At 41.8% G+C, this 266561-nt stretch overlaps 1 protein-coding gene and 1 pseudogene across 12 annotated transcripts; one reads left to right on the top strand and one right to left on the bottom strand.

The window, feature by feature from the left end:
• The first annotated feature begins 24360 nt into the window (after positions 1-24360).
• Positions 24361-262367, top strand: KIF13A (kinesin family member 13A). Of its 12 annotated transcripts, XM_033216326.1 has the most exons (41): positions 24362-24603; positions 24855-24945; positions 118041-118053; positions 144107-144167; positions 162853-162945; positions 163358-163538; positions 167244-167331; positions 168819-168953; positions 169775-169887; positions 182342-182453; positions 182835-183047; positions 185953-186063; positions 188749-188883; positions 191648-191778; positions 193881-193967; positions 194071-194237; positions 198099-198218; positions 202827-203040; positions 210778-210940; positions 214050-214190; positions 215121-215270; positions 218850-219011; positions 219665-219838; positions 222249-222400; positions 224317-224449; positions 224626-224772; positions 229902-229940; positions 231957-232056; positions 234134-234260; positions 236351-236406; positions 239364-239488; positions 239761-239937; positions 240675-240767; positions 241264-241416; positions 243323-243400; positions 245527-245574; positions 247324-247435; positions 248816-248967; positions 249657-249761; positions 255998-256789; positions 260678-262367. In XM_033216326.1, exons 1-41 carry the CDS (start codon positions 24549-24551, stop codon positions 260696-260698), a joined length of 5520 nt encoding a protein of 1839 aa, XP_033072217.1. In that variant the 5' UTR covers positions 24362-24548; the 3' UTR covers positions 260699-262367. The 12 variants fall into 12 exon arrangements, with proteins under 12 accessions (XP_033072216.1, XP_033072218.1, XP_033072217.1 ...); XM_033216325.1 differs by lacking the exon at positions 260678-262367 and having other exon boundaries at positions 24361-24603; positions 255998-257249; XM_033216331.1 differs by lacking the exon at positions 249657-249761 and having other exon boundaries at positions 24363-24603.
• On the bottom strand, positions 57470-57846 carry LOC117086770 (annotated as a pseudogene).
• Positions 262368-266561: the final 4194 nt, after the last annotated feature.

Genomic DNA, 266561 nt, shown 5'->3' with positions numbered 1-266561 from the left:
TTGAATAGATTTGTGCCAGAGTCCTGGATATATGCCTATTTTTTTTTTTTTTTAATAATACCAGACTAATAAAATACAGGCCAAAGTATCTGGCTGAGGCAGATCAGGAGAAACACCTAAAACACCTAAGACCCAAGTCCAAATGGAAATTTACTACCTGATAAAGGTGGCATTTCTAATTAGTAGGAAAAAGATTGTTTAATAAATTGTGTTGGGACAACTGGTAGCCATCTAGAAAACAATGTTTGGATTCTTACCTCATATACTAGAATAAATTCAGAAAGGATTAAGGGTTTAAATGTTAAAATAAAAGTGCTAATGGGAGAATTTCAAAATCCTTTCTGCATGGTAAGGGACTTTCAAAATGTTAAACACACTTTGGGAGGCCAAGATGGGCGGATCACTTGAGCTCAGGAGTTTGAGACCACTCTGGGCAACATGGCAAAACTCTGTCTCTAACAAAAAATACAAAAATTAGCCAGGCATGGTGATGGTGCGTGCCTGTAGTCTCAGCAACTTGACTGAGGTGGGAGGATGGATTGAGTCTGGGAGTTCAATGCAGTGAAACATGATCGCACCACTAGACTCCAGCCTGGGCAACAGAATGAGACACTGTCGTTCACTTTGGCATTGTTTGTAATATCAAAATATTGTTAACTATCTAAATGTACATTCAATAAAGAACTAATTAAATAAACCTTAAAATATTATGTAGCCTGGCTGGGCATGGCGGCTCACGCCTGTAATCCCAGCACCTTGGGAGGCCAAGACCAGTGGATTGCTTAAGCCCAGGAATTTGAGACCAGCCTGGGCAAAGAGTGAGACCCCCATCTTTACTAGAAATACCAAAATTTAGCCAGGTGTGGTAGCACACTCCTGTAGTCCCAGCTACTCTGGAGACTGAGGTAGGAGAATCCACTGAGCCTGGAAAGTCGAGGCTGCAGTGATCACGCCATTGCACTCCAGCATGGGCAACAGGAGTGAAACCTTGTCTAAAAAAACAAAAATGTATGCAGCTATAAACAAAGAATAAAGAAGCTCTTCATGTACTAACACAAAACAATCTTTAAGGTTTAATGCAGTGGCTCATGCCTGTAATCCCAAGGCTATGAGTGGCCAAGACAGGAGGATCCCTTGAGGTCAGAATTTTGAGGCAAGTCTGGGCAACATAGCATGATCCCATCTCTACAAAAAATTTAAGAATTAGCCAGTTGTGGTGGCATGCACCTGTAGTCCTAGCTACTCAGGAAGCTGAGGCAGAAGGATTGCTTGAGCCCAGGAGTTTGAGGCTGCAGTGAGCTATGATCGTGCCACTGCACTCCTGCCTGGGTGACAGAGCAAGACTCTGTCTCTTAAAAAAAAAAAAAAAAAAAACTTTAAGATATCTTACTAAGTGACAAAGCAAGGTGAAGAACAATACAAATAATATGCTAAAATTTGGGTTAAAATAGTGTAAAGGGGGATATAAAGGTACAAATTTGTTTATATACGTAGAGAATCTCTCTCAAAGGGAACATAAGAAACAGGTAGTATTTCTTGTCCACATTTTTCACTGAACATCATTTTTTCCTTTTGAATTTTGAATCACCTGAATTCAAAAAATAAAAATCTAAAAATCTAAAAAGTACGAGTCTTTCTGACTTGGTGCATGCTACTGCACCAAGTCAGTGAAAAGTGGATAGTGCACACCTAGGGAATATTCACTCAACATAAATTACCTTGGGTTGGCCACCCAGCTACTGACACAGACACTCTGCCCTCACTAAGCCTAAATATTTAAAATTTGTAAATAAAGAAAACTGTCAGATATGTTGTATCTATCATCCTGGACAAACATACCTTCATAGTGATTTGCAATGTTCATTTATTTTTTATTTACTTTATTATTATTATTATTATTTGAGATGGAGTCTTGCTCTGCCACCCAAGCTGGAGTACAATGGCGTGATCTCAGCTCACTGCAACCTCCGCCTCCTGGGTTCAGGTGATTCTCCTGTCTCGGCCTCCCGAGTAGCTGGGATTACAGGCATCTGCCATCATGCCCAGCTAATTTGTGTATTTTTAGTAGAGACGGGGTTTCGCCATGTTGGCCCAGCTGATCTCGAAGTCCTGACCTCAGGTGATCCGCCCGCTTCGGCCTCCCAAAGTGCTGGGATTACATGCGTGAGCCACCATGCCCAGCTTCATTTTATTTTTTTAGAGACAGGGTCTTGCTCTGTTGCCCAGGCAGGTCTCCAAAGGCATAATCATAGTTCACCACAGCCTCAAACTCTTGGACTAAAGCAACCCCCAAACTCAGCCTCCAGAGTAGTTAGGATCACAGGTGTGCACAACCACGACAGTTAATTAAAAAAAAATTTTAGGCCAGGTGCAGTGGCTCATGCCTGTAATACCAGCACTTCGGGAGGCTGATGCAGGCAGGTCACCTGAGGTCAGGAGTTGGAGACCAGCCTGGCAAATATGGTGAAACCCCAGCTCTACTAAAAATACAAAAATTAGCCAGGTGTGGTGGCATGCACCTGTAATCTAGCTACTGGGGAGGCTGAGGCAGGAGAATCGCTTGAACCCAGGAGGTGGAGGTTGCAGTGAGCTGAGATTGCAACACTGCACTCCAGCCTTGGTGACAGAGTGAGACTCCATCTCAAAAATAAATAAATAAATACATACATAAATAAAAATTTTAAAGGAGAGAATGGCAGTTGGGGGCCGGGGGAGCTGAGGAGGTCTCACTGTTTCCCAGTCTAATCTCAAACTCCTGGCCTCAAGCATTCCTCCCACCTCAGCCTTCCAAAGCGCTGGATTTACAGGCATTTTATTTTTATTTTTATTTTCTGGAGACAGAGTCTTGCTCTGTCACCCAGGCTGGAGTGCAATGGCACAATCTCGGCTCACTGCAACCTCCATTTCCCGGGTTCAAGCGATTCTCCCACCTTAGCCTCCCAAGTAGCTGGGACCACAGGTATGTGGCACCGCACCCGGCTAATTTTTGTATTTTTGGTAGAGACGGGGTTTCGCCATATTGGCTAGGCTGGTTTCGAACTCCCGACCTAAGGTGATCTGCCCACCTCAGCCTCCCAAAGTGCTGGGATTACAGGCGTGAGTCACTGCGCCCGACGGCAGCAGCAGCTGTTTTTAAAGTCCCATGTATGGTTGCTAGTCTGCAGGCTCTCCTCATGGCCATGAGGCAGCAGCCTGCAACTGCTCCTCTTCCAGCTCTTTTGCCTCCTAGGCCAGGTGTGTGTGTTTAGCTCTGGGCAAGAGGCCCTGACTTCTGCAGGATACCCACACCAGGAAGGTCAGAGTCAATAAGAATGGACGTGGATTTTAGTCTCTCCTCATGGGGCTCCAGCTCACGCCAGTGGGTCCCAGCCGGCTCTTGCTCCCCAGCACCCCACATCCATCTTCTTTCCCAGCCCTTCGCTCCCTGAACGTCAAGTTCCAGCACCACACACAAAAACAAGTCTTACAGAGCCTGCTTAATCACGTCCACAACTGTTGGAGGTCAAATCCCTGCAACAAATCTCTCTCTCTCTCTCACAGACACACACACACACACACACACACAGGCATATACACAGTATGGCAAAAATCTCCCCTGGCTTTAACTGTCCCTGAGGTTCCCCCTCTACCACCTTTGTAAAACATCCCCAAACTTTCCTCAAGTTATCCTGACTTCAGGGGATCCTTGGTTTCATCTTTGAGATCCCCTGACTGATATAAAATGAGAGCAAAACCCACTCTATTCTATTCAGAATCCTCACCATCTTCCAATGATCAAGTCTTTATGTCTGGTCTCTTCTCTCCTTAGAGTGAGTTCTGGCCCAGGAGGCTCTTGAGTTTCACTTTCAAATACATGTTTTTAAGGCTGGTCCTAATAGACTCTCAGAAAACATTTTAGATGTGCCTGTTCTCCAATGGTGGCCAGAGTAATGCTGTGACTAAATTCAAATCTGCACTACAGTTAAACCTATGCAAAGTGCCTGCTGCTGAAGTCGGTCATGAGAAAGCATTCTTCCGTTAGCAGCATCCTCAGAGACAACATGACTGAGACACATCAAACCCAAATAGTAACATACAGCTCTGTATGGGATCCTCTCGTTACCGTGAGAGCCACAAATGAAGCAACCTCGATCCTGATTTGTAGGATTCATGCAATTCCTACAATTTGTAGGAATTATTCATTCATGTAAATAATTTGTAAATTTAACTCATATTTTTTTTAAATCAACTGGTAAAGACATTCAGATTACAGTTAATTTAAATGGATAAGATCAATTTTTATTACAATTTTTAAAGAAACACTAAGAAACAAACTTACTTTTTTAAAATCTAAAAGTACATTTTGAGATTAAGTGCATTTTAAATCTAAAAGTACATTTTGAGATTAAGAATAAATGTAAGTAAAACATTTTGTATTATTTTAACTTGGTTTCTTTATCGTGCTCATGCTCATGTGTTAAATACCAACATTGTGTCTGATTATGAATTATTGTCAACATTCACCGAAAAACTTAATTTGCTTTTCACTAGGCTTACAAACAATCTACTTCAGGTTCATTGAGTATTATTTTCCCTTGCAACATGCATCTGTTTCTTTTGTGAGAAATTACTTATTGGTATGCAGCATTAGAGTTTCTCTTTAAAAAATTTGTTTGTACAATGAGAACACTTGGACACAGGGTGGGGAACATCACAAACTGGGGTCTGTCGTAGGGTGCGGGGGGGCAGGGATAGCATTAGGAGATATACCTAATGTAAATAACGAGTCAATGGGTGCAGCACAGCAACATGGCACATATATACATATGTAACAAATCTACACGTTGTGCACATGTACCCTAGAACTTAAAGTATAATTTTTAAAAATTGTTTTTAAATTGTCCAGACTGGAGTGTAGCGGTATGATCACGGCTCACTGCAGCCTCAACCTCCTGGGCTCAAGCAATCCTCCAACTTCAGCCTCCTGAGTAGCTGAAAACACAGGCATGCACCACCACACATTTTTACATTTTTTTGTAGAGACAGGGTCTCACTATGTTGCCCAGGATAGTCTCAAACTCCTGGGCTCAAGCAGGAGCCCCACTTTGCCCCCAAAGTGCTGGGATTACAGACACGAGCCACCACGCCCAGCCAAGTTTTTATTAAAAGCTCTTCCAGGGCCAGGTGTGGTGGTCCACGCCTGTAATCCCAGCACTTTGGGAGGCCCAGGTGGGAGGATCCCTTGAGTGGGAGTTCAAGACCAGCCCAGGCAAGATAGTGAGCCCTTGTCTCTATTTAAAAACACTTTTTTTAGTATTAAAATAACATATTCAAAAAGCTCTTACAGGAAAATTTGTTGTCATTCTTCTCTCTTCAAATATATTAAGATATTTTGACCTTTTATAATAATGATTGTATGGACTGTGGAGGATAAAAACACACACACAGGCACATACATAGCTAAGGCTTTTTTAAGGTCAATTAAGTGGCTGAACTTTTTTTAGGTCTTTTTGAGAAAGCATTCACATAACAACCAAGGTTCTCAATAGCCTTATAAACGCTGCCTTACAATCTATTTTTGGAAACACATCTGTTTGCTGCCATTACAGAACATTCCTCCCTTTACAAAAATGTAGGATTTCCTTGTTCAAAATGGAACAGTCATTTTTAGAGGGATATTTCTTCCACTTGTCTCAGAATTTTGCCAAGGTCTTCAGGAAATGCTTTTTAAAATTACAAAGCGATACCTGCAGTGCTACCTGGAAAGCAGAGCCAGTGAGCAGGGAAATAAACTGTCTATCAGCAAGTGCTTCATGTGGAAACTGGACCTCCTCCTAGCTCACATGAAGGCGCTTTCCCTGGAGATAGATTTTGCAGGTTATTGTTTTCCTTTCATTTTGAAGACTTTCTGGGAGACAACTGTACTCGGTGCAGGCAAAGATCTGTAAGAAGTATTTAATGAGGGCCTAGGAGGTCAGGAATTATAGTTCAAAAGAGAAGACTTACATGCTGAACCTTGAATCATGAAGTTTGAATCCTGAATCCTGAAGCAAAAAGGGCCTTTTCATTTCCAGGAATTGAGGCTTTAATTAGTCACAGCTGCCTTAAACTCCAAACAAGATTAATTTGTTACTTTCCCTAGTTATCTGTCTTCATATTAATGTGACTAAAAGAAAAACATTTTTTTTTTCAGCCAGGCGCAGTGGCTCACACCCGTAATCCCAACACTTTGGGAGGCCGAGGCAGGGGGGATCACTTGAGGTCAGGAGTTTGAGACCAGCCCGGCCAACATGGCAAAACCCCATCTCTAATTAAACTACAAAAATCAGCTGGACATGGTGGCGGGCGCCTGTAATTCCAGCTAATTGGGAGGCTGAGGCAGGACAATCACTTGAACCTGGGAGGCAGAGGTTGCAGTGAGCTGAGATTGTGCCACTGCATTCCAGCCTGGGCGACAGAGTGAAACTGTGTCTCAAAAAAGAAAAAGAAAAGAAAAACATTTTTAAAAAACTCCTTTACTGATAAGAGCATTGCCCCACCCGCATATCCCCAGTGAGGCTGGAGGGAGGCAGGAGTCGGGACTGAGCAGTGTGCACTTATATCCTCAGTGGCATGGAGCAAAGACACACTAGAGTCTGACAGATTGGGAACCACAGGAAGAATCCACTGGGGCCTTTCTCCACCAGGTTCCACAAGAGAATTAAGCCCTGATGCCCCATGGCACCCATTGTTCTAACGAATTAACTTCTCTCCTGTGCATTCAGAGTGGTGCTCATTACGTACCAACCTTAGAAAAAATGAAAAGAGTCGCTCACATCATTTTCAGTGTTCTGGAATTCAGAAGAGGAGCCTGAGCTGTGGAAGTCTTCAGAGCATCACGTTGGAAGGGGTGGGTAGAAGCCTGGCAGAGACTCAGAAGCAAAATGTTGAGAGTTGATGCTGAGTCAATTGCTTTGGTTCTCTAGGTCTGCAACCTCATGGGAAAGGAGTCTTTAAAGAAACACCTTGGCCGGGTGCGGTGGCTCAAGCCTGTAATCCCAGCACTTTGGGAGGCCGAGGCGGGCGGATCACGAGGTCAGGAGATCGAGACCATCCTGGCTAACATGGTGAAACCCCGTCTCTACTAAAAAAAAAAAAAATACAAAAAACTAGCCGGGCGAGGTGGCGGGCGCCTGTAGTCCCAGCTACTCGGGAGGCTGAGGCAGGAGAATGGCGTGAACCCGGGAGGTGGAGCTTGCAGTGAGCTGAGATCCGGCCAGTGCACTCCAGCTTGGGTGACAGAGCGAGACTCCGTCTCAAAAAAAAAAAAAAAAAGAAAAAAAAAAGAAACACCTTGACATCCATGAGCCCATTGCCCACAACCCCTCCACTCCACCTTGGTCACCCTAACCTCAGGCTCTGAGCCCTATTCTGACCGAATCAAGCCCAGCTAATTTTTTTTTTTTTTTTTTTTGGTAGAGACGAGGTTTCGGCCTGTTGCCCAAGCTGGTCTCAAACTCCTGAGCTCAAGCCATCCGCCTGCTGAAGCCTCCCAAAGTGTGGAGATTACAGGCCTAAACCACCGTCCCTGGCCACCATGGTGAGTATTTGGGGGTGTGTGGGTAAGAAGGGGAGTGAGAGGGGATAGAACCAACTTTTTCTGTTTTTTTGTTTTGTTTGAGATGGAGTCTCACTCTGTAGTGGCACGATCTTGGCTCACTGCAACCTCCACCTCCCAGGTTCAAGCCATTCTCCTGCCTCAGCCTCCTGAGTAGCTGGGACTACAGGTGTGTGCCACCACACACTGCTAATTTTTATATATTATATTATACTATTTTATTTTTTTGAGATGGAGTTTTGCTCTTGTCACCTAGACTGGAGTGCAGTGGCACAATCTTGGCTCACTGCAACCTCTGCCTCCCGGGTTCAAGCAATTCTTCTGCCTCAGCCTCCCAAGTAGCTGGGATTACAGGTGCCCACCACCACACCTGGCTAATTTTTTTTTTTTTTTTTTTTTGAGACGGAGTCTTGCTCTGCCACCCAGGCTGGAGTGCAGTGGCCGGATCTCAGCTCACTGCAAGCTCCGCCTCCCGGGTTTACGCCATTCTCCTGCCTCAGCCTCCCGAGTAGCTGGGACTACAGGCGCCCGCCTCGTCGCCCGGCTAGTTTTTTGTATTTTTAAGTAGAGACAGGGTTTCACCGTATTAGCCAGGATGGTCTCGATCTCCTGACCTCGTGATCCGCCCGTCTCGGCCTCCCAAAGTGCTGGGATTACAGGCTTGAGCCACCGCGCCCGGCCACCTGGCTAATTTTTGTATTTTTAGTAGAGACGGGGTCTCACCGTGTTGGCCAGGCTGGTCTCAAACTCCTGACCTCAGGTAATCCACCCGCCTTGGCCTCCCAAAGTGCTGGGATTATAGGCATGAGCCACCGAGCCCAGCGTATATTTTTAGTAGAGACGGGGTTTCACCGTGTTAGCCAGGCTGGTCTTAAAACTCGTGACCTCACGTGATCTGCCCACCTGCGCCTCCCAAAGTGCTGGGATTACAGGTATAAGTCACCGTGCCTGGCCTGTATTTTGTATTATATGTTTTCTTCAACATGTAACCAATCAGTATCTTGTCAATGTAGTCAGCTAATCAACTGACAAAAAAAGAAAAAAGAAAAAACTTGTGACCATGCTGGGGAGCGGGTGAAGCCTGTTTAGATACTCTCCTTCAAAGCAGCCACCTTGGGAGGCAACTCACATAGCAGTGATGGCATCTCCGCACTGGGGGGGCTCTTCTTTTAGATCACCTTCACTGCCCTGAGAGCAAGGCAGTGTGGTTTATTTTCACGCATACCTTGATTTTGGACCAACCCATATTTCCCAGCTGATTCACTCATCTTACTGCCAGACTTAACTGCAAATGACTTTAAATTACTTATGCAGGCCAGGCCTGGTGGCTCACACTTGTAATTCCACCACTTTGGGAGGCTGAACCAGGTGGATCACTTGAGGCCAGGAGTTTGAGACCAGCCTGGTCAACATGGTGAAACCCTGTCTGTACTAACAGTACAAAAATTAGTCAGGCATGGTGGTGCACACCTGTAACCCCAGCTGAGGCTGAGGCAGGAGAATCACTTGAAACTGGGAGGCGGAGGTTGCAATGAGCCAAGATCAAACCACTGCACTCCAGCCTGGGTGACAGAGTGACAAAGTGAGACTCTCTCAAAAAAAAAAGAAAAAAATTACTTATGCAATGAATCCAGTCTTTCTTGATTTGTTACTGACCAGCTATGTGACTTTAGTGATGCCTTATCATTTATCTGTCTAAGGCAAAACAATTGGATTAAATAATCTCTAAGATTCCCTCCAGCTTGAAAATACCAGAACTAGGTGATGGATGAAGACCTGCCAGTGCTGAGAATGCTTACCAGAATGTGTCATAGGCTCTGAAGGAAAAAAAATAGTGAACATCACAGTAATCCATGCATATACTTCCCTGCTGAGTATTTTGACAAGAACAGAGACCCAATTATTCAATTAATTCATTCTGTGAAACTTGAGAAGGTACTAGATGTCAAGTTCTGTGCCATGGATTGGAGATATTCAGATGAGCAAAGGAAGTTTCCTACCATCTTCAACAACAGTAATAATAAAATGAGTACTTTTTACTGGGTTCCTTCCATGTGCCTGCCACTTTTTACACAATTGAATTCTTTTTCCCCCAGCTTTATTGAGGTATAATTCACAAATTAAAATTCAAGATATATTGTAAATATTATGTAATGATTACCATAATCAGATTAACACACCCATTACCACATGTAATTACCATTGTGTGTGAATATATGTGTGTGTGGTGAGTACACTTTAAGATCTGCTTGCTTAGAAAATTTCAGGTAAACACTACAGCATTATTAACCATAGCGACCATGCTATTCATCAGGCCCTCAGAAATTATTCATCTTTATAACTGAAAGTTTGTACCCTTTGATTGAATATGGAAACCTAAGTGTCCATTAATGGATGAATGGATCCATCTATTTCTCCTAGCCTCAGGCCCCTGGCAACCACCATTTGACTCTGCTTTTATGAATTTGACTTTTTAATTTTGTAGTTTTTATTTATGTATTTTTTGAGACAGGATCTGGCTCTGTCGCCCAGGATGGAGTGCAGTGACTTAATCATGGCTCACTAAAACCTCTACCTCCTGGGCTCAAGTCATCCTCCCACCTCAGCCTCACAAGTAGCTAGGACTACAGGCACATGCCACCAGGCCAGACTAGTTTTGTTTTGTTATGTTTTGCTTTTTTCTATTTTTGGGTGTTTCACCATGTTGCCCAGGCTGGTCTTGAACTCCTGAGCTCAAGTGATCCACCCACCTTGGCCTCCCAAATTGATGAGATTATAGATGTGAGCTACCACACCCAATACAGTTCAACTTTTTTAGATTCCACATGTAAGACAGTATTTCTTTCTGTGTCTGGCTTATTTCACTTAGCATAATGTCCTCCAGGTTCACCCATGTTGTCACAAATGGCCGGATTTTCTTCTTTGTTATGGCCGAATGTGATTAAACTATGTGTGTGTGTGTGTGTGTGTGTGTGTGTTTATCCATTCATCCATCAATGGACACTTACATTTCTGCATTTTGGTTACTGTGAACAATGCCATAATGAACACGGGAGTGAAGATATCTCTTCAACATACTGATTTTATTTTTTTATTTTTAAAATTTTTTTGAAGAGTCTAGCTCTGTCACCCAGGCTGGAATGCAGTGGTGCAATCTTGGCTCACTCTTACTGCAGCCTCCGCCTCCTGGGTTCAAGTGATTCTTAAGCCTCAGCCTCCCAAGTAGCTGGGATTATAGGTGTGCACCACCACACCCAGCTAATTTTTGTATTTTTTGTAGAGACAGGGTTTCACCATGTTGCCCAGGCTGGTCTCAAACTCCTGACCTCAGGTGATCTGCCCAAAGTGACCTCCCAAAGTGCTGAGATTACAGGCAAGAGCCACTGTGCCTGACCAACATACTGATTTTATTTTCTTTGGATATATACCCAAAAGTGAGATTGCTGGATCATGTGGTAGCTCCATTATTAATTTTTTGAGGAGCCTCCCTACTACTGTTTTCCATAATGGCTGCACCAATATACCTTCCCACCAACAGTATACAAGGGTTTCCTTTTCTCTACATCTTCACCAACATTTATCTCTCTCTTTTTTTTTTTTTGATAATAGCCATCCTAACAAGTGTAAGGTGATATGTCACTGTGGCTGTGGTTTGCATTTCTCTGATGATTAGTAATGTTGAACATCTTTTCATATTCATACATCTAATCCTTTGTATGTCTTTTTTTGGAAAGTGTCTATTCATATTCAGGTCCTTTGCCCCCACCTTTTTTTTTTTAGATGGGGTCTCTGTCACACAGCAAGCTGGAGTGCAGTAGTGTGATCATTAACTCACTGCAGCCTCAAATTCCTGGGCTTAAGGGATCCTCCTGCCTCAGCCTCCCAAGTAGCTGGGACTACAAGTGCGTATTACCGTGCCTGGCTAATCTTTGTCCATTTTTTAAATCAGATTATTTTGTTTTTTGCTATTGAGTTGTGTCACTCGCTAATTCCTTAAGAAACAGTCCAATGGAGGAACAAACAGTCAAACGAATGGATGAAGACATACTGTGATAATGAAAGCTAACATTAATGCTTACTGTATGAAGGCACAATGCTGGTCACTTTACACGGTGTGATGGCGTGATCATTAATTTTATGTGTCAACTTGACTGTGTCATGGGGTGCCAAATATTTGGTTAAACATCATTTCTGGGTGTGTCTGTGAGAGTGTGTTTGGATGAGATTAGCATTTGGGAGACTGAGTAATGCAGATGGCCCTCCCCAAAGTGTGTGGGCACTACCCAATCTGTTCAGGGTCTGATTAGAACAAAAAAGGCAGAGGAAGACTGAATCCACTCTCTGCCTGGTTGCTTGAGCTGGGACATCAGTCCTCTCCTGCCCTTGGACTGGGACTCACACCATTAGTGCTACTGGTTCTCAGACCTTCAGACTTGGACTGTATTTAAACCACTAGTTTTCCAGGGTCTCCAGCTTGCAGATGGCAGATCGTGGCATTTCTCAGCCTCCATATTTGTGTGAACCAATTCCTTATAATAAATCTCTTTATAGCCTATTGTTTTTGTTTCTCTGGAGAACGCTAACTAGGAGATTATCTCATTTCATAAATGAGATAATAATAAACTGCAAAGGAGTTGTATTATTAGTGACATTTTGTGGATGAGGAATCTGAAGCATAGAGAATGTGTCTAACTTGCCCAGGGTCATGCACCGTGCAGGTATGTAAGGTTAAAAGTGGTTGCTCCAGACCAGGAATGGTGGTTTATGCTTGAAAATAAATAAATAAAGTTAAATAAACTTTTTTAAAAAGTGCTTGCTCCGGAGGGCTAGGACAGGAGGGAGAAAAGGATGGGCAATGGCTGATAATTTTACAAATCTTTCTACACTATTTGATACTTGAACTGTGTGAGGGTGTCATGGCATATGTTATTCACAAGTCTATTCACAAGTCTAGAAGCAGACAAAAGTCCCTGAAGAAGGAAGGGACAGGGCAGCAGGGTGTCCAAAGTGGCCTGGGAACAGCATCAAAGAAAGGCTTTTCCAGCCCAAGACTTTCCCTGGGGTCATTTGTCCTTTCCTTCCATTTCATTAAGGTGCTGCGACTTTCATTAATGTCCTGACCTGGGGACAGGACATTTTGTTTATGATTCATAGGTGACAAGATAGTTCAAAAGAATCTCCATTCCCTGCCCCCATGTTTTCCACATCATGTCTTTATGTGTCATTGACTGTGCTTACTCCACACAGTCTCACAGTTGTGTAAACCAGTTTGGTGGGAAGTGGCAATTCCCATCCTGAGAGAAACTTCATGTTGGAGAGGACATTTGAGCTGGATCCAAAAGGTTCACGGGGTAGTTTGCCAAGCAGGGAAAGAGAATGCCTTAATCAGGTATCACTGGGTTGCAAGAAATGGAGATGAATTCAAACTAGCTGAAGAGAAAAGAAGGCAGGAAAAGAAGACAGTAACTTGAATTCCCAACTTTCCAGACCCAGGCTACAGCCCTGCAGCAACCAACACTTACAAAGTGTTCTAAAGGTGTGGAACAGCAGTTCAGTCTTTGTCTCCTCCACACTGGACCCACAAACTCCTGCTTCCTCCTTTGGCCACTTCTATGGTTGATTAGACATGGTTCCCATCTGGGAGGGAAACAGAAGGTAGGATCATAGGAGCAGGAGTCTGAATGATCTCATGCTTGGAGATCATGTGGAGATGCAGTCCGTATCTATTTTTCTGCCAAATGAAAGAAAATATCCTTTCTGAATGAACCACAGCAGTGGAGAAAGTGTGGTGGATCTGAGGAAGTCAACTACCAACTCCCACGACACACAGGACCTAAAAATACCAAATTCCCTCCTTCTTTTCTCAGTGTCCCACCACCCGTGACTCTCTCCCTCCTCTCCCTCCTCCACGCTGCTGGTCACTGTCTCTCCCCTGTATGCTCATCCCATGTACTCAGTTGACCCAGCATTTTCTAAAGTCTGTCAATACTTTTTTTTTGTTTTTGAGACAGAGTCTTGCTCTGTCACCCAAGTTGGAGTGCGATGGCTCAAGCTCAGCTCACTGCAACCTCTGCTTCCTGGGTTCAAGCAATTCTCTTGCCTCAGCCTCCTAAGTAGCTGGGATTATAGGAACCCACCACCATGCCTGGCTAATTTTTTGTATTTTTAGTAGAGACGGGGTTTCACCATGTTGGTCAGGCTGGTCTCGAACACCTGACCTCAGGTGATCCATCCACCTCCGCTTCCCAAAGTGCTGGGATTACAGGCGTGAGCCACTGCGCCTGGCCAGACTCTCAACACTTCTGACTTCTCTGTTTCTTCTCTCTTTATCAGGTACCCCTTCTCCACCCCCAACAAATTCTGACTTTTAACGGAACCTGTATTCACTTAGAAGACAAGACAATGATCGCTAACCTCTGCTTGGTTGGCTATCATTGGGACATGAACAAGGACATATGCAAAGGGGTCTGAGGTGGTCATTTTTCATTATGTGTACAGAGAAAGACAACAAAACTCATGTAGAGAGAGAGAAGAAGAAGAAATTAAATACACAGAATGGGATGAAAGACCACAGAGCTGAAAAGAAAGAAGGTAGTAAACTCAATTCCCAACTTTCTAGACCCTGGCTACAGCCCTTCATGAGATGTGGTAACTTTTCAAGGATGTGTTCTTCCAATGTATTTCTCTTTTCGCTTCAGCTAGTTTGAATTTGTCTGTGTCTTCCAACTCAGTGATACCTGATTAAGGCATTCTCTTTCTCTGCTTGGCAAACTACCCCTTCAACCTTTAAGATCCAGCTCGAATGACCTCTCCAATGTGAAGTCTCCCTCAAATGGGAATTGTCACTTCCCACCAAACTGGTTCACACAACTGTCAGAGTGTGTTCCACTTTAGATTGCATCTGGCTGTCCTCCCTTGCCGGGGAACCCCTTGAGGACTGAGAAAGTGCTGTTCCTGAATTCCCAGCAATTCTCACAGTATCTCAGATGCTGCCACGCAGGACACATTTGATAAAAGAATGGATTCGCTGGCAGATGGGTAGAGAGAGCTCTTCTACTTTCTACCCGTGATGTGTAGAATAAAAGCTAAAGTTCACTGGGTCCCCTGCACTCCTTAGGAGCAGCTGAGTTCTTACAATTTCCAATCTGAAGTCTTCACATATGGATAAATCCCTCAGGAAAGGCCTATGTTTCGTTTTGGCCTTCTTCTTTCTTCTCACTTTTTTAGTTTTGGCTAGTTCCAAATGATTCCAAGCTTATACAACAGCCAGGGACAATCCCTCTCCCATCACAATGTGGGCTGGAGCCTAGTCAAGCTATTTCTAAATGCCAGGCCAGGCCTGGGCTACTTCAGAATCAGGCCAGCCCAGACCTCCAAACCTCTGCCTAAGGGAAGATTCTGGCATCTGTGCTTTAGCTGGTTCCAAATGATGGTCAGCCAGGTGTGGGATCCTGGAGAGGTTATCGTGCTTATGAGGCTGGCTTATGGGTCTGTGTATTGTTAGAGACCACAGACCCTATTCTGATCAGCTGCCTTTCTTGCTCAGAAGAGGGCAAGGGAAGAGGGCTCTGCCAACCTGGGGCACAGACGGGTATCTCCATCAAGAGATGTGTCCTGAACCTTCTCTTCCTCACCATTGTCCCTGCTGTTATCCTGCTTCTGACCCTCCTCACTTCTAGCTAGGACACTCCATTCCCAAATAATTTTCAGTGTGTGATTTCTCTGGGGTCAACTCTTTTCTATACAATACTTGATTAGATTCCTAAAGCACAGCATTTCATTGTTTTCCTGCCCACGTGCTTAGTTCCTGCTAGTCTCTGCTCTTCCACAGCTATTCATATTGAAATTCCATTGCCTGTAATCCCAGCGCTTTGGGAGGCCGAGGCTGGCAGATCACTTGAGGTTGGGAGTTCGAGACTAACCTGGCCAACATGGTGAAACCCTGTCTCTACTAAAAGTACAAAAATTAGCCGGGCGTGGTAGTGTGTGCCTGTAGTCCCAGTTACTCAGCAGGCTGAGGCAGGAGAATCGCTTGAACTTGGGAGGCGGAGGTTGCAGTGAGCTGAGATCGCACCACTGCACTCTAGCCTGGGTGACAGAGTGAGACTCCACATTAAAAAAAAAAAAAAAAAAAAAAATATATATATATATATACACACACACACACACACACACACACACACATATATATATATATCCTTTCCTCAATAACAAGAGCTACAACAATACCAATAACAACTACCATTTGTTGAATATCTGTTACCTATGTGCCAGTCACCACACCAGGCATTCTACATATATTATCTCATTTAATCCTCACAAGAACCCTGTAAAATGGGTACTATGATACCCATTTGACATGCAAGAGAACCAAAGGCTTGCATGTCCAAGGTAAACACAAAAAGTAACTAACAGAGGCTGAGCTGGGTGCCATGGCTCATGTCTGTAATCCCAGCACGTTGGAAGGGTGAGGTGAGTGGATTACTTGAGTTCAGGAGTTCAAGACCAGCCAACATGGCAAAACTCTGTCTCTACAAAAAAAATACAAAAATTAGATGGGTGTAGTGGCATGCACCTGTAGTCTCAGGTACTCGGGAGGCTGAAGTGGGAAGATCACTTGAGCCTGGGAGGTTGAGGTTGCAGTGAGCCGAGACTGTGCCAGGGCACTCCAGTCTAGGCAACAGAGTGAGACCCTTCTTTAAAAAAAAAAAAAAAAGTTACAGAGGCTGGAAAACAAACCACAGTTCGGGTCTGACATCAAAGTCTGCTTTTCCTACTCTGAGTCCAGTTTCCTTTACCCCTTACTTTTTTTTTTTTTTTTTTTTTTAGACAGAGTCTCGCTCTGTTGCCCAGGCTTGAATGCAGTGGTATAATCTCAGCTCACTGCAACCTCTGCCTCCTGGGTTCAAGCAATTCTCCTGCCTCAGCCTCCCGTGTAGCTGAGACTACAGGTGTGTACCACCACACCTGGCTAATTTTTGTATTTTTAGTAGAGACAGAGTTTCACCATGTTGGCCAGGCTGGTCTTGAACTCCTGACCTCAGGTGATCCACCCACCTTGACTTCCCAATGTGCTGGGATTACAGGCATGAGCCACCGTGCCTGGCCTACCCTCACTTCTGTCAAAAGAATTATCATCTTTTCTATCTCCCATTAATTTTGTAACTCTTTTGTGGAGACTACATATTGCATTGAACTATAAAGCATAATATTTTCTTTTTTTTTTTTTTTGAGACGGAGTCTTGCTCTGTCACCCAGGCTGGAGTGCAGTGGCCGGATCTCAGCTCACTGCAAGCTCCGCCTCCCGGGTTCACGCCATTCTCCCGCCTCAGCCTCCGGAGTAGCTGGGACTACAGGCGCCCGCCACCTCGCCCGGCTAGTTTTTTTTTTGTATTTTTTGTAGAGACGGGGTTTCACCGTGTTAGCCAGGATGGTCTCGATCTCCTGACCTCGTGATCCACCCGTCTCGGCCTCCCAAAGTGCTGGGATTACAGGCTGGAGCCACCGCGCCCGGCCTAAAGCATAATATTAACTCAGTATTGTTTATATTGCTTATATTTTTTGTGCCAGAAATATAGAGATGAGTCAAGGCAAATCCATGATCACCCTTAGAAAAACCACTCATATGCACGTTCCAATTATGTAGGTCGGCAGCTTTATTTCAGAAAACACATCTGAAGCAGTCACACTGTAGAAGTGAGAGCTGTGGTTTTTGAAGACCTGCATTTAAATCCCAAGGCCATCACTTCCCAGGTATGTGACCTTGGGCAAGTTGCTTAAATTGTCTCTTTACTTTTCACCGGTCAGTTATAATGAAGGATGACAACAATAGTTTGTGTTTCATAGGGTTATTGTGAGGATTAAATAATGCAACTATGCTTGGTAAGTAGTCAGTGTTTAATAAATGTTATCTACTGTTAACTGTTGTGAAATATAAATGTTCTTGTGATAAATGGTTCAGAGTCCCCCCCGGGGGAGAATTCTTTTTCCCTGTTCCATTGCTGCTTGGCTTGACTGTGTGACCTGCTTTGTCCAGTGAAAATTAAGAAGGGATGTGTACCATTTCTTTTTCTTTCTTTCTTTTTTTGAGACAGAGTCTTGCTGTGTTGTCCAAGCTGGAGTGCAGTGGCATGATCTCAGCTCACTGCAACAGCCACTTCCCGGGTTCAAGCAATTCTCCTGCCTCAGCCTCCCAAATACCTGGGATCACAGGCATCTGCTACCACGCTTGGCTAATTTTTTGTATTTTTAGTAGAGATGAGGTTTCACCATGTTAGCCAGGCTGGTCTCAAAGTCCTGATCTGCCCGCCTCGGCCTCCCAAAGTGCTGGGATTATAGGCATGAGCCACTGTGCCCAGCCAATGTGTACCATTTCTGAGCAAAACTTGAGGAGCTATTGTGTGGTCTGCCACCTTCTCCTTTCCTTCTGTTACAAAACCAGCGTTGTCTCAGCTAGGGGCTGTTTCGTCAGCCTAGGACTCAGAAAGAAAATGATAGAAGCAAAACCACAAGCAGGCTGTGATGGACAAGTCATGCGTGTAGGGCATAAAGCTTTCTGTAAGCCACTGAGATTCAAGAGTTGTTGGTCACCATAACTTAGCCTAGGCTGACTCATGGTTGTTAAACTAGGTTTATAGAAAGCCTCTTATTTAAAAGTATTTGCCTGTTCTATGATTATTCTTTGATTCTCTGCAGACTTAAGACATTAGCAATTTTTAGATCAGCCTGGCAGGCTGATCTGCTACTTCTGACTGAAATAGCTTTGGAACTTAGTCTTACATCTGAAATGGGATGATTCCAGAGTCCTTGGGATGTTTGTTATCTATCAGTTGTCTGCCAGTTCCTCAGAACCCATGGTGTTTCCGGTTTCTAAAGTAAAGCTATACTAACAAGCTCTTCCTGACAAAGGAGCATAGACCAGGGCCCTCTTAGTGACTAGTACGCATGGCTGTATTCACTGGCATATGGTGGTCTGTGGGCATTGTAGGGATGGCTGACGGCTGGGCCAGAGTGCTCTGTCAAGGAAGCCTCACTGGTCTTTCCATACCTCAGCCCCAGTCCAGGGCCTCTAGCCAGGCTGGGCCAGCCTTCTGATGGGCCTTTACCTATATGCAGTGGGCCCACACTCTGAGCTTCTTCTCCTTGCTGACTCCAGAATGGGACATTGTCTGTCCAGCATCCCAAACTTTCCTGTCGTCATGATAGAAAAGTCCTTGCATCCCTCCTGAGTAGCTGGGACTACAGGCACACACTACTAGACTGTTGTTTTAAGACACTAAATTTTGGTGGGATTTACTACAACAGTAACCAAAACAACTCTAGGGGAACGTAAACAGTTCTAGGGGAACGGAAGGCTTCAGAAGGATGTGAAAGCCAGTCTCAAGTATCTGAGGGGCTTCAGGTATAGCAGGAGTTAGATTTGGAGGCTGGGCATGGTGGCTCACGCCTGTAATCCCAGCACTTTGGGAGGCTGAGGCAGGTGGATCACTTGAGGTCAGGAGTTTGAGACCAGCCTGGCCAACATGGCGAAACCCCTTCCCTGCTAAAAATACAAAAAATTAACCATGTGTGGTGGTGTGTGCCTGTAATCTCAGTTACTCGGGAGGCTGAGGCAGGAGAATCACTTGAACCTGGGAGGCGGAGGTTGCAGTGAGCTGAGGTTGCGCCACTGCACTCCAGCCTGGGTGATACAGCAAGACTCTGTCTCAAAAAAAATTTGGCGTGGGAAGCACGAGGAGGCAGCACTTCTGTCACTGGGTGGAATGCCCAGGGATGCAAATCTGATTCTTCACTGAGGCCTTTCCTAGGCGAAGAACTTGACTGAATTCAGCTTCTCTTCAAATTTGAGCACTCTGTCACCAGAATTCAATCACAGAATGGGTGGCCACTTTGGGGGCTGTTGTAAAAAGGTCCACAGGACTCCCAAAGGTACCTTCCAACTCTAAAAAGGCATAATTCCTAATGATGTAAGGCTAAACTGATTTGAAAAAGAAATGTTTAGTAAACACTTTTTTTTTTTTGAGAGAGTCTTAGTCTGTCACCCAGGCTGGAGTGAAGTGGCATGATCTTGGCTCACTGCAACCTCTTGTCTCCTGGGTTCAAACAATTCTTATACTTCAGCTTCCCAAGTAGCTGGGATTACAATCATATGCCACCATGTCCAGATAATTTTTTTGTATTTTTAGTAGAGACAGAGATTCACTGGATTGGCCAGGCTGGTCTTGAACTCCTGGACTCAAGTGATCCGCCCACCTCAATCTCCCAAGATGCTGGGATTACAGGTATGGGCCACCATGCCCAGACTAGTAAACTCTTCATAGAAGAGGTGAGGACTAATCTGGTCTTTAAAGTAGGAAAGGGTCGGGAAAGCAGAAAGAAGAGTCATTCTGCAAAGAAGCAGTGGGAACTGTTTTTTTTTTTTTTTTTGAGATGGAGTCTTGCTCTGTCGCCCAGGCTGGAGTGCAGTGGCCGGATCTCAGCTCACTGCAAGCTCCGCCTCCCGGGTTCACGCCATTCTCCTGCCCCAGCCTCCCAAGTAGCTGGCACTACAGGCACCTGCCACTGCGCCCGGCTAATTTTTTGTATTTTTAGTAGAGACAGGGTTTCACTGTGGTCTCGATCTCCTGACCTCGTGATCTGCCTGCCTTGGCTTCCCAAAGTGCTGGGGTTACAGGCGTGAGCCACCGCGCCCAGCCGGAAACTGTTTTTTTAACCTGTAACACCAAATGAATCATGCCCCTCTCACCTTAAGACCTATTCTTCTCATCCATTCATGGTGTTATGGGCCATCATCCTCCCAATCCCTTTCTCAGTCACTTGCAATCCTTCGTCTCCCTCAATCCTCACATCCCATTGGTTGCTAAATTGTTCCACTTTTCTCGCTGCAGTAAGTTCTGCATCTGTTCCTTCTGCTCCATTTGTGCTATCATTGGCTTTGTTCACGCTATCATCATCACCTCTCATCTGGATGACTACAATAACCCTCTGGATGGATACAGTGTTGCCAAATTAATTACCCTGAATCAATGCTCTGAATATGTCAATCCCTGGCTCCAAATTCAAATGCTTCATTCAGTTTCTATTGCCTTTGCAATAAACATGAAATTTCTCAGGCACTCAAGGCTTTCATAATCTGGCAGAGAATGAGGGAGAAGGAGAAAATGAGACAGAGAGGGGATTGATTAAATTTTGTATAACCTACCTTCCTTACTTCCTTCCTTCCCTCCCTCCCTCCTCCCTTTTCTTTCTTTCTTCCTTCCTCTCTTTCTTTCTTTTTTTGAGACTGAGTCTACCCTGTTGCCCAGGCTGGAGTGCAGTGGTACAATCATGGCTCACTGCAGCCTTGACCTAGGCTTTCTAGCAATCCCCCTGCTTCAGCCTCCCAAGTAGCTGGAACCACAGGCACATGCCATCACGCCTGGCTAATTTTTTATTTTTTGTAGAGATAAGAGTCTCCCTATGTTGCCCAGGCTGGTCTCAAACTCCTGGATTCAAATGATCCTCCCACCTTGGCCTCCCAAAGTGCTGAGACTTCAGGCATAAGCCACTGCACCTGGCCTCTGTATTAGTTTCTTAAGACTGCTGTAACAAATGCCCATGAACTGGGTGGCATAAGACAACAGAAATTTAGTGTCTCACAGTTCTGGTGGCTAGAAGTCTCAAATCAAGGTGTCAGCAGAGCCATGTTTCCTCTGGAGGCTTCCGTTCCTCTTCCTAGCTTTTGCTGGCTCCTGGCAAACCTTGGCTTGTGGCTGTATCACTCCAATCTCCGCCTCTGTCTTCACATGGTCTTCCTCCCTGTGTATCCAAATCCCCCTCTCCTTTCTCTAATAAAGACACTAGTCAGGCCAGGCGCGGTGGCTCATACCTGTAATCCCAACACTTTGGGAGGCCGAGGTGGGTGGATCACCTGAGGTCAGAAGTTCGAGAGCAGCCTGGGCAACATGGCAAAACCCTATCTCTACTAAAAATACAAACATTAGCTAGGCATGATGGCACATGCCTGTAGTTCCAACTACTTGGGAGGCTGAGGCAGGAGAATTGCTTGAACCTGGAAGTGGAGGTTGCAGTCAGTTGAGATCATGCCACTGAACTCCAGCCTGGGTGACAGAGCAAGACTCTGTCTCAAAAAAAAAAAAAAAAAAAAGACACTAGTCATTGGATTTAGGGTCCATCCTAACCCAGTATGGCCTCATCCTAACTTAATTATTTCTCCCAAGACCCTGTTTCCAAATAAGGTCACATTCACAGGTACTGGAGGTTATGGCTTGTACATACCTTTTTGGGAGATACAAATTCAACCTTCTACAATTCCCATTGACAGAAACTGCCAGAGCAATGGCTTAGCATAGGGATGGCATCTTGCTTGTGAAAAGGTCCTGGACAAAGTGAAGAATTTCAGGAATGGTGGGAGGTAATATTAAATAGGGTAGACCAGAGTGGTTTTTTGTTTGTTTACTTGTTTGTTTTTGAGACGGAGTTTGGCTCTTGTTGCCCAGGCTGGAGTGCAATGGCATGATCTCAGCTCACCACAACCTCTGCCTCCTGGGTTCAAGTGATTCTCCTGCCTCAGCCTCCCTAGTAGCCGGGATTACAGGCATGTGCCACCATGCCTGGCTAATTTTGTATTTTTAGTAGAGATAGGGTTTCTCCATGTTGGTCAGGCGGGTCTGGGACTCCCGACGTCAGGTGATCTGCCCGCTTCGGCCTCCCAAAGTGCTGGGATTACAGGCATGAGCCACTGCGCCCAGCCTGAGAGTTTTTTGAACAACAGACTAGCATGCATGATTAACGGATAAAGTTTTAATTTTGTGAAAAATCAGTCTGGAAGCTGGATTTAGGAGTGCTTAGAGGAAGGCAAAGCTAGGAAGGTTAAGAAGATGTCTCAGTAGCCCAAAAGTGAAGAGGTACGCACAGACCTAGATTCTTAGCCCCAGAGAGCGGGAAATTTCACCTCTTTCAGAGCAGCAGCCGAAAGTCTGTAGGCAAAAGCCTGCAACAGTGTTTGTAACATAGTAGGGCGCTCAGAACACATTTGTTGAACAAGTGAATGGACAGGCAAAGTGAGATTGCAGCAGTAGGAATGGAGAGGAGGAAAGATGAAACAGGCCCTTCAGAGGTGGACTGAGATGGCTGGCTCTACAATAAGGTGGGGCTGAAGTAGTTATCCTCCAGTGTACACAGGGGACTGGTTCCAGGATCATCCAAAACCATTCACACTGAAATCTGACGATCAGCTCTGCAGAACCCACAAATAGGAAAAGTTGGATCTCCCATTTGTAACCTGCCAAATACTGTCTTTTCTTGTCTCTTTTTTTTTTTTTGAGACAGGGTCTTGCTTTGTTGCCTAGGCTGGAGTGCAGTGGTGTGAATATGGCTCATGGCAGCCTCAACCTTCCAGGTTCAAGTGATCCTCCCACCTCAGCCGCTCCAGTAACTGAGACTACAGGCACGTGCCGCCATGCCCGGCTATTTTTTAAAAATTTTTTTGGCGAGATGGGGTTTCTTAACATTGCCCAGGCTGGTCTTGAACTCCTGGCCTCAAGTGATCCTCCTGCCTCAGCCTCCCAAAGTGTTGGGATTACAGGTGTAAGCCACTGTGCCAGAGCACGAATATTGTATTTTCAATTAGACTTTGGTTGAAAAAAAGCTACGTGTAAATGGACTCGTGCAGTTCAAACCCGTGTTGAGAGTCAAGGGTAGCGTCTTAACATCAGGCCCATAGCTTGGCACCTGGTGGAGGCGGACGAGGCCTCTCCTAGCACTTGCCCCACACTTTCTAGCATAATAGGTCTCCACGCCCTCTCTTCCACCTTAACGTGTGCTTCTGCATCATGCTATGCATGTTTCTGTGTGTCCTCAACAGCACCCTGCACACAGTAAAACCTCAGTACATCTTCCAGTAAGTGGATTTCTAGATTTAAGCAAAATCGAAAGATTCCTGGATCTAAACTCTGGATTTTTGACTTCTGTACGCTTCAAAATGCCTGGCACTCGGTGAGCGCATCTTAAGCACTTGTTGAACCAAACAGAATAAATCAGATTCGCCCAGTTCCGTCCTGGCAGCGAGGTCTGCATTTGGCAGGATGACAGAAACCATTGCTATTAAATTCTTATGTAAGAGTTAATGGCCCTTCCAGCCCACTTGACATCCCTCCCACGACAAGAGAGGCCGGGAAGGGAAGAGAGCACTATTTACAAACATACAGTTTCGGTGGTGGATTCACAGATTCATTTCTAGTCTCGGTTCACCACAGAGATCTTAAAATACCGCTGCAGGCTCCGTGTGGGACAGAGGGGGCGGCGTGCCGGGGCTCGTAGGGGAAGGCCTGCCCACCCAGCGCGGCGGGCCGTGGTCCTGGCTGCCGTCCTGGGGCTCTGGGTGGCAGCGGCCCCAGAAGGCGGCTCGAGTTCACGGTGTCCGGGGGGGCCCCGCGGGCGCCGGTGCAGGCTTGGCCTGGGAGGTCCCCTGGGGAAACAATGCGTTCCGCCCCGGACTGCAGCCTCCCCTGAGCGCCGCGCCGCTCGCCGCTCCCCTCACTGCGGTCCCGCCGCTCCAGGGGGCGCCGCGCGTGGCCGTGTCCGGCCTCTCCCGAGCCCCGGCGGGTGGCGGGAGCGGAACATGGCGGCGCGGGGCCCCGTGCAGCCGCGAGGGGCCGCGGCACTGCGGTCTGCGCTGGGGCGGCGCGGCTAGAGCTGCGCCTGGGCCCGGCGGCGAGGCCTCCTCCCCGCCCGCCGCCGCCGCCGCGCCCCGCCCCGCCCCGCGCGCCTGCCCCTCCCCGGGCCGCGGCCGTGCCCCGCGTCGCGCTCCCCCGGGATGGCCCGCGCGCCTCGGCGCTGCCTCTCGGAGCTCAAGGCGGAGCGGCGGCAGCCGCGCTCGGGGGGCGCGCGGCTGCAGCGGCGGCGGCGCCGCGCGTGAGGGGCCTCCTCAGGCTGAGCGGGCGCGGCTAGCGGCCGGGCTAGCATAGCCAACATGTCGGATACCAAGGTAAAAGTTGCCGTCCGGGTCCGGCCCATGAACCGACGAGGTGAGGAGCTTTTCGCTGTTTTTTATTTCTGCTCGGGCTGAGGGCGGGGGCAACTTTGGAACTGCGGGGCCGGGACGGCGAGAGCGCGGCCGGGGCAGAGGCGGCGTCCGCGCTGGCGGTGGTGCCCGGGGCGCCGTCTTCAGGCTCGGCAGCCTCCAGGGACCGAGCCCCGCGCGGCGCGGCTGGAGGGCGGGCGGGCTGCAGGCGCGGATGCTGGACTTTGCAACGTCCCTTTCTCTCTGTGCTTTCAGAACTGGAACTGAACACCAAGTGCGTGGTGGAGATGGAAGGGAATCAAACGGTCCTGCACCCTCCTCCTGCTAACACCAAACAGGGAGAAAGGTAAAGCGGATTCCGAGAGGGCGGCTGGGAGGATCCAGCCTCGCGGGGTCCTGCAAGTTTGAGCCAGGAAAATGGGAGTGCTCTTTTCTATTGTTAGGAGGACAGCTTCAAGTTTGTCGCCCGCTCCTGTTTGAAGCTGTTGCAAGTCCAAGTTCCTCTCCTCCCTCGCCCCCCTTCCCCTCCATCTAGAGCGGCGGCAGGCAGGGCACCCTGGCCACAGCCAGCACCAGTCAGCTGAGTCCGGGCGGGCTGCGAGGCACCCGGGAGGGAGAGGGCCGGATGGGACCCTATAGGTGAATCGCCCAGCCGTCACATTTTACAGACAGGAAAACTGAGGCCCGAGGCCCGCAGGTGACCAGCCCACGTCCTCATTGTTCGTGGAACCCAGTGCCCGAGATTCTTTTCGTCACTGCAGCGTTTGTTTCCTTTGGCAGAATTGTTTAGGGATAGTGTGTGTAAAATGGGAGGAAAAAATAGAGCAAGAGTCTTGTACGATGCAGACTCAGGCTGGGCTAGTTAACACCTATTTTAGTAGTTGTTGCTGAATTGAGATAATCCCTCAATGTAATGCGCGAATTTTGATTTTCAAAGAAACAAAGTAGGGCCCTGAACTGTATAGACACTGAGGGATGTTTAAAAAGGGGCTGTATTTACTAGATGGCAACATATTTGCATTTGAAAAGTGGTAACTGTTGGATCCTTATTATGTTCCATGCAGCAGTATGGGATAATGCCCCAAAATAATTTGAATATTTGGCATTTTTCTAGTAAGCCTCTGAGAAGAAATCGGTTGGAATTCATTCAATATAATAATGCAGTAGGTTGTGAATATATACGTGTGAAAAAACGGGATAGTTTACAAAATTAATTTTCATTGGAAATGAATATGAGTTTTTGTTTCCAAGAATCACCTGTTGATCGATGGAATACAATTTAGCAAATTTCGTTCTTCAGAGATTTTCACTGAAGAGAGACTCTGAAGCAGGGTTTGTTACATTATTGCTTAGAGAAGCGATGCCTCCATTCTATAATGTGTGGTGTTCAAGCTCAGTTTTGCCAAATTTGGGGAAAGAAATCATGAGGAGATAAGATTGGAGATTCTTTGCTTTTCGTGTTGAGCATAGCAGTTTTTATTCAGTTTGCAAACATTCTGCTACCTTTAGCAGATTCTGGTGGTGATACTAAATAGCTAAGCTATATTTAAAATGTTGTGTTTAACACTGGATGTAGTGTTTATTGTACATTGTACTGAATGTTGTTTAGTAATGGATGTATTTTTAGATGCATTTATAGCAGTGTAGAGAGTATAGTATATTTCATGGTGATAGTAAGTCAACTCATTGAGTACATTAAATATTTACAGATTAAATTAGATGCCCAAATCACCAACGAATGTACCGCCCCAGCCCCCCGCAAACTGGATATCGTTATATTGTTTTGGGAAAAAATTCTATTGGGTCAGATTCCTGAAGGCAGTCTGGGGGAACAGGTAGAATATTTTTTAGCTCCTGTTGTGTAGCTGCTGCTTGTTTTCCTTGCTGGCTTGGCACCTGCTCCTTGTCACTCTTAACCATAAGGAGTGCGACTGTTAGCTACTGTTTAATGACATGAAGTGTTGTCATTTGTGAAGAGAAACAGATTTGATTTTGTGGAATTTGGATACAATCTATAACTGTGGACAGTTGGTTCCAAATGCTAAGTAATCAGTTGATCATTTTTCGGGCTGAACCACGTTAGTTACTAATCAGGATCTTTTAGGTAAAGATTTGAAGGGTGATTTTGGGATCTATTCATCTGCTTACTTACTGTGATAGTCCCTTATCTGGAGTTATAAAAATAGCATTGAAATATGGGTACTCTCGTGTTTTGTCCTTCTGACAGATCTAATTCTTTGAGTAGCAGATGAGCTTTCCATGGGATTCTGTCTGAGTACCGGTCATTTCGTTTACAGACAAACTGAGGAGTCAACACAACAGTGCTCCTTGTACATTAGGATTACTGTCTTTGCACAGATGAAGACACCAAATGCATTTTTATTTTCATTATGCAGCTTGGTTTCATATTTCTCCACAGACTTTTCCCTTAAAGTAACAGTGCATTTAAAAATAGAAACAGTTCCTCCCTTGGGTTCTGTGTTGATTAATTGCAGCAATGCTTCATGCTATGTTTGCAATTCATTTCTGTCATTGGTTTTTAGATAGTGCTCAGGGCCGGGCAAAGGTGAAGAGTAGAATACTGAGAATGTTATTATTTTTCATACCTATAAGTCCAAGGTTTGAAGTGTAAGAGGTCTTTAAATGCATATTGGCAAACCTGTGTGAAATTGAGAGGTACTGTTTTTCTGAAAGTTGCAAGAAATTACCAATGAATTAACCAGGGATAGAAATTCAAGGTTAGTGGGTGAAAGTTTTCAATCTTACCAGTAAAAGCAAGTGAGAGTGCACTGATGTCCAGGGAAAACAAACAAACAAACAGACAAACAGGTGGGGTCCACTTTCATGATTTCCCCATTTACAAAACCAAAGCCAACACTGTGTAGCTAGGACTAAAAGATCAGAGGATCTCTGAGGTTAAAGATGTTTGTTTTGTTGCTGAAATTCTAGTATTGTAATACATTGCATAGGTCCAGGTTAGTCGTTGCTATGTATACTGATCACCATTCTGAAACATTAAGACATATGGATTTGTTTCTTAAAATACCATTGCATTGCTCTCCAGGAGACATGAAGTTCAGATCATTTCAATACCATCCCCTCAGCGTAGGGGATTCTAAGATACTTGTGGATCTAGTACCTACACCAGAGTCACTCACCTTGGCGAGATAGGTGAGAGAGAGGAAAAAAATAGTTAAAATACAACGTGGTAAATTACACTGGTGTATACTTTTGCCATTTCCTGAACCACATAATTTCGAAATTCTCTGTTTCCTCTTCTTTCTCTCCCTTGAGGCTGTGAACTCCCTGAAGGCAGGTACCTTGCCCTACTTCTTTTTATGCCTCATGCTCCCGCATACTTAGCAAGGGCTTAGCAAATGTGATGGGAACATTGAAGAGGGGCTGTGGATGCTACCCAAGGTCCTGGCAACTTGCCAAGACAGGTGGTGTTTGTGTGGTCTTAATGGATGCTGAGAGTACAGGTTCACTTTTACAAGATGAGGAGAGAGTCCTTTGCCAAGGAAAGTGAAAGCATACAGCATACCTGCCACACGTTGCTTCTGCGTGATTGTACGTGTGTGAGTGAGGGTGTGGAGTACGATTCAGAAGCAAGGCAGTTCTGGACTGGGTGAGGTGGCTCACACCTGTAATCCCAGCACTTTGGGAGGCTAGGGTGGGTGGATCACTTGAGGCCAGGAGTTGGAGACGACCATGGCCAACATGGTGAAACCCTGTCTCTCCTAAAAATATGAAAATTAGCCGAGTGTGATGGAGCATACCTGTAATCCCAGCTGCCTGGGAGCCTAAGGTGGGAGAATTGCCTGAACCTTGGAGGTGGAGGTTGCCATGAGCCGAGATCGTGCTACTGCACTCTCACCTGGGCAACTGAGTGAGACTGCATCTCAAAAAACAAAACAAAACAAAACAGCAAGACAGTTCTGGGGGTGGGGTGGGTGTGGGTGAAGGGATGGAGTAGGATGAAGGGAACAATGGAATGAGAATCCCTAACTTGCTATAAAGGGTGACATACACAGTGAAACTTCTTCCTCTTCACCCCTGCCGTCATCCCTACTTTGCCCATTTCTTCACCTCTCTGAAAATGGGTAGCCACTGTCATTTAGTTCTCATGCCTTTTTTCCAGATATATATGTGCCTTTTTAATACATACAACTATGTACACAAATAAGTATCTTATTTATATATATTTTAAGCAGTATCTTTGGTATCTTTCTTTTTTTTTTTTGAGACGGAGTCTTGCACTGTTGTCTGGACTGGAGTGCAGTGGCGCAATCTCAGCTTACTGCAACCTCTGCCTCCCAGGTTCAAGCGATTCTCCTGCCTCAGCCTCCCAAGCAGCTGGGATTACAGGTGTGTACCACCAGACCCAGCCAATTTTTTTTGTATTTTTAGTAGAGACGGGGTTTCACTATGTTGGCCAGGTTGGTCTCAAACTCTTGACCTCGTGATCCGCCTGCCTGGGCCTCCCAAAGTGCTGGGATTACAGGCGTGAACCACTGCACCCGGCCCCCTTTGGAATCTTTCAATACCGGCATATTAAGACTTACTCATTCTTTTTTACATTCAGTGTGAATGGTAGTGGTGGTTTTTTAAAATATAGGTGGTTGGCTTATGGGTCTGATCCCCATGACTTTTAGGAAGTGATGCTATGCTGTGAAAAGAATATAGTGGAACTTGCTTTGTACAGAAGTTTTGTTCTTAATTATTTTATGTAAGTGAATTGTAAGGTGAGACTCCAAAATAAAGTACGTAATAACCTACTGCGTAAAAATAAAATATTGGGCTAAATATGGGCTCTCAGTAGAAGAGCATGAAAGTTTTTAGCTTCCTGTTCATATTTTCTGTATGGCAGGATGAACAATACACCTTGCAAATCGTGTGAGGGAGGGTCAGTGGAAGAAAGCTTCCTCTTAATCAACTTTGTATGTATTTTCTAGTTTATTCACCAGCGGTATCCCTATCTGAACATCTGAAATCCAAAATGCTCCAGATACCTGGGGGCCAGGCGCAGTGGCTCATACCTGTAATTCCAGCACTTTGGGAGGCCAAGGCAGGCAGATCCCCTGAGGTCAGGAGTTTGAGACCAGCCTGGCCAACATGGTGAAACCCCGTCTCTACTAAAAAAACAGAAAAGTTAGCTGGGTGTGGTGGTACACACCTGTAATCCCAGCTACTTGGGAGGCTAAGGCAGGAGAACTGCTTGAACCCGGGAGGCGGAGGTTGCGGTGAGCCGAGATCGAGCTGTTGCACTCCATCCTGAGCAGCAACAGGAGCAAAACTCTGTCTCAAAAAAAAAAAAAAAAAGAAAAAAGAAAAAAAAAATGCTCAATTGGTAGGTATATAATGCATATATTCCAAATTCAAGAAAAATTCAAAATCCAAAACACTTCTGGTCCCAAGCATTTTGGATAAGGGCTATTCAGTCTGTAAATGTTGCAAGTTTTTATTTCTAAGCTGGCTTTCTCCGCCATTCTGAAGGCTTCTAGGGTGGTTCCTTGGCTCCTGTGTCTCTGTAGACCAGAAATTTAAATATTAGTGAAAGTCATACATAATTAGAAAGATAAGTCACCTAAGAAGCAGTAATACTCCACATTATCAAATCACCTGTGGTACTTCGAATTATGTTTTCTGTGTTGTTATTCTTATCTCTGCCCATATTACAGAGTTAATTGTAAGAAAGCAAAGAATAAGGCCGGTGCGATGACTCACCACTGTAATCCCAGCACTTTGGGGGGCTGAGGCAGGCAGATCACAAGGTCAGGAGATGGAAATCATCCTGGCCAACATAGTGAAACCCCATCTCTACTAAAATACAAAAAATTAGCCTGGTGTGTTGGCGTGTGCCTGTAGTCCCAGCTACTTGGGAGGCTGAAGCAGGGGAATGCTTGAACCCGGGAGGCGGAGGTTGCAGTGAGCCAAGATTGCGCCAGTGCACTGCAGCCTGGTGACAGAGCAAGACTCCGTCTCAAAAAAATAAAAATTAAAAAAAATTTAGGTTTCACTAATATAGGAGTGACCATTCTTCAGGCATGACATGAGTGGGAGTTTAAGGAGCGTTATAATGGACTATTTTTGTTAGCTATTAACATTTTCAATTTGTTTTAAAATAAAGGTACATGAAATCTTACTTTAAAAAACAAGACATTAGAGCTGGGCATAGTGGCTCATGCCTGTAATCCCAGCACTTTGGGAGGCCAAAGTGGGTAAGTTGCCTGAGCTCAGGAGTCCAAGACCAGCCTGGGCAACATGGTGAAACCCTGTCTGTACAAAAAAAATACAAAAATTAGCTGGGCATGCACCTGTAGTCCCAGCTACTTGGGAGGCTGAGGTGGGAGTATCGCTTGAGCCTGTGAGGTCGAGGCTGCAGGGAGCTGAGATCACACCACTGCGCTCTAGCCTGAGTTACAAAGTAAGACCCTGACTCAAAAAAACAAAAACAGAAACAAACCAAAACAAAACAAAAATGAAAGTGTTGGGAATGATAGTAAGAAGTGTTAAGAAAAATAAACAGGCCAGGTGCGGTGGCTCACGCCTGTAATCCCAGCACCTTGGGAGGCCGAGGCGGGTGGATCACTAGGTCAGGAGATTGAGACCATCCTGGCCAACATGGTGAAACCTTGTCTCTACTGAAAATACAAAAGTTAACTGGGCGTGGTGGTGGGCGCCTGTAGTCCCAGCTATTCCGGAGGCTGAGGCAGGAGTATCACTTGAACCCGGGAGGCATAGGTGGCAGTGAGCCGAGAACATGTCACTGCACTCCAGCCTGGCGACATAGGGAGACTCCGTCTCAAAAAAATAAATAAATAAATAAATAAAAAGAAAAGAAAAAAGAAAAAGAAACAAAACTAAAAGTAATTATAATGCAGTATAGTTTAGAGTTGTTAGTTAATATTTTGTTGACAGTCAACAGTTAAAAATACATTTTAAATTATGAACCTGTATATGTATATTTCAAAGTTTCATTAAAAGATACTCTTAACTGCATGTTATGTTTTTCTGTCCCCTTCTGTTAGAATTCATTAAAAAAATGATGGCTATGTCTTACTGAATTATTTCTCAACTAACTAATGAGTCACAAACTTATATTTTGAAAACCATAGGTTTAGTGAGTAAGAACTTGGGCCCTGGGTTTTTTGTTTTTTTTTTTCAAACCTGTGTACACAGGTTTAAAGTGTGAAGTAGTTATATAATTTATAAAGGCTGTGTTTAAAAAAAAAAAAGGTCCCCCTCTTCATTTCTTTCCCCAGAGGCAACCACTTTTAGTGGTTTTAGTTCATTGTTTTGGAATTTCCCGCCATACTTCTGAATAACATTCTGGTAGTGCTAGTTTTTTATTTGCTCTCTTTGTTCTCTTTCTGTGCTTTATTCTCACCTCACCCCCAAATTCTTCCCACCTGCTCCCTGTTTTCCCAAAATAGTAATTTTGGTTGGATCAATATTTAGTGTTGACATTATTTATATGACTATACCGAACATTGCTGACATTGAGCTATGAGTTGTTCAATGAACTCTTGTTATACAAAACTTTTTGTTTTGCCTGGCGTTAATAATTGTTGCTTTTTTCCCTCTTTTTTTCTTTATTTTGCTTCTTTTTCTATGTACTTATTACGTCAACATCCAAACTCTCTGCTGCTTGCCTAAATCTTTTTTCAAGACTTTCAAATATATCAGGTACTCTTGGGAGTTCCTCCTCTTAGAGACATTTCTCCTTGGCCCTTCTTATGTGTTCTATTGTGATCTGGTAGCCCTCTCAGCTTGGAGCAGTTGCCTCCCTGGGGTTTCCCGCACCATCATTCAGGGGATTCCCTTGACCTTTCTTCTGTGTGGAATCTCCTATTTTTCTATTTTCTTTCCCTTCTTCTTGGTTTCCTGCTTCCATTTTGTAGAGCACATCCTTCAGTAGTTTCCTAAGAAAGCATGATTGGAAGGTGAAGTTTTTTGAAACTGAAAAGTATCTTAATTCCATCTACTCACCTTATTGATAGTGTGGCTGTGTATCATATTCTGCTTTAAAGACATTATTCCACTGTCTTTTTATCTTTCATTGCTTTTGTTGAGAAGTTATTTGGGTTTCTAATCCTTTGGGTGTGACCTAGTTTGTTCCCCTCTGGAATCGGTTAGAATTTTTTTTCCCTGTTTTTGTTAAATCACAATAGTGGGCCTTTTTGACCTGGAAACTCATATCTTTCAGTTCTGAAAAAAATATTATTGAATTAGTTCATTAATAAGACTTTCTCTTTGTATTCTCTGTTTTTTTCTGAACACCTAATAGGACATGGGGTTTCCTGAACTGGTCTTCTGATGGTTTTATTTTTTCTTTTTACTTTTCACCTCTTGTCTTTTTGTCCTACCTTTTGAGAGATTTCCTACGCTATATCTTACAAGCCTTATGTTAAATCCTTATGATTAATTTTTCTTTTCTGCTATCACATTTTTAATTTTCAAGAGCTCTTTTTTTGGCCTCCTTTTTTTTTTTTAAGCATTTTATTCTTGTTTCTTTCGTGGTGTCTTCTCTATCTGAGGATGTTAATGATAATTTTCTCCATATAGTTTGCTTTTTGTTTTCTCCCTAAAGCACATTGTTTTGTTTGTTTGTTTTGGTGTATTTTATGTTAAGGACATTTCTCAGATGTAACTGTATCTCAGCTAAACTCTGGGGTTTCTCCAGAGCAAGAACTAGACATGATTTATCGTTGTGTTCTCAGTGCTTAGATTCAAGAATGCCCCACACCAAAAGCATTTTGTAAATTCTCTTTGCAGTTACTATTATTATTAAAAGTTTTTGTCAAATCCCTTTTCTGTTGAACTTCCAACAATAAAAGCAATAATTTTCTTTTTCTTAAGAACTTCGATAAATGCTAGAATTGAAGGTAGTAGCTACTGTAGACAACTCAGTTACCCACATTCATAAAGACAGTTTGTTAGTACAAAAAGCTGGAATTTTTTTTTTTTTAGATGGAGTCTCGTTCTATCATCTAGGCTGGAGTCCAGTGGCATAATCTTGGCTCACTGCAACCTCTGCCCCTCAGGTTCAATCGATTCTTGTGCCTCAGCCTCCCGAGTAGCTGGGACTATAGGTGTACACCACCATGCCTGGCTGAAGTTTTGTATTTTTAGTAGACAGGGGGTTTCGCTGCATTGGTCAGGCTGTTTTCGAACTCCTGGCCTCAAGTGGCCTCCTGGTCCGCCCTCCTTGGCCTCCCAAAGTGCTGGGATTACAGGCGTGAGCCACCATACCCGGCTGGAAAATTTTTAAAAATCATACTTTTTGCATCACTGTTGCAAAAATTTTAGTTAAGAAATTGTTTTGTCCTTTTTAAAAAGGTGTATGCCTATTGGGCTGGAGAAAAATGCCATATTATATCTTTTGTCTTACATCTTTTCAGAATAGTACCAAAATGGCTAGTTTATCATCCCACTACTTAACTCAGCTTCCTGTAGTGAAATCCAGCTAGAAATAGTGGAAAACTTGAACTGTCTTCAATTTTCAATAAAATTGCACATGCCGTGTACTCATATTTTTAAGAAAATTTACAGGAATAAGTTTCCCTCAAATAGTAAACATTCTCCAGATATCAGTTTATTGGAGTAATCCAACTAAAGTTACCCTTTCTCAAATCTTCCCTGGAACAAGAGCAGAGAAAATGTTTATATGTTTAGAATTTAAAGAAATGTTCAGAATATTACCTGCAAAGGAAACAGAATAGCAGAGAAATAAACAAGACATTCAGAAGCACTTAGTGAGATTACTTTGTACCTTGGCATATGAGAAATTTTTATTAATGTCAGAGCTATCAACAAAGGATGTAATGGAAATGCTAAAATTTAGATGAAAACATGTATTAAAACAACAATTGATTTATGTGAGATCCAGTAGCTATTTTTTCAAAAAAGACCACTCTACAAAATATTTCTGGATATTTAGACATGCAAATGTAAGAAGAAATTCCTCCTTGGAAATTAGTTTATTTGATATTTTACCACTGAGCAACTAGGTGAAAACTAAATAAAAACAAAATAAAGTTTTCACAGCTCTCTGTAAAATTTTATTTGTGAAAAAATGTGTAATTCTTATATTCGATTGTAGATCTAAGGTTAAACTCTGTAAAATTTTATTTGTGAAAAATGTGTAATTCTTATATTCAATTGTAGATCTAAGGTTAAAAAGGAAAAGTAGGGAGGAGAATCCTCCTAGACTCACAGAACTAGAAAGACATGATAGTTCACCAGTCCAAGCCCCCTCATTTGATTGAATCCAGTGTTAATTTCATGTTACTGTGAGATTAACAATTCGGTGAGTCATTGATCAGGTAGGACTATTTTATCAAATTATCCTTGCAATGTACTTTTCATGTCAAAGCACAATCGTATCTTTTTTAAAAGTTGCATTGTTAGACACTCTAAAATGTTTCTGCATAGGTGACTTTATAAGAAGCATGACAGAAACAAAAAAGGGATATGAGAATCGTTGTCCTACCAAGCTTAACAAATCAGTTATTTTTCCTCAACCTTTATTTTGTCCTTGCCCATGTAATACAAATATTTGCTGTTATATAATTTTGTGTTTTGCTTTTCTTCCGCTTATATTTTGTCATGCTACATATAGTCATAGTCATAGTTTTCGCATTTATAATTTTAATAATCGAATATATTCTCTGGAATTTTTAACCATTTCTATATTTTTAGGCCTTACAATTGTTTCTATTAGAGATTACAAATAAGGGCATCTTCATGAAACATTTTAGTGTCCTTTGCTTGCTAGTTGAAAGGCATTTCTTCGCATGATTGCCAGCACAAAAATACATCTTTGCAATTGTGTGATAACATGAACTATTCTTTTACATTAAAGTGAAGCTAAAAGTTGATAATTTCCGTATTTAAGTACGAGAGACGACATGGCAAAAATGATTTTGTGTGGGCAGTAGTAACAAGATAGGTGGTATTCAAACCTGAGTGTACATCAGAAGCACCTGGAGGGCCCCACCCTGACAGGTTCTGATTTGGTAGGTCTAGGGTGGAGCCTGGGAATGTGCATTTCTTTTTTTTTTTTTTTGAAGTGGAGTCTCACTCTGTTGCCCAGGCTGGAGTGCAGTGGCACCATCTCAGCTCACTGCAAGCTCTGCCTCCTGGGTTTACGCCATTCTCCTGCCTCAGCCTCCCGAGTAGCTGGGACTACAGGCGCCTGCTACTGTGCCCGGCTAGTTTTTTTAATTTTTAGTAGAGACAGAGTTTCACCATGTTAGCCAGGATGATCTCTATCTCCTGACCTCATGATCCACCCACCTTAGCCTCCCAAAGTGCTGGGATTACAGGTGTGAGCCACTGCACCTGGCCTTTTTTTTTTTTTTTTTTTTTTTGCTGTTTTTTGCTGTTTTTTGAGCTGGAGTCTCGCTCTGTTGCCAAGGCTAAAGTGCAGCTCACTGCAGCCTCCACCTCCCAGATTCAAGCAATTCTTCTGCCTCAGCCTCCTGAGTAGCTGGGATTACAGGTACCCGCCACCACACCTGCTAACTTTTTTTTTTTTTTTTTTTTTGTATTTTTAGTAGAGACAGGGTTTCACCGTGTTGGCCAGGCTGGTCTCAAACTCCTGACCTCAAGTGATCTGCCCGCCTCTTCCTCCCAAAGTGCTGGGATTACAGGTGTGAACCACTGCGCCCAGCTGGGAATGTGCTTTCTAACAAGTTCCCAGGTGATGGCTGATGCTGGTAGCTCAGGACCAAGCTTTGAGAACTGCTAGTCTAGACCAGCACTGTCCAGTAGAATTTTCTGAGATGATGGAAATGTTCTGTACCTTCACTGTCCAATATGACAACCACTAGCCATATATGATCACTGAATGCTTGAAATGTAACTATGATCAAGGAATTTAAACTTAAATTTTATTTTCATTAATTTAAATTTAAGCAGCTACATGTGGCCAGTGTATTGAACAGCATGGATCTGGACTTTGGTTCTCAACCTTGTCTGTACCACAGAATTTCCTGGGATGCTTTAACAATAGATGCCTGGGTCCCAGCGCCAGAGATTCTCACTTAATTGGGCTGTAGTGCACCTTGGACACTAGGATTTTTTTTAAAAAAGCTGGGAGGGTATCTCAGTTACTATTGTTGCTTAACAAACTACTCTAAAACTTAGTGGTCTAGAAAAACCCCAATTTGCTATACTCATGAATTCTGTAGGTTAGGAATCTGAACAGGGCAAAGTAGATATGACTTGTCTTTGCTGCACAGTTCCTGGGGATATAGTCATCCAAAAGTTTGACCTGGTTGAATGCCCAAGACTGTTAACGCACATGGTTGGCTGTTGATTCTCGAGAATGTGTGGCCAAGGTTGAAAACCATTGGTCTAGTATAATAAATTAGGTTCCCGCCAGGTGCAGTGACTCAACCTGTAATCCTAGCACTTTGGGAGGCTGAGGTGGGCAGATCATGAGGTCAGGAGTTTGAGACTAGCCTGGCCAACATGGTGAAACCCCATCTCTACTAAAAATACAAAAAAATTAGCCGGACGTGTTGGCGCGTGCCTGTAATCCCAGCTACTTAGGAGGCTGAGGCAGGAGAATCACTTGAACCCAGGAGGTGGAGGTTGCAGTGAGCTGAGATCACATCACTGCACTCCAGCCTGGGTGACAGAGCGAGACTCCATCTCAAAAAATAAAAATAAAAAACCAGGTTCCTAACATAAGGACTGTCTAAACAGATGTATTTAATTAAAGTGCATCTTGCTATTTGTTTTTACTTGAATTACAGTAGAGGGGAAAGAATTACCTAAGTTATCTAATTGCAGAGTACTTGCCTATCCTTCACCTGATACTGACTTGTTAGAAGACACAGGTTGTTTCTCAGCTTTCTGGTTTGAGAGTTGTGGGCTCCAGTTCCCGGTTTCCAGTCCTGTAATGATGTGGCAATTCCAGCAAAGCCATGGGGACCCCATCCATGCAGAGGCTCTGTTCTGGGCTATGGAGAAGCAGCATGGCACAGTGAACTGTGAGAAGTCTGGGTGCCATCTGGTTCTGCCACCGACTTCGTCTGCTTCTTTGAGATAGCTGTTGATCCTTTTGCAGCTAAGTTTCTGCATCTGTAAAATTGAGGGCTGGACTAGATAGTCTGTAAGGGTTTATTTTCTTTAAGTTGTAATGTTCAGATTGATCCCAACTGTACTTAAATACAGAGTTGAGTTAAATAGAGTAAGTAGGTAACATTTATAGGAGCTGAAATACGTTGCATTTTAATTTACTTCTTGGCCAGGGTGTTAGGTAAACTGAAGAGGACAGGGTCACCATTCTTGGGAGGCTTGGTTTGCACGCAGTAGCTGATAGAGAATGGAAGGTGTCAAATGAAATAAAGCAGCAGCATGAAGTCGTTATCAGCTAGCTGAGAATCCTGGATTCCTTACAGACATTCTACATGCCTCCTTCATTGGCTTGGGTAGTAGCCTTTGCCTGTGTCTACAGAGCATTATAAGAATATCATCTGATTTGAATCTTTTAATTAGTCTTCATCTTATACAGTTGTGTTATTTGTGGGATCCAGTGATTTTTAAGCTGTTCTTAAAGGTATACAGCTGTTTTATGCAACAAGAATATATGTGTGGGAGTGGAGAAATGACATTTATTGTTGATTTAGAACTTCCTTGGGCATTTTGTTTTGTTTCTGAGGATTCTGTTGCAACCCTACCAAACTCCAGTTCATCTCCAATATTTCCTGTCTTCCACTGTGGGATAAACTCAGGTTAGTGTGTCTGTGTCTCTGGTTTATGCCCTTTTCCCCTTTCTTTCAAAAGCAGAGTGGTTATTGATTCTGTGGGGCTCTTCAGGATCTGGTCTGTAGGTTTGTTGAACTGGCTGCTGTTGGAAGAGGCTTGAGGGAAACCTCTGTTTGTAGTTCCCTTAGGGGAAAAAGTTTGGAGCCTTGTTTTTTTCTCTCTCTCTCTCTCAAAGACAAGGAACAGGAAGGAAGCCTTTGAGGAAAGGGAAGCTTTGCTCTTTGCTGTTGGCCCTTTGTATTGTCTTAGGGAGACACTCCCTAGACTGCACACCCACCACAAATGACCATAAATATTTCTGTATCTCAAGCTGGAGCCTCAGGAAAACCAGAAAGCGTAAACGATGAACTGCATAGGCATCCGTTGCGAGTGTTGAAAAGATCTGTCCCGGATTTTGGAAGGGCCACATACAATAAACCGACATGTAGTTTGTTGGACAGATTAACAAGTCTTTAAACATGCTTACGTTCTGTTCTAGGGTTTAATAAAACAAGTCCTCAGAATTGATGCCTTTGGTGTCCACCTATTTTCCCAGCTAAAGAGAGAATGTGTAAAGATTTATAGCTGAACTTGCAGTTGTAATTGGACCTTTGTAATTGTAAGGTTTTTAAATGAAATACCGTTTTTGGTTTTGTTTTGCCTTTTTGCTCTCTACTTCTAATCATACAGTTAATTAAAGTCTAGTATTCACTATACAAATTGTAACAGGGAATGGTTACATTATGACATTGAGAGAGATCCTTAAAATTACTTATTTCAAGGATAATGTGTTGAGTAAAGAGGAAGGAGGATAGTAGTGGGGAAGGTTTATCAAGATAACAGTGTTAAATTTGAGCAGCCGTATCCACTTTTAGCATCTGCTTTTTGAATCTAGACTTACAAAGAGTTGCAGTACAGATAGGTAACATTAGCATGGTAATGTCATTTTACGTTTTTTGGAGCCTTGAAGTATTGTTGGCTTTGATGGAATAGTATTCCTCTTTCTAGGATTACAGCCTAGTCTACATTTTTATGATGAATTATGCATTGGAAATAGTTTTCAAAAATTGCTGGTCTACTGTAATCCTAAAGGACTTTTTTTAAAGTTCTATAGCTAGATTATTATTTAACTAGTTTTTTTCTTTTTTTCCCCCAAGAGTGAATGTTAACTACCCTTGCTCATTGGTTCTCAGACTTAAGGATTTTTAAAAAACAGTAGAAATAAAAATGTGGATAAACAGAGAGTTCCCAACTTCTTTTAAATATGCCAAGTAATCACACTGAAACAAGAGCAAGCCAGGCATGGTGACTCACTCCTGTAGTCCCAACTCTTTGGGAGGCAGAGGTGGGAGAATCGCTTGGGCCCAGGAGCTTGAGACCAGCCTGGGCAACGTGACAAAACCCCATCTCTACAAAAAACAAAAACATTAGCTGGGTGTGGTAGTGCACACCTGTAGTCCCAGCTACTTGCAGGGCTGAAATGGGAGGATCACTTGAACGCAGAAGGTCTAGGCTGCAGTGAGCCATGATTATGCCACTGCACTTTAGCCTGGGCCACAGAGTGAGACCCTGTCTCAAAAAAAAAAGAAAAAGAAAAAGAAAAGCACTACTAAATCTTAATATTTTATTGTAAAATAAAGGTCAGCTTAACACCAGAATAGGAGAAGGGACATAATCTCAGGATGTAAACCTTGGATACATTTAATTTTGTGAAGTCATCACATTCATTATCTCTTTTCCTGGAAATTGATAGAAATACCACCATAGCTCCGTGACCCCTGAACTGTGAAGTGCAGTTAAATGTCCCTGGTGCATGCGATGTCTAACAGAACGTCAACTACTAGAGTTCTCAGAATCTTGGGTCCTTCAGGCCAGATCATACTATGAATCATTAAAGGATATTTTCCTTTAAAAATTGACCAGTCTCTGTTATTTGTATGTAGACTGAATTTTTTTAGTGGTAGGCTACATCTTTGCTTTTGTATTTTGATGTATTGAAATAACTTCACCAATCTTTTTCAAAGTTAGCCGAAATAAAATTGAAATTTGTAAAAGTGTTGTAAATTATTTTGTCTCTGAGCTGCAACTTTTCCCCTGGGAATCTCTTATTTGCCTTTTGCACTGTTTTGATAGATCCCTGTTGAGTATAAATAAGTAGTTTTGTAAAGCACTATCAAGTGTTGTGGCCAAGAGTGTGCTCTTTGGAGACAAACTGCTCAGGTAAATAGATACAAGGCTTTTAAGTGATTATAACCTATGTCTGTTCAGTACTCCTATCTGAGCCTATCACTAACATCCTTAGAAAGAATTCAGTAAGAGGATTAGGGAAAAGGAGGTGCCTGTCATTAACACTCATGGCCAGGCCTATCCAGGATGCAGATACTTAAGTCAAATATTGCATTAAGATTAATAAAGAAAGAAGGGGGTGGGGGAGAAGAGAAAAGGAAAGATAAACAAAAACTACCTGGTAATTGAAGCAGGCAAAGTGCTGGAAGCATGTAACCGATCTGAAATCTATTTACGTTCACACTGTCATTGGATCTCCTCTCTCAGCATACTGATATATATATAATTTTTGTATTTTTAGTAGAGACAGGGTTTCACCACGCTGACCAGGCTAGTCTCAAACTCCTGGCCTCAAGTAATCTGCCACCTTGGCCTCCCAAAGTGTTGGGATTATAGGTTTGAGTCACCATGCTCGGCCTGCTTTTATGTATTTCTATACACAGAAACTTAAATTGAATAAATGGATCGAAAACTGTTCTAAGAAAGCATGCATCAATCCCTTATTTAAGAAAACACAAATACATATATAGGCGTTTAGGTTTGTGTGGCATATTTTAAAAGTTTTTAAAAGAAAATAATAAATTCAAAGGAAATTAGAATGTTTCTGTTAAATATCCTAAATATAGTCTCTAAATTTTAGTGGATCAGTAAATGAATGCCAAAAACCAAAAGATTTCCAAAGTAAACATTTCTGGGGTAAAATATATTCATGTAAGGGATGCCAGGGGACCAGATATGCAAGTAAAAATATATCTCTATTCTGAATTTTAACAGAGAGGCCCTCAAGTTCATCCTTTCCAGGATGGTAAACCCTGGAACAAGAGTCCTCAGCATCAGTATGGGGATAATAAAGTCAGTTGCCTCAGGAAGAAAAATAAAAGTATAGAAACCTAATATTATTGAACACAGTATGTCACTAGCTTCAGCCAATCATTTCCTCAGAAATCATTTATAACTAAGTAGTATTGGCAGTCTATAAATCCCCTATGCTAACTACAGCCTAGTAACCTTATATCCAATTAATATAAATATAGTTACGTAGTACAGCAAACATTTGGTGAGTATATACTGGGTCAAAGATGGCAAAGGACCAGCCCCCAATAACTAGAGTACAAAGCAGAAGATATCACGATTGGAGGTACAGCCTCCAGCCATGTGGTCAAAATCTATTGCTCTGAATAAAGACAGTGACCAGTTCCATGTCCACGAATAATCTATACAAATGGCTTATCATACCCTGTAGACTATCAACTCCTTGTGAGCAGAGCCCCTTGTCTTATTTGTCTTTTGTTTCTTCCCTCTTTCTTGGAGCAGCTAGCATATGCCTTGTGCATAGTAAGTGCCTTGTAGATATTTTATAGTTGAATACAATGAAAGATGTGGATATAGACTTTATAAGAGCTGTGCCTAGGTAGGTGAGTCTGTGGGTGGAGAGTCCTCACGTTGTGTCTGTCACATCACTGGTGGTTATAGTGCTTCTAGTCTGGTCCCTCTGAGACCTCTAATTTCTGCATTAAATTGTTACATAATGATAGCCTTTGTGCTGTCATGTGGCTTCTGGGGGTAATGGGAGTACAAATGTAGCTCTGGACCCTTCCAACTTTGGCTGCCACTGCCTTTGGCTGACAGGCAGAGGCTGTAGCTGCTTAGGACTACATGAGATAAATAATGGTTGATCCAGCCAGGAGGTCACCAGTCTTTGACAAAGTTCACATTTTTAACATTCACTGCACAACCTATATAGCAGCATTAGCTGCAGATTCTATGCAGGTAACTAGTGGAAGAGAATTCCATCCTAGGCAAAGTAGTGAGGTCGGAATGTTTCGTTTCCTATACTGCCAGAGCTATACACCCAAAGGTGGTGTGTGGTCCCAGACTAGATAGGTGGACCCTACACCAACCTGATGTAGTTGGCATTCCTGTGAGTCAGCATGAGAAGTTGTTCCTCCTGTTGTCATAGGGAGGGAGGGCTGGAGTGAAATAATTGAGAGAAAGGAGAGATACTGGTAGATTGCCAGTGCACCTTCCTCCAGCTCCACCTGGAGTGCATTGCCTGTGAATCTGGGAGTGGCAGGGGCTGCTGGCCTGCTTACTCTTCTTTCTCCCGGTGAGTAAGGAGGGATCTCTGGTTGCTTCTCAGTCTCTGGTTCCTAATTGGCCATTGGGTTGGTGCTGCATCTTCCACTTACCCTTGTGGCAGTTTTCAACATTTTTTTGTTCCCCACTGCAGCACACGTGTCAAATAATACGCCTAAGTTTGCCAGTCCCCTAGGGTTTCTCAGCATTGTGGGCAACTCTCAGCATGCCGTCCAAAAATGTACATTGGAATGGAGGTCATGTGAAAATGGCAGTCTACAGGGGATAGCTTTGAACCTGTTTTTATTTATATTTTTAAATAAGCCATTTGCAGGCTTTATTAAGCATTTATCAAGACCTTTACAGACTTTATTAAGCTTTTACAGACTTATTTAATGAGCACCTTATTGACAAGTTTCTTGTGGTCCGTCTCACAGTGATTGTCAAACATCAGCAGGTCCTGGTCCCATGGTTGAGGTTTCTTGGTTCAGAAATAAGAGCAGGAAGGCAGGCGGCTCAGTGGCTGCGCAGCTGAGAGCAGGAGGGAACCTAACACTGCAGGTCTTCCCTTTGGGGGGTAAAAGATGGGGAGCAACTTATACAAACTTGTTGCTGATAGCAGTCTGTGTATGGGGCAACTCATGACTATGGAGATGAATAACCGAGCATCTCTGCTCCTGACACCTGCAGTCTTCCAGAAAGGCTTCAGATAGTTTTCTCTGCCTTAGAGGAGTTTAGTTTTCCATCCTTGAGTGATTGAGCATAAGATGAGTTCTCTCTTTCTTTATTCATATCATAAGAACTTTGTTTTTAATATAACTTTTTTTCTAATTATAAATGTGATGCCCATTCACTGTTGAACACTTTGAAAATATAAGATATTAGAGATAAAATACAGTTTACTCACTCTTTTAACATGGTGATGCATTTTGCTTTTTCTGTGCTTGGTAGTTTATACCATAGTGAATAACTACTGAGTTTTTACGATTATGAAAACACAGTAATTGCATATTGCCTCGAGGCACTAGCACTATCTAAAAATTTACAGCACTAGGTTCAGCTGAGTGTTTAGTCCAAGTCAAAGTTCTGTCCGGTTGAAATTTTCTGTTTTGCTTTATCTTTAACATTTTCCTTCACCAAAGTTTTTCTCTCCTCGGATTACTTTTCCCCTGAGAAAGTGCTTAATACCAAAAGGGAACAGAGTGTCTACTAAATCAAGTTAGGTGTTGCTGGAATATTTGGAATTTTCTTTCCTTAATTAAGGAAGCAGCATTAGGAGCATGAGCTCTGGAGTCCAGACTCCCTCAGCCAGTCTTGGCACCTGCACTTCCCAGCTGGGTGATTTTGGGCGTGCTGCTTAACCTCACTGTGCTTTAATTTCCAACTTCAGGTAAAATAGGTAATGCACTTGGAGTATTTATAGCAAATACTCAAAAAGTGTTAGATATTTTTCTTAGTGTGTGTTATTATTGTTCATGCAGTGGTAAGAATCATAAGACAGAAGGATGAAGCTGAAGTAGTGAGACACATAATGATGTTAAGAATAAAAACACTTTTTGATACATTTCTCAAAATTATCTGATGGGAAGGATGTGGTCAAGTGAATCCATACTGATCCATGTTGAAACCATCAAGCACTGTGTTGTGTTGGGATTAGATCTGGGAGACGCTCTATATTTATTCACCCCTCCTTTCTTGTTAATGCTCAGATTGTCATACTCGACCAGTAAAAGTTTTCTAAATAGTGGGTTTTTTTTTTTCATTATTCTTCAGAACTTGTGAAAGAATCCTGCCTACTCACTGTCAAAAACAAAACAAAACAAAAGGCCAGAGTCTTGAAAACTTACTGTTTCAAGATATGAAATCCCTTTAGGGGAAAAGGACATTAGAGACAAATTCTAATGGGTATACTAGGGTATTCTCATGGGTACTAAGGTTGCTATGTTAAACTACTTTAGAGATGAAAATAAAAAATGACACATACATACATATGCACATACTTTTTATGAGTTGACTTTGACAGTTTTCATTTTAGCCTTACTTTTGGTTTGTTTGTTTTGAGACAGAGTCTCTGTCACTCGGGCTGGAGTGCAGTGGCACAATCTTTGCTCACTGCAACCTTTGCCTCCTGGGTTCAAGCAATTCTTATGCCTCAACCTCCCCAGTAGCTGGAATTACAGGCACACACCATCACGCCCAGCTAATTTTTGTATTTTTAGTAGAGATGGGATTTGGCCATGTTGGCCAGGCTGGTCTCAAATTCCTGACCTCAAGTGAACTTCTGTCCTCAAGTGATCCGCCTGCCTCAGCCTCCCAGAGTGCTGGGATTACAGGCGTGAACTACCGTGCTCGACCCCATTTTAGCCTTACTGTTATCCAACCACCTACCTATTTGAGAAATAAGATTGTCCATCTTTTTAATTTTACAAGCAAATAATTTGATGAGCTTGTGGTTATTCCTTAATCTAAAATTATGTCTAAAGGTAATATGTTATCTATCATCAAGAAGACAAACATAAAATAACAAAGTCAAGATCAACCCTGTTAATAAAGCTACTGGATAAGTAATGAGATTTAACATGACACATATCTTTATTGCTATGCTCTGGAAACATCTCACTAATGAAGCACCGTTAAATTGCATTGTTTTGAGTCACTTGTAATAATTTATTTTCCTTCCTGCTGCTAAAAAGAGAATGGAACTTTTGACTCATTAAAAGCTATGTGAAATTTTGTAAGGATTAGAGAACCATTTCTGTGTGTGAACTCTGAGTTTCTCTCAATCATTTTTGAAATATTTGTTATTAAAATGGTCTGTAGAGGATTTGAATCATATACAACAAAAGCCTTATTCATCTCTACCTATGATATTTCATATTTGAATACTATTCTTAGTAGAGTTTTAGATGGTTTGTATGGCTAGTCTTGGTGGAAACAACCCTTATTTATCACCTAAGTAAATTTGCGGACAGAACATAGCTAAAGATGACACATGATTAGAATAGCTAAACATGATACCAAGAACAATTAGAGAAAATGAATCCAGACTTCTTGGAAAGCTTGTAAACTTTTCATTTGGGACACGTGTTTCCTTTGATGTTTAAAATCCTGGCCTGGCGCAGTCACTCATGCCTTAATCTCAGCATTTTGGGAGGCCAAGGTAGGCAGATCACTTGAGGCCAGGAGTTTGAGACTACCCTGGCCAACATGGTGAAACCCCATCTCTACTTTAAAAACATAAAATAAAAAAGGCCAGGCACGGTGGCTCACGCCTGTAATCGCAGCACTTTGGGAGGCTGAGGTGGGCAGATCACGACGTCAGGAGTTCGAAACCATCCTGGGTAACACGGGTAAACCCCGTCTCTACTAAAGCTACAAAAAAATTAGCCAGGCATGGAGAATGGCGGGAACCCGGGAGGCGGAGCTTGCAGTGAGCCGAGATCACGGCAGTGCACTCCAGTCTGGGCAACAGAGCGAGACTACGTCTAAAAAAAAAAAAAAGCTGGGTGGCAGGTGCCTGTAATCCTGCTACTTGGGAGGCTGAGGCAGGAGAATCACTTGAACCCAGGAGGCAGAGGTTGCAGTGAGCCGAGATCACATCACTACGCTCCAATCTGGCGACAGAGCAAGACTAAGTCTCAAAAAAAGCAAGCCAAAACAACAAAAAACCCCACAAAACTTTTAGAATTCTAACACCATTGACCTGAGTTTTCTGGGATAAAATCAAGACAACTGTGAAGCTCTACTGACCTAAGCCCATGAAAACTTTGCCAGACTAGTATCATTTCTGTCCAATTTTATCTGTTATTTAAAAAAAAAACCCTTTAAGCTTCTATCTTTCTGTTTGAGAAAGCAGCATTGGTGCATGCTCATTTTGATAGGATTCCACCTACACTTTCTTCCTCACTGACATTTTCTGCTGTTTTTATAAAGTAGATAACACTGACTTTTCTACTGATTTTGATAAATTTGATTTACTTACATTTTATCCAATGATTGGGTTTAGTATTTAGTTTTTGCTTTTTTAATATATATATATTTGAGGGCAGTAGAGAATAAAGAACAGTTACTTGATGTCAACCTTTGAGAACCACAGACAAGATTTATTACAACATCCTTTTAGGCCAGTGAATGTTCACAGCTTGTAAAAAGTAGAAACTTGGGCTTTTCTGATTATCATTTGCGTTTTTCAAGGGTGTTTTATAAGAATTAGGGCAATGGCTATGATATGAGCTGCTAAAAAAGAAGGAAGAGAGTTAATGGAGTTGATTTACTCTAAACTGAAGAATTAGTTCTTGGATAATATACTTTAAAATTAACCTTATAGAAGGGTGTGGGTGTATATGGGTGTGGATGTTCAGAGACAGGGTCTCACTTTGTCACCCAGGCTGGAGTGCAGTGGTGTGATCACAGTTCACTGTAACCATGAACCTCCTGGAATCAAGCTGTCCTCCTGCCTGAGACTTCCAAAGTGCTGGGATTACAAGCATGAGACACTGTGCCTGGCTGAGGTATACATTTATCTACATTAAAATGCACCCATTTTAAGGGTATACTTTCTTGAGTTTTTACAATTGCATATGCCTGATCCACCATCACCATTAAGATGGAGAACGTATTGGCCAGGCATGGTGGCTCACGTCTATAATCCCAACACTTTGGGAGGCTGAGGCGGGCAGATCACGAGGTCAGGAGTTTGAAACCAGGTTGGCCAACGTGGTGAAACCCCGTCTCTACTAAAAATGCAAAAATTAGCCGGGCGTGATGGCTCGTGCCTGTAATCCCAGCTACTCGGTAGCCTGAGGCAGGTGAATCGTTGGAACCCGGGAGGCGGAGGTTGTAAGTGAGCTGAGATCACACATTGCACTCTAGCCTGGGCAACAGAGCAAGACTCTGTCTCAAAAAGAAAAAAAAAAGATATAGAACATACCTATCCTACAAATCTCTTGGGGCCCTTTTGTGGTCATCAGTAATGTGTTTTTTCATATTGTAAGACCTTATCTATCCATGTTACTTCACATGCCACTCTTTTGTTTTTGAGATGGAGTTTTGCTCTTGTTGCCCAGGCTAGAGTGCAGTGGCATGGTCTTGGCTCACTGCAGCCTCTCCCTCCCGGGTTCAAACGATTCTCCTGCCTCAGCCTCCCGAATAGCTGGAATTATAGGTGCTCACCACCATGCCCAGGTAATTTTTATATTTTTAGTAAAGACGGAGCTTCGCCATGTTGGCCAGGCTGGTCTCGAACTCCTGATTTCAGGTGATCCGCCCACCTCGGCCTCCCAAAGTGCTGGGATTACAGGCATGAGCCACCGCACCCAGCCTTTCACGTGACATCTTACTCCCTCACCTCACTTCCATTGGTCACAACATTTAAAGGGAGGCAAAATTATTTGATGACTAGACCTGCTGATTATGTAATTATAATCATATGGGATAAACAGTTATCTTTATGCACTTTAAGTTTACAGTGTAGTGGGAGAGGGGACAGACAGATCTGCAGTCTGAAGGGCTGAATCAGATGCATCTGAGTAAGAAACTTTAGGGCTGGAGTCAAGCATGAGGAAGATTCCAATTAAATGGAAAGGTGTAGATTGGCTGTGTTACACTTCCAGTGTATGGAAGCTCAGAGGAAAGAGAGAGAGAGAGAGAGAGAGAGAGAGAGGACCGCAGGAATTTGTCTGGCTGGAGTAGATATAACAGAAGTACTCTGTGGCTGAGCTGCCTCTGGGTGCCTGTGGATGTTGTCCAGACTCAGCCCTACTTGCACACAGCCCCCACACCAGCATCAGCTGTTCCTGAGGGCAGGGCCGGTACAGATGGTTGTATCCTGCCCCACCCTCATTCTAGTGGAGCCTCTCTGGCTGCTGCCTCTTCCTGGCTGTGCTCATCTCTGTGGTCCGTGTCCTCTGCTCCCTCCATTGCCACTTGCCTGCACAAATTTTCTCCTCACTTTGCTTTTTTAACAGTCTCCCTTATGACTTATTGCTGCTTCTCCTAAGCCTTTGCAGCAAAAGCTTGACCTTTTATGGACGTTTCAAGCCTGTTCTTTAATTTATTACCATATATTTTTTTTCTTTATTTTTTGAGATGGAGTCTCTGTCGTCCAGGCTGGAGTGCAGTGGCACAATCTCAGCTCACTGCAACCTCCACCTCCTGGGTTCAAGTAGTTCTCTTGCCTCAGCCTCCAGAGTAGCTGGGATTACAGGCACGTCCCACCACACCCATCTAATTTTTGTATTTTTAGTAGAGATGGGTTTCACCATGTTGGCCAGATTGGTCTCAAACTCCTGACCTCACGTGATCCACCCGCCTTGGCCTCCTGAAGTACTGGGATTACAGGCATGAACCACCACTCCCAGCCTATTACCATATTTTCAATGCACCTAAAGTACCTTCAATTATAAGACACATTGGTATGTAGGTGCCACATAAAAGAAAGAAAAACCGTTGCCAGTTGAACTGTTAAACCGTGATTGTCAAATGTATCCCAATTCTGAAATATTAAGATGTGAAAAATAGACAATATTGCCAACCAAACACGAAGCACCCCAGAACAGAGGAACACGGGGCTTAGAGGAGAATAAGAGAAGAATTTGAAACTAGAGATAAGACCTCTAGTGTGCGCTGCAGTCTATGTAGTTGCTGGAGGGGGACGTCGTATTTGGCTGGAGGATCCTGGAAGCCCATGCAAACAGGAAAATAACTGTTGTACAATTGTATATAAGAAGAAAGCAAGCTAGTTGCTCAAAAAGAATATAACTATTCTATTTACTAAGCCCTGGGTGAAGTATCTTTCTGTCCTTTTAGTGTTATTTAGAGAACAGTATCTTCAATAACATCTCTACCAGTCACTGGGCTGTTTTGTTTAATGCCGAATTTATGGTGGTCAGTTGGTAAAATCTTAAAAGTGCAGTTTGACTCTACGTGGTTCAGCCTAATTCGGGGAGAATATAAAGGGCTTAAAATATGCTTGGTGCTTGTTGGGCCAATTTTGTGGTGGTTTCAGGTCCCTTTCATGCTGGGACATGATTTATCGCATATCTTAATAACTTACTTATTATCCCACATCAGTTGCTACCTTCCACCTTTGTAATCCCAGCTCGTTTCCAGATCCCCTTACCAACCCACACTAGCGAAGTCCACCTCCTTGCCAAGTTCAGATCTCATTAAGCTGCGCATCCCAGTTTCCACTTTAGTATTTTCTCCAGTCTGAAATGCTCTTTTAGCCTCCTCTCTGCAAACTCATGTTCATTGATTCATTTTGGGTGTTTCAGCATACATCTTCCTTTAAGAATCTTTCTCTGACCCTTGGCTTAACATTAAGCCCCTGTAACATTATGTAGATAATTTTAACCGTATTTTTATGAACTTGTTAATCTGCTGTTTAATACTTTTTTAAACTGAAAGATGCTACGCTTCTTGAAAGGAGGCTTAGTTTCTCATGCTTTGGATCTTGAAAGGTGTCTAGTGCAGTGTTCGGTACTCAATTCATACTGAAAAACAATGAAAGAATGAATGATATGTTATACTGTGAATTCACTCCTTGATGATGAAGTCAGTAGGGGCTTCTTCCCAGCTCATTTCACTTTTACTTTGCTGTTTCTCCTGCACTACTGTATGATAGACACTACAATTCCTTACGTTCCTTTATTCTGCTGGGAATACACCTCTAAGGAATGACATATAAAAGTATTTCTCAAACATTTAAAACCCATGGTCCCTTTGGATCAACTTAAAAATCTCACCTCCTCCTGAAAGATGATGCTCTCGATATATTCCCTGGGTAAAGGACGGAGCTGCCCTGTACCCCCACCCCAACTATAATTGATATAAGATGATTCTCTTTGGGTAGTAGTATTGAAGGTTATTACTCCAAAATGGTCACTGATTTGTTAGCCAGGCTGATCACATTCATAAATGCATAGTTAACATATAGAAAGAAATACCTATTTGTGGGGAGAGTTTGCTTAGCAAAAACATCTTGGTTTTAAAGTTTAGCACTGTTATTTTTAGTTAAAGTTCATTTGTTAAGTTCAGTCAACAAACATTGGTGCCCAGAGGCTGGTCCATTAGTGTTTCCAGTTAAAGCAAAATCCAAAATTATTTTTTATACTCTCTCTCTTTTTCCTGCTCTTAAAGAATGTTTACTTTTTTTAGTTACTAAAGACTGATTTTCCCATTGACTCATACCCTTTTTTTTATGATTTTACCTTGTTGGCAGGTTTTAACTCCTAAAATTTCTCCATGGGTTGAGGAATCACAAATGCCATTCAAAATGAATGCATGATAAACCTTTTCTAGACTTCAGCCACCGTTTGGGAGGACATGTTAATTGGTGAGAACTGAGATTTTTTTTTTTTTTTTTTGAGATGGCGTTTCACTCTTATTGCCCAGGCTGGAGCGGAATGGCCCGATCTTGGCTCACTGCCAACTTTGCCTCCTGGGTTCAAGCGATTCTGCTGCCAGCCTCCTGAGTAGCTAGGATTACAGGCATGCGCCAGCATGCCTGGCTAATTTTGTATTTTTAGTAAAGACAGGGTTTCTACATGTGGGTCCGTCTGGTCTCAAACTCTTGACTTCAGGTGATCCGCCGGCCTTGGCCTCCCAAAGTGCTGGAATTACAGGTGTAAGCCACCACGCCCAGCCAAACTGAGAGCTTTTAATTGAATAAGGAAAACTACCATTAGATGTCCCTGACTTTCATGTTTATTTTGGGTTAATGTGGAGGTTTAAGAAATATAATTAAATAATCCTGCCTCAAGAGGAGTACTCTCTACTTGTTGATACAGAAGGTGTTGAGATCATTTTATTTTAGAGCTGTTTACACTGACTGTCTGTTTCTATCCAGTTTATTTTTCTAAGAATACATTCTTTCCTCTGCTGCTTTCCAGCCCTTGACTCTTATGTATTCCTACAGAGAAACATCTGGTATTCTGAGAACTTTATTTTTGGTGGCAATGGAATATTTTATAAAACTCTTTTTTTTGTTGTTTTTTGCATTGCATCTCCGAAACATAATGTAGTATAAGTAATAAAGAGTAATTTGCAAATGTACTTAAAATACATGGCTTTGTATTGGCGTGGCTATTTTTCATGCAGGCTCTATAACATAGCTGAGGCTGTCTCTAGAAGCTCTTATGAAACTTCAGGCATGATGTCAGTTTTGCTTGTCGTTGTATACCTAGCACTGAGTAAACAATGAATGAATGATGTGTGTAGCTCCTTAAACAGTGACCTGTATATGACTTACAGTAATTTTTTTTTATTTAGAGATAAACAACACAGCCTGGGCAAGATAGTGAGACCCCATCTCTACAAAATATAAATAAAAAAAAAAAATTAGCCTGGCACGGTGGCTACTTGGGAGGCTACTTGGGAGCTACTTGGGAGACTGAGGCAGGAGGATTGCTTGAGCCTGGGAGATAGCGGTGGCAGTGAGCTGTGATTGTACTACTGCACTCTAGCCTGGGCACAGAGAGACCCTGTCTCAAAAAAAAAAAAAAAAAAAAAGAAAAAGACACACAAATGTTAGCATTGTCAACATGGTTTTATAATTGGATTTTTATGTGTTGAATAAGATAAGTAGTAGATGAAAATCAGTTTTGCATTTAGATGAATAAAACACCTTGACAATGGATTAGATGGAGTAAATGGAATTAAAGTATAAGAATAAATCATGTAGTTGAAATATCACATTGTATATTCAAGGTGAAGATGAAGAAATGGAATAAAACTGTCAAATTTGAAACATGAGGATAGTTGATAAAAGAAGTAAACTGCTGTTAGAATATCTATTGTTGTAGTCTTTGCGTCTCAAAATTCAAATAACAGCTGTACTACATCTATAGAGAATAGTTTTTACTATATATAGCTTCTAACGAATGTTATAAACCACAGACTGTGTGTTTGCCTATTTATAGATATTTTACTTAGCAATTTCAGTTACTCAGAAGTTTGATGTATCTAACTAGATGTAGTCAGATGTGTGCTGTCCAGAACACCATATGCAAATACAAGTATTCTTAAAAAGCAATTGGGAGGAACGTTTCTGCTGGGAGGAATGGAGAGCCAGAGAATATTTTTTAGGGAAGAGTTTTTGCAAACCCCTTCAGTATCTTTTGGGGAATTTAGGTTGATTTGATGATCATCTAGAGATAGTAGATGAAATTAATGCCACCAAAGACAAATTGCAGTTGATTAGAATGGCTGGTGAGTATTCTTTGGTTAAATCCCTCATTGTGTCTGAGGTGTAATTGTAACTGTGAGTGGCAGCTTAGCAGCTTGTAGAGGCAGGTGTCTATTATATAAGAAGCTTTTTATTTCTGTGTCAGGTTATCAGACTGAAGCTACTTCAAAAGCAGGGTTTGGTGAGAGGTTTTAGAGACATTTCACCATTGAGAATGTTTCCTGTGACTGTTTCCTAGAGGAAGGCTGGTCTAAGACCTCAGGCTGTTCTTTTAAAGTGTTTTGAAAAAGTGTGTGAAGTCATTGTCATGTTAAGCTTTATGACAATTTGAAGAGGAAAAACACCAAACAACTCTATCTGGCTATTAGACACATCATGTCTTTAAATATTGTGATAAGCCTGTGTTTTGGAAAAAACTCAAATTGTGTTTTCCCTCTGCTCTCACACCACAACAATCAACATAGAAGACTTCTGTGGCCAAATGTTTGGGGGTTTCCCCACCAACAAGCAGTGAACACCAGCTGGGTGTCCTCTGATTCAGTTCTGACAGTGTCTACTCAGAGACAGTGTCGGATCCCACAGGTTGAGGGCTCAGTCCCACAAGACTGCCACCCCTATTTTAAACATCAGTCACAAGTCTGGGCTTCTGGAACTTCTGACCGACCAGCTTCAAGTTGGGGTTTCTAGGACCCCCTCTTTGGGTTTGATTAATTAGCTGGAGGGGCTTACAGAACTCAGGGGAGCACTTATATTTACCAGTTTATTATGAAGGTTATCTTAAAGGATACAAATAAACAGCCTGATGAAGAGATACACAGGGCGAGGTCTGCAAGGGTCCCTAGCACAGGAGCTCTGTCCCTGTGGAGATGGGGTACCCCACCCTCCCAGCATGTGGATGAGTTCTTTTCCACTGTCCTGTCTGCTGCCTCCACGTGCTGAGTGATCTGGAAACTCTCCAAACCTTGTCCTTGTGGGTTTTTATGGAGGCCTTGTTATATAGGCATGATTGAATATGGATGGTGTAAAAAAGTCATTGGGGCCTGGTGCGATGGCTCACACCTGTAATCCCTGCACTTTGGGAGGCCAGGGCGGGCAGATCACTTGAGGTCAGGAGTTTGAGACCAGCGTGGCCAACATGGTGAAACTCTTGTACTAAAAATACAAGAAATTAGCCAGGCATGGTAGTGGGTACCTGTAATCCCAGCTACTTGGGAGACTGAGGCAGGAGAATCGCTTGAACCTGTGAGGCAAGGTTGCAGTGAGCCGGGATTGCACCACTGTGCTCCAGCCTGGGCTACAGAGTGAGACTCTGTCAAAAAAAAAAAAAAAGAAAAAAAATGTGATTGGACAGAAAGGTTGTGATCTCATACTAATAGACTGACTGGGGAAACTTAGCAAGGCCTGTCTATTCAGTTCCTTCTTGGCCTCTATGCTATGCAGCATTTCTTCCTCCAGAGTATAGATCAGAACCCTCTCTGAAATGAGGATTTTTTTGACCACAACCAGATTAGAGGACAGGAGAAGGTCAGCAAGAGAGAATCTATTCCCTGAGGCCTCCTCCTGAGACCTAAAGTGCCCCAATATTATAGCAAAAGACTGTAACATGGGGTATGGGAGTTATGAGCCAGGAACCATGGACAAAAACCAATATATGTCTATCACCATAATATCGCAACCTAACATTGCCTTTGCTGCTTAGGCATAACTTGCCTCCCTACCTAGACAGTAAATCTCTTGCATATTGGGTTTGTTTCTATCTTGGTTGCTTTTGCAGTGCTAGGCGCAAAGTACATGATGGACAAGACTGCTAATTAGGGAGGACCACGAACAGGTGGCACTTGGCTGCATGGTTGATGGTCTTTGAAAAAGTGTGCACGTGCTGCATTTTTCTGGACCTTCTTTGTAATGGACCTATTGTTGAGTGTAATAACAGAGCAGTAGTTAAAGGCACAGACTCTGGAGCCAGACTGAAAGTAAATCCTAGCCTTTTCACTTATTACTGTGTGATCCTGGATGAGTTACCTGTCCTCTCCATGCCTCAACTTCCTCATTTGTAAATGAGGATGATAGTACCTGCATCTTATGTATGTAAGGGTTAAATGAGTTAACACTTGATGAATCCTTAGTACGGAGCCAGGCACTGTGAAGTCCGTTGCTTTGCTTGCTGTTCACACTCAAAATGCTTGACTGTAGATTTAAAGCAGTGTTAATAGACTTTTTAAAAATTGTGCTTATGATCTGGAAAATATGGCAGTCTTTTCAGGCAAACCTGTGTATAAGAATGGCAGTCACTATTAGTGGCATTACCTGTAAATATAAAAGACAGTGGTTGATGGGATGAATACATTTGCATGTATTTAGGCAAAAATGTAGATGTGTGAACACAAGTTGGCATGAATTAACTGTAGAGGTTAATGCATGGAAACAGACTACATTGAATTGGTGCAGTCTTATCCTGAGACTCTGAAAGGAGTTACAGAAAATAGGAAATTGCCAGCTTATAGACTTAGTATACAGTTTTCTTTGCTTTAAATAAACCATGACTTTGTCTTCAGTATTATCTTATCCAACAACCAAATCATTAAGATTAGTTGCATTGCTGTTCTTTTTTTTTTTTTTTTTTTTTGAGACGGAGTCTCGCTCTGTCGCCCAGGCTGGAGTGCAGTGGCCGGATCTCAGCTCACTGCAAGCTCCGCCTCCCGGGTTTACGCCATTCTCTCGCCTCAGCCTCCCGAGTAGCTGGGACTACAGGCGCCCGCCATCTCGCCCGGCTAATTTTTTGTATATTTTAGTAGAGACGGGGTTTCACCGTGTTAGCCAGGATGGTCTCGATCTCCTGACCTCGTGATCCGCCCGTCTCGGCCTCCCAAAGTGCTGGGATTACAGGCTTGAGCCACCGCGCCCGGCGCATTGCTGTTCTTAAATAAGACACATTTAAAACCAGAAATGGCTACTTTTTGTATTACATCCAATATAGTGAATGTACATTGTCTTATGGGCACAGGAAAAGCACTTGTTCAAATATATTTGTGGAAATTATAAGGAAGATTTTATTTACTGTATATGTAATTTGTTTGGTCAAATATCCAGATTGGTGTGAAGGGAAAAGTCTACGTGAAACTTTGCCCTATCAGTTACTCAAGTGAGCATTTCACAAATGAAAGAAGGCGGAGTGGGTGTTAAATGAATGGTAGAATAGAGTTTGTTACTGTTATGTTTAAATCAAACCGGTAGAAACCCACGTTCTTGGTTCTAGTCCTGGCTTTGCTACTAACAGAAGGATCTGGAGTAACTTTAACACCTGTGGAAACTAGTCTCGGTTTGTACATCAAGGGGATTAGACCGGATCAGCTCTCATATTCAGTGATTCTGAATGTAAAGACTTGTATAATAATACTTGTAGGTCAGGTGCCGTGGCTCACATCTGTAAGCTCAGCACTTCAGGAGGCGGAGGCAGGAGGATCACTTGAACCCATGAATTCAAGACCAGCCTGCGCACCAGCATTTTTTGTAGAGAGATATTCCATCTCTACAAAAAAAAATTTTTTTAATGAGCCTAGTGTGGTGGCACACACCTGTAATGCCACTGCTTTAGGAGGCCAAGGTGGACGAGTTACTTGAGGCCAGGAGTTTGAGACCCGCTTCGACAACATAGCAAGACCCCGTCTCTTAAAAAAAGTTTTTTAAAAATTAGCCAGTGTGATGCTGTGTGCCTGTGGTCCCAGTTACTCAGGAGTCTAAGGAGGGAGAATCCCTTGAGTCCATGAGTTTGAGGCTGCAGTGAGCTATGGTCGCACCACTGTACTCCAGCCTGGGCAAGAAGAGTGAGAGCCTGTCTCTAGTAACAATATAAACAATAACAAAAAATCCTCGTAAAAATGCATGTAATAGACAATTTAGCTTTGGTTTGTGAAAATTTCTTATAAAGGTAGATATAATATTGAAAAGAATGTAAAATCAGGTTATTAATATGAAAACTAAGAAAAATTTTTCCAGAGAAACATAATATTATACTTTAAATTATGCTGTGTTACATTTACACTTAAAATGTAACACTGCTAGCTTAGTCAGCTGTATTTATTGAGCAGCTATTCTAAGGGTTGAGGGGATTTGTGAAAACCTTCAATCATCTACCCCCTAAAAAGGGGAAGATGTGGTCCTTGAGCTATACGAGTTTAGATGTTGGAAAAATGCTGATCTGATTTTTTTTTTTTTTTTTGAGACAGAGTCTCGCTCTGTCGCCCAGGCTGGAGTGCAGTGGCGTGATCTCGGCTCACCGCAAGCTCCGCTTCCTGGGTTCACGCCATTCTCCTGCCTCAGCCTCTGGAGTAGCTGGGACTACAGGTGCCTGCCACCACGCCCGGCTAATTTTTTTTTTTATTTTTAGTAGAGACGGGGCTTCACCATGTTAGCCAGGATGGTCTCGACCTCCTGACCTCGTGATCCGCCCTCCTCGGCCTCCCAAAGTGAGCCACTGTGCCCAGCCGATTTGGTTGTTTTAAATCCATTTCTAAGAAAAAAAATTTTTTTTTGAGGAATGTGAGCTAAATTTTTTATTTGTTCATTTCTTGCGTTTGAAGTACTCTTCAGTGACATCCGTGGCCTGAGATTCTTTGCCATAGTCCTACTGTACAACTGCACAATTGCAACTAGCCACTTTACGGGGTTTTTCCTTTGTCAGTTTTACAGAAGCCTACCGATTTCCCCTAGTCTCCTGTTGTCATCAGCCTTAATTAGGTTGATTTGGTATTCTGCACGAAGGGCCTGCACCAACTTGATATACACAGGCTCATCATAGTTGGGTGCAAACACACAAAGATGGGCTTGGCGCTTGTCTAAAGCTTTGCCAGCTTTGTGACTTCCAAGTGCTAGGCCATCCTCATGTAAAGCAGTGTTAACATCCATGACACCAGCAGTAGCAGTGCCTTCTTCGGCCATGCCGGTGGTTTACTGGTGATAGAGAATCTTCAACACACCCAAGCCTCTACCTCTGAATTTGATGGAGGCAGAGAAGGAACCCAAGGAATTTTTGTAATTTCCATTACATGACATCTGAGGCTTTAAAGATAATTTTTTTTCCCCTCCTTTTCTCCCTGGTTAAGAGAGGAGAAATAATAAACGGAAAATCTCCTTTCTTCCCTTTTACTGTCTAAGTAATCATTTCTAAAAGTTTGGAGTGTATTCTTTGAGAAAGAGAGAATATGGGTGTGTGTTCAGGCTCTCGTGTATATGTATGGATGCATATGTTTTACATAAATAATATCTATATGAACTGTTCTCTAACCTGCTTTTTTAACTTAACAGAATAACGCCTTCCTTTCCATGTGAATAGATATGTGTCTACCTCATTCTTTTTAATTGCTATATTATATTTTATTATATGGATGAATGATAATTTCTTTGCTTAATCCCCTATTGATGGACATTTAGACTGTTTCCAGTTTTTCACTATAAACAGTGCTCCAGAAAGCATCATTGATATGTTCTTGTCATATCCCTCTTAACCAACTCTCCCCTCCCCTCGTCTTCTCTTCTTCTCCTCTTCCCCTCTTCTCTTTTCTTTTCTTTTCTTTTTTTTCTGGAGATGAAGTCTCGCTCTGTCACCCAGGCTGGAGTGCAGTGGCAGGATCTCTGCTCACTGCAAGCTCCGCCTCCCGGGTTCATGCCATTCTCCTGCCTCAGCCTCCTGAGTAGCTGGGACTATAGGCGCCTGCCACCATGCCTGGCTAATTTTTTGTATTTTTAGTAGAGACAGGGTTTCACCATGTTGGCCAGGATAGTCTCGATCTCCTGACCTTGTGATCCGCCCGCCTTGGCCTCCCAAAGTGCTGGGATTACAGGCAGGCATGAGCCCCCATGCCCAGCTGTTCTTTTCTTACAGAGTCTCTCCCTGTCACTCAGACTGGAGTGCAGTGAGTGGTGTGGTCATAGCTCACTGTAGCCTCAAACTCCTGGGCCCAAGGGATCCTCTGACCTCAGCCTCCTGAATAGCTAAGACTACAGGTGCAAGCACACCGCTAAGCCTTGCTAATTTTTAAATTTTTTATAGTGGCAGAATCTTGCCGTGTTGCCCAGCCTGGTCTCAAACTCCTGGCCTCAAGCGATCCCCCGGCCTTGACCACCCACAGTGTTCGGTTTACAGGCATGAGCCATCACGCTTAGCCAGTTATTTTCTTAATATAAATTAGTTGAAGTGGAAACCTAGGAAAAGACTATGAGCATTTAAATTATAAATATAAATTGCCAAATTGCTTCTACAAAAGTTGTAAATAAAGATATTTTTGGAAGGCTAAAAAAATTCTTTTAAGAAAAAAGATTTTTGTAATGAGGTACCAAATGTCCATCAACTGATGAATGGATAAAGAATATGTGATATATTCATACAGAGGAATTTATAAAATGGAATAAAGTGGTGACATGCCATGTATAATATTGATGAACTTTTTGTAAACATAATACTAAATGAAAGAAGCCAGTCATAAAGACCATGTATTGTATGATTCCATTGATGTGAAACGTCCAGAGCAGGCATATTCGTGGAGACAGAAAGTAGATTGATGGTTGCCTAGGCTTGGGGGAATTGGGGGAAATGGAGAGTGACTGCTAAGAGGTATGGCATTTTTGGGGGGCGTATTGAAAATGTTCTAAAATTAATTGTGGTGGTGGCCACATAAGTCTGTGAATATGCTAAAAATCACTGAATTGTACGCTTTAAGTGAGTAAATTATATGGTATATAAATTATATCTTAAAGCTGTTTTTAAAAAATTGAGGCTGGTCACAGTGGCTCACATCTCTAATGCCAACACTTTGGGAGGCCAAGGCAAGAGGATCACTTGAGCCCAGGATTTCAAGACCAGCCTTTGCAACATGGCAAAACCCCATCTCTACAAAAAAATTTGTTTACAATTAGCTGGGCGTGGTGGCGCATACCTGTGGTCCCAGCTACTCAGGAGACTGAGGCAGGAGGCTCCAGTGAGCTGTTTGAGCTACTGCACGCCAGCCTGGGTGACAGAGCCAGACCCTGTCTCCAAAAAAATAAAAAATAAAAGTGGCGTGAGGTGAGTTGCATCAGACCCCACATATGAATAAATGGATTGTTGGCAAAGTGTTATAAGTACAATTCCTTAGGTGTACTACTAAAGTGGGTTTGTGATAGCCCATATATTTAGTCATTTATGTTCAATAGTGTTATATTCATTTGAGAAATTATTTTAAGAAATTTAAAATTAAGAAAGGTTTAAAAGTCCTTTAGTAATTAGAGATTTTTCTAGGTGGGTGGATACGGTTGTTTCTAAGTATCCCACATATTTAGTCATTTATGTTCAATAGTGTTGTATTCTTTTGAGAAATTATTTTAAGAAATTTAAAATAAAGATTTAAAAAGTTCTTTAGTATTTAGAGATTTTTCTAGTTGGGTGGATAAGGGTTATTTCTAAGTGTCTTTGAGCATTTTTTGTCATATATTTCATTTTTTAGGCATGATTAAAAGTGTATTTGAGGACTCTTAGACACATAAAGATGAATTCCTCAGATTGAGAGATAGTTACTGCTTTTTAATTTTAAGATGCTCAGCTGTTGGATAAATAATGCTTTTGTTAAAATCCTGTGGGGCATTCATCCAACAAATGGGGTATAAGAAAGGAATGTGTGTTTGTGTACATGTTCTCTCTGTTGGTCCTAAAAAGTATAAGAAGGTAAATTTGACCAGTGAAATTCATAATTACAGAGTTTTATTTGGTAATCCATTAATAAATCATTTTCTGAAAGCACATGTCTGTGAGTCATTATATTTTTAATCTTCTGTTCCTCTAACCAAATATATAAAGTTTGCGCTTAGATTTGTGTAAATCCCTCCTGGTTTGTTTGAACTGAATCAGCTTGTTCTCAGCTCTTCTTTTACTTATATATGAGGAAGCAGAGATTTGTAATTTTGTATTTATGGAGATCAACAGGAAAAATCAGATACACTCTGAGACTCTGCCAGATGTAATTTACATTTGAACAAGGATTTACAAAAGAACATGGATTAAGTTAAACAATTAGAGCAGTATGCCACAGACTATATCCTAGGAAAACTATTTGGGTCAGTAGTTTTTGTTTTCAACAGACTCTTGCATTGTGAGTGCCCAGTAAATTGGTTGTAATTAATAATTGTCTCAGTACAAGTCTTTGTTCAGGAATAAGGGAGCTAGCTAAAGTAAGTTTGTGACTGCATTTTGTAGGAAAGATATGTTAGTTAATCAGTGTGTTTTATGAATGTAAAAATCTTTATAATTATTACTTTTAAAACCACCAGTAGTGCATATGTTATCTCTTAACTCTGTTTAGATGACCTATTATTAGTTTGTCATTCTTTAGGCGTAAAAACTCTAGTTGGCGTTCGTTTTCTTATTACTGTATATGCAGTATAATGACTGTGTAGTGCAGGACATTTAAACTGAAGGCAGTGAACCCCCGACATTAAGAGTAAAATCGTGTGTTTGTGTATGCATATACAGTTTCTAAGAGTGAGACTTCATGTCTTTGATCAAAATTTCAAAGGCTTCTGAAACTCTAGAAAATTAAGAACTGGTGACAGGTGTATTTTGTGATGGTGTTTAGAAGTTTGTTTTTCTTTTCCTTTCCTGTCTCCTCCCCTTTACCCTTAAGAGACCTGCACTAACAACTAAATACATTTAGAGACCCCGTATGCAGTTAAGGTCTCCAGACAGTCACAGTTGTTTATATTAAAGTGCTGAAATATATCAGCAGCTACTTATTATTTCTCTAATCACTCAGTAGCCAGAATTAAAATGTTGATGGTGGCTTTAAATCATAGCAGGAAGGCCTTTGTGGTTACTGTAATAAATATTAAACAGAGCCTTCTCCAAAGCCATTGGTCACATGCTTTGTCCCACTAGTAATTAACTTATCAATGAGCTATGGTACACTCTGGTGACTTTTTCCTAAAAGATTTATACTTATGACAAACCAGGGCACGATAAATTTTTCTATGAAAAGTGCCTTTTTGACCCAGAGGAGACTAATGCAAATTCATAATGAGCTATGATGTATAGTGGTTGGCGAGATGGTGTACATTCCCCTCTCATCTGGTCTTATTTTTCTTTAGATCATGTTGTATACTGTACATTTGACATGTGTATTCATATTGAATATAATGTAAGAAAGGCAAAAGGCTGTTTAGTGTTAGTCGAAGAGTATTTATTAGAGTGTGGATTTTGCTTTCAGAGGGCTTATGCTCACTCGCTATTGCATAACGTGTTTATACTATTAATATAAACAAGGAAAAAAGATATTTAGGCCAGGTGCTGTGGCACACGCCTGTAATCTTAGAACTTCGGGAGGCCGAGATGGGTGGATCATTTGAGGTTAGGAGTTTGAGACCAGCCCAGCCAACATAGTGAAACCTGTTTCTACAAAAAATAGAAAAACTAGCCAGCTATGGTGGTGGGCACCTGTAATTCCAGCTACTCACGAGGCTGACTCACGAGGATCTCTGCCTCCAGGTTCAAGAGATACTCTTGAACCTGGAGGCAGAGATCCCAGTGAGCCGAGATCACGCTGCTGCAGTCCAGCCTAGTCAACAGAGTGTGACTTGTCTTAAAAAAAAAAAAAAAAAAAAGGTAAATGGATGATATATGGTGGATACTGATACTGTGTCAAGTTTGGGAGCCAAAATGTTTCTTTTCAATGTTCATGCAGCCTAACTTACTCTGCTTAGAAAAGCTACAGTGTTAAGAGAGTGAGTTGAATTCTTTCATTTTTTCTGAAGTTGGGAGTAATTTGACTGTGTATTTTATTTTCCAAAGAGAACTATACTCTTTTAAAATAGAAATTTGCTAACCTACAGGGTCTTCTCCCAGAATGCCACCACTTTTGGTGCCATATAAAACCCTTGACTACTTAGTGACAGTTAACTTTAGCCTAGGACACTTTGGTAATGAATCTCTTCAAATGAAGCCTGTTCTGGCTATTTCAGCATCTTTTAGCCTGAGACCAGTCGAGGGAGAGCAAGTAACTCGGTTATGTGATTCATTAAAATAAAAACAAAATAGAATAGAAAAAGTAGGATAGAGACATTAAAAGTATATTCTCAGTATCAAATGATGTTTCCTGTGCTGAGTTTTTAGTGTCTCCTTGGACAACACAGTTTTAATTTTGAAAGAAGGACAAGTTGCAAGAATAGCAGGCTTGCACATTTTAAAGCTTTGCTGCATTTGCCTTATATTTTTGTGGAAAAATACATGATTTATTTTTTGAACTCTTTGAGAGTAGGTTAAATACACCATATACCCCTTTAGCCCTTAATACTTGGTGTACTTTTTTTTTTTTTTGAGACGGAGTTTTGCTCTTGTCACACAGGCTGGAGTGCAATGACGCAATCTCGGCTCACTGCAACCTCCACTTCTCAGGTTCAAGTGATTCTCCTGCCTCAGCTTCCTGAGTAGCTGGGATTACAGGCACCCACCACCATGCCTGGCTAATTTTTTTTGTATTTTTAGTAGAGACAGGGTTTCACCGTGTTGGCCAGGCTGGTCTCGAACTCCTGACCTCAGGTGATCCACCCACCTCAGCCTCCCAGAGTGCTGGGATTATAGGAGTGTTCTACTGTGCCCAGCTCTTGGTGTATTTTCTAAGACTATTACCAAATTCAGAAAATTTAACAGGCAATGAAGTTTTGAACTTTTGAAGTTAAGAAGGAATCTGAAAGAAAAACAAAGTAGCTAGCCTTAATTATTATGTATTATCAAATTTTGCTAAAATAAGTTTATTCTCCGTAAGTTGATATTTTTAAAATAGAACTATTTAGATTTGCTTTATTTAAAAAATTCAAAGCATTGCATGTATAATAAAGAAGTATATAACTTATATATTAGGTTTCAACAGTTAAGAAAAAAATGTAAGTACCTTGTATCACCACCCAGCTTGTACTTTTTTGTCTCTTATGTCACATTCCCATTTCCACTTCTTCCCATTGTACCTGTGAAAGGTAATGACTATCCTGAATTTTATATTTATTTTCCTTAATTTTCTTTATAATTTAACAACTTTAATATTATATTTGCTTGGTTTTGATATTTTTGTAAATGGAATGATACTTTTTGAACTTTTCTTCCCACTATATTTGTTCATCTGTTTTTGGAATAGCTTTATTGAGGTATAATTTACATATAATAAAAATTTACCCATTTTAAGTGTACAGTTTTGATGAGCTTTGATAAATGTATATCGAGTTGTGCAACCACCTGCACAGTCAACTTTGTTCTTGAGATTCATTTGTCCATGTTGATGCACGTAGCTGAATTCACTTTTGCTGTTGCATGGTATTCCATTGTATGAATATACTACAGTTTATCCTTTCATTGTTGGTGGACATTTGGGTAGTTTCCAATTTGGAGCTTTTATGAACGGTGCTGCTATGAACATTTGGATTGCTGGATCATAGCATATGTGCATGTTAAACTTTACTATGTGCATGTAAAACTGATTTCCTAAGTAGTTAATATCATCAGTAGTATATGATAATGACAGTACTTAATATTATCAGAGTTAAAAATTTTTACTGATGTGGAGCATGTGAAATGATATTGTGGTTTTAATTTGCATTTCCTGCATAACAATGCAATGGAACATCTTTTCATATATTTATTGGCCATTCATTTGTTTTCTTTTGAAAAGTACCTGCTCTGTTTTTACTCATGTTCTCAATTTTTTTTGGCCTTTCAAAATTGATTCATTGGAGTTATTTATATATTGTGTATATTAATCTTTTGTTATATGCAAAATCTTTTTCCAGTTTGTGGATTCTCTTTTTGCTTGGTTTTATTTATTTTCTGATTATTAGAAGTTCTGATTTTTTAAATAGTGAAGTTTACCCTTTTAAGATGAATGCTTTATCGGCCAGATGTGGTGGCTCATACCTGTAATCCCAGCATTTGGGGAGGCTGAGGTAGGAGGATCGCTTTGAGCCCGAGGGTTCAAGATCAGCCTTGGCGACATAGCAAGCCTTCATCTCTGTTTTTTTTTTTTTTTTTATGCCGTATGTGTCATGTTTTAAAAAGTTCTTCTCTAAGCTCATACAAATACTCTCTTATACCTTCTAAAAGTCTTAAACTTTACAGTTCACATTTAAATCCTTGAAATTGATTTTTTAAAAATGGTATGAAGTAGAGATTAATTTCACCCCATCAAGATAACCTATTGTCCTAGCACTATTTGTTGAATAGTCTAGCCTTTCTCACTGATCTGTGATACTGGTTCTCTCAGACCAGGTTTCCAGATAACTGAGGATCATTTTCAGGGCTGTCTCTTCAGTTTTGGTGTTCTGTTTGTCTGTCTCTGAGGCAGTACCACACTGCAGTACTGATAACTGTAGGACCAGTTTCTTCATTGTGTTCTGCTATAGGGGTGGCTTGGTCATTCTTTCAAATGCCATGAAAAACTATTTTGGGATTGCACTGGACACATAGTTCCATGTGAAAAGAACTGGCATCTTTACAGTGTTGGATTTTCTAATTTGAAAACATAGTATATCCGTTTATTTTGTTCTTTAGCAATAAAAAATTTACATAAAAAAGTCCTTATAAGGTTTTTGCATCTTTTTTGTTAGATTTGTATCTGGGTACTTAAATTTTTTTTTCTATCGCAAGTGGTATTTTTATTTTTTTGATTGAAGTATAATATGATACATGCTTTTTTTTCTGTATGAATGCTGAATTTTCTAGTTAAACTCCAGACCTAGATCAAAAAATAACATTAGCAGCTCCCTAGAAACCCTCCTCTTGTTTCTTTGCTGTTACTAACATCCCCAAGGGCTGCCACTGTCCTGACTTTTAAAATCATGAGTCAGTTTAGCCTATTTTGGCACCTTACATAAACAGAATCATACAGTATATGCCCTTCTGTATCTAGCTGCTTTTGCTCAGTGTTATTTTTGTGATCATCTAGTTGTAGTTCTAGATTGTTCATTGCTATTGCTGTAAGGTATTCAATTGCATAAATATACCAAAAGTTGTCATTTTTAAGAATTTTTAAAATTTTTGGTTTTTTAAATAGAGACAGGATCTTGCCATGTTGCCCAGACTGGTCTCAAACTGCTGGGCTCAGATGATCCTTCTACCTTGGCCTCCCAAAGTGCTGGAATTAGGGATGTGAACCACTGTGCCCAACCTACAAGTGGTCATTTTAAGTTGCATTCTCTTTTTTCTTGTAGCTTAGAAGCGCTGTTGACTTTACTATATACTTATAGGCAGTGACTTTGCTAGATTCTCATTAATTCTGGTATCTTTTTTTGTCTTGGCTTTTCTTTATAGATTAGAGATAATAATTTTGTTTGCTAGTGATAGTTTTTTTCCCCCGATGTTTATATCTTTCATTTCTTTTGATCAAGAAGAGAAGCAAGCATAGAATAATCAGATGCAAAAATCATGGGTTATATATTTTATAAATAAATAGAAAGATTTTCTTTAGATTTCGGAAGTGAAATTGAGCTGGAATTTCTGCGTGTTTTGTGTTTCTGTTTTGTTTTACACCCTGGGCTTCTGCTGCCTCTCAGTGCCTGTGTGGTTTAGACAGGGGAGTTAATTTGGGGAGGAGTGGGACAAGATGGGCCAACTACTTTGTCTTTGGCCTCCTGTTCATGTGTGTGCAATTGGGGGTGAATCTTTTTCTTGAGGTCTTGATAAGCTGTCACAATTGGTTAATCTTTTCTTGGTTTATTAGTGCAGCTAGATAACCAAGAGACGGGGAGTGGTAACTTGTGTTCTACCATATATGCTTGTTATTTACTGGAGTGAAAATGGATTTGGGGCATACTGAACTCAGGAGGGCACTCAGAAATATGTTCCACTGTCCTGAGTTTTCATCTATAAGAACTTGTGTGTGTATGGATCAATTAACTAGAACTCCTCAGAAAACAGGGTGAAGTTTTGAAAGAAAGTTAAAGTTACATAAAGCATTGAATCACAAATTACTTTGTGATTTCTCAGAGGACGTCAGTGGTAAAGGTGGTAAGGCTAACATGTTAAGTCTCCACGGGGAAGTTTTATACCTAGAAATTAAAGTCAAATTGATGACCCTGTATAGATACTAACGTAGAGTTGGAGATGCCAAATAAAGAGAAAAATCTTCAACAAGTGTATAATTATTAGAAAACCATATATTTCTAGCTTGTGATTATTTTCTGCTTTGTGTTGGGTGGATGCAGAAAAGTTATAAGCATCAACTTAATGTGGTTGAGGCTTTTTGAACTGATCTCCATTTAACCAGTTCACTGCATTGACTGGTGCTCTAAATTCCTCCTGTGACATAAGTCGATTGATGCTCATGCTATGTAGGTTCGCTGGCTATGGACATCCCAGTTGCGTGCCACGCACTTCCACACCTCTGCGTTGAGTTGTAAATTACCAAAACCAGTAGTATTTGGCTTTAAATTATAGAGTTTAATTAAGTATTATGTAAATTGATGTAATATGAACAGAAAAAATGTGCTTTCTGTGGAAGACAAAATAAGTGAAGGTGAGTTCTCAAAATGTACTTCCTGGATCAGCAGCATCAGAGTCCTCTGGAAACCTGTTAAAAATGCAAATTCTCAGTCTCCATTCCAGACCTATTATATCTGAAACTTGGCTGGGTGCAGTGGTTCACACCTATAATCCAAGCACTTTGGGAGGCCAAGGCGAGTGGATCACCTGAGGTCAAGAGTTCGAGACCAGGCTGGCCAACATAGTGAAACCCTATCTCTACTAAAAATACGAAAAACAAAAAAAAAAAGAAAAAAGAAAGAAACCCTGGAGTTGGGGGTAAGGCTAAAAAAATCTGTGTTTTACCCAACTTTCCAGGTGATTCTGAAGCTTACTAACATTGGAGAATCACTTTCTAAAAAATACTGCCCTCGAATTAAATACAGGAGAGAGGGGAATTATAAAAATAAAAGAGATTTCTGTACTCACATTGTTTTTCAGTGACCAGTTCTTTATTCTCCTTAAAGAAACAGACATGGAAAATTCATAATGCATCATGGTGTAGTTTACATAGAAGAACAACCAGAACTCCATTTAGCAGACCATTCTCAAGGAAATGTACTTTGTGTCAGTCTAAAGATTGCTGAAAGAATGAACTTTTAAATACTTTAAGTTAATGTAAAAACGTTTAAAGGTATAAGTACCTGTTTTTATGATTCTCTGCTTTAATCTACTCTTCTTCTTCTTTTTTTTTTTTTTAAACAGAGTCTCACTCTGTTGGCCAGGCTGGAGTATAGTGTCACAATCTTGGCTCACTGCAACCTCCATCTCCCAGGCTCAAGGAGTTCTCCTGCCTCAGCCTCCCGAGTAGCTGGGATTACAGGCGTGTGCCACCATGCCCAGCTAATTTTTGTATTTTTACTAGAGACGGAGTTTCACCATATTGGCCAGGCTGGTCTCAAAATCCTGACCTCAGGTGATCCACCCGCCTCGGCCTCCTAAAGTGCTCGGATAACAGGCATGAGCCACTGTGCCCGGCCTAATCTATTCTTTAAACTTACTGTCCAGCTAGCCAAGCCTCTTTATAGGAGAGGAGGACTTTGACTATATTTGATAAATATGATAGCCAAGGCTGATAGGCACCCAGATATGCTGGAAGAGCTGTCAGCCAATGTCTGTTATGAAATGTATTATCTCATTTAATACTTGCCACAACTTCATGAGGTAGGTACCCATTTTACAGATGGGAGGAGGTAAAATTTGGAGGTTATACAGCTAATTCAATGACAACACCAGAATTTAAACCTAGATGGGCTTCAGATTGTTCTGATGTGGCAGTCTAAATTGCAGTGGACAGAAATATATATGTGTATGTGTGTGTGTGTATATATATAGAGAGAGAGTTGTTTTTCTTGTTGTGTTTTGTTTCTTCAAGACAGGGTCTCACTGTGTTTCCCAGGTTAGAGTGCAGTGGCATGATCATGGTTCATTGCAATCTGGACCTCCTGAGTTCAAGTAATCCTCCTACCTCAGCCTCCGAGTAGCTGGGACTATAGGTGTATGCCACCACGCCCAGATGATTTTTCTGTTTTTTTATAGAGATGAGATTTTGCCATGTTGTCCAGGCTGGTCTTGAACTCTTGGGGCTGAAGCAGTCCCTCCACCTCAGCCTCCCAAAATGCTGGGATTAGAGGTGTGAGCCACCACACCCAGCAGAAATACATGTGTTGATATAGAATATCTTGCATTGGGTATTCAGAGAACAAGTTAATTTGACAGCTAGGGTGAGGCCTTCTAACACTCACCGTAAACTTTCCCATGTCCCAAAGTATCTCTAATAATAACATTAATGATTAATAGTATATACAACCCATCCTTTTCTGAAGGAAAGTTCAGAACTTTCTTTAGAACATCTATGAATTGGGAACCAAAAAAAAAAAAAAAAAGAGCAAATGTATTGGTATTGCTAGGGTTACCATAGCATAGTACCACAGAATGCCTTCAACATGGGCTCCCATGGTGAAGGGTTGAGTATTTTCTCACTACCCTGGAGGCTGGAAGTCCGAGATCAAGGCGTGGGCAGGGTTGGTTTCCTCTGAGACTTCTCTCCTTGGCTTGTAGATGACCATCTTCTCCCTGTGTCTTCCTTCTCTGTGTGTCTCTGTCCGGATTTCCTTGCTTGTAAAGACAGCAGTCGTAACGGATTAGGTCCCACTGTAATCACATCATTTTAACTTTAACCTTTTTCAGGCTCCTGTCTCCAAATGTCACATTCTGAGGTACTGAGGGTTAGGACTTCAATATGGAAATTTAGGGTGTGGGGACATGATTCCATTCATAACAATAGCTAGGATGCTTTTAGATATTTAGAGCTTCTCCCAAAGGTTGAGATCTTTGATTTTGATTTGAGGTTTGAAAGACCTTGACTTTACTCTTTGATATAATTAGGCCAGAGTTCATAGCACCAGGCTATTTTAAATCCAGGTGACAGCAGCTTCTCAGTGGGTTTTAGGAGGGTGCCCAGGAGGCACAGGTTGTGGTGAGCCGAGATCGAGCCATTGCACTCCAACCTGGGCAACAAGAGTGAAACTCTGTCTCAAAAAAAAAAAAAAATTACATATGTTAAGTCCTAACTAATTAAAAAGTCTGTCATAAAAAATGCTAACTACAGGAATTCTTGTTATGGGGGAAAATGTGTAACACTTGAAATGCAAATAATCTTCTTTTATATCAAGCTAATTATGCAGCCATTAGTTCAAGCCCTGCCTTCTGCTGTCTTTTACATATAGCTCTCTTGTGAGGTCTCTTCCTGAAAACCCTTCACTGGTCTGGTGGGGGAACAGGGAATTCTCTCTTAACTCTGCTGCTGCCTCTTGAAAGAAGGAAACAATGACTGGAAAGATAAAATATGCTGTATCTATGGTTGATTTTTGACCCCTAATTGGATTTCATCTGTAGGTTCAATAACAGCGTTTTCCTACCATATGTAAGATTAAACAGTAATGCTTTCTCTATAACTTAATTTGCATGCTCGAATCCCTTGTGGATCAGCAGCATCAGCACACCCTGGGAGCTCATTGGAAATGCAGAAGCTCAGGACCCACCCCGAAGTTACAGAATCGAAAAATCTGCGTTTAACAATGATCCTGAAGCATCTGTATACATATTGAAGTTTAAGAAGCATTTTGCTGATGTACCTTCAAAATAGTGTTCCAAAAGAAGAAGAAGAGGAGGAAGAAGAGGAAGGAGAAGGAGGATGACGAGGAGGAGAAGGAGGAGGAGGAGGAGAAGAAGAAGGAGGAGAAGGAGGAAGAGAAGAAGAAACAACAGCATTACTCTGGATGGTGATAGTAGCAGGACATTAATTGATCTTTTTATGAAAAATATTCTACAATGGATTTTAACTATGTTTTCTGTTCTAGTGTTATATTTAATTGTCCTAGGGAGGACTTTCTCTGACACTAGTTTCCATGAGGAAACTGAAAGAAATACCTTACTGTTGAGAGAGTAAAGGAGAAATATATACAGTTGTTAGAACAGTGATAGGCATAGTACATATTCAGTCATGTTGTTTGTTATTATTATTACCACCACCATCGCTGCTACTACTACTGTAACCAAACTAAAGCACAGGTAGACTAAGAAAATGCCTACTATATAAGTAAGTAATAAATGTGGCAAATGCTTTATGATGAGCCATTTTCACCATGAATACAGATAGCATACCAACGCACCAGATAATTCATCCAAACTTTTCAACTCCTCTCTGAAACAAAAAACTGTAACAAAAATATTTAGAAATGTGTTGTACGGACCGTGTTTTTTCCCAGTGAACACACTCAAGATCATTGTTGTAGTCAGAACTTCTTTGTTTAACAGAGATCATTGCAGCCTTACCAGGAGATCTCTGGTAATACCAACTGTGAACATGGTTACATGTGTTAGTTACAACTGGCAATCCAGAAACCTGGACTCTGCCCCTGTCTGCCAGTGTCTAGCTCTGCTCACTTGGGTATGTTACATATATATGAAGTGAGATTTGTTTCATGCGCATCCGTGTGAAGAGACCACCAAACAGCCTTTGTGTGAGCAACAAGCCTGTTTATTTCACCTGGGTGCAGGCGGGCTGAGTCTGAAAAGACAGCGAAGGGAGATAGGGGTGGGGCTGTTTTATAAGATTTGGGTAGGTAAAGGAAAATTACAGTCTAAGGGGGTTGTTTTCTGGTGGGCAGGGGTGGGGGGGCGGTCACAAGGTGCTCAGTGGGGGAGCTTTTGAGCCAGGATGAGCCAGGAAAAGGAATTTCACAAGGTAATGTCATCAGTTAAGGCAGGAACAGGCCATTTTAACCTCTTTTGTGGTGGAATGTCATCTGTTAAGGTAGGAAGCGGCCGTCTGGATGTGTACGTGCAGGTCACAGGGGATATGATGGCTTAGCTTTGGCTCAGAGGCCTGACAATTTGACTTGATAATTGATGGTATTCTCTGATCCTCTGAGTATATGTGGCATTCCAATACAGCCATGATGACAATTCATTTCCTTGTTAAGATGTTACTGGAAAGGGGTCCTGATCCGGACCCTAAACGAGAGTTCTTGGATCTCACACAAGAAAGAATTTGGGCAAGTCCATAAAACGTAGGCAAATTTAGTAAGAAGGTAAAAGAGGCTGGGCGTGGTAGCTCACGCCTGTAATCCCAGGACTTTGGGAGGCCGAGACAGGCAGATTACTTGAGGTCAGGAGTTCAAGACCAGCCTGGCCAACATGGTGAAACCCTGTCGCTACTAAAAATACAAAAATTAGCCTGGCATGTTAGTGCGCACCTGTAGTCCCAGTGACTGAGGAGGCTGAGGCAGGAGAATCGCCTGAACCTGGGAGATGGAGGTTGCAGTGAGCTGAGATCTACCCCTGTACTCCAGCCTGGGCGACAGTGCCAGACCCTGTCTCAACAGAAAGTAATGGAATAAAGAGCATGGCTACCCCCTAGGCAGAGCAGCCCCAGGGCTGCTTGTTCCCCATTTTTATGGTTATTTCTTGATTATATGTTAAACAAGGGTGGATCGTTCATGAGTTTTCCCACAAAGGGACAATTCCCAGAACTGAGGGTTCCTCCCTTTTTAGACCATATAAACTGTCATGGTGGGTGAGAGTATCTTTTAACATGCTACTGCATTATAATTAGCATATAATGAGCAGTGAAGATGACCAGGGGTCACTTTCCTTGCCATCTTGGTTTTGGTAGGTTTTAGCCAGCTTCTTCACCTCATGCTGTTTTACCAGCAAGGTATGTATGATCTGTACCTTGTGCAGACCTCCTACCTCCTCCTGTGACTTAGAATGCCTAACCTCCTGGGAATGCAGACCAGTAGGTCTCAGTCTTATTTTACCCAGCTCTTGGCTACATTCAAGAAGGAATCACTCTGGTTCTAACGCCTCCCACAAAATGGTTAGATTCTCAGACTCTAAAGCAAAGAAGACTATGTTCAGTGACAGCAAAACTGTTGAAGAAGAATAAACTGGAATGGCCTTGAGGAGCTATTATAAATAAAAACAAAGTATAACTTATAATTCTCTGTTGTGTTACAATGAAGTGTATCATCACTGCTTTACTGAATATTGGATTTCAGATGCAGCACTGAAACATCTGTTACTGAGATATGCAACAGAATGTCTTATATATTCCTTGCAAGCACTGTTGTTTATAGAGGTCTTCTGTTGTTTTAGTGTTGTTAACATGTAGCAGATGCACAGGGAAAGGGGGAGGAAAGAGGACTGGGAAAGCACCCTAAAGCACCTTAGAGTTTTTCTAAGATTTAAATTTCTTTCTCTTTATACTTTTACTCAATTGGAGAAAATAATGGAGGTCTTAAAGAAGGAATTTGTGCCAATTTGCTTACATAACTATTGCATATGTATTAGAATTCAGTGACTCTCTGCTCATGGCAACTTCCACCTCCCAGGCTCAAGTGATCGATCCTCTCACCTCAGCCTCCCGAGTAGTTGGGACTACAGACATGCACCACCATGCCTGGCTAATTTTGTAATTTTAGTGGACACAGGGTTTCACCATGTTGCCCAGGCTGGCCTCGAACTCCGGAGCTCAAGGGATCTGCCCGCCTCAGCCTCCAAATCCGGTAGGGATTACATATGTGTAATCCCAGCTACTCGGGAGGCTGAGGTGGGAGGATCACTTGAATCTGGGAGGTGGAGGTTGCGGTGAACCAAGATCCCATCATTGTACTCCCAGCTTGGGTGAAAGAGTAAGACTCTGTCTCAAAAAATAAAAATAAAAATAAAGTTATGGGCAATGAAGAGAGGCTCAGTCCTCTCCCTGGATGAATTGATCTGGTAGTGTCAAATTAACACGGACTTTGACATAAGGAATATGAAGTTACTTTTAATCATTCATATGTGTTTGAGTTGGTGGTCAGTGTGGGCTTTTTTCTGATTAGCAAAAATGTCCATCTTTTCATTAAGAAAAAAAACCTCTGTGCACGGTCAGCATAAGATGAAAGGAGCTATAGTTTAAAGAGAGGAAATACAACTTTAAGCTCTCTTTAAAGCCAGTCAAACCGTCAGATTTTATCTTAACTCAAGAATCTGGTTGGAAATGAATAATTTATCTTTTTAAGAGCTTCATTTGTACTAGTAGTATACATCAGCTTTTGAATTTTGAAAGTAACGAGCTTTTTGTTATATACTTGTAAAAATTGAAGTGGATAAACATTTTTGTTTACAAGGTACAGTTTTATGAGACTGTCAAGGGTAGTTCCTCCTTTTCAGATATGGAGAGAGAGCTACATTTTGAGAGAATTAAAATCCCCCCTCCTTTTTATGGGAAATTGGTGCTTAGAGGTTCATGAATCTGTTGGGGCAGTGGTTTTCAACACTGGCTACATGTTAGAGTCGCTTGGTTGCTTGTAGAAAAATACTTTGCACAGTCCCAGCCCCAGAGCTGAGCTTCTGATCACTTGGCACAGACAGGAGAGCGCAGGATGTGTCGTTTTTCTCTGAACTGAGCCACTCCAACAGGTGGGGGCCAGGTAGGGACCATAGTGAGGACCCAGCTGCCTGCTGAGCTGAGCCAGGCCTCTATGGTGCTGAATTTCCCTCTCGGACCCCATGGGGGCTCAGCAGAAATGGCTCAGGGATTGAGCCTTAAACTGACGATCCTTAGTAGGAATTATTCTTTGCCAAGGACAGTGTTTCTTCCAAGTCTGATTGTGACATTTATTCAGGACAGCTATAGAAAGCACAGATAAGAAAAAAATATTTCCAATTCCACTCACGAGAGAAAGAAAGAAGCGTTTTGGCCTTTTAGTACTCCTCCCCCTCCCCAGGTAAATGGTGAAAATAACACAACTAGCCAAAAATAAGCTTTTGTTATTAAATATTTATTTTGGGCCAACAAGTGAAGTTGCTGTTGCCCTTAGAGTGGTGGGAAGCCTGGAGCACAGGTGTAAAGGAACTTGCTTCAGGTATTGCAGTAATAAGTCAATACAGGATCTGCCTCACTGCTGGGTAAGGGCCCTTGTGAAACTGATATGTTTGGTTATTACTAATGAAAATTGAGTCACTTTTTTTTTTTTTTTTTGAGATGGAGTCTCGCTCTGTTGCCCAGGCTGGAGTGCAATGCCGCAGTCTTGGCTCACTGCAAGCTCCGCCTCCCGGGTTCACACCGTTCTCCTGCCTCAGCCTCCCGAGTAGCTGGGACTACAGGCACCTGCCACCACGCCCAGCTAATTTTTTTGTATTTTTAGTAGAGATGGGGTTTCACCGTGTTAGCCAGGATGGTCTTGATATCCTGACCTCGTGATCTGCCTGCCTCGGCCTCCCAAAGTGCTGGGATTACAGGCATGAGCCACTGCGCCTGGCCTGAAAATTGAGTCACATTTTACATTAGACAGTGGCCATATTTATGACAAACAGCACAAGAGTATTATTTTTAAATGTCTTTTTTTTTTTTTTTTTTTTTTTGGAGACAGGGTATTGCTTGCTTGCCCAGGCTGGAGTCAGTGGCTCAGTCATGGCTCACCACAGCCTCTACCTCCTGGGCTCAAGCAATCCTCCCACCTCAGCCTCCCAAGTAGCTGAGACCACAGGGATGTGCCACCATGCCCTGCTAATTTTTAATATTTTTGTAGAGACAGGGTTTCGCGCCAGGCGCGGTGGCTCAAGCCTGTAATCCCAGCACTTTGGGAGGCCGAGACGGGTGGATCACGAGGTCAGGAGATCGAGACCAACCTAGCTAACACGGCGAAACCCCGTCTCTACTAAAAAATACAAAAAACTAGCCGGGCGAGTTGGCGGGCGCCTGTAGTCCCAGCTACTTGGGAGGCTGAGGCAGGAGAATGGCGTAAACCCGGGAGGCGGAGCTTGCAGTGAGCTGAGATCCGGCCACTGCACTCCAGCCTGGGCGACAGAGCGAGACTCCGTCTCAAAAAAAAAAAAAAAAAAAAGAGACAGGGTTTCGCTATGTTGCCCAGGCAGGTCTCGAATTTCTGGGCTCAAGTGATAACGCCTGCCTCTGTCTCCCAAAGTTTTGGGATTACAGGCATGACCCATGGTGCCTGGCCTTGGGTGTCTTTTTATTATGATATTATTGGGGATTCTGTGTTTATGATTTTAGAATACTACCTGCTGGAATATTTCATTTGGCTTTTTAGCTTTGGGAGCATGTAGCATAGGGAGAATTGAAAGTTCCTAATTAGGAATGGGATGGTGTTCAGCCGCTCTTGTCTGCACTTAAGCAACTGGTGTAGGTTTCTTTCTTGCCTACCTGCAAGTGCATGCTACAAGCCTAGGCCCTCTGCTCTGACCTCACAAAGGTCACTTCAGAATTTGAAGAAGGCCAATGTCCTCTGGCCATTAGACAGTAGTGTGAGAGATGGAAAGATGGTGCCTTTTGTAATTACGAAGAAACTGTGTCCTGGATTTTATAAAATGCTTGTCTTCTTTTTATTCTTTTCAACTTAAATGTTTACTTTTTCCCATTCTTCAAAAAAAAAAAAAAAGTTGACCCTAATGACACAATTTAGATTGAATTGAGTTACAAAAGGCAGCTCTCTTTATTTGTAAGAGAAAATATAACTCGAAATCCTATGTTTCCATAGTTACATTGCATTATAATAAGATAAAAGCAGGACTAAGGGATATGTTTGAAAGGCGCTCTAGGAGCTGGCTGAGATAAATGTGGATTATTAAGCCACTGTGCCAGGCTTTGGTGGGGAGCGCTAGGCAGGCAGGTCCAACTAGTTGAAATTTCCCATTAGAAGAAAGGCATTTCTAATGCTTTGTGTTGAAGGTAAAAGTGAACCACAGAAACACGCTATTGCTTCTGTATTGGAAGTTTATATTTCACTCACACTTAGAATCAGAACTTGTTAAAGTAGTTGCTTTCGGAACTGTACACAGTATTTTTCCCCCATGTCAGGAAATCAGTAAACTTAAAATCTAAACTGTTGGTTTGATCATTCTGATTTCTACTCCTTCTTGCGTCCCATTTAGTTAATTATTTTCTTTATTCAAAGAATACTGGAAGGCCAAAAGATTGTGGCCCACACCTGTACTCCCAGCACTTTGGGAGGCCAAGGCAGAAGATCACTTGAGTCCAGGAGTTTGAGACCAGTCTGGACTAGTGAGACCTCATCTGTACAAAAAAAAAAAAAAAAAATTAGCTGGGTGTGGTGGTGTGTGTCAGCTACTTGGGAGGCTGAGGCGGGAGTATCACTTGAGCTCAGGAGGTTGAGGCTACAGTGAGCTGTGATCGGGCCACTGCACTCCAGCCTGGATGACAGAGTGAGACCCTGTCTCGAAAAAAAAAAAGGATACTGGATACTTTAGACCAAATATGTATTTCACTTGGTCTAAACACTTGGTTCGAGTAAAAGTACTTAAATAAGTGTCCTTAAATTGCGTTAGTTGTTTTTTAAAAAATGAACATCAGGCTGGGTGCAGTGGCTTACACCTGTAATCCCAGCACTTTGGAGGCTGAGGCGGGCAAATCCCTTGAGCTCAGGAGTTCGAGGCCAGCCTGGGCAACATGGTGAAACCCTGTGTCCACTAAAATTACAGAATTAGCCGGGCGTGGTGGTGCATGTCTGTAGTTCCAACTGCTCGGGAGGCTGAGGTGAGAGGATCAATCACTTGAGCCTGGGAGGTGGAAGTTGCCATGAGCAGAGATGACGCCACTGTACTCCAGCCTGGGTGACAGAGTGAGACCTGGTCTCAAAAAAGAAGATCCATTTTTAAAAATATGCTTTTTTTTTTTTTTGAGACGGAGTCTCGCTCTGTCGCCCAGGCTGGAGTGCAGTGGCCAGATCTCAGCTCACTGCAAGCTCCGCCGCCCGAGTTCACGCCATTCTCCTGCCTCAACCTCCCGAGTAGCTGGGACTACAGGCGCCCGCCACCTCGCCTGGCTAGTTTTTTGTATTTTTTTTTTTAGTAGAGACGGGGTTTCACCATGTTAGCCAGGATGGTCTCGATCTCCTGACCTCGTGATCCACCCATCTCGGCCTCCCAAAGTGCTGGGATTACAGGCTTGAGCCACCGCACCCGGCCTAAAAAAATATGCTTTTTTGATTATTTGAAATATGAAAACCAAAGTGGGGAGAGGGAGAGGGAAGTAATATATGATGGAAAATATCCAGCAGTGTTTTCTGTTTGAAGAGTTTATTGTTGGTTTTTGGAAATGGTGTCTCACTCTGTCACCCAGGCTGGAGTGCAGTGGTGTGATCATGGCTCCTTGAAGGCTCAAACTCCTAGGCTCAAGTGATCCTCCCACCTTAGCCTCCTGAGTAGCTGGAATTACAGATCTGTGCCACCATGCCTGGACTTTTTTGGTGAAGATGAGATCTCTCTATTTTGCCCAGGCTGGTGACCCCTGGCCTCAAGTGATCCTCCCACCTTGTCCTCTCAAAGTGCTGGGATGACAGGCGTGAGCCACCACACCCAGCCTGTTGTGCTTAGCTGTAAAACCAGACCGTCTATGTGAGGCTGTCCAAATTGTGTGGGTTTTTTTTTCTTTCTAAATTTAATCTGGATAAAAGAGGGCAGAATCAAGATTTGGTATAAAAACTTCAAATCGTGATTAAAAGTCTCTGGTGTTGCAAATAAGAGGATATCAACTAGTGTTTATTACCTTCCACCCGCACCTTATTGAAATAGTGTAGATGTTCAGCTCTTTCAGCTGGCAAATGACGCTTGTTTGTGTGGCTCTCAATGAAGCTGGGAGATGAGTTTATGTTGCTTTCTCGGGATGGACTGAAAGCTTCATAGACACTTCCTTTTAGACTGCATCACAATTCCTCCTGCTGTGCCTTATATGTGATATATGAGAGCAATACTAAAGACATTTATTGAACTTGAAGCAGGATTTTTGGCAGGCTATTCGTGAGGTTTTACTATTCTTGAAATTATTGATCTCACTGATTATCCTTTCCTTAAAAATCTGCTTTACAGGAGAATAGTTATTCTAATTCACAAGAAAGCTGAAAGTGCTTTCTGTTGTTTTTATTTTTATTTTTTACCCCCCATTACCCACAGGGACAGGATACCATTTATTATCTATGTCATCAAATTAAAAGGGCATATTAATAAGATAAAATGTCAAAGTAAAAAAGGAAGTTGGAAAACTAGACTTAATTTTTTTTTTTTTTTGAGACGGAGTCTTGCTCTGTCGCCCATGCTGGAGCACAGGGGCATGATCTCGGCTCACTGCAACCTCTGCCTCCCAGGTTCAGGTGATTCTCCTGCCTCAGCCTTCTGAGGCTTATTACAGATACCCGCCAACACGCCCTGCTAATTTTTGCGTTTTTAGCAGAGATGGTGTTTCACCATGTTGGCCAGGCTGATCTTGAACTCATGGCCTCAAGTGATCTACCCACCTTGGCCTCCCAAAGTGCTGGGATTACAGGCGTGAGCTACCGTAGCTGGCTACCTGATAAAATTTTAAGAAAAGTAAAACTTTTCTTCTATTCCCTTATTTTTGTAAGTAATTCCAAGAAGTATCTGCTCTGAGTCAAAACCAAAACTCTTCATCTTTTTCACATAAAATATATTATAAACATGGTTTTCTTTTCAGAGCAGTGGCCTAATTAATATAGTTTCATTCCCTCTTTCAACTTTCTTTCGTTTTTTTGAAAAAGGCCTCTCTGGCCAGTCCTCATTGGTTTGCCCATATTGTGCTAATATTACCAGGGTTTCCTATTGGAGGTTGTTTTCAGGAGTCCTCCTTCTCTTAATTGTAAGTTATTGTGTATGTGTCTGTACAGGAAAAACAGTCATAATAAATGAGATTTTTTTTTTTTACAGAATCAAATAAAATGACAATCTATGAGTGAAACTCTTAATTATGTCACATTACTTCATAGTAAGAAGGGCGACTAAATTGTGTGTGGGGAAAGCCTTCATGAGAAAAGGTAAATTCTGTATTATATTTTCTAGTTGTTAAAGGTAGGGATAGCTTCATTAATTTTGATCTCTGCGTATGGATTCTGGTATTATTAAATTGCTATTATTAATACAGGTGAATGGTCACTTTAAAAGTAACAGACAGGCCTGACTGTGTATAGTCCCTTCAGGTATTCAGAGGGCTGAGGCTGGAGGATCCCTTGAGGCAAGGAGTTAGAGGCCACAGTGCGCTACGATCATGCCTGTGTATAGCCACTGCACTCCAGTCTTGGCAACATAATAAAACCCCATATTAAAAAAAAAGTCTGTAATTAGAAAAAAACCCTCCAACTTTAAAACAGAATAAACAAAGCAATTTTTGCAACCCAAAGACAAAAAATATTTCATTGCACAGCTTTTGTTTAGAAGGAGGATAGCGCCGGAGCAAAGCCATGAATTCTGTGTTTTGACCTTGGTTCAGTCAGTACCTGTAGCCATCCTGTGGGTCATTTCTCCCTAAAATAGGCTGCTCTTACCCTCCAGGTACCTCTCCATCTGTACATGACCTCCCCTTCTTATAACAAAATAGAAAAAGGTTAGATGATGGGCTATTTGTCCTCTTTTTTAGCAGCCATTGCACTTTAACTGGAACTCTTTTATTTGAAGTGTTACCTTCCCTTTAAGACTGATCTGTTATAATGCACATTTATTGATTGATTGTTCTCGTGCCAGGTTTGTAAGTCTTGTAGGGTAGGGGAAAGTGTTTTATGAAATCCAGGCCATAAATCTCAGAGAGTTTAAGTAACTTACAGAAGTCACATAGCTCAGACGCAGAGGTGCTAGGATTTGAATCCAGGTCCTCTTCTGACATTTAAACCTTGAGTCTTTCCTCTGAGCTACTTTGACTTTGATGTCTGGTTGAGAGTTGAAAGGTCGCGCTTTGAAGGATACATCTGTAATACACAGCATGGTTGGTAGTCTCTGCTTGGATTTGGGAGTAGCATGCTTACTTAACTCTGACTCTATTGTCTGCCCTTTTGATGGTCCCATGTCATGTTTTATAGGTACAGATTTCTTGTTTTCTGGCACATACGTTACATTTCAATTATGTTTCCAAACCTTCACCACCTCTCACTTTCTATCTTTTGAGTAGGATCTTCAGTATTCCTAGTAATGTTATTGATAATAACAATAGCTAATACTTATACAGATGAGAAATTATTTTAAGTGCTTTATATAACCATTTAATCCTTACAAAGCCCGATTAAGCCCATTGCCTTAATGAGGAAACCAAGGCCCAGTGGGATTAAGTGATTTGCTCCAGTCACCTCGCTAGTAAATAGTGAAACTGGTATTCAGGCCCAGGCATTCTGGCTCCAGTCTGCGGGTAAACCGCTCCTCTGCAGTGCCCTTCGTGTGCCCGGTATGCTGTGTCTACCTCTGCTCAGAAGGTTTCTAATAAAGAAAGATGCAGTTGGAATACACTCTTTATTGGTTGAGAGGAGAGATTGCCAACCAGTACATCTTTTATAGGTGGTGTAAAATCATATTATACTTGCACTTTCTTGGCTTTCCTTTGTTCCCATCACTTGACAACTCTTAAATTCATGTTCTCCAGCCATTCTTGTCATTCTTAATAGAAGAGAAACTGGGGCCCCGGAAGGTTCAAGGACATGGTCAAGGTCACAGGGCCTTTCTTTTCTTGTGAAGAAACAATGATACACTTTAGATATTCTTATCTTACTGTGAATTAAATTTTTTTTTCTAATTAAACTTTTTGGGTGACCTTGAGCAAATGAAAAGCTTGACTTTTTCCTCCACTTTACTCTATTGTGATTTCCTTGGGGTTGGCAAAGATTTGGAAAGGGATGTATTCCAGAACTGGAAAAATAATTTGGCCAAATTAAGCAAAGTCTCTATGGTTGGTGCCACTTACCCAGTTTTTTAGTTTTTTTTTTTCTTTCCTTTCTCACAGACTTCCTCCTTGCTTCAGCCCTCTCTCTGCTATCTGAGTTAAGGCCTCTGGCCTGCATACAAGCTGCGCGAGCTTGCATTAGCTTTTCTGGAATCTGTGCAGTAGTGCTCTGCTGTGGTGGGGTGGAGAAGACAAATACAAGGGTGTTGAGGTGACAGTTCCGGTGTGTCAGATTGGTGGGTCAGGGAACTGTTTGCTCAGTGCCAGAATGTTGGAAAACAAAAGCGAGTTTCTAAGTAACCCCAAAATAGATTCACAGACAGGATCAAAAAGCTAATGCAGATGTTCCTTATTTTTTAAAAAGAAGATCTAAAAACCTTATGCAACTATGCAGAATTTTAAAAATGGATTTCATAAGGTCGCAACATTACTAAATGACTTGTTTATTCAGCCAGCCAGCAGTGTTTTAGTCTGGCTGACTCTTGGTGTTTAATTGCATTTGTTCTATGAAGCATTTTGTGATGTTGTTCACCCATGTACAAGGCATTCAGGCATACAATACAGTATTTATGCAATATTTAGGTGATTTTCAAAATATAAGCCTGGTGTCGAATATGGATGTAAAATTTTAAACAGTAGGTCTACCATAACCCCATTGGGGAGGGGAAAAGTGATGTGTGTATATCTGTGTGTGTCTAGCATGTATCGGTGGTTCTCAAACGTCGACATACATCAGAGTCACCTTGAGGGCTTATTAAAACACAAATTGCTATGTCTTCCCCTAGAGTTTCTTATTCAGTACATCTGCAGTGGGGCTCAAGCATTTGCTTTTCCAGTGGGTTTCCAGGTGATGCTGATGCTGTTAGTCTGGTCACTGTAGTTTGGGAACCATTGTGGGGAACAAAGCATAGAAACAAGTCTAGAAGGAAAATTTACCATTATTGCTTCACAATAGTTATCTTGTCTCTGGATAATGGGATTACTGGGGCTCTTTATTTTTCTTTTATACTTTCTACTTTTTTTTTTCCCGTTATCATCAGAAGAAATAGCATTTAAAAGTTTTTCTGAGGCTCTAGTACCTACGCTGTCATGAACACACAGTTTTTACTGTCTTCTGTTATTCAGTCTTACAATATTGTCATTTATGACAACAGAGTTTCATGGAACCAGGTGAGGTGGTACATGCCTGGAGTCCCGCTTACCAGGCAGGCTGAGGTAGGAAGATCACTTGAGTCCAGGAGTTTGAGACCAGCCTAGGCAACATAGCAGGATCCTGTTTCTAAAAAAAAGTTTAAAAATAAGTAAGAACAAAGCATCAAGAATGCAATATTTTGTGTCCCTGCTTTTTATTTTGCCTTCCCAAGATGTGAGCTTTTAGGGTACATTTGTCACTACTTATTTTAGTACATGGTGCTAAACACATGGTAAGTGTTCAGTAGGTACTCAATAGCCCCGTTAGTTAGAATTGATTTTTTTTATGCCACATCACTTCTCTTAAGACTTAATGGAATACTATTTCATGAGTCCAAATTGTATTTGATAGCCATTTGAAAGAGGAAGATCTTATCAAAATCTGAAAGAACAGTCAAGAATTTGTGTAAGGTAGCAAAATAAGACAAGGCTAAAATGATAATCCAGCTCTTGTGACCTTAGAATAAACTGGTCAACCAACAACAAAACTGTGGCACTAGAAACAGCACTTTATTATGTGAAAGCTCTCACAGTTTGGCCTTTCACATTTTAGGAATAGTAAGTGTGTAACATCACACATGAAAAACAAAGCCTTAAGAATGTGGTGTTTTCCCGTGAAAGAACAGCAAGGATATTATGCATATATGTGTGTTTCACTGATATTTTAGGAAGGCCCTTTGTTAATCAAAAATGAGCCTGCTGGATATTGATTAGTAGAGAAAACACTTAGAATCCAGAGAATAATCTTTAAGCCTGAGTCTATCAAATTCTAGGCAAGTTCCTTAACCCCTTGGGTAAAGCCTGTTCTGTAAATGGGAACATTGGTTCTGTAAACACTTTGGATTATCACAATGATCAAGTGAACTAATGCTCGAGAAAGCCTGTTAGAAGCGTGTTAAAACCCTCTGAACTCCGGGGCAGTGGTAGTGAGATGACCACTGTCCCTTTTCTTTTCCCAGCCCTGTAGTCTGTTGTGTAAACTTACTTAACTCCCTGGATTTTCTGTCCCAGGGAAGGTTATGGCAACGTTTGGCAAATCCAGGTTCTTCTAGTCTACCTTCCGTCCTGCCCAGCTAATTTGGCAGTACCACTCAGCCTTTGTATGAACTCGGAGGTCAGGCAACTTTAGCAAATGCAAGATAGCTTCTGAACGGTGTTTTTCCTGATAACGTAAGTTCCTTTCCTATTACCCTGTTTCCAGGAAATTAAAATAATTATTGTCTCTATGGAAATGAATGAATCCGTTATTTTAAAAAATGATTTATCACCTGAGGAATTTGTTTGTTACTTCTTGTTCACTGCCTGTATTAGGAAGCTGAGGAATTAGGCATTTGTGAACTGTCCCTTATACATTCTCATGGTACTTCACAGTGCCAGCTAAGCTGATACTTCTTTCATTTCCTTCCTAAGTAAATACTCCCAAATGGTTTAATGTATAGTGATGAAAGTTTCAAAATAAATTGTGCTTTTTTTTTTTTTCCCAGGAAAGAGGTAATTTTGTTCTCCTTTCTAGTTTCCGTAGCGCTTGGCCAAGTTTTGTCACCTGTTAAGTCCTTTTATCCTTCAGAGACCAAAAGGATAGTACACTTCACAGATGATATATATTTAAGCATTGCAGGCAGACTGTAGCCCCATTTTTAGTCCTGTTTGTTTGACTTAAGGTTCGGTGAGTCTTGTGTAACAGTTGCCCTTCTTGTCAGCTGTCTCTCAACTGTGCCGTTGACTGTTGTCTGGTTGTGGGCTTAGTGCCATCATGGAGGCTGGCTAATGTATTTGCCTGTAGTGCCCTATTCCTGCTAGAGGAGGAGGTCAACAAGGTAAAACTAGGCCAGGTGTGGTGGCTCATGCCTATAACCCCAACACTTTGGGAGGCTGAGGCAGGAGAATCACTTGAAGTCGGGTTTGAGATCAGCCTGGGCAACATAGTGAGACCTTGTCTTTCCCCACCCTGCAAAAATAGTCGAGAGTGGTGCACACACCTGTAGTCCTAGGTGCTTGGGAGACCGAGGCTAGAGCATCGTTTGAGCCCAGGAATTCAAAGCTGCAGTGAGCTATGAAGGCGCCACTGCATTCTAGCCTAGCCTGGGTGACAGAGTGAGACCCTGTCTTCCCCGCCCGTCCCCCACCCTGTCCCTCTGTCTCTCTCTTACACACACACACACACACACACAAATAGGTACAACCAGGTGATAAGAATTTCGTTTTTAGCCTAAAATATGCTTTACAAAGCAGGTAATGATTTAACAAATTGTGAGAATCCTGTACCTTTTTCTTAAAGAGCTCCTTCGTTTTGTTTTTTTTTTTTGAGAAATTCTTTTCTTTTGAGTTATTGCTGTGACATGAGCTCATTCTGGAATGCTCTCACGATCAAATTGTTTGTAATCTTGTGTTTAGCTTTTAGGTTATTTATAGTGTCTGTGATCCTACATTAAATTCTTTCCATTATATAATGGAAATATACATTTCCATTGTGTACTAGTCTTTCTAAGTTCACGTGTAAATGATTCACATGACCCAAGGTATTCTGAAGTTGAAGTTTAGGACTTGATGTGACCTCTGTTATGTGTTTTTTGTGAACATCATTTTAACCATCATAATTTTTTGGATGGTTATATTCTGATGACATTTAACACATGTGACCTTACTTGAAGCAGGGAAATAGTTTCTTACTTTGTGGTGTTCTAATGGTAAGCTATCTTGGACAGCATGATACAGAGCAGCAAAGTGAAGGTATTTATAGTGAGGCATTTGACTGCTTTGTAGTCTCCTTGTAGCATAGTAGATACAGCAGAATAAAGTGATCTCCGGATTTCCTTTTCCCTTGATCCCTAAGTAGCACTTTGGTCCATGAAGTGGAACCCGTTGTGGCTCCTCTGCCCTTTGGTAGTGGCCTCTGATGTGGCTAGCACCTGGTACTCCCAGGTTCTGTAGCTGTCTGCATCCACTGACACCACCACCTTAGGGCTCTGAGAGTGTCTTGATTCTCTCATGTTACTGATTCCAACTGATGTGGAAAGATTTCCTTGAACTTTATCTGAGACAGGTTTGGAGTATTTTGAACATTTTAGAAAATAAACCCCCAAAATATGTTTATACAAAATACCTGCACGATAGAGAAGCATGTACATGAGGGGTAATCATTTTGGTTCATGAAACTGTACTGTGCAAAGTCTGATGAAGATGAGATGAGTTGACCCAGATGACTAGCTCACAGACGTCAGTTTATGTTTCCAGACCTAAACCAGCCTGAGAAATAGATACCTAAACTTCTGCAGGAGGTCTTCAGCTTTCATATATTGTATTTTCTCGCAGCCTGCGTGATTTTGCGCAGTATACAGGACAGAAAGATTCTAGACTATGTTTCTCTTGCTGAAGCCTGTCTTTCACGTATCAGCTGGCTGATGACTGTGAATGGTCAGGATGTTGTCACTGTCTGCTGGCGTCAGCCTCTGGAGCGTAGGGGGTGCTGCTCTGGTGCTGCAGGGGCTCACACCAAGAGGCCTGCCAGGTGGAAGTTGCTTGTTTATTCTAAGAGTCTTCTTGCCTGGACCAGCTTCCCATATCCTCACCATCCTTTGCCTCTGAGAGAAATCTCACTCTCTTTTTTTTTTTTTTTTTTTTGAGACGGAGTCTCGCTCTGCCGCCCAGGCTGGAGTGCAGTGGCCGGATCTCAGCTCACTGCAAGCTTCGCCTCCCGGGTTTACGCCATTCTCCTGCCTCAGCCTCCCGAGTAGCTAGGACTACAGGCGCCTGCCACCTCGCCCGGCTAGTTTTTTTTTGTATTTTTTAGTAGAGACGGGGTTTCACGGTGTTAGCCAGGATGGTCTCGATCTCCTGACCTCATGATCCGCCCGTCTCGGCCTCCCAAAGTGCTGGGATTACAGGCTTGAACCACCGCGCCCGGCCGAGAAATCTCACTCTCTTACTCTTTCTCAGTACCTAGCAATTATGGAGGTGGGAAATTAATTGTACTCTGATTCATATTTCTATTGTGGCAAAATATACATAATATAAAATTGATCATTTCAGCCGTTTAAAAGTGTACAATTCAGTGGTATCAAATACATTCACAGTGTTATACAGCCATCACCACTATTCATTTTCAGAACTTCTTCATCATCCCAAACAGAAAGTCTATACCCATTAAATAACTCCTTATTAACCGCCCCCCACCCCCTTCTACTTTCTGTCTCTATGAATTTAAGTACTCTGGGTACCTCATGTAAGGATAAACACTCATACAGTGTTTATCCTTTTGTGTCTGCCTTTTTTCACTTAGCATAATGTTCATCCATGTTGTAGCATGTATCAGACTTCCCTTCCTATTTGTGGCCGAGTAATATTCCATTGTAGTATATACCCATTTTGTTTATTCATTTGTCCACTGATGGACACTTGGATTGTTCCTACCTTTTGACTGTTGTCAGTAATCCTGCTATGAACGTTGGTATGCAAGTATCTGTTCAAGTTCCTGCATTCACTTTTTTTTTTTTTTTTTTTGAGACAGATCTTGCTCTGTTGCCCAGGCTGGAGGGCATGGCGTGATCTCAGCTCGCTGCAACCCCTGCCTCCTGGGTTCAAGCAATTCTTGCACCTCAGCCTCCCAAGTAGCTGGGACTACAGTCACATGTGCCATCACACCTGGCTAATTTTTGTATTTTTAGTAGAGATGAGGTTTCACCATGTTGGCCCGGCTGGTCTCGAACTCCTGACCTACAGTGATCCACCTGCCTTGGCCTTCCAAAGTGCCGAGATTACAGGTGTGAACCACCATACCCAGTCCCTGCTTTCACTTCTTTTGGGTATATTCCCAGAAGTGAAATTGTTGGATTCTGATTACATTTTAAGGAACTACTTTCAAATACTATCTACAAGTTGTTTATCATCTGAATATATCCTAATATACTTAAACATTCTCCGCTTATTACACTCTGAGATTATAAGTAATTTTTACTTCAAAGAAAATTTCAATCTCCTTATTAGTCCAGTGCTTTTCCAGTGAGTGTATAATTGGGGATGCCTTCTAGCCGAGAAGCAGCTAGTGAAACTTTGTTCTAAATATCAGAAAAACCTCCTACATGTGTTTTAAAGAAATGTACCAGGGGCCAGGCGTGGTGGCTCACACCTGTAATCCCAGCACTTTGGGAGGCCAAGGCAGGCAGATCACTTGAGGCCAGGAGTTGAAGACCAGCCTGGCCAACATGGCGAAACCCCATCTCTACTAAAAATACAAAAATTAGCTGGGCGTGGTGGTGCATGCCTGTTATCCCAGCTACTCGGGAGGCTGAGGCATGGGAATCACTTGAACCCCGGAAGCAGAAGGTTGCAGTGAGCCAAGATTGTGCCACTGCATTCCAGCCTGGGTATCAGAGTGAGACTCTGTCTCAAAAAATGCACCAGGAGATAGGTAAATTTAGGAATTCATGGAAGTTTACAAGAAATGAATGTTGGTCACTCTATATATTAACACAAGATAAGCAATGCATTTCTTTTCAGAATTAGTAGGACCGTGGACATGATGACTACTTTAATTATATGTCTGGTTCTGACATCTTCATTATAAGATGACCATTTTACATAAGAGTATCATAGGCCGGGCGCGGTGGCTCAAGCCTGTAATCCCAGCACTTTGGAAGGCCGAGACGGGCAGATCACGAGGTCAGGAGATCGAGACCATCCTGGCTAACACGGTGAAACCCCGTCTCTACTAAAAATACAAAAAACTAGCCAGGCCAGATGGCGAGCGCCTGTAGTCCCAGCTACTTGGGAGGCTGAGGCAGGAGAATGGCGTAAACCCGGGAGGCGGAGCTTGCAGTGAGCTGAGATCTGGCCACTGCACTCCAGCCTGGGCGACAGAGCGAGACTCCGTCTCAACAACAACAACAACAACAACAACAACAAAAAAGAGTATCATAAATACAGCTGCCTCTTCTGGTGCTCTGGGCACAGCAGATTCTCTTAAGAGTTAGGTTGGGGGAGGTCAGTAGTGACTGACATATTTAGTAATTGTAGCTATTTGTACTGCTAACGAAATTTTCCTTCTAATTTGCTGCTCCCCTAGCCAAGTGTCCTCTTCATTAATGACTAATTTCCAGAGCTAACTACATTTTAGTGTCCTTACTCCTGAAAAACCCTTCCAACAGATAACACTGTTGGCCTTCGTCATTACTCTGGTAGCCCCCCAGTTCTCACGGGATGACTGCTGCTAATTAGACATGTTCCTTATGAAGTGTTGACGTGATGAACTTTGTTTAAATGCAGTGCACATACACTGAAGCACATACTGTCGATTATCAGCTCCTACCCACGGACTGTTGTTTATGTTCTCTCCTAGTAAAGTGTCCAGGAAATTTTTTGCTTTCTCTTGTGAGTTGTCTACTAGATTTGTGCCTTCAAAGTGATAATGGAGAAACCATGTGTATTTACTCCACACAAGACAGTGAATAATCTCACTCAGGTCCATAGCTTGAAGTGTCATCTTTATTTTGACCTCATGTTGCCTTCCTTGCTTAGATGTCTAATTAGCATCTCAAAGTTAGCATGTTTGAAACCAAATTCCTCATTTCTTCCACCAAATCAGCTCTTCCCACAGCCTCTCATTTCAGTAAAAGGCAACCCTATTCTTCCTCCTGCTCAAGTAAAAAACTTTGTTCTCAGTGATTCCTCTGTGACCTGCACACCTCGAATCAACTCATCAGCAAATCTCTTCACTCTAACTTCAGAATACATCCCAAAGAAGACTGCTTCCTAACATCTTCGCCTCCAAGCATGCGCTTGCCTCAGTGTTTCTGCACTTGTCTGCCCCTCCGCTTGGATATTATTCTCCCAGATATCTGATGGATACCTCGGAAGCATTTATTGATTTTTTTTTTCTTTTTGGGGGGAGCGTGTTTAGAGGAAGGAGGGAATTTAATTTGATTCAGATATGAAGCTTGTATATAAAGATACTAAATTTTCTTAGGACTATATCCATCTATTTCCTGTCTTTTTAGATATTACCCATCATATGGTGTGGGGAAATCAGTTAACCTAAGTGTTGTAGAAATTTGTTGCTGTCGCTTCTGAATCAGCTAAGTTTTCATTCCAGACCCAGCTATGATCACTAATAAAATATTGTACATGGAATGTAAAAATAATTAGTATGTTCCCATCCACATCTGGAAGACTTTGCTTCTTAGCAGCCACGTTTTAAGTTTTTGTTTTTCTTTTTTTTTTTTTTTTTTTTTTTTTTTTTTTTAGAGGCGGAGTCTCGCTCTGTCGCCCGGACTGGAGTGCAGTGGCCAGATCTCAGCTCACTGCAAGCTCCGCCTCCCGGGTTTCCGCCATTCTCCTGCCTCAGCCTCCCGAGTAGCTGGGACTACAGGCGCCCGCCACCTCGCCCGGCTAGTTTTTTGTATTTTTAGTAGAGACGGGGTTTCACCGTATTAGCCAGGATGGTCTCGATCTCCTGACCTCGTGATCCGCCCGTCTCGGCCTCCCAAGTGCTGGGATTACAGGCTTGAGCCACCGCGCCCGGCCTAAGTTTTTGTTTTTTTTTTTTTTTTTTTTTTTTTTTTTTTAGAGGCGGAGTCTCGCTCTGTCGCCCGGACTGGAGTGCAGTGGCCAGATCTCAGCTCACTGCAAGCTCCGCCTCCCGGGTTTCCGCCATTCTCCTGCCTCAGCCTCCCGAGTAGCTGGGACTACAGGCGCCCGCCACCTCGCCCGGCTAGTTTTTTGTATTTTTAGTAGAGACGGGGTTTCACCGTATTAGCCAGGATGGTCTCGATCTCCTGACCTCGTGATCCGCCCGTCTCGGCCTCCCAAAGTGCTGGGATTACAGGCTTGAGCCACCGCGCCCGGCCTAAGTTTTTGTTTTTCTCTGTCTTGCTCCTTCTCATCCACTTCTCGGCTTATCATGCCGTCCTTCCTATAACTCTTTGTCCTTGTTCTGTTGCATTTGTAAGGAAGAATTGGGCAAAAACAAGAATATTTAGTGTAACATAAATGTAAGCTTTAAGAGGTGCTTCCCTCCGTAGAAATTTTGGTTTTTGCTTATAGACATTTCATTTCTCCTGCGAGTCCATTTAGTTAAGTGACTAAAAAAATCTGCAGTTTACTTATGGAAGCATTTTTATTGATTAATTCAAAGAGAAGCTTTTAAATCAGAGAAAAAGGGACATCAAATACACTAATCCATTGAACTTTTAATTAACAACATTGAAAGTATCATTGGGCCCATAACAATTTAACTTATTTCAAGTCCATGACTAGAGATTGTTCGGAAAATCCCCAAAATGTCTATTGTCACCAGCTCTAACTAGTATTGTAATTAGTGTTAGGAAAATGTTCCAGATCAAGTATGGGTCCTGCTGGAACCTGTGTAAGTGGCTTTTCTGAGCACATGAGCAAATGGTTTCTGAAATACATGCTTAGAAATATCATCTCTGCTCAGATATCTCACGGTTTTAACATACATTTATTCAGTGATCCTGATAATTTTTTTAAAGTTTTAAAAATAGTTTTAAAATTCTGGAGTCATGTACATATGTATTTTTAACCAGTGAACATGTTATATGAGAGTCGTATCTTAAAGTAAAAGATTTTTCAGCTCTTCCGTGTGTCGGATATTGAAGTGAGTGCTGAAGATACAACAGGATTGAGGACTGGGCCTGACCTGAGAGGGCTTATCGTGTAAATACTGGCTGTCATTCTCCTGGGCTGCTAAGCTGATTGAATCTTAGGGAAAGGTTTTTGAGAGTTGTGCCCTCACTGACATCAGAGATAAGAAATGAAGATGTCTAGTGTATTCTTAACTCAGACATTGGTGAAAAGGTGATTGAAGACTTAGAGGAAATTGAGAAAGGGCTAAAAAGCTTTTATGTGATTCTTGATGCAGCTTGTGAAAGATTTTGGTCTGCTCCCTTTTTACTGGCCCTTCTCATTTATCTTAAGTGCCATTTGAAAATTTGTGTTTCTTAGTGCAGTAATTGTGAAGAGGGTCACCCCAATAACCATATATTATCTTCCCACAAACATGAAAAAACCTAAACTACCAACCAGCAAAAAAGAAAAAAAAACCAAACCCAGGGATTCATGCCTGGCAGCCTCCAGGTCTTTGGAACAGGGAAGATGTAATGGAATTTCCTGTTTTAATTGTGAAGACTTACTGAATTCCAGGGGCATTCTTGACCTTCCCGTAGTTGATTAATCTCTCCTAACTGAAGTCTCCTGAGTCATCTACTTTATTTTTAAATTTTAATTTTTATATTTGGAGAGAATCACTGCTTACTTTTTATTTTTATTTTTATTTATTTATTTAGAGACAGTGTTTCAATCCCATCGCCTAGGCTGGAGTACAGTGGCGCAATCTTGGCTCACTGCAGTCTCCACCTCTGTGACTCAAGCAATTCTGCTGCCTCAGCCTCCGGAGTAACTGGGATTACAGGCACCTGCGACCATGCCTGGCTAATTTTTGTAATTTTTTATAGAGACAGGATTTCACTATGTTGCCCAGGCTGGTCTTGAACTTCTGAGCTCAAGTGATCCACCTGCCTCAGCCTCCCAAAGTGCTGTGATTACAGGCGTGAACCACCATACCTGGCCTTGCTTACTTCTTAAAATTGTGAAATATATACGAAGGTGATAAAACGTATGTGCAGCCAGGCGCGGTGGCTCAAGCCTGTAATCCCAGCACTTTGGGAGGCCGAGACGGGCAGATCACGAGGTCAGGAGATCGAAACCATCCTGGCTAACACGGTGAAACCCCGTCTCTACTAAAAAATAAAAAAACTAGCCGGGCGAGGTGGCGGGCGCCTGTAGTCCCAGCTACTCGGGAGGCTGAGGCAGGAGAATGGCGTAAACCCGGGTGGCGGAGCTTGCAATGAGCCGAGATCCGGCCACTGCACTCCAGCCCAGCCTGGGCGACAGAGCGAGACTCCGTCTCAAAACAAACAAACAAACAAAAAATGTATGTGCAGGCTGGGTGTGGTGGCTCACGCCTATAATCCCAGTACTTTGGGAGGCTGAGGCAGGAGGATTGCTTGAGCTCAGAAGTCTGAGACCAGCCTGGGCAATGTAGTGAGACCCATCTCTATTTTTTTAATTTAAGAAAAGAAGAAATATGTGCAATTAAAGAATAATAATAGAAATGAATACCCACGTACCCTCCATCTGGCTGAAAAAACAGATAACCCATGCTTTAGAAGAGTGGACCCAAAGGAGTGTCCTTCTAAATAACCTCACTTTCCTGATTTTTTTGGTTATCGTTTCTTTTTTTTTTAAGTTTTGCATTTAACGGTATATCCCCAAGCAATATATTTTTAGTTTTGCCCTTTTGGGTGAATTTATGTAATAGAATCATGTTGAATATATTATTCACGGATTTGCTTTCTTCTTTCAACATTATTTTTTTGAGATTCATCCACATTGATGTGTTGGAACTGTGGTTAATGTCCTTCCATTGCTGTAAACTATTGCATTGTATGGAGTACCATGGTTTATTTTTCCATCCTCCAGGTTTGTTTCTTCACTGGTATTTGGAAAACAACATGGACTCCAAACTCTGCAGGTCACCTTGCTGCAGATCCCTTGAGTTGGGGGTTAGGAATTTCCAAATGGTTTGCTTTTCTTAGTGGAAATACTGGATGTTCTCATTTCTGGAGACCTTCTAGAGAATGAAATGTGCTGAACTTTTGCAGGGACCATTAGCTGTTGAGCTGAGTCTCCTAGGTCTGGAGTTAAAGCCCTGTGTCTGCAGGATCTTATGGACAGCCCTTGCCTGGGGTCACTCCTTCTAGTGACTTGAAATAAGTTAAATTGGACTTGAAGTGAGTTAAATTGCTGTGGGCCCAATGATGCTTCCAGTGTTGTTAATTAAAAGTTCAGTGTATTGTGTTTGATGCCCCTTTTTTCCTGATTTAAAAGCTTAAGTTTCTCTTCGGATTAATCAATAAAAGTACTTCTATAAGTAAACTCGGCAGATTTTTTAGTCACTCAACTAATAGGACTTGCAGGAAAAGTGAAATGTCTATAAGCAAAGAACCAAAACTTCTACTGGGGAAGCTTTAGAGCTTTAGGTAGATTGGGGCCAGCCAGGAGCCCAAATGATTTAAGCAGAAGCAGGCTAGTCTTCAGAGCACAGGAGACACCAAGAGTTTTTGTTCTTCCTGCACTTGGCTTTCCAAGGGCATTCTTCTCCCTTCCTCTCCCCACCTTGATTCTCATCAGTTATTGGCAGATGTTCTGTTCCATTGTGTCCTCACTGAGCGAGTCAGTGAAGGGGCACACCCATTGTCTCATTTTAAAATACCCCAGTGGAAATGACCAAAGTGCAAATAAAAAAACTCAGCTGTTTGCATTTATTTCAAATTTAGAAAAACTTTCTGGAAAGATTGTACTAAGGGGCTACTGGCATCATTGTTATGGTCCTCTGACATTTTTAAAAGTAGATCTCTGAGTATGTTTTTCCTCCTTCATAAAGTGGAGACTGTGAGTGTATTTTTCTGTATTAACTGGTTATTGTTACTTGAGATTTGTTCAGCTTTCCTTGAAGTGTGGTCCCTTGAACTGGATGCTAATGTTTGCCATGCAGGGAAGAATGTCTCTGCAGTAAAACAAAGTTAAATCAGTTTATTTACTGCACAACTTCTCGGTGCACTCATATGCTATCATGCTTTGAGAATTTTTAAGTTGGGGGCTTATAGAGGCAGGAGTTAAAAAAAATGTTTGATTATGGGACCCCCTACTCTGAACTACCAGTAACATTAGTGTGCCTTGCTGCAGTAATCTTTCTCTGAATACTGTTTGGGAAGGTGTCATTTATGTATTTTTCATTGTTTACATTGGTTCCATTTACCTAGGCCTCAGGATTGCAGTGGAGTTTTTCCAGTACCTTAGGACAGCAGTTATCTTGAAGGAGGATGTGACCCTGTAAGGGCAAACTTATTTACAGTTCACTTTCAATTTACAACATTTATTCTAAGCAATACATATTACTGGTTTGATGGAGTCCTGCCCTGTCGCCCAGGCTGGAGTTGCAGTGGTGTGATCTTGGCTCACTGAAGGTGCTGCTTCCCTGGTTCCAATGATTCTCCTACCTCAGTCTCCTGGGTAGCTGGGATTACAGGTGCACGCCCCCACGCCCAGCTAATTTTTGTATTTTTAGTAGTGATGGGGTTTCACCATGTTGGCCAGGCTGGTCTCGAACTCCTGACCTCAGGTGATCCACCCACCTCAGCCTCCAAAGTGCTGGGATTGCAGGCATGAACCACCGCACCCAGCCACATATTACTTTTACATGAAAATAGAGTGAATAAGTAATTTTGTAAATGGATGAAACGAATAACGTCTCAGCTTTGAAAGGATAGTCATTGTCCTTGGAATGGTATTCCAGAAAAGTAGGAAGCTAACCAAAAGGGCCCAGACCAAAATTTTCTTTTTAATATCTCAAGCAGAGAAATATTTTGTGTATAAAAACACTAATGAAAATGATCGTTCTCCTTGATGATTGTAAAAGAAAAAAGTGTTCTTCCTATCCTCTCTTCTTCCCTTCTTTCGTTTTTGGTAAGTGGGGGAGAAGTGAAGGTAAAGATGCTATGGATGCTAGTTTATCTTTTATTTTTTTTAGACATGTTTCATGACAGGTTTGAGGCCTGCTGATTTGGCCATACCCAGTTGCACCTTTTCATTTCGTGCCTCGTTGGAGTATGTTTTCTTCTGTTGGTCACTCCTGTTTTCTTGACCTTGACCACGTAATAGAGACTGGAACGAAAACTACATGTAATTACACCCTTTTGATCAAAATACTAAAACAGAAACCAAGCAAGCTGAATCCTAAATCATTGAAATTGTCTAGAATCTTTATCTAAAATCCTCATCCAACAAAAAAATTTTTTCTAACTCAATCTGCTGCTTATGTCTTCCCTCCCATGAGTATTTTAATCAAATTTAATTTTTCAGATCACTGGAGCTTATTCCTTCAAACACTAGCCCTTCACTGTTTTGCTGTATTTCTCCACTGTCATAGCAGAGCCAGAGGCTGCTGGATGTCATCATGAGCATCCATTACTTTCCACATGGTGAAAAGGGCTTGGGTTGCCCTCAGCTTTCATCTCTTGTCACAGCATTGGGCTGCCAGGAGACACCGTTTGGCTGCCACCCTCTCTCACAGCCCTGCTTGTTAGCTGTCGTATCTGCTGTGTGTGCTGGAAAACTAGATAATAGAACAGGTCAAATCAGGGTGGGTAAAGCAGCCACTGAGTGTATTAGGAGTGGAGACATGGCTGACCCCTTGGGGCTGTAGAACATCTATTTTTGGTACTCTTAGCTTTCTTACTTCTGGATACAGGAGGGTTGAAATCTCTGGGAAAAGAAATGATTACTATTCTCGGCACCATGTGAAACTTAGAGGAGCCCTTTGGAAATTTATAATCTGCTAGTTTGTTTCCCTGAATTGAATATGAATCCACCTTGGATTGTACATTAATATAACTTCTGAAATTCTCTTAATGGTCTTATTTCAGCAGCATTGAGTACATAGTACTTTACCTGCACAAGACTGGCCATGTGTTGGTAATTGTTTTTTGTTTGTTTGTTTGTTTGTTTGTTTTTTGAGACAGAGTCTCGCTCCGTCGCCCAGGCTGGAGTGCAGTGGCAGGATCTCGGCTCACTGCAAGCTCCACCTCCTGGGTTCAGGCCATTCTCCTGCCTCAGCCTCCTGAGTAGCTGGTACTACAGGCACCCACCACCATGCTTGGCTCATTTCCTGTATTTTTAGTAGAGATAGGGTTTCACCAAGTTAGCCAGGATGGTCTCGATCTCCTGACCTCGTGATCTGCCTGCCTTGGCCTCCCAAAGTGCTGGGAGTACAGGTGTGAGCCACTGTGCTGGCCTGGTAATTGTTGAAGAGGGATACTTTCTACTGTTATGTGATGTGGTGTGATGTTTTGTGATGTTATGTGATGCTGTTCACATTCCATTCGTATGTGTTCACAATTTTCACTATTAAAGCATTTGTAAAAACACAGCACTATATGTATCTTTGCTTGGTCTTCAATCCAAAGAATGGAGTTATTCAGGGAAACATCACCACTGTCTCAAATGTTACTAGTGATCCGCTGATGTGAGCCAAGGACTGCATCCGTCTGTTCATTTAAGAGATACTTACTGAGGCCGGGCACGGTGGCTCAAGCCTGTAATCCCAGCACTTTGGGAGGCCGACACGGGCGGATCACGAGGTCAGGAGATCGAGACCATCCTGGCTAACACGGTGAAACCCTATCTCTACTAAAAATACAAAAACTAGCCGGGCGAGGTGGCGGGCGCCTGTAGTCCCAGCTACTCGGGAGGCTGAGGCAGGAGAATGGCGTAAACCCGGGAGGCGGAGCTTGCAGTGAGCTGAGATCTGGCCACTGCACTCCAGTCCGGGCGACAGACGAGACTCCGCCTCAAAAAAAAAAAAAAGAGATACTTACTGAGTGACTATTTCATGCCTGACAATGCTGTAGGCACTGGGAATGTATCAGGGAACAAGATAGACAAAGCTTCTCTTTCCATGGATCTTATAACTATCAGATCCAGGGGGAGATCTGTGGAAAATAAGCAAATAAATAATGAAATGGTTTAACGTGGTGAAAGGTGCTGAGAAGAAAACAAAGCCGAGTAATAGGAGACTGAGGGACAGAGCCAAGCAGGATGGAGGTGGGATGGAGGTGGTGCAGGCAGCGGCAGCACCACCCTGGGGAGGGTATTCCAGGCAGAGGGAGCCTCTTGTGCAGATGCCTGGGGATGGAAGTGCTTTCAACTCCAAGTGATACCTCTCTTACCTGTAGGAAGGCAGCCCCAAGAAAACACAAGGTCCATTTAGATAACTCGGCACACATACCTGCTGAGACCCAGAAGTGGGAATTAGCTTCCCCACTTGATACCTGCCACTTTAAGAGCTACTGAGTAATCCAGTAAATAAGCCAGCAACACATTCCTGTGAAAAGGACTCCAAATTAGTAGTTAACAGACATAAAATAATCACTTTTCTGTAGTAGTAAAATAAATGTAACTGTTATTTATATAAAAATAGGCTGGCATTTAAGTACAGCTTGACATAAATGGCAGTGTGGGACATTTACATTCTTTTGGTCTACAGTTCTGAGACTATTCTTATGCATGTATGTATTTATTCAATAAACATTTGTCCTCTACTGCATGTCAAGCACTATGCCAGACCTGATAGGAGAGAACCCAGGGTGAGTGTGACCCGGCCTCTGCCTGGAAGGAGATGGGTGTGTCTAGCCAGGCTGGGTGCTACCATGTGCCTGATGTGGGGTCCATGACACCAAGCATGGCAGACCTAGGCATCCCATTGGTGCAACTTTGTAAAGGGGACAAGACAGACAATAAACCATGACTCAAAGAAAGTGCGACAGGTGCCACGAGGAAATGGAAGTCCAAGACAGGAAGGTCAGGGAAGGCCTCTCCGGACCAAGGGAGAAAAAGAACCAGCAGGGGAGGGTATTCCTGGCAGAGGGGGCAGGAGCATGAAGCCTCCAAAGTGGAAGTGTTATGAATTCTTGGAGGGTGGAAAGGAAATGGGAGCTGGGAAGGGTGGGCAGCATTTACCATATACTACAGACGACAATCAGGAACTTGGTATTTGTTTATTCCAAGTGTATTAAGGCATCGTTGCAGGATTTTAGGCCAGGGGAATGATAGGAAATGTATTTGGAAAAGATAATTCTGGTTGCAAAGTTAGCTATGGTGTTAAGGGGATATATTAAAGGTCCTGAACTTGGTTTTAATCCTGGTTTGCCATTTACTTAGTCTTGTGAGCAGTTTACTCATCTGAGAAATGGGGCTAATGAGTCCACCTCAGTAGTGGTAAGGATTGATGAATAAGATAAGGTGTCAAGAACCATGTGTAAGGCCAGGTGCGGTGGCTCACGCCTGTGATCCCAATACTTTGGGGCCGAGTCGGGTGGATCACTTGAGGCCAGGGGTTTGAAACCAGCCTGGACAACATAGCGAAAACCCGTCTCTACTAAAAATACAAAAATTAGCCGGGCCTGATGGCGGGTGCCTGTAATCCCAGCTTCTCGAGAGGCTGAGGCAGGAGAATCACTTGAACTCGGGAGGCAGAGGTTGCAGTGAGCCGAGGTCGTGCCACTCTACTCCAGCCTGGGCAACAGAGCGAGACTCTGTCTCCAAAAAAAAAAAAAAAAGAATCATATGTAAAATGTAGAATATGCTCAATAATGTTAGTTCCCTCTCCGTTTTCCTCCTTCCCATGGAGTGGAGTATGTGAGTAAAGTGTTCTGGCATCACGGAGATGCAGCACAGTCTCTAGTGACCTTGGGGACAGCAACACCAAGCCCAGTGGCAGCTCCATGAGGGTTATGGGCACAGTGTCTAGTGGGGAACTTTTTTTTTTCCCCCTAAAGTTGACCTGGTCCATTCAAGTATTGCAGTAGTAATGGTGGCTTATTTATAGCTTTTGTAATTGAGATTTTGAGTTTAGAATATTTGACAGATTCTTCCCTTCTTCTTCATGCCTTTTGCAAGAGAGAACGAAGTTGCTAATGCAGTATTACACGACTGTTACCCTTCACAGATGATACTCAGGGTTATATTAATAGGAGGAGAATCTGCAAAGTTTAATGCCACTTGTTCGTACCTGGGGCTCTCCTCTAAACTAAATAAATTTTCTTTACCTGTCCATTCATTTGTATTTTCCTGTTGTTGTGAATCTCTAAATATCTTGCACAAATAATGAGTTTCCTATACAATTTGAGGAGACTGTGTTATTCTGAAGAATTCCATCATCATAATGGTATTGGGTCTAGGTTGTGAGTTTGTCTAATGGATAAAAGATTTGTTTCTTTTTAACTACATAAATAGTACATTCAAATAAAATGCTCTTAGTGGAATGGGGGTAATAAAAACCGATTCAGAGATGGCAGCTAGCCTGATGGGGTTTGTAGCATAACAGGGAAACTTGCATCCTTATTTTAGCAATCCTTAGATTGGTCTCAGGTTTGCCTCATAGTGAATTCTGCTCTGGGAAGGTAACAGACATTATAGGGAGGTCATATACACGGTGAGGTTTCACATGAGGGCAAGCTCCTTATTACCTACCCATTTATTTATTCTGTAGTGTGGTTGGGTGTAATTTAAAATGGGTCCATGGATCCCCCTTTGACTGCTTTTAGGTTTATGTAGGTCTAGAATCAAAATCCTTGTATTCCTAGTTTGCTGTCAACAATGAAGATTTTTTTTTTTTTTTTTTTGAGGCGGAGTCTTGCTCTGTCGCCCGGACTGGAGTGCAGTGGCCGGATCTCAGCTCACTGCAAGCTCCGCCTCCCGGGTTTACGCCATTCTCCTGCCTCAGCCTCCCGAGTAGCTGGGACTACAGGCGCCCGCCACCTCGCCCGGCTAGTTTTTGTATTTTTAGTAGAGACGGGGTTTCACCGTGTTAGCCAGGATGGTCTCGATCTCCTGACCTTGTGATCCGCCCGTGTCGGCCTCCCAAAGTGCTGGGATTACAGGCTTGAGCCACCGCGCCCGGCCAACAATGAAGATTTTTAATCTCATATTTCCTAACCTAGAGAATAATACTGCCATGAACGCTTGCCACTAGTGTGACTTTTGTCACAGACATGTCATTGGCAGAGACTCATTTGTAGCTCCCAGGTCTGTATTGGGAATGAGGATGAGAAATGCCATCCTGCCCAGTTAGCATGCCTCCTAAAATCTCATTCGTAATAGACATGGAATTCATTTGAACTGTAATATTTTATTTTATTTTTTGAGACAGGCTCTCACTCTGTCACCCAGGCTGGAGTGCAGTGGTGCCATCTTGGCTTACTGCAATGATCCTACCACCTCAGCCTCTTGGGTAGCTGGGACTATAGGCTCTTGCCACCACGCCTGGCTAATTTTTGTCTTTTTAGTAGAGACGGTGTTTTGTCATGTTGCCCAGTCTGGTCTCAAGCTCCTGGACTCAAGCGGTCCACCTGCCTCAGCCTCCCAGAGTTCTGGGATTACAGGCGTGAGCCGCTGTGGCTGGCCTGAACTGTAATTTTCCTGTCCTGGTGATTTAACTCTATGTGACATTGAAACTACATGGTTCTGCACAGACGTCCTACAGAATCAGTAGACTGCTGAGTCAGGGGTTCTCTTGCTCCCAAAGTCCTCAAGGTGGCAGGTCCTGCATGCTGTTAAACTGTAAGCATCTGGCATCAGCAATGATAGGTGCTTCTGTGGAAGATGGAGAAAAGAAGTTTATAGGTAAAATAAATGGCCAAAAATGAGAGGGTTTTGCATCATGTGTGTTACTCTGCCGCCTTTAAAAGCTTTATAATATGTTAATTCACTTAACCCCACAACAGCTCTATTTGACAGGTGAGGTAACTGAGGCACTGAGAGCTTAAGCACCAGGTCCAAGGTCCCTACAAAGTGGTAGAGGCAAGAATGGAACCTGGGCAGTCTGGCTTCTGCTTCCCTGCTCACAGCCACCATCCTGGACTGACTCTCATGAAAGACCGTTTGTGTGGCTCAGCTATAACCCGAGGGATTATTCAGCTAATAACTCTGAAGCTGTTACATGGAGCATGAAGTTTGTTTGTGACTCCCCCTAAAGTAGAAAAGTCAAATATATTATCTCTTATTCTACCATAGATAGAAGCTCAAGGTACAAGCTCTCACATAAATGGAAAACCAATCTTGGAAATAAAACCAAAATCAGGTAATTAAATGTTTGAGTCCATCAAAGGATGTATTAATTGAAGTCAAGTCTTTAATAGTGGCAGATAGGCCAGTGTGTATTTTATCCTGAGAATGACCTCGCAGGGGTGCTTAATTCTTGATTTTTAAATCAAGAATTGGTGCTTCATGCTGCATTTTTGGAAAGCCTCACTGTGTGATACCTTTGAAGACATGACAAGAGAATTGCACAAGAGCCATGTTTTCTCTGCTTAATTTTGTTTTGGTTAACGCAGGGTGAGTTTCTTACTAGGCTTGCCCAAACTGGGAATTGCAGCCATGGTCATTAGTAGCAGAAGCTCTGTGAGGTGGCCTGGAGAACCCTTTACAGAGACCCTGCCCCACAGAGACCCTGCCACACGCTTTACCTGATGTCTGTGACCCGTGGCTGGAGTTGTCTGTGTGTTGTCTTTCAGAAGGATATTTCAGGTGTTACTTTCCTTGACAACATTTGAAAAAATGGCTGAGGATCCGTTATTAGTGGATAGTGATTACATAAAATAACATCATATTTCTTATAAAACTTCCCATTTGCACGTGTATGATTTAAATTTTGGAAATACACATATAGACCATGTAAGCATTATTGTTTTAAATTAATAGTTATTGTGGATATACTCGTATTCATCTCAAGTTTTGCATTTTATTATAATCTTTTTTATTATATTAACTGGTTGATTGCATAGAAATGAAAATCTATTCTAAATTAATTATACTCAACTTCCAGGCAGCATATTTTAAAAACTTTCAGAAGGGGGCCGGGCGCGGTGGCTCAAGCCTGTAATCCCAGCACTTTGGGAGGCCGAGACGGGCGGATCACGAGGTCAGGAGATCGAGACCATCCTGGCGAACACTGTGAAACCCCGTCTCTACTAAAAAATACAAAAAACTAGCCGGGCGAGGTGGCGGGCGCCTGTAGTCCCAGCTACTCCGGGAGGCTGAGGCAGGAGAATGGCGTGAACCCGGGAGGCGGAGCTTGCAGTGAGCTGAGATCCGGCCACTGCACTCCAGCCCCGGCGACAGAGCAAGACTCTGTCTCAAAAAAAAAAAAAAAAAAAAAAAACTTTCAGAAGGGATAGCATCACTTTTTTATTGAAAAACAAAGGTCACTATAAATAATGTAGTTTATTTTTTATTTATTTTTTTTTATTTTTATTTTTTTGAGGCGGAGTCTTGCTCTGTCACCCGGGCTGGAGTGCAGTGGCCGGATCTCAGCTCACTGCAAGCTCCGCCTCCCGGGTTTATGCCATTCTCCTGCCTCAGCCTCCGCAGTAGCTGAGACTACAGGCGCCCGCCACCTTGCCCGGCTAGTTTTTGTATTTTTAGTAGAGATAGGGTTTCACCGTGTTAGCCAGGATGGTCTCCATCTCCTGACCTCGGGATCCGCCCGTCTCGGCCCCCCAAAGTGCTGGGATTACAGGCTTGAGCCACCGCGCCCGGCCAAATAATGTAGTTTAAAAGCAATAAAAATTTAAAATGTTTCACTTATTCTGGCATTTAGTACTTGAGATTTGCCTTCTAACCTGAACATTCTTTAGACTAAGAAATGGCCTTGGACTATGTGCTTCTGGAAATATCTGTGATAAAGGACCATTTCTTTTTCCTTTTTAATTCCATCAGGGACTGATACTTTTGTAAGTGTTGAGGGGAGGGAGGTATCATGGCATCTGACCTCTAAAGGAAGGTGAGATTGTGGCCCATACCTTGGAAGACATTGTTATCTCTCCTCTGGGGCCCAGCAAGTTTACAAACAGCCTGGCACTGAGCCTCAGCCTGTGCTTTGATGAGCTCAGGGATGGGTGGTGTTTCCAGATTTCAACCAGGTAATAACCACTTTCCTGAAAGTTGGTTTCCTCTGCTCTCCTTTCTGTCCCATTTTGTGTCTCCATCAATCCCGGTCCCTTTGGATTTTCCTTCAGTTTCAGGAGATTGTCGATGAATGACTTACTTAGTCAGTCTCCCCTCATTGGATTGACACCAGATCCTTTCTTCCTTGATGTTCCTGACAAACACCCTGCATCTTCCAGGGCTCAGCTGAGTTGACCATCCCCTCCTTATGCATCCTTTGAGTTGAAAACACGGATGAAATAAACACAGGCAGCTCTTTGTCCTCACCTGCCTCTCGGTGTAACATTTCTTCTAAATCTAGTTTCTCCTGCTGGAACAGCAGAGGTGGAACTTTTTAATAATGGTGAAGTTTTTCCATTTTGCACTTTTCAGAACAGGCTCCAGCTCCATGTGGCTAAATCGCTGTAAGAGCAAGGAATGTTTGAAGTACCCATGCAAGATTATTTTAAGAATAAGAAGTTGATTCATTGAAAAGAAAAATACTCAACTAATTATTGAGTGCCCACTGTGTATAAAATATTAGTATACACTAATTTTCCAAACTCATAGAATGTTTCAGAATCTGTCCTGGGAACAGCTGCATTCTAGCTCCCTGCTCCTCTGCTGATCCTGTCCTGCCTGCCCTTTGCTGTTCTGAGTTCAGAGTATTCTCTTAGTAAAAGGGACCAGTCTCAGTTTATTCAGAAGCTACAAGATGCTTAAAAAAATATATATGTATTTGGCTGAGCACTGTGGCTCACACCTGTAACCCTAGCACTTTGGGAGGCCAAGGCAGGAAGATCACTTGAACCCAGGAGTTCAAGACCAGGCTGAGCAATATAGTGAGACCCTATCTCATGTAAAAAGTAAAAATAATTTAAAAATAAAAAAGATTAGTTATAAGGAAGTCTGAAGTTTCAGAAGAGTTCTGAAAAGGAGAAATTATAGAAATGTGTTCTCAACAAATTCTCCTTTTACCATCAGTGTCTGTTTGGAGTTTCTCTGTTCAGACGCCAGTACCTGGACAGGGAGGATACCATGAGAAACAAGTAACCTTTTCTCAGTGCTTCCAAACCATTACTGGGAGGATGTTTATTTTCATGTGATCCCTTCTTCCAGCCGTCAATAGACTTACTGTAAGATAGTTTTAAAAACAAACATGAAGTTAGAGACTGAAAAAAGAGAGTTGAAGATGCATGATAAAACTCAACAAGGGTGGCATGTCCCAGATAAAGAAATAGGAAGTGGGGGTTCCATTGGTTTATTCAGTACAATTTAATAAGCATCATCTATGTGCTAATAAGTGCTTAGGATGAGAACAGTCGCCAGCCAGGGAAGTCCAGGCTCCAAGTGCAGGGAGCTTGAAGTATAGGTGTCTGATTCAAATCTGCATCCTCTGGAAGGTGGGGCAGGCTGATGCTGTTGTCAAGATCACTCCCAGTTTGGGTGATAGAGCTGAACCTGGCTTTCTTTTTCAGAAGGGGAAATTTTGGTTTCTGAATGTTCTCCTGTCACTCTGTCAAGTGATGGAACCTCAATTGCAAAAGAAAGCTTGCATTTTTTTTAGCTTTTAATTTTTCTGGGTATGTTGTAGGTGTATATATTTATAGGGTACATGAGATATTTTGATGCAGGCATGCAATGCATAATAATCACATCATGGAGTATGGGGTATCCATCCCCTCAAGCATTTATCCTTTATTTTACAAACAATCCAATTATACTTTTTTAGTTATTTTTAAATGTATAATTAAATTACTATTGTTGGCCAGGCACGGTGCCTCATGCCTGTAATCCCAGCACTTTGGGAGCCCAAGGTGGGCTGATCATCCGAGCTCAGGAGTTCGAGACCACCTGGGCAACATGATGAAACCCTATCTCTACTAAAATACAAAAAATTAGCTGGGCATGGTGGCGCATTCCTGTAGCCCCAGGTACTTGGGATGCTGACTCACGAGAATCGCTTAAGCCTGGGAGATGGAGATTGCAGTGAGTCAAGATCACGTTACTGCACTCCAGCTTGGACTACAGAGTGAGGATCTGTCTCACAAAAAAAAAAAAAAAATTATTATTGACTATAATCACCTTGCTGTGCTATGAAATAGTAGGTCTTATTAATTTTTTTTTTTAACACTTTAACCCCCGCCCCCTGCTCCCCTCCAACCCCAGCTCATGACCCTTCCCAGCCTCTGGTAACCATCCTTCTACACTCTGAGTCTATGAGTTTAATTGTTTTGATTTTTAGATCCCACAAATAAGTGAGAACATGTGATGTTTGTAAAGAAAGCTTGTATTTTAGATTTTAAGCTCAACCTGAGTAACATTAAATTTCTTTTATTTAAAAAAAATGTTTTTATCCAACAAAGTTTTTATTAGAAGTGTGTTTATAGTTACTCTTGTCATAGTGGAGAGGAACCTGATATCAGGAGAGGTTGGTAACTCACTGATAGGTTGACTGAGTCCTTTCACAAGAATTGTTTGAATACAAATTATTTGCAAGGCATTTGATGCACACCCAAAGGGCTGCAGTCAGTGGTGGAGGGTCACTACTCTGGATTTCACCCCTCAGTCAGTGGACGTGGATGGCCTATATGTCAAAACTTGAGTCTTGCTGAGTGCCAGATAGTGTGCACAGTACAGAAAGAAAAATACTGATTGAAAACATTAGAATTTCATTGTATTATATTTATGAACTATTATACCTCTAAAAGAGTTTTTGGGATCATCAGAGTTTTAAAATAATGAAATTAACTTATAAAACTTGAATTTAGGCCAGGCGTGGTGGGTCAAGCCTGTAATCCCAGCACTTTGGCAGGCCAAGACAGGCGGATCACAAGGTCAGGAGATCGAGACCATCCTGGCTAACACAGTGAAACCCCGTCTCTACTAAAAATACAAAAAAATTAGCTGGGCGTGGGGGCAGGCACCTGTAGTCCCAGCTACTTGGGAGGCTGAGGCAGGAGAATGGCGTGAACCCGGGAGGCAGAGCTTACAGTGAGCTGAGATCCGGCCACTGCACTCCAGCCTGGGCGACAGAGCGAAACTCCGTCTCAAAACAACAACGACGACAACCAAAAAAAACCTTTGAATTTATTAGAAACCCTGTGGTGAGAATTTTAAGACTTTGCTGTTACTGACTTTATTTCAGAAGTTTATTGCTTCTCTTATACAGTTGACACATCTTTATTGCAGGAAACATTTTTGACAAAAACCAACAGTTAATTAAAAAAAAAAAAATCTTGTCTCCCTATTCATTTCAGAAGTCAAACTGTTAAACTGTAAATGCTTGATTCTGGCCTTGATACCTCTTACATTGGTAATAATATCCTACTTTTTGGTACTCAGTTGGAAATTCAAGTTGTTTTGGGAAAGGAAACTGAAAGCTGTTTGCTCCCTTGGTTTCTGTTTCTAATTTTGGAAATACACATATAGACCATGTGTTTGCTTCACCTTTTATTGCCAGCTTTTCAGGTCATGAGACAGTGCTTGTAGGTTCTCTAGCTTTTCAGGTCATGAGACAGTACTGCCAGGTTCTCTAGCTAGCGATCTGGGTAATATCCACTACTTACAAATTGGGAAGTAAATGCAAATTTTATAATATTGGATCTATTTTTAAATACGGACTATTGTTAAATTTTAGACTATTATTCCTATGTCCATTTTGTCAGCTACCTTGGCCTCAGTTTCACTGTCATGGAGCTGTATTGTACCTTACATGTAGGTGTGGCTGTATGTGAGACCAGGTGTCAGGGGTGGTTGTCCTGAAGTGTTTGTAGCATACTGCTCTTGGCTCTTTTCTAAAGAAATTCATATCATAATTTACTTCTTATAAATATGTCCAACTTTATACATATTTATGTAATTCTTTCCAGAGTTTTTTGTTTTCCCCACTCTCACTTTCTCTTTTTTTCTTTTGAGACAGAGTCTCACTCTGTCGCCCGGGCTAGAGTGCAGTGGTGCAATCTCAGCATACTGTGACCTCCGCCTCCCAGATTCAAGCAATTCTTCTGCCTCAAGATCTCCCAAGTAGCTGGAACTACAGGCATGCACCACCACACCTGGCTAATTTTTGTATTTTTAATAAAGACGGGATTTCGCCATGTTGGCCAGGCTGGTCTCAAACTCCTGACCTCAGGTGGTCCACCCACCTCGGCCTCCCAAGGTGCTGGAATTACAGGCGTGAGCCACCGCGCCCAGCCAAAAGCCTTTTTTTCTTAAGGGAAAGAACCCTGTTTTAGAAATTCTGTCATTCTTCAGCTCCCAGTACCCTTTTCCTAGGTGAAATTTCGTTTGAGCGATGGTGACATTTTGCATGTATGATTCAGGAGGAATATTTGTTGTAACAACAGCAATGGCATCTAACATTTATTGAGCAGTAACTCTGCATGCTAATGGTGTACAGCATTACCCACGTCACCTCATGCCATCCCTCAACAGTGCTGTAGGAGTGCTCTTCTACTCCCATTTTAGAGGCTGAGACTCAGGGGTTGAGTAAACTCGTCCAAGGTCAACATGGCTAGATCATGGCAGAGCTAGGATTGTTTGACCCCCAATCCTGAACTCCTCATCACTGTGCTTCATTATAGCTTGAAGAACTTTAAGCCAAATATAGTTATGCCAGAAGGAAGTAGTTCAAATATACCAAAGTAGTCCAAAAACAAACCACAAGTCTATCTACTTCAGTACAAAATTAGTTGTTTTTCTTTTTGAGTTTTATTGAAAATGAAAATAGATTAACTGGTAATTTTTTAAAAGGAAGCAGGTTTTTTTTTTTTTTAAAGAAGGCATATCAGCATTAGCATTTTAAAAAATTGCAAGTGTATTTTGAGTTCATTTTAATTTTATTTCTTTAAGACAGAGTCTCGCTGTGTCGCCTAGGCTGGAGTGCGGTGGCATAACCATGGCTCACTGCACCCTCAATCTCCCGGGCTCAAGCGATCCTCCCACCTCAGCCTCCTGAATAGCTGGGACTACAGGCATGCACCATCACACCTGGCTGATTTTTAAAAACAATTTTAGTAGAGACAAGGTCTTACTGTGTTGCTCAGGCTGGTCTTGAACTCCTGGGCTCAAGCAGTCCTCCCATCGTGACCTCCCAAAGTGCTGGTATTATAGTCATGAGCCACCGTGCCCGGCCTCAATTAATTTTTAAAACTGTCAACAATTTAATAAGTATCAAACGAATTGAAACCATTTCTTCTTCATCCATTCCATCAGGTCTGCTTCGAGGTCTGCTACTGAAGTCCCATGCGGAAAGTCCCTTCATGCTGTGGGGCAGTGGTTCAATCTTTGTAGACGTAGTGGACTGGCTAGGTGGAGGGGGCACAGCACTCAACACGTCTTACAGATTTTTCCTTCAAGTTGTCTTTGTGTTCTGTCTTTCCGCCCTACTTTGTGTCTTGTCCTGGCGGTAGTGTCTTAATTTAACACACCGTGAGGGCTGCAGTTGGTACCAGGCAGAGGCTCACCAGTGCGTGTCTCACTGCTGACTCTAGATGGTGTGGCCTCTTAATTCACGCTTGAGTCTCACCCTCCTAAAACAGATCTGGCCATGTCATTCCCATTGCGCAAACCATCTGTGGCAATTTCTTCTGAGAAAAGGCTGAGTCATCATGGCAGTCAGTGCTGTCTGCGATTTGGTTCTTGTCTATTCTTCCAGCTGTATGGCTCTCAATTACATTCTGTCTACCTGCTGTTCTCTGAACATATCCTGTGCACTCTGACTTTGTTCCAGCTGTCCTTCTGCCTAGGAATTTGCTCCCAACACATCTGCGTCTACATTTTTGTGGCTTTTTTTATACCCCTCTTCAGTGGCCCTCAGTTTCCTACTACCTCAGCAGGAAGTAGTCGTTTGCAGCCTTCTAACTCCATGTTGTCATACCAGTTCCTTTTTTTTTTTCCATAAATGCCTTTCCTTCTTGGAGGTTCACTCTGTGTAGGTTTCTCCTACACATTCATGAAGGACACAGAAGTGCTAATTCATGCTATTAACCACATGGATAACCCTTGTAAGCGTGGATGATCCACATCATTGAACATCCACATGGATTGCTATCCAATCAATACCTAGCCTAAGCTGAAAGAGCTCTCAACCAAATTCTTTGATGCCAGAGAGGCAATATACAATAGCAGTTACGTGTACAGTATGCTCCAGCCAGAGACTGCCTGGATTTGAATCATGGTGATGCCATTAACTGTGATCTTGTGAAAGTCATATAATCTCTATACCTTGTACCTCAGTATTTTTTATTTGAAAAATGATAATAAAGAGAGTTGTTATGTATAGGGTCATTAAATATGTCAAGTGAGTTGAAGCAAATAGTAACAGAAACCTATCTGGCACATAATTAGAACTCAGTAAGTGTTAGCTATTAATTAAAGTAATGATCATCCATTCCAATTCACAGACATACTATATGACCAGGTTAGAGTTTACTACCCTGAAATGTGCTACCTCAGAAATGTTAGGTTTCACTTGTCGACTGTAGCATCTTATCTCACCCAGCACCTCTGCATCTTTACTCTTAAATTATATCCAGACCATGAGTTTCTTACCTCTGCTGTTTTCTCCCAGTCTGTCATCCTCCTGACTTGACTTCCTTCTCTACTCAATTCTTGCCCTACCAGGTCTTCTCATGGAACCATAGCTTCCCCTTGCCAGCTGCAAGAATTGTGTTCTTGAAAAGCACTGCAGCACCCAGGAATAGTAACTAATGCCTGTAATCTAAGCCTTACTTTGAGAGGCTGAGGCAGGAGGATTGCTTGAGCCCAGAAGTTCAAGACCAGCCTGGACAATATGCCAAGACCCTGTCTTGACAAAAAAAATACAAAAATTAGCTGGGTGTGGTAGTGCACACCTGTAGACCCAGCTACTCAGGAGGCTGAGATGGGAGGCTCTCTTGAGCCCAGGAGGCTGAGGCTACAATGAGCTGATACCACATCATTGCGCTCCAGCCTAGGCAGCAGAGCGAGGCCTCCTCCAAAAAAAAAAAAAAGGAAGAAAGGGAAGGAAGGAAGGAGAAAGCAAAACAAAGCATCACAGGCAGTGAGATCAAAGTCTTAGAGGAAATAAGGGGTTAGGAGAAAAAAAATTAGAAAATGACATTAAGCGTATATCTTGAATTTGGTAGATTCTGAATGATCTATCCAGTATTCTTCCAAAACAAACTTGGTGGCATGTCTCTTGAATGAATCAGCCTCTTCACATATTCAGAAAATGTTGCTGTAGTGATTGTAGGTTTGATCATCTGATGACTCTCTTTTTTAAAATTTTCAAACCAGCCTTTGTCTTGGAACTTAAAGTTTTTGACATTTGCATTCTTCTTGTGATAGGTTTCAAAGGCTCTTCCAGATGCATATGTAACCCCTTCTACTTATTATAATTCATAGAAGCTTTTGTTATATGTTTTCAATGTAGGTAATGTTTGATTATTGATACACAAGTATATAAACTTATCTCCAAACTACACTTAATAAATCTTGATTGAAAATGGTACCTACTGTCCTACAAAACCTCATCCCTATACCATCATCCCAGGTCTCACCTTCTCTGCTAACTGTAGTCTAACTGCTGAGCTTGGCAACAGAACAATCTGTGGCCCTCAAATGAGCTGTGTTCTCTGGTGCTTTTTGCACAGATGATTCTCCCTATTGAGATAACATTTCTTTGGCTTGTCAGCTTGGTGAATTCCTATTAAGTCCTCCTAAATTCTACTCCAGGCGTTTCTCCTCCAAGAAAATTCCCCCTTTGCCCAGTGAATCCCCTGCTTTTTTGGAGAGCTGCTATGCACTTTATATTGTATTGTGATATGTGTATAAAAAAATCAGTTTCTTGTTTGAAAGGCAAAAAGACTAATTTATTTTTGTATCCCAACAGAGTGGCAGAAAGTGCGTGAGAAATATTTGTTGACTGAACATAGCTCTTCATTCCTGTCTCTGTTGTCACACTTATTACTGTCCACTTAATATTAGTTATACATGTATATATCGGTCTCTCTTGCATGGTTTTAAGCTTCCGGTCAGAGACCATGCCTAATTCTCCTAAATATTCCCTCAAAGCACTCATAATATGTATTGTGGGAGCTGGTATTCAATAAATACTTGCTGATTAGGAGAATACTTAGAACAGGGTTGTCTCATCTTTTGACTTCCCTGGGCCACATTGGAAGAAGAAGAATTGTCTTGGGCCACACACAAAATACACTAATACTAATGATAGCTAATGAGCTAAAAAATAAAAAATAAACCACAAAAGAATCTCATAATGTTTTAATAAAGTTTGCAAATTTGTGTTGGGCTGCATTGAAAGCCGTCCTGGGCCCCTTGAGGCCCGTGGGCCATGGGTTGGGCAAGTTTGACTTAGAAGATTTTGATGACCTGTTTAGTTCTCCAAGTTGGAATTGACAGTCACAGACTTCATAATAAAGAATGTGTCCTTAAACTAATTTCCAGGAGGCAAATGCCATTTAACTGTGTATCTTTCAGATCTAGGTTGCAGCCATTTCCAACAATTAATAAAATATTTTAATACATGAAAGAGAAATTTCTGGTTCAGAAGATACTTCTCTGATCACACACATCTCTCAAAGTACTGACTGGTGTAGGCCATTGTACATCAGAGCCTTTGGCCGCCAAACTTCTAAGTAGCTAATTATAGTCAATATGCTGTAAACAGTGGTCAGAGGACTCCTTGACCCAGTCATCTTTCAGAATGAAGTGTGGGGAAAGAACTTAAGCTGTTTAGGATTTTTACTGTTGTTGTTGCGATAGGCTATTTATCCTCCTTTATTTTAGTCCTCCTTATTGAACTTTCCAGGTCTGTACTACCTACTAAATTAAATACAGACTTCTCCTTTCAAGACCTGTCCCACTATAGGTCCGATTTATCTTTACCATTTTCTTTTTTCTTTTTAAGTCATAGTCTCACTCTCACCCAGGCTGGAATACAGTGGTGCAGTCTCAGCTCACTGCAGCCTCTGCCTCCCAGGTTCAAGTGATTCTCCTGCCTCAGCCTCCTGAGTAGCTGGAATTACAGGCATGTGCCACAACACCCGGCTAATTTTTGTATTTTTAGCAGAGATGGGGTTTCACCATCTTGGCCAGGCGGGTCTTGAACTCCTGACCTCAAGTGATCCACCCACCTCAGCCTTCCAAAATGCTGGGATTACAGGCATGAGCCACCACACCTACTACTTTTTTTAAATTTTTAGTAAAGATGGGGTCTTAGTGTGTTGCCTAGGGTGGTCTTGAACTCCTGGACTCAAGTGATCCTCCCACCTTGGCCTCCCAAATTACTGGGATTACAGGCGTGAGCCACGCCGCCTGGCAACTGTACTGTTTTCTAGTGTTCTCCCTACCCATCCCCGCCAATATGCTCTCTGTTCTCATCAAACTGAACCCTTGCCAAGACACCTAGAATATTTTCATTCAAGTACTTTTGCTAACATAATCACTTCTATTAGAAGTGGCCCACATCCCTGTTAGAGTCTTCCCTGTCTTTGAAGACCCTTTCCAGATCCTCTCTCTTCTTGACCACCACATCCTCATGCCTGCATTCAGCTTTGATCCCTCTGTTCTGTGAGTTCTTGTGCCATTTTGTTTATACCTCTTAAAGCACTTACATAAGTATATATTTCAAAAGTCATTTAAAACTTATTTTTCTCTGATAATTGTGTATATTTTTAATAGCAATTTTTTTTGTTCATCTCAAATTTTAGCCATACTATGTCAATACCTGAGATTATTGAGCTGCTAGATTTGTTGCAATATGGAAATCCCATTGCATCCTTCAAAATACTTTTTTGTTGATCAAAATCATTGATATGTTTTCCCTAAAATATGTTCCTCCAAGAAAATTCTATGATCAAATAAGTTTGGGGAATGCTGCTGTTGAAATGTTGCATTGAATATGCAAGGAGAGTAACAACATATATTAGCATGTCAAAGTCTCTAAAAAGTACTGCCTTAAAGAAACCCATATTTAACTGTGTTCAGCAGCATTTCTCAATTTAGTTGATGTCAGAAGCTTTTTAAGGGCTTGACCTTTGTTAACATCCCATTCAATTTCTATGCTTGTGAAATGCTGGTCTAGAGAAATAATTATTTTTAAGTAAGTCATCACAAATATTCTGCATTTTCTTGACAGTCTCTGAAGTCTTCACTGCTGTTAAATGCAGATAGTCTTGCCCCAAAATTGCAGGATTGTGGTGGTGATTTAAGTAAATCCTCACAACTGGATTATATTTAACTCACTAATGTAAAAGAATTATTTCTGAGTTCTTATACTGTACTCAGCCCTACATGAATAGATGGGATTGGGAACAGGGATTATACACCATGTAACCTGGCTTCTGTTTTCAAGGGGTTTAAATCTTAAAGATATATGAGACTCAAATGCAGACAAAGTTACTGAAGGCAACAGAACTTTATGTGTGCCAATAAGTGCTAAGCTGTTTTGTCGACCCTAGGAGTCTTGGGATATTAGAAGTAGTGAAGGCCAAGGTAGTCTCCAAGGCTGGTGAGGAATTGAGAGAGCTGAGCCTTGAACTGTGTCTTCAAGAGTGGGTAGGTATGATCAGGCAGAGTAGAAAGACAAAGTGGGATACAGGCATGTAAACTGCATGAGTTGTGTGGTAAAATCTCATGGTGTGGGTGACCTGAAAGTGATCAACCTGCTTGTCCTGGGAGAGAAGAGGAGCTTCAGTGTTTTGCAAAAATAGAACTACTATCAATGTAGAAAATAAGAACTGCCTCTCCTTATTTTCTCTCCAAATCTTGGAACCTCGAATGTCTTCTAAAATGTCAAATTGTATTTAGTTTATTTCTTTGGAATATACAAAAGTACTAATACTTGACTACTTAGAGAAGTTCACATGATGAAAAACAAGGATGTTTTGGAGAATGAAGGGGAGGATGGGCATTGGAGAGTAGTCAGAAATAAACACACCTTTAGGCAAGTGTCAATGAAATGCTGTTTTCTAAGGAGTCAGCAACCAAACCTATGTGTCGGGGTCAGTTAGGTCTGTTTCAAGGGGTGTTCTTTTTTTAGTTCACTAGATATTTACTGAGCAAAATGATTGCCTCTTTCTGTAATGAAGCCACATAAGTATCTCAACAGTAGTCTGTACTTGACTAACAGTCATGGCTTTGACTGATACAGTCAACAAAAGGCCTTTTTTTTTTTTTTTTTTCTTGAGACGGAGTCTTGCTCTGTCACCCAGGCAGGAGTGCAGTGACCTGATCTTGGCTAACTGCAACCTCTGCCTCCTGGGTTCAAGCAGTTCTCATGCCTCAGCCTCCCTAGTGGCCGGGATTACAGGTGCATGCCACTGTGCCCAGCCCATAATTTTTAAAATACGTGTTTGTATGGTTTGTGTTGAATCTGATAGATGTTTATATTATTCATTCTCATTTCATTTGTTTTTCAACTTGTTAAAAGATGAACTCGGTGCATTAAAATGTTAAAGAATTTATTTGTGCGGATAGTGATTCATGAATTGGGCAGCTCCAAACTGGAAGGGGTTTGGGGCTCCACTGAAGGGTCATGAAGGGAAAACTTTTGTAGGGTGAACTCAGAAGGAAAGCAAAGAAATTATTTGGTTGGTTAAAGTTGGAGCAGTTGTTTCATTTGTATTGTCCCAGTGGAAAATTCTTGATTATGTGCCTAATGCTCAGTTGGCTGCTGGTGATTGGAGGTGATTGGCTGAATTTAAGTTTTGTTTTGTTTATGTAGAAACCCAGGACCTTGAAGCCATCTCAGCCTGTTAAGTTTATTTTAGTACTTTATATATATGAAAGGGATGAAGATTAAGATAAGATTTCATATGTATATGAAATTTTTTATTTTTACATTGTAATATCACATGAGTTTTTTTTTTCCCCTAAAGGATAGCATACTGTATTCGATTATAGTGTCAGTATTACTGATACTGAAAACATTTTTTTTCACAACTACCCAAGAAGGACATATAGCCTCTAGAGTTTGGGGCAGTAACCTTGAATCTGAATTAGGATGAGTGAGCAGCCCATCACCTCATTCAAACCTTAAGGTGTATCAGTGAATGAAGTAGAGGGTGTATCAATGAATGAAGTACAGTGTATATCAATGAATGAAGTACCGGGTGTATCAATGAATGAAGTACAGTTATGATGCGCTACGGGGTTTACTTTTCCTTCTGTAGCAAGGATCCTTGTTCTAAACTGAATATTGAGTAAGTCTGGGTAGCAGCAGATGAGCTTTGTGGCTTCCCTTTTTTCTTTTCTGCCCAGTCTCCATTTATTCTTAACAAGCAGTCTTTACTCAGAAAAACACAAAAGAAGGTAGCAGAATTATGTTGGTATTCCCATGTTATGGGCTATCTTCTAAGTGATAAAGACTTTTAAAGTGCTTAAAATGCTGAAATAGAATTGGTTTTCTAAGAAGAATGAAGAAAACCTTCTTGGAATGTCAGTGAAGAAAGGATAATTTTGTTGCTGACGGCTAAGAAGGTGAATGCACTACTGGCTACAAACCAGCACTGGTTCATTGCTGCTGGTGGTGGTTATGATTGTGCTGTGGCTGTGGCATAAAGGGCACATATGAGAATTCCAGAGAGCTCACTGGGATTCCCTAGTCTGTCGCAGCCCCGTTGGTTACTGGATTCATCATAACGTAAATGGGAAACCTACATTTAATTACCTTTGGTCCGTGCTGTTTCATATAATGGCCTTATTGTAACCCAAGTGACTTTTCTTTCCTTTGTTAAATAAAGCAGTGATTTACATGGCTTTTAAAGAATAAAGCAAGCAAAATGAGAAGGTGTAGTAAAAAATGTGGTTCATAAAGTTTTATTATTGTTCTACCTACTTAGAACTGAGGCCTTTCTGAATAGTCTTCCACTTAAGGACATTTTCATGGCAGAAATCTCAAGTTTTTTAACAGTATGGAAATCCATGACTTGCTTAGAATTAAAAACACTTGTGCATTTTTATTTATAACCTCTATAAATGTTTATCTTGTTTTAAAGGGTAGACATACAAATATGTTGAGACTTGCTTAATGGCAGCCAGAGATACCAGTTATTCTAGTTCCCCTCCAAAACCTGAAGACAAACATCACATTCCCACTGTGTCTGTCTGAGGGAATGACATAAGGCAATAAGGGGTCATTCTCTTTCAGCTAATTCGTGGAATTTCAAGAAAATGATGTTTCAACTTCATCATTATAGGAATGGGATGATTTTTCTTCCCTGCACTCGGAAGTATAGAATTATGCATGTGATTGGACATTTTTTTCCCCTGCTACTGAGCTCTCAGTTTTGTTCGAGTCCCTCAGAGCTCTGTAAGGAGTGTCACACCCAGTGATGGAGAAAAGGCATCCTACTGTTTTTGCGTGTACCTTTCTGTGTCCTCTGCCCTGGAAAATCTATTTTCTGAGCCCCATGATTCTATTTCCTATGAAGAAGGATTAAAGCCATAGGATAAATGCCCCCATTTCTTTTTCATAGTAATTTTACAGTTTATGAATTGAGGATATCAGAGGTTGATCAAGAGTAACTATCAGGAAGGCCAAGAATTGTCTTAGGGTTGCATAACTTAGAAATCATAATTGAGCTCCTTAATTTTGTACATGAAGAAAATATTTACAAAGCAAGTCAACCTAACATTTTATTGCCTTGAAAAATGTTTCCTAGCCAAATGCAGTGGTTCACACCTGTAATCCCAGCACTTTGGGAGGCTGAGGTGGGGGGATTGCTTGAGGTCCGGAGTTTGAGACCAGCCTGGGCAACATAGTGTCTCTTAAGAAAGTAAAAAATTACCCAGGTGTGGTGGCACACACTTGTAGTCCTAGTTATTTGGGAGGCTGAGGTAGGAGGATCAGTTGAGCCCAGGAGTTCAAGGTTGCAGTGAGCCATGATCGTATCACTGCACTCCATCCTGAAAAACAAAGTGAGACCCCATCTCTGGAGAAGAAAAGAAAGAAAACTATTTCCTTTTCAGAGTTTTTTCCAGGTGCAGTTTCAGTCATTTCTGAGTTATTAACCTGTAAAAACAGACCTTTTAGCAAGTGCATGTGTGGCTGATGGTGGGGAAAAAATGGAAACTTGCTTTTAAATGTCTATTCAGTGTTAAAGTATATGAGTTATTTAAAACCATGGTTTTTAAATGAGGAAAACTCCCACATATATTATGTTAGAGTATATGTATTTATCAAAGGAAAATATGCATATATTTTAACAAAAATTTAAGAAAAATTTAAATATAAAAATTGATTTAAAAATATTTAATCACATGCAGTAAGGATTGTGGCATCTTTCTTTATCTTGATGCTCTGCCATTGACATTTCTTAAAAATCGTTAAAAATATCTGAATGATTGTCTGATTTCATTCTATGGAACCAAGAGAGAAATCATTATGTCCATGCCATGTTTTTGAGCAAATATTAAGAGTTTATCGCTTCAGTCAGTAATGTGTTTGAATTTGGCTTCTGATCTTCATGAAGAAGAATATCTTTCAGATCATGTTATCAAGATGCTGAATATACCTTATGTTTTTTCTCTTTCATTGTTTCCCTCTGATGTGGCTGCTGTGTTGACAACCCTCTGTATCCCTGCTGCTGAATTTTTTTTTCCATCATTAAGGAAACCTCCCAAGGTAAGCACTAATATGAAATTTGGCATGTATACTGCTTTAGTTTGCAAAAATCCAGGATTTAATTTATCACTGTAACCCATGTAGAAAATCTGTCTCACTGAGAACTAAAAACAGCATCCTAATTTAAAACTCACACCATGAACAAACAATTAATGTCAGTATTAACATAAAGTTAGAATGTCAGTCTACATTGACAGAGCACTTTCACACATTATTTCTTTCTCGGAATGAATGCTGTAATCTTCAAAGCAAACCTGTCAGATTATTGTTTCTGTTTTCTTGATGATGAAATGAGACTCAGAGAGATGAAATAGCATGTCCGAACTCACAGATTGAGTGAATGGAAGAGCTGGAACTGCACAGTATCAACACCCTAGAATATGGAGGAACAACTATGGTAATATCATAGGATGGTAGTTGGTAACCATGATTACTGATTGAACAAACTATCTTTTCCTGGCCCCACTGAGATTAGTTGTTATCATTGGAAAAGTTCTTCACACTTTTAAATAGAGATTCAACGTTCTACCAACTTTATATGCCTCACTGGAGTTCCTAGCCCATCACAATGGCCACTGGTTAGTTTTTTCCCCACCTGCTCTGGCCAACCTTTGATGGCATCTTTACCAGTGAGAAGCCTAGAAGTTAGAGAATAGTTAGAGGAGGGAAGTGGGGGAATATGAGAAGTAAGGAATCTGAATGACCAGCCCCTGAATAACTGAAGATTGATTTTGTTACCAGTGAGCATTTTGTTGAGTATCAGAGGGACACTTAGCACCAAAAGGAATGAGAAATTTGACCAGCCCCTGGCCAGTAATGCTGATTATAGCTGTGTTTCTTGAGATAGGATTAGAACAGGCTTACCTACACAAACTATATGGTTGGAATCTAAGACAAGTTGGGTGATGGTACGGAATCCAGAAAAGACAAAGCTTACTTTCCCCTGGGGTTATGAAGAACAAACCATCTCGGATTATGGAAACCCACTAAAATGCTGCTGTATGCCTTCTCCTCATTTAAGACATTGTCCTTGGCACTAAGAGTTTCAGCTTTAGCAAGGAAGGCATGCATTGAACAAATGATAATGAGATCTGTTAAGAAAGTAGAAATATAAGGCCGGGCGCGGTGGCTTAAGCCTGTAATCCCAGCACTTTGGGAGGCCGAGATGGGCGAATCACGAGGTCAGGAGATCGAGACCATCCTGGCTAATACGGTGAAACCCCGTCTCTACTAAAAAAAATACAAAAAACTAGCCGGGCGACGAGGCCGGCGCCTGTAGTCCCAGCTACTCGGGAGGCTGAGATAGGAGAATGGCGTATACCCGGGAGGCGGAGCTTGCAGTGAGCTGAGAGCCGGCCACTGCACTCCAGCCTGGGCGGCAGAGCAAGACTCCATCTCAAAAAAAAAAAAAAAAAAGAAAAGAAAGTAGAAATATATAATATATTAGAAAAGTATTGGCAGTGGCATTCTGGCCAAATCTAGGGAATCAGGAGATTCTCCCCGAGCAATTGTCAGTGTAGACATAATCCCTAAAATTGGTCTCTACTAGAATGTGTAAGTGCTGTTTATCTAGTTTTTATATCCCTTGCTGTTGGTTCCCCAAAGTTTCAGAACAGTCAGTCCTATAGTACAAAGTATTCCCCCACAGCAAAATATCAATGAAATACTGCACAACTCCACATATGCCTGCTTAGTGAAGGAAAAGCACTGAAATGAAAAAGAGACACAAAAACATTTTTAAAAATCACTATTGCTTTGTACACAGGAATGTTCTTGTCACTTTCTAGTGAGCATATATAGCCTAGTGGTTCCCAGCCTTATTTTTGCTGGATATCCTGTTGATTGTTCCTAAGTGTCATGAAATTTTCAAAATAAAATTAAAGCTGAATCACGATGTTAAACAATGCCTATATGCGTGCCATAAGGCACATCTGGAAAGCATAAAGATCATCTTGAAATCAAATAAATGACTCAATAGAATCAAATAAAGATGGACACAAAGTAGATACAGGCCTTGCCTCATAGAAACCATGTAAATGTTGAAAGAAGGTGGGAAAGAGCAAGGTGCTTTTAATGATGATTATGTAAGAATAAAATTTTATTTAAAACGATGAGATTTGGGCATAAGTAATCAAAAGCATCAGAGAAGCCTGGTTGTTTCGATTTAACAAATAATTATTCTGGGCAGGGGACAGCTGCTGCATGAGTCAGAGTCCTAGCATTCTAATGGGAGTGGGGGGAGGGGAATACTGTTGAACCCTGAACGACACAGGTTTGAACTGCCCAGGTCCACTTATATGCAAATTTTTTTCAACTAAACGCAGATAGAAAATACAGTATTCGTGGGACATGAAACCCATGTATACAGAGGGCCAACTTTTCCTATAGGTGGGTTCCAGGGGACCAACAGAGTAGGACTGGAGTCTGTGTGGACTTTGGTATACATGGGAGTTCCAGAACCAATTTCCCACATATACCAAAAGATGATTGGTATGTGTACAATATAATGTAAAATTGATTATATTAAAGACGAGGCAAAATATTTGTGAAATTCATAGAAAGTTCCTGTTCAGACTTCTGCTGTCAGAAATGACAAACTAAGTAATTAGCATTGCCTTTTCCACTGAGGACAACTAGGACTGGGCAAAATATTAAACACTTATGCCTGAAGGCACTGGAGATAAGCCAGGTTAGTGAGGAATTACTAGACCAAGATCTAGAAAGAGGTAAAAATTTAGAGAGATGAACCTAGCGTTTAGATATATGCCATTCAGGAAGGAGCGGCTTAAAGACGGAGCAAATACATATTGCTGACTGCTTTGTGGGGCTGAGGAGGACAAAGTATTAGAGTTCAGGTCCTTCCAGAGGTGGAGTCCTTGCTAATCTCCTTATACTTTGGGTTGGTAGAGTTGATTGAGATGCTGCCAAGGGTAGGGTATGAAGGTGAAACAGAGGTAAACCAGCCATCACATGGATTCTTGTGTGGTTCCAAGTCATTTGTATGATCCAGGAAATCTCCAGCACAAAAATTGGAACAAAGTGATACCAGAATGCAGGTGCCCATAGGCACCTGGCAGAAGTGAATGAAATCCTAAGTCTTTAGTGATTCCACAAACTGTTTTAAAAATACAATGTCCAACACACCGTCAAAGTTAAGGAGGTACATGACAAGATGTGACATGAACAAGAGCCAGCAGAAATAATATAAATTAGAAATAGACCCATAGATGCTTCAGATGGCCAAATTATTAGACACGAACTCCAAAATAAATATATTTGTTATCTTCAAAGACATAAAATATAAGATTGAAAATGTTGGAGAGAACTAGAAATTATAGAAAGTGGCATAACTGATTTGGAAAATAACCCAATAGAAATAAATCCTCAATCTGAAAAACCCAAAACCGAAATTAATAATTTAGTACAAGGGGTTAGCAGCAGATAGATCCAGCTGCTTTGAATCCATTCTTAAGAAGATCCAAATGCCTAGCTGGTCCAGTTGAGTTAATGATAACTCAGCCATGGTTGAGTTACCATTATTCTTACCCAACTGCTATGCAGGAAAGGTCTCACATCCTTTCTATCAATCCCTGGGACAGTACTCTTTGAATACTATTATTAGTAGTAACAGCTTTCTTTAATTGAGAGGGAGTTGGGATAGGGATGAATAAGTAAAGCATAGGTGAAGCTGTACTGTGTGATACTGTAATGGCAGATATATGACATTATGCATTTGTCAAAATTCATAGAACCATACGGCTCAAAGAGTGGACCCTAATATAAACTGTGGAGTTTAGTTACGAATAATGTATCAATATTGGTTCATCAGTTATAACAAATGTACCACACTAATAAAGATGTTAATAATTGGGGAAACAATTCTTAACAGTAGGGAGTGGGGACAAGCAAGACTATATAGGAACTCTGTACTATCTGCCCAGTTTTTCTGTAATCCTAAAACTGCTGTAAAAAACAAAAAGTCGTGATTGTGAAAAAATCACTATAATTCTTATTAACACAATGAAAAAGAAAAACTATGTGATCATATCCGTAAGATGCAGAAAAAGACCAGGTGCAGTGACTCATGCCTGTAATCTCAGACCTTTGGAAGCCAAGGCAGGAGGATTGTTTGAGACTAGCCTGAGCAACATAGCAAGACCTTGTCTCTACTAAATATAGAAAACAAAAAAGTTAGCAGGGCATGATGACGTGTGCCTGTAGTCCCAGCTACTTAGGAGGCTGACGTGGGATGATCACTTGGTTACAGTAAATTGAGGCTGTAGTGAGCTTGATCATGGAACTGCACTCCAGCCTGGGTGACAGACCCCCCCATCTCAAAAAAAAAAAGAAAGGGATGGGACGTGGTGGCTCACGCCTGTAATCCCAGCACTTTGGGAAGCTGAGGTGGGCGGATCACGAGGTCAGGTGATCAAGACCAGCCTGGCTAACACAGTGAAACCCCAACTCAAAAATACAAAAATTAGCTGGGCATGGTGGCGCGCACCTATAGTCCCAGCTACTTGGGAGGCTGAGGCAGGAGAATCACTTGAACCTGGGAAGCAGAGGTTGCAGTGAGCTGAGATTGCGCCACTGCACTCCAGGCTGGGCAACAGAGCAAGACTCCGTCTCAAAAAAAAAAAAAAAAAGATGCAGGGAAAAAAGCATTTGACAGAATTCATTATTTATTTATGCATTTATGATACAAACTTGCAGCAAGCTAACAGTAGACAGAAACCTCAATATGATAAAAGACCCATGAGAAATCTACATCTGACATCCTATGTAGTAGTAAAAGACTGAATACTTTCTGCCTAAAATGGGGAATAAGGCAAGGATATTGATCTAACAACTTATATTGTGCATTGACAGGAGGTCCTAGGCAGTGCAGTTAAGCAAGAAAAATAAGTAAAAGAAATTCAAGATGGAAAGGAAGTAGCAAAAGTATATTTACAATAAGGTACCATAAGGTTGTATACTTGGAAAACCTTAAGAAATCTGCAAACAAGCTCCTGCAAGGTGGCAGAAGAAAGGTCAAAATACATTTCTTTATACTGTCAATAAACAATTCAAAAATAAAATTTTTAACCATCAAAACATCAAAAACATTAAATACTTGGGATACATTGAATGAAAAACATGCAGAGCTTCTGAAAGCCCACATTGGTTATTTGATTGTAGACAGATGTGCCAAGAGATTGAACTAGGAGAGTGTCAACTGTGCTCAGGTAAGGGCAAGGTGTAGAGTTGGACTAAAGGTAAATGAAGAGGAACCCTGGGTGACTGAACTGTATTTACCTAGAACACTCCAGACACCAAATATATGGTGTTTTCCCCAGCACCAGTAAATTCTCCAGTTCTCCAAAATCAGCTGAGTGCCTTGCTATATGGTTCAATTCTGGCATGTTACCTGGAGTTAGCACAGACCTACAGGTTAAGGGCTCAGTCCCACAAGGCTGCCTCCACTTTAGATGCCATTCACAAGTCCCAGGTTGCCACCTATACTTCTGACCTACCGGCTATAAATCAGGAGTTCCCATGTCCCCCTCCTCAGGTTCCATAATTTGCTAGAATGACTCACAGAACTCAGGAATGCCCTTTACATAATATCACCAGCTTATGATAAAGGATAAGACTCAGGAAGAGTCAGATGGCAGCAATGCATAGGGCAAGGTATATAGGGCAGCATGAAGCTTCTTTGCCCTTTTTGCGTGTTCTGCCCTTCCAGCATCTTCTTGTGTTCAGCAACCCAGATGCTCTCCTATCCTTGTAGTTTAGGGATGTTTATGGAGGCTCCATCACATAGGGCTTAATTGATTGAATCCATTGAACTCAGTCTCTAGCATCTCTCCTCTCCCGGAAGTCAGGAATGGGGCTAAATGTCCCAACCCTCTAATCCTGCCTTGGTCTTCCTGGTAACCCACCCTATCTTGAAGCCACCTAGGGACCCCAGCCACCAGTCATCTCATTAGCATACAAAAGACATTCTTACCACTGCAAAGTATCACCCAGCTGTGACAGGTCTTGATGTCAGGGTTGGACCTTGATACGTTCAATGTCTCTATTGCCCGTTTTGAACAAAGCTTGATCAGTAGGGAAGCTAGCAGTGGTATTCAGTAAAATACATCAGAAAAAAAAAGGTAATAAGAGTTTGCACAGGAGTAGTGCCCATGAGAGTAGGAAAGAGGAAGGGAAGAATTATGAAAACAGTACAGAAATAAAGTAACCAGGACTTTGATGCTAACAGCATATAGGAAAAGACAGTACAGCAAGAGTCAGAGATGTGTCTGGGGTTTGAAACTGAGTGAATGACAAATCAGCAGAAACTAAAGAAGGAAGAGCTAGTTTGGTTCAGTGGGAAGTTGATGGGTTCCAACTCAGATGGCTGAGTTGGAAATGATGGCAGCCATCTGATAGAATGCTTAGCAGGTGATACGAATTTGCAGACCCTGCCTTACAAAGATCAGGTAAATTATTGGGGTGAAGAGAGTAGGAAGTGGAGGAAGAGGGATGTCTTGAAAACAGGATTAAGTGGAATAGAAGATATGGGAGAATAGAGGATAGCACCTTGGGACTCACTCCGCTTTGGAGAATGAAAAGAGGAGGAAGAACCAATGAAAATTAAGAAAAGCTGCAGATTTATAAATGGTGCTGCTGGTGGTGGTGGGGTTGAGAATTCATACACTTGTTCTCCCCAAATTGGGTTTCTTTCTTTTTTTAAGAGACAGGGTCTCACCCAGCTTGGAATACAGTGGCACAATCATAGCCCACTGCATCCTTGAACTGCAGCCTCAAACTCCTGGGCTTAAGCGATCCTCCTGCCTCAGCCTCCCAAGTAGCTGAGACTAGAGACATGAGCCACCACACTTGGCTAAGTTTTTAATTCTTTGTAAAGATGAGGTCTCACTCTGTTGCTCAGTCTGGTCTCAAATTCCTGGCTTCAAGCTATCCTCCTTCCTCGGCCTCCCGAATTGGGTTTCTTTTGTTCCTAACTCCTAAAAGTTATTTTTTCTAAGTGTTGTGTTAGGGCAAGAACAAGATGAAGATAACTCTTCCAGCTGAGTTTTAAAAGTTAGATTTAAAATTCTTTTATATAGCATGTGTAATGTAGCACGTCAGAATACAAGGGAAATGTATATAAGTTTCTGTCTTTATAAATTGCTTTGTACCGTGTCTTTGGATTTTTCTCTTTGATAAATGTTACATTTTCTAAATTTGCACTCTTGAGTGGAGAAACATTTATTTCAGCATAAGCGTCATGCATACCCTTTAGTACTTTTACCAGTTGTGTATTATGGTGTAGTATTTATGGAAGTGTGTTTTGTTTCTTTTAGACAGAAAAGCAGAAAAGCAAGCTTTTGGGCACACATGAGACATCTGCTTCTTACCTCTCCGTAGTTTACAGGGGAAAAGAGAGGCTTTGTCTCATAATTTGTAGGGTTGGAGTATCTTTCCTTCTCAGTGTGGCTGTAGTTTTGAGTCTGAGGTTTTTGTCCGAGAAGTATTGCAGAGAGATGTAAATGAGGGAAATTCGACTGGGTGTGGTAGCTCATGCCTGTAATCACAGCACTTTCGGAGGCTGAGGCAGGAGTATTGCTTGAGGCCAGGAGTCTGAGACCAGCCTGGGCAACATAAGGAGACCTTGTCTTTAAAATAACAATAATAACATTATTATTATTATTATTATTATTATCATTAGCTGGGCATGGTAGCATGTCCTTGTAGTCCCAGCTGCTTGGGAGGCTGAGGTGGGAAGATCGCTTGAGCCCAGGAGTCTGAGGCTTCAGTGAGATCTGATCATGCCACTGCACTCTAGCCTGGGTGACAGCAAGACCTTGTCTCTTTGAAAACAAAAAAAGAGGCCGGGCGCGGTGGCTCAAGCCTGTAATCCCAGCACTTTGGGAGGCCGAGACGGGCGGATCACAAGGTCAGGAGATCGAGACCATCCTGGCGAACACAGTGAAACCCCGTCTCTACTAAAAATACAAAAAACTAGCTGGGCGAGGTGGCGGGCGCCTGTAGTCCCAGCTACTCGGGAGGCTGAGGCAGGAGAATGGCGGGAACCCGGGAGGCGGAGCTTGCCGTGAGCTGAGATCTGGACACTGCACTCCAGCCTGGGCGACAGAGCAAGACTCAGCCTCAAAAAAAAAAAAAAAAAGAAGAAGAAAGGGGAAAGTGCTTGTTTGTTTAGCCACCTTCTGATTAACTTTGGATTTTGGCAAGAGGTGGTGCAGAGGAAGAAGACACTTGTGTGGAGAATCACTACCTAATTATGCCATTACACGTACTCTATTGATAGGTACAGGGAAGTGTCCTCAGTCAAAGCAGCTCTGCCTGCAGCAGCCCAGTTTCTGCATTCCCAGGTGGCCCCCAGAATGTCTGGCATGTTCCAAGACCCCTCGCTTGTCATGGTTTTGTCTTATCTGGGACAAGTATCTTTCCTTCTTGAGGAGCCACACTGAAACACACAGGAATAAAAAAAGAATTCTTCCTCCTTTTTTTCATTTTCTTCTTCTATCCCTCAATATTTATTGAGCACCTTCTATGTCTCAAGTTAGCACTACAGAGCTAGAAGAGATTTTTTTTTTTTCCCCGAGACGGAGTTTCGCTCTTGTTGCCCAGACTGGAATGCAATGTGCGATCTCGGCTCACTGCAGCCTCCACCTCCCAGGTTCAAACAATTCTCCTGCCTCAGCCTCCCAAGTAGCTGGGATTACAGGCATGTGTCACCACGCCTGTAATTTTGTGTTTTTAGTAAAGACAGGGTTTTTCCACGTTGGTCAGGCTGGTCTCAAACTCTTGACCTCAGGTGATCTGCCTGCCTCGGCCTCCCAAAGTGCTGGGATTACAGGCGTGAGCCACCACGCCCGGCTAGAAGAGATTTTTAAACTCTGACCATTCAAACCTTTTTATTCAAGACCAAAGAGACTGATGCTTAATTGGCTAAAACCATTCAGGGGGAGAGCTTGGCTCCAGTCTAGGCCTCCTGATTGGCAGTCAGGTACAGTCCAGGGTGATTTCAGCATCTGCGGATTTTGTTATCCTCGGGAGCTCCTGGAACCAGTCTCCAAGGATACAGAGGGACAACTGTATTTTCTATGACACCACATGATTGTAAATGAGTTTTTCTATGTGTTGGATTTTATGTGCCAAGATACAAGGGAAAGAGGAAAAAGGAAGAATCTGGGGGGGGGGAACATATAAATCACTTGAAAAATCAGTTTGTGTAGGATCATATTCTTTTTTACTCTGTTTGCTCATTTTAAACTCACGATTGTTTTGTTGAGTATCTTATAATTTCATGTGTGATTTATTTGAGTAGCTAGAGCTTGCGAATTAAATTCACTTTCAATGTTTTTTGTTTTATTTATGAGTTAGGTTAGGCTACTGAACTTCAAGGTGTTTGATCTCACTTCTATGTTTATAAATTTTTGGCAAAATTTTAAGCTGAAGACATTGACTACATTATAACAAAACAAAATTGTTACTTTTTGAAACTGAATCATTTGAAGAAGCACACAGATACATACCAAACACCTGCCTTTATAAAAGTTGCTCAGAAAAAGTGAGGGGGAAACCTTATTAGGTACAGTTTATGCCATCTGAAATGCAACTTTATTTAGTCTGGCTTCAAAATTGTGATTGCCTTCATTTTCTCTTGCCTCTGCTGTTTTGCTACTAAGGCATTTGGCCTCAATGAGGTAAGTTCTAGACCTGTACTATTCAGTACAGTAGCCATTTAGCCACAAGTGGTTTATGAACATGTGATATGTGGCTAGTGTTCCTTGAGATGTAAGTGCAAAATATATGCTAGATTTAGAAGACTTGGTACAAGAAAGAAAAAGAATGTAGGATTTTTTTTATATATTTGGTTAAATATATTATTTTTATATTAAATTATTTCATCTCTTTTTTCTTTTTACTTTTTTTGTCTTTGTTTTTTTGAGACAGACTCTCATTCTGTCACCCATGCTGGAGTGCAGTGGCACAATCTCAGCTCACTGCACCCCCTACCTCCTGGGTTCAAGCAATTCTCTCACCTCAGCCTTCCAAGTAACTGGGACTACAGGCATGTGCCACCACGCCCAGGTCATTTTTGTATTTTTCAGTAGAGACAGGGTTTCACCATGTTGACCAAGCTGGTCTCGAACTCCTGGCCTCAAGTATCTGCCCACTTTGGTCTCCCAAAGTGCTGGGATTACAGGCATAAGCCACCATGGCTGGCCTCTTTTTACTTTTCAGCGTGACTACAAAAACATTTTAAATTATTTATATGGCTAGCATTATATTTCTATTGGACAGCTCTGTTTCAGGTCAAACACATGGCTTACTACTGAACACCAGTATGTTTCCTAAGGCTTTTGCTTGTTTCATTACACAATCAAATGCAGCAGACCTACCTTGATCTTTTACATTTTTACTTTTATATCTGGGTCCAAGAGTGTTGCAGCTGCATGAACTCAATGACAGCATAACCTTCTCGCTACGCATTTTTCCTAGGAATTGTTTTTATCCATTCAAAATGTATTAATTCAGCAAACATTAAATGAAAACTTTCTGTGAAAAGTATTGTGCAAGGAGTTTGTGGGGCTCAGGAGTGATTAAACTAGTAGTTCTTGTTTTCTAGAATTCATAACATGATGAGGAAGATTAGATATATTGTAATCTAAGTAATGGAAAATAGATGATGGTAACGTCATCATTCACTACCTCAGTGCTTTGTGTCTTATGTCTTCTGAGGAAGGCGGCTCCACAGCTCAACATGGAGTTTCAGCAGGCCTTCCAAGTATGGATAAGATGTCAAGATGCAGAAATTTAGGATAAGAATCAAGATGTAGGGACCAGTCCCAGTGGCTCACACCTGTAATCCCAACACTTTGGGAGGCTGAGGCGGACGGATCACCTGAGATCAGGAGTTCGAGACCAGCCTGGCCAACATGGCAAAACCCCGTCTCTACTAAAAAATACAAAAAAAAAAAAAAAAAAAAATTAGCCGGGCATGGTGGTGGGTGCCTGTAATCCCAGCTACTCAGGAGGCTGAGGCAGGAGAATAGTTTGACCCGGGAGGCAGAAGTTGCAGTGAGCCGAGATCCTTCCATCGCACTCTAGCCTGGGCAACAAGAGTAAGACTCTGTCTCGGCCGGGCGCGGTGGCTCAAGCCTGTAATCCCAGCACTTTGGGAGGCCGAGACGGGTGGATCACGAGGTCAGGAGATTGAGACCATCCTGGCTAACACGGTGAAACCCCGTCTCTACTAAAAAATACAAAAAAACTAGCCAGGCGAGGTGGCGGGCACCTGTAGTCCCAGCTACTCGGGAGGCTGAGGCAGGAGAATGGCGTGAACCCGGGAGACGGAGCTTGCAGTGAGCTGAGATCCGGCCACTACACTCCAGCCTGGGCGACAGAGCGAGACTCCGTCTCAAAAAAAAAAAAAAAAAAAAAAGACTCTGTCTCAACGAAAAAAAAAAAAGAATCAAGTGGTTTGTAAAAGAAGACAAGAAAGTAATTGATGTATTAGGAAATAAGTTGCACACTCAGGTTAAAGTGTAGAGTATATGAAAGGAAGATCGTATTTTTTAAAAAACTGGGAGAGGGTAGTTTATAGAGCTTTGGGAGTCTGGACTTAATCTGGTAGGCTATGAAGATCATTTAGGATCTTTATATAGAAAAGCTACATGATCAGAACTGTACTTGCAAGAAATTCATATGGCTGCAAGACAGAAGATAATTGATAAGTATAGAATGTAGGGTGGATAATGATCTAGGTTCACTTTAAAGGAATTGCTTTGTGTGTGAGTCTGCTTATGCTCCGTGATGCAGCAGTAACAACCTTAAATGTTCAGTGGCTAGAAACAACAAAAATATATTTCTCTGATGTTACATGTCAGCCGAGGTTCCCTGTGGCCATGTACCATATGACTTCAATCTGGGCTCCAGATTGAAGGAACAACCCCTATCTGGGACTTGCTAATACTGTGACAGAGGGGAACAAAAGAAAGAGAACTGTGCACTGGCTTCTTAAAGCTGTTGGCCAGACTGGCATATGTCACTTTGTTCATACTTAATTGGCCAAAGCAAGTCACACAGCCAAGCCTGATGTCAGTAGGGTCAGGAATTATATTCTTTCCTACTACAGGCACTGCATGCCATGTAGCAATAGGCAAGGTTGTGTAATTCCCTTACCAGGAGGGCCAGGAGTCATTTGGAACAGTAATACAATATACCACACTTTGTCATTATAAATCATATTTCTAAATGCTTTTTTTTTCTCTTTTTAACAACAACAACAAAACAATCCTCGGAAACATAGGGTGGTCGTGGTGGTGGTGGTGGTTGTTAGGTGGTGGTGTTGTTTTTGTTGTTTTGAGATGGAGTTGTGCCCTTGTTGCCCAGGCTGGAGTGCAATGGCGTGATCTTGGCTCACTGCAACCTCCACCTCCCGGGTTCAACTGAAGTGCTGTGTGTTTCTGTCTTGAAATTCCTACAGGTTCTACTCTCCCCTTTCTTTCTTCCTGGCTTCGTTCAGAACCAGATGTTCTCACTGTAACTCTGTGCCTTTAGATGTCTACAGTGCCACGGACAGAGTAGCAGGTCACATGGAGTATAGGCCCCAGGAAGAAAAGATATCCATCTCCGTTGTCTCTTTGTTGATCCATCTCCCTGTCTAGAACAGTGAAAGCCTTCTGGACGAGGGAGTCTCTTGGCTCCCACTTGGCCTGAGTCAGCCCCAGCAGTGTGAACTCTTCATCAGTCCTTTCCAGCGTGACTTAACTGGGAGTAAATGTTTGCAATCCCTGGACTGCCTCGGGTCCTTTAGATTTGGTCACCTGGGGCCATAGAGTCAGCCTAGCATTCTCCTCTCTGTGGCTGGATGCACCTGGCATGGTGCAGTGAGGCAGAGGGGACTAGAGAGATAGGCACATGAAATGAGGTCTTGGTCCAGAAGTTCTGAGCCAGACCCAGAGATTGCTCATGGTGGTGATGTTAGCATGACTCAGATTTAATCTATGTTTTATTTTTCTTCTCATTTTTATGAGTAACAATAATCATTTATCAGAGATAGCAGATAAGATCTGATAGCAGATGCTTAGACATTTGCAACTTATCTTCTGGACTGTTTTTATTGAAGAAGAAGTATTCTGTGTTTGAAAATATCCACATCACCTTTGAGTGTGCTGTTGGAGAAGTTATTTGGGTGGCTAGGTTTTTTGAGAAGTGATCAGGATATGAAAGAACTGGAGATACCACAGATTGTGCATTTGTGACACTCCCACCCCCACCCCTCAGCAACCAGTAAAGCGGATTTTGAAAATGAACGATAAAGGATTAGATATGAAATGAGTAGAGTATTTGAAAGAGTTAGAATTGAATTAGTGCTTCATTGCTTATGCACCACTAGTTTATGTGTACAGTGTTAAATGGGAGCTCTGTGCTGTTCAAATATTGGTCTGGGTTTTGAGAGGATGATTTCCTGTTTTCAGATTTATTCATTAAATGAATGGAAGCATGAATTAGGTCTTTGTAGAGATACCTTCTCCATGCATCCACAGAAATTTGAACTGCAATGCAGAGTAGTATTTTCCAAAGATAGTAGTTTCCTAGAACAGACTGTGCATTCCCTGAGATCAGGGACAGTGCCTTGTAGATGTGCAGCAAATGCTGCTGGCTTTGAATCTTTAAGAGGCTTTCACATCTTCACAATCAGTCAGTGCCAACTGTGTAATGTAAGACATTATTTGGTATGTATATATAGGCATATGTAAAGGAAATGATTAATTACATTGCCAAAAGATAGCTGTTACTTGACAGATGTTTAAATGGGAAGGTAGGTCTGTCAGTAAAACTCACCAGTAATAAGGGTGATGACTCTAGTGTTCCTTAGGAGATATGTTGAGATACAGGCTGGAGTTCCTGCTGGCAGAGCTAATTTTAGAAAAGCAGTAGTGAAGGCAGTTTTGTGATCACACAGACTCTCGGTGCTGGGTTTTCCTTTCAATTTCAGTCCAGTTCCTCTGAGATGAATGAAGTTTAACTCTTCCTTTTTTTTTTTTTTTTTTTAAATGAATCTTCACATCTTTGATATTAGGAGAAAGATGAAAAAGAGAAAAGCGTTGAAACTTGGCATTCAAAGAAAAATTTGAACGTGAAATCTAGAACTTTACTTGGTATGGCTCAGTATTCATAACATGGTGTGGTGAAATGTGAACAAATTCGAAGTGTCACTTTCACATTAATTGTAGTCTTTCAAATTGACAAAGTTGAAACGTAATCACAGAACAGGACATTGGCAAGCTAGTGTTCCTACAACTGGAGAAATGGGGCTTTTCAGAGAGCTCCGAGGCTCAGTTTTCAAAGTAGGTAGTGGCAGAACAGGCTGTTAATGGCAGCTGGGTCTGCAGATGTGAACAGCGGATTAATTGTACAAAGAGAGGAAGAAGGCAGTGTAAAGGAGAGGACACACTCCTTCATACAAAGCAAAGCAAATCCACAGAGAGCAGACTTTTTTCCCGAAGGGAAGCCGTTTTGATTTTAGATTTGGGTGCTAGGAAGTAGTGTGTTTTGCATTGAAATTTTTGACACAGAACCAAATAGTCTGTAGCAACTCCCACACACATGGCCTTTTTTTGCCTTTTCACTTCTCTTTCTATTTAATTCAGCAAATACTGAGTACCTATCTACACTATCCTATACCTAGAGGGAATAAAGATAAGTTAGCACAGTCCCTTGCTCAGAAAACCTCCCTGCTTGGTGAGAATATAAAGTATTTAGGTTGGTGCCTGGTACACAACAAATGCTCTACAGCAGTAGCGGTGCTATTAATGGGGGAGAAAAGTCCATCAGTACGTAATGATAATATTGATAACAGTAGCTGCCATAGACTGAGTTACACTGTGTGCCAAGTATTACCTTAGTAGGTATTCCGTTTATGTTACCACAATCCTAAATTAATGTAAAATGTGCAGTTATTTAGGTAGATGAGCGTGTGTTAGAGAGGGAGAGCTGCTGGCTAAGACAGCACAGAGGAGGCAATAATTACAGGGAGGAAGTTGAGAAAACATTGGAGGAGGGGACATTTGAACAGGTCTTCAGTAGTGTGAGTTGTACTTCACTAGGCAGGGAAGCAAGGTGAGGAAAGGGAGAGAATTACAGGAAGGAGAAATTCCCTTATAGTTCTACATTCTCTTCTCTCTTTTTTGTTATTATTATTATATCCTTTTAGCAATGGAATCTCACTAGGTTGCCCAGGCTGGAGTGCAGTGGCTATTCACAGGTGTGATCATAGTTTGCAACCTCAAACTCCCGGGCTCAAGTGATCCTGCCACCTCAGCCTCCCAAGCAGCTGGGACTGCAGGTGCATACGACTGTACCTAGCTCTCCCCTTCTTTCTTTTTTTCCCTAGACATCTCACTGTGTTCAGTATACCCAAAGGATTTCTTAGTCATTGGTGGAATCTCTCAGAGCTGAGAAGGTGACTGACCATTGACATAATATACAGATGTATAGGGTCATTGCTTGTGTCTTTTTGGGAAAGGAGTGGGAATCTAGTAAACACAAAAATAATGCCTGTAACGTGACAGCAGTCTGTTACTGTGGCAGTTGAAGTAAAAATGGAGACTTTGGCAAAGTACTGTTGGGGTGCTGCTATCCTGGCTGTGCCACTGAAGGATTTACACTGACTCGGTTGTGCTATTTTAAGCAGACGTCACACATGAAAACAAAGATTTACATGATTGTTTAAGAGGTAATTCACCAGGAAGTTGCCTTAATTTTTGTAAATTATTTTTATTTTATTTTTTAGAGACAGCCTTGCTCTGTTATACAAACTGGAGTGCAGTGACATGATCACAGCTCATTGCATCCTTAAACTTCTGGGCTCAAGCAGTCCTCTTGCTTCAGCCTCCTGAGTATCTGGGACTACAGGCACATGCCACTGCACCTGGCTGATGTTATTTTTTGTAAAGACTCTGTTGCCCAGGCTGGTCTTGAACTCTTGGCTTCAAGTGATCCTTCAGTCTCAGCCTCTCAAAACACTAGTATTATAGCCACTATGCCCAGCAAAAGTTCCTTTAAAATGTAAATTCGCAGAGTATTTTTGTTTGGTAATGAAAAGATTACCAAGGGAAAAGAGGGAAACCAAGGCTTTATCCTCTAAGAATTAATATTGTAGCAGAACAAAGGGAATTGTATATAAATAGATGTATACATATATACACACATACAGAATCTGATTAGACAGATATGGAAATTCAGGATAATGAGAAATAGTATCCTTAAAAGTTTTATAAGGAGGCTGGGTGAGGTGACCCACGCCTTTAATCCCAGCGCTTTGGGAGGCTGAGGCGGACAGATCACTTGAGGTCGGAAGTTCAAGACCAGCATGGCCAACATGATGAAACCCCATCTCTACTAAAAATGCAAAAATTAGCCAGGCGTGGTAGTGGGCGCCTGTAGTCCCAGCTACTCAGGAGGCTGAGGCAAGGGAATAGCTCGAACCTGGGAGGCAGAGGTTGCACTGAGCTGATACCATGCCACTATACTCCAGCCTGGGCGACAGAGCAAGACTCCATCTAAAAAAAAAAAAAAATTTTATAAAGGAGTGTCATTTGAGATGACATTAAAAGGAAACAAAAGGTAGGTTTTGGCTCACCTTGCAAAAATCTGATGTATATGTCCAGAAATATTTCTTTACGTAAAATTAAATTATCTTGACATAGTAAGTATTAGATTAATCACTTTGTGTCTGAGGAGGGTTTCTGAGAGGTATTAAAATGATTTTAGGGAAAAAAATTACTTTTCTTAGAAAAAGAATACTTGTTTTATGTTTTACCTTTTTAACTAGATTGTAAGCAAGAGGATACAAACAGGCCTAGTACATACTTGAGTTCCCTACAGCCCCTAAAAGTGAAAAAGGTAACAAGTGGGTGTTAGTTTATTGCTTTCCAAATTGACCATTTTGCAGTCGGAGAACGTATTAGTGAAAGCACACAACTCGAAAGCACAAATGAAAGGAAGCACAAATGAAAGGATACAGAGGTAATGAGATAATGCAGCTGAAAGCGCCTTCACATCTCATTTTCATGGATCAGAAAAATGGTTACAGATTACATATCTTAAAACGCAGATGCCTTCTGGTTCTCCAAGGAACATAGAAGATCTTGCTTCTTTTTTTATTTTTTTGAGACAGAGTCTTGCTCTGTTGCCCAGGCTGGAATGCAGTGGCACAATCTCGGCTCGCTGCAACCTCCGTCTCCCAGGTTCAAGCAGTTCTCATGCCTCAGCCTCCCTAGTAGCTGGGATTACAGGTGCATGCCACCATGCCAGGCTAATTTTTGTATTTTTAGTAGAAACAAGGTTTCACCATGTTGGCCAGGCTGGTCTCAAACTCCTGACCTCAAGTAATCCGCCTGCCTCCACCTCCCAAAGTGCTAGGATTACAACCGTGAGCCACTGCGCCTGGCCATTGCTGCTGCTTTTTTTTTTTTGAGACGCAGTCTAGCTCTGTTTCTGGGCTGGAGTGAAGTGGCGCGATCTCAACTCACTGCAACCTTCTCCCGAGTTCAAGCGATTCTTCTGCCTCAGCTTCCCGAGTAGCTGGGATTACAGGCATGTGCTGCCACGCCCAGCTAATTTTTGTTTCGATCTCCTGACCTTGTGAGCCACTGTGCCCGGCCTTTTTTTTTTTTTTTTTTAAACTGTAAATTGAATTTTGCTGAAATGCCATCAGAGATGACTTTTAGATAAAAGTGGAGTTTAACTGTGCTACATCCTATTCGTAAGTCATGGAACTTCATTACCTCAGATTATATGTATCATTCAACACATTTGCCTTATTAAAAACAGCTTTAGTAACTTTATTAGATATTCAGTGGTTGACAAAAATGCAAAGCTAACATTTTTAAGAGCCTGATAAAGGTGGAGCAGATGTATCGCAAGCTGCAGGGAATTAAATGCTGGTATGAGTTTTATAAGTTGCAAACTAAGAAGAAGGAGTGGGATTTTGAGAAGGTGGAGTCAAATGTTGAAAACAGTGAAGGCAATAGCTTTCAGATTTCAAAAACAACTAGAAAACGTCTGTGCTTTTGGCTCTTTTTTTAGTTGAAAAGGTATGAATGCCTTTACAAAAAAATGTTTTCACAATGTTGGTTCTTATTAATAAAATGTAAAATTTATACTTGGTTTGCATTTTGTTGTTTTACTCACCTGTATGCATTAAGAAGTCTGCTGGGCCAGGCACAGTGGCTCAGCACTTAGGGAGGTCGAGGTGGGAGAATTGCTTGGGGTCAGAAGTTCGATACTAACTTGGGCAACATTGCAAGACCCCATCTTTGCAACAACAGCAAAATTAGACAAGTATGGTGGCTTGTGCCCGTAGTCCTAGTAGTCCTAGCTACTCGGGAGGCTGCTTGATCCCAGGAATATGATCCCAGGAATATGATTGCCCCAAGCCCCACTGAACTCTGGCCTGGACAACAGAGCCTTTTTTTTTTTTTTTTTTTTTTTGAGACAGAGTCCTGCCCTGTCGCCTAGGCTGGAGTGTAATGGTGCAATCTTGGCTCACTGCAACCTCTGCCTCCTGGGTTCAAACTATTCTCCTGCCTCAGCCTCCCGAGTAGCTGGGATTACAGGTGCGTGCCACCACGCCTGGCTAATTTTTTGTATCTTTAGTAGAGATGGGGTTTCACCATGTTGGTCAGACTGGTCTTTAACTCCTAACCTCAGGTGATCCGCCCACCTTGGCCTCCAGAAGTGCTGGGATTACAGGTGTGAGCCATCGAGCCTGGCCCGATTAGAAGTCTTAAACAACATTTTTCTACTATAATATGGTGGGTTTGCAAAAAATAAGACTTTATTTTTCTTCAGAGTCATCAGTTTCTGGCCAGCCATGGTGGTTCATAACTGTAATCCCAACACTTTGGGAAACCAAAGCAGGAAGATCACTTGAGGCCAGGGGAATTCGAGACTAGCTTGGGGCAACACAGCGAGTCCCCATCCCTACAAAAAAAAATAACAATTAGCTGGGCATGGTGGCATGCACCCGTAGTCCCAGCTACTTTTGGGAGGATTGCTTGAGCTGGAAGGTTGAGGCTGCAGTGAGCTATGACCATGCCACTGCATTCCAGCCTAGGTGACAGAGCAAGACCCTCTCTCTAAAATAAAGTTTTTAAAAAATTAGAAAAAAACAAAGTCGTCAATTTCCAAGAAATAAGTCTTGAGAAATTGGTTTTCTCCCTTTTGAAATGTCAATGTAGTTTGTATGGGAAAATCAAAACTACTGTAAAGTCCTAAGAAAAGCATGTCTCCTTTTGTAACAAACGTTGTGTTATTCAATTATAATTACATTTTGGCATGAAAAGAAGGGTAGGCTGGGCACGGTGGCTCAAGCCTGTAATCCCAGCACTTTGGGAGGCCGAGGCGGGCGGATCACAAGGTCAGGAGATCGAGACCATCCTGGCTAACACAGTGAAACCCCGTCTCTACTAAAAACTACAAAAAAAAAAAACTAGCCGGGCGAGGTGGCGGGCGCCTGTAGTCCCAGCTACTTGGGAGGCTGAGGCAGGAGAATGGCGTAAACCTGGGAGGCGGAGCTTGCAGTGAGCTGAGATCCGGCCACTGCACTCCAGCCTGGGCAACAGAGTGAGACTCCGTCTCAAAAAAAAAAAAGAAAAAGAAAAAAAGAAAAGAAGGGTAATAGTTTGTAAATAGTTTATGGAACTAACAAGAGATTGCAAGGGAAATGTCAAGGGCATGACAAAGGAATTATTTTAAACATCTTTAAAACTGTGTTAGTAACGGCCATAATTTTTCTAGTGACAGTCAAACAAATAAATGTTCTAATTTCTGTGCAGACTACAAATTGTGCATTATATACCCTTGCTTGTTTATCCACCTGTACCATGGAATAGTGATGCTGAAGGGGACCCCAGCGCTCATCTAGTGACCGAATCCTTATTTGACCATTGCAGGAACCAAGTTCCCCCAAACCATGCATGTGAAAGTAATGAAACATCTAAAAATATATCCTCCAGCTTGAACCTCTGCTTGTTCATACTAGTTCTTACATCCACTCCATGCTCTTGTCTGTGTTCCAACTCCTTCTGGTAATATGTTTATTAATTGAAAAAATATTACATACAGTTGCTGCCCTGTATGAGATACTGAAACAGGCACTATGGGGTGCATGGAACATAGTCCCTACTGTCATGGAGCTCACCATTTAGATTTGGAAGTAAGACCCACACAGAAGAACTAAGGCATAAAACAGGACCATATGTGAATCAGTGTCTTGGGAGCTACAAACTGCTATAAAATTTTATAGGAGGGAAAGGGGATTGGGAGATCACTTCCAGCTGAGAAAAAAAAAATAACAAGAATTTTTCTATTCACTTGCTTTGAGTTTTAGGGAAATCATGTAGATTTCTGGACTTCAGCTTTCTTCCTAGTAAATGTTTAGTAAAATAACAACCTATACTCCATGACTGGTTTGAGGTATCATCATTCTAAAATGCCTGTGATCAAAGATTTTGAAATTCAAGGCATAATGTAGTTCAAAGGGCGCTGCTATTTGGCAACAGTTGTATCTATCAGTATCATCAGGACCCTTTTTTTATCTGCAGGGTTTTAATATTTGTCTGAATTCTAGGGGGCAAATGCTTAAAATGAAAATTTTGTCATGTGCCCTTTTATTAGCAAAAACAACTTTAAATGATTAACTTTGTTAGAAATTTTCACAGACTTTGGAATAATTCTTACTGACAGGTAGACCCTCAAAATTTGGGGTAGCTCTCATTTTATTTTAAGTAGTATTACTATGAATGTCAGTCTCTAGCTTGCTGACCTTATTTGAAGAATAGCAAATCGTTAAATTAAGTTTGACCTGGGTGCAGTGGCTCATGCCTGTGGGAAGCCAAGACAGGAGGATCACTTGAGCCCAGAAGTTAAGACCAGCCTGGGCAACACAACATGACCCTGTCTCTATAAAGAAAAAAAAAAGAAAATAAATTATTATTCCACTACATGTAACAATAACTGAAGAAGTGAATAAATGATGATTCCACTATATATAACAATAACTGTGTTCAAAACACAGCCCTTGAACACACAGGTGCTCTCTGCTCCGGTGCCTTTGCACCTGCTATTCCTTCTGGCTATCCGTGCTTTTCCACAAGCTTTCATAGGACCTGCTCCAGTTTTCTCCAGTACCCCCATGCTGTTACATTTTTGTGTCACTGATTACCTCCTGGCGCCATATGTGTTTATTGTTTGCTTGCATATTGCTTCTCTCCCTTCACCCCACTGGGAGCCTCATAAGGGACATGAATAATGTAAGTATTACTACAGATAATGCAAGCAATAGGATACTCATGAGCTCCACGAGTCTTTGCATGTTTATTCACTGCTATAATTCTAGCGCTTAGCACACAATAGGTACTCAATAAATATTTGTGAATGGATAAGTGAATTAATGAATTAGATGACTACTGCTAGGCCTGGTTTGTAGGTCATGCTCAATAAATACTGACTGCAAATTTTTTTAGTACAGAAACCAGAAGTTATTGAAAGCAGCACAGAATGAGGTTCTTGGTGAGAGGATTTTTTTTTTTCTTAATATTTAGGATGATACATGTCACTGAAATTCACCATGGATCAAGCTTGGGCACAGTGCCTGGGATATAAGAAGGAGAGCAGTAAAGATACTTAAAAAAAAAAAAAAAAAAAGAAAGGAAAGGAAAATAGCCTCTATTGGCTGTTTAAAGTAAGGAGAGTTGACACTTAGGTCAAAAGAAAAGCAAAATGTCCTGGGAATAAAAGTTAAGTATTATAAGATGCCATTAAAGGGAGTTTGTGGAATCTCCTTTTCTGGAAATGTTTAAAAACAAGATAGATCTTCATTTCTTAGAAGTGTTGAAGTTCAGTCCTGCCCAGAGGCAGGAAGATTAACTGGATTACGCCTGTGTGGTTGGTCTCTAGAGTCATTGGAAGAGCCCTTGAATGCAGTAAATATTCCACATTCTCTTGGCTGAAACTATTGTTTCATAACTGTTCATTTGAAACTTGGTTGTTATAAAACCAGAGTGAATGTTTAACAAAATTGAATTTGGATCTGGGGTTGATGATGTAAGTTGAGTACATCATATATACCTAAATCAATTTTAAAAGCATTAAAATAAAGTATATATAGTGCCAAAACTATTCAGAACATAACCTAGTCTTTTTTTTTTTTTTTGGCAAGAGAGAGCATTGCGTACAACTTATTAGTCTTTTATAATATAAAAAAGTGCCTGCTTCCCTGCAAGATCTTAATGCCAGTAATCATTCAGTAAGTAATTATAAAGTGACTACTATAAACATTGCAGGCTTCAAAGCTGAATTCAATATGGATCCTGCTTTCAGGGAACTTAGTCTACAAGTGGACATAAAACATATATACAGGCCGGGCACAGTGGCTCATGCCTGTAATCCCAGCACTTTGGGAAGCCAAGGTGGGAGGATTGCCTGAACCCAAGAATTTGATACCAGCCAGGGCAACATGACGAAGCCCCATCTCTACAAAAAACACAAAAATTAGTTGGGCGTGGTGGCATGTGCCTGTAGTCCCAGCTACTCAGGAGGCTGAGGTGGTAGGATCAATTGAGCTGATTGAGGCTACAGTGAGCCATGATAGTGCCAGTGCACTCCAGTCTGGGCAACAGAGGGAGACCCTGTCTCTGAATGAGTGAGTGAGTGAATGAATGAATGAATGAATGCTGTCTCTCACACACAGAGATCATATACATGATAAATGAAAAATAAAATAATTGAGATAGGAGCCATAAAAAAGGACTAAACAGTGTTGTAAGGTTTCAGAGAAGAAAAGATAATTCCTTTGGATTTAAACAAGAATGCTTCTGGGAGGAAAAAATGTATCGAACTGGGCCTTAAGGGGTATGATGTATTTTGAAGGGTGGAAAAGAAGGAGAGAACAAGGACAGAGATGAAATTATAGTTAGTAATTCTGAGGTAAAGACAGGTTCCACTGGAGCAAGAGGAAGCTGGGGTTAATAGGCTGGGAGGGCCTTTTGTGTCTAGTCTCAAATGCCAGGCCAGAGAGTGTGGGTTCTGTATGCTCAGTGCTTAAGATCTCTTGGAAGTGATTAAGCATTAAAGGATCCGGCCCATGGGAGGTTTGTAATTTACTATTTGCACTGCAAGAGATAAAAGGCAATAGCAGGGAGCCCAGGAAGGCAGCTACTGAGTCACCTGGGCTGCGTTTGCTAAGGGATGTGCTGAGAAGTAGTAGTTTCAAGGCATGTTAATAGATGTTACTCCAAAAAGGGTCTCCTCACCAAAATGAATTGGGGAAATAAAACGTTCAACAATCAAATAGACTTCTTTACCAGACTTCTTTTCTGAAAAGTCTCTGAAAGACTTTTCAGAGCCTTTAATATTGAGAATTAGCATTGAGAATCTCAAATAGGATAAAACATGCACCGCTTCCAACGTGATTTGATCTTTTTTCATGGATTAGCTCATGAACCTCTGGTTCCTTAGAACACACTTTGGGGAACATTGCTCTACACATTTGATAATAACAGCTGGAACACAAATGATGGTAATGGGCATGAAAAACAGCAGTTAGGGCCGGGTACGGTGGCTCGTGCCTGTCATCTCAGCACTTTGGGAGACTGAGGCAGGCAGATCATTTGAAATCAGAAGTTTGAGACCACCCTGGCCAACATGGAAGACCCTGTCTCTACTAAAAATACAAAAAGTAGCTGGGCATAGTGGCACACGCCTGTAGTTCCAGCTACTTGGGAGGCTGAGGCAGGAGAATCACTTGAACCCAGGAGGCGGAGGCTGCAGTGAGCTGAGATTGTGCCGCTGCACTGCAGCCTGGATGATAGAGTGAGACTCTGTCTCAAAAAAAAAAAAGAAAGAAAGAAAAGAAAAAACAGCAGTTCAATGGGAGTCCTTACAGAGGAAGCACCAAGAAGCACCAGCCATTCCTGGTATATAGGAGACATTCAGTAGCTATACAGAAAGTTAATTCATGTAAGAGTGAATTGATGATTTAATACCAGTAGATGTTGGTGTGGATGCGGTGAACAGGGAACGCTTTTACATTGCCGGTGGAAATGTAAACTAGTACAACCACTATGGAAAACAGTGTAGAGAGTCCTTAAAGAACTAAAAGGAGAACTACCATTTGATCCAGTAATCCCACTCCTGGGTATCTACCCAGAGGAAAATAAGTCATTATACGAAAAAGATACTTGCACATGCATGTTTATAGTGGCACAATTCACAATTGCAAAATCGTGCAATCAACCCAAATGGCCATCAGTCAACAAGTCGGTAAAGGAACTGTGGTGTGTGTGGGGTGTGTGTGTGTGTATGATGGAATACTACTTAGCCATAAAAAGGAATGAATTAACGGCATTTGCAGCGACCTAGATGAGACTGGAGACTATTGTTCTAAGTGAAGTAACTCAGGAATGGAAAAATCAAACATCGTATGTTCTCACTGATAAGTGGGAGCTAAGCTATGAGGATGGAAAGGCATAAGAGCCGGGCACGGTGGCTCAAGCCTGTAATCCCAGCACTTTGGGAGGCCGAGACGGGTGGATCACGAGGTCAGGAGATCGAGACCATCTTGGCTAACACGGTGAAACCCCGTCTCTACTAAAAAAAAAAAAAAAAAAAAGAAAGGCATAAGAATGATACAGTGGACTTTGGAGATTTGAGGGCAAGAGTGGGAGAGGGGTGAGGGATAAAAGACTACAAATATGGTACAGTGTATACTGCTTAGGTGATGGGTGCACCAAAGTCTCACAAATCACCACTAAAGAACTAATTCATGTAACCAAATACCACCTGTACCCCAATAACTTATGGAAAAAGAAAAAAAGAAAAAACATGAAATTAGCCAGGCATGGTGGCAAGCACCTGTAGTCCCAGCTATCCAGGAGGCTGAAGCAGGAGAATTACTTGAGCCCGGGAGATGGAGGTTGCAGTGAGCCAAGATTGCACCACTGCACTCCAACCTGGGCGACAAAGCGAGACTCCAACTCAAAAAAAATTAAAAATTTAAAAAATATGAAGAGATACTTTTACATATAAAAGACATACCAAACACTAAACACGTAAAATTGTTTCACATCTTTACTTTTCTAGGCAATGCATATTAAAAATACAGTAAGAACCTCCCCACACACACACCAAAAAAAAAAAAAATAAAAACCATGCTTTGCTGGAGATTACATGCTGAGACAGAAGGGGAAAGGAGTGCAGGATGGGAATATGGAGAGTTTTGAGCTCCAGTATGCTAGAGATGGTATCATGGAAGGCTAGGAGAAGGAACTGCTTTATATGAAAGTTGAGTATTACTTGAGAAGCTGAGGGAGATGGACCTGGAAGGGTCAGTGGATGCTGAAACCATGGACTTGCGAGAGAAGACGTTGTTTTTGCTTTTTGTTTTTTCTCATTAGATGTATTGTGGAAAAAAATATCTGGTTAAAGTGTCTGGCTATTTGAATTCTAGATAAATAGTAATTTTTATATACAACTTATTCTAATACAGAAAGCTAACCATATATTTAGTCTAAAAGAAGTATCATAGGGCCAGGCGTGATGGCTCACACCTGTAATCCCAGTACATTTTGGGAGGCAGAAGAGAGAGGATCAGTTGAGGCCAGGAGTTTGAGACCAGCCTGAGCAATAGGGCAAGACCTCCTGTCTGCAACAATTTTTTTTTAATTGCTCGGTATGGTGGCGTGCACCAGTGGTCCTAGCTACTCAGGAGGCTGAGGCAGGAGGATCCCTTGAGCCCAGGAGTTTGAGGCTGCAGTGAGCTGTGATAGTTGCAGCTGCACTCCAGCCTGGGTGACTCTGTCCCCCAAAAAGGAGGAAAATACGAAATTTTATGATTAACGAAAGCACCAAACCTGTAGTGATTTTTTTCAATCAGGCAGTAGTGGCCATCCTTCTCATCTTCACCAGTAATTTTTTTTTTTTCAGTCTGATTTACTCATAAGAAGTTAATTAATCTTTAAGCTTAATATTTTGTTCTTTCATTCAGGTATTTGCCTTTGATTATTGCTTTTGGTCCATGGATGAATCTAACACTACAAAATATGCTGGTAAGTTTTCTCCCTCCACACCTGACAGTTGGGCTTCTGGCCTCTTCTTCCATTGAGTTTATTGTCTTTAATTCCTCTGAAGTTTTACTTTTTGTATGTAACTCACACCTGTGCTTTCCAATTATAGCACATGGGTTTTGAAGTCAGTAAGATTTAGTTTCAGAATCTGTGTCTGCCACTTACTTGCAAAATCCTTGAACAGATTTTTATTAAGCTTCAAATTATTCACTTGTAATGGGGGGTATTGGTGTCTTCAAAGATTTTCTAAAGATTTGAGATAATGGGGGAACCACCTCAAGCCATAAATGGTAGCTGTTGTGAGGGTCATGTGAAAAAAGGTTTCATTTGCCATGCCTTTCCTTATCACTAACTTTTAGGGCATCACCTGCTCTGTTTTGTGTGTGTGTGTGTGTGTGTGTTTGTTTTTGTTTTTGTTTTGAGCCGGAGTTTCACTCTTGTTGCCCAGGCTGGAATGCAATGGCACAATCTTGGTGCACTGAAACCTCCGCCTCCTGGGTTCAAGCAGTTCTCCTGCCTCAGATTCCCAAGTAGCTGAGTTTACAGGCATGTGCCACCATGTCCATCTAATTTTTTGTATATTTATTAGAGACATGGTTTCACCATATTACCCAGGATGGTCTCGATCTCCCGACCTCAGGTGATCTGCCCGCCTAGGTCTCCCACAGTGCTGGGATTACAGGTGTGAGTCACTGCGCCTCACCCCCTGCTCTGTTTATATAAGGAGAGCACAGGTGATGTGGTTTCCAAAACTTACTCAGGTCCTGAGCATCCTCAGCTATCAGTGGTCCTATGAATGAATACTACATGCTCCTCAGGGAAATGCTGCCTCTCAGCCCCGCATTTTGCTAGGGTTCTCTCCTTGTGGGTTTGTTTGTTTGTTTTTCAAAAAAGATGGAGTCTTGCTCTTGTTGCCCGGGCTAGAGTCAGTGGCACGATCCCGGCTCCCTGCAACCTCTGCCTCCTGGGTTCAAGCAGTTCTCCTGCCTCAGCCTCCCAAATAGCTGGGATTACAGGCACATGCCTCCACACCCAGCTAATTTTTGTATTTTTAGTAGAAACGGGGGTTTCACCATGTTGGCCAGGGTGGTCTCGAACTCCTGACCTCAGGTGATCCACCCGCCTCGGCCTCCCAAAGTGCTGGGATTACAGGCATGAGCCACCGCACCCGGCCTCCTTGTGGTATTTTATCCTCATTCCATCCAACATAAATGACTGCTGTTTTGTTATTTATGACCATAGGCTTTCCTAGGAGACAGTCACAATTGCTTTAGTTCCAGAGGGAAGCATTTGGTTTGGTGGAGGAAGTTGTTGGTTCTTTTGCTTCTGATTATGCCCCCTTTTTCTTAGATGTTTCATCTTTCTAAAAATTTATTTTTCGGCCAGGCATGGTGGCTCACATCTGTAATCCCAGCACTTTGGGAGGCCAAGGTGGGCAGATCACTTGAGGTCAGGAGTTCAAGACCAGCTTGAATAACATAGCAAAACCCCATCTCTACTAAACATACAAAACTTATCCAGGTGTGGTGCAGGACGCCTGTAATCCCAGCCACTTGGGAGGCTGAGGCAGGAGAATGGCTTGAGCCCGGGAGGCAGAGGTTGCAGTGTGCCGAGGTCTCACCATAGCCTAGGTGACAGAGTGAGACTCTGTCTCCAAAAAAAAAAAAAAAAATTATTTTTGTAACTGGCAAATGAAAGTTGCATATATTTATCATATACAGCGTGATGTTTTGAAATATGTATATATTGTGGAATGGCTAAATTGAGCTAATGAACACGTGCTTTACATCATGAACTTACCCTTTTTTGTGGTGAGAACACTTAAAGTCTACTCTGTTAGCAATTTTCAGGAATACAATACGTTGTTATTAACTATAGTCACCATGTTGTACAATAGATCTCGTGCACTAAATATTTCATCCTAATGAGGGTTTTCTCCTTATTTCTACTTATAAGAGCATCAGCTGAATGACATTCTCGTTTAGTTAAAAACAAAAAAATGAAGGGAGGGTATTGGCCTTAAAAGATTTGGAGGTAAAAGCACGTGACTGATTTAAAGAGAATTAATGTTTTGTTTGTTGATAGGTTTTTCCTTGCCATAAAAAGCAAACTTGAGAAATTATTTGATGACATAATTTTTTCAAGAGTTCACAATTTTGAACTAGGAAAATTCCTTCAGTTGCTCACACTGGGTAAATTAGCCTTTCCAAATACCATTCCTGCAACTTGAGCAATATATTTTATTAAAGTGAATAAGTAGTTCATAATGTTGGTTGTAATTAATTTGTCTTTTTATCAGTCCTTTGGTACTTTATGTGGTAAGTTTTGCAGAGTCTGGAACAGTCTTGACTTGTTAGCACTCTGTATTTTTCTGCCGGGTGTGTACTTTTAGATTTAAATCAACAACAAAAGTAAAACATTTCCTACAGATGCAGAGACAAATGGGGATAAAAGCTATGGTTTTACAAACCCGTCATTAACCGTGTTCAGTTTATGTTATTCAAGATGCAGCCATATATATCTTCCTGAACTGGAGGTCTTCTCATGTACTTCTCAGATACTTTCCAGGACTCCTCGTCACAGGCTAGAAAAAAATCTGTACCCCTTCTACTACATTTGAAGTCCTTTATCATATAGCCCCATTCTACCTTCTCCACCGTCTCTTCTGGGACTCCTCTCACCACTCATTCGGTACCTCAGCTCAGTGTCTAGTGTTGGTTCCTCTCATGTAACTCAGGAATCCAGAAAGTCTCACAATAATTTTTTAAGTATTCGTGACCCCCCCACTACTATGTGTGTGCAGCCCAGGAAGCCCTTGAGAAATCCAAAAATGAGTTAGAAAGCAAAAGAAGTGCGTACCAAATAATATTTTGAGATAATATTTAAACTCTAAATTTTATACATTTTAAGTGTTACATAAAATCCAAGGAGAGAAAAAATCTGGAAAGGCACCAGATTTTAAAGAGAGAGAAAAGAGGCACCAGATTTCAAAGAGATAAAATCTGGAAAGGCACCAGTTGTCTGGGAAGGCACCGTAGAGGAGATGGAACATAGAGGAGATAAGTATTTGAGAAAACACACATATTAAATAGCCTGATTCAGCCATTCCACAAGGGATACATGTATCAGAACATCATGTTGCATACCAAAAATACATATAATTATTACTTGTCAACATATGAGTTGTTTAGAGTTTAGTCAAAGGAAAGCCTGGAAGACATCCAGACAAGAGGAAGCGACACGTATCAAGGAGAACACATGGACTTTGATGTGAGACCTGGGTTTGAATCTCAGGACCTCTGTCTTGGTTCTCTTGGACAATTGATTTAATTTCTCTGAGATACAATTTGTTTTCTATGGAAGAAAGTAAAAATGGCAATACCTGTGCTATGTGGTTGCTGTAAGGGTTAAATAGATCACTTTATGTGGTGATTAATGGAAGATTCCCGTAAATGATACTTTCATTTAACTTTTCCATAAAGGAAGATGCAGTACCATGGTGGTAATGCTGGTCTGAGCAGTAGGTATATCTTGGCGGGGGGGTGGGGGTGGGTGGGGGAGCAGGGGAAACAGCTGCAAAGTTAAGATTAAAAAAGAAAGAAAGAAAAATAAGAAGGTGCATCTTGTGGGGGATGGGGGATGCTATGGGAGACCTGTTTGTACATGTTGAGTGAGGCCAGATAATAGGAAATTCTAAGAACTTTAGACTAATATGGTGAAAAGTAGGGGCTATTGGAGTGATGTGGTTAAAATAATGCTTAAGGAAGATTGTTTTTCTCTTTCTTTTCCATATCTTCTGGAATCACATCCTCTATTACTGCCCACAGAGAACACTATAGCCTTCTGCAATATACCACTCATGTGCCTGGATATACAACAAACTTTTTTTTTTTCTAAACCAGAAATGACTTTATTACATACAGATGATAAAATTTAGTTGTGAAACTCAAGATTTCTGTAGCTCTTTATTACAAATAGTTCAGATATATTTTAAAAGATCAAAATGATTTTTAAACATATTGATATTTTGCATGATCACATTGAGTACCATGTTCCAGTTAGCCCTGAAATTGGGTTCTGCCAGCTCATAGAGCACTGTCTACTTACAAAGTTTGGGAGGATATTTTCTTATTCTTCAGATATTCCCATTATCATACAAATACTATGACATTCCTCCTCCTTAGCAAAAGGTAAAATTCATGTTTACTATTCTCTCAAGTTTATATCCATTGTAAATAATCTGCCTAGTAAATACGTTACATGTAGATTAGTTGATGGTTTCCATACTAATTTATTTTCTCTTCTTAAAAAATAACAATTCCTTCTTAATTGTGAATAAAAACATTAAGATAGAAGCATTCATTGTCTGGTGGAAAACAGGGGAAGTGGAGAAGGGGAAGCACATATTTCCTGAAACCGACCTATTTGTCAGGCTCGATGAATAATGGCATCATTGATACTGAATCAGGACTCTCAAAGCTGCTCTCAAAACTGGGCAGTAGCAGGGACAGAGAGAAAGAGAAAGATAAGTGCATGGATTGAGAAGGCAAAGAGAAGCAAGGGCTCTTAAGTTCTGTGTGGTGTGTCAAAATGGTAAATTCTCAATCATGTCTTGCTATTTATAAAGCTATAGGAAGAGCTTCCATGCTCCCACTTTCTGATTTAGAAACATGTAATTCTCTAGTAGGTATAATGGCATTGCAGTGGGTTGGTTGGAACAGTTGAAGAATATGAGCTCTTAGGCCGGGCGCGGTGGCTCAAGCCTGTAATCCCAGCACTTTGGGAGGCCGAGTCGGGCAGATCACGAGGTCAGGAGATTGAGACCATCCTGGCTAACCCAGTGAAACCCCGTCTCTACTAAAAAATACAAAAAAGTAGCCAGGCGAGGTGGCGGGTGCCTGTAGTCCCAGCTACTTGGGAGGCTGAGGCAGGAGAATGGCGTAAACCTGGGAGACGGAGCTTGCAGTGAGCTGAGATCCAGCCACTGCACTCCAGCCTGGGCGACAGAGCCAGACTCCGTCTCAAAAAAAAAAAAAAAAAAGATATGAGCTCTTAAGTCAGACTTGGTTCAAATCCTGGCTGTAACACCTTCTATCTCTGTAAGGCCGGGTGAGTTACTGAATCTCACGATCCTTCTGTTTCCTCATATGGTAAATAAGGATACTAATAGTTCTGATCTCATAGGGTTGATTTGAGAACTAAATGATGTATTCATTTAAAGTGCTTAATCCAGTAAGTACCTGGCTACTTAGGGAGTAGGAAGCACTCCCTTAATATTTGTCGTCGTCTTTATTATTGTCTCATTGTGACAGGAGTCAGTATTGGAAAGAAAATGCAATGTACTGAGATTTATGACAACTGGTTTTGCCACAAACTGCTAGACCTTGGGCAGGATAATTTCTGTGGGTCTCTGTTCATCTGTGAAAGGAGGAGATACAGCCTGGAATGATCTCAGATCCCCTCCAGCTCTCTGATAAAACATGAATCAGCCATTTTATGTTGGCCACACAGCTGTTCCAGTGGACTTTTCAGAGGCAAATTAAAGGCTTATTTGTTAAGCCATTCACATTGCATTGAATCATGCTTTGAGGTATTTTACATTTTATTTATTTATTTATTTATTTATTTATTGAGAGGAAGTCTCGCTGTGTCACCCAGGCTGGAGTGCAGTGGCACAATCTCGGCTCATTGCAACGTCCCGCCTCCTGGTTTCAAGTGATTCTCCTGCCTCAGCCTCCAGAGTAGCTGGGATTATAGGCATGTGCCACCACATCTGGCTAATTTTTGTATTTTTTGGTAGAGACAGGGTTTCTCCATGTTGGCCAAGCTGGCCTTGAACCCCTGACCTCAAGTGATCTACCCAAGTGATCAGCCTCCCAAAGTGCTGGGATTACAGGCGTGAGCCACTGCGCCCAACCAGGAATTATTTTACATTTGAAATATATTATCTCTTCCTCCTATTACCTTTTGGCTAGGTAGTTGTAATAATGTTTGTCTGGCAGTTAACTCTGAGTTTGAAGCAAAAACCCTGTGTAAGGGCTAATGAAAAAAACAGAAATAACCTGCAGAATTAGATACCCGGAGCATGGCATTTCTACATAAACTCATATGTTCTCCCGAACTTCATATATACATGCGGATATACACAGATCCACATTTAAGATTATAAAGTTAGTATATTATAGTCAATACTGATAAACTTGAAAGCAGTCTTTGTAAATGTTTGAGTCACTGCTGATTGCAATTAAAGCATTCTTGACAATGAATCAATACATATTTTAACATTTCTAAAATGTGCCATGTTACTAGATAACAGTGACTTCCAGTAACTTTGGTTTTTATTTTCTTCCCAGATCTATAGAAATCTTCATACCCCCCCAAAAAAAAAAACAAAAAACAGACTGGTAGTGACATATCTGGAGTCAGTGTGTATGTGAACATTCCCTGGCCTGAGAGATTCTAAACTGTTGACTCAGAAATTATATAACAGTTCTTGCCATATGGCATGTTGCTCAAATGTGCTGAAGCCATGTGTTTTCGAGCATTGTTGATGCCGTGCAACTCAGGAGAAAGGTCGTACATCTGCCTCTTATTCTGCTAGCATTGCTTTATACTGTGAGGGGAGAGAAGAGCACCTCCAATCTGTGGACTGATGCTGTGGGAACAGCAGCCATGTTTGATTCTGTTCCCATGATGGGGGATTTTCTGTGCTTAGAGCTAGAAATGATTTCTGCTTCATATTGCTTAACCAAAGCAGAATCGTAATGAGACACAACATTTGTGCAGCAAAATTTACATTCTAAAAGCCAACAGTAGCCAAAATAGAACCAATTTCTTAGCAGAGTTCTACAATATTAATTTATTCTAGCATATTGTATTGGTTCGTTATTTTACTATTCAGTTGGTCTGTTTGAATGAAGGCTTTTTTCTAGTAGTTAAAAGCACAAGGTCTGGAGTCACACTTCTTGGGCTCAAATTCTGCCTCTGCCACTTCCCAACTATGTGGCTGTAGGCAATAATAACAGCACCTCCTTATTATAAATCTTGTGGGTTGAAATGAGATTATGTATATGAAGCACTCAGTAAGTGCCTTGCATGGAGGAAACACTCAATAATTGTTAGCTATTGGGTTTAAACCATAAAAGTTTTCCCTATAGTTGGCCGGGGGCGGTGGCTCATACCTGTAATCCCAGCACTTTGGGAGGCCGAGGTGGGCGGATCACGAGGTCAGGAGATTGAGACCATCCTGGCTAACACGGTGAAACCCCGTCTCTACTAAAAATACAAAAAATTAACCGGGCGTGGTAGCGGGCGCCTGTAGTCCCAGCTACTCGGGAGGCTGAGGCAGGAGAATGGCGTGAACCTGGGAAGTGGAGTTTGCAGTGAGCCAAGATCGCGCCACTGCACTACAGCCTGGGCGACAGAGCAAAATTCCATCTCAGAAAAAAAAAAAAGTTTTCCCTATAGTTATGAGCAGCACTAGTAGTTCCTACTTGAATAGTTTGTTAAGGTAGGGATTCATTATAAATGATACATGCCATTTTAAAAGACATTTATGAAAAAATCTAAATGCCAAGTCCTCCTAGATTTTTGTTTTTCTTTTATGGTCTTTTATAAATTATCTCACCTCATACTTGATTTGTCATTTCTTTTGGTGACTCACCTTTATCAAGTTGTTCCTAAGCATTGCATTTAGAGTTTTCTTAGAATCAGCAACCCTCTTTTTTGCATTTGTTAATTAAATTATGTAATTACAGAGAAGTACAACTGACATAGAACAGTTTAGGAGCAAATACAACTGACCCTTTGTACAAGCATAACTCAGCTGGTGAGAGTCCAGAGAGTTGCCTCCCAGCTGGAGTGATTTAGCATGCAGGGGGCATTTCATAGATGGAAGAGAGAATGTTGCTTAATCCAGATAACTGGACAAGAAGATCAGTTAAGAAAAATTTTTCTTGTAAAGGATGTTAAAAAATAAATGAGCTTTGCTAATCTTGTTAATTTTTTTAAAGTGTATATATATGTGTAAATAAATATATATATATTATATATATATGCTGCTTTTTTGTTCTCCCCTTTACTCGCCTATTTTTTATCCTATCAAATCCCCATTTCTTCAATACCTGCCTTTCTTTGTCCACATTGATTCCTTAGGGTACTTGTTGGCCCCCAGAAAGATCCTTTAACTTGTGTTTAGAGGGGTGAATAACAGTAGCAATAGACAGTGCAACCCTGAGCACTGAATCCCAAGCACTGTGCCCATCCCTCTACATGCACTAGGTGATAAAATTGTCCAAGCACCCAATCAGATAGAAACTATTACTGCCCCCATTTTACAGATAACAAAACTGAGGTTTAGCAAGACCCTGCTCCCTGTGAGGGCACTGAAAGCATTGGTAAATGTGGACGTTAGTTAATGACATGTATGCTGGTGAAAATTTTATGGATTCTACTCCAGCCTGTGGTGCTCCTCTCCTCTCTCATCCTGAAGAGTCATTCAGTGACTCCTAAGGAAGTCATATTGAAGTGCTCTGGCTTAGAACCTAGCCAGGAATACTACTAAGGGTACCCTCACTCCTGTCAGAAGTTCTCTAGGATCCTTATATTTGGTTTGGGCTTTGTTTTAACCTCCCCTCAAATACTATAAATATTGTGCAGCCCACAATCCAGAAGAGATGTTGAGTTGGGTCTGCTTCTTTATCAGAGAGAGCGGGTGTAAAACACTATCAAATCAGATAGAAATGAAGGTTTACTTTGTTAGCAGTTGTTTTGTGGGAACCACCCTCCTGTAAGACTCCAACACACATTCTCTGTAAGACATTCTTCACAGGTGAGTGGCTTTATATTCTTTCTTCGTTCTCGGGACCAGTGCCGAGGGCAGTGGTTGCATGACCTCCTCCTTGGTGAATCACCCACTTTGTCCAGCAACAAAAAAAGACCATGCTCATGGCCAGCCCCAGTGCTGTTGCTGTGGTGGAAACATCCATCTGGGTGAGTCACCCATGCCAAGCTGCAAGCCAGACTTCCAAGGACTGTAACACTGATAGCTCTTGGATGCTACCAAGGAAAATGCCTGTGGTCTACCTTTACCCTCATGGCCTGATTTCTTGGGATCCTCTTACCAGGCACCTCAATGGCAAACATTTCTGTAGTTGATTAAAACTTAAATCTAGCAATACCAAGTCAAGCCTTACAGCTTCAGTTTCTTTATCTGACCTCTGTAGTTTTTGGTTATTTAACTTAAACCAGGTTTGAAGTCACTACATATGAGAATTTTTGAAGGCTGTACTTCCATACACCAAAGATTTTTGAGAAGGGGATTTATTTAAACCTCATCCAAGCTGGGCATTCTTCACCCCTTCAGGTATGTGAGAAGAACCTGTCTGGTCTTGTGCTGTCCAGGTGCTCAGATTTGGAGCTGGGCCACCTGCCAAGTCCAGACTCATCAAAATCGCTGTGCCTGTCAGCCCTGTTTAGAAGTGGAAAAACACCCTCACAAATGAGTAGGCCCAGGAATTCCAAGTCATAAATCGTGAGCCCAGCCTTTATTTTTATTTTTTCTCTCCCTACTTTGATTCCAAAGAGAAGAGATAGAGAAAAGAAGGAAAACTGGGGATTCAGTTTAAACTGGTGAAATTATTGATCGTGTTCAAATCTTGGATGCTTTTCTGTTTAGTCACTTTAGAAAAACAAGAAATACTCTGTGCATATGCCAGGTCTGATCTGTGCATCACCATGCTTAGTGTTTTATTCAGCCATGGGCCATAGGTGTCTGCCTTGTTTAATGCAGATTTTAAACAAGACAGGGCTTATATCCTCCCATTTCATTCTCTCACTTTCTAGAACACAGCCCACTGTGACTCTTTTATCCTATGCCTCTTCAGTCATCAGATGTTGGGCATAGGAATGATAGCTGCATTTTTCATTCCATCCCTGGTTTCTTTCATGCTTTGCTATCAGGATATTGCCATAAAAAGAGATTTCCTTGGTTACCCATCTCCCAGTACACACACATGGTAGCTTTGAGCCTATTGCTGCTGTTCTAAGTAGGGACAGATTATGCACAAGTGTGGATACCCAAGGGTGTTAGCTTTTCAAAGATCTGTATCAGGCTGGGTACAAATGACTCTAATTTCAGCACTTTGTGAGGCCAAGGTGGGAGGCTCACTTGAAGCTAGGAGCTCAAGATCAGCTCAGACAACATAGCAAGATCTTATCTCTACTAAAAAAATAAAAATAAAAAATTAGCCATGTATGGTGGGACACGTCTATAGTCCCAGCTACTCAGGAGGCTGAAACAGGAGGATTCCTTGGATCTCGAGGAGTTAGAGACTGTAGTGAGCTATGATCATACCACTACACTCTAGCCTGGTGGAAGAGCAAGACCCTGTCTCTTTCAAAAAAGAAAAAGATTCATATTGTATGTGACTCAGGTTTGGGTGACTCAGGTCTGTGACTTTGCTTGCAGAAATTCCATATAGCAGCTCTCTTTGCTGTTCTGACATTGTGTTATGGGTTACTTTGGGCATGCCTGTGTTTTAAGACTTGTTCACATGATTATAGAAGGTCTAATCATAAACCCCAGAGGAAATTGGCATTGTGGTCATGGTTATTAACAAGTGAGGTCAGGCTTGCCCTGTGAATTTGCCGCACCAGGCGTGTGGAGCTAACATCTGCAGAGTGGCCACCGCCTTTTTGGCATTGGTTCCGCTGAAAAGTCACAGGCCTCTTGGATTTGACAATGTTACGGCTTTGCTCGGATTGTCTGTGATAGAAACAAATACTCATAGATCCTCCTGCTTCCCACGGGACTTACGAACCTTCCCTTATGAGCTGGTGTGCTTTCCCCTAGACAAATAGCACTTCATTCTATTTGAGTGTAAACTGTAGTTGGAAAACGTTTAGGGTGGAGATATTGCATCTTTTATGGGATCCACCCATGCACTGTTTGAATTCCCTGATTCCCACCACTCAGCATAAACGGTTCCTTTTTTCATGAACTGAGGTTCAAAAAGCAGTTGGCAAGTCGTTTTTTCCTATGCTGAGAAAAGGGACTGTTGTGTTTAAAAAATAGAAGTGAACAAAGCAAAAACAAACCAAACCAAAACAAAAAAAAAAACAAAAACCCTTCAGTCTTTTGGATAAATTAGGGTCTCTTTAAGAGACCATATGAGGGTTCTTCATACAATTTTTCATATTTTGTATTGCAGAGTGAAGTGTAGCCGTCATCTGTTTTTCACCAAGAGCTGATTGCTAGAGAGGACAGAGACTGTATCAAGAGTCATAGTGCCTTTTAGGCTTTGGTTGACAGTTTGGCCTTTTTTGTAGTTGTTTTTACTATACCAGTGGTGCCCTGAAGGTCACCGAACCAAAGAATTGGTTAAGTATAACTCCAGCCAGGGGTTCACACAGCTGAAAAGGCACCAGAAGGGCAGAATAAGGGGAACTCTAGAACCTGTCCCACTTACAGTTTTGCTGATACAGTTTGTTATATTTTTTTCCCCCTGTACCCTTCTCTCCCAATGTTAAAAAAAAAAAAAAGGAAGAATTTTTCTTATAATAGACAGTAAGGGTTAGCATACCCTGGCCCAAATAACGATACTGTTCCTTCTTCTCATCATGTCCATGCACACATGAACACACACTCCACCCTTTCTGTCCCCCCTACCCTTGCAGGTGAGAGTCACCACCATTATATCTGGTCAGTAATATGTTTTAAATGGGACCTCTGTGGGAGCTAGAAAAATAGCAATGATTGGTTCCTTTCAGAAATCTTTCTAAGAACAAGTATCTTTTCTTTCTAATGTCTTAAGAGATAGGGTCTTACTCTGTCGTTCAGGCTGGAGTGCAGTGGCACGATCATGGCTCACTCTAGCCTCAACCTCTGAGGCTCAAACAATCCTCCACCACCATGCCTGGCTAATTTTTTATTTTTTTATTTTTTTTTTGAGACTGGGTCTTGCTTTGTCGCCCAGGCTGGAGTGCAGTGGCTCACTGCAGCCTCCACCTCCTGGGTTCACGCCATTCTCCTGCCTCAGCCTCCCGAGTAGCTGGGACTACAGGCACCTGCCACCATGCCTGGCTAATTTTTTATATTTTTAGTAGAGACGGGGTTTCACCGTGTTAGCCAGGATGGTCTCGATCTCCTGACCTTGTGATCCGCCCACCTCGGCCTCCCAAAGTGCTGGGATTACAGACGTGAGCCACCGCGCCCAGCCCATCCATGCCTGGCTAGTTTTTTATTTTTTGTAGAAATGGGAGTCTCACTGTTTTGCTCAGACTGGTCTTGAGCTCCTGTCCTCAAGAGGTTCTCCCGCCTCAGCCTTCCAAAGAGTTGGGATTACAGGCATGAGCCACCACACCTGGCCTTTTTTCTTTTATCTTTGAAATTGGATTATGCCACAAAATTGTTGCAAAAATGAAGGAGCCATCTGAAGGAAAAATAACTAGATAATTACTTTTTATTTGCAGTAAAATGAATTATAATTGATTAAAGACTTAAGAGATAATAATAACTAAAATATATTCCAGATTTTTACTGGCCACATACTGTGGTAAGTGCTTTATCTATATTGGTTTATTAAACCATCCCAGTAGCCACTTAGGTAGCAACTATTAGTCTTATTTTATCGATAAACTGGGAACCTTCCCAGTGTCACATAGCTGATAAAGAGTAAAACTCAGGTTTGAAAGTCAAATTGTAAAAAGCTAGTGGTGCGCATCTATGATCCCAGTTGCTTGGGAGGCTGATGCAAGAGGATTACCTGAGCCCAGTCATTTGAGGCTGCCATGAGCTATGATCCTGCACCACATTCCAGCCTGGACACAAAGCGAGATCCTGTCTCCAAAATAAATCAAATAAATAATAACAAAAACAAAACTAGAAGAAAATATGGGTGAGTTCTATGTAATTTGGGGGTGGAAAAGGATTTGTGAAGCATAACACATATCATAGGCAAAAATCATGAAGGAAAAGAGAAAAGATGTGAATATGAAAGACCAGAAGACTTTGTATGACCAAGAATAACGTAAGACCAATAGACAAATGACAGACTGGGAAAAAATACTTATAACCTATAAGATAGACCAATGGTTAATATCCTCAATATATAATGAGGATTTTAAAATTAATGAGAAGAAAAGCAATGGCTAGCCCAAGGACTTAAATAGTCAACTTACTAAAGTGTTAGTACAAATGAACAATAAATAGAAGAAAAATTATCCAAACAAGAGGCTTTTTTTCCTACTGACTTCGTCAGAACTAAGAAGAATAATCATAGGGATTGTTGTTGAGGGTGTTGAAAGTAGAGACTCATGCATTTTTAGAGAACTTGGACATTTGATTTTTTGAAGTTTTGCCTAGTAAAGTCAATAGGAAACTGCACAGAGGTAGACATATGAGAATAAATATTGCAGAAAAATAAAAGGAAATAATCTAAATATCCATAGTAGGGAACTGATTGCATCCGTTATTCATACAATGGAAAGCTGAGCTCCTATTTAAAATGCTAATATTGATGTATATTTGTAGAGATGGGAAAATGTTCATTATTTCTTGTCTTAAAAGAGAATGCATTGTCTTTGAGACACAAAGCCATAGTAATAAAATGTATTCCAGTGTCTCTAGACTCCAATCTTGCGTAAATTTGTAAAAATACATGGAGAATGAAAAATTTTTTCAGAAACGTAGTGTAATTGTTTTCAATTTTTTATGTTGTTTTTCTCAGATTTTTTTCTTTTCCAATTATGAATAAAGCTTTACTAAATATGACAAATTTGAATTATATTCTATCTGCCAGACATAACTGTAACTAAAAGAAGCTGACTATATTTGAAATCACATGTATATATTTAGTGGAAATCAGAGAGACTAGTTTTTATTTTTTGTCATATATTTTGTTGTCATGTCCAGGAGGTACTGTGTGTATTAGTAAAAATGTGATCGGTAATGTTATCAAAATTACCTCATCAGTACCTACATAGTGTGTTGACACATCTATTCATACCTCATTGGCTTATTTAACAAAGACCTACTGTAGTCTTATGGGATTCATTAGAATTTCAAAAACAGTCATACTTTGACCAAAGTGTAAAGTAATTAAACATTTATTTTTAAGTTCAAAGAATAATTTTTTTTTTTTTTTTTTTGAGACAGAGTCTCACTCTGTCACCCAGGCTAGAGTACAAAAGTACAGTCTTCTGATAACTTTTTGTCACTGATGAGGGAAGAGGCTCCCATCCAATTAAAAATACATTTTTCTGAGAACAACAATATCAACACAGGAATAATTCAGTGAATACAAATGCCTATTGCGTGCCAGGCACTCTACTAAGATGCAGCAACTACTGTTTTCACAATCTGGCAGTAAAGGTGAACATGAAAAAAAAATTGTGCCAGCCAGGGGCAGTGGCTCACGCCTGTAATCCCAGCACTTTGGGAAGCCAAGACAGGCGGATCACCTCAGGTCACAACATGGTGAAACCCCGTCTCTACTAAAAATACGAAAATTAGCCAGGCTTGGTGGCGGGTCCCTATAATCCCAGCTACTTAGGAGGCTGAGGCAGGAGAATCGCTTGAACCCAGATGGCAGAGGTTGCAGTGAGCCGAGATTGCACTGCACTCCAGCCTGGGCGACAGAATGAGACTCCATCTCAGAAAGAAAGAAAAAAAAGTTGTGCAGTGTGATGAGCTCTGAGAGTCTGTTAAAATTATCCTGGAGACTAGAGGTGAGAGCAACTGATTCCCAGTGTCATGCAGCATGAGTTACTGATGATGAATGAAATCAGCCTTGACAGTAGGGAGTCACTATAAGCTGAGCCAAACCCTGCCATTCACTGATAATGAGATCTTGGGCAAATGACTTAACCATTTCAAGCCCCAGTCACCTTATCAGTCATAATTCCTACCTACTCTACTTGAGTATTGTGAGGATTCAATGATATAGAACATGTAATCCCAGCACTTTGGGAGGCCAAGGTGGGTGGATCAGGAGTTTGAGACTAGCCTGGCCAATATGGTGAAACCTCATCTCTACTAAAGATAGTAAAAATTAACCAGGCGTAGTGGTGCATGCCTGTAATCCCAGCTACTCAGGAGGCAGAGGCAGGAAAATCACTTGAATATGGGAGGCGGAGGTTGCTGTGAGCTGAGATCGCGCCATTGCACTCCAACCTGGGTGACAGGGCAAGACTCGTCTCAAAAAAACAAAAACAAAACAAAACACAAAAACAAATAAAATATATAAAGTACATTGCCAACAGGACAGTTGATAAAAATTATCTTTGCTTTTCCTTAGTAGCGTAAATAGTAAATTTAGAATACAAGTTGAATAGGTTAAATCATGTCCTGTTTACTATTTGCAACAATTTGGTCATACACTAAACTGAAATTTACTCTTGTAATTTTTTTTTACAATTTTTGTAGAGACAGGGTCTCACTTTGTTGGCCAGGCTGGTCTTGAACTCCTCTCCTCAAGCCACCCTCCCACCTCGGCCTCCCAGAGTGCTGAGATTACAAGCATGAGCCACCATGCTCAGCCTACTCTTGTGTTTTTATATGCTGGGGAGTTCTTCGATCATTTCATTTATTTTTCATGCAATTTTAGTATACACATCCTGGTGGTTTGTTTCATTTACATCATAAACCTATTTCATACAGCTATATAGCAGTCATCCTTGTTTTTCCAACTAACAATCTTCAGTTTAAAAGGCCATTCCTACCAAGGAAAAAGACACATTGTTACTTACTCTTAAAAGAACCTAGGAAAATAATTCCTCCTAATTCCAGCATATTCAGCATCAGAAGCAGAAACCAGAAGTACCACATTTTACTACCTAATATAGGAATAGATATAATAGATATTAACTTTAGGCTGTAAAAAGCCGTAATAAAATCTTTGACCACAGTGCTTCTCTGCAATTGAGTCCTTTCACCAACTCAAGCTGTGGGTTTTTTTTTTTTTTCTCAAGTTACTGAATATGAATTGAAATCATGAATTATGGTCAGGATGCTTGACTTAGCCAGCTCTTGAAGTCTCTTGTCCCCACCCTCACCCCACTGCCTTCCTGGGGGCTGGTTAACCAGTGTGGAAAATCAAACAGGATTGCTCCATTCAGCTGCTTGTGCCAAGAATGTATTGCTTTTAGAATGCCTTCAAATGGCACTTGGGTCTGGCTGAGGACCACAAGCAATTCTAATAAGCCTGGGTAGAGGCTGGATTTAATTCTGGGTCTTCTCTGATATAGGGCTTGGCTCCAGATTTAAGGCCTGCCTTTTAGCACGGGGCTTGGGAACATCCGTGGAATAAGGAAGGTCCTTTGAGAAAACATATGAGAAATAAATATTAATGTATATGAAAGATCACACACCAGAGTGGCCAGGTATTTTCTTCGTGAGCACAAGGCTATCATACTTGACTATAACATAAAAGCAATTTGTGAAGCAGATAATAATTTTGATTATACCTTATTCTTCTCTGAATATATACGTATTTGCATACGGATCTTAAGGTACTCTTCACAACAGACCTGGGTGTTTAGACAAGATTCTTCTGATTACACCCATTTTTAAAAATCCGCATATTCCATCAACGAAGTTACCAAACATCTATGCTAGATGGTAGAAGTTAGCAATAGAGAAATAAAGTTATATAAATTTGGTATATTTTTTCAATCCATTTTTTACACTTTAGCATTCGTAGATCTCTCTTGCACACACACCAGCGTGCGCACACACCCACTATTTTACATTTTACCTAGAGTTCTGAACATGGCTTTTTTTTCACTCAACAGTGTTCTTTAATTCGAGCATTATTTACACATAGATGTGAGTGTTGGGGATTTATTGTTTTTAAAAAAATGTTATGTAGTATATTCCGTCATATAAAACAGTCACACTTCACTTACTTTCATACTTATGGACATTTAACTTGATTCCCATTTACAGTATTATGAATAACACTGCCATGAACATCCTTCACAGGGCCCTTTTCAGGAATGTATCTCTAGAATAGACGCTTCACAGTGGGTCAGACAGTGGAGGCATATTCCCTTTTACAGATGCTGTCAAGTTTTCCTTCAGAATGTCTGTATTCATTCATTCTCCCACCATATGCAGCAATATCTGATGTTGTCAGAATTTTATTTTTTGCCAGCCTAATGGTTGCAAATTGTATTAGTCTGTTTTCACACTGCTACAAAGAACTACATGAGGCAGGGTAACTTGTAAAGAAAGGAGGTTTAATTGACTCACAGTTCCGCATGACTGGGGAGGCCTCGGGAAACTTAGAATCATGGTGGAAGGTGAAGGGGAAGCAAGGCACATCAAGGAAGGCGTGTCTTAAATGGCAGCGAGAGACAGAGAGAGAGAAAAGAACTCAGAGGAAGCCACACACTTTTAAACCATCAGATCTTGTGAGAACTCATTATCATGAGAATAGCAGTAGGGGAAACCGTCCCCGTGATCCAATCACCTCCCACCAGGTCCCACCCTTGACACGTGGGGATTACAATTTGAGATGAGATTTGGGTGGGGACACTGAACTAAACCATATCACAAATACTATCTTGTTTTGTGTCGAAACACTTTTAAGAGTCTCATCCTGCAATCATCATATATCATAGTATAGTAACAGACTCCTAAAATCAGATCTGAATTTCCATAAAAGAAAAACATAAAACCAAAAGCTTATGTTGTGTTACATTATTTTCAAATGTAAAAGGAACTATCATGTAAGATAAAAACGTTACATTGACTCATTATTTCAACATTTATTAAGCATTTTGTACTAGGCTCTAGGATTATGAAGATAAGCAGGTTACAGTTTTGGGCATCAGGGAGCTCTCATTCCAGTGGAGGAAACAGGTGCTTAAACTAGTAGTTTTTGCAAATGCTATAGAGTGAGTATTCTAAGGACTATAAGAGGACAGGAAGGAGAATATAAGTCTCATTGTCTTAGTGAAGCAGAATGAATATTAGAAAATCATCAAATTCAAAGGGTAGCAAATGCTGTCCTTTTATGTGTTTAAAACAGATTGTAACACATTTACTCTTCAGCCCCGCTCTGCCATAATGTAGTACATGACACAGTCCCCCCAGGAGATACAGAGAGATTCACGAAAGAGATCTTGTCCCCCACTCCCCCTGTGAGGACACAGGTGACGGGTGCTGTGAATCTACAAACAGCAGCTGAAGCTGTCAGTCCATCCTCAGCAACTAACGGTTTTTCAGCACTTGGCATTTACAAAACACTTAGCTAGGTGTTGAGGGGGATACTGAGGTGGGTATAACATGGTCTTGTTCAGTGGCAGTTCAGAATCTAGCTGGGGAGATAAGGCAATTCATATTTAATGACATCGTAGATGCTCAGTCATAAGAAAAACCACCAAATTTGAATGATGCTTCCATATGGCCCACTCACAATGGAAAGAAAACTTTAATATTTAGAGAAATGTCTTAGAGGGAAACAGTGTATCCAGGGTACTGGGCTGTAGTTTAGAAGTGTGGATGAAATTGCATGTATCAAACTTTAATACACAGCCCTGTACTTAGTAGGCACTCTGTACACTTTTAACATTTTTTTGAATTGACATAATATTGTTATTAATACAAATAGGTCAAGAAAAATTATTCTTTTTATTAGTTTTTAATTTTTGGCTTGTTTTTTAGGTCAAGAAGTGGTTTTCAAGTGCCTTGGGGAAGGAATTCTTGAAAAAGCCTTTCAGGGGTATAATGCGTGTATTTTTGCATATGGACAGACAGGTAAGAAGTTGCTTTTATAATCCAGATGTGATGGATCATGCCTAGAATCCCAGCACTTGGTGAGGCTGGGGTGGGAGGATTTCTTGAGCCCAGGAGTTTGAGACCAGCCTGCGCATCTTAGTAAGACCCGTCTTTACAAAAACTAAAAACATTAGCCCAGCATGGTGGCACACCTTTAGCCCCAGGTTCTCGGGAGACTGAAGTGGAAGGATGGCTTGAGCCCAGGAGTTTGAGACTGTAGTGAGCCATGATCACACCACTGCACTCCAGCCTGAGCAACAGGGTTTGAGGCTAAGTTGGCCACTTTTCTGCTCTGTTACCTTGGCCAGTATATGGGGAAACCTTGTATGGCTGCAGCATTGCATTTTGCTTACTCCTTTATCTGTTCTCTTTTTGCTTGCTTTTTCTCCAGGTTCGGGAAAATCCTTTTCCATGATGGGCCATGCTGAGCAGCTGGGCCTTATTCCAAGGCTCTGCTGTGCTTTATTTAAAAGGATCTCTTTGGAGCAAAATGAGTCACAGACCTTTAAAGTCGAAGTGTCCTATATGGAAATTTATAATGAGAAAGTTCGAGATCTTTTAGACCCCAAAGGGTAAGTTAGTGGTCAAGATTAAGTGTGTTAATAGGGGGAGATAATTTTAAATGATTCTAAAGTTAAAACTGGAAGTGAATATACGTAGTTAAGCTCTTGGTGACTACGCTGGTTTTCATTCATTTACAGAGAAATCATCAGCTTCTCAAAGCCTGTTGGTATACCCAGTGTTTATCCTACATTAATGTACTAAGTTGCCTATGTATGCCCTTTGAAAAGATGTTTTTACTATTGGTATTATTTTTTTGCCACCATGAACTATTCATAAAAATTGAGTTAGGAATAACTCATTAGTTCTTCCATTTACATTGGAAAGCAGCACTTCTGTGTTAAAGGTAAAAGGGTTGAAGGATTGAAACATTCCAGCCAAGGCAAGCAATTCCTTCCCCTGGCTGGGCGTTGGAATCATGTGGGGAACGTTTTAAGCATCCACTTGCCTGATTCCCACCCATAGAGACTAGATTCAGTAAACCTAGGGTGAAACCCAGGGATCTGTATTTTTTTAACTAGGTAATTAAAAAATGTATTTATTTGGCCGGGCGCGGTGGCTCAAGCCTGTAATCCCAGCACTTTGGGAGGCCGAGACGGGCAGATCACGAGATCGGGAGATCGAGACCATCCTGGCTAACCCGGTGAAACCCCGTCTCTACTAAAAAATAAAAAAAATTAGCCGGGCGAGGTGGCGGGCGCCTGTAGTCCCAGCTACTCCGGAGGCTGAGGCAGGAGAATGGCGTAAACCTGGGAGGCGGAGCTTGCAGTGAGCTGAGATCTGGCCACTGCACTCCAGCCTGGGCGACAGAGCGAGACTCCGTCTCAAAAAAAAAAATAATAATAATAATAATAATGTATTTATTTGATTCATAGAGTCAGGGGGACCATTTACTTTTTTTCAATTAAAAAATTTGGAGCCGGGTACAGTGGCTTATGCCTGTAATCCCAGCACTTTGGGAGGCCAAGGTAGGCGGATCATGTGAGGTCAGGAGATTGAGACCAGTCTGACCAACAGAAACCGCATCTCCACTAAAAATACAAAAATTACCCGGGTGTGGTGATGGACGTCTGTAATCCCAGCTTCTTGGGAGGCTGAGGCGGGAGAATCACTTGAACCCAGGAGGCGGAGGTTGCAGTGATTTGAGATCATGCCACCGCACTCTAGCCTGGAGAACAGAGGGAGACTCCATCTCAAAAAAAAATTTTTTTTTAAACTGTACTGATTTAAAAATAGTATCTATTTATGGAAAATTTCAAAAATAGGTAAAGTGTAAGAAGTAAAAATGACCTATAATCTCACCATTCAAAAATAATCACTAAGGCCAGGCGTGGTGGCTCATGTCTGTAATCCCAACATTTTGGGAGGCTGAGATGGATGGATCACTTGAGGTCAGGAGTTCAAGATGAGCCTGGTCAACATGGTGAAACACTGTCTCTACTAAAAGTACAAAAATTAGCTGGGCGTGGTGCTGAGCACCTGTAATCCCAGCTACTCAGGTGGCTGAGGCAGGAGAATTGCTTGAACCCAGGAGATAAAGGTTGCAGTGAGCCAAGATTGTACCATTGCATTCCAGCCTGGGCAATAGAGTGAGACTGCATCTCAAAAAAAAAAATAATATTAATAACCACTATTACTACTTTGGTGCATTTTGACCAAAATTATGAGTGACGAGGAAGTGACCTAATCAAAGAAAATGTTTATATTTACTCTTAAGAAGCTGTTAACTATTTAATGCATACAAAAGAACATTTATAATACCTGTAAGGCGTAAAGAGTAATAAAAACAACTGCCTATCTACATTGACTTAATAAATGGAACATGACTTAGCCAAAAGTACTCTAGCTAAAATAAAATAAATAAATAAATGGGACATGACCCATAATTGTGAAGCTCACTATATGTTCCTCTTGGATCCATTTTCTATCCCTCCCCAAGGTAACTACTATTGTGAATTTTGTGTTTAGCATTCTCTTCCTCTTCTTTAGCATTTGGAAATAACTTGGCAGAATTTTTAACTTTGTATGACATCACAATATGTGTTCTTTGGTGATTTTTCCTTCCACCACGATTCATTTATTCTTATATATGAAGTGCTAATGTGTTTTTACTGTTGTCTAGCATTTCATTGTGTGATTATATCAATAATTCATCACTTTCTCTGTCTTTTGTATGGTTCCTGCTTTTATCAATACAGTGCTGTTCTGAAAACATTGTTTTGCAGGTCTCCTGGTGTATAGGGTGCAGGAGTTTCTACGTAACACATCTAGGGGTGGAATTGTAACTCACAAAACGTTGAATCTCCAATTTTATTCAGTAGCACAAACTGTTATCCAAAGTGGTTGTACCAATTTCCATTCCCACCAGCAGTGTACAAGAATTTCCGATATTGGACACCATCACAGGCACTTGATACAATGCTGGGTTTGCTTTTTCTTGCTGCTGAATAGCATTATAGAATCTCTGGCAAGCAGAGTAAACTGTGTACTGGATCATGTGCATCTAAGTAGCTCATTGTCACATTGAATTCATCATCTTTAAAATAAAGGTGGTAAAGCCTACTTTGTAGGGATGTTATGAAATTAAGCGGTATAACTGAAAAGCGCTTCGGAGAACAATGCCAGGACTCGGGATGCATTCAGTGATGCTTCTTAGCTTCTTCTTCCCATATATTGCTGATGCTAAGCAATGACTCTTAATTTGAAAGATGATTAATATGCGATGCCCTGAATAAGATGGCATACACAATATGGTCAGTATATACATAACTTTGCTTTTAATCTCCATTGTCTTTTGATAAACTGTTCAAATGGGTTCCAAATCAGGTTTATCATTTAAAAATTCAAAAGAGACTTAAAACTGTCATTAGCAGAACCAATTCTAAATATAGGACAACATCAATAATTACAAACAAACTCTGTACTATAATCTCACTTTCTGTGTAAAAAAGTGTAAGCATAGAAGTAGCATAAACCAATGCAGACTTGAAGTAAACTTTAAACATTTTAATATTGCTTACTACTAATTCGAAAATTTTGACCAGGCTGTGGTGGCTCACATCTGCAATCCCAGCATTTTGGGAGGCTGGGGGTGGAGGATTGCTTGAGCCTAGAAGTTTAGGACCAGCTTGGGCAGAATAGTGAAGCTCACATCTCTACAAAAAATATAAAAATTAGCCAGGCATAGTGGCATGGGCCTGTAGTCCCAGCTGCATGGTTGGCTGAGGTGGGAGAATCACCTGGGTGGGAGGTTGAGGCTATAGTAAGCCAGGGTCATACTACTGCACTCTAGCCTGGGCGACAGAGTGAGACCCTGTCTCAAAAACTAAATACAATTTTAAGACATTATCTACTGAGAAGATGCTTATTTATGAAATAGCCGAAAGGTTAATTTGATCTGGCATGTTTTTTGGTTCACTTTTTCCCCCAACCCTCCCTAAAGTATAACTGACAGCCTGACCCAGTAAGGTTTGTGACTAGAGATAGAATGTTTAAAATAGTAACATACTTTAAATAGAAATCAGAGCATAATACACATTTCTCATGTGAAACATTGTTTTGCTAATCCAAATAAAGTAGCTTTTAGATTTGTTGGGGGGGAGGAGTCCTTAAAAAATTATTTTGAAATTGTTACCTTAGTTACTGTGTACTTAAAAAGAAAGAAAAGCTTCCAGCTTTGGTCTGATTCATTTATTCCTTTTTCCTCCCTCCCACAGGAGTAGACAGTCTCTTAAAGTTCGAGAACATAAAGTTTTGGGACCATATGTAGATGGTTTATCTCAACTAGCTGTCACTAGTTTTGAGGTAAGTCATTTTTTTAAAAATGTGATTAAAAGCTGACTATAAATCCAAGTATGTAAGTGATACTGAGTATATTTTATGTGGATGCTTTATAGCCCAATGATACTACTCAGGGCCTCAGAAACCCAGTATCATCAGCACACTGCAAACAGAGAGGAAAAAGGCTTTTAATCACACTCTTCAAGCTGCTTTGTTGTGAAGGTTTTACAGTATGGCCAGAAAGCCCAATGTTTTCAGGTTGCTGCATATTTTCACTAATACTACTCTGTTAAAACTGTGCTCCCAATGATGCCAGTGACATCCTTCTAGGCATGTGATAGTCTAAACAGTATTTGGCAGTTAGTACAGCCCTTTCTTTTTGGCAGGGTCTCCTGCCTTGGTTTCTGTCACTTCTTGCTCTCCTGTTTTTCTGAATCACTCCTCTTGCCATTGACTTTACTTTATTTACTCTTTGACTTACATGCCTTGTTAAGATCTAACTCAGGATTCTGCTTCTATTTCTATAGTGATTGCTTTGGAAATCTCGTAACGCAAACTGCTGTCTCTGTTGCTAAAGAATGTGAATGAATGTGTGAATGCATGAAGGAACAAGCAAATCCCTGCACTTACTTTGTGCTGTTTGTGGGATGTGGCTGGCCCATTATCACCCCAGATTTAGTACGGCTAAAACTAATCTGTGCAGTGACTCTCCAGCCATGTAAATCAAGATATATATAGAATTGCTCTAATCAGAAATAAGAGCACAGTGATCATTTTAAAAACATTTAGATTCTGACATGAATGGATACCTTTTTGGTCTAAAGGTGCTAACTCAGCCCCTTCGCTGAGGTCCCTGGTTCTTAGGTCAGTGTGGTTGAGGTATGTGTTGATGTTATCCTGTCACTTACTAGTAGGAGCCAGGGTGCTCTTGATTTGCATCCCAGTTCTACCGCTTACTGGATGTGGGGAAAGTTGCTTCACCTCCACGAACTTCAGTGTCCTTGTATGCAAAACCAAGAAAATAAAGTTCATTCAGCAAATATTTCATAAGATCCCGTAGGCTCTAGGCATTCTAGAAGCAAGTGTACAAAGTGGAATAAGGAAAAAACCCTGCCATCAGGGAGCCACAGTGTTGGAGGAGGGAGGCAGACAGGCAGACATCAGCGGGTTGGTAAGCACAGGAGAGTTAAATCAAGTCACTGCTATTATTGATTATCGGAGTGCTCAATAAATATTAGCTACCCCAGGAACCTAAAAAGGAGAAAATAGGGACTCAACTGAGAAAGAAGACAGTTGGGAAATGGAAAGAATAAGGGGAAACGTTTCATACATTAGAAAGCCCTGGGTGAGGTAGAAGCTCAAACCAGGCTCAGTGTAGGAGCAGCAGGGAGGTTTTTATGGAAGAGTGGTGACAAAGGCATCAGAGGAAACATCATTAATACATATACCTGGTGTGCAGGACTGCATTCTTGTGTTTTTGCTTATGGTCTTTCCTTATGCTTTGCCCCTAGGATATTGAGTCATTGATGTCTGAGGGAAATAAGTCTCGAACGGTAGCTGCTACCAACATGAACGAAGAAAGCAGCCGCTCCCATGCTGTGTTCAACATCATAATCACACAGACACTTTATGACCTGCAGTCTGGGGTGAGGGATTAGGCAGAACCTTTGAAGGGGGTGGAAGAACTGAAAGTGTCCATATAGGTAAAGCCTTTCATGGTTGGGTTCAGTGGCTGAGAATTTTATGTTGGCTCTTCTGCTTACTAGGTGAGCTACTTTGCTTACATCATTTAATTTGTTAGGTCTTCCTTTATATTCGACTTTTTAAAAAATTGGATTTTGGCCTGGTGCGGTGGCTCATGCCTGTAATTCCAGCATTTTGGGAGGCTGAGGCGGGAGGATTGCTTGAGGCCAGAAGTTCAAGACCATCTTATACAATATAGCAACACCTGGACTCTACAAAAACAAAAAAGAAAAATAATTGTATTTCTTGTGCAAAGTCCCTAACAAGTGTGATGGCATCACCGTACAGCTTTTAATATATATCCTTTCATGCTGAAATTCCCATGGAAACAAGTCAGCTTCATAGTCCTTGAGGGATATTAAAGAGGACACCACAACCTTTAGCCTAAACTTTTTTTCAAAAGAAGAAGGATTTGACCTGAATGTGCAGAAATCCTCATGTCCTTCTATTTCCTCATAGGCATTTAAAATCTCCAGCTTTCTGACTGTTTTCCAGAAAGCTGGGTGTACTTTCTGCAAAACAAAAATGCTACATTTCCATGCCAATTTAAATTTTAACTATGAAATTAATTGCTAGTTCAAATAACTCTTCTGACCGTTTAAAAACTTAAGAAATTTGCCATGTGAGTGGGATGGATTGCTCAATTATAGTGCTAACGTGTATGTAGATATCCATGTGGTTTTTATTGATAAGTTTTTTTCTCTCTCTTGTTTCCTGTAACTAGAACTCCGGGGAGAAAGTCAGTAAGGTCAGCTTGGTAGACCTGGCGGGTAGCGAAAGAGTATCTAAAACAGGAGCTGCAGGAGAGCGACTGAAAGAAGGCAGCAACATTAACAAGTAAGGTGGTCCCAGAACAGCCTGGGTGATTTCCTTCTGGGGGGATTTCTTGCATTATGAGGGTCAGATGGTTCTGATGCACAGGTTGTTTAAAGTCTGTATCGCTTTAGTAAACTGGTTTGAAGAAAAACAACAACAACCTGTGTCTATTAAGATGTATGAGGTTTTTGGCCAGGCATGGTGGCTCATTCCTATAATCCCAGCACTTTGGGAAGCCAAGGCGGGAAGATCATCTGAGGTCAGGAGTTTGAGACCAGCCTGGCCAGCATGGCAAAACGCCATCTCTACTAAAAAGGCACAGTCATGCACACCTGTAACCCCAGCTACTCAGGAGACTAATGTAGGAGAATTGCTTGAATCTGGGAGGTGGAGGTTGCAGTGAGCCAAGATTGTACCACTGCACTCCAGCCTGGGCAACAGAGTGAGACTTTATCTCAAAGAAAAAAAAAAAAGATGTATAAGGTTTGTGTTTGGATATGGTGGCTCACAACTGTAATCCCAGCATTTTGGGAAGTCAACATGGGTGGATCAGTTGAGGCTAGGAGTTAAAGACTAGCCTAGGCAACGTGATGAAACCCCTTCTCTACCCAGTCTCTACCCTGTTTCTACCCATCTCTACCCTGTCTCTACTAAAAAACAAAAATTAGCTGGTAATGGTGGCACACCTCTGTAATCCCAGCTACTTGGGAGGCCGAGGGATGAGAATTACTTGAATCTGGGAGGCGAAGTTTGCAGTGAGCCAAGATCGCTCCACACTGCACTCCAGCCTGGGCAACAGAGCGAGACTCTGTCTCAAAAAACAAAAAAATGACAAGGTTTAATTAAATAAAACTACATGGTGCTCAAAAATGGCACAAATACCATATTCTGACGTATGTGGAAGCTAAAAAATGTTGATATCATAGAAGTAGAAAGTAGAATGGTGGTTACTAGGGCCTGGAAAGGGGAGGACAGGGGGAATAACGAGAGGTTGATTAGTGGATACAAAATTACAGCTAAATTGGAGAAATAAGTTCTAGTGTTCCATAGCACTGTACGTTGACTATAATTGACAATTTGTTGTAAATTTTCAAATAGCTAGGAAAGTGGATTTTCAGTGTTCCCAACACACACAAAAAATAAGTGTTTAAGGTGGTGGATACACTAATTACCCTAAATTGATCATTATACATTGTATACATGTATCAAAATATCACACTGTTCCTCATAAATGTGCACAATTGTGTGTCAATTAAAAATAAAAGCAGGCTGGGGGCAGTGGCTCACGCCTGTAATCCTAACATTTTGGGAGGCCGAGGTGGGTGGATCACCTGAGCTCAGGAGTTCAAGACCAGCCTGGATAATATGATGAAACCCCTTCTGTACTAAAAATGTAAAAAATTAGCTGGGCATGGTGGCGGGCACCTGTAATCCCAGCTACTCAGGAGGCTGAGGCAGGAGAATCACTTGAACCCTGAGACAGGTTGCAGTGAGCCAAGATCACGCCACTGCATTCCAGCCTGGGCAACACGAGTGAAACTCCATCTCAAAATAATAATAATAATAATAGTACCTACTTCACAGATTTGTTAGGGATAAAATGACCATAATGTGCTTAGAGAAATGCCTGGCACTTAGTATGCAGTGAATAAATATTAATTGTTATAGCTGTTGTTTTTTATAATCAGGATAACCATTATCATGATTCCAAGTTTGCAGAAAGTAGTTTAGTGTATACTTGTAATCTTTTTCTGTTGAGCTGTAATAACTTAGGGTTTCGTTTAGGACAGAACTTGACAAGAGGAAATATAGTCAGGAACGTGTTTGCACAGCTTGCATTTAAGATGATGTTAACACGTTATTATTTTAGTATACAAAAGTTTAAAAATTAGAAGTAAAATAGTGGCCCCTCTATCAGATGGACACAGCCGTACTCACTGGGAAAGACCGCTACTATAGGAAGTTAATCATCCAGTCATTCTGTCTCCTGCTCTGATAACAAAGGATTTTGCTGTATTTCCTGACAAGGCATTGCAAGATTCCAGACTGGCCCTGCAGCCCTGCATTCCAAAATGAGTTCGGAAACCAGGATGGGGAGGCAGAAATGGGAGTGTGAAGGAGCAGGTATCAAAGAAAAGATTGCCATACCTCCTGGAGATTCATTTGCAAGTGCTGGGCCATGCCTGCTGGTGGGGCTTGTGGGATCACACTGGAAAGTCTGTAGACTGATTGGAATTTAGAGAGTGTGTGTGTGTGTGTGTGTGTGTGTATGACTGGCCTAGATGTGGAATGACCACTAACTTTATTGAGCTCTTGCTACTGCCAGGCACGATTCTGAATGTTCCATACGCGATGTCACATCAACATCAAGGCATGGGTCCATTATCCCCATTTTACAGATGAGAAAACCAAGACAGAGTGCAGTTTAATGATGTCTCCCAGGTCACCAAGTTCTAAGTGTGGATTTTGGGAATGGTTGCAGTCAGCTGGTCTCTGAGCCCAGGCTCAGCCACTGTGGCTACACTTGTGGGGGTGGCTGTGCATTCTGTTTGCCAGGCAGCATCTAGATGATACGTTTGTCCCAGAGTAAATGTAAATAATGCCCCCTTAATTTTGGACATGAATTTATGTACTGGCCCTTACTGGATTACCCCAAGCCTTGGTGATTACGTGATTTAGATCATTTAGTAACTGGCTCTTTTTTCATAATGACTTGTTGAATTGAATAGAATTCTCTCAACATCTTACTCTCTTTTCTTTTCTTCCTTTTTTTTTTTTAAGAGATGGGGTCTCACTGTGTTGGCCAGGCTGGTCTTGAACTCTTGGCCTCAAGCAATTTTCCCATCTTGGCCTCCCAAAGTGCTAGGGTTATAGGTGTGAGCCAACGATTCTGGCCTCATCTTATTTATATATGGTCTCTTTCACAAATTGATTTGTATATTCCTTACTAGTTTATGAGATATGATCTTCCTTTTTAAGGGTTCTTTATACTTTTCAGAGCATCTTCATACACTCTGGGAGGCTCATAACATGTATTTTTAATCTTATTTTAAAGATGAGGAAACTGATGCTTAGAGACATTGAATAACATAAGTAAAATCCCAGCAAACATTTTGTATGCCTTGGCTGGGTGCAGTGGCTCACCCCTGTAGTCCCAGCATTTTGGGAGGCTGAGGCAGGTGGATCGCTTGAGGTCAGGAGTTCAAGACCAGCCTGACTAACACGGTGAAACCTTGTCTCTACTAAAAATACAAAAATCAGCTGGGCGTGGTAGTGGGTGACTGTAATCCTGGCTACTCAGGAGGCTGTCTCAGAAAAAAAAAAAGTTGAGTTTCAAAACTGAAGAAATCTCTGATATGTTCTTAAGCTTTCTCTCGGCCTCCCACTTACGTTTCTTTGGATGGAGCATTAATAATCCTCTTAAGCAGTCCTGTCAGGGACTTCACACAAACATCAGTGTCTGTTTAATGGGCTGTGGATTTAGGCACTTCATGTCTCCTGAAGCTTTAAGACCTTTAAACACATGTTACTCCTTTCATTAAAGCATTAAGACACTATGTGGCCTACTGCCAGGGAGTGTTCGGAGCTTAGGAGGTATAGGTCATCTGTGGACCATCTTTGCAGGGGGATACATTTGAAAAGCCAGTCTACTGTTGCACCTGTCTGGTGAAGGTGGAATGAGGAAGCCTTTTCCTTGTCACTGCAGTCTGCTGCTTCAGCTCTGCTGAGAACACATTTAGATCATAGAGCACTCTCTAATCCCCCCAGACACTGAACATGGTTCCATTTTATTCAGTAATGGCCAGTCACTAAATGCAAACAATGTTTATCTAGTTCCCAGTCTCATTTCTATTTCAGTTCCTGTGGTTAATAAGCTAACATCTTATCAATAAGCTAACATCTCCAAAAGTGAGTTCTATTGAGCACTTGTTCTAGAGAAATTCATATATGTTACTTCTAGGATTGTATCAGTATAATTTGTTATAATAGAATAACTTATAAGCATGATATTTGTAGTATTTCATCTGATTCGGTGATATGGTATGGCTGTATCCCCACCAAAATCTCATCTTGAATTGTAGCTCCCATAAATACCACGTGTTGTGGGAGGGACCCAGTGGAAGTTAATTGAATCATGGGAGCGGTTTCCCTCATACTGTTCTCATGGTCATGAATAAGTCTCACAAGATCCGATGGTTTTTTGTTGTTGTTGTTTTTTTTTTTGAGATGGAGTCTCGCTCTGTCGCCCAGGCTGGAGTGCAGTGGCCGGATCTCAAGCTCACTGCAAGCTCCGCCTCCTGGGTTTACGCAATTCTCCTGCCTCAGCCTCCCGAGTAGCTGGGACCACAGGCACCTGCCACCTCGCCCGGCTAGTTTTTTTTTTTTTTTTTTTGGTATTTTTTAGTAGAGACGGGGTTTCACCATGTTAGCCAGGATGGTCTCGATCTCCTGACCTCGTGATCCGCCCGTCTCGGCCTCCCAAAGTGCTGGGATTACAGGCTTGAGCCACCGCGCCTGGCCTATAAGGGGAAATCCCTTTTCCTTGGTTCCCATTCTCTCTCTTGCCTGCCGCCGACGTGCCTTTTGCCTTCTGCCATGATTGTGAGGCTTCCCCAGCCACATGGAACTGTGAGTCCGTTAAACCTCTTTTACTTTAAAAATTACCCAGTCTTGGGTATGTCTTTATCAGCAGCATGAAAATGGACTAATACACTCAGTCCTCCTTTTTTTCTTCTTGAGTACCTTCCATGATTCTTGTTCATTTTCTTACAGAAGCCCCACTCTAAAGAGGTATTGCATGAATAACAAAACATGAATTTGTATCAAGAGAGAAAAATAAAATGGCTTACTTCTGTCCGTTACTCAAGGGTGGGTGTCCTTCTTAATTTATGACTTTTATATTACAGAGTCCATACATGTGAATTAAAAACCTGGATAGACATATTTGCATTTAAAATGAGAGACCCATAAAGGACAGCAAAACTCTACTCCTTGGGACATGGTAGCTGCATCATTGGAAGAATTTGATAGGGTTACCCAAGGTTTCCTAAAGCATTTTTGCCAAACACTAGTTCCTCAGATGGCTTGGAAAGAAACGAATCCTTGGACAAGTTATTTTGAGAAAGAATAATTATAAAACCTTTCTTTTTTTTTTTTTTTTTTTTTTTTTTTGAGACGGAGTCTCGCTCTGTCACCCAGGCTGGAGTGCAGTGGCCGGATCTCAGCTCACTGCAAGCTCCGCCTCCCGAGTTCCCACCATTCTCCTGCCTCAGCCTCCCGAGTAGCTGGGACCACAGGCGCCCGCCACCTCGCCCGGCTAGTTTTTTGTATTTTTTAGTAGAGACGGGGTTTCACGGTGTTCGCCAGGATGGTCTCGATCTCCTGACCTCGTGATCCGCCCGTCTCGGCCTCCCAAAGTGCTGGGATTACAGGCGTGAGCCACCGCGCCTGGCCAAAACCTTTCTTTGGAGATTCACAGTGCTAAAAGCTCAGAGACATCCTGCAATAATAAATTCGATAGAACTTTGGCTTGTCATTCCCCAAACTTATTTGATGACAGAATTCTAAGTTTAACATATATTAAGATCTTTAGAACAATAACGTATACAGTAACATTTTAAAGTATACACTAACATTTTCAGAAATGTCAGTGTGTACTCTATTGTTCTACCACAATGGTTGAAATGGAAATGAGATTGGGAATGATATGTGTTAGATGAACATTGAGTTTAATGATTGGCATTAGCCACTGGAAAACAGTTTGAAAGGAAATGAGGCTGATACTGTGGCTATCACCATATTCTTTGCTCACCTTCATGTGATGGTACTGTCCTTTCCTCATAATTTGCCATCCATATTCTTTTCCATTTCTCCTTTACTGTTAAGAGTGAGGACTTACTGGGGAGAACGCTAAACTCAAATCCACTTATTTCATCAATCTTTCAACTAATTATTTCCTTTTTTTTTTTTTTTTTTTTTTTTTTTTTGAGGTGGAGTCTCACTCTGTCACCCAGGCTGGAGTGTAGTGGCACAATCTCGGCTCACTTCCAACCTCTGTCTCCTGGGTTCAAAGTGATTCTCCTGCCTCAGCCTCCCAAGTAGCTGGGATTATAGGTGTGCACCACCACGCTCAGCTAATTTTTGTGTTTTTAGTAGAGACGGGGTTTTACCACGTTGGCCAGGCTGGTCTCAAACTCCTGACCTCAGGTGATCTGCCTACCTCAACCTCCAAAGGTGCTGGGATTACAGGTGTGAGCCACTGCGCCCAGCCTCAACTAATTATTTCAAAGCCAGGGATTGCATTCTGCTGTAGGCAACAGAAACCAGCTACAGTGACAATGACGTGAGTTAATTTTTCTCATTTAACAAGAAGTCCAGAGGCTGGTACAGCACCTTAGAAATGCACACAGCTGTACTAACTTGAATGTGTGTTCATGTCATCCTCATGATCTCAAGATGGCTATACCATTCCAAACATCGCATCCGTATCTGTGGTACAAACTGGAAGAAGGAAAAAGGAGGAAGGGCAAAAAACCACAGGCTTCTGTCAGCTGAATTTGTACCTTCTTATATCAGGAGAACAACAGTTTTCTTGGAAGCCCCACCCAGTAATGTTTACCTACATCTCCTTGGCCAGAACTGTGTTTAATGGCTACCCAAAGCAGCAGAGGCGTTTGGAAAATAGAGTTTTTAACCCAGCACATTGCTTCCAGGAAAACCAGTGTTCTGTCAGCAAATAGCACTCGATGTCTTTTCCAAAACCATCACTGAATTCGTCCTTTTTAAACAGAGGTCCATGTTTTGGTCTTCACTGGATCTAGATTCAGATTAACTCTGCAGATAGTTACTGAGTGCTTTTAGTCATAAACCAAGCACAGTAATTGCATGGAGGAGTGTGTATGGCAAATTACACTGTCTGCCTTCAAGGTAATCATAATCTAAATAGAAAGGCAGAGAAATAGCTACACAAATAACTCCAATAAAGTTTAATAAGTATTATATGTATGATCTTAGACCTGGTTATTGGACTAATAAGTAAAATAATATTTGAAATCCATCCTATACAATACAGATAACACATACATCATATCCACTCCCAAGGAAAGAAATCTAATGGTCAGAGTTTCAGAGAAAATGGTGCAGGTTAGGGGAAGGTGCAGAAAAGAAAAAAAAAAAGTTGAATTATAACTCAGTTTTTTCTCACTGATTATATTTATTGGAGTGGCTTTTATTTTGCTTTTGACCCTCCCAACTTTCTTTTACTTTTTCTATCCTGAGTTCTTCATTATGTTAGTTTTTTTTTTTTAATTCTATCTTAAAACATTACTGTCCTTTTATAAATGTCATCTCCTAGCTTAAGACTTACTTCCTCTCCAGTCAGGCCCTTCTCACCCCTGCCTAAGAACTTTTGGTGAGAGATTTAAAGATTGGAATCTTCCTTATTATATCCAACTTCAGGAGCTGTGCTTTAGTAGAATCAGAAAGATTCCTGGAATAACTTATTTTTCCACTAAAATTGGCAAACAACTGTTCCCTTGGTCTGTATATCTGTGAGGCCAACAGGCTTGTATATCTGTGAGGCCAACAGGCTGCCTGCTGGCCTCCAGCTTGAGAAGACAGTATTAGCAGGACCAATTCTTAGTGGTTTTATTATATTTTTAAGTTCCCTGAGAATAAAATAATTCATAAAAATATGTAACCCTGGCCAGGCTCAGTGGCTCATGCCTATAATCCCAACACTTTGGGAGGCTGAGGTGGGAGGATCACTTAAGCCCAGGTGTTTGAGATCAGCCTGGGCAACATAGCCAGACCCCATCTCTACAAAAAATTTAAAAAATTATCCAGGTGTGGTGGCACACACCTGTGGTCTCGGCTACTTGAGGGGGCTGAGGTGGGAGGATCACTTGATCCTGGGAGGTCAAGGCTTCAGTGAGGCAGGATTGTACCACTGCTCTCCAGCCTGGGTGACAGAGCAAGACCCTATCTCAAAGAAAAAAATATATATGTATAAGTGTATATATATACACACACACATATGCTTACCTGTGTGTATATATATATAAACACACATACATGTACTTACACACACATACATGTACTTACATATATGTGTGTGTATAGACACAAACAGACATGTAAGCCTGTGATTCACCTTTCAGACGTTGAACTTTCTAACAGGTTTTGGGATTCCAGAAGCCCCTGCATCATTGCTTCTGAGTGGAACATAGATGACAAGGATAGCATGGGCTCCTCATCCCCGAGTGACCTGATTATCTCTCACTTGCTATTGAGTCCCACTCACCCTGCAGTTATTTTCTTTCTGTTCCAAGGGGACGGTAATAGATTTATATAGAGTTCTTGTTTTGAATGTGTGCATACTATTAGATAAAAGGGGCAGCTTCTACTAATGATATACTTCTCTAACTGGATAAGTTACAGAGCAAAATATACATGGGAATTGGAGTCATATAACCCCTTCCATACAGCTCCACCCCTCTAGTGCTGCTGCTTACATGCTATACTGATGTAGGGGAGAAAAAATACTTTTCCTCTATTTGCCCCGTAAATTAGACTGGCCAAAGACAGATTCACAAGAGAAAAGCAACTAGAATTTTATTAGCATATGTGTCTTGCTTACACCTGGGAGCACCCAGAGATTAATAACCCAAAGTGGTGATTATAACTTGGGCATATGACTGGGCATGGTGGCTCACACCTGTAATCCCAGCACTTTGGGAGGCCAAGGCAGGAGGATCCCTTGAGCCCAGTAGTTCAAGACCAGCCTGGGCAACAAAGTGAGGCTCCATCTCTACAAAACATTAGCCAGGTGTGGTGACATGCGCCTGTAGTTCCAGCTACTCAGGAAAATGAGGTGGGAGGATCGCTTGAGCCTGGGAGGTTGAGGCTGCAGTGAGCCATGATCATGCCAGTGCCTGGGCAACAAAGTGAGACTTGTGTTTAAAAAAAAAAAAAAAAAAAGGAAAAGGGGTTTTGGGCTTCTGGATGGGGGAGGCAGGTTATGGGAAGGTGACCAGGAAAAGTATGGTGGACAAGAGTTGTCTAGAGAGGTTTTGTTACACAGGTTTCTGTCACTTCCCCACCTTGAAGAGTTGTTAACAGTACTCCCCTTCTTGGTGCTAGAGAGGGAGACACCTCTACAAATGGAAATGTCCTTTACAAAAGGAAAATTAATGCCCTGATTTTAGAGCTTTTCCTGAGTCTGGTGGTTCTCAATGGCCTCTAGCTTAAAATAATCCATATTCTGGCTCCCTTCAGTCAGCTTGCAGACAAGACGTACGATGGACATTGATGACACTGTATCATTTCCTTTTTTCTCTCAAAGTGCTATTCAGATTTCATGTTTCTACATTTAGGAGTACCAGAAACTTTCTGTGTTTCCCCCTTACACTATCAAAGTAGAAATTATAAGTAGTTGCGACAAGGCAGAGGAAAGTCTTCTCTCGGTGATGGATAAGTCCATGTCATCTCCAAAATGTATTTTCACGTGAAAGGCCACTGTCAACCATAAAGTTACTAATATTGACGTTTAAGTCACTGAACTCTTTAGAGCTTGTGTAAATTAAAATAATATCTGCCATACATAGATAGTAAAATATCTGGGATAGTTGAAAGAATTGTTTCCAATCAAAAATAGCAATAGTTGCACAATGCCCTATAGTCTATATTAAAGCAGAAATGTGTTTTTACCTTATATTGAACTCCTACTTGACTCTATTATCACATACAGTATTTTTTTCAAAAAATTATTCCTTTGGAGGAGTGATTGAACGTATTTGATTTTTTAAAACAGCTGTATTAAGAAGTAACTCACATACAGTATAGTTCGCCATTTTAAAGTGTTCAATTCAGTAGCGTTAATATATTCAGAGTTGTACTGCCATCACTACAATCTCATTTTAAAACATTTTCATCATACCCAAAAGAAACCTTGTACCGAAATCATTCCCTTTTACCCCCACGCACAGCCCTAGTCAACCACTACATCCATCTCTATAGATTTGCCTATTCTAGATATTTCATATAAATGGAATCATACAGTATATGGCTGTGTTAGCTTCCTATTGCTACTGTAACAGATTACCACAAACTGAGTAGCTTAAAACAACAGAAATTTATTTCTCACAATTCTGCAGGCCAGAAGTCTGAAATCAAGGGGTCAGCAGGGTTTGTTCCTTCTTCGGGGGTCAGAGGGAGAATCTGTCCTGTGCCTCTCCCCTTGTTTCTGTAGGGCCAGCAATCCTCGGCATTCCCTGGCTTATAGGTGCATCACTCCAGTCTCTGCCTGCATCTTCACGTGACCATCTCCCCTGGGTATCTTTATATGACCTTCTTATAACGACATCACTCATTAGATTAGGGCCTTCCCTAATCCCGTATGATCTCATCTTAACTGATTACATCTGCAAGGACCCTTTTTCCAAATAGGGTCCCATTCTGAGGGTCTGCTGGACATGAATACCGTTTAACCCAGGACAATGGCCTTTTGTGTTTGGCTTCTTTCACGTAAAATAATTTGCCAAGGTTCATCCGTGTTGTAGTTGTTGTAATACATGTATCTGAACTTAATTCTCTTTTATGGTCAAATAATATTCCATTGTGTGTGTATACCAGATTTTATTCATCACTTCAGCATTCAATGGGCGTGGGGTCGTTTCCACATTTTGACTTTTGTGGATAAAGCTGCTTTGAATATTCATGTACAAGTTTTTGTGTAGACTTATGTTTTCATTTCTCTCGGGTTAAATTTGTTTAACCTTTAAATCTGTCAAATATGATACACTTTTTTGTATAAATGTATGGGTTACAAGTGCAATTTTGTTACATGCACAGATTGTGCAGTGGTCAAGTCAAGGCTTTTAAGGTATCCATCACCTGAATAACATACATTGTACTCATTAAGTATTAATTAAGCTTCTTGGCTGGGCACAGTGGCTCACACCTGTAATCCTGGCACTTTGGGACTCCACGGTCACCTGAGATCAGGAGTTCAAGACCAGCCTGGGCAACATTGTGAAACTCCATCTCTACTAAAAATACAAAAATCAGCCAGATGTGGTGGCAGGTGCCTGTAATCCCAGCTACTCGGGAGGCTGAGGCAGGAGAATCACTTGAACCCGGGAGGTGTAGGTTGCATTGAGCCAAAATCATGCCTCTGAACTCTAGCCTGGGTGAGAGAGAGAGACTCTGTCTCAAAAAAAAAAAAAAATTAAGCTTCTTGTCATCCTCTCCCCTTCCACTCCCTCACCCTTCAAGTCCCCATTGTCCATTCCAGTCTCTGTGTCCATGAGTACACATTATTTAGCTTCCACTTATGAGTAAGAACATGCAGTATTTGTTTTTCTGTGTCTGACTTGTTCCTTTAATTTTAATTTTACTTTTAATTTTTTTGACTTATTTCACTTAAGAAGATGTACGTATTTATGCCACTCTGTGGTAATGGCTGTTATTAAAATTCTAACAGCCATTCTGATCAAATGAATTCTTGTTCATTTTCTGAATCTTGAGTTAGCCTTGTATTTCGGGGACTTTTCAGTGACTTGTCTTTGGGGAATTATGTTTTGTGGGAAATAGGCTTCTTTCCTTTCAGCTTGTTTGATGGAAATCTATTGTTAACATTAAAGAAAGCTGTCTAGTCTTTCACTTGCTATTTTGTGTCCTTCTTTGTTATTTGCAGTAGCATTTAACTTTTTTTTTTGAGATAGAATCTTGCTCTGTCGCCCAGGCTGGAATACAGTGGCGCAATCTTGGCTCACTGCAGCCTCCGCCTCCCGGGTTCAAGCAATTTTCCTGCCTAAGCCTCCCAAATAGCTGGGACTATAGGCGCACGCCACCATGCCTGGCTAACTTTTGTATTTTTAGTAGAGATGGGGTTTCACCATGTTGGCTGGGATGGTCTTGATCTCCTGACCCCTGACTTCATGATCCGCCTGCCTCGGCCTCCCAAAGTGCTGGGATTACAGGCGTGAGCCACCATGCCTGGCTGCATTAACTTTTTAAACCATTTACAAAGCACTTTCTCTTTGTGATATTTTGGTTTTTGTGGGGTTTCTTTGTTTTTGTTTTTTTGAAAGTGTCTCACTCTGTCGCCCAGACTGCAGTGCAGTGGCGTAATCTCGGCTCACTACAACCTCTAACTCCTGGGTTCAAGCAATTCTCCTGTCTCAGCCTCCCAAGTAGCTGGGATTGCAGGCACCTGCCACCACACCCAGCTAGTTTTTGTATTTTTAGTAGAGACAGAGTTTCACCATGTTGGCCAGGCTGGTGTCAAACCCCTGGCCTCCCAAAGTGCTGGGATTACGGGTGTGAACCACCAACACCCGGCCTCCTCCCCCAGCTTCTTGACAGATTAGTAGAGACTTGATTATATTAACTCTGTAGCTTTATTGTTCTGCATATTTTATACTTAAACCAAATAAACATTCCATAAAACCAATTTTTCATTTTTTCTTGACAGATCTCTTACAACCTTGGGGTTGGTTATATCATCACTGGCTGACCAGGCAGCTGGCAAGGGTAAAAACAAATTTGTGCCTTACCGAGATTCAGTCCTCACTTGGCTGCTTAAGGTAATCCATTGCTCTGGTGTTCTTTTCCAACTAAAAGTTGGCTATTCCAGATGTGACAGAGTAAAGGTGTGTACAAAGCTTACCAAATACCTAAAGAACTCTCCTGATGACAGTTATTCTAATTCCTAGGAACACAGAATGAAAACTATTTTCTACTCCTTTTTATTCCATTTGAATGCCGTTTGACAGGCATTATTCATTGCTTGAATATGGAGAGGACACATTTCATCTTGTCTTGACATTATTTGTGAAATGCAAGTCCATTTCCACGTAATGTTTCCTTCATAGTGAATAATGTCATACATAACACATTTAGTGCTTTTATCGTATGTGTTGTCCATGGAATGGGCTTCCTAAGATGCTGTTTGAAATACTTGGCAGGACAATTTGGGGGGCAACAGCCAAACCTCTATGATAGCCACAATCAGCCCAGCCGCAGACAACTATGAAGAGACCCTCTCCACATTAAGATATGCAGACCGAGCAAAAAGGATTGTGAACCATGCTGTTGTGAATGAGGACCCCAACGCAAAAGTGATCCGAGAACTGCGGGAGGAAGTCGAGAAACTGAGAGAGCAGCTCTCTCAGGCAGAGGTAAAAGCAGCCTGGTGCTCCCTGCTGGTAAAGTTCCCTGGCTTGCAGGATTGACTGGCAAAGGTGTGCTTATTTGCAGTTGTAGGTCATCTGATATGGTTTGGATTTGTGTCCCCACCCGAATCTCATGTCGAATTGTAATCACCAGTGTTGGAAGAGGGGCCTGGTAGAAGGTGATTGGATCATGGGGGTGAACTTCCCCCTTGCTGTTCTCGTGATAGTGAGTTCTCACCAGATCTGGCTGTTTAAAAGTGTGTGCCACCTCCTCTTTCACTCCCTTCCTCCTGCTCGTCATGTAGGATGTGCCTGCTTCCCCTTCCACCATAACTGTAAGTTTCCTGAGGCCTCTCCCCAGCCATGCTTTTCATACAGCCTGTGGAACCATGAGCCAATTAAACCCCTTTTCTTTATAAATTACCCAGTCTCAGGTATTTCTTTATAGCAATGTGAGAACGGACTAATATATCATCTCAATGTGGTTCAACACTTCATTGTTTGTTGGCATCTGCCAAATGCTAAGCATTGTGAAGACCAACATAAGTAATGCAAGACTTCTGTCCTAGGAACTTATAGTCATGGAAACAAACAAATAAGAGATCATTCCTGCTACTACCTGATCATTTACTTCAGAAAATCAGTTGGCCTTTGAACTTTCAGTGGGAAAGTATGTTGTTTATATTAACATTATAAACTATTATTTCCACAGGGCCTTGCAGTTTTCAGAGAATTTAGTTAGGTATCATCTCCTTGTTAAGCCATGGAAACAGCATGATCAAAGATAATTAAACATTAGGAATAATTCAGAAATCTTTTACTTTTCCATTTATATCAGGCCCTGACAAGAAACAAAATCTTTTTACATTGTTATCTTCTTTCTTTGGCTTTACTCAAACTTTAATAATGATATTCTTCCAAATAGGTGTTGCTTTTTACAAATTATTGGGCAAGGCAGTGTCTTATTTGAAATATGTAAGAGGACAGCTTTGGAGGCCAAGTGCCTTAGTTTAAGTCACAGGGTTCCACATGCCAGGACTTGGGAGTGTATCTGACACTTCTAAGTTCACATTCCTTCACCACTCTCTTCTGACCCCACTGTTGTTGGGAGGGTATTAAGTTGTAAGAAAAAAAGAAAGAAAAACACAGTTAATGGCCATTATTTATGGAACATTTACATGCCAAGCACTATGTTAATACTTTTATCCATCAGCATATTTCATCAAAAAGTATTCAATAGAAGACTGAAAAAACAAACAAAAAGGTGAAGCCAGGAGTCTGAATACTCTATTAATTGGTGATCTTGGCATTGCTTTGTAATTGTTTGTTTATATATCTTTCTCTTCTTCCAGGCTGTGGCTCTTAAAGTACAAGATGCTGCGTTTTATTAATTTTTTTACCCCCAATCCCTAGCCTAACATTGATACTAGAAAGCACTTACCACAATACCTTGCACATAGTAAGTGCTCAATAAGTGTTGCTGATTTTTATTATTATTTATAATCATTCAGTACATTAAGTATAATTTTTAGATAGATGGCAAGAAGGGTAGCAAAACACCAGAAAAATAAAAATGCTGATAAATCTTGAAAATAGTCATGATGCTAGGGGGAAAGTATAATGGTTCTGCAGTGTATTTATAGGTGGATTATCTACTTATTTGCAATTCTACTGTGACCATATAATCTAGGCCAGATGGCTCAAGCAATACCTGGCCAAAGGAAACAAAAGAAGAGCCACATAGGTCCACCTAGAATTTTCTTTTTCTGTTTCTTTTTTTTTCTGGGCGGGGGGTGGGTGTGGACAGTCTCGCTCTGTTGCTCAGGCCGGAGTGCAGCGGTGCCATCTTGGCTCACTGCAACCTCCACCTCCTGGGTTCAAGTGATTCTTTTGCCTCAGCCTCCCAGGTAGCTAGGATTATAGACAGGTATGCGCCATTACACCCAACGAATTTTTTTTGTATTTTTAATAGAGACAGTGTTTCGCCAAGTTAGCCAGGCTGGTCTCAAGTGATCCACCCACCTCAGCCTCCCAAAGCGTTGGGGTTACAGGCAGGAGCCATTGGCCTGGCCTATAATTTTCATATATGTCCCACTGTACTCAGCACTAAATGCCACTGTCAGGCTCTGTTAATACCATGAGCCTCAGGCATACTCAGCTAGCTTTCACATCATCACATCCCAGCTTCTTGTCCAAGCTCTGCCATCTTTCTTGTTCATAGAATTTTACTCTGTAGGGGCTCATGTTACTTTAAGGTGTCAAAGCACATTATTGACAAGTAAAGGCCTCGCCCCTCAAAATTTTGTTAAGCTGCAAATATCTGTATTGAAACCTCTTAGTTACTCTCCCTGAACAGACTAGAAGGGAAACCACTGCCCTTTTAGCCAGCTGTGCTGCTTCTGTGTGAATGATAATGATAAATAAGCAAAACGTATGACCATCAGTGGAGAAAGGTAGTCTAAAGGCCCAGATTCAAAATTTAAAATACATGAGAAGTCTTTACCTTTTCTTGCAGATTAATTTAACTGGAATTCATTTATTGATGATGAGTGTTAACCTCTGTCTTACTAAAAAAGAAATCTGCTTAAGTAATATTTTTCCTGCTTATCTATTTCAAAGTTGAACGTTAGCATCTTTTAGGGCTTTAAATGTGAAATTTAAGTATGATGGATAAAATGACTCTAATGATTTGTTTCATTTTCATTCAGAACACTGGTGTTTCTTTTTCAGGGAGCCAGCCATGTTCTCTTACATTTGTTTGATTAATAAAGGTTAAAAACCCACCCCAACAGCATATAACTTAATTTTTTCCAACAGACTATTGATAACTGCTTAAGAGGGACAGTAACTGATTGTCTTGTACATAATGGAAAAATTTTGAACATCAGATATCTCTGGTTTCATTTTAAAGGCCATGAAGGCCCCAGAACTGAAGGAGAAGCTCGAAGAGTCTGAAAAGCTGATAAAAGAACTAACAGTGACTTGGGAAGAGAAGCTGAGGAAAACAGAAGAGATCGCACAGGTAGCTTGATGATTTAGCCCTAAAATATTGGGATTCTTTTTCATTTATTGTCTTTTCTGTGTAGTTTCCTGTCATCTTCAGAAAGTCTTTTTTTTTTTTTTGGCGGAGTCTCACTCTGTCGCCCAGGCTGGGGTGCAGTGGCGTGATCTTGACTCACTGCAACCTTCACCTCCTGGGCTCAAGCAGTTCACGTGCCTTAGCCTCCCCAGTAGCTGGGATTACAGGTGCCTACTACCATGCCCGGCTCATTTTTATATTTTTAGTAGAGATGCGGTTTCACCATGTTGGCCAGGCTGGTCTCAAACTCCTGACCTCAGGTGATCTGCCCACCTCAGCCTCCCAAAGTGCTGGGATTACAGGCATGAGCCACTGCGCCTGGCCTCGGAAAGTCTTCTAAGGGCCCTTTTCTGCTGAACCAGAGATTGCAAAGATCACTTTTTTTTTTTTTTTTTTGAGACAGGGTCTCCGTCTGTCACCCAGGCTGGAGTACAGCAGCTCAATCGCAGCTCTTTTGCAGCCTCAACATCCTGGGCTCAAGTGATTCTCCTGCCTCAGCCCCCCAAGTAGCTGGGACCACAGGCATGTGCTACCATGCCCAGCTAATTTTATCTATTTTTTTGTAGAGCTGGGGTCTTATTTTGTTGCCTGGTCTGGTCTCAAACTCCTGAGCTCAACTGGTCTCGTACACTCTGGTCTCAGCCTTCCAGAGTGCTGGGGTTACAGGCGTGAGCCACTGTGCCTGGCCCAGCAAAGATCACTTTGAGACACTGACGTCATGTCTTTTTATCAGCGTACAATTTGGCCCATGTATTTGCTAGACGTGTTAGATAGCACTAAAATTGAACAAGCATGGTTACAGAAAATGTCATTCATATTTCCTGCTCGTCACATTTAAGTGAAAGTCTGTTTTGTGAATTTTTTTTTTTTTTCTGCAGACAGAGTCTCACTCTGTCACCCAGGCTGGAGTGCAGTGGCGCAATCTCGGTTCACTGCAACCTCCACCTCCTGGGTACAAGCAATTCTTCTGCCTCAGCCTCCTGAGTAACTGTGACTAGAGGCTTGCACCACCACTCCTGGCTAATTATTTTTGTACTTGAGTAGAGATGGGGTTTCACTGTGTTGCCCAGGCTGACCTCAAACTCCTGAGCTCACCTTGGCCTCCCAAAGTGCTAGGATTACAGGTGTGAGCCACTGTGCCCAACCTTGTTTTGTGATTTTTAGATCACCTGGCAAAGCATGAGGCTACCCGATTTTTATTTTATTTTATTTTATTTTATTTATTTATTGAGATGGAGCCTTGCTTTGTCACCCAGGCTGGAATGCAGTGGCGCAATCTTGGCTCACTGCAACCTCCGCCTCTCAGGTTCAAGCTATTCTCCTGCCTCAGCCTCCCAGGTAGCTAGGACTATAGGTGTGTGCTACCACACCTGGCTAATTTTTGTAGTTTTTTAGTAGAGACAGGGATTCGCCACATTGGCCAGGCTGGTCTTGAACTCCTGACCTCAGGGGATCCACCCGCCTTGGCTTCCCAAGAGGCTACCTAATTGACAGAGAATTTGTAACATATAGCATATCATAATTTTCTCAATATATTTGATTATTTGGGCTTGTTAGAAAATGCTGTATGTTTATATTTTAACCTTTACTTAAGTTAAAATATAAAGGAAGTACTATTTCTCGGAGTTGTGTGCATTATGAATTTCTCTACATTATATATTTCACAAACATTTTTAATCTTATTGATCATTTGGAAATATTGGACCGTCCCGATCATGTAGCTTAACAGCAGTTACTGGAACCCAGTCCAGCCTTCTGCTGATATGTTTCTTATAGATATCATTCACACCCACACATACCCCTACTCCTTACTCACTACCTCACTACCCCGCTTAACATTGCTTTATGTTTCTCCATAGTACTTAACACCACTGGAAATTCTGTGTACTATATTGACTTAACTGTTTTCTTATGGCCTGTCTCCTCCCACCAGAATATAACTTGTCATGAAAGATGGGACTTTATTGGGTTCAGTGCTGTACTCCCAGCCCAAGATCAATACCTACTACGTTGTAGACTCTAATAAATATATCTTGAATGAATGAATGAATGAATACATACAAGGCTTTCCGCAGTAGAGACCCAACCTTCTCTTCCAGCCTTAACTCCCACTGCTTTCCCATATTTGCCAGGGGTTCTTGGCCCCTGAAATCATCTAATATGTCCAGAACCTTTCATTACTGTGCTTCCGTATGTCCTGCCCCAAGAACACCCTATCCTTATATTTCTGTTGAAATTCTTCTTATGCTTCAAGAACTATCTCAAATATATTCTCTTTCTCCAGCCTTTCTTGGTCTCTTAACCCATCATGATCTCTCTCCTTGGAAGCCCCTGGCATTTTGTACCCTTCCAGTAGCACAACACCTCTAGTTATGTGGTCTTGTCTCCTCTACTAGACTCTAAGCTCCTTAAGAGCCAAAATGGTGTCTGGTTCATCCTTGGTGCCCCTGTCATGCCTACCACAAGATGTCGTGCACTGTAGGCTCTCTGTTAATGTGGCTGAGCAGAGCAGCATGTGTAATCCCATTGGCACTGTCCCCAGAAACAGTGACTTACTCTTTCCGTGGATACATCTTATGAATAGAACAACAAATAGAGTTTCCTTCTTTTGTCTGTTTTTGTGCACAGGAAAGACAACGACAACTTGAAAGCATGGGGATTTCCCTGGAGATGTCTGGTATCAAGGTGGGGGATGACAAATGCTACTTAGTCAATCTGAATGCAGACCCTGCTCTTAATGAACTTCTGGTTTATTATCTAAAGGTAGGAGAACATATAAATACATAGTTGCAATCAAGATTCATTCCTGTATAGTTCCTAGTTGAATCTGGAAGCCTGTCTCTGTGATGTTGCTTTTTGTATCCAGCTTAGCCCTCAATAAAACTAAGATGGATAGTGCCCTCAGATCCCCACTAAGAAGGAAAAACAGCTATTTTGTATCATCTGGGGCTGTGCAGTTGGGGCTGATCTCCTGTGAGTCCAGTCTCAGAGGGGCACAAGTGGGCAACAGTAGGTGTGGAGGTGATGCCTAGCTATATGAGAAGGCTCTAGGTGTGAGATGGCGAGGATTCTGGGAATATCTGTGTTCTTCCACAAAGCTCCCGAGAAGCTCTAGAGGTTCTTAGTTATGCTTCTGAGTAATTCCAAGATCTCAAGATCAACATAAGCCTAAAGCAGACCCTCGTCCTAGATTAAATGGACAACAGTGTTCTGCTAGGTCTATCCCTTGTAAACCTACATCCTCAGGAAATAACTTTCGGTCCCATAATCACCCTTCAAGTGTAGAGGTGGGATGGGGCCGCCCTGTTGCCACTGTGGTTGCAGGACATGCTATGTTGGATAGCTTTTACGGTAGCAGTTCTCAAATTTTCTGACTTCAGAACCCATTTACACTCTTAAAAACTATTAAGGACTCCAAAGAACTTTCATATATCTGGGTTATATCTGTGTTTACTGTATTGGATGCTAAGACTGAGAACATTTTAAACTACAAACATAAAGGTACAACCCTTAGCCCTCAAGGCTGTAACATCATTACATGTCTCAGAGACTCTGGAAAACCCCACCAATACATGCGTGATAAAATGAGAGAGCAAAGGCAAACAACATGTTCATGTTTCTATTAAAGTAGTTTTGACCTCATAGACCTCCTGAAAGGTTCTCAGAGACCCCAGGGGTTCTCAGATCACATTTTTAGAACTGCTTGCTTACTCTGCAAAGTGAGAAATTAAGATATCTGATTGACATGGATTTAGGACACCATGACTGACATAAGGCATTCAGCCAAGCATCAGGGCATTTTTAATCTCACACATACATACACTTTCTGAGTTACAGAAACAAACTTTCAAGGACTGGGGACCTGGGGACTTGAAGGCAGCTTACATATGCAGTCCACACACCTAAATCTCTAAATGCAGAGGTATTGCCCACTCGTGAACAGTGAGGCGCCTTGTTGAGGATTCTGATCTGCCTAGTAAATATATAAAAGGCAATGGAGAATAAGCCAAAACTGAAGCAAGGAGCCTCAGTCTTCTATGATCCTTTCCCTTCTACTTTTCCTAGAGACATAAATATGGTACAAATAGCCCCTGAGTTATTGAGAATCCCCCAACAAACTTGAGATTTGTTCATTTAGACAATGAGTAGCGGTAAGGAATTGTCTCTGAAATCTTAATTTTGAAAGACCAATCCTTATACTTTCTCTGTCAAATAGGGAAGTAGTATTATAGTTATTAAACTATTTTAAGAGCAATAGTAAAAAAAAATGGGACAAGCAGTGACTGAATCACCAATAGTCACAGTCCTCATATGTCTGAGGTTCGGGTACTTAAAATCACATGAGGCCAGGTGTGGTGTATTTACTGTATTGGATGCTATCAGTGTCAATCAGATGTCCTGTTTCTCACTTTGCAATGTAAGCAAGCGGTTCTAAAAGTGTGATCTGGGGTCTCTGAGAACCTTTCAGGAGGCCTATGAAGTCAAAACTACTTTAATAGAAACGTGAACACGTCGTTTGCCTTTGCTCTCTCATTTTATCACGCATGTATTGGTCGAGTTTTCCGGAGTCTATGAGACATGTAATGATATCATAGCCCTGAGGGCTAAGGGTTTATGTTTATGTTTGTAGTTTAAAATGTTGTCAGTCTCACACCAGTAATCCCAGAACTTTGGGAGGCCAAGGTGGGAGGATCACTTGAAGCCAGGAGTTCAAGACCAGGCTGGCAAACGTGGTGAAACCCCTGTCTGTACTAAAAATAAAAATTAGCCGGACATGGTGGCGCATACCTGTAATCCCAGCTACTCAGGAGGCTGAGGCAAGAGAATCACTTGAACCCAGGAGGCGGAGGTTGCAGTGAGCTGAGATCGCACCACTGCTCTCCAGCCTGGGTGACAGAGTGAGACAGCATGTCAAAACAAAACATTTAGAAACAAAACAAAACAAAAAAAACCACAAGTTTATTCATGGTGTGACCCACAGGCAGCCATGCTCTATGTCATATCAGTATTAGAAATCCAACATTTTTAGCATTTTCAAAGTTGGATATTTTAAAATATGACTCTCAATGAAACTGCTTTTTAATGGTTCTTAAATTTATGTAACTGTTTTCAAAACACTTTCACTGTTAACTCAGATGATCCTAAAAGAAATGTAAGTAGGTGAAATGGATAATATTATCCTGGTTTTGCCAACAAAGAAATTGAGGCTCAGAGAGTGAAATGGCTTGCCCGTGGTCAAGTCAAAACTGAAACTCAAAGTATTCTACTGTCAAGTCCAATTTCCTATGTTAAAAACAACAACTAATCATTGTCAATTGGGGATTTTTTTTTGGTAGTGTTTAAACATTTTTTAATTTGGCATATTAAGGGTAAGCTTTTTACTTTTAATGCTTAAGATATTTAACATCTCTGGCAGGATTCGTTTAATATTTTTGTGCATAAGTTGATGAGTTATTCAAACTGACTGTGATAAATTTTTGCTGAGTTACTCATAAGTGTGAGTTTTTCTTTAATAATCTTTTACTAGGATCACACCAGGGTGGGTGCAGATACTTCTCAAGATATCCAGCTTTTTGGCATAGGAATTCAGCCTGAGCACTGTGAGATTGACATTGCGTCTGATGGAGATGTCACTCTTACTCCAAAAGAAAATGCAAGGTAAGAAAAGTAACTTCACGTGTCTTGTGTGCCTTATTTTCAGAAGGAGAAGGCTGCGTCTTTCTGTTTGCTTTCAGCTGTATTAAAGTTAAGGATACACTGGGTCCTCCACGGGTCCTGGCCTTCTGATTGTAGAGAGTGATTACTGTGAAGGAGTGACTATTTTTGTATAGGAGTTCTAGTTCCACGTATTCCATAACAGAGCTTTAGAACCCTGTAAAGATCAGGAGTCCAATAATGAGAGTAAGTGAAAAGAGTAACTTATTGGAAAATTAAAACTCAAAATGTCACTTCTTTTCTTTCATCAAACTTTACCTGACAGTCCTTTGGCAAGTTAACCTTCAATTAACTATTTAGTTATCTCGTCCACCTCCAATGTTTTGTTTTGTTTTTAAATACCAGAAAATTGGCTAGGCAGGGTGACTCACACCTGTAATCCCAGCACTTTCAGAGGCTGAGGCAGGAGTATTGCTTGAGCCCAGGAGTTCAAGACCAACCTGGGCATTATAGTGAGACACCATCGCTACAGAAAATAAATAAAAAAATTAGCGGAGCATGGTGTTCAATTCCTGTAGTCCCAGCTACTTACAAGGCTGAGGTGGGAGGATCACTCAAGCTCAGGAGGTCGAGGCTACAGTGAGCCATGGTCATGGCACTGCACTCTAGCCTAACCTAGGTTACAGATCGAGACCCTGTCTCAAAAAAAAAAATTGAGAGAAGAATATAATGAAACCCCATGGAGCCATCCTCCAGTTTTAAAAATGAGCACCTCATAGACGATTTTGTTATTTATATGCCTTTCATATCTCCTCCCCCTTCCTAAAGCAGGCCAGGAAGAGTGGCTCACACCTGTAATCCCAGCACTTTGGGAGGCCGAGGTGGGCATATTGCCTGAGTCCAGGAGTTCAAAATCAGCCTGAGCAACATGGCAAAACCCCCTACTCTACAAAAAATACAAAAAATTAACTGGTATAGTGGTACACACCTGTAGTCTCTGCTACTCGGGAGGCTGAGGTGGGAGGATCACTTGAGCCCAGGAGGTTGAGGCTGCAGTGAGTCATAATTGCGCCATTGCACTCCATCCTGGACAACTAGAGTGAGACCATGTCTCAAAAAGAAAACAAAATTAATTATTTGTTTGTTTGTTTCTTTGTTTGTTTGTTTGTTTCGAGACAGAGTCTCACTCTGTTGCCCAGGCTGGAGTGCAGTGGCAAGATCTTGGCTTATTGCAACCTCCGCCTTCTGGGTTCAAGCAAACCTCCTGCCTCAGCCTCCCAAGTAGTTGGGATTACAGGTGCCCACCACCACACCCAGAAAAAAAAATTATTTTAAAGTAGATTCCAGATTTTATAACATTATATCCGTAAATATCTCAGTATGTCTCTCTAAAAGATGAAGATTCTTATACTTTCAATATCATCATACCTAAAATAATTAATAATATTTCCTTACTAATCATCATATAGCCAGTCAGTGCTAAGATTTCCCCAGTTCTTTCGTCAGTGTTCTTTTTCAGATGTTTCTTGAAATTAAGATCCAGATAAGATCCTGCCATTGTTTTATAGTATTCCTCTTAGATCTCTTTTAACAAATGGGTTTCCTCTTCCTCTCTTCTCTCTGTGTGTGTCTATTTATCCCTGTCTCTCTCTGCCTTTCTCTCTTCTTCCTTGCATTTTATTTGTTGAAGTCACCTCATTGTTGATCCTACCTAGAGGTTCCCACAGTCAGGATTTTGCTCACTGCATCCTGTGGCATCATTTCACATCCTTCATTGTTCTCTGTATATCCTAAATTGGCATTTAAATGTGGAAGCTTGATCAGGTTCAGCTCAAATTTTGACAAGAATAGCCATGGGTGGTGCTTTCTGTCTCCAGGAGTGCATCATGTCAGGTTGTCATTCTCTGAGGGGTGTTGGCAGCCCTTGGTCCTCATGGCTTAGATCATGTGTTTTCATAGTGGTTACACATTCTGCTCTTCCTTCTTTAAGCATTAGTTGGAATGCATTTATTAAGAGAAAGCTCCCCTAGTTATCTCTTTAGCTACCAGGGCAGGGTCTTGTGCTCCTTCCCATTCACCTGGTATTTCCCCTCGTGTTCTCCCAGGTCCTGTGTGAACGGCACCCTTGTGTGCAGTACCACCCAGCTGTGGCATGGTGACCGAATCCTATGGGGAAATAATCACTTTTTTAGGTAACATCTTTGTGTTCTGTAATATATTTTCATGTACGTTTTTTCTGTTATCTATTTAAGTGTAAAGCAAGTTGATTTTCTCTAATGGTGAAAAACCCCACAGAATAAACTTACCTAAGAGGAAACGTCGAGATTGGTTGAAAGACTTTGAAAAAGAAACGGGTCCGCCGGAGCATGACCTGGATGCAGCCAGTGAGGCTTCCTCTGAACCAGACTATAACTATGAATTTGCACAGATGGAAGTTATCATGAAAACTCTGAATAGTAATGGTAAGACCCTCACGCTGTATTCCAGCGCCTTGGACATTTCCTCACCTCACACCACTGAGTGAGGGATAAGCATGCATCAAGTGTCATTCCGCATTCCACAGTTTAAACACATAACACTGCTCATTTCTTTAAAAGGCCATCAGTGAATAACTGATGACAAGATATGGGGGAGATGGTCTTCTCCCTCAGTTACAACCAGGATATGGATGGTCCTGTTATTGAGACCTCTTATTCTCAAGACAATTATGGTAACATTTCCACGGGCCTGGAATACTGAATGATTTTGACAGAATTCCTTACCAAATTTCTCATCATCGAGCCTGTCATATCTGAATCCTTGAGAATGTAAAAACCCCCAAGAGAATATAAATTCAGGAATTTCAAATATAATCTAATGGAAAGATAAAAGTCACAACATTTTAGCATAAACTCAATTGGAAATTTTACCCCAAAGATACTTATTTAATAAGCCCAGATCACTTTTACAAAAATGATAGTGAAAATGAAATGCTTTATAGCCTCTTTGTTTGACTTATACTCCAAGTTTCACATCTAAAAGTCTGTGTTCCTTCACCTTTTCTTTCTTCTTCTGTGCCTGTACACACCTGCCTGCATTAAATAAAATAGACACCAAATTCTTTCCTTTTTTGCTGTTTTATAAATGTGCCCTTTCTTATCCCATCACCCAGTCTCTAATTACTAGACTTGATGACTGGGACTTAGAAGCCAGACAGCAGTTTTCTCCTGTTACCCACCAGAAGATGACATTTCTGGGACTAGAACGATTTTATGAGGATAAAACTGAGGCTGTTTAGGGGCACCCGAGAAAGGTAGTTTGTAGGCTCAGTCCAACCTCCCCTTCCCATTCACTTGATTTGGGGCACCTGAGGTTCCCTAACTTGAACCAGGGTGGACCTCCAGGGTCCTGACGGCCACAGGCCGCCTCTACCTGACAGGGGGCTTGAAGAGCATTTTGTTTTTCACAGTTGAGCTCTTCCCTTAAACAGTGGCTTTCTCACTTTACTCTCTGAGCCTATCTGGGAAGAATTTGAGCATAGAGAATTTTGGCGTATGTGCTGCCAAGGCAAGCATATGGTGAGAGAATTATCAGTCAGATCTCTGGCATATCAAATTGGGGATTCTGTTGCAGGAATAAAGTTTTTGGCCTTTTCATTGATTTCTGATTATGAAGTTTTTGCCTAGGGGACCTCTTTTTTTTAATTATAAAAATGAAATAAAGGGCCAGGCGCGGTGACTCACACCTGTAATCTCAGCACTTTGGGAGGCCGAGGTGGGCAGATCACCTGAGGTCAGGAGTTCGAGACAAGCCTGACCAACATGGCAAAACCTAGTATCTACAAAAAATACAAAAGTTAGCCAGGCATGGTGGCACATGGCTGTAATCACAGCTACTTGGAAGGCTGAGGCAGGAGAATTGCTTGAATCCAAGAGGCAGAGGTTGAGCCAAGATCACATCACTGCACTCCAGCCTGGGTGACAAAATGAGACTCCTTATCAAAAAAAAAAAAAAAAAGAAATATAAGTTAAAGGCCAGTCATGATGGCTCACATCTGTAATCCCAGCACTTTAAGAGGCCAAGACGGGCAGATCGCTTGAGGCCAGGACTTGAAGACCAGTCTGGGCAACATAGTGAAACCCCATCTCAACTAAAAATATAGAAATTTAGGCCGGGCGCGGTGGCTCAAGCCTGTAATCCCAGCACTTTGGGAGGCCGAGACGGGCGGATCACGAGGTCAGGAGATCGAGACCATCCTGGCTAACACGGTGAAACCCCGTCTCTACTAAAAATACAAAAAACTAGCCGGGCGAGGTGGCGGGCGCCTGTAGTCCCAGCTACTCCGGAGGCTGAGGCAGGAGAATGGTGTAAACCCGGGAGGCGGAGCTTGCAGTGAGCTGAGATCCGGCCACTGCACTCCAGCCCGGGCGAAAGAGCAAGGCTCCGTCTCAAAAAAAAAAAAAAAAAAAAAAAAAAAGAAATTTGCCAGACATGGTGGTGCGAACCTGTAATCCCAGTGCTTTGGGAGGCTGAGGCAGGCAGATTACTTGAGGCCAGGAGTTCAAGACCAGCCTGGCTAACATGGAGAAACCCTGTCTCTACTAAAAACACAAAAATTAGCCAGGCGTGGTGGTGCATGCCTGAAATCCTAGCTACTCGGGAGGCTGAAGCACGAGAACCACTTGAACCTGAGAGGCGGAGGTTGCAGTGAGCCGAGTTCACACCACTACTCTCCAGCCTGAGCAATAGAGCACGAGTCTGTTTCAAAAAAAGAAAGGAAAGAAAGGAAGGAAGGAAAAAGGGAGGGAGGAAGGGGGCAGGGGTGGGGGTGGAGAGAGAGACAGAGAAAAAGCTAGACTGTGAAAAACAAGTATAATGTATTTATATAAAGAGTATAGAGGCCAGGTGCGGTGGCTCATGCCAGTAATCCCAGCACTTTGGGAGGTTGGGGCAAGTGGCTTACCTGAGGTCAGGAGTTCAAGACCAGCCTGGCCAACATGGTGAAACCCCGTCTCTACTAAAAATACAAAAAAAAAAAAAAATTTGCTAGGCATGGTGGCAGGTGCCCATAATCCTTGCTATCCAGGAGGCTGTGGCAGGAGAATCGCTTGAACCTGGGAGGCAGAGGTTGCAGCAAACCGAGATTGCACCATTGCATTCCAGCCTGGGCCACAAGAGCAAAACTCTGTCTGCCAAGGAAAAAAAAAAAAAGGATAGAGCCACAAAGAAAAAAGTGGGAAATAAACAACTTTATGAGAAAAGTTTGGCAATATCTGTCTTTGAACAGAGTAGAGTGTTAAGATTAGCCACTGGGGCTTTGGGCCCTGCAGTGCAGGGTGGACCATAGCTAGAAATCAAGCTTCATTCCACTCTGCCACTTCCCCACCAATTGGGAGGAATCCCAAAGACATTCCAAAGTGCTATTCAGACATCAGAATCACATTAATGGGTCATGTGACTACCTGCCTGAGCAACAAGTCTCCTGTGAGTGATCTTTTGGACGCCTGAGTGAACACAGGGTGTCCAGGAGGATGTAGACTCTAAACTCCAGGTGGAAGAACTCCCATTGGAGAGAGCTCATGGCTTCAGCTAACTTTACAGAATCTAGACATCTCTAGTCGCTAACTGCAGAGTTTACAGGTGGTATTGGTTTCACCATTTAGCCATCCCAGATCATAGATTTCTTATTTTAATCAATTACTACCTTCTTATATATAAATTAACTCCTTCAATAACCAGTGAGTATTTAGTAAGCATTTGTTAATTCCTCTGATCCTCTCGGCCAAACCAATTAGAGTCATCAGTGGCCTGGTGCACAGTGGTAACGTGAGTTAGTCTTTTGTATCCCACATCAGGCCTTGCTCTCCAGTGTTGATTTTGTCCATGTAGAAGTTATATTTATGGCCAGGCACAGTGGCTCACACTTACAATCTTAGCACTTTGGGAGGCTGAGGTGGATGGGTCACTTGAGGTCAGGAGTTCAAGACCAGCCTAGCCAACATGGTGAATCCCAGTCTGTCTTAAAAATACAAAAATTTAGCCAGGCGTGGTGATGTGTGCCTGTAGTCTCAGCTATTCAGGAGGCTGAGACAGGAGCATCACTTGAACTTGGGAGGTGGAGGCCGCAGTTAGAGGTGAGATTGCGCCATTGCACTTCAGCCTGGGTGACAGAGCAAGACTTCATCTCAAAAAAAAAAAAAAAAAAGGAAGTCATGTTTCCCCTTACCCCATCCTTTACCCAGTTCCAGTGGAGCTTCCCTTTGGGGCATACACACAGTCTCTGATGCAAGTGCTGCCATGCTGGTGGCTGGACGGTGTTCACTGTGATTCTCCTCTACTGCTAGGTGGCTTCCCGATAATAAGCCTGTCTGCCTGGTGGTCATCCCCTTGGTGGTCTTATTTGAAGATCCTCTTCCCTCTCATGTGGTTTCAGACGAAGGTCCTCCACAAACACTGGGATAAAGGTTTTTAACTGATTGGCATTGGCATGAGGGAGCTTGGCTGGTTTTTAGCAGTGCTGTTGATTGATGCTCATGCTCCATGCTTTGGCAAAAATCTAACTAACATGATTGGGAAGAAGCTGGAGTTTTCTGGCTGATGAAGGTGACCTGTATTCTTCATTGAGGAATGTTCCTTTTCAATTATGAACACCCCCACCCCAACACATAGATACACACACACCATGTCCCAATTCCATTTGCCTCCCAGATTTTGGTTCAACTTTAACAGCAGCTGTTCTTCTCTATGCTTGCAACAGCACTGAAAAGTATTATTGGTGTTATTACTGCTGTTATTGATGGCTTTATTGCTGTTGACAGCAAAGCAATTCAGGTCAGTAGTACTTGCAGATATATATTCACCACCATCCCAGTAATAGGTAAGAATAATGTATTTTTTAGTTTCTAGAGTAAATACTGATCTAAAACCCAATTCATTTGAATTAAAAATAAAAAGAAACCTAGCATTTGTGGACAATAATGCCTTCTTCACAAGGGTTTGAAATTGGAATCAGACAAAATAAGAATCATCCCTTTTTTCAATGTCAATGGCAGCTCTAAAGAAAGAGCAGCTTTGCCAAGCGCAATGGCTCTCTCCTGTAATCCCAGCACTTTGGGAAGCCAACATGGGAGGATTGCTTGAGGCCAGGAGTTTGAGACCAGCCTGGGCAACGTAGTGAGACTTCATTTCTATGAAACATTTAAAAAAATAAAGAACAATTAAGGGGCTGACAAAGGGTCATACATAGTGCCAGTTTGTTCCATCTGGAATCAGATAGTTCTTTTTTTCTCCAAAGATCTATTTCCCCTCAGTTCAGTTTTTTAGACATTTTGTTTGTGGATTAATTCTAATTCTGTTTCTCCTATAAATACCCCGCTACTGGCACCACTACCACTGCCGTTTTCTCCTTTCCATCCTTGGAATGATGGGTCGGTTTGAGCTCATTGCATAGTTACCTACTAAGTAAAGACAAAACTAATGAGGACGAGAAAGTGCTATGCCCAAACTAAATGTGGTCCTTTCTTTTTTCCTAAAATACTTACCTATTTGAGATCTTGGCTTTGGGCACCTGGCTCAGTATTTAAAACAGTTTGTTCAAGAGAAGGAAAGTGATAGGAAAAATAAACCTGTGGATAATCTCTCAATATTTGGTTGGTATTTTGAGAAAGGGCCAAATAATCTTTGGCTTCTGTCCTGAGCCACAACATAGAGTCAGATCGACTTGCTCATCTGGATGGTCTGTTTTAAAATATGCTGCTTGTAGGAGTAAAGACTTGAAACTGGGCCGGGCGCGGTGGCTCAAGCCTGTAATCCCAGCACTTTGGGAGGCCGAGACGGGCGGATCACGAGGTCAGGAGATCGAGACCATCCTGGTCTACATGGTGAAACACCGTCTCTACTAAAAAGTACAAAAAACTAGCCGGGCGAGGTGGCGGGCGCCTGTAGTCCCAGCTACTCGGGAGGCTGAGGCAGGAGAATGGCGTAAACCCGGGAGGCGGAGCTTGCAGTGAGCTGAGATCTGGCCACTGCACTCCAGCCTGGGCGACAGAGCAAGACTCCGTCTCAAAAAAAAAAAAAAAAAAGACTTGAAACTGGTTAATTGATTTGAAAAGAAAATGTCATCAAACATGTCCATGAGAAAGGTGTTTCCAGACTAATGTTAGGGATCAGAGGCGAAACAAAAACCCAGCCCCTAGACCTCCACCGTAGCTGTGTGTGATGAGGGCAGATCTGGGAGTTCCGGAAACGGGGCTTGCAAGACTCTACTGTGGGAGTCTCAGAGGAAGAACGCGTTGAATTGCTCTCTCTTCTGTATTTGCACTTCGATCTGTGGCCACTCGTCACGCCTGGTGAGTAGTGGTAGTGCTGTGTCATGACAGCTGCTGGTGCAGTTTTAAACAGCCTCACTCACGTGGCCTGTGTCAGCATGGAACCTTGGGGTGAGATCCCCTCTGCCTCAGTCATTTGGGATCATGTGTGTTTCTGCACTACTGACTAACAATGGAAATGTGGATTATGTATCTTATTCAGAATCTCGTAGCAAAAACCCTATAATGCAATTTTATAAAATGGTGTGTTTTCCAGTTTCTCTGAAAAAGATTTATAAACGCTGTTAGGACAGTTGGACTCTATCTAAATATAAATGGACAGCAAGTACTATAGCATCCTGTCCTTTCTTTTTTAAGCCCGGAGCCCATATACTGTTTGAGAAATATGTGTATATATATTTTTTAATTCTGAGAGAACTTTTCTTCTCTAGAGCTTACATTTAAAATGTCTTTAGATGCCCTCAAAAAATTTTACCATATTTCTCATTTTTTTTTTTAGAAGTTATAGGACTTTGTCAGAAGTTCTGATGCTTAGGAATACATAGGTTATTATTATATAGATAATGTTTTACCCACCCAGGATCTACCTTTGCATAAGATTTTTTGCTTTTTGGTTTGGGTTTTTTTCCCCCAGTTTATTTATTTTTTATTATATTTATTTTTTTATTTTTTATTTTTTATTTTTTTGGGTGGGGGATGGAGTCTCACTCTGTCGCCCAGGCTGGAGTGCAATGGCACGATCTCAGCTCACTGCAACCTCCACCTCTGGGTTCAAGCAATTCTCCTGCCTCAGCCTCCCAAGTAGCTGGGACTATAGGCACATGCCACCATGCCCAGCTAGTTTTTAGTAGAGACAGGGTTTCACCATGTTGGCCAGGCAAATCTTGAACTCCTGACCTCAAGTGATCGGCCACCGCAGCCTCTCGAAGTGCTGGGATTACAGGCGTGAGCCAACACGCCCGTCCCCCAGTTTGTTTTCCATCAGCTTTTTAAGTGATATATTTTAGGGACTCATTTCAGGACTCTACAAAGAAAACTATTTTGCTTTGAAAAAAATGCTGAATTTTAGAATTTTATATCAATAAAACTATCTTTTTAAAAAGTATCACTCTTTTGCAAAATACTAATTGTAAGCAAAACATTGGAGGTAAGAATACATCATCAGTTTATTACCAAGTGAATGTCCTACCCCAGCCAATTAGTTATCTGAGTTCAAAACCTGACCCTGTCACTTTGTAGCAACGTGATGTAAATCAGCTATTTAGCCTTTATGAGCCCCAGTTTCCTTATTTTTAAAATCGGGATGTATCCACACTTAGGCTTGTTGCAAAGCTTTCATGAGGTGATGCATGCAATGCAGATAGAGCCTCTACCTGAGATGTAGCCAGGAGCTAGTAGGGTTATTGTTGCCATTGTGGTTGTCATTTGTATTAAAACAACTCACCTATACTGAGCTTTTCTTGTGATTTTTTAAAAATTGGTTCTTTTTGTTTTGAATTATTTAACTTTATTTTTTGAAGCTAACATGTTATCTTTTTCTCTTGCTACTAATATAGAAAATTAGTACAATTTACATGTGTATTTTACAAGTTGATAGGGTATCTTGGAAAAATCAGTCAATAGCAATCAGGTGATATAAAAATTCCTCCTGAGTCACTTTAATTTTCAGCTTCTTTTCTGGAAATTAAACCGAGTGCCAGCGTGTGGGGATACAGCATAAATGGCACTGAATAGCAGGCAAATGTGTGAATGTACAAGGAGGAAATCACATCCCAGGCTGGTCTGAGAATGCGTTTCTCAGTCTAATATAGTTCTGGGAAATATGAACTGTGTTGATGATTTTCTTGTTCTACTATTGAGATTGTCTAACATTCTCCTTCCCTACACTGTCCTCACTTAGCGATGTTGGTAACTTTCTCCTCTTGTGCATGTGACCAGAGCCTTGGTCTTTCTCCACAGTATCCAGCTCCCTGGCCATTACCAAGTCGATGTCCTGCCCAGCCCATTAGGATTCACCTACCCCACAGCCATCAGGGTAGCTCATTGGAGCAGGATCTGTTAGTGCATCTGTGCCTATTCACCCATGTGCATGGTGGTGAGCTCTGTATCTGTACACGTGAGATGTTAGAAACAGGATTTTATTATTTTTGCAAGTGAATTGTCCTTTTAGATACTAGTCTGAGAAATTGCCAGACCATATCCTTAACCAATATTTCCAAACATATGCTGTGATCTGTAAGTTTCCTCCCACCTTAGAGAAATTCAAGAGTAATAAGATTTGTGGTGAAAGTCATAAATCTTTGTCATATACCAAAACTGATATTAAATGGACATAGAAATGAATTACCATAAAGAAAGATCAAATCTTATGTGCTTCTGTGTTTGGAGTGGTCCTAGATTTCATGAAGTTTTTCTTCCCAGTGGATAAGATCACATTCCCCTCTCTTCCTCCATCTCTTGGTAGTAGATTAATGATTTATCTAAACGTTAGGATGAGCTCATCAAGTTGAAGAAAGTAACATAGAGGATGTGGAGAATGTATGCACATAAAGGGCATTTATCTGCAATGTCAGTAACAAATAATTTGAGAGGATTTCCCTGATGTGGCCCCTCAGGCCTCTCACATAAAGTGTATTAACTGGCTAGACTCCTTGCTAGAGGAAGCCCCCATGGGCTGCAGTGCTTGGGATGAATGCTTGTTTTAGCCGCCACTAAGACACCTTGCCTTGTCTCTTGGCTCACTAGACCCAGTTCAAAACGTGGTTCAGGTCCTGGAGAAACAATACCTAGAAGAAAAGAGAAGTGCCCTGGAGGAGCAGCGGCTCATGTATGAGCGGGAACTGGAGCAACTCCGCCAGCAGCTCTCCCCCGACAGGCAGCCACAGAGCAGCGGCCCTGACCGCCTGGCCTACAGCAGCCAGACAGCACAGCAGAAGGTGACCCAGTGGGCAGAAGAGAGGTAAGAACTGCAATGCAGGCAGCCCAGAGTCAAGGCCCCAAGGCAGTGGGCTTTGAGGGAGGGGTTTGTGAGACATGTCAGGGACAAACCTAGCAATGAGAGAACTCTTAATCCCATATCTGACTTATTGCCTATTAGCTTTTCCTTTCACAAATATTGCCCACCCTAAGTATGTTTACTATAATGTTAGCTGTTAAAGACCCCTCCTACCCTCACAACCCTTTACCCTTCAGTAAAAATGGTGCCAGGTTGCAAGGGTTATACAGGTATGTATTGAAATTTAGAAAGTTTGAATAATTTCTTTAACACAAAAGCATTTTTTTCTTATTTCCTATGCTTTTGAATCTATTTAAATACAACTTCAGTGCTGATTAATCTACTAAATGTGGAAGTTTAAGATTTATGGCTGGGTGCAGTGGCTCACACCTGTAATCCTAGCACTTTGGGGAGGCTGAGGCAGGAGGATCACTTGAGCCCAGGAGTTTGAAACCAGCCTAGGCAACATAGTGAAACCTTGTCTCTACAAAAAATAAAAATTAGCCAGGTGTGGTGGTGCGTGCCTATAAGGTCACTGGGAGGATTGCTTGAGCCCAGAGGTTTAAGACCAGCCTAGACAACATAGCGAGACCTTGTCTCTACAAAAAAATAAAAAATTAGCCAGGCATGGTGGCTCGTGCCTATAATCCCAGCTCCTTGGGAGGCTGAGGTAGGAGGATCACTTGAGCCCCAGAGATCAAGGCTTCAGTGAGCTGCGATCATGCCACCACACTCCAGCCTGGGTGACAGAGAAAGAACCTGACCTGACTCAGGCTGGGCGCAGTGGCTCACACCCGTAATCCCAACACTTTGGGAGGCCAAGGCGGGTGGATCGCCTGAGGTCAGGAGTTCAAGACCAACCTGGCCAACATGGTGAAACCCTGTCTCTACTAAAAATATAAAAATTAGCTGGACATGCTGGCAGGCGCCTGTAATCCCAGCTACTCAGGAGGCTGAGGCAGGAGAATCACTTGAACCCAGGAAGGGAAGGTTACAGTGAGCCAAGATTACACCATTGCACTCCAGCCTGGGTGACAAGAGTGAGACTTGGTCTCAAAAACAAAAACAAAAACAAAAAAAAGAACCTGACTAAAAATAAAAGATTTATGACTTTAAAATATTTATATCAGAACTCTCAAAGGAGAGAGTTGTGGAGTGTGGGCGGCAAGTCACCCAGGTGCCAAGGCAAGAGACCGAGGGCACAAGCTGTTCCAGTGTAATAAAGAAAATATATTGAATAAGTATAGTTACACTAGAAATAGATTATAGATATGATTATATATAAGTGTCATTAATCATGAGTTTGTAGCATTACTCTTTATTCCAATATTATAATAATCTTTGTTCTACAATTGTAACCTAGGAAAAACGAGGCCATACAGAGATAGGAGCTGCAGGGACTAGGTGAGAAGTGACCAGAAGACAAGAGTGTGAGCCCTCTGTTATGCCCTGGCAGGGCCACTAGAGGGCTCCCTGGTCTAGCAGTAATGCCAGTGCCTGGGAAGGCGCCCCTTACCTAGCGGGCCTTGGTCTAGCGGTAGTGTCAGTGCCTGGGGAAGGCACTCGTTACTTAGCAGACCGGGAAAAGGAGTCTCCCTTTCCCCGGGAGAGTTAGAGAAGACTCTGCTCCACCACCTCTTGTAGAAGGCCTGACATCCGTCAGACCCGCCCGCAGCCATCCGGAGGCCTAACCGTCTCCCTGTGATGCTGTGCTTCAGTGGTCACGCTCCTGGTCTACTTTCATGTTCCACCCTGTACACCTGGCTCTGCCTTCTAGATAGTAGTAACACAATTAGTGAAAGTACTAAAGGTATTTGAAATACATAGAAGAAATAATGGCGTAAGCTGTCCTCTCTCTCTCTCTGCCTCGGCCTCCAAACAGGGAAGGACCCCCGTCCAGTGGACATATGACTTGCGTGAACTTGCCTATCATTGGAGATGGCTCACACTCCTTACCCTGCCCCCTTGTCTTCTATCTCTCATCTCCACACATGAGGAGAAAAATCCACAGACCCAGTAGGGCTGGACCCTACAGTAGAGGAAATGGTAATAATAATAATCATGACTGCCATAATAAGGACAATAGGTTATTGAAGACTTCTGTTGTGTTCTTGCCGTAGTCCAGGCATTTTATTAACATCCCAGCAGCAGTATGCCACAGGAACTATTATCCCTGTCTTAGAGGTCAGGCAGTCAGTTTAAATATCCTGCCTTAATTAACCATCTAGTAAGTGAAAAAACCAGAGTTTGAACCCAGGTCTGTCTGCAGTCTCCTAATAACACCTGTGTTATGATGATAACTAATAGTAGTAATAAAAGCAGCACCTGGCCAGGCACAGTGGCTCACGCCTGTGATCCCAGCAGTTTGGGAGGCTGAGGCGGGTGGATCATGACGTCAGGAGTTCAAGTCCAGCCTGGCCAAGATGGTGAAACCCTGTCTCTACTAAAAATACAAAAATTAGCTGGATGTAGTGGCAGGCGCCTATAATCCCAGCTACTCGGGAGGTTGAGGCAGAAGAATTGCTTGAATCCAGGAGGCGGAGGTTGCAGTGATCTGAGATCGCACCACTGCACTCTAGCCTGGGTGACAAAGCAAGACTGTGTCTCCAAAAATAAAAAGCAACACAGCAACACCTTATATCCATAGACCATTTTATACCATGTGCCAGGTACTAATTGCTGTTCCTGTATTCCTCTAACCTCTAATCCTCACAACTGCTACTGCCTTTACACATAAGGAAACTGAGGCTGAGAGGTTAAATGATTTACCCAGATGGTCAGTTTGCTGGTAAGTTGGGCGATGGGATCAGAGCCGTGGCAGTCTGACTCTAGAGCTCTTCCTGTAACTCACACACACACACTGCATCTCTCACTAGCAATGAGCTGCAGAACACAGGCCACACCCGGGGAAGGTGACTCCCAAGAGGAGAAAAGGGAACCCTGCCCTGCAGTGAAAGGCTTGCAGCAGTCATGCACTTGTTAATGTTAAATAAAGAGAAGGGAGTCAATTATATTTTCCCCAGGAGCTACCCACTCATCTGTCTGTGTACTGAAATAGGAAGATTTATCATATTTATGTTACTCTTTTTTCTGAGACGGAGTTTCGCTCTTGTCACCCAGGCTTGAGTGCAATGGCATGATCTCTGCTCAGTACAACCTCCGCCTCCCAGGTTCAAGCTGTTCTCCTGCCTCAGCCTCCTGAGTAGCTGGGATTACAGGTGTCCACCACCACACCTGGCTAATTTTGTATTTTTGGTAGAGACAGGGTTTCACCAAGTTGGCCAGGCTGGTCTCGAACCCCTGACCTCAGGTGATCCACCCGCCTCAGCCTCCCAAAGTGCTGGGATTATAGGCATGAGCCACGGCACCAGGTGTTACGTTACTTGTTATACTTTATTGTGCCTGGAAGAAACAGAAAAAGGTTATCAGATGGTCCTTTTTCTGAAGAGCTACCTTTTACATATTTACTATGAGCTAGTGGCTTTACGCCAAGCAACAGCTAGCTGTTTAAGGGTAACTGGTATAATTGTACCCATTGATATCCTTTCTATTTACTAAACAATATAAAAGATAAAAGCAAAAGTGTCTTCAAAAGAAGACATACATGTGGCCAACAAAGCATATTAAAAAGTGTTCATTATCACTAATGATTAGGGAAATGCAAATCAAAACCACAATGAGATACCATCTCACACCAGTCAGAATGGCTATTATTAAAAAGTCAGAAAATAACAGATTCTGGCAAAGTTGCAAAGAAAAGGGAACCCTTATACGCTGTTGGTGAGAGTGTAAATTAATTCAACCATTGTGGAAAGCAATGTGGTGATTTTTCAAAGAGCTAAAAACAGAACTATCATTTCACCCAGCTATCTCACTACTGGGTATATACCCAAAGAAATATAAGTTGTTCTACCATAAAGACACATATACATGTATATTCATTGCAGCACTATTCACAGTAGGAAAGACATGGGATTAACCTGAATATCCAGTGATAGACTGGATAAAGAAAATGTGGTACATATATACCATGGAATACTACGCAGCCATGAAAAAGAACATGGCCATGAAAGAACAGCCATGAAAAAGAACAAGATCATGTACTTTGCAGGAACATGGATGGAACTGGAGGCCATTATTCTTAGAAAACAAATGCAGGAACAGAAAACCAGATACCATGTGTTCTCACTAATAAGTGAGAGCTAAATCATGGGAACTGATTTACAGAAAGAGGGGAACAACAGACACTGGGGCCTGTGGGAGGAGGAGGGAGAGGCTCAGGAAAAAAAGAAAGAAAGAAAACAAAAACTGTCAAGTACTATGCTTATTACCAGGGTAATGAGATAATCCATACATCAAACCCCTTAGTCATGAGTTTACCTGTATAACAAACGTGCACATGTACCCCTGAACCCAAAATAAGTCAAAATGTTTACATTTTAAAAAACAAAAGTATCTGATAGTATAAAAGTGTCGTCGTGTTTTTCAGTTAAATAGTTTAAAATATTTTTTTCATTTCCCTTAATTCCAGATTGATTTTCTTTGGGGCTTAAATTCAAGAAAAAAAGAAAAAGAAAAGAAAAGTGTAGAGGCCGGGTACAGTGACCCAGGCCTGTAGTCTCAGCTACTCCAGAGGCTGAGGCAGCAGGATCACTTGAGCCCAGGAGTTTGAAGCTGTAGTGCACTGTGATCACGCCTCTGAATAGCCACTGCACTCCAGCCTGGGCAACATAGGGAGACCCTATCTCCAAGGAAAAGAGAGAGAGAGAGAAGGAAAGAAAGGAAAAGGGAGGGAGAGAAAGAAGGAAGGAAGGAAGAAAAAAAAAGAGGATAAAGATCTATTTTGGGAATGTCATTCAAAGACATAAGAATAGTTGCATTACTGATTTTTGTCAGGTTTCACTGGATATAATTAAGATGTCATTAATTGTATGTGATTATATAAGAAGCTAGAACTCTTACCTAGGTAAATGTTGATGGGTTGTGAAATAATGAAGGACTCTTACCTACATTAATATTGATGGGTTTAGAATCAAGTATATTTAATTTTGGTGAGAATTACAAAGAAAGCCGCAGATGTCATTTATTCTTTTTGTACACTTAGAATGTAGTATGAAACAAGATATAAACTTGTGGAAAAATTAAATCGTAATAGTAAATTAAAGAACAGTTTCATTCAACAATAGGAAACGTTAGGATTATGTAGTAATCGTTATTTGTTTGTTTTCTGTCTCCTACCCTGGAAAATGAGTTGCAAGCGACAGGGAATCCTTTGAAGTATCCCTAGTGCCTAGAATATGTGGTCACCTGGTAGGTATTTAGTAAATATTGTATGCATTGATTGTGTGAATGTATTGAAGTGACAAGCAAGCATGTAATCGCCAGGTGGGCAGACTGCACAGTAAACTTGTTACTTGTTCAGTGGAAGATGAGACCTCAGTGAAGCTGAGTCTTCTACAGAGATTTTCAGGGAGAAGGAAGGATTTCAAGCACATTTGAGAGGTAGAGTTTGACCAGCAGAGAGAAAGTAGAGGACATTTTGGATGGGCAGATTGGCATGAACAGATGAAAAGCAATGGAAGAGAATAAGATGTATTCGGGAGACTGCAAAATAACTGTTTTGTGTAGTCTAGAACAGGGGTCTCCAGTCCCCGGACCACAAACTGGTACAGGTCCGTGGCCTGTTAGGAGCCAGGTTGCACAACAGGAGGTGAATAGTGGGCCAGCAAGCGAAGCTTCATCTGTGTCTACAGCTGCTCCCCATCATTTGCAGTACTGCCTGAGCTCCACCTCCTGTCAGATCAGCAGTGGCATCAGATTCTCATAGAAACACAAACCCTATTATGAACTGTACATGCAAGAGATCTAGGTTGCATGTTCCTTATAAGAGTCTTAAGCCTGATGATCTCTCACTGTCTACCATGACCCCCAGATGGAACTGTCTAGTTACAGGAAAACAAACTCGGGGCTCCCACTGATTCTACATTATGGTGAGCTGTATGATTATTTCATTATCTATTACAATATAATAGTAGAAATAAAGTGTACAATAAATATAATGCACTTGAGTCATCCCAAAACTCTCCCTTTCCCCAACCTCGGTCCATGGAAAAGTTGTGTTCCATGAAACTAGTCCCTGGTGCCAAAAAGGTTGGGGACCACTGGTGTAGAAGGTGAGTTAATGAAAGAGCAGGGAAAATTAAATTCAAAAGTAACAGATAGGGGTTGTGGGAGGCTACAGACTCAGAGTTTGGGATTTATTTTATGGGAGAAGAGGAGCCCTGCAAGGCCTTGAGCCGAGGAACGGCCTGGGGAAAGCAGGGCTTGATAAGGACTGCCTTGCAATGGAGCAAGAAGAGCCTGGGTGCCGTGAGATTATTGGGAAGGTGTAAGGGCCCTGAGGCAGGGATATGGTAAAACACAGAGAGACTTAGGAGATGCTTCAGAGGAAGAGTCAATAGGCTTATTTTTCGGACGTTGTAGAAAAGAGAAGAGACTGAGCTGACTGAACAAATCTAAGCGTGGGTGACCAGAAAAATGGTATCACCATTTTTCTTTGTTTTTTTTTTTTTAATAGAGATGAGGTCTTGCTATGTTGCCCAGACTGGCCTTGAACTCCTGGCCTCAAGTGATCCTCCCACCTCGGCTTCCCAAAGTATTGGGATTATAGCCGTGAGCCACTGCCCCCAGCTGGTAATACGGTTTTAAGAAACTGTTTGCTTTACATTAGCATCCTCGCAGCATGTATCCTCTGTCATTTCTAAGGTGATGAGTGAGGAGTAGAGATTTAGATGCTTTGAGCTCATTATTTTTCTATGATATAAGAGTTTCCTCCGGTGTATAAATGGTGGAAAAGAGAAGTTATATATGGCACAGAGCAATTGCTAGATGGAGTGACTTTTGAACCCAGATTCAAATGTGAAATCCAGAAACACTCGTTTCTTTATTCAGTGGGCCTTTTTTGAATATCCTACAATGGGTCATGTACTTGGCCAGGAGCTAGTATAGTGCAACCAAAAAAAGACATGGTCCCTGCCCCGGGGCACTTAACAGCCTAGTAGGAGACAGGTATTAAATAATTACACTAGTAAAAATGAAAAGTTCTAACTATGGCAAATGCTATGAATGCTAAAGGCATGGGGCTGAGCGAACATATAAGAGGATTTTGACCAATTTGGGATATTAGAGAAACTTTTTATCAGCAAGTAATGTTGTGCAGAGAGTTGAAAAAAAGAATTCCTGCTACGGCAGAACTACCTTACCACGGCATGACTTTTGCCAACTGCAGAAGTCATGAAAAATACTTTGTTCTTCTAACTCCAGGTTTCTCTCCTCTGCCAGCCCCTCCCTGCCCCACCACCCTCCCTCAGCACACACAAGCCATAATCATCGTTTGTTTTTCCTGAAGATTCCTGTACTGGTTTTTTGCATCCTCATATCACAATCTGATCGTTTTCACATGTTAAATAATTTAAAACGTGGTTTTCAGTTAAGTCACTCAACAATTTGCTCCCCATCAGTAGTTCTCAACAGATAGCCCATCTAGGGGCAGGCAGGAAGGATGAGAGGTAGTCTGGTAAAATAATTTGAAAAATACTGCCCGAGAGGAGTTTTCTACCATTTTCTAATAAAATGCTCACTTAGAAACGGGATTGCAGTTTTCTTTTAGATTTTCTCATTCCCTTTTCTGTGACACTGCAGGGACGAACTCTTCCGACAAAGCCTGGCAAAACTGCGAGAGCAGCTGGTTAAAGCTAACACCATGGTGAGGGAAGCAAACTTCCTGGCTGAGGAAATGAGCAAACTCACTGATTACCAAGTGACCCTTCAGATCCCTGCTGCAAACCTCAGTGCCAATAGGAAGGTAAGAATGTCCTTCAAGTGAGAGGGCAAGATGTACAGTAGTAAATACTGTAAAACAGGATCTAAAACTGAAATCCCAGAAACATACCTGAGGAGATCCTGATATCAGCCAGAGGTATTTATTTTTTTCAAGACATTCTTTATATACCTCACTGGGTAAGAATGCTATTTAAATGATGTTTTTAGATATGTAATAAGGAGAATACACAGAATTTTAGTGGCTGAAGGACTTCCTAATTTATATGCCTTCTTTAAAACAATAAAACTGGAAACATATTTTACCTGGTTTTTTTTTTGCATGTAAATACCCCTTTCTGAATTGGGGGAATATGTGTAGGCTATAGTACCTGGTTTTTGTTTGTTTGGTTTTTTTTTTTTAGAGTAAGTCTCACTCTGTCACCCAGGTTGGAGTGCAATGGCATGATCTCAGCTCACTGCAGTCTTCGCCTCCCAGGTTCAAGCAATTCTCCTACCCCAACCTCCCGAGTAGCTGGGATTACAGGCGCATGCCACCACACCCGGCTAATTTTTGTGTTTTTAGTAGAGACAGGGTTTTGCCATATTGGCCAGGCTGGTCTTGAACTCCTGGGTTCAAATATTCCACCCGCTTGGCCTCCCAGAGTGCTAGGATTACAGGCGTGAGCCACTGTGCCTGGCCTGCTATGGTACCTTTTTAAGAGTGAATTCTACAAGAAAGGAAGACTTTTTATGATACCTGACTTCAAACACACAGAACTCTTTGCAAGCGTTTGAGAGCTTCCTGTCATTTCACCTTCAAAAATTTTTCCTGTAGAGAGAAACTTTGAAGAAAATTGTTTTTTGTTTTTGTTGTTGTTTATCAAGGGAACCCACCCCCAATATTTCAACGTAGGTTCTCTATTTTCCATAAGTGTCAGCCAGCTGAGAATTAAAGAGAAAGAATACAAAGAGAGGAATTGTACAGGTGGGTCACCAGGGGTGACATCACATATCGGTAGGACCGTGAAGCCCACCTGAGCCTCAAAACCAGCAAGTTTTTATTAAGGGTTTCAAAAGGGTAGGGGGTGTAAGAACAGGGAGTAGGTACAAAGATCACATGCTTCAAAGGGAACAGGACAAAAGGCAGAAGCAGAGCTACTGATAAGGGTCCAACAAAGATCACAAGGCAAAGAGCAAAAGCAGAACTACTGATAAGGGTCTATGTTCAGCAGTGCACGTATTGTCTTGATTAATATCTTAAACAACAGAAAACAGGGTTCGAGGGCAGAGAACTGGTCTGACCACAAATTTACCAGGGCGAAGTTTTTCCCCACCCTAGTAAGCTTGAGGGTACTGTAGGAGACCAGGGCATATGTCAGTCCTTATCTCAACCGGGTAAGACAGACATTCCCAGGGCGGCCATTTATAGACCTCCCCCCAGGAATGCATTCCTTTCCCAGGGTGTTAATATTAATATTTCTTGCTAGGAAAAGAATTTAGCAATCTCTCTCCTACTTGCATGTCCATTTATAGGCTCTCTGCAAGAAGAAAAATATGGCTCTTTTTGCCCGGCCCCACAGGCAGTCAGACCTTATGGTTGTCTTCCCTTGTTCCCTAAAAATCGCTGTTATTCTGTTCTTTTTCAAGGTGCACTGATTTCATATTGTTCAAACACACATGTTTTACAATAAATTTGTGCAGTTAATACAGTTATTACAGTGGTCCTGAGGTGACATACATCCTCAGCTTACGAAGATAACAGGATTAAGATATTAAAGACAGGCATAAGAAATTATAAAAGTATTATTTGGGAACTGATAAATGTCCCTGAAATCTTCACAATTCATGTTCCTCTGCCACAGTTCCAGCTGGTCCCTCCATTCAGGGTTCCTGACTTCCTGCAGCAGTTGTTGTTTTTTGAGGTGGAGTTTCACTCTTTGCCCAGGCTGGAGTGCAGTGACATGATATTGGCTCACTAAAACCTCCTCCTCCTGGGTTCAAGTGATTCTCTTGCCTCAGCCTCCCAAGTGGCTGGGATTACAGGCATGTGCCACCACACCCAGCTAATTTTGTATTTTTAGTAGAGGTGGGGTTTCACGGTGTTGGTCAGGCTGGTCTCAAACTCCTGACCTCAGGTGATCCACCAAACTTGGTCGCCCAAAGTGCTCGGATTATAGGCATGAGCCACCATGCCCAGCCAGAAAATTGTTTTTCTATGACTTAGAAAAAAAGAAAAACTAAATTTAAAAAAAGTAAGAAAATTGTTTTTCATCCATTCATTTTTTCTTCCAGCAAGCAAGCTAGAAAATGAGTCAGGGAGTATCTTATCAGTCTTGCTGGGTTTTACTCTTTTGACCTAGTAGTTCCCCTTTGGGAAATTTATTCTAAGCCCATAGTCATTGAAGTGTCCAGGATGCTTATCATAGTGGACTTTATAATAGCGAAAACTTGAAACAGACATGATGTCAAACAATAGAATAATTAGTCATATGTATAGTAGATCCAAATGCTATGGATACTGCTATGTTGCCATTAAAATATCAAGTTTATGGCTGGGTCTGGTGGCTCACGCCTATAATCCTAGAACTTTGGCAGGCCAAGGTGGGCAGATCACTTGAGTACAGGAGTTTGAGACCAGCCTGGGCAATGTAACAAAACCCCATCTATACAAAAAAATGCAAAAAAAAAAAAAAGTCAGTCATGGTGTCATGTGCCTGTAGTCCCAGCTACTTGGGAGGCTGAGGTGGGAGGATTGCTTGAGCCCAGGAGGTCAAGGTTGTAGTGAGCTAAGATCATACCACTTCACTCCAGCTTGGGTGATAGAGCAAGACCCTATCTTAAAAAAAAAAAAAAAAAATGTTTATGAAGAATATTTAACAATACAAGAAAAATGATCACAATATCAAAACTAGAGAGAGGATTGGGGTGTGAAGTTACACTTTTGTTTGGTCTTGATTGTGATAAAAGTTAAGTGTGCATGAGTGTACATAGAAGAGAGAAAATAAATCAGACTATCCCCCTAGGTGGTAGAATTTTATCTTCTTTTGTATACATGTATGTGTTTTGCAAACTTACTATGTTACTATTGTATATATATTACTTTAGCAATCGAAAAAGGAGTTATAACAGTTTGTTTCTTCTTCCTTATGCAGAGAGGTGCAATAGTGAGTGAGCCAGCTATCCAAGTGAGGAGGAAAGGGAAGAGCACCCAAGTGTGGACCATCGAGAAGCTGGAGAATAAATTAATTGATATGAGAGACCTTTACCAAGAATGGAAGGAAAAAGTTCCTGAGGTAAAAGAGACAAAATGTAAAGGAGATTTTGTTATGTTAAAAACAGAGAATATAAGCGATTTAGCATCTCACACACACACACACCACACACACACACACACAGATGTGCTGATGATACTTGAGACGTTTATATCAGGAAAATAAATCACAAGTGATTTTGAAAGAAGTGCTAAGTCAAATCAGTAATATAACACATGATCCCCACACAGATGGGAACTAAATGAAGAAAACATATAGTAGATTCTTATTTGGCTTCATGTTTACTACATTTCAAGTGAAAAGAAGTAGAATGAAGTAAATTTATGCCATTTTATCGGTGCTGTGAAAAATCAGCTTGGCTGGAGCCAGTGTGGATTTCACATTCATTAATGTGTGTTCACACACCCCTAGCTGTGATCGTGGCTGGGTAGATTACTAAGAGTAATTTTAGCTTGCATAATCCATTTTTTGGACATTAGCAGTGGAAAAGAAGACTTGGCAAAGGAGATGAGGCAAAGCAAAGGGGATGAAATGAAAAAGCTGCAGGTGAGGTGGGTAGGGGGACGACAAGGCAGAGACTGAAGAGGAATCCTCTGCACAGGCATCACTTAGCTCCCCAGCAAACAGGCCCCTCCTATGGGCTAATTTTTGTTTTTTTTTTAATGGAGGCAGTCTCACTCTGGCTGGAGTGGTGTGATCTCGGCTCACTGAAACCTCCGTCTCCTGGGTTCAAGCGATTCTCGTGCCTCAGCCTCCTGAGTAGCTGGGACCACAGGCAGGCGCCACCATACCCGGCTAATTTCTTTTTTATTTATGTGCATTCTAATTTTACTTCCTGTTTAAATGGATAGATTCTTTAAATTTGTTTTCAAACTCTAGTTTTAAATAATATTATTTAAATTGATGTTGTGTTTCTTATTCGTCTACTCACTGGCTTCTCCTACTGCTCAGGCAAAGAGACTCTGCGGGAAACGAGGTGACCCTTTCTATGAAGCCCAAGAGAATCACAACCTCATTGGGGTGGCAAATGTGTTCTTGGAATGCCTCTTCTGCGATGTGAAACTCCAGTATGCAGTCCCTATCATCAGCCAGCAGGGGGAGGTAAGCACAGGCCAGCCTTGGAGAACGATGGTGGTTCAAGTGTTTCGTTTTGTTTTATTTTGTTTTTCATTCTGTTTAAGCTGTGTTCTTGAGGTGGATCAAGAAACTAAGGTAAAGAGTCAAGATCTGCATTCTTCTTTCTCTACTAATAATCGATATTAGAAGCTTTGAGGATTAAGTCATGGTCTTCAAGGATTATTATAACACATTTAATGTTTGGAGGTCACAAGTTTTTTCTTTGTTTTAATCAAATTGGAAATATTTTGGAAACCATATTCAGCTCTGTGCCCCATATTGCTCTCTCTTTTTAAAGGTAATCTCATACTTTTGCAATATACTCTAGTTCCTTCCTGGACCCCAAATGGTCTTTATAAGATACAGCTTAGGAGGATTATTTTACAATCCATAGTACTCAGACAAAACAGGCTTCAATGACTCCTTGTTACCCTCCTTTTAAACTCTGGTGTTTCAGCTATTTAGATATAGTGGCCTAGGTAGGCATAAGATATTTCAGAAAATGTACCTTGAACTACCAAGTTATTTCTTGTGATTCTTAGAGCAGGCGAAGAATGAGATGCCATTCTGCCCAAAGTGAAGCTGCAATATAGACCCAGGTTCCCAGTTGGGTGTAAGTGCACAGCCCACCATCCACTATGGAAACACGCCATGAACATTCTGTTCCAGAGGAGCAGTGCCTAACAGTGCTTTTTCCCATGAGAAAAATGGGCACAGTTAGGTGTCTGAAACCAGCCTGGTCAACATTGTGAGACCCCATCTTTAAAAAAGAAATTTAAAAATTGACCAAGCATGGACAGGGCGCAATCGCTCACGCCTGTAATCCCTGCACTTTGGGAGACTGAAGCGGGTGGATCACAAGGTCAGGAGTTCGAGACCAGCCTGGCCAATATGGTGAAACCCCATCTCTACTAAAAATACAAAAAAATCAGCCAGGCATGGTGGCGGGCACCTATAGTCCCAGCTACTCGGGAGGCTGAGGCAGGAGAATCGCTTGAACCCGGGAGGCGGAGGTTGCAGTGAGCCAAGATCACAGCACTACATTCCAACCTGGGTGACAGAGCGAGATTCTGTCTCAAAAAAAAAGAATAATAATTAACCAGGCATGGTGATGAGCACCTATAGTCCTAGCTACTCAGGAGGCTGAGGTGGGAGGATCACCAAAGCCCAGGTGGGTCTAAGCTGCAGTGAGCCGTGATCATACCAATGCAGCCCAGCCTGGACAACAGAGCGAGACCCTGTCTCAGAAAGAAAAAGTGAGCACAGTTAACATGGCAGACTGATTCAGTGGCTGAGTCCCTAGTTCAGGACTTCTTAATTTGTAGTCTGTGGTGTGCTTTGAGTATTCCACGAATCCCCCTGAAATTATATTAAAATGAATTAGATTATCGAAAAGTATTAAAAAAAAAAAACTTAAGAACAACTACCTTCTGATGTCTTTTATTTCCTTTCTTCCCTCATCTTACTACTTCCTCCGTATTTGTCTTACTTCTCAGATATCATCATGTGATTTCTCTTAGGTCCTTGGTGCCAGTGCCAATTGCTGTGTGGAAGTTGGATCTGATCTACCTTTAAAAATAATCTTCCCTATTTAGGATGACAGCGCGCTACCAGAACATGTGTCACCTTGTACACATGTGTAATGACAGCCACAGTTATTACAATCTGAAACTGTGTGACGAGAGATAATTAAGACAATTAAAGCACTCCAAGAATGCAAATTTCAGAATAATCCTTTTCCTCTAATTTGATTCTGTGCAGCCAGCTTTAAGAGAAACATGGTTAAACTGACTCCTATCCAGAGAGCCACCATGATAGAAAATTTAAAACCTTTTAATGAAAAAGTTTTAAAATAACTCTCCTCATGTTTGTGTGGCTTTCAATATGCTGTTCCTCCTGGATTAGCTCTAATGGCACTGCTTTATGGAACCCTCCTTCATCCTGCTCTCAGCCCCAGTCTGAGTTACACACCCATTCTCTACTCTCAAGAGAATAAAAGCTGCCCGAGCCCAGGAACCTTGTCAATTTGGTTTGCTGTTGGATGCACAGCACTTAGCACAGTTCCTGGCACAGTTAGTTCTTGGTAAATATTTGCTGGTGGGTAAGTTTATCCTATAACAACTCGCACATATATCTATTATAGCAACTGATCTATGCTGTTATTGGTGAGTTTTGTTGCTGTTGTTGTTTGAGACCGAGTCTCACTCTGTTGCCCAGGTTAGAGTGCAGTGGTGCGATTTCGGCTCACTGCAACCTCTGCCCTCCATTGTTCAAGCAGTTCTCCTGCCACAGCCTCCCAAGTAGCTGGGACTACAGGTGTGACCCACCATGCCTGGCTAATTTTTTTTTTATTATTTTGTATTTTTAGTAGAGACAAGGTTTCATCATGTTGGCCAGGCTGGTCTTGAACTCCTAACCTAAGGTGATTCACCCACTTCGGCCTCCCAAAATGCTGGGATTACAGGCTTGAGCCACCACACCTGGCCTGTTAGTGAGTTACTTCTGTGTCTTGCCTCCCTTGACTGTTCCCTGGTGACAGAACCTGTGTTTTTATTTTGGTATTTCATGAGCTAGCTCTTTGGTCAAATGAATAAGTGAATTAAGCATTTTATATTCACTCACATGAATATTTTAAAAAACATGGATAGCCAGGCGCGGTGGCTCACGCCTATAGTCCCAGCATTTTGGGAGGCCGATGGAGGCAGATCACCAGGTCAGGAGTTCGAGACCAGCCTGGCCAATACGGTGAAAGTCCGTCTCTACTAAAAATACAAAAATTGGCTGGACACAGTGGCTTACGCTTGTAATCCCAGCACTTTGGAAGGCCGAGGCGTGCGGATCATGAGGTCGGGAGTTCGAGACCAGCCTGGCCAACACAGTGAAACCCTGTCTCTACTGAAAATAGAAAAATTTGCTGGGCATGGTGGCAGGCATCTGTAATTCCAGCTACTTGGGAGGCTAAGGCGGGAGAATCACTTGAACCCAGGAGGCAGAGGTTGCAGTGAGCCAAGATTGCGCCACTGCACTCCAGCCTGGGTGACAGAGCTAGACATCGTCTCAAAAAAAAAAAATTACCTGGGCTTGGTGGCACGCACCTGTAATCCCATCCACTCAGAAGGCTGAGGCAGGAGAATCGCTTGAACCTAGGAGGCGGAGGTTACAGTGAGCTGAGATGGTGCCACTGCACTCCAGCCTGGATTATAGAGCAAGACTCCGTCTTGGGAAAAAAAAAAAAAAACACATGGATACTAGATGACTCCAAGTAGAATGTGAGAGCTGCCTTTAGGCTATTCCTGGACTATCCTGTGGAAGGATACGTTTGAGGATGACTCCAGAAGGCAAGTTGCAGGGAGGCAAATTTGGCTCACACTAAGGCAGGACGATTACAGGGGCAAGTGGTGGAATGGACTGCTCTGGTAGTAGCAGGACTCCCATTACCAAAGATGACCAAGCAGCAGCTGCAGAGCCCCTGTCCAGTTTCACTGTAGAAGGCATGTCTGTCTTGGGTCGAGGTTGCCCACAAGATGTCTGTTAACTCTGAGGTGCGCTGATTCCTTGACCCAGGTTGCAGGGCGTCTCCATGTGGAAGTGATGCGTGTTACAGGAGCTGTTCCGGAGCGTGTGGTGGAGGATGACTCTTCGGAGAATTCCAGTGAAAGTGGGAGCCTTGAAGTTGTTGACAGCAGCGGGGAAATCATTCACCGAGTCAAAAAACTGACATGTCGGGTGAGAGGACAGTGATAGGAGGCTCATATGAATGACTTTCATGCAAAACCATTTTATAAAAAATCTTATGAGAGTTTTTCATCCAGGGTAGTAAAAGTTGAATTTTGTAATAGCAGGTACAATGGTGGACAGTACTTTGCTTTCAGAAATATAGCACACTTTCTGTTGACAATTGCATCAAATTTCAAAAGTATCTATGTATTTGACATGCAAGAAGTGTATGTTGCTTAGTGAATTATGTTTTTCTATTAAAGGTTGCCTCAGTCATTAGGAAGTGTGGGGGAAAAGAAAGAGAGATCAGACTGTTACTGTTTTCTTTCTTTATACTTTGTCTCTGTGTCTCTTTCTTTTCTCAAGTCTCTCGTTCCACCTGAGGAGAAATGCCCACAGGTGTGGAGGGGCAGGCCACCCCTTCAGGAAGCTTTTGCAGGGATGTGTGTATTTGTTGCCAAGTTTGTATACTATAGTTACAGAACTGTGGTACAGATTTCATTATCGATACAATCCCTAGTGTCACAGAGTCAGATATAATACTTTCAGATGTCAAATGGATGACCGATTTATTTAATTGCTTACTGTTAAATTTGAGGTAGCTGAAATAAAAGAATGTTTAATGTTTATTGGAGTTTTATTTGTATTGTTTATCTCTTCAGGTAAAAATTAAAGAAGCAACGGGACTGCCCTTGAACCTCTCAAATTTCGTCTTCTGTCAATACACATTCTGGGACCAGTGTGAGTCTACGGTGGCTGCCCCAGTGGTGGACCCCGACGTGCCTTCACCACAGTCCAAGGATGCCCAGTACACAGTGACCTTCTCCCATTGTAAGGTATAGATGCCGTTACCAGATAAGCTGTGCAGGAAGCAGCAGAAACGGGTGCAGTTCAATAATCGATTGTCCTCATGAGTATTTGTTTTAAGTAAAATATGTTTATTAGATGTTTTAACCTCAAAAATGTACCTTATTACACATGCAAATAGTTTAGAAATATTTAAAATAAAATCTAAAAGATCTCTACCAACAGTCTTGTTCCCCAAAGGTATAAACCACCAATGACAGGTTGCTACATATTTCATTAAACTACTTTCTATGCTCTACATCTTTTATATGTGTATGATAACATATATACAAACACCCTTTTACATCATGCACACATAAGTTCTTTAAAAATGCTATACAAAAGTGGGATCACATTATACATATTTCAGAATTTGTGCATCTTAACATGTAAGTTGCTGCATATCATTCTTAGGAAGACAGCATTACATTCTAATGTATCATATGAGTGATATGTTTCCTATAGATTTTCTCATAAGTCATATGAGAAACTAGAAAAAGGGAAAGGTGAATTTGTGGTAAATGTGGTTGGATCTCCTTTGAGACATCATATACTCTTCCTGGCTTTCACAAGGGACTGCTGAGAAGTCATTTCTGAAAGACCAGCTCCATCCTCTCTATAGTTTTGTTTTTCCTTAGACAACCCTTCATAGATACTCAAGACCCCTTCTTTTGCAAATCATGCTTATTCTTTCTGGTTCTACACTTGGAAAACTAATCCATATCACCACCTATAAAATTTCACATAGGTAAAGGCTGTCAAGTTTTTCTTTTTCTGAAAACCAATAGCCTACATTTATCTATATTCACCAAGTCTGTTCCTCAAAATCTTTATTAATCATTTTTATTGTTGTTCTCTGAATATTCTTTTAAATATTCCCCATCTTTCTTTGAATCCACAAAGCTGCTTGTTTAGAAAGATGAAATCTGAATTTCAAGTGTGTTCTGGTTAACAGCTGTTTTAATAAATGCTAGTCCCAGAGCTTCTGGGTTCTTGTGATCTTGGAGTTTTTTGGATCTCTTGTGATCTTGGAGTTTTTTCATCTCTAAAATGTATAGATTGTCATGAAGTTTGTTTTTCTTCTTAAATTCTGGGTCTATCTTCAAATAAAATAGACTGAAAAGTAGATACTATATGGTTAAATAAATATAGCACAACTGTTTCTGCAAATTAGCATCACAAGAGATGTCTTCACCTGAGATTCCACTGAGAGACTAATGGAAAGAAAATTAGCTTGGCTTCTTGCCTACTGTGTTTCTCTGGGTGATTTGCCACCCATCTCGGTCAGTTCAGTATTCATTTCCTCACAATCATCTGTTTGGGTTTGTTTCTGTTCTTAAAGACGATGTCTCACTCTGTTGCCCAGGCTGGAGTGCAGTGGCATAATCATGGCTCACTGTAGCCTCGAACTCCTGGGCTCGAGTAATCCTCCTGCCTCAGCCTCCTGAGTAGCTGGGACTACAGGCATGCACCACCACACCTGGCTAATTTTTACTTTATAGAGACAGGATCTCATTTTGTTGCCCAGGCTGGTCACTATCTCCTGGGCTCCAGCTATCCTCCTGCCTCGGCCTCCCGAAGTGCTGGGATTACAGACGCGAGTCACCGTGCCCAGTCTGTCTGTGTTTTAGAAAGAGGAGATAGGGTAGGAAAGCTTAAAAGCAAGAGCATAAAGTCATGAAGATAACCATATAAAATTTAATTCTGTTATTATTCTCCTAAGCCATGGCAAGGAACAGTTCATGGAGTTAGTCTCTGCCAGCTGAAAATCAGACTGGTCCTGTGGAACTGAGAATGAACCAAGTGTAAGACAGTGTAGATTCAGCTCTGTAACTAACAAACCATATGACTTTGGACAATTTGCTTTCTTCATTTTCTTTATTGATACAAGAAACAGGTTGAGGCTGGGCGTGGTGGCTCACGCCTGTAATCCCAGCGCTTTGGGAGGCTGAGGTGGGTGGATCACGAGGTCAAGAGATCGAGACCATCCTGGCTAACACGGTGAAACCCCGTCTCTACTAAAAATTTAAAAATTAGCCTGGCATAGTGACGTTTGCCTGTAGTCCCAGCTACTAGGGAGGCTGAGGCAGGAGAATGGCGTGAACCTGGGAGGTGGAGCTTGCAGTGAGCGGAGATCGTGCTACTGCACTCCAACCTGGGCAATGAAGCGAGACTCCATCTCAAAAAAAAAGAAACAGGTTGAATTAAATTGCCTCCCAATTTTCCTTTCAGATCTAATATTCTGTGGTTCTTCATGGTTTTCTGTAAAACAGAAGAGATGGATTTAAGGTCGAGATCAGGCTAACATACTCTAAAATAAATATAACAGTTGAAAGGTCAAAAGGAAATTTCACAGACTCCTTTAAGCATAATTCTTGTGCTTTCCCCCACTTACCCCAGGACTATGTGGTGAATGTAACAGAAGAATTTCTGGAGTTCATTTCAGATGGAGCACTGGCCATTGAAGTGTGGGGCCACCGGTGTGCTGGAAATGGCACCTCCATCTGGGAGGTTGATTCTCTTCATGCTAAGACAAGAACACTGCATGACAGGTTTGTACTTGGCTGTGAGTTTTAGATACAAGGTCAAGACTAGGACTTGAGCAGTCTCTGAACCTACTCTGGCCTAGGAGGCTGCTCATAAAAAAAAAATAAAATCATTTAATTAAAAAAAAGAATGGCCGGGCACGGTGGCTTACGCCTGTAATCCAGCACTTTGGGAGGCCGAGGCGGGCGGATCATGAGGTCAGGAGTTAGAGACCAGCCTGGCCAACATGGTGAAACCCTGTCTCTACTAAAAATACAAATATTAGCCAGGCGTGGTGGCACGTGCCCATAATCCCAGCTACTCAGGAGGCTGAGGCAGGAGAATCTCTTGAACCTGGTAGGTGGAGGTTTCAGTGAGCCGAGATCGTGCCACTGCTCTCCAGCCTGGGTGACAGAGTAAGACTCCATCTCAAAAAAAAGGAGGAAGGAAGGGAGGGAGGGAGGGAGAGAGGAAGGGAGGAAGGGAGGGAGGGAGGGAGGAAGGGAGGGAGAGAGGGAGGGAAGCCAGCCTTCTCTGATCCTATTTCCTCCTTTGTAAAATGAAAATGATGAAAGAAACTACCAGGCACCAGAGAAATTCAATGGGGAATTGTATGTCCTATCAACAAATGAGACTGGAACAACTACATCTCTGCGTGGAGAAAAATCACCCTTGTTCTTGACTTCACACCATATACAAAAATTAATTTGAGATGAATCATATGTAACCTTAAATATGAAAGCTTAAACTATAACGCTTACAGAAGAACACAGGATTTTGAGATAGTCACATATTCTCAGGCCACAGAAAGTGCTAACCATAGAAGAAAAAAATTGTTTAAGTTGGACTTAATCAAAATTGAAAGCATGTGCTCATCAAAAGACCACTACGAAAATGAATACACAAGCCACAATCTGGGGGAAAACTGGCATTTTCTTGTCAAGTTGATCACTCGCCTCTTTTATGACCCGAGAATCCCACTCATAGGTATTTACCCAAGATAAATGAAAATGTCAGTCCGCAATAGAATTGTACACAATGTTCTTTTTTTTTTTTTTTTTTGAGTTGGAGTCTTACTCTGTCTCCCAGGCTGGAGTGTGCAGTGGTGCGATCTTAGGTCACTGCAGCCTCCACCTCCTGGAGTGAGTCTCCTGCCTCAGCCTCCTGAGTAGCTGGGCTTACAGGTGTGTGCCACCATGCCTGGCTAATTTTTTTTTTTTTTTTTTTTAGTAGAGACAGGGTTTCACCATATTGGCCAGGCTAGCTAGTCTCGAACTCCTGACCTCGGGTGATCCACCCGCCTTGGCCTCCCAAAGTGCTGGAATTACAAGTGTGAGCCACCACACCCGACCTAGATGATGTTCATATCATTGTTATTCATGGTATCCCCAAATTGCAAATAGCCCAAATATCCTTCAGTGAGTGAATGGGGATAAATTGGTATTATTCATAAATAAAGTATTACTCTGCATTAAAAAAGAAAAAAAAACTTTTTATCCATTTGGATGAATCTCAGAAACATTATGCTGAATGAAAGAAGCCAGACGCAAGAATACGTAATGTGCAATTCCATTTATCTGGAGTTCTAGAACAGGCAAAACTAATCTCTGAGTTACACAGTTGCTACGGGAGTGTGGGGATTGAATGGGAACGGGTATGAGCAAACTTTCTGAGTTGATAGGGCGGGTTGCACTCATATATGCATTTCTCAAAACTCATCGAACTCTATACTCAAGATGTGGACATTTCAGTCTACCTCAATAAAATAAATAGAAACAATATGACAGGGTGGTTTTGAGAGTTCAATAAGGAAGTAACTTATACGAGATACATGGCAGAGTGCCTAGCACATAGTAAGTGCTCAGTGAATGGTGGCTTATTACTGTTACTAACAGTGTGGCTGGACAGTGACGCTCTTGCTTGTTGGAATGCGTTTCTGCAGGTGGAATGAAGTAACGCGCAGAATAGAAATGTGGATCTCCATATTAGAATTGAATGAGTTAGGGGAGTATGCTGCCGTGGAACTTCATCAGGCAAAAGATGTCAACACAGGAGGCATCTTTCAACTTAGACAGGTACTGGGTTTGTTTTGGGTTTTTTTTTAATGTTTTCTCCCTGTTCCACTCTTACACATAGTTTCTGGGGATTTTCTAACTTTTTGTATCTTTGTTCTCTAATCCGTTTCCCCTTCTTTATCCCCTTCCTCTTCGTTATCATTCCTGGCACCCATACCTCTGCCCACCCTCTTCAGGGTCATTCCCGTCGAGTGCAAGTCACGGTGAAACCTGTGCAGCATTCAGGGACACTGCCACTTATGGTTGAAGCCATCCTGTCGGTATCCATCGGTTGTGTGACTGCCAGGTCCACCAAACTCCAGAGAGGGCTGGACAGTTACCAGGTAAGACAAGCAGACTTGAAATAGTATTTAACAAAGCTTGGTTAATGCAGAAATAAGGCATTTAATGATCTCCGATGGGGACCTTTTTGCGAATATAACAGAACTCCTTGCCTTAACCGTAGATCTTCCCCCAGTTCACATTTCCATCCGTTGCCTTTTTTCTAGCTTTAAAATCTGTTTGCTTAGTGTCGGTTAATAATGATTTTATTTATAAACACACACATCCTAATGCTATAGTAGTCATTTACTTTAGGCAGATTTTATATCTGGCCCAAAATATGTTGTATCTTTGGCATTACTGCTTGACCTGATCTACCTTTTGGGGGTTTTTTTGTGTTTTTTTTTTTTAAAGATAAGGTTTTGCTTTGTTGCCCAGGTTGGAGTACAGCGGTGTGATCATGGCTTACTGCATCCTTGACCTCCTGGGCTCAAACAGTCCTCCTACCCCAGCTTCCTAAGTAGCTGGGACTACAGGCACACATCACCACGCTCAGCTGATTCTTTTATTTTTTGTAGAGTAGGGTGTGTCATTCTGTTGCCGACGCTGGTCTCAAGTTCCTGGACTCAAGTGATCCTCCTGCCTCAGCCTCCCAAAGTGCAGGGATTGCAGGCATGAGCCACCATGCCTGACTACTTTTATTTATAGTGTAAAATTATTTTCATACATTGTCATAATAAACCAGCTCTTTGAAAGCGTTACTACTTTTGTTAAAATTTGTCCTTATGATAATTTTTGTTCATTAAATCTTGATTTCCTAAACATTATATTCTCATTTTAAAAATAAAAAGATGAAAACCTCTAAGAACTGATCTAAGAATTGATCATATTATCAGTCAGAACTATTCAGTACTCCATGAAAAGAATCTCTAAAATTAGGAACTTGGCCAGGCATGTTTGCTCATGGCTATAATCCCAGCACTTTGGGAGGCAGAGGTGGGAGGATCACTTGAGCTCAGGAGTTCGAGACCAGCCTGACCAACATGGCAAAATGCCGTCCCTACTAAAAATGCAAAAAATTAGCTAGGTGTGGTGGCACATGACTGTTGTCTCAGCTATTCAGGAGGCTGAGACATGAGAATCATTTGAACCTGGGAGGCAGAGGCTGCAAGTGAGCCAAGATCACGCCACTGCACTCCGGCCTGGGTGACAGAGGAAGACTCTGTCTCAAAAAAAATAAATAAAATCAGGAACTTGTCCCCCAGTAGCCTAAAAAAAATGTGTGCTTCACTGAGTCCCCAGTTTACTACCAGATATGAATTAGGAACTGGGAAGAATCACTGTTAAATCTGCCTCCCTCACCACCGTATGGGTTTGGGAGTACTATCCCTATCGTGCCAAGGCGAAAACATTTCTCCTCTGTGGAGTCTTTGAGTCTAAGTCCAGCCAATCTTGAGGATGTTTTCCCTTCTATCTCGGTTTCCTTTTGGCTTCATGGCTTTTAGGCAAAGACTTTTCTGAAAGCTAAAAGTCAGTGCACAGACTATTGGACTTCAAGGCAGTAATAGCTTTGTCAGACGCTGCCTTCCCTCTTCAAGCATCAAAATTCCCTCTAGCTTGGAACATCTGTCCACACGTCATTCAGAGTATGAGTGTGGATGCAAGGACATGGCTGCTGTGGTTTGGCAGTCTTCTCCACCAGACTTTTCCTTGTGTGTGTGCAGTCTGTGGAGCAGGAAATGGGATTGTAGGTATTCTCATAGCAGTTCAGTCCTTCACTTAGCCATCAGCTTCTACGTGGCTGCACAGTTGAAAGAGAACACTAGACTTGGAGTCAGGAGACCTGGGTTCTTAAGTCTAGTTGAGCTTGACTAAATGGTTATCTTGGCTGTATAATTTAAACTTTGAGTTCTCTTTTTCTCCAAAATGATGAGGTAGACTTAATAATCCTGAGGTCCTTATCCACATAATCCTGAGGTCCTTGTGGCTTAATAAATCTCTGATGCTCAATAAAACATTGACTTTGTTTGCTTCAAACCGTGACCTGCAATATATGGATGATTAACTAACTAAATGTTCTCATTTGAGGAACATTCCAAAGATCAACTATTTGCTTCTTTTTTTTTTTTTTTTTTTTGAGTCTCACTCTGTCGCCCAGACTGGAGTACAATGGTGCAATCTCAGATCATAATAACCTCTGCCTCCTAGGTTCAAGCGATTCTCCTGCCTCAACCTCCAGAGTAGCTGGGATTACAGGCGCCTGCCAATGCGCCTGGCTAATTTTTGTATTGTTAGTAGAGATGGTGGTTTCACCACGTTGGCCAGGCTGGTCTTGAACTCCTGACCTTGCAGTCCTTCTACTTCGACCTCCCAAAGTGCTAGGATTACAGGCGTGAGCCACTGCACCTGGTGTTTTTTTTTTTGGAGACGGAGTTTCTCTCTGTCACCCAGGCTGGAGTGCAGTGGCACGATCTCAGCTCACTGCAAGCTCCATCTCCCTGGTTCAAGCGATTCTCCTGCTTCAGCCTCCCGAGTACCTGGTATTACAGGCACGAACCACCACGCCCAGCTAATTTTTGTATTTTTAGTAGAGACGGAGTTTCACCGTGTTGGCCAGGCTGGTCTCGAACTCCTTACCTCAAATGATCCGCCTGCCTGGTCCTCCCAAAGTGCTGGTATTACACGTGTGAGCCACCACGCCCAGCAACTGTTTGCATTTTTTTAAAAACAGCTCTACGTCTGAGTTAAAACTGATTTTTGTCAAATTATAAACTTTAAAATATTAGCCTTTCCCCAGTGCTGTATGCTCTTTAAGAGCATAGTGCTCTTGGCCAGGCGCAGCGGCTCACGCCTGTAATCCCAGCACTTTGGGAGGCCGAAGCAGGCGAATCACCAGGTCAGGAGATCGAGACCATCCTGGCTAACATAGTGAAACCCCGTCTCTACTAAAAATACAAAAAGTTAGCCGGGCGTGGTGGTGGGCACCTGTAGTCCCAGCTACTCGGGGGGCCGTGACCTGCAGTATATGGATCATCAGCTAAGTAAATGTTCTCATTTGAGGAACATTCCAAAGATCAACTATTTGCTTCTTTTTTTTTTTTTTGTGAGTCTCACTCTGTCACCCAGGCTGGGGTCCAGGAGAATGGCATGAACCCGGGAGGTGGAGCTTGCAGTGAGCCGAGATCACGCCACTGCTCTCCAACCTGGGCGACAGAGCGAAACTCCATCTCAAAAAATAAATAAATAAACAAAAATAAAAATAAATTTAAAGAAAAAAGAGCATAGTGTTCTTAAAATTTGAACTGTAACTATTTCAAAGGCTTTTTTTTTCTTTGCTGCCATGTTCCAGGTTATGTCTGTTAAGTGTTTTTGTTGTTGACACAGTGCTTTAGAATTATTCTGATGCAAAAAAAAAAACCAAAACAATTATTCTGATGCAGTAGCTGAAACCAATGCAGAATATGCTGATTTTGCAACAATTTTACATCATGAATGCTTAGGCCAGTTTTCAGTTAATAGAACTACCTCCGTGGTTTAAAATTATGATAAATTAGGCCGGGCATGGTGGCTCACGCCTGTAATCCCAGTACTTTGGGAGGCTGAGGCGGGCAGATCACGAGGTCAGGAGATCGAGACCATACAGGCGAACACGGTGAAACCCCGTCTCTACTAAAAATACAAAAAAATTAGCCGGGTGTGGTGGCGGGCGCCTGTAGTCCCAGCTTCTCGGGAGGCTGAGGCAGGAGAATGGCGTGAACCCGGGAGGCGACGGAGCTTGCAGTGAGCAGAGATCACGCCACTGCACTCCAGCCTGGGAGACAGAACGAGACTCTGTCTCAAAAAAAAAAGAAAAAAAAAAATTATGATAAATTAGAGCTATTTGTTCTTTTATGTTAATAGGAAGCATTAGTTCAAGATAAATTGCTTCGAGATTAGGATTGCATTTAATGAGTTAGTCACATAACTGATAATGATGGTTACCAAAATAAAAAAAAAAGCAGTTCATTTTGAAGTATATATGAAAATAATTTTGACTATATTCTTAAAGCACTTTTGTAATCATAAATCTAAAGGGATTCTAGATTCTTGTTCCTAAGGAAACTTTTTTCAACCAAGACCCTTTTGTTTTCAACATGATTACTTTGTTTTGCCAAATGTTTTTGCCAAAATTTTTGCTTTATTTAGTTATTTTACAATGTTTCCCTGTGTTTGGGACAGTTGTGATTCTTTCAAGTGATTGTTATGGTCAGTAGAAAGTACTGACCGATCCTTATATTCCAAATAGTATGCTGTTGCTTTTATTTCAACAGTGTAGTACAGACCCTTGTATGTATCTAGCCTGAGGTTGCCCCAGCTTTCCCCTGGGATGATTGCATCAGGGAAGACGGCTGAGGTTGGAGACCTCAGACCTGGCTTACAGTTCTGACCTGCCATTATCTGTGTGATCGTAAGGTTAAATCATTTCATCCTTTAAGGCTTAGTTGCCTCATTGCTCAAACTGAGATTGGGCAAGAGAATCTTCCTTGTAGTTTTGCCATTCTGTCTTCCTAAGCCTATCTCAAATCTCAGTCAAATAGTCTACCCCAAAATACGTATCAGCTGTCTATATGACAGTGGTGTAAGGCCTGGCCCAGTTATGTTGGTTCCTATCCCCAGCTAAGAGATTTCTTATTTTATTTAATTTTTTGTTTGTTTTTTGGAGACAAGGTCTTGCTCTGCTGCCCAGGCTGAGGTGGAGTGGTATAACCAGAGCTCACTGCAGCCTCCATCTCCTCCGCTCAAGTGATTGTCCCGCTTTAGTCTCCCAAGTAGCTGGGACTACAGGTGCACACTATCAAATCCAGCTAATTTAAAAAAATTTTTTGTACAGATGGGGTCTTGCTATGTTGCTCAGGCGGGTCTCGAACTTCTAGCTTCAAGAGATCCTCCTGCCTCAGCCTTCCAGAATGTTGGGATTACAGGCATGAGCCCAGCCAAATTTTTATGTTTCAATGATTCTTCATGTGAAAAATTCTTTATAGACAAGTGAATTAAATCTAGTATACCTTTTTTGAGATTCAATTTAGTGTTTTATTATGCTTATGTATGTGAGCTGTCCATTTTAATGTGTGTTAAGCTTAAATAATAATTTTCCCTGTATGCTGTTTAAAAAACAAAATGCTTGTCCTTTGTGTTTATTTTTTCCTACCAGAGAGATGATGAGGATGGTGATGATATGGATAGTTATCAGGTATTACTACTGCTGTCAATCCTGTGGCATGGGGCACAGCTACTGCTAATTGCCAGCATTCGCAAAGCAGAGGCCAGGGAGGAGGAAGGAGGGTCCTAGAGCAAGAATATGCAGTTTTTCACTTGCTTTTGATTTGCTTCCTATGTATTCAAACACAATACTATTTCTGTAGATTGCCCTGTCAGTTCAAAATGTGTAACCAAATACTGCCTTTTTGCTATGCCATCTCGAGTTACTGTCTTATTGCTAAGCAATATCATTATCACTGTATTAAAACGGATGATCTGGAAACTGATTTGAGTAATAATAAAACTCCAGTCTCCTGCAAATTAATTAATTAATTAAAAAATGGATGATCTTAAAATATTGTAGTTATCCATCCATAATCTTTTAGATAGACTCTTACTTTTCCTATGCTAAAGTGCATTCTGCTCCTTACATCCAAGAGCTAATATTGTTGTAATATGCCATTTTACTTTACAAGACTTTCGCGGAATAGGAAAATTGGAGACATTTTATGCACATAATTGTGTTTTGTTTAGCCAGCTTTCTTCTCTCATTTGGGTCAGACTTAGTTCTCCATAACCTATAGAATTTAAATCTCAGCTTTTTCTGGTTGGAAATCTAGAAAAAATATATAGATGTGCAAATTGAGATTATACCTAGTCAGCACTGACTGGCCTAATATCATGGAGTGTGGGGTTATGTATAAATTGTCAAAGCAGCAAACCAAGATGAAGCTATCTGGGTTTGGTGCCCAGTCTTTGTACGGATTCTCCACACACATCGTCAAATGATGTTTTCCCAGTGTGCCTTCCTACATGTAAAATGTGGGTACGGCTAAATGTAAATGTAAAATGTGTAGTGGCTGGGCGCAGTGGCTTACGCCTGTAATCCCAGCACTTTGGGAGGCCAAGGCAGGCAGATCACAAGGTCAGGAGTTCGAGACCAGCCTGGCCAACATGGTGAAACCCCATCTCTAGTAAAAATACAAAAATTAGCTGGGTGTGGTGGCGCACGCCTGTAATCCCAGCTACTCGGGAGGCTGAGGCAGGAGAATTGCTTAAACCTGGGAGGCAGAGGTTGCAGTGAGCCGAGATTGTGCCACTGCACTCCAGCCTGGGCAACAAGAGCGAAACTCTGTCTTAGGGGGAAAAAAATGTGGGTACACTGTTGGTAAAGTTTCAGAGGTAAAGGTATCTATTCTTAATATAACGTCTTAAGTGTTACACTAGAATTAGGCAAGTCAAAGAGCATTTTTAATAGAATTGATGGATTTTCTTTCCCTACTCATAATTCCACTAAGAAGAACCTTTAAGGGAAATATCAGTATCCCCTTGAATCTCAGCAATGCCATTGACTAACGTCCTGCGGCTGTTTGTGCGCTTCCTGGCAGGTTTTTCACAGTGCAGTCCAATGACTGCCTAGGGGATTTCTTAAAGCATGGCTGACTGCATGTTGGGGTTTGCATGGGAGATTTTTGGTTAGCCTCATGGTGGTGGTTGGAAGTAAAATGTTTGTGGCAAGTTTGAAAAGTTCTCTGCTGACCTACTCTTTACATTTCAGAAAATCTGTGTTATCAGACCCCTGAACTATGAGCTATGAAAATGCCTGTCATTTTCCATTCCATTTGTTATTACTTGGTTTGGGCTGTGTTCATGCTGTCCTTCTGTTTGGGATCACAAATCCTGCAATGAATAGCTACGATTTAAATATACATACACCCATTGTAAAAAAAAATTCTGACAGCTGGTATAGTTTGAGCTTGTCTTACTTTTAAGTATAATTATGCTTTTGGAGATCCAGGGGCTCTGATTTCTGGGTAACAGCATCCTTGATCAACATGCAATGTTACTGAGGCCTCTCTGCTTTCTTGCATATTAATCACACAGCAGTGTTCAATAGCTTTTCCTAATGAAAAATTTCCTAGTCAATTTAAACATCTTTGTAAAAAAGAAAGAAAGAAGTCGTTGTCTGTACAGCCTACAGGAAAGTATTTTCCCTCCCTGATGTTAGGAAGAAGACTTAAATTGCGTAAGGGAGAGGTGGTCAGATGCACTCATTAAACGACGAGAATACTTGGATGAACAGATAAAAAAAGTCAGCAATAAAACAGGTATGTGAGATCAAACTCTCTTTTGGGGAGGAGCTTTTTCACTTTTACACAATGGCAGTGGGTTGTTTTCTTCCCCTAACTGGACAGTAGTATCTTATTTTTGTTGTTTTCATTGTTGTTTTAAGACAGGGTCTCACTCTGTCACCCAAGCTGGAGTGCAGTGGAAGGATCATATCTCACTGCAGCCTCTAACTCCTGACCTCAAGAGATCCTCCTGCCTCAGCCTCCTGACTAGCTGAGACTACAGGCACAAGCTGCCACACCCGGCTAATTTTTAAATGTTTTGTAGATGGGGGTCTCCCTTTGTTGCCCAGACTGGTCTCAAACTCCTGGACTCAAGTGATCCTCCTACTTCAGCCTCCCAAACTGCTAGAATTGCAGGTGTTAGCCACTGCACCCAGCCTGTTTAGTTTTGTGAACTTGTAACAGTTATAGACATTAGTCAATCATATTATACATTGTTGGTTTAAGAAGCCTCCAAATTTGAAAATAATACGTTTTCATAAAACTCTGAGTTATCTCATAAAACTGTGACATTAAATGTCAAATTCAAATTTCATTTTGATGAACACAATGTGATAAATACCACTATGTCAATACAAAGTACTTTAGGCACCAGGACCTAGGACATACAGCAACTGAATGAGGAGGTCAGCACCTATCCACTATTGGGCCATTGCCATGCACTCCACTGGTTCGGGGTGGCCCCTGCAGCTCCATTCGCTGCCACCCAGCTCCAAGGGTGCAGCTTGCTTATGCTAGCAGTAACCACTTGGATTCTGTAGTAGAAATATGCACTTAAAATCCTTAGTCTGTCATCCAGATATCATGGTCCACTCACGTGGTTGGTTCTGCAGCAAAGAACACATACATCATGCATGTTAATCCATTTCATGTAGAAGCTAGCAGAAAGTCTCCCTCAGGAAAACACCTTGGCTTGACATGTGGTGTTGCCTTGTGTATGTGCTCAGGCTGCTCATGAAAACTCACTTTGACTGTACCCAGGGAGCCCCAGAGTTGAATTATGAATAAGAGGATTTTACAGAGTAAGGAATATGGTGGGTTTTTATTTATTTATTTATTTATTATTTATTTATTTATTGAGACAGAGTCTCGCTCTGTCGCCCAGGCTAGAGTGCAGTGGCACGACCTTGGCTCACTGCAACCTCCTCCTCCTGGGTTCGAGTGATTCTCCTGTCTCAGCCTCCTGAGTAGCTGGGACTACAGGTGCCCACCACCACACCCGGCTAATTTTTGTATTTTTAGTGGAGACAGGGTTTTACCATATCAGTCAGGCTGGTTTCGAACTCCTGACCTCAGGAGATCTGCCCACCTCGGCTACCCAAAGTACTGGGGTTACAGCCATGAGCCACTGTGCCCAGCCTATGGTGTTTTTTAATCCTCTGTCTTTGTAACATCATGTATAGTTCTGTAAAGCAGTGTCACATCCATATTTCATTTTATCCTTCTAGCAAGTACATGAAGTAGACATAACTTCTTTTATCCCTGTTTGACAGGTTAGGGAGACTCATCTATTGGATAACTTCCCCAAATTACAGAACCAGCAAAATAACCTAAGTCTCGTAATTGCTTTTCCAATGCTCTTTCTGCTATTTCTGGCTTATGGCTCCTTAAATTGATGTCGCAGCCCCTTTCAGCTCCCTATACATGCTCTTGCTTGAACTTCAAAGACTCAAATCCATTTTAGGGACATAGTGGATGTTTAAGCCACTTATAGATAGCACTGAATGAAATCTGTTTATTGTTTTTGTTTGCTTGTTTTTTGAGACAGGGTCTCTTGTCTGTTTTCCAGGCTTTAGTACAGTGATGTGATGATAGCTCACTGTAGCCTTGAACTCCCAGGCTCAAGTGATCTTCCCACCTCAGCTGCCCGAGTATCTGGGACTATAGGCGTGCGTGCCACCACCCTGCCCAACTATTGTGTTTTGTTTTGTTTTTTTTTTTTTTGGTAGAGATAGGGTCTCACTATGTTGCCCAGGCCAAAATCTGTTCCTTGTAAATTGAGAAGTCATACTTTCTCTCTTGTTGGCATTGATCCCCTCATCTTTTTCTGCAGAGAAAACAGAGGACGATGTGGAGCGGGAAGCCCAGCTTGTGGAGCAGTGGGTAGGGCTGACTGAGGAAAGGAACGCTGTACTGGTGCCAGCCCCAGGCAGTGGGATCCCTGGGGCACCTGCCGACTGGTAAGGCTGCCCTCCCTTCTGTGCAGACCGAGGGAGATGAGATGGTACAGGTCGCCTGTGGCAAGAGCCATGCAAGAGACTTTCCAGGATTGTCACAGAAAATGCCAACCAGCTGAACTGCTTAGGGAATGTCCACTCATCTCTAGTGCTTCCATCCCTTTTTCCCTTCCCCACTGAAGCCAACTTTCTCCCACAGGAAGCCAGAGAGCATTGATTACCTGGCCAGGAATCACATATCACACTCTCTATTCCTCTGCATAAGCAACTTGGGCATTGTTCCCTGATCTCCAGAAACTCTTTTATCTTGGCTGGAAAGTATTTGAAGAGGGCAGAAAATACATTAATGGAGCTATCTTTTTGGTAGTGCTGTGAGAGTTAGAGATAATGTATATAAAATACCTTATATATGATAATATTATCTTGTATATTATAATGTGTATAAAATACTTTTCATACCTGTTCGTTAAATCCTAGCTGATGCTGCTTATTCTCATTCTCATTTTTATTATTATATATCCAGGGCATTTAAGAGAAATCAGATTCCTTTTGAACACAGAATGTACATGCCCAGATAGTCTTTTTTGAACAGGCATAGAAACATTAGTGACAATACCCGCATCTCTAATGATAAACGGAAATGTAATCAATTTCGTGGTCTGTTTTCTGAAACTAGAAACTCTGAATCTGCAGGCACATAATTTATAACCTGATGTTTCTCCCTGCAGTTCCTGCTGTTGTGCTGGAATCCTGTAGGTCTCTTGCAGTAATTCTGCCAGCCACTTCTTTTGGACAGTCTGCTCACCCCAATCTTGTTCTGGCCCTCAAAACCTTCTCTAGATAGTTCTTCTCCCTACTTCAGTCTCTCCGGTGTAGTGTTTTGAAACTTCAGATCATCTTGAGTGTTTGTAAGATGTAGGCCTGGGTGTCATCCCTAGTTATTTTGATTCAGAAGAGAAAGGAAGGACCTGCGACTCTTCTTTTTTTATTTTTTTAAGTAAGAATTTCCTTTTTTTTTTTGAGACGGAGTCTCACTCTGTCGCTGAGATCTCCACTCACTGCAAGCTCCGCCTCCCGGGTTCTCGCCATTCTCCTGCCTCAGCCTCCCAAGTAGCTGGGACTACAGGCGCCTGCCACTGTGCTCGGCTGATTTTTGTATTTTTAGTAGAGATGGGGTTTCACCGTGTTAGGCAGGATGGTCTCAATCTCCTGACCTCGTGATCCGCCCATCTCGTCCTCCCAAAGTGCTGGGATTACAGGCGTGAGCCACCGCGCCCAGCCAGGAATTTGCATTTCTAAAGGGACTCTTCACTCTAAGAGGCCTCTGAGGCGGTTCTATTGCAGCTGGGCAAGTTGGGGTTTTTTGTTTGTTTTTTATTTTTTTGAGGCAGGGTCTGTTTCCCAGGCTGGAGTACAGTGGCACGATCTCAGTGCACTGCAACCTCCATCTCCCAGGTTCAAGCTATCCTCCCACCTCCCAAGTAGCTGGGACCACAGGCTTGTACCACCACACCCAGCTAGCGTTTTTTGTTGTTTTTTTTTTATAGAGACAAGGTCTCCCTGTGTTGCCCGGACTGGTCTTGAACTCCTGTCCTCAAACCATCCTCCTGCCTTGGCCTCCCAAAGTGCTGGGATTACAGGCATGAGCCACTGCGCCCATCCCTGGTCCAGTTTTTGATAAAACACTGCTTGGTCTCTTCTGCACACAACCCTAACTCCTTTCACACATCTTTCATTCTGTCCTCCTTTCAGCTTTTGTTTACTTCTTCTAGGCTCTGATCCTGTCCCGTTACCACCCTCATAACATCCCCCTTCCCTTTCCCTCTCACGGGAATTATTTTTAGAAAGGCTTAAAATAATCTTTGTTTCAATTAATTACGTGTAACTCATATAACTGGAAGTTCTTTTATGTAAGTCATATAATTCCCATGATTTATGTCTACAGGGAAGTCAAGAAATATGAAAGTATTTCATTAGTGGAAACTACATCTCCACCATGGTTCTCTTTGCTTCCACGGCTCTGCGGTGTTTTATCAGCTAACAAGATGTAAAATACATATTTTGTTATGATTAAATGTTGTTATTAAATTTAGGATCCCACCTGCTGGAATGGAAACCCACATACCAGTTCTTTTCCTCGATTTGAATGGTAAGTAGACACTTAAAGTCACAGGGATTATTGTATTTAATTAAGGTTTGTAATCTATTCAGACTCACCTTATTTTGATCCTTAAATCACTCTTCTAATCATTCGTGTGCCAAATTAGGTGACATTTTTGTTCTAATTAAATGTATGTAAGCATGATTATGTGGATAATTAAAAAGAGCATGTAGGGTGATGGAGAACTGCATACAAGAGCTTTAACACAGTTGCTCTGAAACAGTGGACATAGAAATTACCCTGGAAAGTAATCACCCCCCAGGATTCTGAGTCTTTAGGCTTGGCAAGGGCCTATTAATCTGCATTTCTGACTTGGGCTCTTAACTCTCCTCAAACAGTTGTTTTTTTTTTTTTTTTTTTGAGATGGAGTCTCGCTCTGTGGCCCAGGCTGGAGTGCAGTGGCCGGATCTCAGCTCACTACAAGCTCCGTCTCCCGGGTTTACGCCATTCTCCTGCCTCAGCCTCCGGAGTAGCTGGGACTACAGGCGCCCGCCACCTCGCCCGGCTAGTTTTTTTGTATTTTTTAGTAGAGACGGGGTTTCACCGTGTTAGCCAGGATGGTCTCGATCTCCTGACCTCGTGATCCGCCCGTCTCGGCCTCCCAAAGTGCTGGGATTACAGGCTTGAGCCACCGCGCCCGGCCTCCTCAAACAGTTTTGATGGCAGAAATGATCACACTATAACTCTGCCTTCAGGGTTGTCCTTCATACTGCAATTAGATGGAACCTGGGCAAGTCTAGAACAATGGTTTCCAATGTGCTTTAGCAGAACAGTCCTTTTCTAGACGAAATATTAACTGGAACCCCATGTGTAGAAAACAACAGCAGAGCTGCTGAGTTTGCGGTGGGCAGGCTCCTGGTAGATCCTTTGGCAGGGCCCTAGGACTCCTCAAAACACAGCCTGAAAACCTCTGTTCTAGAAGGAAGCCCAATAATCGATGGAAGATACAGGGAGGGTGGCTTTGGCTCTTCATGTGAAGAATTTTTTCTTTTTAAAGCCTAGATGTTGAATGTATGCCTCATAAGATAGTGAGTTCTCTGTCATGGGAGGTATATAAACAAAGACTAGTTGGCCATTTACAGAGATTTGTGAAGGGTGAACCCCATATTGGATAGGACGTTGGAAGAAGATAATCTTCATATTTCTCCCAAGTGCTCAGAACTTTGATTTAAATAGGTAATTTAACTGCTAAAATCTCTAATTTATAGTAAGTTATTAAGTAGGATAACAAACCTAACAGTTTACAGGAGGAATTGACATCAGAAAGCAGCAAAATTCTAAGATTTGTTTTGTTTAGGTTTTTTTGAGACAGAGTCTCACTCTGTCACCCAGGCTGGAGTGCAGTGGCATGATCTCAGCTCACTGCAACCTCCGCCTCCCGTATTCAAGCAATTTTCTGCTTCAGCCTCCCAAGTAGCTGGGATTACAGGCACCCACGACCACGCCTAGCCAATTTTTGTATTTTTAATAGAGACGGGGTTTCACCATCTTGGCCAGGCTTGTCTTACACTCCTGACCTTGTGATCCACCCACCTTGGCCTCTCAAAGTTCTGGGATTACAGGCATGAGCCACTGCGCCCAGCCTCCAAGGTGTGTTTAATGAATACATTTATACCCAGGACAACAATAGAATATAGTCATTCCATCTTATAGGAGACTCACAAGGCAACTTTTTGGCTCCTATTGTATTTTTAAAGAATAAAAGCAGCCAGGCGCGTTGGCTTATGCCTGTAATCCCAGCACTTTGGGAGGCTGAGACGGATGGATCACGAGTTCAAGAGATGGAGACCATCCTGGCCAACGTGGTGAAACCCCATCTCTACTAAAAATACAAAAATTAGCTGGGCGTGGTGGTGCACACCTGTAGTCCCAGCTACTCAGGAAGTTGAGGCAGGAGAATCGCTTGAACTTGGGAGGCGGAGGTTGCAGTGAGCCGAGATTGCGCCACTGCACTCCAGCCTGGGCGACAGAGTGAGACTCTGTCTCAAAATAAAAAAGAATAAGAGCTGTGGGGCACGGTGAGCTCGTGCCTGTAATCCCAGGGCTTTGGGAGGCCAAGGCAGGAGGACTGCTTGAGTCCAGGAGTCGGAGACCAGCCTGGGCAACAAAGCTGGACTCGATCCCTACAAAAAATTTTGCAGAGTAGCCAGGCATAGTGGTGTGTACCTGCAGTACTAGCTACTCAGGAGGCTGAGGCGGGAGGATCTCTTGAGCCCAGAATTTCAAGGCTGCAGTGAGCTATGATCAGGCCATGCACTCAAGCATCAGCAACAGAGCAAGACCTTGTCTCAAAAAAAAAGCCAAGTACAGTGGCTCACAACTGTAATCCCAGCACGTCAGGAAGCCAAGGCAGGAAGATGCATTGAGCCTAGGAGTTCAAGACCAGACTGGACAACATAGTAAGACCTCATCTCTATTAAGCATAGTAATTTTTAAAAAAGAAAAAAAGCTGTTGTGAGTCTTGGAGTCTCTATTTCAGCTGCAGGATAAGGAATGAAAGAAAAAGTAAAGATGTGTTATGTGTAAACATCAACTGTAGGCCGGGCGCAGTGGCTCATGCCTATAATCCCAGCACTTTGGGAGGGTGAGGCGGGCGGATCATGAGGTCAGGAGATCGAGACCATCCTGGCTAACATGGTGAAACCTTGTCTCTATTAAAAAAATACAAAAAAAAAAAAATTAGCCGTTCATGGTAGTGGGCACCTGTAGTCCCAGCTACTCGGGAGGCTGAGGCAAGAGAATGGTGTGAACCCGGGAGGTAAAGCTTGCAGTGAGCTGAGATCATACCACCGCACTCCAGCCTGGGCGACACAGCAAGACTCTGTCTCAAAAACAAAACAAAACAAAAAAAACATCAACTGTAAAAAGCATATATTTAAATTTTTGGTGTTTGCTGAAAAACTGACTTTCCGCTACTGTTTTTTCTGTGCCCCTGATGTGGTTAGCGGATGACCTCAGTGCCAATGAGCAGCTTGTCGGCCCACATGCATCCGGCGTGAACTCCATTCTGCCCAAGGAGCATGGCAGCCAGTTTTTCTACCTGCCCATCATAAAGCACAGTGATGATGAGGTAATTAACCTCCATGTTTCTCTTAAAAGGCTTCAGATTAGCACACAAGCCTGTGGGCCTGCTTTCCCACTCAACTGCTATAGTTTGCTTTGGGGAGAAAGACTGGGGCCTTTAAAAAACAGGATGTTTGTGTTGCTGTTTAAAAAGGTGAGGAAAGAAATCTATTTGATCACAGTGATTTGAATTTATTTTCTTTCTCTTGTATGTCCTGTAAAACTGCTACAGCTGACCAGTGTCTTGTTTCCGTCTCCTCATCATTCTCTCACTCCTAGGTTTCAGCCACAGCCTCTTGGGATTCCTCGGTGCATGATTCTGTTCACTTGAATAGGGTCACACCACAGAATGAAAGGATTTACCTAATTGTGAAAACCACAGTTCAACTCAGCCACCCTGCTGCTATGGAGTTAGTATTACGAAAACGGATTGCAGCCAATATTTACAACAAACAGGTAATAACAGGGCCTGATTCTGCCATTCTGGCTCTGAGCTCAAAGTTTTTTCCCCCTAGCTATCACAAAGCAGTGTTTTTTGGTGCTAATGTAGGGGATGTGCAAAACATGACCATCCTGGCCGAGTTAGAGTCTGATTCTCATTTATCCAAGATAGTGGGCATTAGGATAGCAGAGGTCAACGTCATCCAGTAAGGGCATTTTCACCTTGACTGATTGGAAAGGTATAATCCTACCACGCAGTGGAGCTGTGATATTTCACTGTTTGAAAAGTAGAAAAACTGAGGCTGAGAGATTAAGTGCCAGGTCCAGGCACGTGAGTGACAAAACCAGGACAAAAGGCAGACTCTAAACAAATCCCTATCCCACTGCTTTGACGGATGCCATCTCAGAGGTGCTGTCAGTGAAACTGATCCTCTCCAGTGTTGTTCTAGCCATCTCAGGAACGACTGATTAAACCCTGGAGAGATCACAGGAAGGCAGCAGAGGGGAGAGAGAAGCAACCACAGAAATCCTGAACATGCTACAGATTCTGTAGTCGAATTCCCAACTGACAGCTGGACATTAGTGTCCCTTGGGGTTGGAGATGGGGATTCTTAGCTTCAGTTTTTTTCTGTTATGCTGAGTATTGTGCATATCAAAAACATATTAACTAGTAATGCTTTTACAATTTGTAAAATACGAAATAACTTACATTTGTCACATAGCTTAATCCAGCTTTTTTTTTTTTCTACCAGAGTTTCACGCAGAGTTTGAAGAGGAGAATATCCCTGAAAAATATTTTTTATTCCTGTGGTGTAACCTATGAAATAGTATCCAACATACCAAAGGTAAAATATATGCTGCTTTAGGCCGGGTGCGGTGGCTCATGCCTGTAATCCCAGCACTTTGAGAGGCCGAGGCGGGTGGATCACCTGAGGTCGGGAGTTCAAAACCAGCCTGACCAACATGGAGAAACCCTGTCTCTACTAAACATACAAAATTAGCCAGGCATGGTGGCACATGCCTGTAATCCCAGCTACTCAGGAAGGCTGAGACAGGAGAATCGCTTGAACTTGGGAGGCAGAGGTTGTGGTGAGCTGAGATCGCGCCTTTGCACTTTAGTCTGGGCAACAAGAGCGAAACTCTGTCTCAAAAAAAATTACATATATATAATATATATATAATTTAAAGTAGTGTGTATATATATACTACTTTAAAAAATATCAATATCTAAATAATGGAGAATGTGTTCATTCTCCAGACTTCTAAAACATTTTCTCACCACGCTTTGGATGAAAACATTGTTCACATCAAAGTATTGTCATTTCCTTCCTGTCCTTTTAGGCAACTGAGGAGATAGAAGACCGGGAAACGCTGGCTCTCCTGGCAGCAAGGAGTGAAAACGAAGGCACGTCAGATGGGGAGACGTACATTGAGAAGTACACTCGAGGCGTGCTGCAGGTGGAAAACATTCTGAGTCTTGAACGGCTCCGGCAGGCAAGTAACTGAGTATCTGGGCCGAGAATGAAATCACCAGCCTTCACCCCCAGTGGACAGATACGAATTTACTTACCAAACACCTCACTAAATCTGTCAGAGAAGGAGCACTTGAGCCATCTCTATTGAAAGGACTCTGGCAAAATAGTAACCAAAATAAAAATAGTGACTAACTTTTATTGAATACTCCCTACTTGCCAAGCACTGAGCCCCGAGCAATTTAGATACATTATTTCATTTAATCTTCAAGGTAACCCCCTGAGGTAAGTACTGTTGAAATCCCCATTTTCAAATGACAGAATTGAGGCTGACAGAAGTTGGCTAGCTCACCCATGGCTACACAGCTAGGAAGTGGTACAAAGTCAGATGTAAAGCCAAATAGCTTGACTCCAAAGGGTATGTGCTTAACCACAGACTGTTACTATCTCCCTGATTCTTAGACCTGAGTTAACTTTTGAGGTGACAATAGGACATTCAAGAGAAAATAATCAACTAAGTAAGGGAACTATAAGACAAGATACGTCATTTCATAGGAGCAGTAGTTGACATTATGGAGGGTGGGTGTTGATTAATACGAGGAATGTAATTGGCATCTGTCAGAAAAATCTTCCCTTAGTGGAAATTCCACCTGAATTGCTGCATGAGCAAAATACAAACAGCATCACACTTCATTGTCATTTTGCAAATTAGATATATAGTTAGAGGTACCTCTTCTACATTTCTCCGTCCACCTGTATAAAAATTTCACAACATAAATATCTTTCATTCTGCTGTCTTCCTGGTTTTATTTACTTGTTTGTTTATTTTTGAGACAGAATCTTGCTCTGTCGCACAGGCTGGAGTGCAGCGGCGCAATCTCAGCTCACTGCAACCTCTGCCTCCCAGGTTCAAGCAATTGTAGTGCCTCAGCCTTCCAGAGAGATGGGACCACAGGCACCCACCACCACGCCCAGCTAATTTTTGTATTTTTTAGTAGAGACAGGGTTTTACCATGTTGGCCAGCTGGTCTCGAACTCCTGTCTGTGATCCACCTGCCTCAGTGATCCACCTGCCTCAGCCTCCCAACGTGCTGGAATTACAGACATGAACCACCACACCCTGCAGTTTTATTTATCTTAAAAAAATGTTTTTGAGGCCAGGCGCTATAGCTCACGCCTGTAATCTCAGCACTTTGGGAGGCTGAGGCAGGTGGATCACGAGGTCAGGAGTTTGAGACCAGCTTAACCAACATGGTGAAACCCCGTCTCTACTAAAAATACAAAAATTAGCCGGGCGTGGTGGCGTGCACCTGTAATCCCTACTCAGGAGGTTGAGGCAGGAGAATTGCTTGAATCTGGGAGGCAGAGGTTGCAGTGAGCCAAGACTACGCCACTGCACTCTAGCCTGAGCAACAGAGCGAGACTCTATCTCAAAAAAAAAAGTTTTTGATAAATTGCTAAGCAAGTAATAATAAATGGGTAAAATAATATTTCAGTTTTATAAATGTGTGTGTATGTAGAACTGATGTAGTCTATATTTAAATCTATAAATAAACATGTTACTTTTATAATTAGAATAAAGCATAAAGTAATGACCGGGTGCGGTGGCTCACGCCTGTAATACTAACACTTTGGGAGGCCGATGCAGGCAGATTGCCTGAGCTCAGGAGTTCGAGACCAGCCTGGGCAACACAGTGAAACCTCGTCTCTACTAAAATACCAAAAAGAAAAAAATTAGCCGAATGTGGTGGTGTGCGCCTGTAGTCCCAGCTACTCGGGAGGCTGAGGCAGGACAATTGCTCCAACCTGGGAGGCGGAGGTTTCAGTGAGCTGAGACTGCGTCACTGCACTCCAGCCTGGGCAACAGAGTGAGACTCCATCTCTGGAAGAAAAAAAAAAAATGTTATTTTCAAATTATTTGTTTACAGGCCGTCACAGTCAAAGAAGCACTTTCCACCAAAGCCCGGCACATTCGGAGGAGCCTCAGTACACCAAATGTTCATAATGTAAGTGCATCCTGCCAAGGATCTGCTCCTATGTGACATATCTCAGGCTCTGGGGTGGGGGAAGGTGGGGTTCAGACAGTGGCAATAGAGCTTATGGCCCGAAGTGTAGCCTGCTTCTCTGTACCAGGGACACACACCAGGGATTACAGTTGTCTAAGACTGAGCCATTTGTTTAATCTTGTGAATTCCTGTTCAGCAAGTTATCTCCTTGAAAGAAGTTCCTTAAGATATAAATTGAGTTTAGTTGGTTAGAGATGGTGGAGTCAGCTATGAATCCTGGCAGCTGAGTCCCTGGATGCTGGCTGCGCCAGGGTCAGTTGCATGTAGGCACTTGTAGGCACTCTTGGAGTGCCTAGTTGTTCCTTTGACCATTTTGATTATTTTTCTCAACCAGTTCATCTAGAAAATCCAACTGACAGAAACTATAGCAGGGGGGACACTGTCACAGAGACAGATTAGTGCATGGACCACTTCAAAGCAGCCGCTTCCCAGAAGCAGGTCTTTCCAAGGAAAACCACAGGCTTATTTGCCTTCCTCTTCTCCAGAATTGCCAGAAAGTTATTTAAAACATGATGACCACTTACAAAAATTGTCCTCCAGTGGGCTACAGAGCAAATCCCAGTAATCTTTATCACACAGATTACTTCTTCTGACCACAATGCGTTTATTAGAAATAGATAAGAGAGACTCATGTAGTTGTAAATTGAAAAACGCTTTTCATGAACTCATCTCTCAAAGAAGAAATTATGATGGAAATTAGGATGTATTTACAACTAAATGAGAATAAAAATGGTACATAGATCAATGTTTGTGAGATGCAGTTAAAGTGGTACTTAGTTAGACATTATTAGCCCTAAATTCCCTATAATTCTGTATAAAGCAGAATACTAGACAGTAGAAAAAAAATGAGAGAATGGGGGCTACTATTAGGAAATTTATAGCTCTTATATTTAAAAAATAGAGTAAAAAAGAATTAGGTAAACATCTAGCTTAAAAAATAAAGAAGACCAGGTGCGGTGGCTCACGCTTGTAATCCCAGCACTTCAGGAGGCTGAGATGGGCAGATCACCTGAGGTCGGGAGTTCAAGACCAGCCTGACCAACATGGAGAAACCCCATCCCTACTAAAAATACAAAATTAGCCGGGCATGGTGGCACCTGCCTGTAATTCCAGCTACTCAGGAGGCTGAGGCAGGAGAATCACTTGAACCTGGGAGGCGGAGGTTGCGGTGAACCGAGATTGCGTCATTGCACTCCAGCCTGGGTAACAAGAGCGAAACTCTGTCTCAAAAAAAAAATAAAGAAAAACTGCTTATGAAGTAATCTAAAAAAACAAGATTTTTTCAACCTCAATCTGATCAAGACTTTAGATTTCTTTGGGAAGCCAAGGTGAGAGGATTGCTTGAGGCCAGGAATTTGAGACCAGCCTGGGCAACACAGCAAGACCTCATAACCTAATGTTATGCCAATAAATATAAAAAATTAAATAAAGTAGAATGTCCTGTAAAAACTGAATCAAGAATAAATAGAAAACCTGAATACAGCTGTCACCAAAAACAAGGACTATACTAAAATAGTGACTATGACTATGCTCATTGATAAGAATTCCCAGTATCAAAAAATTGGCGTGTCCTTAAGCTAATCATTCTCAACAGAATTTTTTGTAAGATTTGATAAGCTGATTCTAAAACCTGTATGGAAAATCAGTCAAAATATACTCATACTTTATGTACAACCCCAAGATTTCATCCCTTAGATATATACTCTAGAGATTCTCATAAATATAGGTTGTATTTAGAACTAAATGATACTAAAAATAGTACACATATCAATACTTGTCTAGACTATTGAATAAGACTGTATATAGTAAGATACCACTTATGTGAAGTATAAAATATGCAAAATAATATTAACTATTGGTTATGAGTATATACACATACAATTATATAAAACTTGTATGGGAAAAATAAACCCCAAATTGAGAGTAGTCACTACTCCTGGAGAGGGAAGAAAGAGAGGGAAAGAATGAAGACTACAGGCTTCAACTGTGACATTCTTTTTCTTTATATAAAAAAAATACATATTAAATATATAAACCACATTGCTAAAAGCATTCTTCTCTTATAGGTCTCTTCCAGCCGACCAGACCTTTCTGGCTTTGATGAAGATGATAAGGTATGCACCTATGGGCATGGCTGGGTTTTCAGCAGAATCTCAGTCTGGAAAGTTGTGGGATCTTGGTGTGTTTAAAATCTCTGGGCCTTACGTGGTTGATCCTGTCATTTTAAAAAAGAAACAAGAAAGAAAAAGAAAAATCTCTGGGCTTCCCATCTTAATTGTAAGCAAATAACTCTCTCCACAACTCCATTTCCAGGTTCAAATACTTGATGTGTGGCCGGGCGCGGTGGCTCAAGCCTGTAATCCCAGCACTTTGGGAGGCCGAGACGGGCAGATCACGAGATCAGGAGATCGAGACCATCCTGCCTAACACGGTGAAACCCCGTCTCTACTAAAAAAACTACAAAAAACTAGCCGGGTGAGGTGGCGGCGCCTGTAGTCCCAGCTACTCGGGAGGCTGAGGCAGGAGAATGGCGTGAAGCCGGGAGGCAGAGCTTGCAGTGAGCTGAGATCCGGCCACAGCACTCCAGCCTGGGTGACAGAGCGAGACTCCATCTCAAAAAAAAAAAAAAAAAAAAATACTTGATGTGATAATTGCTGTGCACTTTTTTTTTTCTTTTTTTTGAGGCAGAGTTCGCTCTTGTTGCCTAGGCTGGAGTGCAGTGGCACGATTTTGGCTCACTGTAACCTCCACCTCCCTGGTTCAAGTGGTTCTCCTGCCTCAGCCTCCCAAGTAGCTGGGATTATAGTGGTTTGCCACCACACCTGGCTAATTTTGTGTTTTTAGTAGAGACGGGGTTTTGCCATGTTGGCCAGGCTGGTCTCGAACTTCTGACCTCAGGTGATTGATGTGCCTTGGCCTCCCAAAGTGTTGGGATTACAGGCGTGAGCCACCATGCCCAGCTAATTGCTGTGCACTTTCAGTATTACATTGTTACTTACCATGATAGGTTACATACCAGGACAATGCCACACATAATTGAATAAATATCTGTGTGTTTATGGATTTAACTCTAAATGATTGGAGAAGGTGTTACATCCACCATAGCATAATCAAAATTATTTCAAATGGGTAAAACGAGATTTACAATTAAGGACAGATTGCAACATTATCTTATTCAACAAATATTTCTTGAATGCATATTATATATGAGTTACTGTGCCAGAGACTAGATCCAAAAGGTATAAGCACAGATTTATGTCCTTAAGAAGTTTAAAATCTAGTCCTCAGAGGCAATCAACTTCTGAGAAGTTGAAATAAGATTAGGTAAGCTCGTATGATATGCCAGAGTTTTCTCTGTTTTGTATATCAATACCTTATGCCTATTTGAAACGTCTAAATCTCAAATATAGGTAGAGTAACCACACTGCCAAATTTGCCTTGGACAGTCCCAGCTGTGCCTGCTACCTAGGCAGAATTACTAATGGAACAGTTGTCCTCTGAGAGTGTTTCAATTTGGTCATTGAATTACCAAGTCACTCTGGATATATGCCACATTGCTCAAAGTGACTACCTTTGGGGAGGAAGGAAGATGAATGGAACCAAAGATTACACTACATTTGTAATAATTTTCTTAAACCTTTGAGCAAATATAATAAAATGTTAACATTTATTCACTCTGGGTATACCTTGGGTATGACAGTATTTTTTACAATATTCAGCCCTTTTCTGTATATTTGACATATTTCATAATAAAAATAAGAGCATATACTGCCCTTTAAAAAAATAGAAGAAACTCCACCCTGGGCTTTGTTTCTCATTTTAGAGTGACTCAATTACAGTTAACTCGTATTTTTACCTTGTAGGGTTGGCCAGAGAACCAGTTGGACATGTCTGACTACAGCTCCAGTTACCAAGATGTAGCATGTTATGGAACTTTACCCAGGGATTCTCCTCGAAGGAATAAAGAAGGCAGTGGTGAGATTATTTTGTAGTGATATTTCTTTGTAATTACTTAGAAAAAGCATGAAAAAATGTCTTTCATTAATGGCATATAATAAGATATGAAGCTGATATTCTAGTTAACTAAATGATTCAAAACTGTCTTATTGAATGGAACATATCATGTTCACTTATTTATTTTTGTTTTGTGTCCAACATATCACTCAAATAGCCTTTTTGTATATCACTTTAGAACTTTCAAATCATTTTTCGTATATCATTTCCTGACTCTGAAGTCCAGTTGTGAGACACACACAAATCCTATTATTTTCTACCAGAAGAATATCCAGCTCTGTCATGTTTGTGTACTGAAAGGAATTTTTAAAAGAACATGACTTTGATTCATAAAGCAGTTTTCAAAAATGATACCCAAAATGAGTTTAATTCATGGTAACATTATTACCTAAATTATGTAGTCTACCAATGCCTTAATGGGAACAGTATTCTTTGGCCATATATATCAGTTCTGTTACCTTATACCTTATATTAGTAGGTAAAATATAAGGTATATTCGCCATTATACTAGCAAATTGGAAAGGGAGGAAAGAGGCCAAAGAGGTAAAAAATGATACAAGCAAGAAAGAATTATCCTCTCTTAGTCATATAGAGCAGGGTGGCCTGAGGGGGGAAAAAAAGAGGCTCGCAAGAAAATTTACACAGTATTAATTCATTGAGTACTTATTGAGCCTCAACTTTCTGTCTTAAAATATAATTATGGAAATAAGATACACAGAAAATAAGATGTTAAATGATAAGGTGCCAAAATGAACATGCAGATAGTAAGGGCTGTGAGAATTCAGAGAAATGGAAAATCAGCATGAGCCAAAATTGGTCTGGTTAGTGGTGCTTAAGCTGGATCTTGAAAAGAGTGGAGTGATTTGGTATCTCACGTTGTTCACACACACTAGCACTTTAGTAACTCTTTGTAACTTCACAGATTTATCTCTATTCTTGCCTACATCTGTTCCATGGTTTTTTGGGGTTTTTTGTTTGTTTTTTGTTTTTGTTTTTAGACAGGGTCTCTCTCCTCTTGCCCAGGCTGGAGTGCAGTGGCACCGCTATAACTCACTGCAGCCTCAACCCCTGGGGCTCAAGCGATCTTCTCGCCTCAGGCTCCTGAGTAGCAAGTCCAACAGTTGCACGCCACCATGCCTGGCTGTTTATTTATTTTTTTACGGACTGGTCTCCCTATGTTGCACAGGGTGGGCGTACATCTGTTTTAATGTTTAGCCGAATATTAGCCTATGAATTTCATTGTTCTCCTAAATATTCCCATGGCTGGGTCATTGCCTCATTTCCTATGTTTTGCTTAAAGTGTTCAGTATCTGTAACCTCATAACTTCTCATCTTCCCCAGGTTGTACATCAGAGACTCCTCATGCCTTAACCGTCAGCCCTTTTAAAGCATTCTCTCCTCAGCCGCCAAAGTTTTTCAAGCCCCTGATGCCTGTAAAAGAGGAGCATAAGAAGAGGATAGCCCTTGAAGCACGGCCTCTTCTAAGCCAGGAGGTAAATGCTTGACTTGTCTGTACTATGCAGAATAGAGCAGAGTTGTGTCGCCTGTGAAGCAGCAATGTGCATTAGCAAGCTGAGTGCTGCATGTAGACATGCATGGTCATCACTCCATGGATCCCGTTCTGGAATTCCTCTTTCTCAAGCATGCAGAGTCGTGGTAGAATCTCTTGTTTGTTGTTGCTGCTATGGTTTTATTTTTTTGTGTTTATGCCTTTTCAAAGTATTTTTTTATGTTTCAAGTGAGAAAGATGTTTTCTAGGTGTTTTGAAAAGATTAAAGGCCTTTTTTAAAAGTATTTTTCTTTTTTGTCTTTTTGGGATTTCTAATTTTGTTTTTTATAGAGATAGGGTCTTGCTATGTTGCCCAGGCTGGTCTTAAACTCCTGGCCTCAAGTGATCCTTTTGCCCCAGTCTCCCAAGGCACTGGGATTACAGGCGTGAGCCATTGTACCTGGTCAAAAGGCTGTTTTTTTAAATAAGACTAATTATGCTTTTTGCCACAGAATCTGTTTATTCCTGTCGTATTTCTCCAGTAGTTTAACTCTGGCCTGCAGAATTGGCTGCTGCATTACTCACATGTAATAAGAGTGTTAGCACTGCTTTTCTAACTTGCATGTACTTAATATGTATTTTGGCCGTTGTCGTCTTTGTGTGTGATGCATCTGTGTGTCTTAACCTTTGCAGAGCATGCCTCCACCTCAGGCACATAACCCTGGCTGCATTGTACCCTCAGGAAGCAATGGCAGCAGCATGCCAGTAGAACACAATAGCAAACGTGAGAAGAAGATTGTAAGTTCCAGAACCATTTCTGTCATATTGCCTGGTGGTGGGTTTAAGGCCCTTTCACAGACAATCATCCAAGTGCTAGAAAAAATTAAGTCTTTGTCTTAAAGAAAATAAAAGGTCTTTGTCTTAAAGAAAATAAAAAGGTCTTTGTCTTAAAGAAAATAAAAATGTGACCATTGGTAAGGATATTTTGCATGGATGTGGCCATGACCTACAATTTTATTTTATTTATTTATTTTTTGCTTAAGTTTGTTTAGAAAAAGGGAGAAAGGCACTTTTATTGCTTCTGCTCTTTATAAAAAGTGTAACAAAGAGATCTCTTTAACTAATACCGAAATCTTTCTAATGTGCCTATACATATTGCCCAGATTCTGAAGTTAATCTACCTAGAGGAATTGCACTTACTGGGAGTAAGTAATCATGCATTTAGCTGTGGATATGTTTGGAAGCTTTTTTATGTTGCCTGATGCTGTTGCCAAGATAATTCTGTAGTTAGAGCTGCACTAAAGTCTATCATAATCACCCTTCATCATCTCACTGTCTAGGGTAGCCTCTGCTAATTAGCTGGCAAAATATATTCCAATACCTTGGTGCCAGCATTGCATTCAGGATGGCTTATGTATATTTTGTCACAGATAGGTTGAAACTCTACCTGCAAAACCTCATTCGTTAGCACTTGGTTTTAAAATTATAAATTTGAGATGTAGTTTTAAAAACACTGCATACCAGACACCTTAGATTATAAATTATACCTCAATTTATTTTTTAAAAAAAACCTGTTTATTCTCAAGCTTGGAAAGAATTCTCTAATTTTTTTGTCTCAGCTTTCACCCTCCTGTGGCTTCCTAGGCTTTGAAAAAGTAAAACCACCTCAGGGAGACAGGAGACTGCTTGATGTTTATGTCGCATCTGATCATCTCTATTGGGAAGAGTGTAGAGAGTCTCATTTCCCAGTGACACCCTGTCACACCCATTCCCAAGGCTCATTAATGTGAGATCCTTTAACAGTTCCTAACGCACACTGTGTGAGAACTAACTAACTGCCGCTGAATCCGAATGTGCAGTTGGCCACCCACCTGCATGCTTGGGGTGCGGGTGGATCTTCGGAAACAACCTTCTCATTCCTAACGTGAAGAAAGAAGAAAAGCACCATTTTCCCTCCATTTCTTCATCTCTCTTCCCCTCCTCTGCCTTTGGTTTCTCCCTGTCCCTCTATCCCAGTGCCCCATCCTAGTTCTTCATGGAGAAGAGTCCGCACATTAATAGCTGCTCCTTCATCTCTCCAAATCTTACTGAGCTGTTCCCTCACTTACCTGACCACCCCCTGCTCAATTAATAAGGGCTGCAGTGTGGGCTAAAAAGGCCAAATGACTAGTTTGTTCCCCTGCCAATTCTCTGGCTCTGTGTCTGATTGGATCTGGTTATTGGCATGCCACTTACCCCTGTGGTGCATAGCCACTCCATTTAAACCTATTGCAACAATACATTTTGGTACAACACCATCAAGAGACTGCTGGATGACCCTTCTGGACTGTTCAGCAGATAGTTTCACAGTTCACAGAGCTAGGTTCATGTTTTCTTCAATTTCCCTTTGATATTTTAAAATAAAACCCATCTTGGGGCTTTCAGCTAGCAGAGGGAAGGATGAAACCAGATTCCCTTGACCCAGGAAGTCTCGAGCAGCAGTTAGACTCTGTGACTGAATGCACTGTGGAGTACAGTAGGGAGGATTTGATGGTGTTATTGTTCTTGCTGGAGACTTACTTGAAAAAGCTGTCTCGACTCTCCATAGGAAACTGGCTTGCTGAGCACCCTGCACCCAAGAGGCATTTGGGCTCTTGAACTCATTCCAGATAGCAGTTTTTCAGGGTGTTTTGGTAGAGTTTCAGTGCATTGTTCGTTTGACCTGAGGTTCTTGTTTCTCTTTGGGAAACTTTAATTTTTTTTTTTCTCTTATAAATGGATATAAACTGTTTTCTTCCTTTGTGACTAATTCACGTTCTTTCCTCTTCCACTCTTGCACAGTCAGAGTGACTCAGTTCAGACTGATAAAGAGAGTTTGAAATCATTCTTGAGAAGGACAGTATCAAGGCATTGTTCCTGTTATTGTTTAACCCACCTAATTACCATAGTAACTTAGATGTACTTCATGTCTCTTATGATTAAGACAGAAGCAACAATATGCTTTTGGAGTCTTTTTAAGTCATAAAGCATAGAAAATAGCAGAAAGTCAGTGATTTTTTTCCCAGTATCCACACGACCCTTCTATTAGGTCTTGCATAGATAGCATGTGGTTTATTCCTCTCGTTTACAGAAGAAGAAACAAAGGGTTATAATTGTTCAGCAACTTCCTTGAGGTCTCACAGTTTATGAGAGCATAAGACCAAAGAGCCCCATTCCTCAGCATAATTGAGGGGATGCCAGTGACTCCAGGTGCTTCCAAAAATAGTGCAGTTCCAGTATGCCCTGCAGCTGCTCTTCAAAGGGCTCGCTCCTCAGTACCATGGACAGAAGTACTGGAGCCCTTGGCTGGTACAGTTCTGCAAACAGAGACCTCTGGTGAACAACACGACATGATTGTAATAGGAGTGGAAATTGCATTAATCAAGGAAACTCCTTACAAAGAGTCACTGCTTTAATGTGGATTTCAATCCCTTTTTAAAATCAAGGTGTTTTCTCTATAGGTAAACATCAGCTGCATAAGTTAAATTGCAAAACTGAAATGAAGACTGTAGATATAGAGAAGCTTGAGAACTTGACTCCATGTACCACTTTAGATAGGCTTTTAATTATCTTTGTCCTTAAGACATTGTAGGAAGGTGCTTAGTTTATTCTTCTTTTAATATATAATGAGAAATGATGTTTCTGGTATAAAAAGTCTAAACCAAACTCCCTCAAAATACAAGTTCAAGCCAATTAAATCCTCCCTTAATTGGCAATAACTCTTTCAATCTCCTTTTAAGTATTGGAAAATGTTTAATCTCTACTAAGTTTTCCTTTTTCTGGAATAAGCTGTCCCTACTGTTGTAGTCTTTCCCTTTGGGCTTTTGGGTTATTTTCCCCACTGTGAACTGCTCCCTATTTGAACTTTATCTCTTGGGGCTTTGTAGATTCTTAGTTTTATTAATGTCATTCTAATCCTTTAGGAATAATTTATTATCTTTGATAAATGTACAACTATTTCCACTCAAATTCATGATTACATATTTCATTCAGCAAAATTGTATTTTAGGATAACAGGCCTTTCCTTGGTCTCAAGAAGAAATAACTTCAAGCGTATAAAGGACTCCAGATTACTAATTCTCATTTTTAAATTTGATTTTCCTTGCAGTAAATAACTTTTTAGTAATTAATTATAGTAAATAGTAATTTAGTAATTAATTGCATCAGGTATGCTTGGACTTGGAGAATTGTGTTTCTTTGCCAGCTTAAATCAAAAGGAGCCGGGCGCGGTGGCTCAAGCCTGTAATCCCAGCACTTTGGGAGGCCGAGACGGGCGGATCACGAGGTCAGGAGATCGAGACCATCCTGGCGAACACTGTGAAACCCCGTCTCTACTAAAAAATACAAAAAAAAACTAGCCGGGCGAGGTGGCGGGCGTCTGTAGTCCCAGCTACTCGGGAGGCTGAGGCAGGAGAATGGCGTGAACCCGGGAGGCGGAGTTTGCAGTGAGCTGAGATCCGGCCACTGCACTCCAGCCCCGGCGACAGAGCAAGACTCCGTCTCAAAAAAAAAAATCAAAAGGAAATAGAAGAGATACAAACACTTGAAATTTAATTTTGTGCCAGGTGCAGTGGCTCACACCTGTAATCCCCGCACTTTGGAAGGCCAAGGCGGGCAGATCGCCTGAGGTCAGGAGTTTGAGACCAGCCTGGCCAACATGGTGAAAGTCGCCTCTACTAAAAATACAAAACTTAGCTAGGCGTGGTGGCAGGCGCCTGTAATCCCAGCTACTCGGGAGGCTGAGGCAGGAGAATCTAGAAAATATAGGCAAAGGCTACTGGTTCAGACAATTCTGTTTAATCTTTGTTCCTTCACCAACATTCTCCCCAACCCTAGGAAAGAATTTTCCACCCCACTTTTTTGATAATACTACTTAATTTAGAATGCAGATAAAGATAAGATGGGAAGAGATTAGTGTTGCCAAAAATTTTGTTTTGCCAGTTTCAAGAACTTTATCACTGATATTTGATATTCACCTTTGATTAACAGCTAAGGAATTAAGATCGCCAATTCCTTTACACATTTATTTTCAGTCACTTTTTTACAACTAAGTTATAAAAACTAAATTATTTTAAAAGCTGAGAAGCATTTAAAAGAGTATTAAACTTTTTTTGAGGTATGTAGAATCTTGAGATGCAAAAGAAAATATTACTACTAATCTAAACAGATGGAATTTATGTTCATTTGTGAACACATATTTACCACGCCTTGAAGATATCGCCCTCCTCCCACACACCTTGATTAAAATGCAAATGTATGGGCCAGGTACAATGGCTCACACTTGTAATCCCAGCTACTCAGGAGGCAGAGATTGGAGGATTGCTTGAGCCCAGGAGTTTGAGGCTGCAGTGAGCTACAGTTGCATCACTGCACACTAATCTGAGTGACAGAGCGGGACCCCTGTCTGTAAATAAATAAATAAAAATAAATAAATCCTAGCCGGACACTGTGGCTCATGCTTATAATCCCAGCACTTTGGGAGGCTGAGGCAGGTGGATCACCTGAGGTTGGGAGTTCGAGACCAGCCTGACCAACATGGAGAAACCTCGTCTCTACTAAAAATACAAAATTAGCCTAGCGTGGTGGTGCACAGCTACTTGGGAGGCTGAGGCAGGAGAATCACTTGAACCTGGGAGGTGGAGGTTGCGGTGAGCCAAGATCACACCATTGCACTCCAGCCTGGGCAATAAGAGTGAAACTCCGTCTCTAAATAAATAAATAAATAAATGAATAAATAAATAAGTAAATCTTAAATATAAAATAGGTAAATTAACAAAATGCAAACGTAATGAGTAAGGTTGATGTTTTGGTTCCAGGTCTTTACCTGCACCTAGCAATTATAATTGTACAGATGCTTTAAACCGGATGACCAATGAAAGAAAGCTAACTGTTTTTGAGGTGCTTAAGTTTACCTGTGAATGAAATTTTTATCCATCCATGCAGAGTCCAGGATTATTCTAAGAGCAAGGATCCAAAGTTGTAATTCTCTGGGGAGGGACCATGGCTTCTTTTGCTCACCATTGCTATTCCCAAGTCCTTAGGACAATGGCTGCCATGTAGTGGATGTTCAGTGTGTATTTGTTGAATGAAAGACACATTTCAAAAGCAATATTTGCGATTTCATTAGGTGCTTCGGAGATTAATTAGAAATGGCTAGAGAGTTTATCACTTACTTTATTTCGACTTAAAATGCCCACATTTTTTCTACCAAATATAAAATAATCATTCATTTGAAGAGAAACTGGGGAATTGGTGACACCCACTTTTGCATGTATTTACCAATTTTTATGAACAGGGTTTGAAAACTGTTTACAAAGGAGATTTTCATTTAAACTTTACTATGCCTTTTTCACCTTCTAGCCAAATCCTCTACTCATACTTCTCAAAAATCCTAGAAGACGGTAATTGTCAGATTGTTAGTATTTTATAGCCTTATAATATTTAGCATAATATAAGAATGAGTGTTGAAATTGTGTTTTTTGCCCTTTTGCAGTTGGGTTCTTTGTTTTACTCCCTTTTCCCCCATAAAATAGCTGAGAAACTTTTTACAAATTACCTTAACCACCTGCACTTTGCTTCCCAAGGTGAAGATTCTAAAGACAAATGGAGTGGCTCTTCTCTGCTTCTGCCTGTTTCTCTGCTCATTTAATGAGAAAGAGAAAACATCACAACTAAAAACTAATTTTGAATAACTAATAAAATGTCCACTGCATTTCAGTTCCATTCTTTCTCTTAAACCAGGGAAGGAATGATTTCTAACTAGCACTGAGTGAGCCTAAAAGAACTAAATCCCCTTCATATTAGATGATAAGGGGGTTATACTCACAGGTCTCTGAGAATACTGATACACCTATATCTGCAATAGGTAACAAGAGCTGGCCAAATTTGGAAAGACAAAAAGAAAACACTGAACACCACGTGAATGTGAATGCCTTTAACAGCCAAGTATTAAAACTTATCTCAACAGTACAGTTGCTACAAGGAGCTAATGGCTGACTTTTGCTTCACTTCTGTAGGACTCTGAGGAGGAAGAAAATGAGCTGGAAGCTATTAATAGGAAGCTAATAAGTTCACAGCCTTATGTACCTGTGGAATTTGCTGACTTCAGTGTTTACAATGCCAGCTTGGAGAACAGGGAATGGTTTTCCTCTAAAGTAGATCTGTCAAACTCACGGGTCTTGGAGAAAGAAGTGTCCCGTAGCCCTACCACCAGCAGTATTACCAGTGGCTACTTTTCCCACAGTGCCTCCAATGCCACCCTGTCTGACATGGTGGTCCCTTCTAGTGACAGCTCAGACCAGCTGGCCATTCAGACAAAGGATGCAGACTCCACCGAGCACTCCACACCATCGCTTGTGCATGATTTCAGGCCATCCTCAAACAAAGAGTTGACAGAAGTCGAAAAAGGCTTGGTAAAGGACAAGATAATTATGGTGCCACTCAAGGAAAACAGTGCCTTAGCCAAAGGGAGCCCATCATCCCAGAGCATCCCTGAGAAAAACTCCAAATCACTGTGCAGGACTGGCTTATGTTCAGAACTAGATGCCTGCCCCAGCAAAATTAGCCAGCCAGCCAGGGGATTCTGCCCCAGGGAGGTGACGGTAGAACACACCACCAACATCCTTGAAGACCATTCTTTCACAGAATTTATGGGAGTGTCAGAGGGAAAAGATTTTGATGGTTTGACAGATTCTTCTGCTGGAGAGCTTTCCAGTAGGAGGAACCTACCAAATAAAACAGGCAGCAAGACTGTCTCCGATGGGCTACACCACCCCAGCCAGCTGCATTCCAAGTTAGAGAATGACCAGGTAATAATTTCAGAGGCAGCCCTTTGGGTTATGTGCTGTCAATGAGTATGTCTAACTGTATGCCAACCCCAGAGGCCCTTCACCACAACAACTTGGTAGGAAAGATTCATCCAGATGTTTCTGACAGCAAAGATGAGCCCACAAAGAAGCAGGCTCACGTCCTGCACAGCTCTCTCTGTCGGAGAGCAAGTCTGTTTTGGGAACTAGAATGCAACTGTGAAATTATAGGACCAGTGGATTTTCTTTACCTGGTATATGGGTTGGTATTGAATTAAGTGTTAAGATGGATAAGGATCAATCTCATATTCATTCCCTGAGATGTTTAGTCACCAGCTTTCCCAAAGTATGCTGGTAGCATCTACCATATTTCATCAGATCTGTGATTCCTTTGATTATATGATCCATTGTTTTTTGTATCATTAAGAAAAAATACTGCCAGGTAAACTTTATCATATCAACAGTTGTAAGACATCCCAATTTCAGAGATGGTAAAATGTGGAAAGAAAAACATATACATCGTAGAACTGGAAAAAGACAGTCATTTGGTGCCCGTAGGTGAAAAAGTGCTTTGGGGTGGTATAGGCAAATTCTACCAGCAGTTGAAGTTTGGATTTTGGAAGTAACTCAGGTTAGTTTATAATATTGGTTAATTTTCTCTTTTTTTTTTTTTTTTTTTTTTTGAGATGGAGTATCGCTCTCACTCTGTCACCCAGGCTGCAGTGCGGTGACACGATCTTGGCTCATTGCAACCTCCACCTCCCTGGCTCAAGTGATCCTCCTGCCTCAGCCTCCTATGTAGCTGGGACTACAGGCACGTGCCAGCACACCTGGCTAATTTTTTTGTATTTTCACCATGTTGGCCAGGCTAGTCTCAAACTTCTGACCTCAGGTGATCCATCTGCCTTGGCCTCCCAAAGTGCTGGGATTATAGGTGTGAGCCACTGTGCCTGACCAATACTGGTTAATTTTCATATGAGAACAAAATGAGCTTTTGCCACTATTCCGAAGGAAAATCACAAATTACATAAATAAGAGATATTCTGCTTCTGAGCATTCTGCTGTGAAGTGCCACCATTGATTCCCCTTCACATTCATTTGTTTGGTCCCCCAACTGTAAAAGGTATGGGAGAGTCATGGTTTAGCAAAATAAAGAACTGACAGAGCTAGAAAGAGGCTTGGTAAAAGTAAGATAATCATGCTGCTACTCTATCCCTTTGTTTTGCTGAGCAAGTTATTCTATTGATGTGGCTTTTTGTCCCAACGCTTTTGCCCCTGCTTTCCATACCAGCCCTTAAAATTTCAGTGTATGGTCATTTATACAGCATACTCATTACTGAACTGCCAAAACCTAAACAGTCATCTCTGACAAGAAGAAAAAGACTTCCTTTCCTGACATAAGAATAATAATAGAGTCACTCACCACTGTTCTTGCAAGCAATACATGCATTTGTTTAGGTCTTCAACTTTCTTTACCTGGACTAAAGCAGAAGCTACACGGCTGGTATACATCAGCTTTTCAACCCTTGTTTGTCAAGAAGGCCAGTGTCAAAGACTCTTTAATTCTTTAGTGTAAGATTAAGTTTGCTTCGGCCGGGCACCGTGGCTCATGCCTGTAATCCCAGCACTTTGAGAGGCCAAGGCGGGTGGATCATGAGGTCAGGAGATCGAGACCATCCTGGCTAATACGATGAAACCCCATCTCTACTACAAATACAAAAAATTAGCCGGGCATGGTGGCAGGGGTCTGTAGTCCCAGCTACTCGGGAGGCTGAGGCAGGAGAATGGCGTGAACCCGGGAGGTGGAGCTTGCAGTGAGCCCAGATCGCACCACTGCACTCCAGCCTGGGCGAGAGTGCAAGACTCCATCTCAAAAAAAAAAAAAAGATTAGGTTTGCTTTTCAAACCTAAAGGTGCTACAAACTCTAGGGGCAAGGAGGGTGTGGCAGGCCTCTTAAAAATTGATATTCATGGCCGGGCATGGTGGTTTATGCCTGTAATCCCAGCATTTTGGAAGGATGAAACAGATGGATTGCCAGAGGTCAGGAGTTCGAGACCAACCTGGCTAAATGGTGAAACCCCGTCTCTACTAAAAATACAAAAATTAGCCGGGCATGGTGGCACACGCTTGTAGTCCCAGCTACTTGGGAAGCTGAGGCAGGAGAATCACTTGAACCCTGGAGGTGGAGGTTGCAGTGAGCCAAGATCGCACCACTGCACTCCAGCCTGGACAACAGAGCAAGACTCTGTCTCCAAAAAAAAAAAATTCAAACTCACCTGGGCTTGGTGGTTTGCACCTGTAGTTCCAGCTATTCTGGAGGCTGAGGTGGGAAGATCACTTGAGCCCAAGAGCTCAAGACCAGTCTGGACAACAGAGCGAGATCCTCTCTCTGTTTAAATAATTTTAAAAATTAAAATTTAAAAAATACTCAAATTCCCAGGAGTCACTGCCCTCCAGCCCTAAGATTTTGCTTTATACAGTGTGCAATAGGGGAAATAAGGTATTCAGAAACCCTTCCTTCCTCCCCATCCCTTTGCACCCCATAGAGTAATAGGAGACGGGGTATCTGAGGGCCATACTGTGGGAAGTACTGCCCATGGAAGAGGGAGAAGGAGCAACAACTCCCTTTTTTTTTCATTGCCTAGATTCTTTAGAACCCAACAGGAAAAGATAAGGATTGGAAAGTTTCCAGAATAATGCGTTCCTCCCAGAGATCATGGTTTAAAGTGAAATTTACAAACGTTTTATCAAGATGATGGGATTATAGAGATTTTTCTCCTTTAAAGAGATTTTAGCCTAGCACAGTGGCTCACGCCTGTAATCCCAGCACTTTGGGAGGCTGAGGCGGGTGGATCACCTGAGGTCGCAAGTTTGAGACCAGCCTGACCAACATGGAGAAACCCCGTCTCTACTGAAAACACAAAATTAGCCGGAAGTGGTGGCACATGCCTATAATCCCAGCTACTCAGGAGGCTGAGGCAGGAGACTCTCTTGAACCCGGGAGGCGGAAATTGCAATGAGCTGACATCGCGCCATTGCACTCCAGCCTGGGCAACAAGAGCGAAACTCTGTCTCAAAAAAAAAATTTTTTTCTTGGAGGCCGCGCACAGTGGCTCATGCCTATAGTCCTAACACTTCTGGGAGTGCACGGCAGGAGAATTGCATGAGCCCAGGAGTTTGACACCATCCTGGGCAACATAGCAAGATCCTATCTCTACAAAAATTTAAGATTTTTTTGATTTATAATGTTTTTACCACATTGGTTTTAATAAGTTGTTTTGACAGTTTAAAATTTTTTCTGAGGCCGGGTGTGGTGGCTCACACCTGTAATCCCAGCACTTTGGGAGACTGAGGCGGGCGGATCACAAGGTCGGGAGATCGAGACCACAGTGAAACCCCGTCTCTACTAAAAATAGCAAAAATTAGCCGGGCGTGGTGGCGGGCGCCTGTAGTCCCAGCTACTCGGGAGGCTGAAGCAGGAGAATGGCGTGAACCTGGGAGGCGGAGCTTGCAGTGAGCTGAGATCGCGCCACTGCACTCCAGCCTGGGTGACAGAGCGAGACTCCGTCTCAAAAAAAAAATTTTCTGAGAACCATAGTTTGACTTTTGTTCAAACCCCTGATATAACTTAGACTGCACATCCAGAAGTTACTATTTTTTTTTTTTTAACTTTTACTTTGGGTGTTACTGTCATTACTTTTCCTAGAAACATCACCTCAGGGCTTCTACAGTGTGAATTCCAGCCCTGGATTCCATAATAAAACCAATCCTGTGGGTCCCTTTAGGAAGAGCCCCATGTGGTGGTTGTGGGCTGGGCTGAGAGTGGGTGCTGTGGGTGGGGTGGGCACATGGGGATGAGAAGCATCAACTCACCAGCCTCTGCATTCCAGGGAGGCACGACCTCACGGTGAGAGCAGCAAGCACCCCTTCCTCAGGCCACAGCTTGGCGTCTTTGTTCACCTGGTTACCTTGGGCAAGAACCAGCCCCATCTTTAAAACATGTGGCTGCCTGGCTGGACCTCAGACCAGAAGCTGGAGAATCTACGCCGTGCACTTCCTGGGCCACCTCCTTTCCCCTCCCCAGCGGGAGAAGCGGCACTTTGTCACTTGGGTGAATCAACAGCCTCTGCTTTTTCCAGAAAGCAAGAGAACTGAAAATCCTGGATTAACTAAGTGACAGTATTTTTGTTTGCACTTACTACACACCTCCACTGTATAGAAACCTCTGCAGATTCCAAGAGACTTTATTCTTGTACAATTTTAATCAGTTCTTACTGTAGAATCTGGAGTCAATGCTCTAATCTGTTTTTTATAAATAATATATATTATGTATATGAAATGTGTATCTATAGTATGTCTGGAGACAGACAAGGCTGCACACTAAAATGCAGATAAAGGTGATTTGTAGAAAATCATAAGGTACTGGACTTTGTTACAAAGCAACTTGGGCGATCTCTTATAACGTGAGCAGATGAAAAATATTTTATTGCCTAAGAATGAGCTTGCAAATCCCTCTTTGCAGAAAAGGTTATAGAATGCTGTTCTTTATAACCAAAGAACTTACATAAGACAACATTTTTGCTGTCCACTCTTTTGTATGAACACGTATGTTTGACTGCAAGTTTGGTGCCATAATTCCCTTGGCTACCAAGCCACGTGCTGCCGTTCTCTGTCCTTTGTTTCATAAGCACACTGAGAAATCTCACAGCTATATTCTTTGGTCTTCCACCTGCCCCACCACCTGCTGACTTGACATTGTATTATAACTGTTGACAATGACTGGGGCTCTGACTCCATAGTTGCCTGGACCATGGCTCAGCCCAGCTGGGCAGGTGGAATGAAAACAGCAGTATTACTGTAAGAAAACACAAGGACAGCCAGGAGTTGGGGTGGGGTGGGTGGGGTGGGAGGTGTTGATTTGTGTGTGTTTGTGTGTGTGTGGTTTTGTTTTGGATTGGTAGGTTTCACTGTGGTGTGGTTTTGCTGTTGTTATTTTGCTTGATTCTGGGACATGCTGAGGAGATAGACTGAGCTATGAAGTGCAGCAGTTCCCACTTTACCATGTGTGCAGGAGATGATCGAGTACAGATGGCCCTGCTGTCATGTCTTCATTTGTAAAATTCTCCTACGAATGGAGACATTGAAGGATTATGTGTATGGAGATTTTTACAAAAGTCCTCTCTATCCCTGTTCTGTAGATGCCTGTGTAATCGGTCTGGATGTACAGCTATAAATGTGTTGTGAGAGCAAGAGAGAGAGAATGCGTACACAGCCTGCTGTACCTTTTTTCTTTTAAGTTCTTCGAGTTGGTAAATGAGTAAGATATTGGAAACCTTAATGAAAAGCTGCTGTTCATGATTTGTGTGTATAGTGAGCTGACTGTAGTATTTTACTATTGTCTGTTAAAAAAAACTGTAATTTATATCCCTTTTCAACTTTATTGTGTTTAATTGGTACAGATTTCTGTGTGTGTGTGTGTTTGTTTTAGAATACAAACCGTGTAATTCAGATTTTAAAACATCAATTGTTTGTCTTTAATAATCCTGCCTTTAGTTTCAAATCTAACTTACCATATTTCTATGTGTGCATGTCTCTGTAGTGTTAAACAATAATAATATCAGCTAGCATTTATTAGGGGCCAGCTGTGTATTAGGCACTTTCTAAACATTTGATATTCATTATCTCATTTAATCCTCACAGCAACAGACCCATAGGTACTATGGTCATTAAGTGTTTGACAGGTGGAAAACTGAGGCAGAGAAGTTACTGATGGAGCTGTAGCAAAGCCAGGATGCAGGCCACACTTTGCTTGTCAGTCTCTGTGTTCAGCCTGGTGACATGTCATGGACGGACAGGCCTCTTGAAAACTGGGCACCTTCAGAGGACAGAAGGGTGGGTGAGTGTCACAAGTTCCAGACAGACCGGTCCCATCGTGGTGGAGGGGGGCTATCTGGAGCAGGTAGGACATGGTGTGTTACACCTGTTCACGATGCTTAAATCTTTGCAGCAAGCAGCAGTGCCCTGCCACCTGTGAAATAGTGGCTAAAAGTGGCTTATCATAAAAATCTTGTCTAAAAACAGAATTATTACAGAATCTTTTCAGAAAAATGTCAGCTGTTCAAAATACCCGTTCTGAAGTTACAAGGAATTCGATCTAGCCTGTTCTGGACAGAAGCGTGCCCTGTATAGACTTCCATGGGAAAGGAGAGAAGGGACCCAGAAAAATCCCAAAACTTACTCGAATTTTAGAGAATGGGTTTGGAAAGAGGAAAGCAGCTATTTAATATTTAAATAAAAGATAACAACTAAATGTATAGTTCAAGAGAAAATGAACAAATATCATTTGCCTTGCTAGTGTGAGACCAGTGGTATTCAGGTCGGTGACATTGTCATCTGTCATTATGACTAAGAACAAACTGGGTTTAGGACATATTTTATTGGCTAGTTAGAGGCATGTGTTTAACGGTTATTTCCAAGATACAGTAGTACCAGTGTCAGCACATTTGTTGATAGTTTTTTGGACACACATTTGATCATAACAGAAATACAACCTTGTGTTTCTATGGCACCGACTTACGGGGAGAATAGCTGTTTATAAAAAGACCTTTGGGACTATGGCTCGAACTGTCCTCTAGCACAGGAGTAGGAGTCGTGGGGACCAGCTGCAGGGTCCTCATTGTGTCTTCCTGGGGAGAGGAAAGGGTCATTTGGAGCTGCCAGTTTCCCTTCCTGGGGGTCTTTGGCGGTTTGGTGAGAAATGGAAAGAATTTGCTCAAAGGGAAACCAGAAAAGAAGCAACTTCTTACCTAAAAAGTTCATTTTGCCTCGGTTGTGAGTTCTTTCATTAAGGAAGATAAACTCTGGCCAGGCGCAGTGGCTAACGTCTGTAATCCCAGAACTTTGGGAGGCCAAGGCGGGTGGATCCCCTGAGGTCAGGAGTTCAAGACCCGCCTGGCCAGCATGGTGAAATCCCGTCTCTGCTAAAAATACAAAAATTACCCGGGCATGGTAGCGCATGCCTATAGTCCCAGCTACTCAGGAGGCTGAGGCAGAAGTATCATTCAAACCAGGGAAGTGAAGGTTGCAGTGAGCCAAGATCACGCCACTGCACTCCAGCCTGGGCGACAGAGTAAGACTCCGTCTCAAAAAAAAAGAAAAATATATATATATATATGCCACATGATTCAAAACTAAAGAATGTAGAGCCTGAAAAAAACCAACAGTTGGGAGTAGCTTCCTTGAGAATAATGTCCTTTGCTAGACCAGCTTTTGTAGGCACTATGTTCTTTTTTGTTTGTTTCTGAGACGGAGTCTCACTCTGTCACCCAGGCTGGAGTGCAGTGGCGCATTCTCAGCTCACTGTAAACTCTGCCCCCTGGATTCAAGTGATTTTCCTGCCTCAGCCTCCCGAGTAGCTGGAATTACAGGCGCCCGCCACCGCACCCAGCTAATTTTTGTATTTTCAGTAGAGACAGGGGATCCACCTGCCTTGGCCTCTCAAAGTGTTGGGATTACAGGCGTGAGCCACCACGCCTGGCTGACACTACCTTGTTTTAAGGAACAAGGCTATGATCCATTTAAAGATTTGTACCATCTAATAAAATACAAAGGAAATCATTGCTAGGTGACCGTGAAGATTCTTTGATTTTTTTTTTTTAAAAAGACAAAAATAAGGTCTGGTTAGAGAATGAAAAATATCTACATCTCAGAACAACTCTATTTAATCTAAAAAGCTCCCTACGATTGCCAGCCTATTTGTAGTCTCTTAATACGTCCACTACCCTTTCAGCCAGTACATGAGAAAATGTTTTTGGTTCCGCAGGATATAGAAGATAAGAAGATTTTTTTTAATTTTTTTTTTTTGGAATCTATCACTGAATTATATTTCAGATGCAGACACTGTGGTATTTCCGTGTTTGTGGTATTTACCGTGCAGTTTGTCATTAACAGCTTGCATGGAGTAGGGCGCCATAGAATTTGCCTTAGTGTTTCAGTTCAAATAGAGATCCTAATTCAAATGTCATAATTCGAATTCAAACACAGTATGCTTGTTGTAGAATTTATCAGGTTTGGTGATGTTTCGTTTTTTATTAACATTTTTGCAGGGATAATGTATTGTGACAGTCTTTGCAGCTACAGAGAACAGGACAGGCCATCAGGGTATCTGACTGAAAACCTAAGCAAGAGAAGTGAGACAAACCATCTCGTCTGTATCCTCCCACTAACAGGCTGTGTCATTTTGGATTTCTGAGGTCCGTATCCTTCTACGTAAAATGAGGAAAGGAAATGAGCAGCGGTTCTCAGAGGGTGGCTGAGGAGGGGGCGGTCCTCAAGAGACTTCCACGGATAGTCAAGGTCAAAGCCATTTTTATATTACTAATACATCATTTGTCTTTTTCACCCTATTTCTTTCATGAGTGTGGAGAGGAGTTTTCCAGAGGCTACCTCACGTGTGATATTGTAACAGACTGAATGCAAAGCAGCTTTGGGAATCCAGCTTTCATCTATTAAGTCAGACATTAGAGAGATTTACAAAATGTAAAATAATGCCACTCTTCTCACTAAAAAAAATTAAAAAAGCTTTAGGGTTAGGTAAGGACAAGATACTGTGTTCTACTAAATTATGCTGCCCCAGCCAATAATTATTTTTTAAATTATAATATTTTAGAAGCTTTAGAATAATGTTGAAAAAAAAAGCTAATTATGTGACTATGCTTTATTATAAAGTAACACTTTCTGGTCATGTAATTAAAAAGTATTGAAAGAAAATGTAATTGAGGCCTGCAATCCCAGCACTTTGGGAGGCCCAGGTGGGCAAATCACCTGAGGTCAGGAGCTCGAGACCAGCCTGACCAACATAGTGAAACCCCGTCTTACTGAAGATACAGTGGTGGCACAGCCCTGTAGTCCCAGCTATTCGGGAGGCTGAGGCAGGAGAATCGTTTGAACCAAGGAGGCAGAGGTTGCAGTGAGCCGAGATCACACCATTGCACTCCAGCCTGGGCGACAGAGCGAGACTCTGTCTCAAGAAATAAACATTAAAAATATAAAAATTTCCTGGGCATGGTGGCAGGCGCCTGTAATCCCAGCTACTTGGGAGGCTGAGGCAGGAGAATCGCTTATACCTGAGAGGTGGAGGTTGCAGTGAGCTGAGACTATGCCATTGCACTCCAGCCTGGGTGACGAAGCAAGACTTCATCTCAAAAAAAAAAAAAAATGTAATTGAGTAAGAGTTCTTGCTCTCCTTTTCTGCTCCAAGAGCTAAAAGAAAAAGTATGCGTGTGTGTGTGTGTATAAATAGGAAAAATATATAAAGATGTCAGCTAGAGTTACAGTTATGAGTTACCTAAAAGCTCAACTGGGACTCAGAGAATCCACTTTTAGAGTGGATCCACTTCCTCGCTCTGTAGACCCCTCCATACTGCTTGAATGTCCCCACAATGTGGCAGTTGGCATCCCCAGAGCCAGTGGTCCAAGACAGCAAGCAGAAGCCACAGTGCCTCTTTCATGACGTGGTCTCAAGTCACACTTCACTTCCACCATAATCTATTCATTAGCAGTGAGATACTAAGTCCAGCCCCCACTGAATGGGAGGGGAACTGGGCTCTTCATTTTGTGAAGAAGACTGTCAAAGGATTTGTAGACATATTTTTAAACCACCGTAACTATTATGAAGTTATGTACCTGAAGCCATGGGGCAAAGCAAAGCTAACTGAAACCTCTCAGTGAATTGGGAATCCAACTCCTTTATTCATAAAGAGCACAGTCAAAAGG

The sequence above is a fragment of the Trachypithecus francoisi genome, unplaced genomic scaffold (assembly GCF_009764315.1).
Source record: "Trachypithecus francoisi isolate TF-2019V2 unplaced genomic scaffold, Tfra_2.0 Lachesis_group10, whole genome shotgun sequence".
In the NCBI taxonomy this organism is placed as follows: domain Eukaryota; kingdom Metazoa; phylum Chordata; class Mammalia; order Primates; family Cercopithecidae; genus Trachypithecus; species Trachypithecus francoisi.
The sequence above is the reverse complement of the archived record's forward strand: the minus strand, read 5'-3'. Positions and strand labels throughout refer to the sequence as shown.

Coding starts and splice junctions, on each gene's coding strand:
- KIF13A (XM_033216325.1), top strand. CDS start 24,549: ATGTCGGATACCAAGGTAAAAGTTGCCGTCCGGGTCCGGCCCATGAAC. Junction 214,191..215,120: donor GGAAGGAAAAAGTTCCTGAG/GTAAAAGAGACA, acceptor CCTACTGCTCAG/GCAAAGAGACTCTGCGGGAA. Junction 232,057..234,133: donor AAAAGTCAGCAATAAAACAG/GTATGTGAGATC, acceptor CTTTTTCTGCAG/AGAAAACAGAGGACGATGTG.